Raw genomic sequence first — 266,587 nt, forward strand, 5'->3', positions numbered from 1 at the left:
ANAAAAAAAAAAAAAAAAACCACTCTTAACCCTCTTAACCCCCTATCTTCCCTGTCTTCCTCCAGCTGTATTCCAAGTCTCTGCTCCACTGATGCTTCTCAAAAGAGCTGCCTATAATGTCTTGAGTCCATTCCAATCAGTATTTGCCCCCACCACTTCACTGAAACTAGTGTTGTCAAGGTCACCAATGACCCAATTGCTAAATCCAATAATTAATTCTTAATCCCCACCTTACTAAGCCTGTAGGCAGCATTTCCTTGAAATACAGAGGGAGGAGTGGAGAGGAGAATGAGATGCAGACGCTCTTACATGTGTTGGATGCATGTTGAAAAGTCACTCCACTATATCACCAATCCCTCCTTACGGGAAAACAAAAAGCAGTCTTCCAGGGAGACTACACAGGCCCACAAAGGAGAGTTCAATTATCTGCAGAGTTTATGGTATTTTGTATCTGCCTTTTTTACCAGAGTAGCTGGAGACCAGATGTGACATACAAACCCCCTGCTAGCATGGGTCCTGGGCCCTGTATCCTCAATCCACTCTGACCATCAGTTTCTCCCAGAGTGTATCTTTAAGCAGGACTTAATCTCCTGATTAAGTAACCATGAAAGGCCAACGGTGTGTCCTGAAAGATTAAAGACCCCACCACCTGCTACCTCAACTTGGGGCTGGTTGGCTGAGTGACTTGTGTAAGAACAAATGCAACCTGCCCATTCCAAGGACGTTGGGGCTTTCTGAAACGTGTGCCAGACTTGACAACATGAGCTTATAATCTTGTAGCTCTGAATCACAGCCGGTTTGCACAACAGTAATCTTACTTTCTGGGTCCTCTGAGGGAGAGAGAAGAAACTGTGACACAAATTTCCATTGTTTTGAAATTGCTTGGCTTAACTGGGCAGGGACTTGAGGATGGAAATTTGCCGACAGACCTTAGAGGTTCACGACTTTATTTGGTCTTTAAGATACCAAATATCTTACTAAAGAGCTTTTGTAAGATATCAAATACCTTTTGTATCTTCAAAGGGAGGCACAAGAGTTTAAACATGGTAGACATCCAATACATTCAGGTTGAACGAATGAATGAATGATTGTAAATGCTGCAAGATTTAAGTGACACAGAACTCCAGCCCTGACCCTGTCTCTCTGCTTTTCTCACCTTCTTCATGTTGGTTCAGTTCCCACTTCTGACCATCCTGACCATCTCTCTATCAATGATTTTTTGTATCCAGTTTTATCTGTATATGTAAACACTTCACTGTTACTGTGACATTCTCAAGACTGGAGGAACTGTATATATTATTCACTCCTCTCTATCCAGTGCCTAGTAAAATGCCTGGCACCTAGTATATGTTGAAAAAACTCATGAATGTACTTCATATACAATATGACCTTGAACAAAATCCTTCCTACCCCTGAAGCTCAGTTTTTCCACCAACGAAAACTGAAATGCAGGGGCAGAAACTGAGTGGGCCAAGACTGTCTCTAAAATCCAGCAACTTTACATTTGAGATGTGGGCTAGAGACACAAGCCAAGGCAGGGAACAGGGTTATAGTTATTGAAACCAGGGTACAGAATGAGAATTTGCAAGGAAAACAAAGCAAAATCTCAGAATAGATTCAAATATGTAAAATATCATATATGATAAGTAAGTATGGGTACTAAGGAGAAAAAGTAAACTGGAGAAGAAGGATGAGAAGTGATGGCAGGCAGGGGAGAGAGGAGCAGGGTTTAATTTTTTTTAAAAGAGCTAAGGAAGACCTCTCTGAGAAAATTACATTAAAGCAGAAAAGTTGAAAGAAGAGGAGAAGCAAGTCATGCTCGTATTTGGAAGAGGATCATTCTGGGTAGAAGGAACGGCAGGTTCTAAGACCCTGAAACAGGCATTCTCCTGATACATTTCAGAACTGCAAGGAGGCCAGTATGGCTGTTGCAGAGTTCCTGAGATATAAGGTCAGAAAACATGGATCTAGGTCACATAGGGTCCTCCAGGCCATGGTAAAGATGTTGGCTTTATCTGTATGAGATGGGAAGCCATTAAGAGTTTTGAGCAGAGGAGAGACATGATCTCAACTCTATATTTTAACAGAATCACTCTGGCTACTTACAGTTTGGAGAAGTGAATATGGGGAGGCAAAGCGAAGAAAAAGACCAATTAAGAGGTATGATATTTTACATATATATATATATGTAAAATTTCCTCCCCAACTCCCACTCCTCACTAAACTCCACTCTTCCCTCTATATATAAATATAGATTCATGGTTCCCGGCTCATAACTCCCATAGCCCTTGCTACAGTCTTTTGCTATAATGTTGGGGGCACTTTAGGCCTCAGAAGCAGGCTTTTCTCTCTCTGACCTTCTTCTGACTTCCCTTCACCTGCCCAAGGCAGGACTCTAATCTTTCCTGGCTTTTCTGATTGATTTCTCATTCCAGAGAGTATCCTGCCTCATACCCTGCATGAAGAAATGCTGCACGGGAAGGCCACGAAGAATCTAGACAGATGGGCCTTACTAGGTTTCCCGACTCAGTCTGTTAGTATTAGATCATACCCATTTTTAGCTAATCATATTTCTACCTGGTTGTCTTCAATCATGTCTATCCAATGGAGTCTTGCTAAGAGACCCAAAAGAACAGGGTTCAGAGAGCTCCCAGCTAGTCAAACATATGGAGATTTCTGGAGGATGGTGCACCCAGGGAGAGCATGGAAGCTCCACGCCTCTTCCCCGATACCTTGCCCTATACATCTCTTCAGCTACATCCTTTGCACTATCCTTTATAATAAACTGGTAAATGAAAGTAAGTGTTTCCCTGAGTTCTATGAGCTGCTCTAGTAAATTAATTGAATCCAAAGAGAGGGTCATGGGAAGCCCATCTTGAAGTGGGTGAGTCAGAAGTTCTGGAAGTCAGGACTTGCAACTAGCATCTGAATGGGGATGGTGGGGACAGTGGAGTGATCTTGTGGGACTGGGTCCTCAACTTGTGGGATCTGAACTGTCTCCAGGTAGTGTCAGGATTGAATTGGAGGACACCTAGCTGGTGTCCACTGCAGACCTGAGTGCTTGCTTGCTGTGTGGGGAGAAACCACACACACATTTGTATGTGTGTTGGCAAACCTTAGAAGTTCATGACCTTATTTGGTCTTTAAGATACCAAATATCTTACAGAGATATTTCATCATACATGAAGGCCAAAAATTACAGAAGAGCAGTTGTAGTGGTACTGTAGATAACAATATTATTAATAATAATATTATGTATTAGTTTATTTAACTCTCACCACAACTGCCATTACTGAAGGAGGGGAGAGGAACTCCGGAGTTTCATACTGCCCTAGGCAACATGGTGAAACCTGGTCTTTATAAAATATAGAACGTCTTCTGTGTTGATGATTTTTGTGGTGAGAGTACAGGAAAAAATCACGATTTGAGCTTGTTCTCCCCTCAAGAGGCAATTGCCATAATCTAGATAAGAGGAAATGATGGCTGAGACCACAATGGTATCAGCGCAGGTGGTGATCAGTTTTTAGGTTCTGGATCTGTTGTGAAAGTAGAGATGGAAAGGTGTGCGGAAAGATCAGAAGTGGGAAGAGGAAGAGCCAAGGTCCAGTCTGGTCACCACCTGGAGAAAGCCTGTCTGACTGTAGAGGGAAGAAAAGCCAGATGTATTCATTTTCAAAGTGCCACAAATGGATGGCTTGTAAAACAGAAATTTATTGTCTCACAGCTCTGGATTCCAGAAGTCATAAATCAAGCTGCTGTTGGTAGGATGGATTCCTTCTGAGGGCTCTGAGGGAGAATCTGTCCCATGCCTCTCCCCTAGCTTCTAATAGCCCCAGGCATTTCTTAGCTTGTGGATGGTCTTCTTGTGACTTCACATTGTCTTCTCTCTATGCATGTCTGCTTTTGTGTCCAAATTTTTATGAGAACATTAGATGAAGAGCCACCCTAATGACCTCAACTGTTATACACAAAATTGTGTCCCTAAAATTTATATGTCGAAGTACTAACGCCCAGTACCTCAGGATGTGACTGTATTTAAAGACAGGAGCTTTGAAAGGGTAACTAAGTCACTAACGTAAAGTGAGGTCATATTGTTGGGCCCTAATAACCCATATGATTGGTGCCCTTATCAGAAGAACTGAGGACACAAACATGCACAGAAGGAAGACCATGTGAAGAAAGAGAGAGAAGAAGGCCACCAACAAGCCAAGGAGAAATCAATCCTGCTGATGCCTTCATCTCAGACTTTTGGGCTCCAGAACTGTGAAGAAATAAATTTCTTATTATTTTAAGCCAAACAGTCTGTGGTACTTTGTTATGGAAGCCCTAGCAAGCTAATACATCACTTTAACTTGATCATCTGATAAAACTTTCTTTCCAAACAAGACCACATTCATAGGCACTGGGGGTTAGGACTTCAACATCTTTTTGAAGGACACAATTTAACCAGTAATATCAGACACAAGCAGAGATGAAAGATGAAGAGAGATTCTGGAGGCATCGGACCTCCAGTTCTGGTCCCTGAATCCCATGAATTGCCATGTTTTCTGCAGCTCCTTCTTGGATTCTTTGAGCTTGGTCAGGATCCTTCCAGGAAATCTCCTTTTGTGCTTAGCTTAATTTGAGTTGAGCTTCCTAGCACTTTGAACTGAGACTCCTATCTAGTATGATGTGGAAGAAAAATTTAGCTGTTGTGAGTTCATGTGCCCAAAGAAAAAGAAGAGAAAAGGAAAGAAAAAAGACTATTTATTGCCCACTCTTTTCCATCTCCAAATCGACCCAGCTCTTGAGATCTTTGAAAGTTGAGCTGCCTTTTACATTATGTTTTCAAGTCTCCGTATTTACCCTATTCACCTTGATTGTTTGAAAATCCAATAAGAATTTTATTCATCTTGTTTGTTTGGTAAAATTGCATTCTTTAAGGCCAATTTGCCTCACCATATGAGTACAAAAGGGGAAATTTTCTTTGTAATAGCAGGTAGCAATTAGTGGCATGCATTTTATTTTATCTTAATGGCATGCATTTTATTTCTTTTTAAAAAAAATTTCACTGAGTTGAAGCTCATAATGGCATGCATTTTAAAAGCATCTATTTAAGATGCTTCTTATCTGGGAAGACCAATTTTTAAAAAATGATCTCACAACAGACTGAAGGCCAAAAATTACAGAAGGGCAGTTGTGGTGGTACTGCAGGTAATAATAATAGTAATAATAAAACCAAAGGCATACAGAGAGAATTTCAGATGAAGTTTAACTTAGAAAGTGAAGGGATAACACATTGAGCCTCCAATGTGAGTAGGTTTAACAAGTCCTTTCCTTTCCCACATATTTTTCCAGCGGGGGAAGCCATGAGCAGTCAGATACTGTAGGGTTGGAATGGGTAGGAGAAGGAGAAAGGAGAGAAGGGGCAGGGAAGGAGGCAGCCAAGAAGGGCCTCAGGGCAAAGGAAGAGTAAACTAACAGAAAAATAGCAAACTTAACAACTTTGACTTGGGCTAGTTATTACATTATTTTTCCAAAGGACTATCTGATTGATGAGATAAGCAGAAATGGCAATGTTATCAATGAAGTACAACCCAAGAATAATGACAGCTATCAAATAATAAATCTATTCCCAAACCCAAGTGCTATCTGAAGGGCTTTATATAGACACTCAATCTTTACAACAATCTGAAGAAGTAGGTATTTGTCTCAGATTGGGTTCCTTGGAAACAGACTATGAGACAAGGAATTACATACAGAGATGAGTATGGGGGTACTTTAGGAGATACACCCCGTAGGAAGTGAGGAATGGAGGGTTGGACAATAAGACAATCTGCTCCAAAATTTGGTTCTATAGGTTCAACCGATCCTATAGAAATCCCTGGAGCTGGGGTATTAAGGTAAGGAGGCTGGGTGACAAGCCTCAGAAAGGGGCACAGCTTTGAGGAGGATGGGGAGCACAGACCCTGAAGAGGGGGCATGAGTGAAGCACTGCCACATTCATTACCATTATTATCCACAGTTCACAGATGAATAAACTGAAGCATGGAGGGGCTAATTAACTCATCCAAAGGGAGTAGACTCTCATTTCACTAAACTTTTACTTGCAAAGATGTAAACTAATAGGTTCAAAGTCAGTACTTGAAAACTGGAATGATTTGAAACCAGAACACACAAGAGTATCCAGATTAAAGACATTGATGTTTCTTTAAAAAAGAAACGTCAGTCAGAAGAGGTGATGGCCACTATGAAATAATGGGAAAATGACATTCAATAGGTAAACATGGATATTGGGGAAATTATACCTAGAAATAGAAGATTCAGGTAAGGACTTTAGTTATTTTCCCATTGAAAAAAATATTTATTTTCCTAAAATGGTCACATTAAGATTAACGAAGCCATTCTCATCTTAATCTGTTCCAGAATTAAAATAATAATAATAAAAGATTAACCACGTGAGCTTGGTGGCTCACATCCACAATTCTAGCACTGTGGGAAACTGAGGAGGGCAGAGGAACTCAGGATTTCATATTGACCTAGGCAACATGGTGAAACCTGGTCTCTACAAAAAATAGATAAATTAGCCAGACATGGTGGTGTGCACCTGTAGTCCCAGCTGCTTGGGAGGTTGAAGTGGGAGGATCACCTGAGCCTGGAGAGGTCAAGGCTGCAGTGGCTGTGACTGTACCACTGCACTCCAGCCTGGGCAACACAGTGAGACCCTGTCTAAAAAAAAAAAAAGATTGACCCATGCGGATACACCTTCAGAGCAGTAAAACAAATAAGTGAATACATAGGAGTAACCTCATTGATCATGTTGGAGCTTGAGATAAAACAAAAATTTTGAAAAAGATTTACCTCAAGCAACTGCCTGATTCCTGTCTTGGTCAGCTCACCAAACCAGCTGTTCTTATCAATGAGAATGTTACTAACTGGTACAGTAGTAATACTTCAGAATGAATAAAGTGGCTCCTGATTTTGCTTCAGCTTCCCAATATCCTTAGTGGCTATTGTGTGTGATATTATGCATTGATTGTATGTACTTGGTTTTCCTGCATCTACTCCTAAGACATAGACCCTCTCTTAGAAGTGAGACAAAACAGATGCTAAGCATGCCAGTCGAAGGGTTAACTCCTGAGAAGTTACAAACTTTCCTATGTCAAATGCACCCTACCATTATCCTTTCCCATGACCAGGCATGACAAACTTGCTTTTCTTTACTATAGCTATTGCCATTGTGTTATATGTGGTGACCAGGAAGTCAGGCCAGCCTGTAGTTCTGCATGAAATAATATTCCAGTGATGCTCGAAGAATCTCCCTGAGACAACTGCTTATTCAACTGTTAAAGGATAGGAGATCATTCTTAGTCCCCTTTAGATGCTAATTAGTCCATCAACAGCTGTTTCCCTAACCTTGGAGCTGGAATAAAGGGAAAGCTTAAATGCCAACTTTTCTGGGCACAAATCTTAAAAGATTGATTCATCTACTACAACATACAAGCAGCCAAAATGTGCCCCTTGACCTGGGAATGAATTACGAATATCACAGCTTATGATCAATCAATAAGGGAGACTCCAAAAGAAAAGGTCAATCCCAACTGCCCTTCCAACACTCTTGGGACTAGATGGAGTCTACGGTCATGCTGCTGAAAGAGAGGGCAATTACACAAGAAAAAAACTGATAGTGCCAGTTCCTAGGACAAATATTTCTAGGATTCAGAGACTTATGTAAAGTGGATAAATCATTCTTTGGTAGGTCTATTTACTCTCCACTCTTTCTGCAGTATTTATTAAGCATTTTCTGTACACTTGGCTCAGAACATGTTAGAACATAAAAGTAAGGTATCATTCTCCTCTCAAAGAGTAGACTGGGAATTGTTGGTTATCTAGTCAGCATTCATTCTGCCTTCAAGTTTTTATCATAGCCCTAATAAGCACTAGCACAGGGACCTGAAAGGAGGTTGACTCACTCCCAGCTTCCAAGGTGGGCCTGATTGATCCAGGGATAATCTGCACTCCCAGGGACTGGCAATAGAACAGGCATATGGCGCAGATTGGACCAACAAGACATGAAGAGAGGTTTACTGGGGGATTCTGGAAATTAGCTCCCCTCCCCCAGATATGAACAAGGAAATGCCCCAAGCTGAGGCTAGTAGACATCCTATGGGTAGATAGCCTTGGTTTCATGTCATCCCTGTGATGAGAGAAGCCAACAGCTGGGGAAAAGTTGGGCTTTCAGTGAACACTGTGGAGATCCTGGACCAACCACTCCTAACTAACAAGTACACTCTGTTTTTGAAGCTACTTCAAATTGGATTCTGTTCCTTGCAACCTAAAGAATCCTAATTGGTAAAAAGTTAGCAGTCTATGTTTAGCTCCCCTGGAGATGTATTTTCTAAAATCAAGCCATAGCAGAAAATACCGTTGGAACTACGTTGCAAATTTCTGAAAGATGGGACTTGGTCTCACGTTTCTTTGTATCTCTAGCACTCAACAAATACTAAATGCTGAATACCTCATGCAATTCAGATAAGATAATGTGTAAGTAAGTGCTCTGGCAGTAGAATCTGCTATTCAAATAAAATAATAAAGGAAATAAGTTCTTAATAATAATAGTTAATATTTATTGGGCACTTAATATGTGGCAGCCACTATTATTTGTGTAATTGCTTTGAGTAATTTACGTGTATTAGTTTATTTAACTCTCACCACAATTGTCAGGTATAGTTATTATCCATAGTTTACAGGTTAGGAAGCTGAGGCACAACACATTCACTAAGATATACAACAGTTTGCTGAAGATGAAAGGGCTCAGTAGTTAGATAACTAATGACTTACAAAAACAGAATCATAAAGTCTCATGCCTCAACCAATAGGACTTACCTAAGCCAGTTCATAACAAGATTGTGTTTCATCTTCTAGACAAAATAAGAGGGTGAAAAATACAGATTTGCCTAGTTTTTTACAACATTTTAATATGTCATGTTGATTTATAGATTCTTGGAAACCTATTTTTTCATTTTGCTGCAGTCTAAAGGTTATTGTAGAAGCATTTAATAATACATACTTTTATTAGCCCAATCTGTTATCTTTATTGTCTTACTAAAATTTATCTACTTGTTAACCTAGACATACTACGCCATGTATCTTTGTGCTAAAACCCCCCAATATTCAAATCTGTATTGGTCAGGGTTCCCCAGAAAAACAGAATTAATAGGATATATAGAGATATACATAATAGGGATTTATTTTAGGGATAGGCTCGTATGGTTATAAAGGCCGAGAAGCCCAATAACCTGCTATCTGCAGCTATATGAGCATCCCTTAATCCATTTAAGTTGACACATAAAATTAACCATCGTATGCTCCCATCTTTATCTTACAACCAGTAGATATCCAAAATAGGTAGTATTTACTGTTGCTTCTTTCAATAAATATTTCCTGGGAGCCTACCCCATTCTAGGCATTTTTTTAGACGCTGAGCAAACATCAATGAACAAAACAGGTAGAGTTATTGCCCTTAAGGAGCTTACCTTCTAGTGAGGGAAACAGACACTAAACAAATCATCACACAAGTAAATACAAAATTACATATTTTGCCTTGAAAGAAAAATGAAAGGAATGCTGAGAGAAAATAAAAGATGTATCTAATTCAGTTTCTGTGTATGCCCAAGGAGGACCCCTGAGGAAGTGACATTAAAAAGAGACTTGAAAGAAAAGACCCATAGATGTCTTGTGTTTTTTCTTATCCAACTTCCATTCACATTCTTCTATAACCATAGCCCAAGTCTTCCTGGAGAAAATACTCTACCACATTCTCAGCCTCAGTGTTGTGGAGCTATTTCTTCCATCTCTGACTGCGAGGGTGGGGCCAAGACCTAGACTCAGCCAATCAGTGTATTCTATCTCCCTGACCACAGTAATGATTCTATTGATTCAGGGATGAGCATGTGACCTCTGTTGGGCCAATAACAGCAGCCAGGTTCCATTTGGAATCTTTGATCTAATCTATTAGGGAAGCAGATTATCTTCTTCACTGCACTGAGTCTTGTAAAGATACAACCTTGACACTAAAAGAAAAGAATGACATATAACTGAGAGACAGCTTAGTCAAGAAATATATCCTCTTGACATCATTTAAGCTCTGATTTAAGTTCTGCCTGACCATATCTACCCATGAACTGTTCAGTCACAGTCACACATTCCCTTATGCATAAAACATGGTAGTCATTAGTGCTAGGCATTTTTTTTTTCTTTTGGTTCTGCTCCTCTGGACATATGGTAGGACTGCACTTCCTCAGTCCTTGAAGTAGACATGGGACTTGGTTTGGCCAATGAAATGTGAGCAGATGTAACATGTGTCACTTTGAGGCAGAAGCCTTTAAGAGCTGGGGCACACTCCACCATGTTTTCCACCCCTGCCATGGCAATCAAATAGACTCCAAATGGTGGGGATTCTGTCAACCTAAAGATCCTGACAGAGCATGACAGGTGGCAGAGTTCCCCATCAACCAAGATGGAGAAATGAAAGCACTGACATTTTAGAATTGTTCTTTACCGCAACATAACCTAGCTCATCCTGACTTACATTTACCAGTTTCAATTGTTTTCTGTATTTAGAAACAGAAAAGCCCTAACTCATATAATGAGTACAAGGAAAATGGTGAAAAATAAAAGATAAAGCATTCCAGTGAAGAACTTATGTGAAGGGAAGCAACTAAATTGGAGGAAGAAATGGAATTGGAGGTTGACATGGAGAAGACCTGTTCTGTGGCTACTGCAGTGGTCCAGGTGGTGTTGATTGTGTCTATAGTGTTAGGAAACATAGACAAGAGTGGATAGATTCAAACTTTATTTTAGAGAAAGAAAATGACAGGAAATTATTTTTCTCTGCCAAAACCCATGGTTTCTCACTTTGACTTTATGTTAAAAGGTCAGGGGGCAGCATAAAAAAGGCATAAGCTGTGTAAGGAGACTCCAGTTCTGGGGCTAAGTTGGTTAATAAGTAGGATGTGACCTTGGACAAGTCTTTTGCCTGCTCAGACCTTCACTTCTTCAGCTCTGTGAGCAAGGGGGAGTTTACTCCCCCAACTTTCGGGGTGTTTCCCCTTTTCCTTTAATCACTGACATTCTATGGAGGCTAATCATAGGAAGTTACCACATCAAAACTGTTGAATGGGATACATGTTCCTGATTCAATTAAGGAAATACAGGATGATAACCCACAAGACCTTGCCATAGTCTGGTCAATTTGTGAATGACCAGAGTAAAATAACACTCAGTAACACGAGGACTAGAAGCTTTTGATTATGATTTTGTACTGGTAGTTTCTTTAACAAAAGCATCTGGAAAATGGCCAAGATGGTACATGTGACACATGGTCAATGTGACTTACTCTGACTTGGATTCAGACAGACTGTTCTACATCAGATCTGTTCCTCTATATATAGCAATCTGAGATGCAGAAAAGGTACCCAGCAACATTCGACAAGGTGAACTTCACAGGCACTTTATCATAGCACAGTTCACTACAGCAGAAATTCCCAAAAAGTATACGTGAGGTGTTCTGACACAATACATGAACAAACATATATTCTTAATAGTTACTCCCTGATTTTGCATTTTAACTACTGGAATGTTCATTAGCTTAATGTCACACCTGCCCAGTTGGTGAGTTTGAAGGAATAACTAGATGTGGCCATCAGTGGATGAATAGATAAAGAAAATGTGGTATATGTACACAATGGAATACTATTCAGCCTTTAAAAAGAAGGAAATCCTGTCGTTTGCAACAACATAAATGAAACTGGAGGACAACATGTTAAGTGAAATAACCCAGGGATAGGAACATAAATGCTGCATGATCACACTTATATGTGGAATCTAAAAAAGTTGAATTCATAGCAGAGTAGAATGGTGGCTAGCAGGGGCTAGGAGTGAGGGTAAGGATTAGGGCGATGTTGGTCAAAAAGTACAACATTTGGCAACATAGTAAAACCCCATCTCTACAAAAAATTTAAAAAATTAGCCTGGCATGGTGGTGCATGGCTGTAGTCCCAGCTACTCGGGAGGCTGAGGCAAGAGGATCACTTGAGCCGAGAAGCTCAAGGTTGTAGTAAGCCATGATCTCACCACTGTACTCCAGCCTCGGCAACAGAGTGAGATCCTGTCTCAATTTTTTTAATCCAAAATTTTAAACAAGAGAAATAAGTTCAGGAGATCTATTGTACAACAAGGTGACTATAGTTAATAACACTGTGTTGTATACTTGAAAATTGCTGAGGGTAGATTTTAAGTGTTCACCACCACAAATAAATGATAAACACGCAAGGTAATACATATGTTAATTAGCTTCATTTAGCCATTCCACTATGTATGCATATTTCAAAACAACATATGGTACACCATACACATATCTCATTTTTATTTGACAATTAAAATAAGTTAATTCATTGATAATAATAATAAAATTGAGTATAGTACCTCAGTCATTCACTCCTTGTACTTTTTGACTCTATCTCCTTCAGGGAGGACAAATTCTGCACTGTTCTTGGCTGTGAGATCAATAGCACTCCACTGCAGGGAAGACCTATGAGTGTACATGTCTGTCCACACCTGGAGTTTACTCTTAAGGAGCCCATAATTGTCCGGCACTTAAGCCGCATCCCCCAATCCAACTTTCACTAGTAATGAAGCTACTACTTTGAGCTCTACCTTCCTGATTCTCATCTTTCTGTCAGATGGTGCAGAACTTGAGTAAGGGAAAGTAACATTTATTGAGTCTATTCAAATCTCAATACTTATGTATTCATCTTAATGTGAACTGGAACAATATATGCCAGTTAATTAAACCCTACAATTTCACAGAGATTCTTGCTTAATAGGAAGCTAAGAATTTTAAGAGGTTCAATTTAATTGATTAAATAAAATATTAAGAAAACAACAATACAGGTGGTACAAAATTAGAAACTTGACAAATATGGCAAAAAATATGAATTATGTGAATGACAGAAGTTTATGAATTACTATACCAAAGAGGAGAATTGATAGAAGGCATGTCTTAGCTCCATCCAGGAGTTTCATCATACCGAAAAGATTGTCAATTCAGGAGGAAGATTTGTAGCTGATGAAACCTTATAAAGTATAAAAAAGTATGGAATAGCAACATAGTAAGTTAAATTGGAAATATCAGTGTGAAATAATAAGCTTAAGAAGTATTTTTTCAACTCTGAGTGGCCTAACAGCCACATCAATAGCATTCTGGCTCACCACACATTCTCATGTGCAACTCCCAGATCCCAGCTCCTGAACTTTACAATTATTTCCTTCTAAAAGGAAAAAGAATTCCTTGGAGAATAGCTAATTTCATTATTTAAGATGGAAATAAATCAGAACATTTCTTCAATCTTCTATTGTTGCCAAAAAGCAAGAATGTTTTCAAGAACATCAGGGACAGTGGTTAAAGAATAAGGGAGCCAGCATACAGGGCACCCCACTAACTATAGGGTAACAATTTTTAAAAATAAAATTTGCCTTATAAAAAGAAAGCACATATGCCCCCAAAAAAGTAAAATGTAGGCCCAGGTCAAAAATACAGAACTTTGCTGCCCACCCCATAAGCCCCTTCCATGAGCCTCATGCCAACCACATCCCCATTTCTTTCTGCATATCGTCACTCTAATAGTAATGACATCATTGTCGTTTTTATAGTATTATCACCTGAATGTGCACTCCTAAACACTATAGTTTAGTCTCTCCAATTTTTTTAAAACAATGATATGGCTTTTAAGATTAAGTTACAATGTGAGTATCAAAATCACTCTTCCCACTACCATCATCATTATCACCACCATCATCATCATGAATTATAGGAAAAAGGTGAGTCTTATCAAAGGCCATGCATTCAAAATAACTCAAAACAGAAATGTGTTAACATGAAGTCTGTGCAAAAGGTCATTGTAATAGAAAACAGCGAATATAATAGAGCACACTTATTTTCTTACTGATTTTAACAATGAAGAGGGCTTGATATTTCTTCCATTAACTTTATGTGTTTATGACACATAGTCATCTGTCTCTCTGTGTCTATTTAAGGAGAATAAATGTTGGGAACTGCAAGCCAAAAAGACTATTCAGTTTGAGTGAATACCTACAATAACCCACCAGAAAGACGGTTTTGCAGTGTTTGCCAATGTAATGAATTACCAGACAATCTACAGAGGAAGGCTAACTACTCAGACTCAATCCTCAACTCCTAGGAGATTAAATCTCAGTGCTAATAAGGAAGTTGTCTGTTTTTAATGCTAAGAGACCAAATCGATATTTGATTATGACAGGAGAATCAGTTATATAAGAACAGCCAAGTGATAATTACAAAAACAATTTCGGGGTAGATAGTAGGTTGCAAAATTAAACCCTAGGCGTAAGATAAGGCCTGAAATAGTCTTGCTGACATAACAGATATCATTGAACTATAGAAAAGCTTACTATAAAAAGGTAGTTTAGGTTAGAATCACCTTGGGAGAAGCAACAAATCTAACCAAGAATTAATCAGTCAATAAACCAAGTCCTGCAATCTAGGCTGTTCTGATAAGATAATCTTTTCTTTGGGCCTTCTAAAAATTGTGTGACCCCAGAAAGAAATAAAAATAACAACACTGAAATCCTGAGGGTATATCAAAACAAGCATAGAAAAACAAGCACAGAAATAAGAAAAGCATCAAACCCATGATATTGATGCCTTAAAGTAAATTTATGTGAAACCACAGCAATATGTTCTGTAGTCTTTGTTTCTATCTGTTTGTGAATTATGGTTTGGAAGTGTTTGAAAGCGTTAGCCATTCCAAATATCTAACTGCAGTTTGTTTAAATTGTTTACGGTGGTTTTCTTAATAAATTTGTGATCAGTGTTTACAGGCCCCAAGAAAAATTGGTTATTAGTTTTTGGTGTTCGATTTATGAGCTTAATAAATTGAGCATTAAACAAAGAACAAATGGTTGCTAGTATTCTTCTCCATGAGAAAAACCTTCAGATATATAAGGCTCCATCAACAAAGACCTAGACAGAAGATGGTCTTACCTTGTACTGGTTATCTATTCTTATGTAACAAATCATCCCAAAATGTATTGGCTCAAAACAGCATTTATTATCTCATCATTTTGCATCCCACAGGTCAGAGATCTGGGCACGGCTTAGCAGAGTGGTTCTGACTCTAGGTCTCTGATGGGCTGCAATTAAGTTGTCAACTGTGGTTGCAGTCATCTCAAGCTCAACTGGGGAAAGACCCTCTTCCAAGCTCACTCATGTGGCTGTTGGCAGGATTCCATTCCCAGCAGGCTGCTGACTGAGGGCCTCAGTTCCTTGCTGGCAGTTGGCTGGAAGCCACCTTCTGCTCCCTGCCACATGGACCTCTCCATAAGGCACCTTGCAACATGGCAGTTGGCCTCAACAGGTAAGCAAAGGAAAAGCCAGAGAAAGAGTCATAGTCTTTGACAATCTCATCTTTGAAGTGACATTGCATCACTTTTGCCATATCCTATTGTTAGAAGTAAGTCACTTGGTCCAGTCCACACTCAAGGGAAAGGGATTACACAGGCCAGGAATACCAGGAGGTGGGGATCACTGGGAGGCATTTTAGAAACTGTCCACTGGTGAAATTTTCACAAGGCATTGGCCCATAATACAACAATACACTGAGGGCTCTGTATGTGCAATCAAATGTCATGTCTCTGCAAACACCAAACCACCACATATTTATAGAACACCTTCTATGCACCAAGCACAGTGTAGATGCTGGGGATACAATGATGCATGGCCAAAGTTCCTGCCCTCAAGAAGCTCAAAGTTGAATGAGGGAGACCAACAATGAAAGGAGAGTTAACCAATCTTTATTCTCTTCCCCTCATATGGCATGTATTATTTTATTTTACAAATGTTTCTTTAATTCTCTAATTCAATGTGAGACCATGACGTCCTTGAGAGAAGATACTATGTCTCTTTCATCTGTGTGACTGCTTATGACTTACACATGGCCTGACACATAGGAGGACTTCAAAAATTATAACACTTTGAACCTAAGAAAGCAGGCATGGTCAATTATCTATTAGTCATCTACTCCTTAGTGTGAATTAATGGTCCTAATCTTCTAGGAAATAATCACTGATGGAGGCAAATGTGTCTGGGAGCTGGATAAAAGAGATGCTAAGGGGACTATCCACAGAGGAAACTCATAGTGTAAAAGGAGATAAACATAGATGTTAGTTTTGTCAAGATCTGACTTAACTGTCCCTTTCCTCCCTCCTTTCCCCAACTCTCGAGCAATAAGGAAGTTCTACTGTATTATGTTTCTAGGTCTTTTCTTCTCTTGGTTTTATGTGTTCTTTAACACAGGCAGTAATTATATGCCATAATTTTGACACCGACATAACTCCATTTCTCTCTCACATAATTGCATGAATGTGACTCTCTATAATTACTGTGTTTAATTAGAAAACGAGGAGATGCAACTAATGAGGACAGGTGATTAAAAAACAACTGTGAACATTTCTTTCAAATTTACCTTTAGCATAAAATTCACTCCGATTAAGCTCTAGTGAACCACAGAATTTTTTTAATAAATGTTGCCAGCACTCATCTAAATGAATATATTACCAGAGCAATTTATATTTGTAGAAGAGTTAAATAGGAAAACATCATCTTACCTATGAACTGAAGTTTAAATGATGTCTTTGGCCAGTTTAATTTGGAAAAGTAAAGTATGGGTCACAAAGTAAATAGTTAACTCTGTTTTCAAAAATTTTTAAATGTACTATGCTGTCTTCAGCAGGGATCTTACCTGGAAACCAAAATGAAAACAAGGAAGAAAAAGTAGAGTTGCTGTAGGAGCAAAGGTTTAAGGCCTATGGACTCTGCCCTTCCCGCTGCACAGAGCCCCTTAGACAGGTAGGGAGGGGAATATATTGCCATTTCAAACCACAAGTGTCCTTCAAGGAGGGTGGGGTCTGTGAAAAAGAAGCTTCCTGGTCTCTGCAGATCTTTGTGTGTGAACAGTAGATAAGCCTTGAGGCGGAGCCACAGTTGGAAATAGGAGCCATAAAGATGAGTCATTCTGGCAACAGAGTAAGAAAATAAGGGTCAGCTGGGATGGGAAGGCAGGGAGGGAAGGAGGAACCAGAAGAAGGATGCTAAGTGGCTGGCACAGTCCACAGAAGTCTTGTGAAGTCCTCTCATTACTATGATGCAGTATCAGTCCCCTAGGTAGATCCCCAGTTTCAGTACAGTTACACCCACAAAGGCCTAGTAAGGCAAGATCTTTGCGAGGATCACAGAAAGGACCTGTGTATTTACTCTGGCTGAGCACAGCATGGAAAGGAACAGTATGAGTGAGACTAAGAGATGGTCAATAAACTGAATTAATTAACTTTAAGACGATTTAGGAGCCAATTAAGTGTGAACTGCTTAGAGCAATGCCTTACTTGCACTTAAGGCTAATAGGTGCTTGATAATTTAAATAAATGCATACATGCATTCTGTAACAAACACAACCCCCAAACCAGGCCAATCTAACTTGACCTCAAGCAGACGAATGAAAGTTACTGGAGTAAGCAGCAAAGGGTAGCAATAGTGTCCTCCCCAAACTGTGGGGCCAAATTCAGTTACTATGCGAACTAGAGGCCCAAGACTGTAATTTCATTAACGATAAATACTAAATCCTTTTTCATCTTTGTCTTATGAGGACCTAGTACAAATGCCCAGAACATAGTAGAAATCTAACAAAAAATTATTCAATGAATAAATGAATGGATAAATGTTACATTTTTAAGACATGTATTTATCAAATTTCTTTTTAGCTAAGGGTATAGTATTATTTTAATCACAGCATCATGACGATATTTTTTTAACCTTCGTGTTTGCTTCTAGCTCTGAAGGGATTCTTGTAGTCTTAGTGGAGTACCAGTTGGCTAACCTTGTTTAAACTTACCCCTAACCCTGCCCAACCCACTGGCAAATATTTATAGTTCACAAATCAGGAAGTGGATATTTTAGTGCAAACTTGTCTCCAGTAATAGGCAAAGAACTCAGGTATGTATGTTTTGCATACAAGGAGTCACAGCAATATTCCTGAGTTCAAAGGACGGTAGAGCTTGTGGTTCTATCTTCACAATATATCCATAGTCTGACCACTTTTTATCACGTCCACTGATACCACACTGGCACCATTAGCTGCCACCAAGATTATTGCAATAGTCTCCTAGCTGGCCTCCCATTTCTGCCCTTGCCAGTGGTGTCTCCTCTCAAGACAGCAGCCCGAGTGGCCTGTTAAAACATAAATCATCAGACCATGACCCTCCTCTGCTCCAGTCAATGTCCAATCAAGAAAACAGAAACCATTCCAGATATTTCCAACAGAGGAAATACAGGGAACTGGTTGCAAAGATTAGTGACTGCAGGTAGCCAACTACCAGCCCCTAGGAAGGAGGAACAAAAGGGAAAATGGTGTTACAGCGAGCCCACAACCAGAGTCACTAAAGCAGCTACCGGTGGAAGCAAGTAGCCGGCCAGCATTCCCAGCTGCTGCTGTCCTACAGCCGCCCTACGGGAAGGCTGCCGGGACCCTGTTTCAAAAAAAGGAAGGCTCTTCCTCTCCTCTCCCAGCGTCCTGGCGCACCTAACAGGAAGCCGGCGGGCAAAGGGGCCTGGGAAGTGTAGTTTGCAGTTCTCCTGCCCCAGCAGCAAGGGGGCGGGGGTTTGAAAGGGAGTGAGGAGGGCGGTAACAGAAAACAGGCTCTATCCACAGCAGGCCCTCACTCAGAGTAAAACCCGAGTTCTCATCGTGGCTTCTGAGGGAGGCGCCGCTGCCGTGACACACAAGAACCTTCCCTTCGGACGTCATCCCCGCTGCTGTCCTCATGCTCACCCAGACCAGCCGCGCGGGCTCCTTCCCCGCTCTTCAAAGGTGCGGGCGCTCTTCTTCCCGAGTCTAGCATTTGCTGTTTCCTCTGCCTGGGATAGTCTTACTGCAGACACCTTCCCAGCTCGCTCCCTCAACTCTTTTAGGCCTTTCTTTAAATGACACCTTTTCTTATTTTTTATTTTTATTTTTCGTTTGTAGTCCTAGACATCAATCTCAGCCTGATAAATGGCACCTTTTCAAGGAGCCTCCCTGCAAGCTAATTTAAAAATTGCAACCTTTTTTTTTTTTTTTACACGGAGTTTTGCTTTTGTTACCTAGGCTGGAGTGCAATGGCACAATCTTGGCTCACTGCAACCTCCGCCTCCCGGGTTCAAGCGATTTTCCTGCCTCAGCCTCCCAAGTAGCTGGTATTACAGGCATGTGCCACCACGTCTGGCTAATTTTTTGTATTTAGTAGAGACGGAGGTTTCACCATGTTGGTCAGGCTAGTCTCGAACTCCTGACCTCAGGTGATCCACCCCGCCTCAGCTCCCAAAGTGCTGGGATTACAGGCATGAGCCACCACGCCTCGACCAAAAATTGCAACCTCTTCTAGTCCTCCATCCTCCTTATGTTTTCTTTTTTTACTCACAAAAGGGATAAATCCCTCTTATCCTTTTTTTTTTTTTTTTTTTTGAGACAGAGTATCGCTCCATTATTGCACAGGCTGGAGCGCAATGGCGCCATCTTGGCTCACTGCAACCTCCGCCTCCTGGATTCAAGCGATTCTCCTGGCTCAGCTTCCTGAGTAGCTGGGATTACAGGTGCCTGCCACCATGCCCGGCTAATTTTTGTATTTTTAGTGGAGACGGGGTTTCACCATGCTGGTCAGGCTGGTCTCCATCTCCCGACCTTAGGCGATCCGCCTGCCTCGGCCTCCCAAAGTGCTGGGATTACAGGTGTGAGTCACTGCGCCCGGCCTTTTATCCTTTTTAACACTATATGTTACATATGTGTGTGTGTGTATATGTAATTTATGTGTTATATATATAGCTAATTATATATAAATATATATATTTTGTTCTATAGGCTATATTTATTGCATAAACATATATATTATTCCCATAAATCTATATATTTAGTTGTCTACATTCCTTCACCGAAATGTAAGCTTGCAGGAGCATTTAGTTTGTCTACTGATTCATCCTCGGTGCTCCATAAATATTTGTGGATAGTCAACAATAACATACTGTAAACTTAAAAATTCATTGCGAGGGTAGTTCTCATGTTAAACGTTCCTACCACAATAATAAATGAATACTTGTGAAATGAACACAATAAATGTGATCATTAGTAGGTTATTTATTATGTGATGAAAAACATTAAAGGCTCTTTACAGAAGCTGGGGTTGCTCACACCTTTTCCTCTGGGCAACCTCCATAACCCCACTAAGGCTTAAATTAGATGCCGCTTCTGCATGCTCCAAATGCTCCCTGTAATGATCCTATCCCAGCACTTGTCACAGTGCATTTCAGTTATCCATTTATGTATCTATCTCCTCCTCTAAAACTAAGTTCCATGAGATACCAAAGGGATGATGCCTCTCTGGGTAACACGATACATCAAGCACTTTGGAATACTGTCCTGTATGCAGCAGAGCTCAAACAATATTTGTGATGGAATGTTCTTGTCAAAAAGCAGAATAGGGCCAGGCGTGGTGGTTCACGCCTGTAATTCCAGCACTTTGGGAGGCCAAGGTGGGTGGATCACCTGAGGTCGGGAGTTGGAGACCAGCCTGGCCAACATGATGAAACCCCGTCTCTACTAAAAATACAAAATTTAGCTGGGAGTGGTGGTGTGTGCCTGTGATCCCAGCTACTCAGGAGGCGGAAGCAGGAATATCGCTTGAACCCGGGAGGCAGAGGTTGCAATGAACGGAGATCGTGCCACTGCACTCCAGCCTGAGCAACTGAGCAGACTCTGTCTCCCATAAAAAAATTTTTTTTAAAGCGGAATACACTCTCGACATCCCTCCTTCTGAAAAGGCAGAAGAGCCAACAGCTGTGAGAAAACATAAACCGAAGCAGGAGGTATAATGGTTAAGGACAGGAGCAAAGAAAACTGGTGAGCAATATGGTAACTCCTGAGTATGAAAGGACAGGCAAAACTATCATGGCTTCAAAAATATTTTAATCTTTTTTATTAGAAGTATTTATATTGCCTGAAAAGCATTCCATTGTTAAATTATATTAAATGCTGAATATTAGAGAATAACAAACAAATCTTGAGAAATTATTAAGTTATGAAATCAAAATTATTATCACAGAACGCAGCAGGTCTCAAGAGATAAATTTTGCAGTGTGATTCTTAAGGGCTTGGGGAGTGGGTGTTAGAGCTATAAAAGTTCATTAACAAAAGTGTGTTCTAATTTTATAACCAACCTCAAGAGGAAAGAATCATCCTTACTATGCATATTCATGGATAGTAGAAACATTACTGCTAAAAATCAGCCTTGGTTAATTTTTTTCTTTTAGAGATTTCCAGTAGGTAATCTATAAAATATCTGCAGTCCTTTATGAAGAGATCATGGCTAGGTTCTAGACTTAAAGTGGATTTATTTATTTGGTAGTAATTCAGGGGCTGGAAAAAGTTACATCATACACACATATTTGAGCACCAAATTTATCATAAATAGCTTTGACTTGGCTTATAACCTCAGTAGTTAGAGGCACGCAAAAATGTCTTATCTCCTGTTGACTTAAGAAATAGTATTGCTCACTGTCTGCATAAATATTATCCAAGCACACCGCATGGAAGAGGTTCAGGAGTTTGAAAGGGAAGGCTTTTTGGCTTGCCTGTCTCCAGAATGAACATCCCATTTTGCTTGCTGTGGCCTGTTAGTGCGTTCGGCATTGGCTGTCTCTTTCCTCTTCTGCTTAATCAGAAACTCAATTTGACCAATAATCATTTGAGATGCATTATAAGCAACAAGAATTCAGTTTATCAGAAACCTCCCTTTTTTATTCCTTTCTCACCACATAATTTTGCAAAATAACTCCCAACCTGATGCCTGAAGTGTACATGTATTTGTTCACTGAAGCAAGGAGAAAACTGAGCTAAGTCAAGTGAGATACACTCACACCATCCTGGAAGGGTAATTTTAGAACCAGTTTCAAAGCAGACTCTAGTTTGAAAATGCCCCTGCCACTTAGACCCACACAGAGATGTTACCAGCCTCACAAAATGTCACCAGATAATTGAGTTTTGCCAGCAGTGGGAGTGACTGCAGCCACTGCGGCCTCCTTGTTGGGAGAGGCAGGGGGAGAAGGGGGCGGTTTATTAGAAAGAACTTCAGGGAGGGTAAGATAACAGTGGACATGCAAAAGCCACNATTAAATGCTGAATATTAGAGAATAACAAACAAATCTTGAGAAATTATTAAGTTATGAAATCAAAATTATTATCACAGAACGCAGCAGGTCTCAAGAGATAAATTTTGCAGTGTGATTCTTAAGGGCTTGGGGAGTGGGTGTTAGAGCTATAAAAGTTCATTAACAAAAGTGTGTTCTAATTTTATAACCAACCTCAAGAGGAAAGAATCATCCTTACTATGCATATTCATGGATAGTAGAAACATTACTGCTAAAATCAGCCTTGGTTAATTTTTTTCTTTTAGAGATTTCCAGTAGGTAATCTATAAAATATCTGCAGTCCTTTATGAAGAGATCATGGCTAGGTTCTAGACTTAAAGTGGATTTATTTATTTGGTAGTAATTCAGGGGCTGGAAAAGTTACATCATACACACATATTTGAGCACCAAATTTATCATAAATAGCTTTGACTTGGCTTATAACCTCAGTAGTTAGAGGCACGCAAAATGTCTTATCTCCTGTTGACTTAAGAAATAGTATTGCTCACTGTCTGCATAAATATTATCCAAGCACACCGCATGGAAGAGGTTCAGGAGTTTGAAAGGGAAGGCTTTTGGCTTGCCTGTCTCCAGAATGAACATCCCATTTTGCTTGCTGTGGCCTGTTAGTGCGTTCGGCATTGGCTGTCTCTTTCCTCTTCTGCTTAATCAGAAACTCAATTTGACCAATAATCATTTGAGATGCATTATAAGCAACAAGAATTCAGTTTATCAGAAACCTCCCTTTTTTATTCCTTTCTCACCACATAATTTTGCAAAATAACTCCCAACCTGATGCCTGAAGTGTACATGTATTTGTTCACTGAAGCAAGGAGAAAACTGAGCTAAGTCAAGTGAGATACACTCACACCATCCTGGAAGGGTAATTTTAGAACCAGTTTCAAAGCAGACTCTAGTTTGAAAATGCCCCTGCCACTTAGACCCACACAGAGATGTTACCAGCCTCACAAAATGTCACCAGATAATTGAGTTTTGCCAGCAGTGGGAGTGACTGCAGCCACTGCGGCCTCCTTGTTGGGAGAGGCAGGGGGAGAAGGGGGCGGTTTATTAGAAAGAACTTCAGGGAGGGTAAGATAACAGTGGACATGCAAAAGCCACGGACTATTGATTACAAATCTGGCAAGGCTGTAGGCCATTCTCATTGCAGGCAGGGCACCTCAGGGCCCGATAGGACTCCTTAAATCTGTTGGCCAGCATCGAGAACTTGCTGCCGTGGCACAGAGAGCAGGTGGCACTGCCCGACCCTCGGCAGTGAAAACAGCTGTCCTCGGGAATATCCCCTTCCTGCAAGAAACAGGTTAGGGTTTAGTTAAAGCAGCAGTTCAAGTCTGTTGTTCACATGCAGATCAAAGCAGTACTAGACTACAGCAAAGACTGGGACAGAATAGAGGAAAATGCTTCCCATGGATGTCAGTGAGAGAATCGGCTGGGACCCAGAACAGTCACAGCAATTTTATCAGAGAGGATTCCCCTGGTGGACATGTCTAAGACGGCATCCCCTGCCACCACACTTTGCATTCTGAGACTTCATGATCTTCATTGCCCTTGTCACTATCTCTCACCTGTTTTTTCTGTAAGCTCCATAAAGGGCAAGGACTTTATTTTCCTTATTGCCAAATACTGCGAGTGAACCCTTGTAACATGCCCGATGGGTGCCAGGTGCTGTTCTAAGAGCTTCCTATATATCATCCATCTAATCTTCACAAAACCCCAGTGAGATAGTGTAAGTATTATTATCCTTGTGTTGCAGATGGGAAAATGAGATACTGAGAAGTTGTTTGCCAATGGTCACACACACAGCTTGAAAGAGGAAGAGGTGGGTTCTCATCCCAGGGATTTGAGCACCAGAATGCATGCTCCTAATGCCTATGTACACAGCCCCTCATTGTAGTTGTCCATAGTAAGTGCCCAAGAAAGACTGTTCTGTGTGACTGAGAGACTGAGTGGAGAAATGAATGAATCAATAAATGTTACAATCCTTCAAAGCTTAGCTCTGAATGCTAGCAGTACTTATATCTTTATTCTCTTTGAGAGCTAAGGCCCAGTGATTAAGAGCTCTGTACTTTGGAGTTAATAGACTAGGACTGAGGCTATGTCTGCCATCAGCCGTGCAACTTGAATAGTTCCCTTAGCCTCTCCCAATCTGTTTCTTTATTTATAGAATGTGAATAATAATGCTTACCCTTCTGAGTAGCTGGAACATTAAAGACAGAATATATGTAATGCAATATTATCTGTCAGATCATAGGTTCACCATAACAGTTAGTTCACTTCTAAGCCTTGCTAACAAATCTCCAGTTATTGACTCCCACTCTCCTGAAAATGTTTCTTGGCTATTGTCTTGCTGTCCCCCTTAAAGCCATAGGAAATTGGTGATCTTGGTACTCCTTATAGACTATGAACCTTCCCAGAAATAAAGGGAGACACTAGATCAAAACCTGGCGAATCCAGTACCAAGTCCTGGCCATTTCAGCTTCTGAAAATCTCAAATCCATCCTGCTTTCTTCATCCTGTAACTACAATCCTAGCCCAATTGCCCACTGACTATGGCATGAACTGAGTGTGGACCCATGCCTCTGGTCTTGTAGTATGTTCTCCGCACTGATGCTCATTAAGTTGCCTGCAGTATCACTGCCACATAGAAAGCACTCAGGAAACTTTTTAATGAACACTTGCCCTCCAGATAAAACCTCAGGATAAAACCCAGTCTCCTTAGCTGATTTAAATTTTTTGTCACTTCTTTCACCAGGATCTTGTTCATGGGCCTCTCTGTACTTGGTCTCCAGGGACCTTTCCCCACTCCCAGTGCGGCCAACTCCTACTTGTCCCCGGAAGTCAGCTTAGCAGCTCTTTCTCCAGGAAGCCTTGCCCACTCACCACTCTGGACCTTCCCCCACCCCCATGGCCACCTGTACTGCCCCTGGCATGACAGGTATCCCATACTCCAATGAAAGTTCCTATTGATTAGACAGGGAGCTCTCTGGACTTGTACCATTTCACCATCACTTCCCAAACACCTAGTGCAGTGCCTGGCACACTACTTGTGCCAAATGAATAAATAAATGAACAATGATATCTGGAGAACCCTTCCTGTTCTTAAATTCTAGAGACCAACAAGACAGCAGGAGTCCACTGGGTAGCTCTACCCAACTCATTCAGCTTTCATTTATAATGTAAGAATAAAAATAATCCCTGAAAAGGGAGGCATAAGTTTTGAAAATAGCTCCATCATGCTGCAAATTGCCTAAGAAGGTACTGAATTTTATTTATTCTAGATTTAAGGAATGAAAGTAATTACCCAATTGACAAAAAAGCAAATCATGTCTATGTACCCTTTTGTTAATATTTTATTGATTGCTACCATATTTTAGTATATTAACAGTGGAGAATTTGTTTTCTTCTCTTAAAATATTCAAAATAATATGTATTTGCAAAAATATTCTTAAAACAAATTGCCATGATTCATTTCCTGCCAAATCCATTAGGTTTTATGTTTTGTACTTCATACCAGTGAGATTTTAATAATATAAGTCCATACTGCAAGGGAAATTACAGTAAAATCCTACCATAATGCTATACATGTGATCCAAAAATTCATTTGCATAAAATGCCAGATCAGATATTGAAAGATTAATGAAATGACCTAGTAAGCCTGCTGTAGAGAATAAGAACAAGTCTTCCATCAAATTATACCTAATGTCATATAGTTCTAGGGTGCATTACATTATTAGAAGTTTCACTGGAGTTTCCATTCTTATTCTGGGTTACCACTCTCTGACCACTTACCCTCAACATGCTCTTTTTAATCAGTCAGTTAATTCAGCAAGTATTTAATCAGCACCACTCTATACAAGACTTATATACTATAAGCCTCTTTCTTCCTTTCTTTTATGTTATTCTCAGAAAATATTTAGTAGGATATAGAATATAGTTGCACAGCATTGCTTAGATTCTAGAACCTAGCAGACCCACCAATCCACCTCTTACTAGCTCCATGACTGAGAAGAGGGGCTTGATCTTTTGCTGAAGACTCCAAGGCTTGTGTAGCCCTGAAGATGGTAACCAACGCCAATTGAGACTGCAAAACAGGGTGGTTATGGTCATGAGACTGTTCAATAGATGGACCTAGATTTGACTACTGGCTCTAATGACCTCTGGCAAGTTACTTAACCTCTCTGAGCCTCAGTTTCCCTAGCTGCAGAATGTGACTATTAATAATATCTACCTCACAGGGTTCTTGAAAAAGTATTGGTCATGGAGCATTGGTCATGGTGCCTAGCTATTGTGAGTCCTCAATAAATGGCAGCTATTATGATTTTGATTATGATGAGATGATTATTGCTGTTATCTCAAAGTGAGATCACATAAAGCATAAAGTAGCCCAGATGATTTATGGCCTCAAATTCACTGAGCACAAAGCCAAATTTTTCCCCTTCCACCTTTTGCTGTGACTCAATTCAATTATTCCTCTCCTCTTCTTTGATAGTTAATACAGAGGCTCAAGTCTGACCCAGCTTTCAGCCTTGCTCTACTCTTTCATCAGATTCTCACTGCTGCCCCATTCCATCTAACAGAACAAAGAGGCTCTTGACCAGAAGGGGCTCCTTGATGTTCTTTGACCTTCTCTTTTGAAATAAAACTTGTCTGAGCATTTACTGCATGAGGGATTGGGCAAACAAATAGCAATTTAAAACAGTTTAAAGGACAGACAAGTGAAGTATAACCTTTCACAGCAAACTTCTGCTGCACACCTCTGTCCTAGTTTATAGCATTACAGCTAAAAAACACAGTTCTCTCCAAATTGAGCTTAAAGGTAATTGTCATATCAGCCTTACTCTTGCTTTTTTAATCAGGCCTGAAGTATGACCTGCCTTTTCTCATTTCTGGTCCTCTTCTGAAAATACATGCTTCTACAACTTACAATATAGTATGATAGATAATAGAATTTAAAAATTTTATAGTGGGAAGGTAGCACTTTGGATCAACATGTTCAGTCATCTCCCTGCTGCCAGGTTAGGTTCTTTTTAAAAAATTTTTTTTGTAAAGACAGGTCTCGTTATGTTGCCCAGGCTAGTCTTGAACTCCTGGGCTCAAGGGATCCTCCCTCCTCTGCCTGGGATTACAGGCCTGAACTACCACACCCGGCCCAGGACAGGTTCTTAATAGTTCTGCATAGAAGATGAGAGAAGGTAATGGCCAAAGACTTCTTACCAGCTGGCACTTTGGTCTCAAATTCCAGTATTCTTTCCACAAACATTTAACTAATATTCACTGATTACCTGTTATATGCCAGGCTGCATTTTTCTGATACTGGAACTACAATGTTGCACCCAGCATAAACATGGCCAGGCCTGCCCTCATGGAGACCTAATTGGTAAGAGCAATCAACAACCAAATAATCACACAAATTAAAGTAAGATTGCAACTGTAAAGAGGGGTGTAAGGTGCACTGACAGGTCAATCCTATAGGAGTTTTTCCTCATGGAAGCCAGGGAAGATCCCTCTGAGGAAGTGATGCCTCTTCTGAGATCTCAGAAGCTGAAGGCACGGTGGTAGGGAGTCTGGGGACATTCAAGGCAGAGGGGATTGGCCTCTGGTAGGAAACAGAAAATAATACATGAGGGATGGAGATGGGGAGATGGGCAGTGTGGCTGGGGCCAAGAGCATGAGAAGAGATGTGTAAGAGATGATGCTGGAGGGGCCAACAGAGGCCAGGCTACACAGAGCTTTCTAGGACAAGTAAGGAGTTTGGGGTTTTATCCCAAGCAATGAAAAGACACTGAAAGCTTACAGGGGGTGACTGATATGGTTTGGCTCTGTGTCCCTACCCAAATCTCATCTTGAATTGTAATCTCCATGTGTCAAGGGGGGAACCTGGTAGAAGGTGATTGGATCATGGGGGCTGTTTCTCTCATGCTGTTCTCGTGATAAGTGAGTTCTCACCAGAGCTGGTGGTTTTAAAGCATGGCACTTTCTCAAGCACTCTCTCTCTCTTTCTCTCCCCTACTTCCATGTAAGCCATGCCTTGCTTCCCCTTCACCTTCCACCAAGATTGTAAGTTTCCTGAGGCCTCCCAGCCACCTGGAACTGTGAGTCAATGAAACCTCCTTCGTTTATATATTACTCAGTCTCAAGTACTATCTTTATAGCAGTGTGAAAACGGACTGATACAGTGACAAAGGGGATGACCTAATCAGATTACATTTAAAAATATATTTTTGAGTGTGGAGGCAGGTTGGAAAGTACGTGAGTAGATGTGAGCAGAGCTTTCAGAACCTTTTGCTAGAGTCCCAGTTGCTTATGCTCTAGGGGAAGGGAAGGAGAGGTAGAAAGGAAGAAAGAAAAAGGTAGATTTTAGAGAAATTGTGGAGAGGTAGGTAGACTCATGATATGAGAGAAATGAGATAAGAAGGAGCCTTTGGTGCCTCTTGTCTAAGGCCATCACTCAAAGCCCAGTCATGACCTTCTTGTTCTCATCATCTGAACTCTCCTAGAGTGGAGACATCACTCAAGTTCCAGAAAACCCCTGGCCCATTTTTCTATAGCAATCCCAGGAGATTAAAGTGAATCCCACAGAAAACATCAAGTCCCAAGAGATGGAATCTAAGAGAGAGAAAATTCATTTATCCAGCTACCCAAGCTTTTAATCTTTTGGCTTAAATTCATCAAAATTGCTTCCTCTACCCCCAACCTCACACTGTGAATTAATGACTATCAGCCCTCCTCCCCCAGTGTGAGCATGTCTGAGCAATGGTTTCCAGGGTGGTGTGTACACACTTCTAAGGGGTATGAGAGGAAAACATTGGAAGTATTCATATTTGCTTTTTATCTAAAATTAGGCAGATATTAAGCTTTATTCACATTTTTAAAAGAATTTTTATGTTAACTTTTAATAAACTTGTGGACACTGACAGCCATATTAGGTTAGGCCGTCACTAGACAAGTGTGGTACTCAAGGGACCCTAGAGTGAGAGTGACGTTCAAATGTTGCTGACAGTAGCATCCAGCTCACTTGTTCACTTTCAGCACATTGCAACATATTGCAATTTACTTGTGCCTGGTCTAGTGGATTTACAAAGGATACTCCTTAGTTTTAACTAAACTAATCTGCCAAATGGAATCATGACTTTACATGATGTCTTCCAGGAGACTATGGATCAAGGATAACACCAATAACAGAAGAATAAGTGAACCTATAAGAAAAGATTGGGCCAGGCCAGGTGTGGTGGCTCACGCTTGTAATCCCAGCACTTTGGGGGGGCCGAGGCGGGTGGATCACTTGAAGACAGGAGTTCGAGACCAGCCTGGCCAACATGGTGAAACCCTGTGTCTACTAAAAATACAAGAAAAATTAGACAGTCATGGTGGTGGATGCCTGAAATCCCAGCTTCTCGGGAGGCTGAGGCAAGAGAATCACTTGAATCCAGGAGACAGAGGTTGCAGTAAGCCAAGATCACGCCATTGCAATCCAGCCTGGGCAAAAAGAGTGAAACTCCTTCGAAAGAAAGAAAGAAAGAAAGACAGAAAGAGAGAGAGAAAGAGAGAGAGAGAGGGAGGGAGGGAGGGAGGGAAAGAAAGAAAGAAGAAAGAAAATAGGGCTGATTTGTTTTCCACCTCTAGAACCAGCTGTTCACAAACCACATTGTACAGCAAAAACAATAAATATTTAATCAAATCTAAAAAGAAGTCAGCCAAAAAATCAAAAATTTAGAGTATCTGAAATATGGACTTATAACTGCTATTGCTAACAATGTACCATTAAAATATAACAAATGTTAAAATTCCTCATATCTTCAAATTTAGGTATCTTAAGTGTTCATATTCAAAAGGTTTTACTTAAGCAGTGCACAATCAAGCCAGCTTGGAGACCATTGTTGTAGGGCCAACTCCGAGTAGGACAGTCAAGCTCCCCAACGCACCTGAGTACACCGGTTATGGGGGAATGTGCTTTCTGCCTCCACCAAAGGTCTATCTTGCTGGTCCCTGCCTCCATAGCTTTCTTCTTTGTTCATCAGAGACGCTTCCTCAGCCTCTTCTTCCTTCTGGAGAATTTTCCTCACAAAGTCTCTCTTGTCCATTGGGGTTCGAATGATTTTCAGGTTATTAGTGTAGATGATTATCTTTCCAAAATCTATAATAGGTAGGGGCTAGAGAAATGGAGAATGAGCATGGAAACTTTACCACCAATCACCAAGTAGAGGGCTGCAGAACCTGTCCAACACACCAGGAAACAGCAGAGAAGGAACTTCCACCACCCAGCATTTTTGATCCCATCAAACCCCAAAGTCACAGTTCATTTCCTGGTCTGTTTGCTCTCTTTAAAAGCCATGAAAGCCAGCTTCCTTCTTCCTGTTGATGGTGACCAATCAAAGCTGAACTACTCAGAGTATGAGAGTCTGGAGGGCAGGGGCTAGAGCTTCTATTTGTACTGCATACCCCAACAGCCAATGCAGGACTGGGTATAATGAGTGTTTAATAGATACAGAGGGATACTTTTTTGTTTTATATAAATATCTCTCCAGTTTTTTATCAGCATAAATAATAATATTAGTAGATACCATTTATTGGCACTATTTGTGTCTCAGGCATCATGCTAGGCATTTTACCAACATTGCCTCAGTTTCTCCCCAAACATCCCTATGAGGCAGATGCTATGGTTTCCACATTAAAAGGTGAGGAGACTGAGCCTCAGTGGGGTTAAGTGCCTCACCAAGGTGACAGAGTTACTTTGGCACTGTGACTAGAATTGGAACCCAATCTGTCATCCTAAAGCCCATATTTTTACCACCTATATCACACTATTTAAAAGTATTTCCCCCCCCCAAAAAAATAGGATCATAATATATACTCTGTTGCAACCTATTTTTTCATTAGCTATATAATATGAAAATCATCTGTGCCAATAAATAGACTTCTAAAGCATCATTATTAATAGCTTTTGTTCTCTTGCATGGATTTTTTCATGTATTACTTAATCGTTTGCTCAGGAATAAACCTGGACAATACCACAGTGCAGAAAAGAGGACTGGAGGGTAACTGTTTAGAAATTACTTTAAATAAAAGACTGCCTGACTGCAGCATCTAAACAGATTTGGTTTATACAGTTCTGTAAGCAGAGCAGAATATTTCATGCTGAGGTATTTAGTTGTATAGTGTGATTGTGACATACAGGAAAGTCATGTAACCTCTCAACTTTAGTTTGCTCATTTGCAAAGGGACTGACATCCAGCGTCACCACAGACAAGCTAGTAATTAAAATACAGAAATGAGTGGTAAACATGTGTTGTCCTGAGACTCTTGAGTGCCCTCCAATTACCCCACCCTCCCCTCAGGGAGCCTCTAACATCTCTAAACCTAGCGATGTAAGAGTTCATACTTAGGAACCCAAGTCTCAGTACCCTTCTCCAACACTCTATTGCCTTCTCTGCTGATTGAGCAATGTTCCTGTGTCAACTTCTGGGGGTGGGAGGTGCCATGAAAAACCTGTAAAACAGTGGTCACAAAAGCTGGAGATATTATGCAGATTTTGAGTATTGTTGCCATTGTTGTTATTTAAAATTATTCTTCTGTAGTGCATGCACAATCATACTACACAACTAAATACCTCAGCATGAAATATTCTGCCCTGCTTGTAAGACTGTATAAACCAAATCTATTTATATGCTACAGTTAAGCAGTCTTATATTTAAGGCCCTTGTATATTCAGCCATAACCTGGCTTGAGCAAGACTTCAATATTCAGGCTCTCTTTCTTGAAACACCCATGGAGTTTGCAATAATTATTTATTAAGCCACAAGCTTCCTATCTGGTCCTATTTTCTCTCCCTTTCTTCAAGGGATCGTGTAGCAGCTTCCATTTCCTATTGTTTTATGCAGGCTGGATTCTTATTTCACACTCTGGACTATCAGTTTCTGAATATCAGAAGATAAGGATGGTGCTACTTTTGGAAGGTTCCATTTCTACTTCTAGTAATAGCCAATGAGGTTCAGTTACTAGGAAGCTTTTCATTTCTAGAGCTGATTTCTTTTTTTCAAGACAAAACTCTCAATATGCTAAGAGAATCTGAGATCACCTACTCCAAACCCCTGTTTCTGAGCTGCTCAGTGAGACACCCAAGATAGCAAGTTTATTTTTTGATGTACCCCAAAGATAGAGGGTCTCAAATCACTTTTAAGGTGTAAAAGTTTTAGTTACCCTGATAGGCAAATTCTTCCTTGTGTCTAAGGAAATTCTCTGAGTGTAATGAAAGTTCACATTATGTGGTTACATCAAATGTCAATGAGGAACACCCATTCCTACATGACAGAGGGCCAGAACAGAGCCAAGAATTTTTCATTTCCTCCTAAAGCACAGAATGGCAACCTGTGTGATTGAGCACTTGTAAATACTCTTTTGTCTGTGGCAACATGCCTAGAGATTATTGATCAGGCACTATTAAATCTTTCCACTGTTCTGTTTTTAAATGCAGAAATGCCTTATTGGGTACTAGAAATTCAGTGGCTTTGGGGATAGACAGACCTGAGTTTAAATTGTATTAAAATGTTATTTGACAACTGTGTGAGATTTGCAAGTTAGTTAACCCTTATGAACTTCTGTTTTTCCAATCTGTAAAACTCTCATAGAAATCTTGTGAAAATGAAATTATGCAATATGTTTGAAGTAGATGTTCAGTAAATGTTACCTCCCTTCCTTTTCCCTTCCATTTTCTTTGAACCTTATAAACTTCAGTTTTAATTGCTTAAAATATTTTGATTATTTATAACTTTTTTCTCTACCCATCACACAAAATTTAAAAGACTCAACATTTCTTTGATAAGAACCTGCTCATTATTACAATGGTGGGTAACATTTGCTAAGTGCATAAAATGTGCCAGGCACAATGCTAAGGGCTTCTTACGTATTATCTTTTAAAATCATCACAACAACTCTCTTAAGCAAGTCCTTTGATTACCCTCATATCACAATGATGCTAAAGGTCAACAGGGTTAACTAGCTTGTTCAACCTTAGGCAGTAAATGGGTAGGACTAAACATCAAGCTCAGGTTTGACTGGCATCAAAGCCCTTGTATGTATGTGTATATATATATATATATCATCATGGTAATCTGTACATAACATAGAATTTACCATTTTAACCCTTTCTAAGTGTATAATTCAGTGGCATTAAGTGCATTCACATTACTGTGCAGCCATCACCACCATTCATCTCCAGAACGTTTTCTTCTTCCCAAATTGAAACTCAGTATCCATTAAACAATGACTTCTTCCCTGCCCCCAGCCCCTGCCACCCACCATTCTGCTTGCTGTCTCTATGATTTTGACTACCTAGGTACCTCAAATAAGTGCAATCATACAGTATTTGTGTTTTCTTGACTGGCTTATTTCATTTAGTATAACGTCTTCAAGGGTCATCCACGTTGTGCATGTGTCAAAAGGTCCTTCCTTTTCAAGGCTGAATAATATTGTGTTGTATGTACAAACCACATCTTGTTTATCCATTCATCAATCTATAGACATTTGGGTTCTTTCCACCTTTAGGCAATTGAGAATAATGCTGCTATGAACAATGGTGTACATATATCTGTTTGAGTTCAGAGCCCTTGCTTTGAATTATTGCACTTAATTGCTACCCAATGTAGTCTCACAGCCACTCTTTACTAGGAGGTGTTTTACACTTGGATTCATTATTGAAAAGTCATGACATTAGCTCTCATTTTCTTCTTTTTCATAAATACCACATTGACAAACGGTTCCAGGGTGTGGAGCTGCATGAATCCATCCTGGCCACTCTCATGCTCAGAAGCTGGCTATGATTGGGATGGGGAACTTGATCAGGAAACAAAGAAAACAGAGATAACGAGGCCAAGCAGGAATTGGACCTTCAACATGGCCTCTAAAACTCATAGAGTACTGTGTTTTAACCAACGGAGCCATGCTGCCATGGAGACTCATTTACCTAGATTTATAAATTCTATAGTCCTAGCTACCAGGGAGACTGAGGCAGGAGGATCCCTTGAGCCCAGGAGTTTGAGATTGCTGTGAGTTATGATTGTACCACTGCACTCCAACCAGGGTGACACAGTGAGACCCTGTCTCTAAAAAAGAAAAAAAAAATTATACATTTACATCAATGCTAAATTTAGCACATGACTTATAAAGATCAAGCAACCCAAAATGTATCTACTGTGGCCTTGTATAAGGTTTGAATGAACTGTGACTTTGTGAATTCTAAATCTACAAGTAAGACATAGTTCAAAAGAAATAGTGTAAGTACAAGACTAGCCAAGTACCTAGGACCTAATAAGCACTCAACAAATGGTAGCTATTATTATCATGTAATAATATGGTTCTCTAAAAAAAGGAAAATGCCCTAAAGAAAAACATTTGTAGAATCAGAAGATCTGGATTCTTATTCTGACTCTGTACCCAATGATCCTGTAGTATCCGATGGATCCCTTAACAACTTGGACCTCAATTTTTCTCATCTGCAAAATGGGAATGACCATACTTTGGCTTTTCTCCCCAAGGTTATGGTGAAGACCCAATGCCATCGATACAGACAGAGATAGCATGTGATGATACTTTGTAATGCATAAGTCACCCCATTAAGATAAGAGGTCATTCATTTCAGCTCCCTTTAATATCAAAAACAAGCCTACTGTTATCTTTGGTAATTGTGAACATGCCTATAATTACCAATGCCAGTAAAGCCAGTAATACATTTGTCTGCAATAGATGCATTATCTATTCCCTTAGGAAACTAACAATAAAAATAATTCAAGAGTAATTATCTGGCTTTCACATTTTAAAGATGAGAACACATCCTGGTGTGCTATTCATTAATACCGTGGATACGTTATATAATTGTATTTTATCTTTTTTAAAAAGGCATTAATGGTCCCACTGACAGCATATATACATCTCCTATGAATTTTTGGATATCACTGAATGTTTTCCAGGTTCTACCTTAAAAGAAAATCATGTATGGACTTTTGATTATCCGTGGTACTGGAAAGTAATTGAAATTCATAGATTAAACACATGTTTCAATTGAACCATTAGCTCATACTTCTTCCCCACGTAACATGTCCTCTGGCTGATTTGCGTTTCACCATCCCTTCCCAGGACTCCAACTACCCAGAGCTTATGCTAACGAGCAACGGAAAGGAAAAATAAAGAGACAAAGCAGGCAGTAGGAGGAAGGCAATGGGGGTAAAAAACAAGACATGGATAAACTGCAAACTGAATAATTGGCTGGAGTAAAATGAGCACTTTCAAATACTCAGCTCTTTCAGGAAACAAAACGACTGCATAATTGTCTAAAGCCGCAGTCTGACAACCTGAAAACCACTGCACCTCTATTTAATTTGCGTTCCAGGAAAACTCAGTCAAAGATCCAATTACAATGTATTACCTTGGATGGAATTTGAATATTATATATGCTCATTGCACTTTCCAATTAGTAGTCAACAAGCATGTTATTCTTACCCCAGAAATATTCATCTAATAACAGCTTCCCATTTGGTGCACCAATTGCTCTGGTTGGTACCGGAGGGTGAGCAAGACACAAATCTGAACCATTTAGGCATTTCTCTAAACACATTTTAGGAAGCCCTACCCTTAAAGCCTATGTGCCATACACAATACCAACCTTATGGTCATTCGCCTTGTAATCGTTGAACAGAGGCTGGCCGCCTGCCAAGGTGTAGCCATTACCCTCTCTAAACACACTGATCCTCTGAGCAGTCAGCTTAGGGGAGTACAGCTGGGGCCTGGGGGCTTTCCCAGACCCATAAACACTATCCATTGGTTCAAGAGACTCTTGCAGAAAACTGTGAGGATATTCCTCCTTTGGTAACTCTAATTCCTGCCCATCCTCAAAGACCTGCTTCAGTACTCGACCGCTGTAGGAGGAGGAGATTTTAAATCGTACTTTCCGGGGTTTGCCATCACTCTTCTGATTCACTTTCTTCTCGGGGTCCTCCATCTACAGAAAGTTCACCCTGTGGTTTCCAGCCTTCCGTGTAGCCAGTGAAACTTGGGCCTCTGAGAAAAAGGCATTTTATTTTCTCTCCTCCTGCATATAATTAATTCAAGTTGTTGCTGGGGTATGGTCAGTTTACAGCAACTGACACCCATACATTAAATATTGATAGACCTTCATGAAAAGGCAGGCGATTCTGGTTTGATGGAGTGGATGGAATATAAGACAAGATTGATTCTTCTCATAATCCCAAGCTCACCATGACTTCACCCCAACCCTAGCTTTTCTTAACCTGAGGATGAAGAAGTTTATTTAGACTGAACATGCACCAATTCAATAAGGATCAGACACTCAATTAGTTAACAAGTGTCTTCTTACTGTTAGCAATGACAATTAAAATCTAGTGAGCATTTCATAAGTGCCAGAGATTGTTACATGCATTATTTTACTTCATCCTGACAATAACCCTACAAAGAAAATGTTATCTTTTTTACAGAGGGGAAAATGAGGCTTAGAGCCACTTGTCATTTGTCTTCATCATTTGTCTGCTCTATTACACCTAAGTAAGTGACAGAGCAAGGATTTGAACCCAGATCTATCTGACTTCAAAACCCATGATCAGTCCACGTAACCAGAAGTTTTCCAGTTCTGTCCTAGAAGAGGAAATGAGGTCTTAGGTACAGTGGAGGTTCTTGGGGGCTGCTGCTAAAAACAGGAGAAGGCCGAGGGTCCTGGATTCTGGGCCTTCTCCCCCTACACTAACCAGAGCAGCTCCACTTGGTATGTATTTTATATTTGAGATTTCATTTGCAACCACAGCACAAGTCCCCACTGCCTGTTGGACTTCGTAAATGCCCGACACTAAAATAGTGGCTGGGGTGAATAGCACAGAAGCATGTGACCTGGGCCTAAGAACAGTCCTACAATCCCATGCAGGGAACAGACCTAATACAGGTGAAATAATAACCTCATGCTTAGAGAGCAAATTGCCCACAGCTGAATCCCAGAATAGTCACTCTGGGAAGAAGTGGTCTCTAAGGAAATAAGCATGGAAGAAGGTTTGTAAAGAAAAAGGTCCTTGGGCTGAGTGGAAAAGGGTAGGTTGGATGTGAGGAGCTGAAAGTGGAGTAAAGCCTTTCTCCCTGTCTTTGCTACCAGCATCACCATTCACTGAGTTGCCCAAATTGAACCCTCCTCCTGTTCCCCTACAGCCATTCGCATGGATTCTTTTTTTTTTTTTTTTTTTTAGACAGTGTCTCGCTCTGTTGCCAGGCTGGAGTGCAGTGGCGCAATCTCGGCTCACTGCAACCTCCACCTCCTGAGTTCAAGCAATTCTCCTGCCTCAGCCTCCCGAGTAGCTGGGACTACAGGCGTGCGCCACCATACCCAGCTAATTTTTGTATTTTTTGTAGAGATGGGGTTTCACCGTGTTAGCCAGGATGGTCTCGTTCTCTTGACCTCGTGATCCACCCGCCTCAGCCTCCCAAAGTGCTGGGATTACAGGCGTGAGCCACCACGCCCAGCCCATTCACATGGATTCTATCACCACCGCCTTCTTTCATCCACCCCTATCACCCTGGCCCTAGGTCAAACCCTCATCACTTCTGTTTTTAAAGTTGCAGCTGTCTCCCAAGGACTTCCCTACTCACCACCAATTCCATTCTCCATATTGATGCGAGAGCGATAGTCCAAAACAGCAAGTCTGCAGGTGTCAGTCTCCTGCTGAAAAATCTTTTCCAGTGGTTCAGGGCATAAATCTCAACTGTTCCATGTGACAGGCAAAGCCCCTCAAAAGCCAGCCTCACCTTCCTTCCTTTCCAGGCTTGCCCTCTGTCACTCTTCCAGGGGCTGCCTGGGATTGGTGTTCCAGTTACACCAACAAGCTTACCCATTTCTCAAACCCACAAGTTTCTGTCTCTTATCCAGTACTCTGTTTCCTGATTTAGAGTGTCAAACTTCCATTCCTCCTTCAAGTCATACCTCAAATGTCGCTGCTTCTGGGCAGCCTTCCCACCTGCCCCAGGGAGAATGCCATTGGACTTTCGGACCTACCGTCATTCAGGTGCTTCTCACTTTCCCTTGCCCTTCCTATTTTTCCCGCCATTTAACTGTGAACACCTTGCAGTCAGAAGCTGTCCTTACCATCTATCTATTTCCAGTGTTTATCAAAGTGCCCAGTACATAATAGAACTCAGTAATTGTTGAATGAATGACTTCAGGTGAGAGAAACCAAATACACAAAGCTTTTTGAAAAGGAATTGAGCATATTTTATGTAGAATATTGAAAAGGGGGCTGGGCGCAGTGGCTCACGCCTGTAATTCCAGCACTTTGGGAGGCTGAGGCGGGTGGATCACAAGGTCAAGAGATCGAGACCATCCTGGCAAACATGGTAAAACCCTGTCTCTACTAAAAATACAAAAATTAGCCAGGCATGGTGGTGGGCACCTATAGTCCCAGCTACTTGGGAGGCTGAGGCAGGAGAATCACTTGAACCCGGGAGGCAGAGGTTGCAGTGAGCCAACATTGTACCACTGCACTCCAGCCTGGCAATAGAGCAAGACACTATCAAAAAAAAAAAAAAAATAGTGAAGAGGTAGGATCAGAAGACTTTTTTTTTTTAATCTACCTTTCTACTAAGGAAAAGTGTCACAGTTGTAAACTCCCTGTGTAACTGGTGCAAGAAATAGGTGGGAGAGAAGAACTAGGGAAACAATGTTTAAAGCAAAAGAAAGATACACTTTTCATAACATTATAACTCCCCCAGGATGCAGAGTTGTCTGGGACATACCATCAGTGAATTACAGGAGACTGAGACCTTGATCTCTTGGCCCTCATGGCAGCCAGGTGGGCCCCAGGACTACATTAGCCTTATTCATTTACTTCACCATATAGAACAATATCAAGCTGGGCATGGTGGCTCGCATCTGTAACCCCAGCTACTCAGGAGACTGGGGTGGAAGGATTGCTTGAGCCCAAGAGTTTGAGACCAGTCTGGGCAACAAAATGAGACTTTGTCTCTACAAAAAGTTTTTAAAAAATTATCTAGGCATGGCGGTGCATGTCTGTAGTCCCAGCTATTCAGGAGGCTGAGGCAAGAGGATTGCTTGAGCCCATGAATTTGAGGCTAAAGTGAACTACAATTATGCCACTGTACTCCAGCCTGGATAACAGAGTGAAACCCTGTCTCTTAAAAAATTGTGTGTGTATATATACACACATATATAAATGTAACAATTATTATTTTCCTTTTTTTTTTTTTTTTTGGAGACATGGTCTTGCTTTGTCACCCAGGTTGGAGTGAAGTGGTGCAATCTTAGCTCACTGCAACCTCTGCCTCCTGGGCTCAAGCAATCCTCCCTCCTCAGTCTCCTGAGTAGCTGAGACCAAGGCATGCAACAATTATTATTTTCTATCTATGCCATGCCATTGAAAAAGATTGGGAACTCCTAACTAGAAGATTATTTTTTTCTATCTCTCCCAGGAAACAAATATTAATAAATAACCAATAGCCTATCTTGATCTAGAAAAACCAGTGAGCTGACTTCCACAATTACTTGTCAAGTAAACATTTTCAGTTGCCCCAAAATGAACGCCAGTAACAACAACAAAAACAAAGCTGGAAATGAGTTTTCCAAGTAACATTTTGTTCAACACTTTTTTATGCCATTTCCCATGTTCACAGACAGATTTTCAGTGAGCCAACCTAAAATCATGGGAAGTTTTGAAACAACCATGCTCATGTGAAAATTTTCAGATGTTGATGGTTCCAGAATAGTCACAAATACACTTCGAGAAGAACAAATTGATAAATTGAAAACAATTTTGGCAGTATTATCAAAAGCCTTAAAAATATTTATATCTTTGAAACCTCCTAAGAAAGAAAATACTGTAGCTCCATATATCCAAAGAAATTGTGGCAAAACGCTAATATCAGTTGCCTCTGGCAACTGGGTGGAGGATTTTGAGTGTTTGTTTGTTCTTTCCCAGTTTAATCGTATTTTACTTGTTTGTGATAAGTTCATCTTACTTTGATAAGCAAGAATAAAATAAATGAAAAAAATCCATTCCTTTCTACCCAATTATTTCTCTTCAGAAAATAATTTTAAAGAAAGATATTTATTTAAAGATACTCCCCAAAATATTATTCATACTGGGAAAAAAACTGAAAACAACTTAAATGTTCAACAGTAGAAATGCTACAATATGAAAAGTTATATAGTCATTTTAAAAGGGAGAGGAGATACTTCTCCTTAGTAGAAAGGTAGATTTTTTAAAAAATCTTCTGATCCTACCTCTTCACTATTCATTTTTTTTTTTCTGGGTATGGAGTCTTGCCCTGTCACCAGGCTGGAGTGCAGTGGTGCAATCTTGGCTCACAGCAACCTCTGCCTCCCAGATTCAAGTGATTCTCCTGCCTCATATGGAAAAATAAGAAAATAATATGGAAACATGTTTATGATACAAATTAAGTAGGAAAAGGTATAACAGATTTTATCTTCTGTGACATAGAATTTATATTATAAAACTGTAGAGAAGAGATCCATTCCAAGATGACTGAATAGGAACAGCTCCAGTCTGTAGTTCCCAGCATGACTGATGCAGAAGACAGGTGATTTCTGCATTTCCCACTAATGTACCTGGTTCAGCTTATTAGGACTGGTTGGACAGTGGGTGCAGCCCATGGAGGGCAAGCTGAAATGGGGTGGGGCATTGCCTCACCTGGGAAGCACAAGAGGTTGGGGGATTTCCCTTTCCTAGCCAAGGGAAGCTGGGACAGACTGTACCTGGAAAAACGGGACACTCTCACCTGAATACTGCAGTTTTCCCAAGGTCTTAGCAACCAGCAGACAAGAAGATTCTCTCCTGTGCCTTGCTCAGTGGGTCCCACACCCACGGAGCCTTGCTCACTGCTAATGCAGCAGTCAGAGATCAAACTGTGATGCAGCAGCCTGCCTGAGGGAGGGGCATCCACCATTACTGAGGCTTGAGTAGGTAAACAATGCCACCGGGAAGCTTGAACTGGGCAGAGCCCACCACAGCTCAGCACAGCCTACTGCCTCGATAGACTTCACCTCTGTGGGCAGGGCATAGCTGAACAAAAGGCAGCAGACAGCTTCTGCAGAGTTAATTGTCCCTGTCTGACAGCTCTGAAGAAAGCATTGGTTGAGCACAGTTTTTGAGCTCTGAGAATGGACAGATGGCCTCCTCAAGTTGGTCCCTGACCCCCATGTAGCCTAACGGGGAGACACTTCCCAGTAAGGGCCGACAGACACCTCGTATAGGTGGGTGCCCCTCTGGGATGAAGCTTCCAGAGGAAGGATCAGGCAACAATATTTGCTGTTCTGCAATCTTTGCTGTTGTGCAGCCTCTGCTGGTGATATCCAGGCAAACAGGGTCTGGAGTGGACNAGTTTTTGAGCTCTGAGAATGGACAGATGGCCTCCTCAAGTTGGTCCCTGACCCCATGTAGCCTAACGGGGAGACACTTCCCAGTAAGGGCCGACAGACACCTCGTATAGGTGGGTGCCCCTCTGGGATGAAGCTTCCAGAGGAAGGATCAGGCAACAATATTTGCTGTTCTGCAATCTTTGCTGTTGTGCAGCCTCTGCTGGTGATATCCAGGCAAACAGGGTCTGGAGTGGACCTCCAGCAAACTCCAACAGAACTGCAGCTGAGGGACCTGACTGTTAAAAGGAAAATTAACAAACAGAAAGGAATAGCATCAACATCAACAAAAAGGACATCTACACCAAAACCCCATCTGTAGGTCACCAATATCAAAGACCAAAGGTAGATAAAACCACAAAGATGGGGAGAAACACAGCAGAAAAGCTGAAAATTCTAAAAACCAGAGTGCCTCTTCTCCTCCAAAGGATCACAGCTCCTCGCCAGCAACGGAACAAAGCTGAATGGAGAATGACTGTGATGAGATGACAGAAATAGGCTTCACAAGGTCGGTAATAACAAACCGCTCCAAGCTAAAGGAGCATGCTCAAACCCATTGCAAGGAAGCTAAAAACCTTGAAAAAAGGTTAGATGAATGGTTAACTAGAATAAACAGACCTTAAATGACCTGATGGAGCTGAAAACCATGCCACAAGAACTTTGTGACGCATGCACAAACTTCAGTACCTGATTCGATCAAGTGGAAGAAAGGGTATCAGTGATGAAGATCAAATGAATTAAATGAAGTGAGAAGACAAGGTTAGAGAAAAAAGAGTAAAAAGAAATGAAAAATGCCTCCAAGAAATATGTGAAAAGACCAAATCTGCGTTTGATAGGGGTACCTGAAAGTGATGGGGAGAATGGAACCAAGTTGGAAAACACTCTTCCAGATATTATCCAGGAGAACCTCCCCAACCTAGCAAGGCAGGCCAACATTCAAATTCAGGAAATACAGAGAACACCATAAAGATATTCCTCTAGAAGAGCAACCCCAAGACGCATAATTGTCAGATTCTCCAAGGTAGAAATGAAGGAAAGAATGTTAAGGGCAGCCAGAAAGAAAGGTCAGATTACCCACAAAGGGAAGCCCATCAGATGAACAATGGATCTCTCGGTAGAAACCCTACAAGCCAGAAGAGAGTGGGGGCCAATATTCAACATTCTTAAAGAAAAGAATTTTCAAACCAGAATTTCATATCCAGCCAAACTAAGCTTCATAAGTGAAGGAGAAATAAAATCCTTTACAGACAAGCAAAGCTGAGAGATTTTGTCACCACCAGGCCTCCCTTACAAGAGCACCAGAAGGAAGCACTAAACATGGAAAGAAATAACCAGTACCAGCCACTGCAAAAACATGCCAAATTGTAAAGACTATCAATGCTATGAAGAAACTGCATCAATTAACAGGTAAAATAACCAGCTAACATCATAATGAGGGGATCAAATTCACACAAAACAATATTAACCTTAAATGTAAATGGGCTAAATGTCCCCAATTAAAAGACACAGACTGGCAAATTGGATAAATAGTCAAGACCCACCAGTGTGCTGTATTCAGGAGACCCATCTCACGTGCAGAGACACACATATGCTCAAAATAAAGGGATGAAGGAAGATCTACCAAGCAAATGGAAAACAAAACAAAACAAAATAAAAAACCAGGGGTTGCAATCCTAGTCTCTGATAAAATAGACTTTAAACCTACAAAGATCAAAAGAGACAAAGAAGGCTATTACATAATGGTAAAGGGATCAATTCAATGAGAAGAGCTAACTATCAATATATACGCACCCAATACAGGAGCACCCAGATTCATAAAACAAGTCCTTAGAGACCTACAGAGAGACTTAGACTCCCATACAATAATAATGGGAGACTTTAACATCCCACTGTCAATATTAGACAGATTGAGACAGAAAGTTAACAAGGACATCCAGGACTTGAACTCATCTCTGCACCAAGCAGACCTAATAGACATCTACAGAATTCTCCACCCCAAATCAATAGAATATACATTCCTCTCAGCACCTCATCACACTTATTCTAAAATTGACCACATAATTGGAAGTAAAACACTCCTCAGCAATGCAAAAGAACAGAAATCATGACAAACAGTCTCTCAGACCACAGTGCAATCAAATTAGAACTCAGGATTAAGAAACTCACTCAAAACCACACAACTATATGGAAACCAAACAACCTGCTCCTGAATGACTACTGGGTAAGTAACAAAATGAAGGCAGAAATAAAGATGTTCTTTGAAACCAATGAGAACAAAGACACAACATACCACAATCTGTGGGACACATTTAAAGCAGTGTGCAGAGGGAAATTTATAGTACTAAATGCCCGCAAGAGAAAGCAGGAAAGATCTAAAATTGACACCCTAACATCACAATGAAAAGAACTAGACAAGCAAGAGCAAATGCATTCAAAAGCTAGCAGAAGGCAAGAAATAACTAAGATCAGAGCAGAACTGAAGGAGATAAGAGACACAAAAAACCCTCCAAAAAATCAATGAATCCAGGAGCTGGTTTTTTTGAAAAGATCAACCAAATTGATAGACCACTACCAAGACTACTAAAGAAGAAAAAAGAGAAGAATCAAATAGATGCAATAAAAATGATAAAGGGGATATCACCACCAATCCCACAGAAATACAAACTACCATCAGAGAATACTATAAACATGTCTATGCAAATAAACTAGAAAATCTAGAAGAAATGAATAAATTCCTGAACACATACACCCTCCCAAGACTAAACCAGGAAAAGGCTGAATCTCTGAATAGACCTATAATAACATGCTCTGAAATTGAGGCAATAATTAATAGCCTACCAACGAAAAAAGTCCAGGACCTGACAGATTCACAGCTGAATTCTACGAGAGGTACAAAGAGGAGCTGATACCATTCCTTCTGAAACTATTCCAATCCATAGAAAAAGTGGGAATCCTCCCTAACTTTATGAGGCCAGTGTCATCCTGATACCAAAGCCTGGTAGAGACACAACAAGAAAAGAGAATTTTAGACCAATATCCTTGATGAACACAGATGCGAAAATCCTCAATAAAATATTGGCAAACCGAATCCAGCAGCACATCAAAAAGCTTATCCACAATGATCAAGTTGGCTTCATCCCTGGGATGCAAGACTGGTTCAACATACTCAAAGCACTAAACGTAATCCATCATATATACAGAATCAATGACAAAAGCCACATGATTATCTCAATAGATGCAGAAAAGCCCTTTGACAAAATTCAACAGGACTTCATGCTAAAAACTCTCAATAAACTAGAATGTATCTCAATAAACTTGAATGTATCTCAAAATAACAAGAGCCATTTATGACAAAGCCACAGCCAATATCAATATCATACTGAATGGGCAAAAACTGGAAGCATTCCCTTTGAAAACTGGCACAAGACAAGGATGCCCTCTCTCATCACTCATATTCAACATAGTGTTGGAAGTTCTGGCCAGGGTAACCAGGCAAGAGAAAGAAATAAAGAGTATTCAATTAGGAAAAGAGGAAGTCAAATTGTCCCTGTTTGCAGATGACATGATTGTATATTTAGAAAATCCCATCGTCTCACCCCAAAATCTCCTTAAGCTGATAAGCAACTTCAGCAAAGTCTCAGGATACAAAATCAATGTGCAAAAATCACAAGCATTCCCATATACCAAAACACACAAACAAAGAGCCAAATCATGAGTGAACTTCCATGCACAATTCCTACAAAGAGAATAAAATGCGTAGGAATCCAACTTACAAGGGATGTGAAGGACCTCTTCAAGGAGAACTACAAACCACTGCTCAGTGAAATAAAAGAGGATACAAACAAATGGAAGAACATTCCATGCTCATGAGTAGGAAGAATCAATATAGTGAAAATGGCCATGCTGCCCTAGGTAATTTATAGATTCAATGCCATCCCCATCAAGCTACCAATGACCTTCTTCAGAGAATTGGAAAAAACCACTTTAAAGTTCATATGGAACCAAAAAAAAGAGCCTGCATTGCCAAGACAATCCTAAGCAAAAAGAACAAAAGTGGAGGCATCACGCTACCTAACTTCAAACTATACTACAAGGCTGCAGTAACCAAAACAGCATGGTACTGGTACCAACACAGATTTATAGAACAATGGAACAAAACAGAGGCCTCAGAAATAACACCACACATCTACAACCATCTGATCTTTGACAAACCTGACAAAAACAAGAAATGGGGAAAGGATTCCCTATTTAATAAATGGTGCTGAGATAACTGGCTAGCCTTGTTAGAAAGCCAAAACTGGATCCCTTCCTCACACCTTGTACAAAAATTAATTCAACATGGATTAAAGACTTAAATGTTAAACTTAAAACCATAAAAACCCTAGAAGAAAACCCAGGCAATACCATTCAGGACATAAGCATGGGCGAGGATTTCATGACTAAAACACCAAAAGCAATGACAATGAAAGCCAAAATAGACAAATGGGATCTAATTAAACTAAAGAGCTCCTACACAGCAAAAGAAACTACGATCAGAGTGAACAGGCAACCTACAGGATGGGAGAAAATTCTTATAATCTACCCATCTGACAAAGGGCTAATGTCCAGAATCTACAAAGAACTGAAACCAATTTACAAGAAAAAAACAACCCCATCAAAAAGTGGGCAAATATATGAATAGACACTTCTCAAAAGAAGACATTTATGCAGCCAACAGACACATGAAAGAATGTGCATTATCACCAGTCATCCGAGAAATGCAAATCAAAACCACAATGAGATACCATCTCACACCAATTAGAATGGCAATCATTAAAAAGTCAGGAAACAACAGATGCTGGAGAGGATGTGGAAAAATAGGAATGCTTTTACACTGTTGGTGAGAGTGCAAATTAGTTCAACCATTGTGGAAGACAGTGTGGCAATTCTTCAAGGATCTAGAACTAGAAATACCATTTGACCCAGCAATCCCATTACTGGGTATATATCCAAAGGATTATATATCATGCTACTGTAAAAACACATGCACACATATGATTATTATGGCACTATTCACAATAGCAAAGACTTGGAACAAACCCAGATGTCCATCAAGGACAGACTGGATAAAGAAAATGTAGCACATATACACCATGGAATACTATGCAGCCATAAATAAGGATGAGTTCATGTCCTTTGCAGGGACACGAATGAAGCTGGAAACCATCATTCTCAGCAAACTATCACGAAGACAGAAAACCAAACACTGTATGTTCTCACTCATAGGTGGGAACTGAACAATGAGAACACTTGGACACAGGAAGGGGAACATCACACACCAGGGCCTTCTGAGGGGTGCAGTGCTGGGGGAGGGATAGCATTAGAAGAGAGAACCTAATGTAAATGACGAGTTGATGGGTGCAGCAAACCAACATGGCACATGTATACCTATGTAACAAACCTGCACGTTGTACACTTGTACCCTAGAACTTAAAGTATAATTAAAGAAGAAAAAGAAAAAAAAACTGTATAGAAAAGAGACTAAAAGTAAATATATTAAAATGCTAACAGTGGTTCTATTTAAAAGGGAGATTAAGGGTGATTTTATGCTTTTCACATTTTCTGTATTTTCTAAATTTTCTTAATAAGCAAGTACTAATTTTAATATTAAAATAATGGTTTTGTTAAGTAAACTGTACCTAAAACTTATGCAATTGGTGGGAAATACTTAAATCCTCAACATTTTGCATTTTTCCTTTGACTGAATTCAATACTAGGAATTCATACAACTTTATTGTAAAAAATATATTTTGGGTGCCATTTTAATGTGAAAAGAAATGACTTTAACTTAAGCCAAACTCATGGAGGAACTGATTACTCAGGATTGCACCCAGCTGCAAAAATTTCAGTGGGTTATTGAAAGTAAAGGTGACAGCCAGGCACAGTGGCTCATGCCTGTAATCCTAGCACTTTGGGAGGCCAAGGCAGGTGGCTCGCTTGAGCCCAGGAGTTCAAGACCAGCCTGGGCAAGTTGGCAAAACCCCATCTCTATGAAAAACATAAAAATTAGCCTGGCATGCCTGTAGTTTCAGCTATTCAGGAGGCTGAGGTGGAGTGAAAGGATCACCTGAGCCCAGGAGGTCACAGCTGTAGTCAGCTGAGATCGCACCACTGCACTCCAGCCTAGGCGACAGAGTGAGACCCAAAGTTGACTTACGTAGTAATAAAATCCTTCATTATAAAATCTCAATATGGAGCACAATACTTTTTTAAAACTCTGATGGACATTTAAGCAAGTGATTAAACTTGACATCGCTAATGGTGGGACCAACGTATTATGTCTCCTGATGTGATGCTTCATTTACAAACACATAAAAATCTTGACAGTGAGAGGGGTACTATTTACAATTACAGCAGGAGAAGAAGCAAAGTGGAATACACCCCACCTATGAAGTATTCTGGACAAAAATATTCAATATTTAAGCAAGCTTAGGTTTTGGTTTACAAGAAGTACAGAGAATAGAGGAATGGTTAAGTGGCCCAGAAGGAAACAACCAGACAAAGCCACTCTGTGGGACATCCTACAAGACACAGGTCTCATCAGAAAGTCAATATATCAAGGGAAAAAAGGTTGCAGATAGAAGAAACACTTCTAGATTTAAAGAGAATAAAGAAACATAACCGGCTGGGCGCGGTGGCTCACACCTATAATTCCAGTGCTTTGGGAGGCCGAGGCGGGCAGATCACCTGAGGTCGGGAGTTTGAGACCAGCCTGACCAACATGGAGAAACCCCGTCTCTGCTAAAAATACAAAATTAGCTAGGCATGATGGCGCATGCCTGTAGTCCCAGCTACTCAGGACGCTGAGGCAGGAGAATCACTTGAACCCAGGAGGCAGAGGTTGCAGTGAGCCGAGATCACGCCATTGCACTCCAGCCTGGGCAACAAGAGTGAAACTCCATCTCAACAAAAAAAAAAAAAAAAAAAAAGAAAGAAAGAAACATGACCAAGTGCAATATATCAACCTAGATTTCTTCCTGGGGAAATTTTACTCTAGGGTCGGTATTAATATCAGAAGGAACTAGAGAATTATTGTTAGTTTTCTTAGGCAAGATAACGTTATATAATTATATGAGAGACTGTCCTTTTGTAGGGCATACATGCCGAATATTTAAGGTGAAATATCTATGTCTGTAATTTATTATTAAAAAGTTTATCCCCTCAATATATATGCCTATTTAAATAATGTATGCATATATGGTATACAAAGTAAAAATGAAAAAAATAATATTCACAATGCTTGATGGCTGCTTATTTGACTATTCCTCCAATTCCTGTATGTTTGAAATGTTTATAATAAAAATTGAAGAGAAATGATGCTCTTTTAAAATATTCACATTCCAAGCACTTGGGAAAAAATATTCACAGATACCTAGGTTTGCTTTTTTGCATTTTCATTTAGACCCTAGTGTATTCTGAATCTTTTTAGGAGTAGAATTTGTATCCTATCTGTCTAATGTCATTTACTGGACGTTATTTTTATGTGTATTTTGGGATTTAGGAGATTATATTAGATATGTGTCTTGATGAAAGAAATGTACAATTATTGCAAATTGAGTATGAACATTATCCTTTAGTGATCTTTCCACATCTAACATTTCTAATCAGAGTAGGGCTTATAAATTAAACATATCCTTTTAATCTGCTCATACATTATCATGCAGCGTGTGTGTGTGTCTGTGTGTGTGTGTGTGTGTGTGTGTGTGTGTATTTAAACTCCAGCATGGCATTTTTCTTTGAAATATTGTTATGGCAGAAGGTTATTATAGTTATTGATCATTTGTAGAGAGCTGTAAGAGTTCATAGGACTTTGTTACAATATGAAGAACAAAATCTAAGTTTATAGTCTGCCTCTGTTCCACCACCACCACTTAGAAATTTCTAGGGCAACATTTCAAGAGACTATTATATTTCAGACCACCTTTTTCTTTCTTCCCAAGGTTGTCTAAGCTCCCTCAGGAGTGGGTTTTTCATTGTGGTCCTAGGTGTCATGGGAGAGTCTGGTGGCTTGTTCCACGATTCTCCCTCTGATGAGGAGTCCCCCCAGTCTAAAGTGTAGGATCAAGGGGCTCTGCTTAGAAGGTAAGACATTTTCTCAAAGTACAACTTACAGAGCTAATAGTTATTTTGGTGTGAAAATGCTAATAATATAAGTTTGTAAAATGCTGAGTTAAGCCAAGTTAAACTGTTTTCTTTACTGCATGACTTCTTAGAATGTTTAAGATACTAATATACCTTGTCAATCTCCACTGAGGGATACACCATTTCCAAAATGCAGTGCACACGAAACTCTTTTTCTTTTCGGAATTTGATTTCATGAGGTCAGTATTCTGAGGAAAATAGTCTGGGAGATGCTGTTCTGAAATACTTCCCTCTTTAAAAATTCCCTCCACCTCCCATTCATACCCCTTCATAATGAAAAACAGCTGCTGCTTACTGGGCATGTTCTACATAAGAATAAGGTATTTCACAGTTGGGAAAACTGAAAACTGAAGTGCAGAAAGGTTAAGTTATCTGCCAGGCATCCCACAGTCATGAAATGTCAGTCATCTGAGCCCAAAATTCATGCTTCTCATCATTAATGCTTCTATCTTACATCATGAAATTGACCACTTGGAAAACGAAAGACAATTCCTTTAAAATGAGGCAGAAAATGATTTTAACTAGTCTCATCATATTCTAGAATCCATAACAGGCTTCTGAATATATGATCAGTGCAGCCTGTTGGTGGCTGGGTGTCACTTAGCTACCTATGGAGTTGGTTCTCCAAACTCTGCCTCAGGGGATACCCCACAGTTTGTTCTGAAATGTAGCACCTGCATTATCGGTAAATCTCCAGAATGTAGAGACAGGCCAGCTTCCTTGTACTTTGAAATACCTTTTCCTCACTGCCTCTGAGCAGTGCTGGCAGGAGTCTTTGCATCACAGGCCAAACTCCCCATGTCAGAATGTAAAGGGAAGGTTTCCAGAGGACCCAATAGGTGAGGAGTGTGGTGGAAAAACATCCACCCTGCCAGAAACCACAGGCCAAAATCTGGGACTTCATTAAAAAATAATCATCACTTGAGATTATTCTACTATTCAAAAACCCTGTCCCGGGGAGCCCCTGGTTTGCCTACTAGAGAATAAGGGACAAATTTTTCTAACTCCTCCTTCATTTCTAGCTTACCATGCATTCCTATCACACAGAAAAGCAAAAGAGATCTCAGAGGCTGAAAATGGCCCTGAGTTTTCTCTATTCCAGCATTCTCCAATAATATTATAATGTAAGCCACATACATATTTTTAGATTTTCCAGTAGTAACATTAAGAAAGCAAAAAGAAACAGATGAAATTAATTTTATTAATATTTACTTAATCCAATATATCCAAAATGTTATCATTGCAACATGTAATCCAGTATAAGAAAGATATTCATTCAAGCCTGTAATCCCAGCACTTTGGGAGGCCGAGACGGGCGGATCACGAGGTCAGGAGATCGAGACCATCCTGGCTAACATGGTGAAACCCCGTCTCTACTAAAAAATACAAAACACTAGCCGGGCGAGGTGGCGGGCGCCTGTAGTCCCAGCTACCTAGAAGGCGGAGGCAGGAGCAGGGAGAATGGTCATAAACCCGGGAGCGGAGCTGCAGTGAGACTGAGATCCGGCCACTGCACTCCAGCCTGGGCGACAAGAGCCAGAACTCCGTCTCAAAAAAAAAAAAAAAAAAAAAAAAGAAAAGATATTCATTAGCTTATTTTATGTTCTTTTTTTTCCTACTAAACCTTTTCATTCCTATGTGTATTTTACTTAGAGAGCATCTCAATTCGTTCACTAGACTTTCTGTTAGAAATATTTGATCTCTATTCAGATTTCATAAAATTTATATTGACACAGTAGATTCACATACCCAAGTTATTCCAATCATATTTAAAAGTTTTTCAATAACTGAACTCATCATCAATTTTAAAATTTATATGTAAATCAAATTAAAATTTTGTTTTTTATTTTAATTTTTTCTTTGAGACAGGATCTCACTCTGTTGCCCAGGCTGGAGTGCAGTGGCACGGTCATAGCTCACTTGCAGCCCTGAACTCCTAGGCTCAAGCAATCCTCCTGCTTCACCCTCCTGAGTAGATGGGACCACAGGTGTGTGCCACCAAACCTGGCTATTTTTAAAAATTTTTTATATACATAGTGTCTCCCTGTTGTCCAGGTTTAAATTAAAATTCTGGTTATTTAGTCCCACTAGCTACATTTCAAGGCCAGTAGTCACTTATTACTTGTGGCTACCCTATTAGACAGCTAGTCAAACGTTCTTGATGAGGCCAGTATTGCCCCTTAGAGGACATTAATAATAATAAATAATAATACATGTGTGGAAACATTTATTTTTTAGTTCTGTGCTCAAAACGAATGAACAACACAGACATTTCGTGGGTGAGAGGCTAGGGGTGTTAGACATCCTCCAATACGAAGAGCAATCCTACACAACAAAAATTGTCCCTCACCTCAGACAGTTCAGAAGCTAAAACACCTGTTTATAATTATCTGTGCCTAGAACATAGCTGTTTGTCTATTTATTTTATTTTATTAGTGGGAGTGGGCAGCTTAGCTTTGATATACAGCACATTTGGGGAACTGAAAATGCACATAAATTAAAGAAATTTTGTACTTTGTCTTGTTCGGAGTTCTACCAAGAGTTGTCCACCGTTTTGTAAAATTATTTCACTGGTTGAAATACTGTAAATCAGGAAGCATTTGTAGCTGTCCCAATCACAGCGATCCTAGACATAGGCAGAACACCTAACCATTTTACAATAACTTCTAGGAAATCACATCCAAGCATTTGTTTTTAAAATATGTAGGATTTTATATCAATTACTTTCCTTTTATTTCCCTTTATATTAGAGCAAGGTCATTATATTGGTTTTTTGAAGTTATATTTGTAGGTAATTGTTTAATTTATTAATTTTATTCCAGAATAGTGCAGAGGGTTAGGAAGTAAGTGTTACTGAAAGCATGCATTATGTCTGACGGATTAAGAGCCACTGCTCTAGTAAGCATGGCTAGCTAAAGCTGATGAAGACTCTGCCACCTGCAGGGAGGAGAGGGAACTCAGGCTGCATCACGGAATGCACTAGGAAAGGATGTGATTGTGTGGCTCCAGAGGACAGGAAAGAGCTGTTTCAATTAAACAAATACATATTTTGTATCTACTAAGTCTAAAGCACGGTGTCCTGGAAGATAGGGCTACAGCAGCAACCCAAACATCATGAGCCTTCTCCCAAGAGCTCATGGTGAAGCGCAGAAAAATATGTGGGTCTGGGGAAGTAGGGATCGGGTCAAGTGGGCAAGAACAATCCACTGGTCAGAGACTCCCTGATCCATTTCAAACCTCTCTGCTAACAACCTGTGCAGGTTACTTGATCTAGGAGAATGTAACAAGGGTGCCAAGGTTTTGGCACATATGCTTAATTTTTTTCAAAATTTACACCGGCTTAGAAAATCTACATAAAAATATAAAAGTAATGCATGAATACAGTGTTTTGTATAAATTCAAAAACTAGAGATGCAGGTAAAAAACAAAAAAGTCTTCACTTTTCCTAAAAAAATAACTATTACTATAAATCAAGAATATGTCCTTCTCAACATTTTATGCATTTATATACATATGTATGCAAGATACAAATAATTGTGTTGGGTTTTTCTTAAAAACATAAATAAAGTTATACACTCTGTGTGTGTATAGCTTTACAACTTCATTTTTCCTTTTATTTAAAAATAGGTCTTGGCACAAAGGCATAAGAATAGCTCAATGGGCCAGGTGCGGTGGCTCACACCTGTAATCTCAGCACTTTGGGAGGACAAGGTGGGCAGATCACTTGAGGCCAGGAGTTAGAGACCAACCTGGTCAACATGGTGAAACCCCCTCTCTACTAAAAATATGAAAATTAGTTGGGCATGGTGGCAGGCGCCTGTAATCCTGAGGCAGCAGAATTGCCTGAACCTGAGAGATGGAGGCAGAAGTTGCAGAGAGCCGAGATCGCATCACTGCACTCCAGCTTAGTCTGGGTAACAGAGTGAGACTGTGTCTCAAATAAATAAAAATAAGAAAGAAAGAAAGAAAAAGAAAAAAGAATGATGCAATAGACTCTGGGGACTTTGGGGGGAAGTGTTGGGTAGGGGGGTGAGGGATAAAAGACTACAAAGAGGGTAAAATGTATACTGCTTGGGTGATGGGTGCACCAAAATCTCACAAATCACCACTAAAGAACTCACTCATGTAACCAAATACCACCTGTACCCCAATAACCTATGCAAATAAAATACATAAATAAAAATTAAAATATGTCTTGGAACTCCCAGCTGTCATCTGCTGTTGCATCTCCAAGCTTTTGGGAACTTCTGGGCGTGTTTTGCTCTCCACATCACTCACTTTTTGAAGGAAAGAAAGAAGAGGAAAAAATCTACCCATGGGAAAATAAATACAAAAATTAGAAGTACCGGCATCTCCAGATGAGAAGGAACTAGCACAAGAATTCTGCCACCATGAAAAATCTGAATGTGGCAATACCACCGGAGGATTGCATTAGCTCTCCAGAATGGTCCATGACCAAAATGGAAACTCGGGAATGACAGGTAAAGAATTCAAAGCATGGATTTCAAGAAAGCTCACTGAGATCCAAGACAAGCTTGAAAATCAATAGAAAGAAACTTCTAAAGCAGTCCAGAAAATGAAGGAAGAGATAAACATCTTAAAGAGAAAGCAATCTGAGCTTCTGGAATTAAAATACTCATGTAAGGAGTTTCAAAATACAATTGAAAGCTTTGTCAATAGTCTGGACTAAGCAGAAGAAATAATTTCGGAGATTAAAGACCAGTCTTTTGAACTAAACCAATCTGACAAAATAAAGAAAAAAGTTTTGCTTTGTTTTGTTTTGTTTTGTTTTTTGACAGAGTCTTCTTCTGTTGCCAGGCTGGAGTGCAGTAACACAATTGTGGCTCACTACAACTTCTGCCTCCCAAGTTCAAGCATTTCTCCTGCCCTCAACCTCCTGAATACCTGGAATTACAGGCATATGCCACCATACTTAGCTAATTTTTGTATTTTTAGTAGAGACGGAGTTTCATCATGTTGGCCAGACTGGTCTCAAACTCCTGACCTCAAGTAATCTGCCCACCTCAGCCTCTCAAAGAGCTGAGATTACAGGTGTGAGCCACTGCACATCACAAGAATTTTTTTAAATGAGCAAAGATTTCGAGAAATATGGGATTATGTAAAGTCACCAAATCTATAAATTATTGGCATTCCTGAGACAGAAGCAGAAAAAGCAAACAACCTGGAAAGTATATTTGAAGAAATAATTCAAGAGAGGTGAAGGAGAAATAAAATCTTTTCCAGACAAGCAAGCACTGAGGGAATTTGTTACCACTAGACTAGTCTTACAAGAGATCTTTAAGGGAGTTCTCAACATGGAAGCAAAAGAATGATACATGTTACCACAAAAACACAGCTAAACACATAGCCTGCAGACCCTGTAGAGTGAAAACACCATAGAACTACAAAGCAGACAACTAACAACTTCACGATAAGATCACAATTTCACATGTTAATATTAATTTTGAATGCAAATGTTCTAAACATCCCATTTAAAAGTCACAGAAGGGCAAGTCGAATTAAAAAAAAAAAAAAAAAGACTCATCCACTTGCTGTCTTCAAAAGACCTATCTCACACAGAATGACACCCATAGGCTCAAAGTAAAGGGCTGAGAAAAGATCTGCCACACAAATAGAAATCAAGAAAAAGCAGGAGTCACTATTCTTATATCAGATAAAAGAGACTTTAAACCAACAACAGTAAAATAGAACAATGGCTAAATGATAAAGGGTTCAATTCAACAAGAAGACTTAATTACCCTAAATATATACATACCCAACATTAGAGACCCCAGATTCATAAAACAAGTACTTCTAGAACTATGAAAAGACTTAAACAGCCACAGATAATAGTAGAGAACTATAACACACCACTGACAGCATTAGACAGATAATGAAGTCAAAAAACTAACAAAGAAATTCTGGACTTAAGCTCAACACTTGACCAACTGGACCTAATAGATATCTGCAGAATACTTCACCCATTAATTACAGAATATACATTCTTCTAATCTGTACATGGAACATACTTCAAGATTGACCACATTCTCAGCCATAAAGCAAATCTCAATCAGTTCCAAAAAAATCAAAATTATAGCAACCATACACTCAGACCACAGTGGAATAAAAATATAAATCAATACAAAGAAGATATCTCAAAACCACATAATAACATGGTAATTAAACAACTTGCTAGTAAATGACTTTTGGTAAACAACAAAATCAGGGCAGAAAACAAAAAGTTATTTGAAATAAATGAAAACAGAGATACAACATACCAAAATCTCTGGGATGCAGCAAAGGCAGTGTTAAGAAGAAAGCTTATAGCACTAAATGCCTACCTCAAAAAGTTAGAAAAATCTCAAATTAACAATCTAACATCACACCTAGAGGAATTAAAAAAACAAGATAAAACTAACCCCAAAGGTAGAGGAAGAAACGAAATAACTAAAATCAGAGCAGAATTGAATGAAATTGAGACCCAAACGTTCTTACAAAGAATCAATGAAACCAAAAGTTTGCTTTTTGAAAGCATAAATAAGACTGATAGACCACTACTAGCTAGGTTAACAGAGAGCGAGAAGATCCAAATAAGCACAATCAGAAATGACAAAGGTGACATTACAACTGATCTCACAGAAATGCAAAAGCTCCTCAGAGACTATTATGAACACCTGTACAAACATAAACTAGAAAATGTAGAGCAAAGGGATAAATTCCTGGAAACACACAATCTCCCAAGATTGAATCAGTTCTGAAATTGAATCAGTAATAAAAAAAAAAAAAAAAACCTACCAACCAAAAAAAGCCCTGGACCAGATGGATTCACAGCCAAATTCTACCAAATGTTCAAGGAAGAGCTGGCACCACATCAATTCTACTGAAACTATTTCAAAACATCAGGGAGAAGGAACTCTTCCCTAACGCATTCTACAAAGCCAGCATCGCCCTGATACGAAAACCTGGCAAAGACAAAAGAAAACTATAGGCCAATATCCCTGATGAATATACATGCAAAAATCCTTTAAAAAATACTAGCAAACTAAATTCATCAACATGTTAAAAAGTTAATCCACCATGATCAAGAAGCCTTGATTCCTGGGATGCAAGGTTGGTTCAACATACACAAGTAATAAATGTAATTCACCACATAAAAAAATTAAAAACAAAAACCATATTATCTCAATAGACACAGGAAGGATAATAAAATTCAATATATTTTCATGGTAAAAACTCTCAAGAAACTAGACCTCAAAGGAACATACTTCCAAATAATAAGAGCCATCTATGACAAACTCACAGCCAATATCATACTAAACAGGCAAAAACTGGAAGCATTCCCTTTGACAAATGGAAGATGTCCACACTCACAACTCCTATTCATCATAGTACTAGAAGTCCTAGCCAGAGAAATCAGACAAAAGGAAGAGTTAAAAGGCATTGAAATAGGAAGACAGAAAGTCAAATTTTCTCTTTTTGTGGACAATACAATTCTATACCTTGAAAATCCTAAAGACACCACCAAAAGCCTCCTGTAATTGACTTCAGCAAAGTTTCAGGATACAAAATCAATGTACAAAAGCCAGTACTATGCATTTCTATGCACCAGTAATGTTCATGCTGAGAGCCAAATTAAGAACACAATCCCATTTACAATAGCCACACAAAAAATGAAACACCTGGGAATACATCTAACCTAGGAGGCAAAAGACCTCTACAAAAAGAACTAAAAACACTGCTAAGAGAAATCATAAATGACACAAACAAATGTAAAAACATTCCATATTCATGGATTGAAAAAAATCAATATCATTAAAATGACCCTATTGGCCAAAGCAATCTACAGATTTGACACTATTTATAACAAACTACCAACATCATTTTTCACAGAATTGGCAAAAAACTATTCTAAAATTCATATGGAATGAAAAAAGAGCTCAAATAGCCAAAGCAATTCTAAGTAAAAAGAACAAAGCCAGAGGCATCACATTGCCTGACTTCAAACTAGACTATAAGGCTACAGTAACCAAAACAGTATGGTACTGGTACAAAAACAGACACATAAACCTTTGGAACAAAATAAAGAGCCCAGAAATAAAGCAGCACATCTACAGCCATCTAATAATCTTCAACAAAGTTGACAAAAATAAGCAACATGGAAAAGATTCCCTATTCAATAAATAGTGCTGGGATAGCTGGCTAGCCATATGCAGAAGAATCAAATTGGACCCCTACCTTTTAACACATACAAAAATTAACTCAGGATGGATTGAAGACTTAAATGTAAAACCTCAAACTATAAGAATCCTAGAAGAACACCTAGGAAACACCATTCTGGACATGGGCCTTGGGAAAGAATTTATGACTAAGTCCTCAAAAGCAATTACAACAAAAAAAAATGATAAATGGGACCTAATTAAATTAAACAGCTCTGAACAGCCAAAGAAACTATCAATAGAGTAAACAGACAGCCCCACAGAATGGGAGGAAATATTCACAAACTCTGCATCCAACAAAGGTCTAACAACCAGAATCTATAAGAAACTTAAACAATTGAATAAGCAAAAAACAACTCCATAAAAAACCCCAGCAAAAGATGTTGATATGGTTTGGGTTTTTGTCCCTGCCCTAATCTCATGTTGAATTGTAGTCCCCAATGTTGGAGAAGGGGGTCTGGTGGGAGGTGATTGGATCATGGGGGCAGATTTCCCTCTTGCTGTTCTCATGATAGTGAGTTCTCACAAGATCTGGTTGATTAAAAGTGTGTAGCACTTTCCCCTTCACTCTCTTCCTCCTGTTCTGGCCAAGTAAGATGTGCCTGCTTCCTCTTTGCCTTCCACCAAGATTGTAAGTTTCCTGAGTTCTCCCCAGTCATGCTTTCTGTACAGCCTGAGGAACTGTGAGCCAATTAAACCTCTTTTCTTTATAAATTACCCAATCTCAGGTAGTTCTTTATAGCAATGTAAGAACAGACTAATACAGATACAAACAGACACTTTCCAAAAGAAGATATACAAGCAGCCAGGCAAACATGTGAAAAAATGCTCATTCTCACTAATCATGACAGAAATGCAAATCAAAACGACAGTGAGATGCCATCTCACACCAGTCAGCATGGCTATTACTAAAAAGTCAGATAACAACAGATATTGGCAAGGCTGCAGGGAAGAGGGAATGCTTATACACTGTTGGTGGGAATGTAAATGAGTTCAGCCACTGTGGAAAGCAGTTTGGAGATTTCTCAAAGAACCTAAATCAGAGCTGCCATTGGACCCAGCAATCCCATTACTGGGTATATATCCAAAAGAAAACAAATCATTCTACCAAAAAGACACATGCACTTCATCACACTCAATGCAGGGCTATTCACAGTAACAAAGTCACGGATTCAACCTAGGTGCCCATCAATGGTGTATTGAATTTTTTTAATGTGGTACATATATACTGTGGAACACTCTGCAGCCATGAAAGAGAACCAAAGCATGTTCTTTGCAGCAACATGGATGCACTGCATTGCATAATGCAGTGGCCATTATCCTAAGCAAATTAACACAGAAAGAGAAAACCAAATCCCACATGTTTTCACTTGTAAGTGGGAGGTAAATATCAGATACTCATGGGCATAAAGATGGCAACAACAGACACTGGGGACTACTAGAGGGTGGAAGGAGGGAAGGGGGCAAGAGTTGAAAAAATAACTATTGAGTACTATATTCGGTACCTGGGTGACAGGATCATTTATACCCCTGACCTCAGCATCACATAATATACCCAAGTATATTAGGCACATGTACCCACTGAATCTAAAAAAGTTGAAATGAAAAAAAAAAGTCTTGAAGAGTTTTCCATGTTAATACATATAGATCTCCCTCACTGATTTTAAGATTTGTTTACTAATCCATTATAAAGAAGAATTCATTCATTTATACTTCTAGAAAACATTTATTGAGCAGCTACTATGTGCTTGAAACTATGGTAGGTGTTAGGAATACAGCACAAAGCAACAAAAACAGAGGTAAAAACGCAGAGATTCTTGCATTTGTGGAGCTTATATTCTAGTGGACGGAAACACAATATGTTAAATAAATCATATATTATATGAAAAGTGATAACAGCTATGGAAAAAATAGAGCAGGGTAAAGGGGATTGGGAGTACTAAACTCAGAGTGGGGTAAATTGCAACTAAAAATGAGTTGGATAGAGCCGGTCTCACTGAGAAGCATCCTTGAGTAGATGAGGGAGGGAGCTAGGAGAACATGGAGGGAAAAATGTTTCAGGCAGCAAGAACAGTAAGAGCAAAGGCCCTCTGGCGGGAATGTAACTAATAGGTTCTTGAAACAGCAAGGATGCCACTGTAGCTGGAAGGAGCAAGAGTGGATACAGGGGAACCAGGTGGAAGATGATTGCAAACTTCTGCTGCAGAAATGATAGTGTCTCAAGATCAGGAAGGTAGCTGTGGAGGTAATGAGAAGTAGGCAGATTCTAAATAAATTTTGCAGGTAGTCAACAAGATTTACTCCTGGTATTCATGGAGGGAGTGAGAGAAGAAAAGAATTGAAGATGATTCAGAGGTTTTTGTCCTAAGCAGTTGAAAGCGCTGTGCTGCATTACTGATATATACCATAGCTGATATAACCAGTCTTCTTTTTTTTAGAGAGAGACAGGGTCTTGCTCTATCACCCAGGCTGGAGTGCACTGCTGTGATTATAGCTCTTGGCAGCCTTGAACTCCAACTCAAGCAATCCTCCCACCTCAGCCTCCCAAGTAGCTAGGACTACAGGTGCATGCCACCATACCTGTCTAATTTTTATTTATTTATTATTTTTTGTAGAGACAGTGTCTCACTATGTTTTCCAGGCTGATCTCAAACTCCTGGCCTCAAGTGATTCTCCTGCCTTGATTTCCCAAAGTGCTGAGATTATAGGGTGTGATCCAATGTGCCCGGCCTAACCAGTTCTTTATAAACCAACATATAGATGACCTCTGGGTTTTCTCTACTATGAATAATCCTGCAAAAACTATACTCTTATATGCATCTTTGTGCACACCTGATTGGGTTTCCCACTAAACAATTTCACCTGTCTCTCTCCTCTGGAATGAATGAACTGAGCTGATCTAATCAACCAGAGGGGGTAGATGTGTGCTCAAGAGATGCAAAGGAATCAGTGAGTGACGCCAAGTTAAACATAAAGAAGAGGTTGTCTTTTCTCTTTTACATTTTCCCTTCCTGATTCATCCTGCCCACCAATTACACTGTGCATTACAAAATCAAATAACAGCAAACATTTTTGAGCATTTAAGTGTCAGGCACGATATTCAGTGATTTGCAAGCATTATCTCCCTTTTACCCTCATGACCACACTATAAGGTATACGTTAAAATTATGTCCATTGTATAGATAAGAAGTAAAAGGAGACCTTGGAGGGGTTGAGTGTACCCCCAAGGTCACACAGGAATAAGTGATTAAACTTGGATTTGCACTTAGACCGTCTAACCTTATAGAGCTCACATCCTCAACCAGCTGCATGATGCAGCTTTTAAATAAAAATCAAATCCTACATATCCCTATGATTTTTTGCCTTAAAACAAATAAGCACTGACTAAACACTATCAGTTGCATTGACAGCAAAGATTGTGCCTAGCCCCCTAAAAGACGGTACAGGGTAATATAAAGGTCACAGGCTTTGAAATCAACTTTTAGCTGTGTGCTCTTGGGTAATGTGCTACCTCTCTGAACCTCAGAGACACAGATCAGGGCCCTGAGAAAATGAGACATAGCATGGCTAGTTTCCTATGGAGACTTGTTTAAAAACTTCTTCAAGATGTTGTATCCAAGTGTCCCACTGGTGGCTGAAGACAGGTAGTGCAGTCCAGAGTCTCTACTGGAGAAATCTAGATCATTCTCTTCACTCTCTGGGGCCTTCCTGCTAAGAGGCAGTTTCCTCTGAAACTCAGTTCCTTCCCTATCTGTCTGCCTCAAAACTTACTCCCTATCCTGTGTCAGGGCTGCCACTGAAGTCACCAAAACATTACAGCACTGTGGAAAGAGGATTTGATTCAGAGTCAAAAAAAATAAGAGCTCAGATTCCAACTTAGTTGATGAGAATTACTGTGTGACTACAACAAACCTCTAGCCATCTCTGTGCCTCTGTCTCTTCATCTCTAAGATCATGGGTTTGAGTAAATAAACTGAATTCTGTATCAGGATGAACATCCTACAACTCTAACTCTGGAAGTTATGTGAAAGAAGAGAATGATGGATACAGTGAAGACAAAGAATCTGGCCCCCTACCAATATTTATTGATGTGTCAGAGGCCACAATTGATTGTCTTCCTCTGGAGCAGACACACAACTGTTGCTCATGCAGTGAAAGCCATTTTTTGCCTGAGGAAAGAAAATGTTCCAGGAAATTTCACAAAAATTGCTTTTGAATTATCTAAAGAGCCACAAATTCACACCAAGCAGGGCATTACATGAAGCCTGAAGTCCCAAATGTTGACTGCAAATACTCCTCTCTGATGAAAATTTCACAACGTTTTAGAGACATGCCCTGAAGTGGTTTAACAATCAGTTGTGTCGGGAAAGGCTGAGGAGAACTCCTAACTGGAGCTGAGTGGGGTCTGACTATCCCCAGATTTGTGTGTGAATGTGGGTCTCTGCCCAGAAGAGTGCTGAAAACACAGCTCTGGGAGGATGACATCCCTCACACCAAGGCCCCTGCATCCCACCCCAGGCCAGACACCAGGAAACACACAAATGCACACACACATACATCCTCACACCCCACTTCCACCCTCTCCTGAGAACCAACATCGCTGAGGAAACGTGGGGTGGTAGATCCAGAGTAGGGCCCACAGTACCCCGGTTCTGGCCTGACGGTTGATGGGATCTTGTACCTGGAAATGGTTTTCTCTAGACCTTAATTTTACCATCTGTAAAATGAAGGACTTGGACTTGAAGTTTTTAACCTCTGACAATCTATGGTTCCTTAATGAGATGAACACCTTCCTGACCTGCTGAGGAGGCAGGTTGCCTTTTTGCAGCCTGGACTTGGCTCTGGAGCCACCAGTTTTATTTGTCACACACAAATCCTCATACCCCTTCCTTGAGGATCTCTTCCCCTGCTCCCTGTGGTCCTGGCAGGAGTCAGAAGACCCCACAGCCACAGCCACAGTGATTGGTCCAGGGTTAGACAGAGTAAGTCAGACGCTGGCCTCATGTTTCTATTACCTACTGTTGAGTATCACACTGCTCTAAAACCTAATGACTTTAAATGACGATCATTGTATTCTCTCTCATGGTTCTGTAGCTGGAGTTTCAGCCATCTAGAAGTTGGACCAGTTGCCTCCAGATGGGATGAGCCTCACATACTCTGTTGGTGCTGGTAGTAGCTGAGGACTTAACTGGGGCTCTTGAAGGGCACATGGTTCTTCTCCCTTCTGTGGCTTGGGCTTTTTAGGGTGTAACAGCTGGGTTCCAAAAGGAAGCAGTCCAAACAAGCAAGTGCCCATGCACCAGTGACTTATCCAGCTTCTGCTTACATCATGCTGGCTAAAGTCCTATTGGTCAACATAAGTCACACATCCATGCTCAGAGCTGCTGAGGGAGGGAACGACACAAGAGAGTGATTACCAAAAAGCACGGTTCTTTGGCTACTGCCAATTAACCAATAAATTACTTTTTGTGCTTACACAGTCACCAAAGTATCCTTATCTGATACAGAGTCAATATTGGATCTGAATTCAATTATTATCTTTACCATTTATTAGCTATGCAGCCCAAAATTTGCCTAGCTTATCAGAGATTCAGTTTCTTTATCCTTAAAATAGAGATAATACCCAGTAATACTGTTCTGAAAAGTAAATAACATGTAAGGTCTGAAAACACTTTATAAATCCAATTGTGTGCTATACAAATAAACATACCACAGTGATGAAGAGAGAAACTGAAAGTTTAAGGCAATTTGGTTTGTTATTCATTCATTTTTATTAGAGATGTACTGTGTACACAATCTATTTTAACTGCCTGTATGGTGTAGAGGGGATGCCTAAGCCCTCAAAGAATTTAGAGTCCAACAGAGGAAATTGGTATTTACATATATAAGATTAAACCAAGGCACCTTATTATGGAGAGAGATGGAGGGAATAAATAATTTCAAGTTGCATGGAGGGGATAGGAGAGGAATGAGGACATCTTCAAAAATGTGGCACTTAACCTGAGACATAAAGAGTGTATTAGCTTTTATATGCATAGAGGAGGTGAAATGCATTCAGGAGAGCAATCACTAAATGAACAAAGGTTGGGAGGCATACAGTAAGTGCTTAATAAGTGTTATAGATGTATGAATAAATAAACAAATGAATGAACAAATAATGGTACAAGAATAGCACATAGTCCAGTGTTTCCATAGCAAAGAGAATGTGGGAGTGCTCGGTGAGAGAGAAAACCAGAGGAATAGATTGGGGCTACATTATGATGAGTTTTGAAGGCCAGACCAAGAATTTCAGCATTTATTTAAATGGGGAGCCATTGAGGATTCTGGAACATAATAGTCACAAGATCATCACCATATTTTATAGAAATCACTCTGGTGGTAATGCAGGACAAGCCTGGTAATGGCACCTATGTATGTTTCTCCCTACAGAGGCACCCCTCCTTCTCTTCTCAGTCTGTGGAGTGTTGGTGGGCCTGATGCTCCCACTCTCTCGCTCTCCTCCAGGGATGATCAGATGATTCAACTGGCTAAGGGGAGCATTTCATTCATCTGCATCACAAGAATTGGTCCAGGGATGGGCACCTGACTTGAGCCAGGCCAATGAGATGGTGCCCTTGGACTTTAGGGGAAAATGTTAGAAAAGGGGTGCTTTTCTTCCCCCACTGGCATTGCTAATCTGATAGCATGTATGTCTCAAGTTGATGGAGACAATAAAAACCTGTCTGAGAATGAAGCTAACAGGGCAGAAATTAGAGACAACAGAGAAAGGAAGTCCCTGACTGATGGCTTCATTTGAGTTCCTGGATAGAGCTGCCCTTAAAGTAGTGTTCCCCTGAATTTCCAACAGCATTGGAAGTGATCCAATCACATTCCTTTCTGGCTTGAATTGCTTTTCTGCCTTTTTGTCACGGAATGATTCCTGACTAGATAGAATCAGGCACTGTGTTAATCCCTAAACAGTCATTCACTCACCTAATAAATATGTTTCAGTGTCTGCCAGCTGCCAGCTACTCTTCTGGGCACTGGAAATAGAGTGAAAAAATAGACAAAAGTTCCTTCCCTCATGGAGCCTACATTTTAGTTGGAGTCGTGGGGACAGACAATAAACAAAATGAGTGAGTTAAATATATAGTATGCGAGATAGTGATCCATGGTCTGAGAAATGAAACAGGGGAGGGAACTGGAAGCACGGGATGGAAGCAAGTTTGCAATTTTATATAAAGTTATCATGGGAGGCTTGGCTGAGAGACACTTGCAGTTGGTGAGGGGGTCAGCCTTGTAGAGCGGAAAAGCCTTCCAGCAAAGGAAACTTCTATTGCCAAGGCAGGACCGTGCCTGGAAGGTCTGCGGAGCAGCAAGGAGGCCAGGTGGCCAAGGCACAGAGGACAAGGGGGTAGATCAGATTAAATTAGAGTGATAATAGGGGAAGGTGAGAATCTTAGAAGTCTTTTTAAGAATTCACCTTTCATCCTGAGAGACAGAAGCTACTGGAGAGTTTTGAGCAGAGGAGGGGCATGTACTGATGCAGATTTAAAACGATCGCCCTAGCAGAACGCAGCGGCCCACACCTGTAATGCCAGCACTTTGGGAGGCCGAGGCGGGAAGATCATTTGAGGTCAGGAGTTCGAGACCAGCTTGGTCAACATGGTGAAACCCCATCTCTACTAAAAATACAAAAATTAGCTGGGCATGGTGGCAGGCGCCTGTAAGCCCATCTACTTGGGAGGCTGAGGTAGGAGAATCGCTGGAACCCAGGAGGCGGAGGTTGCAGTGAGCTGAGATCACACCACTGCACTCCAGTCTGAGTGACGGAGTGAGACTTCTTCTCGAAAAAATAATAATAATAATAAGATCGCTCTGGCTGCCACATCGAGTATAAAGAAGGGAGATCACAGAAACCAAGAGAGGGTGGTGACTCGACCTGTGGTGGGAGAGATGGCCAGCCTCTGGCCTCTGGATGTATTTTGAAGGTAAAATCCAATAGGAGTTCCTGGTAAATCTGACATGGGGTCCTGGAAGAAAGGGAGAAGTGTTAGGGAAGAAGAATAGGTATTGGGGACAGACAGAGTGCGTGAGGAGCGATTTTTCCTTGGCAAAGATTTTTTTTTTTTTTTTTTTATATTTAGTTCTTAGGCGTACATTGCATCGGCGGCTTGTTACATAGGCATATTTGTGCCCATGTTGGGGCTGTGCTGCCCCTAACTGTCGACCATCATCATCATTTATATATGTTAATCCATGAATCCCTCTCACTACCTCCGCGATGATAGGCCCCCAGTGGGATGTCCCCTTCCGAGTCAGTGATTATTGTTCAGTTGCCCACCTATGGAGTGAGAATGCCGGTGTTGGTTTTTCTTCTTGTGATGTTTGCTAAGAATGATGGTTTCAGTGCCATCCATGTCCCTACAAAGGTGCACTCATCCTTTTTATGCCTGCTGTTTCCATGGGTTATGTGCCATATTTTCTTACCGTCTGTACAGATGCGACTTTGGCGTTGATTCAGTCTTTGCTATTGTGAATGTGCTGCATAAACTACGTGGCCTGTGTCTTTGTAGTAGATAATTTATTATCCTTTGGGTTGATATACCCAGTAGTGGGGATGCTGGGTCTATGAGTTCATCTAGTTCTAGTCCTTGAGCGATTAGCATACTGTTTTCCATAATGGTTGCAACTAGTTTACATCCCCCACAGTGTAAGTGTCCTATTCTCCAATCCTCTCCAACAACTGGTTTGTTTTCCTGATTTTTTAATGATTGCACTGCTAACTGCTGTGAGATGGTATCTATTGTGGCTTTTGATTGCATTTTCTCTGATGCGCGAGTGATGATGGCATTTTTTTCATGTGTCTGGTTGCTGTATGATGGTCTTCTTTTTGCAGAAATGTCTGCTTCATATCCTTTCCCCTTTGATGGGGTTGTTGTTTTTTTCTTGTATATTGTTTGAGTTCTTTTGTAGCTTCTGGATATTAGCCCTTTGTCGATGGTTAGGCTTGCAACTTTTCTCCCATTTGTAGCGTTGCCAAACAAAAAACCGGTTCACTCTGTATGGGTGTATGTTTCTTTGCTGTGCCAAGCTCTTTGTGTTAATTGATCCCATTTGTCAATTTTGGCTTTGCTGCCGCTGCTTTTGGTGTTTGACATGAGTCCTGCCCATGCTATGTCTGACTGGTCTACCTAGATTTCTTCTAGGGGTTTTTATGGTTTAGCGTCTCTTTAGTCTCTAATCCATCTTGAATTATCTATATAGGAGTAAGGAAAGGATCCAGTTTCAGTTCTCTTATGGCTAGCCAATTTCCAGCACCATTTTATTTAATAGGGATCTTTCCCCATTTCTTGTTTCTCTCAGGGTTTGGTAAAGATCAGATGGCTGTAGATGTGTGGTATTATTTCTGGGACTCGTTCTGTTCCATTGGTTCTTAAGAGCAAGATTTTTGCTTGAGTGCCTCAAAGGACAGAGTTGTTATTAGCAGATGTAGGGAAGACAGACAGGAGCAAATTTAAGGATGAAGTTCTGGTGTTTGTTTCTATCATGTTAGATCTGAGGTGCCTGCTAGACTTCTAAGTGGAGACATGGAGTAGGTGGTTGAATATCAGAGTCTCACATTAAAAGAAAAGGTCTGGACTGCAGCTGTAAGTCTGCACCAACCTCAGAGAAAGATCAGAGGAAGCTCCAGCCTTATCAGTTCTATGAGGAAGATGCTCTAGCTGTTTTACCTGTCATGTCTCCTTTGTCCTATTTCCAACTGTGATTGCCTCGTAAGACAATGAGATGAGATGCACTTTCCTCCAATCTCAGAAGTTGATTCTAAATTTGGACAATCCTAACCAAAAAGACTATTTAAAAAAAAAAAAAAAAAAAAGTCTTTCAAGTTTAAAGTTCAGCTCTAGGAATCCAAGAGAATAGGAATGACCATGTACAAGAAAATAAAAGCAAACTCCCCAGGAACAAAGAGTCCACCTATGAAGTCTCAAGGAAGGCTGGAAATTCCCAGGATGTACACAAGGAGGAGCAAGGCAGGCACAGAGAGTGACTGGGGCTGACAGGTGGCAGAGGAGGTGTCGATTCAGAATCCTGGTGGGTTTCATCAGCTGATGAATACTGAAAGGCTCTGACAATTTTTTTTTTTACTTAAAATAGGAACTATGAATATGAAGGGATCTTTTAAATGTTAATAGAAGCAGTATTAAGGAAGAAAATTGAACTTATTGTTTTGCAAACAGCTGGATCTACTGAAGCAAATTCAGTGTGTATTTCTGAGGATTCCTTTCAAAAGATGCCCAATTATAATAAGCAAAAACTCCAGGGATGTTCACTGTAGGAAAAAGACCCTGGGGATTTGGAATCAGAAGATCTGGCTTCCAGCTCCAGTTCTTTGGCAATCATTGATTTCCGAATGTCACATTCTAAAATGCAGAGTCCAAGATTACTCAAGGCTGCCAGGAGGTAGAAGAAAAGCAATGCATGTAGGAATGATAGAGCTAAAAGCATTGAGGGCTACCACTGCAGGCACAGGGCTAGGTACCTTATGGGCACTGATCCAAGACTTCTACATCTGGAAGACATGGGTTAAGGTTGAGGACTTTGGAAGAAGGGTGTCTGGGTTCAAATCCCATCTCTGCCACTCATTTGCTGGGTGAGCTTAAGCAAATTATTCATCCTCTCTGTACTCAATCACCTCATCCACAAAATGGGGATTATAATACTTCTTGTCTTATTAAGGATATTATCAAAAAATTAAATGAGCTATTATATGTGAAGCACTTAATATACTACCCAGCACATCACACTCACTCAACAATTATTGGCATTTGTTGCCATCATATGTAATTCATAACAGGCTATGAGGCATGCAGTCATTACTACTGCTATATTATAGCTATTGAGTTAGAAGGATCAAATAACTTGTCACAGGCACTTAGCTGGTAAATAATAAACATCACCAGTAAATAATAAAGAATGTAGAAGTGGTAATTATTTGTATTTTTGTATTTAGAAAGATTGGTCAATATTTCAATTTTTCCCTAATGTTGAGCTGTTTTCAGCTTTTGCTCATTCTGTTTCTCAGTTGAGATGCTATTACCTTCCATCTCTCTGCAGCTGCCTTCATCCAAGTATCCAGTTATCATTTACATGTCACAATTTCAGAGAAGACTTTCCTGACCATCAACCTAAAGCAGTCTCTATTGCCCCCCTCAGTGTAACTCCCTGTAATGTTACCTTGTTTTATATTCTTTACAGAAGGTATCCATTAGCTTGCTTGTTTGGTTGTGGTCTGTCTCCTCCCACTGGAATATAAGCATGGACTTTGTCTGGCTTCTTCATCAACGCCTAGAATAGTGCCTGGCACATAGTAGATGCTCAATAATTGAATGATTACTGACTAATAATAATTCTTTCACCACCCATCTGAACCTTCTGACCATGACCTTACTTTACTTCTCCTATAAATGCTTTTTAATAAATTAGTCTTTCTTCAGATCCATCAGAAAACAATCAAAAAGTTGGGATAAATATTCCTGCTCTCTTGATTTATATATTCCACCCCCCGCCCTGCCCCTCACCCCTCACCTCCCAATTCCTCTCTCCTGCACATTTACAAGGCTAACAGGACAGTACGATCAGACATGATTTCTCCTCTCCTGAAGGCTGGTGCTAAATTGTGAGGCTTAACGAGATTCCCATTGCTGTTACTCATTGGAACTGTCACGCTGTGGCTGAACCAATATTGGGAGTCATATTGTACATCGAAGTTCATTTTGTTCCCACGCTATTGTACCTGCAAGCGGAGTCTCTGTCACGTTTGTTTTAATACCAGGGTTCCAGAGGGAAAATGCCAACTGAATTCATTACTAAAATAAATTGAAACTACATGAGTAGGCTGAAATGGAAGAGATTTCCAAGAAACTTTAACTTGTGAAACTCGGAGTCCAGTCACAAACTGACAACCTCTGAAACATATGCCACCTCTCATTGGAAATAAGAGTCTCTCGGCCAGGACCAGAGACCACAGTTTGACCTTTGCGAATCTGCATTACCCTCCCCCATTAACCAACAAAAGGGGACCTTCTTGCCCAGAGATTTTCTTTTTCCTTCTTTCCAATAATTTCCCCACTGTTCAGAAAAAAATGAGAGCATTAATAGTGATATAATTATATACCAACTGTCAAACTTTTAAAATTATTCATAATTATATTGTGTAAGTATATACTTATAATTGTATAGCTACTTCTACTTTGTATATACTTGTATAGTACATATGATTACATACTATCCACTATTTCAGTGTCTGAGATACAGTAGTGACACATAGCTGTACCTCCTATCTGCACTTTCATGGGGAAGACAACATAAAAGATATATAAATCAATTCATTATACATTGTGGTAAGTGCCATGAAGAAAACTCATACAGGATTGAGACTGAAGGAGGAAATCTACTTTAGATGAAGCAGATAAGATGTAAGCTAAAATCAAAGGGTAGATAAGAAGGGGAACTACATGAAGTGTGTGTGTGTGTGTGTGTGTGTGTGTGTGTGTGTACACATGCATGCACGGACATGTGTGTACAACTACAGGCACATCCCCACTCTGTAGATGAGGACGCCAAGGCCCTGAAAAGTTAAATTTCTTGCCCAAGGTCACTCGCATGTTATGAGGCAGGGCTTCTTTTGTATTTTTGTTTTTGTTTTTTCAGAAGAAAATTTAAATGTGTCATTTATTTTATTTTCATTTTTAAAAAGGGGTTATTTTATTTTTATTGAAAATACTTAATTGGCAAATTAAAATTGTATATGTTCAAGGTGTACAGCATGATGATTTGGTATATGTCTATGTTGTGTACTGATCACCACAAATTAATGAACACATCTATCAGCAGCTTGAGTTCACATTTTAGAACTAGTTTGGTCGAACTCTGAATTATACACCCTTTCCACAGTTCTATGCTGTTTCTTGCTTAAATCCGAGAAGAGAGAGGACTGGTGCTTAGTTGGAGAAAGAGGTCAGTTGTCATGGTCTGGCGTCCCTGTGCGTTGCAGTGATGGCTGAGCCAGGTTCCCAGGGCAGGGGCAGTTGTAGCTACGGGTCTGCAGAGTGGAAAAGGCTCTTGCTCCGCCACAGAGGGAGAAAGGGTGAAAGGGACTGAAATGAAAGGAAAGCAGCAAGGCCGAGAACACTGCTTGTAGAAAATGTGGCTGACAAGTGGTCCAAGAAAATATCTAGGAGATGAAAACAGTGGAAGAACTGACCCGAAGCCAAGACAGATGAACTTGAGTCCCCAAATTCACACTTCCTTTGGGTCCACTGAGCAGGCAGAACTCGAATTCAGATATTGGCCAGATTTCAAGGTCCATTTCTGAAATCCCCTTCAGATCTCACAGCCAGATTGCTTTTCCCATTTCCTCCTTTAATTCATTCAGAAGGGACACATAGAGTGTATTCTATTCCTGGCACTGACAGCACAAAGAGAATGAAGTGGCCAGTGACTGGTCTCCTCTAAATAGGTTCACCTGAGCAGGTGTGGTGGCTCACACCTGTAATCCCAACTCTTTGGGAGGCCAAGTGGGTAGGATCACTTGAGTCCAGAAGTTTGAGACTAGCCTAGGAAACATAGCGAGACCCCATCTGTACAAAAAATACAACAACAATAAAATTAGTCCAGTACGGTGGCACACCGCTGTGGTCACAGCTACTTAGGTAGCTGAGGTGACAGGATCACTTGAGCTCAGGAGACTGAAGCTGCAGTGAGCTGTGATCGTGCCACTGCACTCCACCCGGAATGACAGAGTGAGACTCTGTCTCAAAAATAATTAATTAATTCAGGTTCACCTGACTCTCAGAAGTCAACCAGCAAGTGTCCAGGCAGCAGCCCTGATGAGTTCCCAGGCACTGACTGCCAACTTTGTTCCAGGTGTTCTGCCAGTGCTGGGTGGACAAAGATTATAATATCATTTCACTCCACAGAGTCCAGGGCCCAGTGGAGAATACAGTGGGTCAACCAGCAGTTACAGCCTGTGGGGCAGGAGCTGTGGGAGAGGGAGGTTCGGGTGGCCATGAGAGCTAAAAAGGGAGTTCTTAGCCCTGACCAGAGAGCAGGAAGTCTTCCTGGATGAAATGACCTCTCTTTCATTCATTTAGCAAATAACTACAGTACCCCTGTTATGTGCCAGACACTGCTCTGGGTGCTGGAGTTACAGCAATGAGCAACAACACCCCTGCCCTCGTGGAGCTGACATCCCAGAGGCAGGGGAAAGACCACGCACAGATATATAATAAGCAAGTAAATAGTGTAAACAATTTGATAGATGGTGATAAGTGTTTTGAAGAACACAAAACAACGCAAAGGAGAGTGACAGGCAGAGCAGGAGAGCTACTGTGGAGTGGGTGGGCAGTGGAGATGCCATAGAAGAGCTCTAAATAGCAAGATGAGGCCGATGAAGAGGAGGCCTGTGGAAAGGCCTAAGGTGGCACCAGTCTGGCATTGTCAACTGTAGGAAGGCCAGTATGACCTGAGTAGAGTGACCAGTCACTCACCAAGGGCAGCTTGGGCAAGTATAGATGAACTCAGAGACAGAAGCAGGGCCAGTACACAGGGCCCTGGTACAGGTTTTGGATTTAATCCACAGTGCAATGGAAATCCATTGAAAGGTTTTAAGGAGGATATGGAAACGCTCTGATTTACATTTTTCAACAGTAACCCTGTTCAAATGAATTGTTGAATGCATAGATTGTTAGCATCTATCCTTTTTTAACAAAATTTTGTTTCAGAGTAATTTTAGATTTACAGAAAAGTGACAAAAGTAGTACAGTAGAGACTTCCCATGCCCTTCAACTGATTTCTGCTACTGTTAACATCTATGTGGTACATTCATCATAACTGCAACATTAACATGGGTAGATTACCACTAACCAAAAGACAAACTGTGGACTTCACCTGTTTTTCTACTAATGTCCTTTTTTTGTTCCAGGATCCAACTCAGGATAGCACTTTGCATTCAGACCCATGGTCTTCCAAATAGTTTTTCTATATTTGAGGAAAGGCCTGCATCATCTAGGATCCACTTCTGTTTCTTGTAACTCAAAGTCCTGATAGATAAAGGGCAAAGAGTGGGCTCAGGAAGGATATTGCTAGAGTCATCTAGGCAAGAGATGAGAAGGCCCACTCAATAAAAACGGGGTGGGGAGTCAATTTAGTTTATACAGTCACATCAATTACTATAAAATAAAGGTACTTTTAATACCCCAAATTAGAAAGAACAGCCTCAAAATGCAAGTCTTTTAGGCCTGGATAAATTTAGCTTTATGAAAAACTTAACACATTACCCAAAATTTTCTCATTTGTCTGTCCAGCCCACAGAAGCTTTTCAGGGGACAATGATCTTTTTATTTACTTTTTAAAATTTTTTTTAAATAAATAGAGATACAGTTTCGTTATGTTGCCCGGCTGGTTTGGAACTCCTGGGCTCAAGTAATCCACCTGCCTCAGCCTCCCAAAGTGTTGGGATTATAGGCAGGCATGAGACCACACCCAGTTGGGGACAATAATCCTAAAAAAAAAAAACAGTGGATTCACAGAATTACAATGGCTTAATCAACAAATACTGACTGAGCACCTTCTATGTGTCAGGCACTATGAAACACACTCAGGATTTTTGATTTTAGAATCATGCTACAGACCAAGGAAAATTAAATATCGAATTGCAGAGAAGATTTGCTACAAAGCTCGTGGAGCTGGTGAGTAAAGGCAAGTCAACATTTCTGCGTTGTCTGTAAGATGAGTGCAGCAACTGAGGCGTGCTGCACAGGAGATCATGCCTGGGATGGGATGGCTGGCTGTTCCTCTTCTTATGGAAAAAAGACCTCCTGTCAAAGTTGGGGCTTCCAGTGTAATTTAGTCAGAGGAAACCAAGTTTCAGGGCAACTTCAGTTGTGTCTACACCTAAACAAGCAACTGTCTTTACGGTACTATCTCTTCCCTACTTCTTCCCGATCATTTCACTTGGTCTAAGTTGGGATCCTTTGGTAGGAACTCTTAGGGCAAATGACAAAACTCTTGATCCTCATCAAGAAGATTAAAAAATAACCAATCTGGCCAGGCGTGGTGGCTCATGCCTGTAATCCCAGCACTTTGGGAAGCCGAGGCGGGTGGATCACCTGAGATCAGAAGTTTGAGACCAGCCTGACCAACATGGTGAAACCCTGGCTCTACTAAAAATACAAAAATTAGCCAGGTGTGGTGGTGTGCGCCTATAATCTCAGCTACTCAGGAGGCAGAGACAGGAGAATCACTTGAACCCTGGAGGTGGAGTTTGCGGTGACCCGAGATCGCGCCATCGCATTTCAGCCTGGGTGACAGAACAAGACTCCATCTCAAATAAATAAATAAATAATAAAAATTTTTAAAAATCTGATTGAGTTTCTACAATAAGCACACCAGATAAAGACGGGCAGTACCTCCAGTGCCTTCTCACTAGCAGCAGAGTGGTCAAGAGAAAAAGGCCACTGCAATTGAGTGCTGCTGGGGTTGCGGGATTATGTCCTCGGGCATCTGTGAGAGACTGCCAGAGGCAAAGTCAGGCCACCAGACAATGGAACTTTTTACTTCCTTTTCCTAATGCTATAGTCTTAGGAGCAGAGGTTACTTTTAAAGAGTGGGGTGGGGACTTGCATTAGGATCACCAGAGGTTCTTGGTAAGAATGAGAAATCCTGGATCTCTTTTCCAGGCATCCTGAATTAGAATTTCCAGCATCTGTGTTTTAAATAAGTCCCTTAAATGACCTTAACCTACCTGAAACCTTGAGAGCTGCTGTCCTACAGGCTCCCCACCCATCTATGGATGGCTGTGGTGAGAGTGAAGGGTGGGGAATATGTAAATGATCTGGGAGAAGGTTCTATAGAGGGTGAAGGATGGAGCAGGTGCATGGGGCCATGTCCTATTAGGCCATTCCTGTGCACTCATTACAGGTAGAGAATGGCTATTTTTGGGTAGTGTTAGTCTGTGGATGTTTTGCAAACCCTTCTAGTTATTGTTCCTGCTTGACCTGAACTTTCCTGAGGCTATTGTCCACCTTGATTCTTTAGAGCCCTTTGGGCTGAGAACTTCAAAAGCCAGAGACTGCTCTCCACATTCTCCAACTTTCATGTGGTAGATTCCAGAACAATCTCAAGCCAGTGAATCCTGCTGGTTACAAAGGTAGAACTCGGGCTGGGCGCAGTGGCTCATGCCTGTAATCCTAACACTTTGGGAGGCCAAGATGGGTGGATCACTTGAGGTCAGAAGTTCAAGACCAGCCTGGCCAATATGGTGAAACCCTGACTCTACTAAAAATACAAAAATTACATGGAAATCACTTGAACCCAGGGGGCAGAGGTTGCAGTGAGCCCAGATCATGCCACTGCACTCCAGCTTGGGTGACAGAGCGAGACTCCGTCTAAAAAAAAAAAGAATGGTAGGCTCTAGGATCTAGACACTAGAGGGCTGTGTGTCTTTGGACATTTCCTTGTGCCTCAGTTTTTCTCATCTGCACAGTGGGTTCACCTCTAAGACTCACCTCATGGGTAGCAAATGAGATAACCTATTTAGAGCTTTCAGCACAGGCCTGAAACAGTCAGAGCTTTCAGCACAGGCCTGGAACAGAATTAATGCATGGTAAATACTAGCTCAAATGCACAACTGGTCAACAATGCAGGGTACCCATGCACACCAAACTGACACAGAGTCACCATGCAGGGAGGGAAGAAAAGAAAGCTTATTCATGGGGAAGCAGATGATGCTCTGCAGAGAATTCTAGGAGCTGTGCATGGCTGTGTGGGAGGTAAGGAGGTGGAGGAAGGGGGGGCACTGCTCAGAGCCCCTGCTTCTGCTGGGGCGGGAATCAAGTGTGACGAGAAAGAAAAAGAAAAGAAGGGAAGTGACAAACTGACTGTGCGTGTGTCTGTCATCGTGGATGAGCAATAGAGATGATAAGAATCCTCAAGACAAGGCTGCATCATTAGATGAGGAATAAAAAAGCTTATTATTAAGGGAAATTGATGCTCTGTGGAACCAGAGCTTTTAGAACAAAGAGCATCAAACTGACATTTTTCCAGGCTGGGGAAGTGTTGTTTCATTCATGATCAGTTGCAGGCATTAGGGTCTGTTGCTTTCTTTTGTTTTATTGTTCTGTTGTCCCATTTTCTCTACCAGGCCCCAGGCTGAACCCTGAGGGGAGTCTATGAAAAAGCTCTTGAAGGAAGGCATTGGGAAGGGGTAGGACTCCTTGTCACAGAGGGCAATTTGTATTTTGAAGAACTTCATTTGAACTGCCTAGAAAATACTTCAGAGACAGATCTATATAATCTCATCATAAATTCAACCTTATACTTTTCAAAGGAGGCAATTTAGAGCATGGAGAAGGGTATAGACACAGCTATCAGGGCTGGATTCAAACAAGGTTCAAATTAAGGTGACTTCCTATATTACTTTGAGGAAATCACTGAACCCTCAAAACCTTAGTCTCCCAATCTGTAAAGTAAAATTGAAATTATGACCAACCTTAGAGGGTCATTGTGAGATAGGGAACAAGCATGAATGGTGGTCAAGAGCAAGCCCTCGGCGAGTGTCATCACCTTTTTTGTCACTGTCATTGTTGTCACACAGCTAAGAGATTATAGGAGCAAGCACGGAAACCAACTTAAAATCAAGAAGTTCCCTGACTTAAAATCATATGAAACATCCAGAAAACATACAAATCATGCATTTCAACCCTAATAACAATGGGAGCCATTGCCAGATTTATTTCCTACGTATCGTTTTTTTCTGAAAAGCAGTTATTTCCAGGGTGGGAAGCCTCCAGAATCCACATCTCATTTTACGATACAAAACAGTATTATGTCAAGATGGACACGTTCTCCACAGTATTTGCCTGTTACTCCCACTCGCCCCCCAAGATTAATTCGCAAGTCTTCTTTCTTCCCCAAAGTGGATTCCCAAGGCACACATGGCTCAGAAAGGAAAGCAATTCTTGTTCTTCTTTCTCAGCCTTTCCTGTGTTTTAGACCCAAATATTTGAACTTTCATGTTCTGGTCTCCCCAGAGTTGGGGATCAGTGTAAGGACATTTCAGAAATAGAAGAAGTGTGAGAATGAGAGTAAGTGCACAGAATATAGACAAGGACCATGATCCAAAAAAAGAAAACGCACCCTCCCACTCACTGAATCATTCTGTAAACAGCATCAGAATGTCTGCTGAGTGCCAGGCCCTGTGCTCAGTGCTGGACAACAAGGAGAAGAGAATGCCAAACTTCATCTAGAAGTTCACAGCCTGGAAGACAGTGAGGAATGACCCTAGGGGTGTGGAGCAAGGAGCAGCACCTGTCGCATCCTCAAGATTATCCCAGTGACAGTTTCTGATGAAATTTTTAGGTTAATGTCCCATGGACCAGCCTCAAGAGTAGGTGGTGAACATCCAGGAATAACCCAAATACCTCCCCACCCCTCACCGGTGTCCATGGCTGAACTTTTTTTTTTTCTTTTTGAGACGGAGTCTCAATTTGTCATCAGGCTGGAGGGCAGTAGTACGATCTTGACTCACTGCAACCTCTGCCTCCCGGGTTCAAGCGATTCTCCTGCCTCAGCCTCCCAAGTAGCTGGGACTATAGGTGCGCGCCACTACGCACAGCTAATTTTTGTATTTCTAGTAGAGACGGGTCTTCACCATGTTGGCCAGGATGGTCTCAATTTCCTGATCTGCCCGCCTCGTCCTCCCAAAGTGGTGAGATTACAGGCATGAGCCACTGTGCCCAGCCGGCTGAACTCTTATTAGTCCTCATTATTTCAGAAGAAGGGAATACCAGTTCCTGTGATTGCCACTTTTGGGTTGAATGCTGGTATCCCTAGGAGACCTCGTTATCAGCCATGACAAACTCCCTTAACAGAACTTTACAACTTACAAAACATTTTCATGTTTATGATCTTGTAGTAGAGCAGGCAATTTTGTTCCCACTTCACAGATGAAATAATCAGCCTGTGGCCTCACAGCTCAAAGGTGAAATAGCTGGGAGGTGAACAGGGTCTTTTGACTCCAAGTCTACAGCTCAACAAAGCCAGCCAAAGATCATTGCTATCCCCTAGTAACTTAGACGTAAGTTACTCTTTCCTCTCAAAAGTAAATATTTTGTAGTTCCATGGAAGGAAGGACTGAGAGCTCTCACATCCTTCGATACTCACAGCAGAGACTGCCCAGTCCTGTGGGCGTGGGGAAAGGTCAAAGTGTCCAGGAAAAGCTGGTAATTATGACCAGTTCCTGGGTGCTTCCCATATGCCCAGCGCTGTGCTACAAGCAGGCTTCAGCTGTGTCGCCTGAATGTCCCTAACTGTACCTGCTCCCACCTGTGTAACTGTAGTCCCTCCCACCCCATTACTTAGGGATTTCCCCTCATCTAGAGGAAGAAGCTCAGGAACAAGCCCCCTCATGCTCTCCATTAATATTTACTGCCCATTTACAAGTCCCTATGGGAATTACCTTGGCATCCCTGTGATACTATGGCCTCCATTAAAACACTACCTTCCTGCCTGGGACCTCATATGCTGGAAAAGCCAAACGGACTCGGTTCCCTTCTGTGCTCAGTGCACACCTAGTGCTGTCTGTGAACCCCTCCCCCAATGCTGCATTGCATTTTTGTCCAATTGGCCTCTGAGCTACTAAGTTTCCCACATTGCCTAGGGAGAACAGATCCTCCAGTTTACGGCTCCTGCTTCACAGGGACTGAGCATCTGCTCTTGGGGTCAGGTAGGGGGCAGACTCCTCATTAGAGCTTACACTGTCCCTGTCTCCTCACTTCTTTCCCCAGGTCCCACACCAAAGGCTCCTCCCTTCTCCTTCAGTCCAAAGCCACATAAACAAATCAGGGAAAGTGGAGAATCTGGACCCCCAAAACCAACTGAACATTGCTGGATAATTCTGGAAAAGTGACAGCCCTGGGAGGGCATGCAGAAGAGGATCCCAATGAGGAACTCTTAAAAATCCTCCATAGCAACCACAATTGTTATTTATTGAGATCTTGCATGCATATCTAATTAACCCTCACAAGAACACTTTGATACAAGTACCCTTACTTCCCCCAATTTACATAAGAAAATGGTAACTTCATTCTCCAAGCTAACAAGTGAGGAGATGACCCCAGCCCCTCGACTTTTAACCCCAGTGCAATGCTGAATCCCACTCACTGAGTTTTCAAGGGTTTGCCAATCCAGGTAGTATTTCTGACGAATCAATTGCTCAGAGAAACAATGACAAAGGACGGTTTAAGTATTGGGTAGGCAGGTGGGTGGGAGGGAGGAGGAGAAGCTGTTAATTTTAGATGTGTAATTCAGACTGATCATTAGGTGACAGAGGTGTCACTGTACCCCTTATCTTTGCCATCCACCTTCTAAAATAAGAGTCAGGGCCTGTGATTTCCTCAGGGGGAAGATCCATCCTTCACACGCTTAAAACCCCTGGGGAGGGCAGGACCAAAGAAGACAACAGAGGAGAAGACTCTGGGCTGTGGAAGTCTCCTGTTTTCTGCCTCAACCTCCCCAAAACATGTCTTCAACACATAGTAGAGGGTCTTGTGAAATAGCAGAATGTTCCAGAAATTTGTTTTTTAGTTTGTCCCAGGCCGACTTAACTACATTGAAACCTAGGCACCCAGGGCCTTGATTCTTGTACTTGGGTCACTTGGATGTACAGCAGCAATGACTTGTGGATCCTAACCCCCTAGAACACTGAGTCTCTCCTCCTCACTGTTTAGAGTAGTGCTAAAAAAAAATTGAAAATCAAGCAATTATTGATGTAGCCAAAACAAGGACCCTAAGATTCGAATTGCAGCCAGGTGGGGGTGTCTACACGATTACTCCTGCTTCAAAATATAAAAGTGATAAAAGTGATAGTAACTCAGATCTGCCTGGTGTTTACTGTTGCCAGGCACTGTCCTCAACATGTAGTCCTGGATCTACATCAGCATCGCCTGAAAACTAGTTAGAGATGCATAGGCCTTGCCCAGACTTATTGAACTAGAAACCATGGGGATGGGCCCAGCAATCTGTGTCTTAACCAGCTCTTCAGGTGATTCTGATGCTCTCTAAAGTTTGAGCACCCTTGCCTTACTTCACTGAATCCTCCCAATGACTATGGAAGGTATGGAAATTATTGATATTATCATCTTCATTTTATAGAGAAGGAACCTGAGTCTCGAAAATATTGAGTAACTTGTCTGAAATGAGTAGTTATACCAGGATTGGAATGCAAGTATTCTGCCACTCAAGTTCCCTCTTCCCCAAACATGTTTCCTTACTGGTGAAAACCAAGCTTGACAGAGAGTGGGGGTGACAAACAGTTGTTCCTATGGAAACCAGAAAAGGTAGCTTCAGTTCCAGGTCAGGAAAGAAATACTGAATATCAGCACGTGTCAGTCACCATGTGCGACGGTCTGAATATTTCTGTCTCCTTAAAAATGATATGCAGCAATCCTAACCCCCAAGGGGATGTTATTAGGAGGCAGGGCCTTTGGGAAGCCATTTGGCCATGAGGGCAGAGACCTTATAAAAAAAGGCCCAAGAGAAACCCCTCACCCCTCTCGTCTTGGGAGGACACAAGGTAAAGATGCCATCTATGAACCAGAGAGCAGGCCCACCCCAGACACCAAATCTGTCAGCTTACTGATCTGGGACTTCCCAGCCTCCAGAACTATGAGCAATACATTTCTGTTGTTTATAAGCCACCCAGTGTTGGGGATTTGTTATAGCATCCCAAACAGACTAAGACACTAAACATAAATATCTTATCTCATTTATTTCTCACCAAAAAGCCCATGTCAGGTAGGCATTCTGAAATCACATATCAGGTAGGTGAGCAATTTTTCCAAGCTCTCAACACTCAGTAAGTTGCAGGGTAGTGTTTAAATCCCATTTAGTCTGTCTCAAAAGTCCTCACAGCCTCTCTGGGGCACATTTACACATTCAGTAGATATACATGTGCTCATGGCAAAAAGGCCAGGAAACCAAGAGTGAATGCATATGTAGCAGCAAATGAGGTCACCCGGCTCCAGGGCTGAAAATCCACCTCTACAGCAATTGTGAGACTTTTACAGCATCACCAGTCACCCCAGTCTGCTCCTCCCTCCCCTTCTTCCTTCCCTCTTGAAAAACCACTGACTTTTCCCTTTCTCCCTGTGAGACGAAGGAAGACAAGTTCTTACCGAACTGAACATGTTGATTCAATTCCTATTAACTGAGTATTCACCCAACTTTCCGGAGAAGCAAATCCCTTAGTGGATAATGATGCCAGGAATAGGATGCATTGCCAGTTGGAGCCCTAGCAACATTCAATGAGGATTATAATAATGTTATGAATGCCTTTAACCAGCTCCTCACCCAAAATACATACACACCCTTGAAACCAGCATGGGATTTACTAGCAACCTTCCAAATCAATAACTTAATTAACTTACAGGCTGTGTATGACATGTCATGAAACATCTCTAAAACCAAGTAGCAAGGGAAAGTACAAAACTTAAATCCATGTTTATATTAAGTTTCCCAACCATCATTTTGTAGATTTTATTTTTTTTAAATAAGTTGCTATTTATTTTCACCTAAAAGCATGGTATTTTTAAACCTTAATTTATAGATTCAAGGAGACATAAAATGAAAAATGAAAAACTCTGGGTGAAAACATTTGTTGTCATAAATATATAAACAGCCCCCAAATCTAAAGGGAATCTCTGTCACTGCGTAAGTTACAACTTGTCATTGGCTCTCTCGGTTGCTTTTTGGATGGAGTCCAGGTGTCCTAGACTGCTTTGCCAAGCATTTTGTGATCAGGTAGCTGCCCACACTCCAGTCTCAAAGCCTGACACTCCTGCCACACACCCTCTGCCCAGGTTAGGCAGAGTACAGGCATTTCCCAGAAAGTCCTGGGTCCTCCCACCCTTCATGTCTCTGCATCTGTTTGGCTCTCAGCCTGGAATATCCCCTCCCTTTCTTTACCAAGCTGACTCCTCCTCATCTCTTCTGCTCCTGCTCATCTCTCAAAATGTAGCCAGGTGCCACCTCTTCAGGAAAGTCTTCCCTCATCTCCAGTGGGGATTTCCAGGGCACCATGTGCTGACCCTCATCACACTATTTTTAACACTGGTTCCTGATGGTTATTTACTTCTGTGTCACCTCCTAAGCTGGGAGCTCCATGAAGGTATCTCAGTGTCATCAGGCTCAACACAATGCCAGGCACATAGTAAGTATTCACAGCATTGTTGTTGAATGAATGAGTGAATGAATCAAAGAATGAATGGTTATTACCTAGGCATTTATTTTTCCCACAGGCTCCAGGTATACCATGGAAATGAGAGATATAATTTTCTCTCTCAACACCCTTAAAAAGCTGTTTCTACCCCCAGGGACTCATATGGTCCAGTATAGCCAGAAGCATTTCAAGGCTACAGAAACCTTAATCTAAAACATAGCCTAGCTGAGTCCAGAAGACTGGTAACAAAACCAAAGCTAGTCCAAACTCCCAGAACTACCCCTAGTCTGTAATGGTCTGGAAACTCACTTTAGTTCAGACCTTCCTAATGTAAGGCCAGTGTAAGTATGTCCTGTGTACTAGTGGGGTTTGCAAGTGGTGCAAGCATTGCAGGAACTTCAAACATAAAGCAATGTATAAAATAGACAGTTCTCAAAAGGTGGCCCTGGATCACCACATCAGTGTCACCTGGAAACTAGTTAGAAATGCATAAGCTCCACTCAATCTCAGACTTTATAATGCATCAGAATCACCTGAAGCACTTGGGGAAACACAGATTGCTGGTGCCATCTCCAGGGTTTCTGATTCAATCAGTCTAGGTGGGGCCTGTGCACTTCTAACTGGTTTCCAGGTACACTGATGTGGTGGTCCGGGACTATACTTGAGAACTGTCTACTTTACATATAATAAGTACCATAACCTGATATTGGCCTATAATATGATTCTCCAGAGATAGCCCTTGCTAAGAATATTTTAGAGGGTGATAAGCAATGAGCCTGCAAGAAAAAATGCAGCTAACAGATGACCATACACAATATGTTTCTAAAATATTTTTATGTGCTGTCTCAAAATGAAAATCAAGAGGTTTCACATGACTAAAATACTTTCATGGAGCTCCCAGCTTTGGAAGTGACAGAGAAGTAAATAGATGCCACAAACCAACATAAAAAGTACTCTGACTCCCGGCTTTTCTTGGAAAATCCAAAGACCTGCTACCAGGTTAGCAACAATTTGCTGAAATTGAGTGGTGCTAGCTGCTTAGCATGAGGCATGCTCTCAAGGTTGTCACAGTCCCTATTCAACCCATTCACAAAGCCAAAATCTGATCCCCTGCATGCATTTAAGTTTGTGTATCACTGGTATTTATCCTTACAAAATCCTTCTATAATGTTGTAAGTATTATGAGCACTGCCAACAATCTCCTTTTTTCCATTATATCCATATCAATATACACTAATTTACCTAGGTATTCTTCTGTATGATTACATTATGGTATACATAACCAATCCCTTCCTGATGGATATTTAAGTTAGTGCCATTTATTTTCCATTACAAACAACGAAACAGTGAATGTCCTTATATATACCTCTTTGCATACTTTGTGAGCATTTCTCTTGAATGAACTTCTAGATGTAGAATTACTCAGTGAAATGGAATGCATACTTACAATTTTGATAGATAATGCCAGAATGCTGATGTTAGTTTAGAATACAAGCCATGTTTCATACCAAGCAGGGGGCAAGGAGTGGTTGAGTTTGGAGAGTGGCATGGAGAGATGAACTGCCCATCATCTGAGCCCTCTTCTTGAGCAACCATACTCCTATACCCTAGTGTACCTACAGTTGATGGCCACAAAGGTAATATCTCAAATGGCAGAGCTAGATCCAGCAAGGCAATCTACTTTATAATTCTAGTTGAACAGTTAATTCATCATCATAAATTGAGCATAAAAACAAAATGAAATAATTCTGGTTATATTACAGAAGTCTCCATTTGTTACTGAAAACCAAAGGGATTTTTATCCAAATGCTTTTGTCTGGTTTGTTGACATTTCTCTCACTCTTTTATCTCAAAAATAATAATAATTCCCCCTATGCTCTCTCTCTTTCTGTTTCAGGCTTATTTCCCTTTGTGTTTCTTGGAGATTAACCTGATGTTACTGTAAGATGACTTTGTATGTTGCCAAGGTTTGAACTCTACTGAATGGAACCAAAAATAAAAGTCTAAGATCAAAGTTGCAATAAAGTATTGACTAAAATAGCTTCTTTTTTATTTAATAAATGTGGCAAATGGGATGACATGAAGGTTAAGAGCATAGACTGCCTGGGTGTAAGTTCCGAGTTCCTCATGCACTGGCTGGGATAATACATAACCTCTCTCAGCCTCTGTTTCCTCATCTGTAAGATGAGGGTAATTATAGGGCTATGGTTCTTTTCACAGAATCTTGCACGAAACAATGTTAATTGTTATTATTTATTCTAGCACAACAGCCAATCCCACCCCCTCTTAAAAGTTTTACAGGGTGTGGCAATGCCCAGAACACATAAACCTCTGGGCAGCCATTCTGTGAGTTGACAGTCATGAAATGGGTAAATCAGAATAAATAACTGCTTCAGGAAGAGAAACCAGCAGTTGGGCTCAATTTTCAACTGTACCTTAGATGCAGCACAATAGATAAGAGGCCTGATAAGGAGATAATGACTAACCTTTACTGAGCACTTACTCCTGTCACACGCTTTGAAGCATTTACAAGCATCTTCTCAGTGTGTGCTCACAATAATCCTAAGGAGCAAGTGCTATTATTACCATTCCTGTCTCACAGATGAGAAAACCAAGGACAGCATGCTTAAGTAATTTGCTGTAGGTCACACTCTTATTTAATAAGATGGCACAGGCCCTCTGACTCCAGAGTGCATGTTCATAACTACCATAAGTTAGAAATGATGCCAGAAAGAGATAAACTATAGCCTAAACAGAAGAAATTCAGATATTGTCCATTAATATCTATATCTTTTGAGCACTTCCTATGTACCAGACATTGTTTTACCAACATGTATTAGGAAATGTATTCCTTATGACAAGCCTGGGAAGTACTTGTTACTGATTGCATTTTTATGGATGGGGCCTAGAGCTTTTGAACACAAGGGGTCACAGAGCTGTTACTGGTGAAGCTAAGTTTCGAAAGCATGCCTCCAGATTCCAAGTCACCAGCTTTCTCCCTAGGAATGCAATAAGAATTCCAAACACAAATGAGTCATCCTCATCACTCAGCAAATATTTTTTAAGTACCTACTTGTGTCAGACACAAATTAACAACACAGACATGGTTCCTGCACCATGGGATGTAGATTGTGTGGAAGAGAGAGACAATTTATAAGGCCAAGTGAGGAAATAACATATATCATAAAACTAATACGTAATTAGCACCATCACAGGGCACCCTAAAAAATGTCTAATTGCTTTGACAGATGTTATTTACAGTCAGTTATAGAAAATCATTCTAATTCTTTTTTAATAAGAGAAAAAAAAATTGTTTCTCTTGTATTTCACATTATCCTGGAAGGCCTACCCATAAACAGAGACATCTAGCACTAATCAGAGCACCTGGGGAATTACTGAGTTTTGCAACTTTCTCACTTGTGTGACCAAAAAAACAAGATTGTGGTTACTCAATCACCTAGGCAAACTGTCAGCTTTTGCACAGACTTGCCCTGAGTTTAGTAAGAATTAAGGTTGCATCCTGCTCCTGGTTTTGAATCAAAACATTTACTGATTTCATCAGAAAGGAAACAGTAAAAGAAAGGGAGAAAGACAGATTAGGAGTGAAATGATTTATCACTTACTTTTCTTTAGTAAGGTACATCTCTGTTATGGATTAACATCTACTTACAGCAGTTTCAGAGCTGTGAAGTTTATTATTTTTTTAATGGCTATCATATCAACTATAACGCATAAGCTATTAGGGTTATAGGATTTAACTCCCCCTGTTGCAGATGTTTTAGTAAATATATAATGTCTTAAGCATTTTTAATATCTTTTAAAATGTATTACACTAGAATATACATTCATTATAGAAAAATTACAAATACACATGAGCAAAATTTTTAAAAATTAAAATCAACTAATAAGCCCAGTGGCTAGAAATAAGCATTGCTAACATTTTGGTATACATTCTTCTTGTCTTGATATTATATATATATATATGTGTGTGTGTGTGTGTGTATGTATGTGTGTGTATCATTTTTAAATAACCTGAACTAATATAACTTAAGTTTCAATATTCACTTACTTGTGAATGATCCTTCACATCATTAAATATATGTCTCCTTATCATTTTTAATAGTTGCATAATATTTCCCCATATATATAGATATATATGTATCTATATATATCACTATTTATTTACATACTCCCCTATTGTTGGACATTAAGCTTTTTTTTAACTTTTCACTATTATAAGTAATGCTATGAGGAACACACTTGGATATATATCTGTTATGTTGCTATAAATTTATAGAAGTGGTATTTTAGGATCAAGAGGTGAGAAGTGAGATCATATTTTTAAGGCTTTAGTTATCTACTGCTTTTTAAACTTTTTTTAACTTTTCATTTTGAAATAATTATAGACTCATAAGACATTGCAAAAATGGTACAGAAAAGTCCCTTGTACCCTTCACACAGCTTCCCCTAATGATAACTTTTCAAATAACCATAATAGATTATACAAACTAGGAAACTGGCATTGGCACAATACAATTAACTAGACTCCAGTTACAGTTTTACAGTTAAAATCCAATTGCTTGGATTTTAGCAGCAGAATTATTTTCCAATAATAATAGAATGAAAAGATGCATTCTTACTTACTTTCCTACTTTCTCCTCTCACAAATCTGCCTTTAGAACTCCCTTCTAATCTGTAAAGAATACAAACACACTTAGTAGACTATTCTTTTTTTTTGACAATCAAGAGGAAGAAGTGCACCTAAGAATCTCTCACCAGCTGTACAGTGGGTAAACCCCCATTTATGGCACAGAAATGGGGAGGTTCCTGTCTTTTTTTGGTTCTTCACAATCAGTTTGTTTCTTTATGATACACTAGATCAGAGTCTCCTACAGCCTGGGGTACCCTAACCCAAAAGGAATAATGCTGAATCACACTAGAAGAAAGTTATTCTCTTTTCATTCCTCCTTTACTTTTCTGATAACACCAAGGAGAAAGCTTCAGTTTAGGGCTAGTCTTTATTTATTTATGTATGTATTTATTTTTACTTAAAAACAATTTTTTTGAGACAGATTCTTGCTTTGTCACCCAGACTGGAGTGCAGTGGTGTGATCTCGGCTCACTGCAGCCTCTGCCTCCCAGATTCAACTGATTCTCGTGTCTCAGCCTCCCAAGTAGCTGGGATTACAGGCATGTGCCACCACACCCTACTAACCTTTGTATTTTTAGTAGAGATGGGGTTTCGCCACGTTGCCCAGGCTGGTCTTAAACTCCCGGCCTCAAGTGATTTGCCCACCTTGGCCTCCCGAAGTGCTGGGATTATAGGCATGAGCCACTACTCTCTTTTTAACACAAATTGCTCAGGTCTCAAGTTCAGATCTAGGCAGGCAATAGCATTTAACTGGGATTCAATGACATTTTATTGTTTTAATCAAATGTGCATTTACCTTCACCTTCAAATTGCAGCAAATGAAACCGGTTTCCCTTTTATAGTAGTATTTTGTAATTTCCCTTTAAAATAAATTATTTCAATTAAAAATGATTTAATATTTTAAAAAGGTACATGATTACGGCAAAAGGCATAAAGATAAAATGCAAATGACGGAGGTTAGGGATACATTGTGTAAGAGCATTTTGATCAATAAAGAACTGAGCAATCACAAGGCCTAGCATGCTTTTCTTTGGATTAGTTTGCGTTAGAATGAGAACCATCTGGCATCTGCTTCTTTTATGAGATCTGCTTATAGAAAAAGAAGAAAGAAGATAAGAAGCCTACATCTATTAAGCACTATTATATACATCATCTCAACTGACTCTTCAGAACATCTCAATGAAGTAAGTCCTACTAGTGTCCTCACTTTATCCGTGAGGAATCCAAGGAACAGAGGAATAGAGTAATTTGCCTAAGTGATCTATCTATCTATCTATCTATCTATCTATCTATCTATCTATCTATCAGCTGGCAGAGCTGGGATTCAAACAAGGTCTGTTAGATTCCAAAACCATGGGGCTTTTTGTCTGTTTGTTTTGTTTTCCTGTGTTATGTTTTGTTTTGGACAGGGTCTCACTTTGTCACCCAGGCTGGAGCGCAGTGGCGCGATCTCAGTTCACTGCAGCCTCAACCTCCTGGACTCAAGTGATCCTCCCACCTCAGCCTCCCTAGTAGCTGGCACTACAGACATATGCCACCACGCCCAGTTAATTTTTGTATTTTTTGTAGAGACAGGATTTTGCCATGTTGCCCAGGCTGGTCTTGAACTCCTGAACTCAAGCCATCTGCCCGCCTCAGCCTCCCAAAGCACTGGAATTACAGGCATAAGCCACCACACCTGGCCCAAAACCATGCTCTTGACTGCTGGTTCAAACTGTTTCCTGTTAAATTTAAGAACCATAAGTCATCTCCAGAAAATTTATAATGCCTCTTTGTCCTGGCCAGGAGTCTGGGTCACTTTACTGTGGGCCTGGTGATTGCATGGGAATATTTTAAAGTACACTCCTCACCTGCAAACATCCCCTCGATTGGAGAGGAAATCTCACATCTGACTTCATCCCAGGCCTGTATCCTTTAAAAGAAAGACAGAGTATTTAATAGCCACTCAACGCCCGTCAGTCTGATTTTCTTCATATTTCCACTGTTGTCCTCCAGTCATGCCTCCTCTTGAATTGTCCCGAAGGTTTCTCAGTATCACTAGAAAATCAAATCATATGAGCAAGGTCAGCATCACAGAAACAGATAACAAAGGTCTATTTAAATATTTAAAACATACCTAGATTTATACTAGGTACTAAGGGAAGAGAGCAAAGATGTACAAAACACAACCTTCAGCAACGAACGTCCAGCGATGATCAAGAGAGGTTTCACGACCTGCAGCTCTAACACTTTAGATTTCCAAATACCTCAACTCCTTTGATGGATTTAAGGAGTGCTTTACAAATGAGTAACTTTATGGCAGAGCCTGAGACCACCAAGTGGCTAAGAGCCAGTCAAATGAAAATAGTATACCTCTAAAATCATAATTCCAATACGTAAGTAAATTTGATTGGCAAAACTTATCTGCACACTTGTGTGTGATTTAACTTTTAATTGGAAAGAAACTGTCTTAGCCTGAGACAAAGGCTTGCTTCCTTGAAAGTGATTTATTTGGGAGCAGGAGTTGGGGATGGGGGAGTGAAATGGAATGAGAGAAAGCCAGCACAAAGATGCATTATTGTGTCAGCCCCCTATGGATGAATGGTACTCATCTCATGAGACCTTTGGAAGAACTTTATGACATCTCAGGACCACCTGCCCAGGGGATAAAAGCGGAAAATGTATCCACAGATTTTCCATTAGTCAAAGACGGTCCACACTTCTGGATCATGCACACGTGTGTGTGAAGCAAGTTCTCATGTGTGTCCCATGCTGCAACATCAGAGAAGCTCTAGGGCAGGAGGCAAGAAGTACGTGACTGGATCTTGAGGATAGACACTGCCAGGTAGCATCTCTGTATGTGGCCTGAATCTGGGAAAATTCTTAGCTTAAATAAGAGGTGTGGTTGAGAACATTGAAAGTGACACTCAAGAGGTGTCTAATATAAAACCATTACCAACCATTTGGTGTACACCTGCCCAAACACAAATTTTTAAGAACATCACTCATTCATTTAGTTATCAATAAACCCATTCAACATTTAGTGAGTATCAACCACATGCCAGCCACTGTGTTAAATACAGGAGAACAGAAGAGCAACAAGACATATAAGGTCCTTCCTCTCTTGGAGTTTACAGTCTGTTTTGGGGAGTTGGGCATTAAATAAATCATTATAAAATAATTACTGAGTTACAGTTGTGATAGCTGTTATAAAGGAGAAGTGTAGGATGACAAACTTTCTACTCATGAGAATCAAAGAAGGCTTCCTGGAGGAATTGACATTTTTTAAAGCTCAAATTTGCAGAGAATGGGATTAAAAAAGCAAAACGGGGAGGAAGAGAGTAGCTAGGAAGAGAGGAAGAGGAAGAGGGTGTGTTGAAGACGGAAAGAAGAGCATGAACAAATACTTGATGACAAAAACACTATCCTAAGAGTGAAGAGAAACCCAGTGGATCAAGAGTATGCTGAGTGAGGGGGTGATGGGGATATAAGCTGAAGCAGGAGAGGTGGGCATAAGCCAGATCATGCAGGGCCTGACAGGTCAGAAGAAGGATTTGATTTTCTCCTAAGGTCATGGAAACCTACTGAAGAGTTTTGACTAAGGAAACAATATGACCAGATTTGCTTGTTTGTGTGTTTTACATACATAAATCTAAATATACTCATAAATATGCACAACAGAAGCTCAGACATATCATACAGATTTTTAAAAAGAATGCAGCCAATCATCACCCTATAACTATAGATAGAAACAGGAGTGTTGGTGGGGTGGAAACAGCGGGGGAAGGGAAGTGGCCTGGAGTCTGAAGAGGTATGCATAGTTCACCTTTTGGTTTGTTTTTAAAGAATACATGTTCATCTGATTTGACGCCAAGGTAGTATTTGGGTAAGCCAGAACAAATCCCCATCTAAAACCCTCGCCCTTCTTTAAAAGTTTCAAAAGAAATTTTCTCTTCAAGACTAACCTCATGTGGGCGGTGTTGGGGACCACCTACAGGGCGTCCTTTGAGAGAGGCTGAAAGACCACCCCTCGCTTCAGCGTACCTTTTCTCTGTCCTCCATTAGATCATAAAATTCTACCATCATGATTCCATTTGACTGGATTTTCAATAGCCAGATTTGCTAGAAAAGAGTAATGCACTGGATCTAGTCTACCTTCCAGGGACTGAGCTGGTTTGACTGCATTTTCTCAGGGATAGGAGGTTTCGAAGCTTTTAAGACCACTGACTATACAGGGGTATGGAGGGGCCATGAGATGGGTAGACTACAACCCAGAGGGGCCCAATTTCCTTCTCTGACATCAATATTTTGTCTTGGGTTGGCGCTGAGATCAGCTGGTATGTACAACATGGGCATATGTGTAAACATGTGCGGTTTTATATAGTAAAGATATATGGCTGTACTTACGATATGTACATGACTTTATAAAATGAAAAGAAACACAGGCCCCGGGATTAGACCAAACTGAGTTCAGATCACAAGGTTTGTAACCCTGGAAATGTTACAGTGTCTTATGGGGTGGTGGGGAGAATTCAATGAGATAATATGTTTAAAATCTTAGCACTGGCCAGTGGCATACAGCAAGTGCTCCATAGGTGTTACTATTATTAAGATTATGTGTGTGTGCACCCTTACGCAAGTGTATGCATGCATGTGCATACAGGTGCGGATATGAGTGTGTAAGGGAGATAGAGTGTGTTTAAGAACAAGAGAAAGAATAATGAAAAATATTGCCAATCTCTGCAACAGGAGTTCCAGCATAAGAGTGGCCCTTTTAAAGGAGTGAGACAACTTCAGGGCACAAAGGAAATTGACTCAGCTTTACTAAGTGGGAAACAGAGTAAGAGGACAGTAAACCGCAAGGAGCTTCTTTATGGCACAGACTGAAGAGTAGGAATTAATAGAAGGAGACAGGCAAGCAGAATGGGATGTGATATTATCAAAGCCCAAAAGTGACGTTAAAAAAGTAATAGCTGAAAGTGGTCTCTGAAATTGACCTACAACAAAATTAGGCCTCAGTGCTCAGAAAAGAGATAACCGTCTGCTCCATCCTAAAGTTCTGGGTCACATGCATGTTTGATTTTTTGGAACTAACATGAAAGAACGTGGCAAACATGTAAACAATGTTTTCAGACCTCCTGATCTCCTCTTAAGATTTTCCCATTGAGCTGTATCTGAACACTCTCTGCATAATAAATAATTGTCATCCTTATGTCTACAGAGAAGATACAGTAATAACAATAATTTTAAAAAGAACACCCAGTTTCTTTCTCTTTTTTTTTTTTTTTTGAGACGGAGTCTTAGTCACCCAGGCTGGAGTGCAATGGCACAAGCTTGGCTCACTGAAGCCTCCACCTCCCAGGTTCAAGCGATTCTTGTGCCTCAGCCTCCCAAGCACTCCCAGCCAACATGCTGAGCTACTTTTTGTATTTTTAGTAGAGATCGGGCTTCACCATGTTGGCCAGGCTGGTCTCAAACTGCTGACCTCAAGCAATCCACCCACCTCAGCCTTCCAAAGTGGTGGGATTACAGGCGTGAGTCACTGCACCTGGCCTCAAACACCTAGTTTCTAGTCCCAATTCTGCCCCTAACTCACTGGACAACTTCAAAGAATCTCTTGATCTTTCTGGGCACAGCTGCCTCATCTGTTAGAAAAAGTGAGAAGCCAGTTTTGGCCATTATCTTTTGACCTCTTGCCCTCTTAGAGGAGGCTTAGCTCCCTTAAACCACCTCTTCACCTCTTTTTGTTGTTGTTGTTGCCCTGGCTGGAGTGCAGTGGCATGATCTCGGCTCACGGCAGCCTCCGCCTCCCAGGTTCAAGTGATTCTCCTGCCTCAGCCTCCTGAGTAGCTGGGACTACAGGCACGTGCCACCACGCCCAGCTAATTTTGTATTTTAGTAGAAATGGGGTTTCACCATGTTGGCTAGGATGGTCTCGATCTCCTGACCTCGTGATCTGCCCACGTCCGGCCTCCCAAAATGTTGGGATCACAGGAGTGAGTCACCGCACCCGGCCAGCCTCTTAAAGTTATATCACTCCATGACATTGTTAAGAGCACAGACCACTTGCCTTCTGTGGTGGAGCTGTGACTCCCGGGATGAGTTATTTACCCTCTCTGTGTCTCAAGTTCCCTCAACTGCAAAATGAAAGTGAAGAATAATTTAGTGTATCCTTGGGTTGTTAAAGGGTTAAAAGGCTAACATAGGTAAGGTATTTAGAACAGTGGTTGACACAGATAAGGACTACCCTGGCATTAAGTAAGATTGTTATTATTCACTTAAACGGATACCTTTGTAATTTTACATGAAATGTATTATTGATAAATCAAAAAACAGAAATATAGGCATAATCTGAGGATATGAAAAGACTACAGTGGATAACAGGCAGGAGAACAGCTTGGAGGCCACTGCTTTTCCTTTTTTGAAAAAGCTTCTCTGTGCTTTGATTTTTCACGTATGTGTATATATGTGACACTAGTTTCTTAATTTAAACAGATTGAGCAAAAAGATGACTAAAGTCCCTCTTATCTCTAAATGTAGAGATTGACTATGATTTTCAAAGAGCAACATTTTCTAGGTGTCCAGCTTATCCTTATTTTCATAGCTTGACCATTTTTACTTTTGACCTTCCCAGGAAATCCTTATGAAGGTTTAAAATAAACACAATCACTTTGGTATGTTTATAATGGAGCAGGTTCCGGCTCCTTGGATACTAGAGAAAACGGGAAAGGTGAAAATATGAACTTTGTAAATACTTGGCCTTAGGGACTGGCTTATATTTTACCTCTTACAATCTTTTCCCAGAAACAATTCAGTTAACTAAAGGAAAGATCATAAAGTTAACAACCGCAACAACAAAAGCGTGGTTGGTAGGCAGCAGCCTGGCGGTGAAAGCGTTAACAGGGCTGGGTAAGGCGATCCCTAGAAACGAGTAAGACTGAGTGGTTAAAGTTTTCAAAGCGGTGGCAGCAGCGGCGCTTGGGGGAAAGGAAGCCGGTTGGAGGGAGCTGCGCACCCCTGCTGCGCGGAGGAGGGGGCTGAGCTGAACTCAGCAGAGGTTACACGCACAAGGTTAGTGGCCCCCACACGCCTCCCCAGCCCGCCGCCGCGCTGACATCTTTGGAGAGGAGTCTTAGGAAGGCGAGGCGCCATCGCTCATTCTCGCGTCCTATCTGTCCTGCTTACTAGTCGCTAGTGGAGCCACTGGCCTTCTCCCCAAACCTCTGGGCTCAGTGCTCACTGAAGCCCTGGCACTTGTGAGGGACAGCTGACTTCTCAGACTTTTCTAAACTGGAGGCTTCTTTTCATACATCCAAAAGGAAACTTGTTTCTGGAACAAGCACTGTTTTTCAGACCACACACACCCACCACCCCCACCCCACCCCCCCACACACACACGTCCCTACCTGTATATGGCTGGCGCCCCAGTACGGTTTTTACAGTTGTGACCACAATACCGGAAGAAATCTAATCCTGCTTCATTGAAACATGAGAACAATTCAAAGTAACTAAACAGGCTGCACCTTACTTTACCTTTGTGGAGGTAGGAATATTGGTCTCTGAGCCTAAGGTATCAGGAATGAGGAGGGAGAAAAAAAAAAAAAAAAAAAAAAACCAAAGATGAAGAAAAGAAACAAAGCTTCCAAGCACCCTGACTTGTAGTTAAGGCAAAACAATGTTTGGAAATGGGTTTCTAATGGAAATTTTTCATTGCTAGCATCATGTGGGAAGGTATATTGTAAAGGAAATGATTCTACATCTGCATGAGATTCAGATAAACTTACCGACCTAAACTAATCTGCATGTGATGCAGATAATAGATACACTTAGATTTAGGGGAAGGAGGAGGAGGAGATAACTTCACAGAAAGAGCGTTCGGAGGGGGCTTTGTTGTAAGAATTGTGACTGTCCAGGAGCTTTCTCCCCAGGCAGGGGTAAAGGAACTCTTCTGGCCCTGGCTGGTAGAGAGGGCTTAGGTAGCCACTTCAGCAGGGCAGTTTATTTCTCTGCTCTCCTGGCCACATAGGCAATGAACAGTCAGTCTTGTGCTCAGTGTTCCTCTGATCCTCACAGCAAGCACGAGTTGAGTCTTATACCTGCTAGCATTGAATCAGAATGAGTCATTTGAAACTTGGGTGCCGGAACAAAGTACTTGCAAACTGCCTTATGAGACACTGCCTCGACGGAGGTGGGATATACCTCTCGGAGCCGTCACTTTTTTTTCTCTCCTCTCCCTCCTTCAAGCAGGCAAGAAATCTGACGTTCTCAAGAGGCCAGCTCTGCCCTCGTTGCTCAACTGACCTTACCATGTGGACTCTGCTCCTCCAGGTGGGAACTGGAGTTTTGAAATAAAATGGATGATTTCACATTACTTGATCTTCTGGAGTGCCCTGTGTGCTTTGAGAAGCTCGATGTCACAGCCAAAGTCCTCCCTTGCCAGCACACCTTCTGCAAACCATGTCTACAGAGGGTTTTCAAGGCCCACAAAGAGCTGCGGTGCCCTGAATGCAGGACGCCTGTGTTTTGCAGCATCGAGGCGCTGCCGGCCAACCTGCTGCTCGTGCGCCTTCTGGATGGAGTGCGCTCAGGGCAGAGCTCCGGGAGAGGAGGCTCCTTTCGCAGGCCCGGCATGATGACCTTGCAGGATGGCAGGAAAAGCAGGACCAACCCCAGACGTCTGCAGGCCAGTCCTTTCCGGCTAGTGCCTAATATCAGAATCCACATGGATGGGGTAAGAGAGATCTTATTTGTTAATATCATGCCCACATGGAGGTTGGATTTGTGTATACAAGTAGCTAGAGATTATCTTCTTTTAACTAAAAGTTAAACATTCAAGAGTGCTGCTGGTGATTCCCCAGTGATACGTTTCTATGGGCAGTGATCATTTTACTCAAATACAATGGAAGCCTGAGCCTATCTAATCTATCTAAGAATTCTCTTTCGAACTACTAAAGCTTCCTAGGTTCTCCTTTCCTCTTGTCCAGAAAGTAGTAGAACAAGGAAAGCCTTTTAGATTATATTTTTGGTGTTTGATTTCTGCTGTTCTGAGGCCAAACCAGTGCCTGGGAAATGCACGGAGGGTGGGGAAAAAAAAGAGAAAACAAATCCAACTGCTTGTTGCTTTTGAGATCTCTCGGAAATTTCCAAATGTCAAGTTTTTTTTTAATTTTACCCAAATCCATCTTCCCACCCCTAGTCATAAAGTGCTATTATGGCAATACTCATTCATAATCTGTTCGAAGCTATCAAGATACTTGACGAGGGAGAGAGTGCAGGAGGGAAGCGTCTATGTGGGTGGACTGATGGATAGCAAAGGCTGGGCTGTGAAGTACCTCAGCTGTGTATAGGAACTCTGCAGATGTGTCTCATTTTGCAAAATGAATGAAACACACAGAAGATACACAGCAGGCACTGCAATTAAAAAACCAAACAAACCCAGTTAAGCCTCGCAGGAGATGAATGCTTTTCATGTTTGGATAATGGGACTCGCTCTGTCCAGCGCTGAAAGCACACCCCGAGGACTTCATCTGACCTGGCTATGAGCCTTGTTGTGGGATAATGTGTAAGGGCACATCTGGAAAGAAGGACATGGTCCTTGTGAGTCCAGCAGAATTATTTGCACTGTCACCCCTGGAGTCAGTGTAACAAAGTGAACACGGAAAGCTGTGGCTTGGGCCATGGGCATACTTAGAAAATCAAAGCTGCATTCCTTGAAGTCTTACCTAGAGCAAGCATTAGAGTCTAAATGCTGACAGCAGGGTCCTACGTCTCCCTGCTCGGAAGAGAAACAGCGTGTGGGAGGGTCTTGCAGGACTGCTTCCTTACTCAGGAGTGAGGAGTGGCTTGTGATATGCATTTGGAACAACTTTCCAAAATTTTCCTTCTAAGGTTCACTGCATCTTTAAACCACCCATGGGGCGTGTATAAACATTCAAAATGAGAGTGGGAAGAAGCGGGACATTTTTTCATTGTAGATTCTTGATTTCTTCACTGTAGACTTTTTATTGCCATTGTGCTTGTATGTGAACACATTCCAGAAAAGGACTTTTTCTTTTTAAGTTCCTCCACTACCCCTGGTCTAGTCATCAATCAGAATCCACAGGTCTGGAAATGGCAGAGTGGGGGTGGGGAAGCAAATTGTTCTCAAACATGCCTGGTTTGTAGAGAAAGGAGCTCTATCTCTGGGTCAGCAAATCCCCCTTGAATTCTGAAGACCTAGCAACCTCTTCCCTTCCCCACCTTGCAGAAGTCTGACCTGCCTTTCAGCAGAGTATCATCACTCACTCAGGAAATGGTGTCACACTGGGAGCAGGCAGTTCCCTTATCAGCTTGGACTATTGTTGTGGTGGTGTTCATCTTTCTCAATGTGGCTGTGTTGCAAAGGAAAGGTAGCGATGAATGCAACCACAGCTCCCAAGTTTTCGAACTATAGAGGATTCCCAGGGCCCTTCTGGAACAGGGAACTGAGGTGAGAGCTGGTCGTACATAATAGACAGCCATTAAGATACTGGGTCTCTCTGGAATTCTTTTGCAGGGACTTATAACATCAGACTATAGTCTGTGCCCACCCTCCAAGGTGCTCTGGACCAAGTCCTATAGTGAGGCTGAAACTCAAGGGCTCCTGTGTTCAGAGAGGACCTGAGCTAGAAAGATGCTCTGCAAAGAGAGCAGAGCTGGCACCCCCACCTCCCAATTCCTTTATTTCCTAACTATCCTTTCTTGAAGTGACTCCTCTCATCCCTTTTGCCTTCCTCAATGGGGATATGAACAAACCCATTTCTGGATGTCAATATGGCTGTTGTTTTGCAACGTGTCTCTGCTCCCAAAAATATTACCTATCTTTTTGCAACTGTGAAAGTAACCATGCATCCCACAGTTCAGAGAACTGAGGGTTATCTGGATGCCACCGTCTGCTCAGAGAGTCAGAGGAATGGACTTGCATCCTTGGTCAAATCCTCCCGAGTTCCTTGCCCTCTCTGCCACAATTCAGCCAATGTACTCAAAAGCTACTTGCTACCCACCTTATTCTAGGATAGTGTGAAAATTATCTTTGCAACGTACTCTTACTGCCTTAGAAAACATCTGCTGTGTAAATGCAAAGCATCATCATTAAGATTCATTTAGACATGCTGTATGATTTTGGGCAAAATCATATGTCTGCTGGGTCTCAATTTAAAATTCTGTAAAATGGGAAGATGTCTTTCATGAAAACAGACAGCCCCTGTGAGGCTTAACTAATTAGTATCTCCAAAACACTTTGAGAGCCTTAGATGAAAGACATTTGGAAGATCATTATCACACGGAACATTATTATTGACTGTTTATTGCGTCCTGCCACGCATGAGGCATGCTACAAAATGTAGAAGGAGTTACAGCCCTTGCAGGAGAGTGTAATAGGTATTATTATTATTAAACTTGATTCTATGATGAGTTCAGGCCAGGATAATACTAAGTATAAAGTACTCCCCTCAGAAAGCATAAATAACCTTGTCACAGGGCACCATTTTGTAAAACACCTCTTTCAAAGGGCTTGCTGATAACCTGGCACCATGAAAGAGTTCATTTAACTTCCTGTCCATGAGCTTTTGAAGCCCAAAGTTTGTTCTGCTCACCTAGGCTCATCTAAAAAACAAGCTCATCAAGCTCTTTTTGTTGGCTCAAAGAGGCCTGATGCATCCTGTGCCAACCAGTGTTCTAGGGTGGAACCAATAGTCACACCTCATGGTGCCAGCCCAATAGAGAGAAAAAAAAATTGCCTATTGTGCCTACATGTCTAAAACCCTCCCTAGATGATTGTGTAAAAAGAAAACTTGAGAAATAGCTGTAGGTTTCTACAGTGTGCAATTATTTCAAACCAATAGGCAAGATCACCAGACTCCTCCAGGAAGAGGCCCGGGTGGTGCAGATCCCACTGGTTCTTCTTATTCCTTCCCTAATGCAGTTAAAGCAAAGGAACTTGGCAAGCCTTTAAAAGGATTGTAGGATCCTGAATAGCTGGTCTGTCTTCCTCCTCATTCTGTTACACTTTAGTAATATTTCTCTTTTAGGATAGGTGGTAAAGAAGAGAAGTTAAGAATCTATGGACTTGGGTTTGAGAAATACCCAAATTCAAATCCTGACTCTGCCCCTCAACAGTTGTGCACTTTGGGTGAATCACTTAAACCTCAGGTCCTCCAATTCCCCATCTGTAAATTGGAGATAATGGTAGTACCTACCTCAGAGGGTTGTTTTGAGAATTAAGTGAGATGATTCATGTCACTTAGCTCTGAGCACAGAGACGGCTCATATTAAGTGCTCAGTAAATGTTAGCTGTGGTTGTTATTGAAGTAACTCAATACTTTCTACTCTAAATTACACACACCCTTCCAGCCCCTTGTTAAGCAAGTGCCATCCAAAGACGGTGCTTGGTACCCTGATTTTTGCATTGTTTTGTTTGTCTCCTCATGATCCGTGGCCATGATTCAGATGTGTGATTCTTCCCAGCATGTGCTGGCTTCGCAGCTCACTTCCAGAACCCTTAAGGCACTATGATCCATTCTAGAAGAAAACTCCCTAACCAACTTCACTTTCCCCAAACAGCACATTCAAAGGAAAACCATACACAGGGCAAGAACCTGGTCTACTTCCTCAGTGTCATCAATTCTTCATTCACTTTTTTATCTTTCGCTTTTTCCTGCTTCTCACTCTATTCCCCAACACAAATGTTGCCATGGGTTCTGCAGGGGTGGACTTTCTCCCTACATTGCTAGTATCATGCCAATCCCACGCATTTCTGTCCTACTTGCCCCTTATCAGCAAGAACACACCTGCCACCTCCAGTACACAGACCAGGTGGTTTTGTCCTAGAAACTTTTCAGCTGCTGTTGCAAGCAACTGATGGGGAAAAGAAAAAAATGAGGTCAGAAAGCACATCAGGGAATTGAGGTTGGGTAGAAACCAGAAGGTGGGCCAGCCCCTTTCCTGGGTCTCAGAGGTTGTGTCCTGTAACAGAGCTGTGATATAGACAGTGGGATTTTTGCTAAATTTGCAAGGGGATTAAAATCATCCCAGGCCCCTGAAAACAGCAGATAGGTGCCATCTGGGACAGCAAGTACCATATGTAGCAGGTGGAGGAAGACATAAAGGTAGGGGCTGAGGTTGAGAAGTCAAGAGACCCAGATGGTTCTCCAGCTTCACACATATTTACAAACATTTTTAATAACCACATGGCCCCACACTGGCATTGCCTCCAATCTCTCTCAGTGCACCTCTTTTCTAGTTAGTCTCTTCCCTTTTATTGCTTACTGTAGTGTTTAAGGATTTATGGTGAAGTGGGCTGTATTTGTGCCGGGATTCAACTGTTTGTTAGCTGTGAGGCCTTAGGCAAGTCACTTAACCTCTCTGATCCTCAGTTTCTAGATTTGTATAATGGAAATAATAAAGGCTTACATATATCATACAGCTATTGTGAGATTAAAATGAGATAATATATATAAAGAGCTTAGCACAAGTGCCTGGCATATAACAGAAGCTAATAAACGTTAGCAACAGTAAATAACAAAAGAGTAACAATAGAAGAGAAAGTTGGCTGGCACTGGAGTTCTTTGCACACACAAAGAAACATCCAGGGATCCCCATTAAAAAAAAAAAAAAAAAAAAGGAACCAAAGATTATTGCAAAAGGAAAGGGAGTTCTCAAAAAGACAAAACTGTAGTGATGAGAAATAGATCAGTGGTTGCCAGGGGTTATGGATTGGGGGAGGATGTGACCAAAAAGGGGCAGAATGAGGTGATAGAACTGTTACATATCCTGATTGTGGTAGTAATTAAATGAAACTGTGCATGTGTTAAAATTCATAGAAATAAATGCCAAGAGAAAAAAGTCTATTTTACTGTATGACAATATTTTAGGAAAGGAAAGTAAGCTCTTGCACATTTCGTTTAGGCTCTGCCTGATTTTCACCTGACCCACTCTGATTTCCTTTCATTTCTATGTGTATTGGATCAACGCTATTTCTGAGAAAAACTTCACTATCATTTAAGTGATCAGGGTAATCCCTGCAGTGGGCTCCTCCCTGTCGTAGACAGTCGTTCCATTACCTACTTCAGTTGTTTGTTTTTGTTTTTGTTTTATCAGTTAAAGGTGTCTGGCCAAGCAGTGGACAAACACAACAAACAGCTCATTCCCCACAGGATGGCCTAAGCTCTGAGGCAATGGGTGGGGCATAAGGTTTTTCTTACTCAACCTCAATTATCTGCCATGTGCATTAGGGACATGTTACCTAAGGGATTGGCCAATATATATTTTTGTGTTGTTTCATTTCCTCTTAGGAAAAGTTGCCTTCCACCTGTCCCTTCATACTATAAAAAGACTTAAGAGAGAAGAAAAGTGCCTATTTAGCCCTTGACTCTTGAGGAGCATCCTCATCTGGCCCAATGCAAGCACCATTACATCATTTTGGGCTTAGCTGGGACCCGCTCAACTATAGGTTGTGCATACTTTGAAAATCTGACATCCAAAATGCTCCAAAATCCAACACTTTTTGAGCACTGACGTGAGGCTCAAAGGAAGTGTTCATCGAAGTATTTTGAATTTCAGAGTTTAGATTTTTCAATTTGAGATGCTTAACTAATATGTATTCTGCAAATATTCCAAAATCCAAAAAAAATCTGAAATCTGAAACTCCTCTGGTCCCAAGGGATACTCAACCTGGACAACTTTACTCAATTTCTTTTCCCTTTAAAAAAAAAAATATGCTTTAGAGACAGGGCCTCACTCTGTCACAGTGCAGTGCAGCGCAGTGGCCCAATCATAGCTTGCTGCGGCCTCGAACTCCTGGGCTCAAGCAATCCTCCTGCCTCAGCTTCCTGAGTAGCTGCAGCTACAGGCACACACCACACCTGGTTCTCCCTTTCTTTCTCCTTCTGTTTATTCAAGCTTGTACTTTAGACCAGCCTTTCACATGGTGAATTCTGGTAATGGGTGTGCCACAAAGTGCCAGTGTCAAACAAACCTGAGATTAAAGTAAAACTAAACATTTTCCCTTTGCTGCAAAACTTTTTGCAAGTTTTAGCATGCTAATGAATTGTGAATTTCTAAGTGGGATCTTAATAAGAAGCACTTCCCAAATTTCTATGGCATTGACACCCCCTTTCTTCTCCCTTTTATTGTATTAGCCTCTTAGTAATATTAATTGTCCATGGAACAAAATTTGAGAAAGGCTGTCTCAGACTTCACATGCTCAGTCACAACGCAAAAGATATTTTTAGGAAACTGTTGGAAAGTCACTATTGCCACCCTCTGCAGTATTTTAGTTCCTACCAGTTTTCAGCTATAGGCACTATGGTAACGTACACAGCAAAGCAAGGATTCTCACCTCCTCAGTGCAAAAACCAATCAAGACTAGTTGGTAAACCAACCAGTCAGTACACATGTATACAAACATACATATACATATTGACATCTATATATATATATATAAATTAGGGATATTGATATTGATTTTAAGGTATTCGTTATAAGACATATTGTCTATTTAGTTATAGTTCTTAGAGGGAAACAGAAACACTACTATGTTACATGCTCACTGTAGGATGCATCCAATTTTAGAAATGTTAAGATGTGAAAAAAGAAGTGTCTTACCAAAGAGTACATATTGTCTTATTCCACTTATATAAAATTGTAGAAAAGACAAAACCATAAACCATAGTGATTTTTTGGATAATGAAAATGTTGTATGCAATGGTATATAGTTTTACCAAAACATCAAAGTAGACACTTAAACTGGGTACATTTTTGCATATAAATTATAACCCAATAAACTTGATTAAGACAAAGAATTCTTAGACTCAAGAAATGATGGCTTATGAAAATATCAGGTGGTGAGGCAATTCAGTTTGAACAAAATGAAGCTTGATTGATAGAAAGAAACTTCCTAGAAAAACAAAAAGATGTTTTGAAAGTCAAGAAGTATATGGTCAAGGGAAGAAAAGGCAGGGTCCGTTCTGGGCATGTGGACCTAGAAAAGGCAGGATAGGGCAGGGATATCTTGAATGAGAATGGAAGCTGAAGGAGAAGGGAAGGAAACAGATAGAGGAGAGGCAGAATGACTAGATACTTGCCTTCCTATCAGGGTGACTAGATACCACCAGGAAGATGCATGACAGTGTTCTCTGTAATAAAGTCTCTCCAGCAGCCCTCACGCCAGACTCGTTGCCTGCCATCATGAGGACTATCAGATGTATCTACAGCAACTTCCTGGATGCAGTGCAGCCAAACAAGAAGTTGCCTCTACTCCAAGCAGGTGACTGAGCTTACTGGGTAACTGAGGAGCAGTCTCCATGTTCCTGGCAGACAAGGCCATTCTTTTCCATTGAAATGTCAGGTTACCTGAAACCCCTAGCACACGTGAACACCAGCAAGAACATCCAAAGCAAGTGATATAACATGGGCGGGGAAAGATAATTCTGTTCACCATGAGCTGCTTCCTGCAACTGAGGCCTGTGCCAGTCCCCAGGGTCACACTGCTCCAGATACCCAGCTCAGAAGACAGAGCATTCGACAAACTGTTCCTAAGTGCCTGCTATGTACCAGGCTGTCTTGAAAGCTCACACCAGGGACACTCATGAGCTCAGACTCCAAGACTCAAATAGTAGCTGAGTGCATCTCAGATCTCTGTCATTTCTTCAACCATTTTTCCAAGCACAAACAGAACAGGCTACTCATCTTATCTCTGAATACTGTGCTCAGAGCACCCAGCTCACAGCTTCACCCATATTAGGAATTTTTTTTAATGAAAGAGTAAATAAATAAATACAATTATGCCTGTAGCTGACCTCACGGGATCATGAAATAACTCCTCATTATGCAGAAATGAACCCTTTATGAATTGAGCCATTACAGAGCTATTTGAGAAACAAGTGGCACACTTTATTAGGTGTAAAGTCATGTGGTGGCTGAAACATCCTTGCTGTGAATCACCTTACTGAATACCTTTTTGGGTGATGAACATCGTTCTCAGGAAAATACAGTGGGCTAGCTTCAAGATCTCTTAGCTCATGAGTCGCTAACCCTAAGAAGATAGCAATGCCACTCTGCATATGTCTAAACTCTTCCATCATACACCACAAATTTCATGTGCTCTTTGATCTTGAGAGAAACGTTTCATCTTAATTGACACTTAGTCGTAGGGATACCAGTGACAGAAAGGAAGAGGCTCTGAAAGAATTTGCCACTGAGTTTATGAGTTGAACTGACCTGGCCTCCAACATGAAAGGAAGACAGTATTTCCTGTAGAAACATGGCCACTGTACTCATGCTGCCAAAGCCCTGATTTTATCAGTTTTTTCAACAATTATATTTTTTATTGTGGTAAAATACACATAGCATAAAATCTACCATGTTAGCCTTTGCTAAGTGTTCAGTTCAGCAGCATTAAGTACATTGATCTTGTTATGCAAGCGTCACCACTATCCATCTCCAGAACTTTGTCATCACCCCATACTGAAACTCTGTATCCATTGAACAATAACTTCCCATTCTCTCCTCTCCCCAGCCTCTGGTATGTATGTGTGTGTGGGTGTGTGTGTGTATATAGTGTGTGTGTGTATATATATATGTGTGTATATATATAATGGGAAGTTTCAGTATGGGGTGATGACAAAGTTCTGGAGATGGATAGTGGTGACACTTGCATAACAAGATCAAGGTGCTTAATGCTGCTGAACTGAACACTCAGCAAAGGCTAACATGGTAGATTTTATGCTATGTGTATTTTACCACAATAAAAAATATAATTGTTGAAAAAACTGATAAAATTAGGTAAAAATATGATATATTTAAAATTATTTCTGAATAATAGGAATAGGTATTTTAGTATTATTTTTAAAATATGTATTCCAATTTTCTGCTGCTTCTGACTTTAGACATCTGATGATACAAGTAAACAAGATAATGTTTACTTACTGTTTACAAGATAATGCTTCTTATAAGTAGTGGCTGTGTGCTTCTGGGCAAGTTACTTAGTGACTCTGAACGTTGTCACTATGAAATAGAAATAGTAAGGCTCACCTCATATGGTTATTGGGAGGATTTAATGAGATGATGCCCACAAAGTGCTTAGCACAGGGCTTGGCACCAAATAAGCTCCCAGCATGGTTAACTATCTGCTTGTACTCCTACAGGTAGGTTTCTCTTTTCACATGCTGTCATGCCTACCACAGGTGGACTGCTATTTCCCTGTGCTATAGACATGGGGATAATAAAAAACACGGCATCACTTGGAGGATATATCAAGATAATTCTTATAAAGCTCATAGCACAGGACCTGACTCATAGTAAGCTCAGCGGCAATCAATGTCAGACATTGTTATTATTAATATTTCCCAGGTCTCACTTGTTAAACAGACACATATAAGATGCCTTTGATGGGTAAAATCCCTTTGCTTGGGCTCCAAAAGTGAGAGAGACAGGATCCATGTCCTCAAATAACTTGTGATCTTTTATGTAAACCACACACCACTTAAACTTTATTTTAAAGTTTAAGAGTTATTAACTGCATCCTACTTATTATGCATGATGCAGTTAATCTTAAAATAAAGGTGTTCACATGTGTTACAAGAGCACAGATGAAGAACTGGTCAACTCTACAAACAAAGTATATGTATGGAGGATTTACTATGTATCAGTCACTGGGCTCTACCTACAGAATGTCATTTAACTCTACTGAGAATGTCATTCTCCTCTGAGAATGGTGCTACTGGTATCTCCACTTTATACAAGAGGTTTGTGTTCTGTAAGTGTAAATATTAATAAAACAAAATAGAAAAATATGATTACACATCAAAATTTATCATCCCTCTCGTTGTGGGAATGTTTAGGGAAGATTTTAAGGTTGTACTTTTAAAAAATAGGCATCAACAGAAACCCATGACACTGAGGATTGCAAACCTCAGAATGCATTGCAGGCACGTAAGTTGGGTGGTGAGTCTCGGCCTCACGGCCCCAACACCACTGGCTTTGGAAAATGTGCCTCTCAGGTAGCACTTGCATGCACAGCATAGAGGGACCAAGAGTAGATGTGAGAGAACGTGGATCATTCACTGTCACCCTTTCCTGAAAGGCTATTAGGAAAACATTAGCCTGAAAGCAGGAGAAATAAGGCAAATAATGCCAGGGTATCTGAAGCAGACCCCCAAGCTGAGAGCATCAGACAAACTGCCAGTGTTAGAGAAGGTAGGAATGAAACTGTCCAGCTACTTGGGAAACTCGCCATGTGGCTGACGGCAACCCATCCTCAGGTACCAGTGTAGCCTCTGTTCCTCCAGAAGTCAGCCCTCTGTCCCAAACCCAGGTTGGTCTTAGGTTCCTCCTCAGGTTCCCCCTCAGGTTCCCAGAGCCTCCAGTGCTACCCTCCAGCCTCCACAGCACATATCAGACAGTACAATGCTGTCTGTTCATGTCTCTTTTCTACTAGACTATAAGCTCTACGGGTAAGGAGGTGTCTTGTCCTCTTTTGTACCTAACACAGGGCCTGAAATGCAATCAGCATTTACTAAATACTTAATTACTGAATGCATAATGTTTGCCATATTGCAAGAAACTGCAGTTAGATTAGCCAGACACATGGCTGAGCTCCTGGTGTCTTCCCTTGAGGCTAAACGAAAGGAGACATATCAGCCATTTTGTCCCCAGGATCTCTTCCAGCCCCTGCCTTGTTGATGAGGGTGTTGCTTGACTTGAGGCCAGGTGTGTTAGGAATGACATGTAGGTGCTTGCAGGGGATTCAGAGGTAATTGGGAGGTGAAAAAAGAAGTCAAACCAGAATGCAGCCAGATACCAAGAAGAACACCAACTGACTGGCATGCCAAAGCCTTCTGAGCAGGTTGCCCTGGTTTTTGCAGAATTAAGAATGATATCGCTGTACACATTAAAGTATTTTAATTGGTTGCCAAGGCGATACAGCAGAATCACGGGGCACAGAGCAGGAATAGAACTCTGCAGGGCTGTGTTCAGGAAAGGTGTTCATCTGTGATATTAACGAGCTGCCTGGATATGAGAAAGGCAGAGTGGCAATAAATCTTATCTGGGACTTTTGCTTAATAAACAGGAATGGCCGAGAAATGGAGGGGCAGAAGAGAAAACTTCCCTTCCCAACTCTCTGGAGAAGCAGGAGAGGTAATCTTCTGGATTCCAAATTTCTCCTCAGAGTCGTCAATTCCCACAGATGAGAGAAAGCCAAGTAGACTGGCTTGATGCGTAAGGGAAGGAGGAATAGATGGAGAGAACAATGGAAGAAGACAGCAGTGTTCTCTTCCTATTGAGAGGTGATTAAAAGTATCCAGGATGCAGGAGGCTGCATTTTAACAGGGGAAAAAGAAACATTTACTATCTCCCTCTTTTACTTCTCTTTGTATTAGAAAGAAAAATAATAATTTGCAGTTAAACATATTTCTTTTTATTGTTTTGTTCTTGTTTTCTGCAGCTTTTCAAACACTAGGATTTTTTTCACAACATAAAGTTTTGTAGCTGAGATATTCCTGGGATTCCTACCTTCCCATTCCAGTTGCTATCCCAAAGCCTGGAGAATTAAGCCAGTGTAAGCAAGTGGAATGACTGTTCTCACGGATTGGGCATGGAGGGAGGGAGCAGGAAAGAAAGGAGTCAAAGAAGAGGTGGATATAGTTGCCAATCATCACCTTAGTAACTACTACCATCATGTAGCTCACACCATGTGGCAGGAACTGAGCCAAAGAAACATGTCTTCTTTAATCCTCTCAACTGTTCTTGGAGGTCTGTGGTATTTTCCCACTTTACAGATGAGGAAACGCTTACGAAGTGCAGAGTCAGAACTTGAACCAGGTCTGCCTAAATCCAAGGGCTGGGTTCTAACCAAGGTGACCAAGACTGGTGTGGTGTTCCCTTTTGCAACCTCATCGAGCCCTGCGCTAGCTGCCATTGCTGGTTGAATCCTTTGGCACCAACGTTACCATTCTAATGTTGTTGCTAAGCTTCTGGAGCATGATTTAATCCACAGCCAATCTAACTCCATGTTAATTATATGCTGTGTCTTCACTGGGTACTTCTTGGTCAGAAATTTAAGAACACAAGTAGTAAAAATCAGTGTCAGTACATAGAGAGGGAAACAGGAGAAGGGGAAATTCAGTGAGAGAAAAGAGGGAGCTAGAGAAGAAAAAAAAGGCAGAAAAGGTAAACATGTGATCTGGACAGTAGAAATAAAAACCAGAGAAGAAGGAGGAGAAAAGGGAGGGTAGCCAATCAGAAATCGAATGTGCGAGGGAGGGATATTTGGGAGAGATATTTTATCTCGAATATGACAAGCTCTGGTCCAGAACTGGTCTGCTTTTCCTGAAATGTAAACAGATTCAGGACAAAATATATTTCATTCTAACAGAAACCCATTATGTGCACAAGCAAAATGGTCCATTGTAGGTGAGGAAAAATAGAGCCTGAAATTCAGGAAACTCAGCTTCCAATCCTGTCTTAGCTGAAAACCAACCATGTGACATGAAATGTATCTGAGTGCTTAATAAATCTTAGCCTTACTGTGGTTATGGAAAAAGTTTCAAGTTCCCTGAGTCTCAATATTCCAGCAACCCAAATTTAAAACTTTCTCTTTTCATGTTTTATAGAGTATGCAGAAGATATAGAAATATTTGCATTTATGTTTTTAAGAAAAAATTATAAATTTAAAAGTTTTCAGAAAATAGCTAATATTTTTGAACGCTTACCATTTTCAAGAGCCTGTGCTAAATCCTTTACCCACAAAAGCTTATTTAATCCACAGAGCAACACTTGTTTACAGATAAGAGGCTCAGGAGTACTCTGGGCAAGCTACTCATGTAGACTGACTCTAAGCCCACATTCTTGACTGTCACTTCTGCTGGCTCATCTTGCAGCACAGTAGCTCTGCTTCCCTCATGCAAAGAGTATGCATAGCACATATCTTTTTTGTTTATTAACATGGCATTAGTAAATTTCTCCCAAGTCATGTTACCAGTTTAAATCTTGGTTCTCCAAAACTGCGTAGTACCAGCCACATATGTAGGGACCGAGCGAGTCTTCTAATTCCTTTGCATTCTAAAATCTCACATCTGCAAGACATCTTGAAGGTCCTCCAAGCCACCCCTCCTATGCTTCAGTCCTCTCACTGACTTCCTATTGAGAGGCCCACACACCCAGTCCATTTGAATCTCCAGTTTGGGGAAGTTTTCTGTGTCTGAGCATGTACTATTTCCTCCATCTCTGAAAAGCAATATTAGAAAAGTCTCCCTGAAATTAAGTCACATGAAACACATCTGCCCAGTCTTCCTTGGGCATCTGCTGCTCTTTGAAGGCAACTCAGGAGGGTTGCATCTTATTTTAACACCTTATTTTCAATCCTATTTTCTCCAGGCTGGACTACTTCACTTAGTTCTCCTATTGAACTGGTTTTAAGTATTCCTAACCCTGGGGACAAGATAGAGGACGAGTTAAGAACAGAGGCTCTGAAGTTATAATAGCTAATTTCAAATCTCAGTTCTACCTTTTGATAGCTGTATGACTTTGGATAAGTCAACCTCCCTGAGCCCCCATCTCTTAATCAAGAATGGGAGTAATGTGTAACCTACCGCCTACATTGGTTCTGAAATTAACAAATACACTTGAGAACTGGCCCATAAATGCACTTAGTACATGTTAATTATTTTTGTCATTATTTAATATTATTATTGCCACTCTCTCTGCATAAGTATCCATCTTATTCCACTGAAGGTCCCTGGTCCAGGGTTCAGTTGCTCTCTTTTTAAACCACCTGCAAATAAGCATAATGGGGTTTTGTTGCCTAAAACATCTCTAAAGTATCCACATGCTGGGGTTTCAGGTCATACCAGGAAGAATTGCCACAATCCTAGAGAATCTTTCTTGGGATTCCTTCTCATAAAGAGTCTCTAGCCATAACAAACCTTGCTAAAACAGTATCTTAATAATAGTGCAACGTTTAAGAGCACTATAGAAAAAAACAACTTTTCTTCCTCTAAGTTCTGCAGTGCACATCTCACATTCTGTGGGGCATGGTAAACTACCGGTATAACACAACTCAGTGAAAGGAAGAAATTCTACATTTCAATAATAATAACCACTAATATTCACTCACTACACAAATGTATATTGAGTGCTCACTATGTGTCAGATACTAAACTAAGCTCTAGGATATAACCACGAACAAGACAGACATGTTATATATATTTTATTGGGATAAGTAAAAAGAACAAAAAGTTTATGATCTTAGCTGGGTTCCCCTCAGAAGCCGACCCTGAGATGAGGATTTAATACTTACAGATTATTTGGGAGGTGTAAGGACACTGGCAGGGGAGTGGTGGCATCATGTAGGGAAGAGAGGGTGACCAAGAAAGCTGTGTTATGAGGCCAGCTACCGCAGTGGGCAAAAAAGCTTAATCTTTTGAGAAAACTCTGGGAACAGTATAAAACCCAGATCTTAGAACTATGCTGGCCAAGAGATGAGAGATCTGGGGTATTTATACCCGCATACCTGTCAGTCATTGGTTAAGAGCTGCCCCCAAAGGCAAAGTACATTCTAGAAGCTCAATAGACGGCATTCAACAAAATCATAGGTGTCAGCTATTGGAAGTGAAGCTGAATGGCACAGAAATGGTAAAGGCTCTGAAGAAATATAAGCAGAACACCAACACTGTCTCTCTCTCTCTCTCTCTCTCTCTCTCACACACACACACACACACACACACAAATAATAAAAATAATTGCAAATTGCAATGTGTCTGTTATATAAACTAAATATAGACAAGGGTATGAAATGGAGGATAAAAGGAAAGATATTTGATTAGGGCGGTCAAAAAAGACCTCTCTAAGGGAGTCATTTATGCTGATACCTAAAGGATGAGAGGAAGGCAGGGAAGTGGGTTCCAATGAGGGAGAACATCCTGACCCTGTTCTCAGAGAGGAGAGAGGACTTGGCAAGTTACGAGTTCTGGAAACTGAGAGAAAACCCACATGCCTGAGGGGTGATAAGCACTGAGGCAAATGGCATGAGATAAGCTGCACGGGAAGATGCAGAGGGACCAAGAAGCCATGGTAATTGTGTTAGGCCATTTTTGCATTGCTATAAATACCTGAGGCTGGATAATTTATTTACTTTTTTAACTTTTATTTTAGGTTCAGGGGTACATGTGAAGGTTTGTTATACAGGTAAACACGTGTCACAGGGGTTTGTTGTACAGGTTATTTCATCACCCAGGAATTAAGCCTAGTACCCAATAGTTACTTTTTCTGCTCCTCTCCCTCCTCCTATCCTCCACCCTCAAGTAGACCCCAGTGTCTGTTGTTCCCTTCTTTGTGTCCATGTGTTCTCATCATTTAGCTCCCACTTATAAGTGAGAACATGCCAGAGAGGAGACCTCAGGAAGATTACAATCATGGCAGAAGGCAAAGTAGGAACAGGCATGTCACATAGTGAAAGCAGGAGCAAGGAGCAAGAGAGAGAGAGAGGGAGAGAGGGAGAAAGAGGAGAGGAGAGGAGAGGAGAGGAGAGGAGAGGAGAGGAGAGGAGAGGGTCGGGAGTTGCCACACACTTTTAAATGACCAGAGGTGGGGGGAGGTGCCACACACTTTTAAATGACTGGATCTCATGAGGACAGCACCAAGGGGATGGTGCTAAACCTAATTCATAAAAAATCCACCCCCATGATCCAGTCATCTCCCACTAGGTCCCACCTCCAGTACTGGTGATTATGATTCACCATGAGATGTGGGCAGGGACAAATATACCAATTATATCAGTAATGAAGGGGGTTGGGTACTAGATGTAATGAGAAAGATTAAAGCAGGGAAGAACCTGACCTGATTTTCAGTTCAAAATATCAATTGGGGAACAAAATCATGTCCTTTGCAGCAACATAGATGCAGCTGGTGGTCATCGTCCTAAGTGAACTAATCCAGAAACAGAAAACCAAATACTGCATGTTCTCACCTGTAAGTGGGAGCTAAACATTGGGTACTCATGGTCATAAAGATGGCAGCCATAGACACTGGGGACTACCAGGTGGGGAAGGAAAAGAGGGGGATAAGGATTGAAAAATTATTGGGTACAATGCTCAGTACCTAGGTGACAGGATCATTTGTGCCCTAAACCTCAGTATCCCACAATACACTCAGGTAACAAACCTGCACATGGACAGAATCCTAAAATAAAAGTTGAAGAGAAAAAGGAAGATCAGGGTATTAGAAAGGTGGGAAGAATATAAAATGAGCTTCTAGTACCAAAATTTGTCAGAGAAGTAGAGCGAAATTTTCCCTCTCTCCCTGTCTTTCTCCTGTTGGAAGGTCATTAAGGATTCAGGTACCTGACCATGCAGAGCTATGTTTTATCTACCACAGATGAACATAGCATATATGGTCAGCCATACATGTCTATAATTCAATGTCATATAAAATGTTACTTTGTGTGACCATATCATATAGTGCAAAAGAAGAGAATTGGAAAGAAGAGCAGGGTAAGTTTAGTTATATATGGGAAGATCAAGGAAGCTGTAGTCTGATAAAAAGGCCATTCAAACTTTATAACTTGGAATGAAGTTTATGTTCGGGAGACATGATAGGGAGGAAATTGAGGCCAGATTCCAAAAGGATAAGTTAAGATAAAGGAGAGTGGAAGCATGCGTGGAATAGACCAGAACTTCCCAAACTTTAATAAATCAGCTGAAGACCCTGTAAAAATGTGCATTCTGATTTAGCAGATCTGGGAATCTGAATTTCTCATAAGTTCTCAGGTAATGCCTTTGCTGCTGGTCCTCGAACAACATCCAGAGTAGCAAAGGTATAGACGTCATAGAGAAAGCTGGAAGAAGAGTCACTAAATAACAGTTCAAGATATAACAGGATTGGTAGAAAGCATTCTTTTGCTTTTTTATTTGTATTTTTATTTTTTATTTTTGAGACAGAGTGAGACTCTGTGACCCAGGCCTGAGTGCAGTGGCCCAATCTCAGCTCGCTGCAACTTCCACCTCCCAGGTTCAAGCAATTCTCCTGCCTCAGGCCTCCGAGTAGCTGGGATTACAGGTGTGTGCCAACACACCCAGCTAATTTTTGTATTTTTAGTAGAGACAGGATTTCACCATGTTGGCCAGGCTGGTCTCAAACTCCTGACCTCAAGTGATCCACCCGCCTCAGCCTCCCAAAATGTTGGAGTTACAGTTGTTAGCCACTGCACCTGGCCATCTTTTGCTTTTGTGTCTAAGCATGTTTCTAGGTAGAGGGGAAGGAGCAAAGGAGTTAAGATATAGAAATTATAGATGTATACTACTGTTAAATGAAAGGGAGAGAAGTGATGGGAATAATCCATAAAAAGTTTGTAGAAAGGGAAGGATCAAGACCACAGATCTAGAGGTTACTTCTGTAAAGAAAGAAGGATTGTGAAGGGGGAAGGAGGGAAGAAAGAAGTTACCTAGGTAATTTGGGAGTTAAAGACAAGGAAATGTGACAGAGCTTACTTCAGATGGCTTCAGTATATCCGCTCTCAAACAAAAGACTGGCTTATTCTTGCTCCAGATCTTACTGGAGAAGAAGGTTGTGGTAGAACTGGTATAAACTGTAGCAACTCATGTCTCCTCTTCATAACTATCAGGTAGCAAAGATAGAAGTTTTGTTGTATGGGTTAATCGAATGAAATTAAGTTGATTAAGAAAGCTTTGGCTGTCTTTTCCTTTGAGACAGCGAATTCTTTTATATAACAGCTGTTTCATAAAAGTCCTTTACAGAGCAACATGATATACCAAACCAAACTAATTTTAGAAACAATCATATTATAAAATGTATTCCCTAAATACCAAAGTTGTTACTTTCAACAGATATTGCATTGATCTTGAATTACAAAATATTGTTAATATCTAAAAACAAGCAAACAAAAAAAACCCTACTTTGGCTCCTGTGTGGGAAATGAATTTCTGCAAACAATAATGAACAATTCTGGTCTTCTGGGTGGGTGGCCTGGACTAAGATAGTAGCCATAATGCAGAGAAGTGGATGAATTTAAGAGTAAATTGAAAGTAGAAGAGTGAATTTGCAGTAGAACTTGCCGCAAATTGAACATGCACATTGGACCCTTTATCTGTCGCTAACCTTACTGAATACCCAGTACGCTAAGCACTTCTGTTTAACGATTGCAGCCCCTGTGTGAGGTGGGTACTATTATCTCTATTTCCATTTTACAGGTAAGGATACTGAGGCTCAGAAAGATTAACCTGCTCAAAGTCATACAGAGAGCAAGAGACAAATCTGGATTTGGGCAAAGCTGATGCTCTGAAGGTGCTATACTATAACATTAAACATACTTGGGGTGGGGGTCTGTCTAATGTCACCTTCTCTGAATGAGCACCTCACTGTTCACTTCAACAATGTTCACCTGCAGGATGTTTTCAGGCAGGGGAACATCACAGGCATTAAAACCAGAAGACCAACTGGGCGCAGTGGCTCACGCCTGTAATCCCAATACTTTCAGAGGCCAAGGACCAGTCGGGCACAGTGGCTCACACCTGTAATCCCAATACTTTCGGGGGCCGAGGTGGGCAGATCATTTTAGGTCAGGAGTTCGAGACCAGCCTGGCCAACATGGTGAAACCCCGTCTCTACTAAAATACAAAATTAGCCAGGCGTGGTGGCGCATGCCTGTAATCCCAGCTACTTGGGAGGCTGAGGCAGGAGAATCGCTTGAATCCAGAAGGCGGAGGTTTCAGTGAGCCAAGATCATCCCACTGCACTCCAACCTAGGCAACAAGAGCAAAACTCCGTCTCAAAAAAAAACAAAACAAAACACAACAAAACAAAGCCTGTGTTTGAATCCAGGTCTTTCACGTGCTCAATGTCACTAGAACTCTTAGAGCCTCAGTTTCCTCCTCTGTAAAACTATAACACCTACTTCAGATGGTTGTTCTCAAGACTAGATGGAACCCTGTAAGGCTGAATCATTAGTTGTTGCAGAGTCAACTCAGACCACCTCCCTGAATGGCTCTAGCTGGGAGCAGAATTGAGGTGCAGTCAGGTCAACATTCTTAGGAGTTGGTTCAGGGGACTCAGCTCTAAGCACTCAGGGACAGGTTTTCATCCCAGGGGAATGCATTCAAGCAAATTATTCTCATGACTCTGCTTGAAGCCTGATCTGGATTGGGTATTACATCAAAGGCACTCCTAAACCAAGTTTATCATGGGTTTTCTTTTAAAATGCCACCATATAAGGAATCATAAAACATAGGTGCTGAGAGCTTTAAAGGGCCCTAAAAACACATCTGGTCCAATGTCTTCTTATACAAATGTGCAGCGTAGGCCTAACGAGAAAAATGGAACTTTCAAAGGTCACCCAGTTTGCAAGGAACACACACAAGGACCAAACTCCAGGTTTCCTGACTCTTGGTCCATGCATTTCATATTTCACCAAACTGCCTTGCTTCTTGCCCGGGTCATTGTAATCAGTTTGCTGGGCTTGGGTCAGAAGCCTCCAAATCAGGCTGCAACATAAAGAATTCCATTAGAAACACGAACACATCCAAGATCATGTGTAATGTTTTACAATGTGGCCTGTTTAGGGCACTTTCAGACCTCTGGCACTCAACTGCAATTTGATCTGAAAAGCAAATAAGCATTTATATGGTCTCACAGTTTATGGCAATTTTGAGTCTCAAAAAGTGGTTTCCAAAGACTCCAGGCAGAGAAGCAGGGAAAAGCTATCCAGAGAGACACAGAATAAAACTGAGACAGCAATGAAAACGTCTCCAAAAGGTAACATGAAAGGGAAGAAAAAGGTGACCGTGGAATTGGCAGGAAGTACCTCCAGCTTTGTGGATATTGTTATCTAAAGGCACTTTTTATGCAACCATTTGCCCAATCCGATCAATTATTTTGGTTTTGTTTTTTAACATTTTTAATTATTTCCAAAGAATAGAAAAGTGATTGCCAGGTCAAAGGGATGAACATTTCTGAGACTCCTGATACGTAATATTAATTTACTGTCATCTGTGTTTGCCAGAACTCTTCTAGTTGCAAATGACAGAAACCACCTCAAACTAGCTCAAACAAAACTGGGTATTTGATAGCTCACAGGCTGGAAAATTTAGAGTGAGAGCCAGACTAAGAGCCTACAAGGACCCAGATAGCTCTGGCCGATCACCCCGCCCTGCCTTAACTCCACTTCTTTATATGAATTGACCTCATTATCTCCATTTACAAAGGACACTCTCCATAACTTAGATCCCCCAGGCTTCTTAGTTGCAAACAATAAAATCTACAGGAAAAAAAAAAAAATCAGCAGAGGCAGGATAATAAAAAGAATATTAGGTTGTTCACAGAACCTCTAGGAGGGCTGAGGACTGGTTTGAGGCCACCTTGCAGGAACAAAGCCCCAAATGACTAAGTGCTGACTTCCAGGTCTGCCTTCGTCCCCCTCCTATTTCTGTAGTTGGGGGTCAACTTGCTTTAGCCTCCACCAGCATCACACGGAGGTGGAGAGGAGTCTTCCCTGGTCCTCTCTTTGGGTCACTAACTCCCAATTCAAAATTCAAATCAGTTACATCTAATTGACAAAACCTAGATCCTTGGCTGAAAGCAACGCTATGAAAGCTGGCATTTTCAACTTTTCTGGGTATGTATTTGTTTATGTATGTATTTATTTATTTAATTTTGTTTTGGAGACAGGGTCTCATTCTGTCACCCAAGCTGAAGTGCAGTAGTGATCATTACTTGCTGCAGCCTCCAACTCCTGGGCTGAATCAAACCTCCTGCCTCAGCCTCCTGAGTAGCTAAGACTATAGGCATGTGCCACCATGCCTAGCTGTTCCAATTCTAAATTTTGAAGCAAGTTCTGCCACCTACCTAAACTTATAAGCTGGATGAGTTCCCAGACACAGAAAAGGGATTCAGATGTGGGACATTCAAAATAATCACAAATATTTACTACAAACAAACAAACAAACAAAAAACATTGCAACAGGTAGCAGCTCAGACTTACATACTCCACCAGCTCAGAAAAGAAGGAAAGTCTCCACCAGCCCAGAAAAGAAGCTCTACTGGCCTAGAAAAGAAGGAAAGTTTCTTTCAATATCATCTAGTTCAATGCCTGGTCCTTAATCAACATATTTTGGACTTAAATGATCCAGAAGCTTCCCCAAAAAGGCCTGATTCTAAGTCCTAAGACTCCTTTGTATCTAATACTGACAAAGCTGAGATGGAACTAAAGTGCTATGACCCCTGGCTTCCTAGTGTCTGAAATATTTCTTCCCCGAATTTTGTTTAAAAGGGGTAGGCTGACCTGCCTCACTTGTGTTTAACTCCTATGGCTGTCTAATTTCTTTTTGTAATGGGTGGAAAAGGATTTAATATTTCTGAAAAATGGAAACCTGGCATTTTTACCCATGGAAGTCTACAGAGATAGAAAATGAGATTCTTACCTAGGAAGAATATTAACAAGATGTAAAATTGCTATTGGCACTTAAAGATACATTAGCAGGGTCAAAACTGGGATCAAAAAGAACCCAATAGGGAAGGCAGCTAGCAAATAGAAATCTCAGTTTCATTGAAAAACAGAGCAGGAAGTTAAAATGCAATTCCTCAAAGAGCTTTCACAGGTAGTGTGATATCTGATAGCAGCAAGCAGCTGATGGAAATTTTTTATACATATGCTGAAATAAGTTTTGCTAACACATACTCCTACAGTGAACACCACCCAGCCTTGACTCTTGCAAAGTTGCCCATGGAGATAAAATGAAGAGAGCAAATTGATAACGTTCTTGAAGACAGTGGGATTTTTCAGGAGCTGCTGCCTTCCTGCGTCCTCCTTTTTTTTTTTTTTTTTTTTTGCCTCATGTCAATTTGAAAGAGTTTGTAGTGGGGGAAAGCTCTGAGGGGTTATCTTTAGTTGTCACTTATGACAGTCTCCCTTATTTGGTAATAGAAATGAGAATGTGGTGACTAATTAGAATTTTCTTCCTTCTCAGGAACGTACATTCTTTAACATTTCTCTTCTCTGAGAACCACTGCTTCTTTCTGGCCTAAGGGGAGAGAGAGAGCTGAGGTGAGAGGTAATATTTCAGATATGAATAAAGTGACTAACACTCATATGATTCTTGGTACAGATAGGAAATGATTTCAGGATTCTTNTTTTGCCTCATGTCAATTTGAAAGAGTTTGTAGTGGGGAAAGCTCTGAGGGGTTATCTTTAGTTGTCACTTATGACAGTCTCCCTTATTTGGTAATAGAAATGAGAATGTGGTGACTAATTAGAATTTTCTTCCTTCTCAGGAACGTACATTCTTTAACATTTCTCTTCTCTGAGAACCACTGCTTCTTTCTGGCCTAAGGGGAGAGAGAGAGCTGAGGTGAGAGGTAATATTTCAGATATGAATAAAGTGACTAACACTCATATGATTCTTGGTACAGATAGGAAATGATTTCAGGATTCTTTGGGATGAAAGGACTCAAATGCCTAAAATACAGGACATAATCATGGTGAGTAGTTGTTAAAAGGATTGATCTGAACAACAGAAGTCTGGGCAGCTACCTGGCCATGTTCTATAACCACAGTGGTGTTTTATCATTTTAACTGAAGTCATGAATAGAGGCCATGAATTCAGCAAGAAAGATAAGTTGATCAGGGCAGATGTGAGCCTGAGGTGTGGATTTTTATTAATACTGATCAGACTAACTTATCCAGGAAAATTATTTCCCTTGTGTCTATACAGTTTATCTGCTCTGTGTAGGAAGACCTTTTCAGTTGTAATTTGCAAAATTCCTCTTCGAACTGGCTTAAGAAATAAAAAGGCAGGAGAGTTAGTTTCATGGGGATTTGGAGGGTAGACCTCAGACCCAGCAGGATCCACGGGCTCACGGTCATCTGGATTCTGTATCTTTCATCATCTCTCAGCTCTACCTACTGCTTTCTTCATTTCCAGGCAAGTTCTTTCCAGGAGCAATATACTGACAGCCAAAGCCTACATCATTCTTTGAGCTCTTAATCTTATGGGTGTTTTTCATGACGGCTTTGCCAAGGAGACTCCAATTAGCTTACCTGGGGTTCTGCATGCATCTCAGAGCAATTGCTGTACAAAAGGTATAAGGAATACTCTGATTGATTGGACCTCGGTCATGTGACCACCCCTGAAGCCAGAGGTATGGGCAGAATCAGCCCTCCTGCACCACATGGCCTGAGCAAAATTACTAGGGAGTAAAGGAGAGATGGCTCACAAAAGGAAGAGATCCTGTGCGACAAATATCTCAGTAAGAACACATTTAAGTCCTAAGTGCATTTTTAGGATTACAAACATTTTATGCATGAGCATTAAAACCAAAAAGAAACCGAAATTCAAAGTACTTCCCAATACCTTATTAATTCTCTTAACCCTTTGACTTTTTATCCAACCTCTTCACTATTCAACAAATCAATCTCTCAAAATCCTGTCCACAGTTATTAGTGTTCTCCTCAAATGCTGCCTCTTTGGAAAAATCTTCTCAGTTGGTCTCTGATTCTGTCCCCCTCTTCAGTTCCTATAGCAGGACTTTCCTGGCACCTACCTCATCCTGCCCTTCAACATCTTATATATTCATGGTTTTGCCTTAGGCCATCCTTCCTCTCCCACCCCTCCACCAGATTAAAAGCTCAGAAAATACTTAAAGAGAGTAAGGGAGCAAGAGAAGGAAGACATGAAGGAGCTGTCCGAGTCAAGACCCCGTTAGGACTTCATACCTCCTCCATTGTAACACCTATCTCCCTTTATTGGCATCTATTTCTTATCTGTTTCTCCTTCTGAATTCAGAGTTCCTTAAGGGCAATCACTCTATTATTCCACTGTGTTTTTTTTGTTTTGTTTTGTTTTTTGAGATGGAGTCTCGCTCTGTCGCCCAGGCTGGAGTGCAGTGGTGCAATCTCGGCTCACTGCAATCTCCGCCTCCTGGGTTCACACCATTCTCCCGCCTCAGCCTCCCGAGTAGCTGGGACTACAAGTGCCCGCCACCACGTCCGGCTAATTTTTCGTATTTTTAGTAGAGACAGGGTTTCACCGTGTTAGCCAGGATGGTCTCGATCTCCTGACCTCATAATCTGCCCACCTTGGCCTCCCAAAGTGCTGGGATTACAGGCATGAGCCATGGTGCCCAGCCTTATTCCACTTTTTTTTAATAGCTTGCACAAAATAAATACTGGATGGATGGATGGATGGATGGATGGATGGATGGATGGATGGATAGATTAATAACTACATATTTATAGAGTTAGTTGTAGTTTCTGACATAACCCTTCCTCTTGGCCAGCCAGGACTCTGGGAGGCCAAGGCCAAAGGATCACTTGGGCCCAGGGTTCAAGATCAGCCTGGGCAATATAGTGAGACTCCATCTCATTTTATTTAAGCAATAACAACAACAAAACCTTCCTCTTGTCCCAATAAGTAAGAGTTCCAAAGAATGAAGGGATTAGGATTAGCTGAATGAGGGATGAAAAATTTTATACTGGAAGATATCAAAACCATATTGAAAACAGAACACAGTACATTTAAACTATTGCACAAGAAAGTTTGTTTTAATAAAAAAAATTACTGTCCTGTCAGACCGATTAGACACCCAAATTCCTCCCATCATCATTTATAACTGGTTTCCAAGTCCCTTAGAGACAGAGACTGGAATTAAATGGCCTCAGGTAACCTTCTGCAACACTGTCCCTCAGCCCCAGCTCTTTGATTTCTTGGAGTTTCCCTTAATAGTTTCACTTTTTTTCTTTCTCTCTTTCCTTCTTTCTCTTTCTTTCCTTCTTTCTCTTTCTTTCCTTCTTTCTTTCTTTGTTTCTTTCTTTCTTTCTCTCTCTCTCTTTCCTTCTTCTTTCTCTCTTTCTCTCTCCTTCTTTTCTTTTCTTTTTTTTTTGACAGAGTCTTGCTCTATTGCCCAAGCTGGAGTGCAGTGGCACCATGTCAACTCACTGCAACTTCCACCTCCTGGGCTCAAGTGATTCTCCTACTTCAGACTTCCAAGTAGCTGGGACCACAGACGCACGCCACCACACCCAGCTAATTTTTGTATTTTTGGTAGAGACGGGGTTTCGCCATCTCAAACAGGCTGGTCTTAAACTCCTGACCTCAGATAACCCACCCATCTTGGCCTCCCAAATTACAAGCATGAGCCACCACGCTCGGCCAGTTTTGGTTTTTCTATTGCTGCGTCACCATACTACCAGAAAGTCCATAAACTGCAGTTATAATTAAGTTACATTTACAGCAAAACTGAGAGGTAAGCAGGCTATAGAGATTTGCCCTGTGTCCATTTTGACTGTGTATCCTTAAACAACCCACCACAGGGCTCCCTTTGGTGCTCACAAAGCATGCTCCAGCAGAAAGTCATTTTCTCATATGTCCTGAGATTAATTAAATGAAGTGGCAAACTCATTTTGTAGGCTTTTGTTATTTCTGACAAGGCTGTTCAAAAAGCAATAACTAGTAACTGTAGGCCAGGCGCAGCAGCCTCCTGTGATCCCAGCACTTTGGGAGGCCGAGGCAGGTGGATTGCCTGAGCTCAGGAGTTCAAGACTAGCCTGCGCAACACAGTGAAAGCCCGTCTCTACTAAAATACAAAAAATTAGCCGGGCATGGCAGCATGCACCCGTAAAATCTCAGTTACTCGGGAGGCTGAGGCAAGAGAATTTGCTTGAATCCAGGAGGCGGAGGTTGCAATGAGCCAAGATTGCGCCACTGCACTCCAGCCTGGGTAACAGAGTGAGACTCTGTCTCAAAAAAAAATAAAAATAAAAATAAAAAAATAACCTAGAACTGTATTTCAGTCACCCACTGTAATGCGTTTTATTTATTTATTTATTTATTTTATTTATTTATTTATTTTTTTTGAGTCAGAGTCTTGCTTTGTCGCCCAGGCTGGAGTGCAGTGGCACAATCTCAGCTCACTGCAACCTCCACCTCACAGGTTCATGCCATTCTCCTGCCTCAGCCTCCTGAGTAGCTGGGACTACAGGCGCCCACCACCACGCCTGGCTAATTTTCGTATTTTTAGTAGAGATGGGGTTTCACCATGTTAGCCAGGATGGTCTCCATCTCCTGACCTCATGATGCGCCCACCTCGGCCTCCCAAAGTACTGGGATTACAGGTGTGAGGCACCGTGCCCGGCCTACCCACTGCAATTTTTTGTTTTTTCTCCCAGAAATGGCATGGCCTGTTTTGTCAATGGTGTTTACCCTCACGCAATGTCTGATTCTGTAGGTAGTGACTAAGTGAAGAGTCTTGTGAGTTCACTTGGTTATCTGGGGCTTTATTAGGCCCAGAATAATTGATAAGCTGTGTTACAAATCCTCCTAAATCTGTTCTGAGCCATCATCATTTTTTTGCCATCTAGAGCCATCATTGTTTAGGACTAGGGTGGGGCAATTTCCTGTTAAACTAAGAGGAAAAAAAAGTTGAAGTTCAGTTATATTCATTTCAACGAACACTGCCTTTTGCACAGAGAGTATTAGAGTAGGCATTGTAAGGTTTTGAAAGTGGAAAAGAACTGAGGTAATCGGTGTTTACACTCACTACTTGAAGCGTCATTCATCCTTTCAACAAATATTTATTTATTAATAACAGCCACCATATGCCAGCCAGCCAGATGACTAGGCCATTGGGTATCTAGTGCAGAAAAATGTAGGCACTCTCATAGAATCTGCAGTCTCATCAGAGAGATGTTAAGAAGTAAAACACACAAATAAATATTTAAAGTGTGGTTCGTGATAAGAAGAAAAAAGACTGAAAGCTCTGACCTATTTGAGGAAAGAGACTCCATTAAAATGAGAAGCATTTTATCAGAAAAAGCTACTCCCTAAGGGAGTGAAGGATGAGTGTGAATGAGCCAGCCAAAGAGTTGGGCAAGAGTATTTGAGGCAAAGGGAACAGTAGCTTGCGCAGAAGCGGGAGGAGGGAGGTGGAGCTGTTAGAAGCCGTGACCTCACTCCTGTGCAGAAGGGGTAGGGAGACACGGGGGAGGTGTGAGGGAGGCAGGGACCCATTAGGTTCTCTGGACAACAGGAAACCTCTAGGAAGATGAAACCAGGAGCAGTCTGATCAATTTATATTTTCTAAAGATCATTCTGGCTGCCTCGGTGTGCAGGATTGGGTGAGGACAAAGTGGAAATGGGAAAACCTATCCAGAGAACGTGGCAAAGAGGTATGATGGTGGTAGCAGAGACAGAGTGAAATGACTAATTTGAGATAGATTTTGGAGACTCAATTTCCTCACTGATGTAGGTGAAATCAATAACACCTACTTCCTGGGGTTGTGAGAATAAAGGGAGACAAACAATGAATATAATGAGTTTGTTACAATGCTTGACATGCTGTAAATACTCAATAAATGTTCACTATTGTTGTCGTTTTTATTATTTTCAGGCCAATGGGAATCATTTGAATAAAAACTGACTTCTTTTCTGTTATTGAGAACTGTCAAGACAGGGGTTCTAGTTCACTAGAATTAAAATACTCATTCTTTATCCAGCACTGCACCAAATGCTGTGGGGGAAAACAGGAGAAAGATCTCGTTGTCCCTTAGAACAATCCAAATTTTGTGCGTGGCAAGGAAGAGATAATAAGAGGAATACTCAGGGAACAAATCGAAATAATTACTTTATAAGGCTGGGTGTGGTGGTTCATGCCTGTAATCCCATCACTTTGGGAGGCCGAGGCGGGTGGATCATTTGAGTCCAGCAGTTTGAGACCAGCCTGGGCAACATGTTGAAACCCTGTCTCTACAAAAAATACAAAAATTAGCTGGGCATGGTGATGCACTCCTGTAGTCTTAGCTACTAGCGAGGCTGAGGTGGGAGCATCGCTTGAGCCCAGGAGTAGAGGCTGCAGTGAGCTAAGATCACACCACTGCACTCCAACCTGGGTGACAGGATGAGACCCTGTCTCAAATTTTAAAAAAGAAAAAGAAATAATTACTTTATAAGTAGGGACCCAGAGACCCTTCAAAGGAATGAGAACTCTTTAGCTTTCATAATTTAGGTGAAAATCATCCCATTGAAACAATAATATTAGAACAGAAATCCTAGTATGAGTTGGAGGTTGTATAAAGTTCCTGTTTGGGCAATTGCTTCAAAGCAATAGCTTTGTGTGAAGAAATGGCTGCAAATGTTTAAGTAAACTCTCTATCTAGATATCAAGCGACTCCTCTAATTGGCCCATTTATGAATTCTGCCCTAGTCAGTCTCTGACCAGCACTGAAAGCATCCTGTTAACCCTAAGGTAACTTAAGAAAAAACAATCCCACCGAAGTGGTAAAAAGAAAGCAGTATTTATTCAGTACCTGCCATATGCCCGATCCCAGATTTCATGGAGGAGGAAACTGAGGCGTGTTGAGTTTCAGGTAAATCCCTGTGATTACAAAGATTAGAAATGTGAACCCAGGTCTGCCTAATGCTTGGTGCAGGTTCTTGACCACAATGTGGGACTGTCTCTATCTTTTCTAGCCAACAATTAGAACACTCAGAAGCTGGAATTATGGTGAGTTATTTCTTTTTTTCTTTTCTTTTCTTTTTTTTTTCTGAGACAAAGTCTCACTCTGTTGCCTAAGCTGGAGTTGCAGTGATACATTCTCAGCTCACTCCAACCTCTACCTCCCAGGTTCAAGTAATCCTCCTGCCTCAGCCTCCTGAGTAGCTGGAACCACAGGTGTGCACCACCACACCCAGCTAATTTTTGTATTTTTAGTAGAGACAGGGTTTCACCATGTTGGCCAGGCTGGTCTCGAACTCCTGACCTCAAGTGATCTGCCCACCTTGGTCTCCCAAAGTGCTGGGATTATAGGCGTGACACCACGACCAGCCCTATGGTGAGTTATTTCTCCAGAAAAGATCTCCTTAACTTTACTTTTAGGATATCGATGAATTCCTGACACTGTAAAAAACTGTATGGATATTTGCCTATGTATAGTTTCCTGGGAGAAACTATAGCCTTCATCAGATTCTCCAGAGGATCCATGACACCCAAATGTTAAAAAGTTTGCCTAATCTAACAAAATGTACAATGTATGCACTTATTGATTTAATAATGTCACTGTGAAATACTAGTAGAGTGGCTAACAAAGTTTATGCCCAGATGCTCAAACATTGCAGCATTGTTTATAGCAAAAAATATTGGAAACAACCCCAAATCTCATCAATAGGTACTTAATTAAATTAACAATGATATATCTCTACAGCAGAATATTATAGTCTTTTTTTTTTTTTTTTTTTTTTTTTTTTTTTTTTTTTGAGGAGTCTCAGCTCTGTCGCCCGAGGCTGGAGTGCAGTGGCGGATCTCAGCCACTGGCGAGGCTCCTTAATCTCCCCGAGGTTACGCCATTCTTCCCTGCTCAGCTCCGGAGTAGCTGGGGACTACAGGCGCCCGCCACTTGCCCGGCTAGTTTTTTTGTTATTTTTCAGTAGAGATGGTGGTTTCACTGATGTTAGCCAGGTGGGTCTCGATCTCCTGACCTCGTGATTCGCCCGTCTCGGCCTCCCAAAGTGCTTGGATACACGGCTTGAGCCACCCGGGCGCCCTATAGTCATTTTTTAAAATGAGTTAGCTCTAAATATTCTAGTAAAATATGTCCCAAAAGTACAGCTAAGTGAGGAAAGCAAATGGCAGAACCTATCTACATATTTTTGTTAACAATTATGTGTATATGCATTTGTGCATGTATGTGGGTTTATGTATGCATAGAAAAAGATCCAGAATGTTATTCTATAACAGAAATATGATGTGAGTCACATATGTAATTTTAAATTTTGAGTAGCCACATTGTAAAAAGTAAAAGGGTGAAATTAATTTTAATAATTCATTTAATCCAATATATCAACATATTATTTCAACATGTAATCAATACAAAAACTATTAATGAGATATTTTACATGTTTTTATAGTAAGTCTTCAAACTCCAGTGTGTATTTTTCAGTTACAGCACATTGCAATTCTGACTAGTCACATTTTAAATGCTCAATAGCCACATAGAACTAGTGACTACCATATTGGACAGTGTGATCTAGAAGTATATGCCTCAAACTATGGACACAAGTTGTCTTCACTAGGAAGTGGAATTAGAAGAGAAAGGAAATGATGTATGCATATTTTCTTTATACATTCTATAGTGTCTAGTTCTCTATATAGAGAACATATAATTCTTTTTTACTTTTTAATTATATATATATATTTTAAGGAACTCTTAAGAACAACTTGTAAGTATCTGAATTTGCTTCTCAGGTCCCACCAGATAATTCACCCAGGCTAGGACTTACTGGCTATCAGGGACGCATGGCCAAGGGTATGCAAATATTTACATGCTGTTGCCAAACAGACAAGCCAAGCCAACAAGTGTTTATTAAAAGTTTACCACGTGAGCTGCACCCTATAGAGGCTATGAAAGGGAGTGAAGCACAATTCCTGCACTTGAGTTTAGAATTTTACTGGAAGAAAAGACTTATTTATGAAACATTTAGAGGAAAAAACTCTCAAGTCTAAATGTCATCACCAAATAGACAGTGTAGAGTTGATAGTGCAATCAGAATTAAAAAGAAGGGGAGTTGGTGGGAAGTAAGAAGAAAGGTGAGGAGGAAAGGAGACAACAAAAGATGTTCACTATCAGCATATTGGAGCAGGCAGACCCCAGATATCCCTGCATCACTGAGTGGTGATGGAAAAGAGGCAGAGGGCAGATTCCAACAGCCCTTGATTCTCTGCCTGGTTTATGTAACAGCTACAGACATTAGAGGGGAAAACATATTAGAGGAAAAGGAGATCCAGTCGTGCGTGGTGGTACACGCTTGTGATCCCAGCTACTTAGGAGACGAGGCTGGAGGATTGCTTGAGCCCAGGAGTTCAAGACTGCAGTGAACTGTAATTGTACCACTGCACTCCTGCCTAGGTGACAGAGCGAGACACTATTTCTAAAAAAAATAAAATAAAATAAAGTGTACAAACAAATCATTATTTTTAAAAGGGGGGATCCAAGCCATGAGTTGGCAAAGAATACCAGATAAATTGCAATGAGGGTGATTAATATACATTGTAGTGCCATCATGTGGTTCCTTGGCCTGCTGGTGACCTTGTTCATGAGGTAGCCTTGAACATGAGTACATTTTCTCTGGGTTCTACATTATTCCTTCCCCACTCTCTTAATCTGAAAATTCTCTACATTCTCAAGAAAGAAGAGATTCGAATGCAAAATAAACCTACTTATATTGCCTAATAATGATGATGGCTAACTGTGACCAAGCCCTTACTCATGTTAGCTTTACATGTATTAACTCATTTAATCTTCACAGAGGTACCGTTATTGTTCTGTTTTATTTTATTTTTTTCAATCTTTTTTGGAGAATAGGTGATTTTGGTTACTTGGATAAGTTCTTTAGTGGTGATTCCTGAGATTTTGGTGCACCCATCACCCAAGCAGTGTATACTGTACCCAATTTGTAGTCTTTTATCCTTCACCTCCCCCTGCGACCCTTCCCCCAGAGTCCCCAAAGACCATTATGTCATTCTTATGTCTTTGCATCCTCATAGTTTAGCTCCCACTTATAAGTGAGAACATACAATATTTGGTTTTCCATTCCTGAGTTACTTCACTTAGAATCAGGGTCTCCAACTCCATCCAGTTGCTGGGAATTCCATTTTTCATTCCTTTTTATGGATGAGTAGTATTCCGTGGTACATATATACCACATTTTCTTTATCCAGTCATTGGGTGATGGGCATTTAGGCTGGTTCTATATTTTTACAATTGCAAATTGTTCCGCTATAAACATGCATGTGATGCCTTCTACCATGTTATGATGCAATAAAAAGGCCCTTAACATTGTATTTCCTACCCTCCAGAACCATGAGCCAATGAACTTCTATCATTTATAAATTATCCAGCCTGCAGTATTCTGTTATAGCAGCACAAAACAGACCAAGACACCTAGTAAACTGAAGAGACAGTTTAAAAGACATTGAAAACTACATGAGTTTGGAGCTGTGATACTTTTTTTTAAGAACGAAGTTAACCTTATAGACTTGGTGTATATCAGAAGAGGTTCTGATAATTTATGGACATGTAATTTTCAATGATATGGCCACAAATGCAATTTTATCTCTACATTATTCTCAAAGCAATTGAAAAAAAATGGAGGAAAGCAACCTCTTTATGAAACTTTGAGTCATTTGGAGGTCATAAGTAATATTAAGGGGAACCTCATTCCAAAGCCTTCCAAACCTAAGAAGTCTCTAGTCTTGAGGCATCTTTTGCATTGGGCTGGGGCTTCCCTGATCAGGGCTCTACTTTACCCTGCAAGAACTCAGAAATCCTGCCCACAGCAACCAGTGAATATTACCTGCATGGCTGCCTCTCAACTTGAGAACTCTGCAAGGACCGATGTCTATTCTATTTATAAACTGAGCCCTTGGGCTTGGAAACTCTTCCTATCTGACTAAAGCTGACCAGCTGGCTGTATTGGTTTGTAAGGAAATGATGCAACAAGCCAATAAGAGTAGTCTGCCTCTCTCCCTCCCCTCTGGATCCAGCCCCTGGCAGGTGCCTGTTCTGGTTACTGGAGCTAGTTGAGGAAAAAAGAGAAGGGACCAGCGCATGTGGGGCTCCCTACCTGTGGGCATTTCACCTTCAGAATGGCTGTTCAGTGTCAGGATTATTAGTTTCATTTGGCAAATGTGGAAACTGAAGCTTAGAGCAAACAGGTTGTTTTTCTAATGCCTTCAAGCTGGCAAATGATGCCAAATACAGTGTTTATTCCTCAGTATATACTGTGCTGCTTTCTAGGATGGGAAAGGCCCAGCAGAAATATAAAGCATGCAGGCCAAGGTAGGAATGAATGAAGTTCAGTCATTCTATCAGTCAGTCCACAAGGATTGACCAGCTGTGGCCTGCATGTGCTAACTGCTCTGGCAGGTGCCAAAGAAGAAAATTTCACAGCCCTAGCTAACCCTAGCAGAGTACTGATAAACCAAGCTACCACCTCTGGAATAACCAGGCTAAGATGAAACCCCAAGGTTAAGGCATAAGGTGAAACATGAGGTTTAGAATAGCCAAAAAGTAATTGTGGTGGTGATGATGATGATGATGATGATGATGATGATGATGATGATGGCTAACAGTTTGTAAGCATTTACCTAGTTCTAAGCATGGTACATGGATCATCTCATTTAGTCCCACAACAATGGTATGAGATTGATGTTATTATCATTCCCATTTTAAAGAAGAGACTGGGCAAAGGTCAGTAGCTGTAAGTGGAAAAGCTGGGATGTGAATCCAGATCTCTTAAAAAAAAATATGCTTCTTGGAATGCAGAACAAATATAGTTTGTTTGAATCCTTGTGTACTACTCACTATCTGATTATCTTAGGCATGTTATTTAACTTAACTTAGCATTAATTCATCTGGAAAATAAACCTTTGATAAAAAATTGAAAAAAAATGTAAAGAAACAAAAGAAAGGTCATGCTCTTAACTACAATAGGTGAAGAGGATAGGGAATATTCCAGCCTTCCATCGGAATAGCAGAGGCTCTGTTTCTACTCTTCAAAACAGATGGGTTTGCCACCTCCTGAGGGAGCAAGTGCAGAAGCAAAGGCATTTGAAGAATGTGCTGCACCACCACCGTCACCACCAAAACTACTACCACCACCACCACTACCACCACCACCACCACCCACTCACCCACTCATGGTACTTGACCTGCTCCCCATAGATCAGGCTCCAGGGTGCCATGCACACAGCAATCATCAGTGACAGCCCACAGCCATAGGAGAGGCAGTGGGCTAGATGCGATATCCCCTCTTAAACTGACTCAAGAGCTGAGTGTCACAGGAAGTGCAAGTGTCTGCTGGGCCCCATCACCCCAGAGGTGATTGCTCCTATATCCTTTATGCGTTTCCAGGAGATACAGAGGCTGCATAAATTATCTTTAATCCTAATGTTTTGGCATCATGGAGAGTCATATGGCTTATTTGGTAAAAGGACCTTGAGGGTAAATAGGGTCTTGTAGAGCTGGGCTGGCAGTGTGCAATACCCTGATCCTAGTTTGAGTTCCATGAGGGAAGAACTTTGTTCTTTTTGCTGTTGCAGTCACAGTACCAGGCCCACAAGTAGACAAGAGAGCTACAAGAAGAAGCAAGGTATGAACCTTGCCTTTAAGGTCTACTGGAGTGAGACAGACATGTAAACATGCAATTTAAATGCAGTATAATGAAGCCTATGGCTAGGGAAGGAAAGGGAAAGACACCTGACCCATGCTTGGGAGTCAGGAAAGGCTTTCTAGAGTAAATGACACCTCAACTGGGACTTGAAAGATGATTAAGAATTAGCCAGTTGAAAAAATAAAAGTGGTTTCAGAGCAGAGGAAGAAAATGTACAAAGGCTCTAAAGTAAGACAGAACTCAGAAATCAGAGGCAGAAAGGGAAACAATGAAGCTAAAGAAGTTGGCAATGACCTTTAAGCCAAATTAAGGGGTCTGGACTTTATCTTGGGGACAATGGGGAGACTGCTAAAGAGTTCTGCGTGGGAAAATGATATGATCATTTCAGAACTGGGCATTTTCAACAGTATCTTCCACACCACCCAAAAAAAACAGTGAGAAACCAGTTGAACTTCCCTCAAAATTAAGTTTTTTGAGGTTCTTTCACTCTTTCAAGTTCTGAGTCATTTATGCAGTGGATATTAAAATGTCCCAAAACAGGTTTATCCTTTTAAGAAGAATGAGAAGTCATAGAATTCTCTGTTGGCCCATATAGGAAGAAAGAGACAGTGCTTCCATTATGCCATAAAAATGACTGCAGCTTCCCTATGTCTTTCTCCAAGGATTCTTGAGCCCATTCAACCAAACTCAATTCTATTCTTTGTGGGTTTTTTATTTTTGTTTTTGACCTTAAGACAAAATCGTTTTCTCCTAAATAGTTCAGTAAGCAATATATGGAAGTGGTTCTACTGCATTTTCTACTTAGACATGTGATTTTATTATGGAGCTTGTGAATGAGTGGAAAGGGATGGGGAAGAATTACGGTAGTTGTGAATGAGTAAAAAGGGGTGAGGGAGAATTGGAAAAGAAGGGACACTCATTTTCTATGCTGTATAACAAATTATTGCAAATTTAGAGGCATAAAACAACACACACTTATTATCTTATAGGTTCTGTGGGTCAGGAGTCTGACACAGCCTAGCTGAATCCTCTGCCATCAAGAGGTTGGCCAGGGTAGGATTCTCATCAGGAGGCTCAACTGAGGAAGGGTTCACTTCCAGGCTTGCTCAGGTTGTAGTCAGAACATTTCCTTGTGGCTGTAACACTGAGAACCCAGGCTTCTTGCCTGCTGTTGGCTGGAAGCTGCCTTCAGTTCCTAGAGATTATCCTCAGCTCTTTGCTGTGTGACCTCCTAACACAGCCACTTCTTCAAAGCCAGCAAGGGAGACAGTGTCTAGCAAGATGGAATCATATATAACATGAATTAATCATAGGGTAGTGATATCTCATCACCTTTGCTATGTTCCATTGATTAGAAACAAGTCACAGATACCACCTACATTCAAGGAGAAGGAATTTCATGGGGGCATGAGCACTTTTGGTCATGGTAGAGATCATGGGGGCCACCTTAGAGTCTGTGTGCCAAAGATGGATATGAAGGGAAGGAAAAGAAGAGATCAAGAAGAAAATACAAATAGAGGGAGAAGAAGAATGTATCTTGTATATATAGCATTTATTAACCATATATTATGTGCAAGGTACTGTGTCATTTATCTTCATATGCATTTTATTATGTAATCTTTCTCCAAACCCCATGTAGTAGGTGTTACCATTATAACCATTTACAAAAAAAAGGAAACTCGAATTCAGAGACATGAAGCAAGTTTCCTGAGGTTGCACAGTGCAAAAAGTAAAACTAGGAGTCACACTTGTTTCTACTAGACTCTATAGCCCAAGCTTTACCTACTACACTTTAAGAGAGGTGGGAGAAGGAAAAGGAGAAAAGGAAAGAGATGGAGAAATGAAAGATAACAGAGCTTCCAAACATATGCAAAGTTATTCCTAAAAGAGAAGACAATCAATAAGGAAATGTGTAGGTCTACAATATATTGAATTGGTTTTCCCAAGAATCACCCAATTAAAAAAATAGAATCTAGAACTGAAGCCTGTGGGACCACAGATGAGTCTCATGCATCTGAACTCTTTTCTGGCCAACCTGAGTTTCAGAACCTGGAGCCAAACACTACAGCCAAGCTGTGTCCAGAACCTTGGAGACACCTGGCTCATCCAGGCAGTGCCCTACACGCACGTTCTGCCAAGCTTCTGTGGGAGCACATCTGGGCCCAGGCAGCCAGGCCAGGGCCTGAGTTTGTTTTTCATGGCTCATTTGCAATGTCCTGTTCTATTTCTGGACACTCCATCCTTCCCAACTGACACCGGAGCTCAGTTTCCCAGTAGCCACTTTAACAAAATGGCTCCAAAAGTGCCACTCAGCATTAGTCGTTAGAAACCAGACTTTTCCAACATTTACTCTAAGAGGGCTGATTGAATATGGCACATCCCTGACTCCTCTCTGAATTGGCCAAGTCTCTTGTCTTAGAGGGGCAGCTGCAGACATCACGGGAAGCCTCCTCATGCAGACGCAAGGTGACTCACAGCAGTGAGAGGAAAGAAAGGTATTTAGATATTAGATCTCCCTTCTACCAAGTGAGGAAAGGCAGGTGTGCTAGTCCCAGCTCCCTCCCCAGCAGCCTGCACTCTTTGACTTGGTCACAGCCCCAGCTGATTCCCTCTGTGCACTTCCAAGCCCATCTTTCCAGAGTGCGAGATGAGCAAGAACATCTGTGATCTTGGTGGTTCACAGTCAACCCTGCTAGAGTCTTACCAAGCAATTAACCGTATTGAGTTCAAACTTAAACATGGGGCCACTGGATCCTCGGCAGAGAACCAAAGGAAAGAGAAGATGTTGAATCATTCCCCTACCTGGGGCAGTGCCTAGCTGTGGAGCTGCAGGGCTGTAGACAAATCTCTGCTCTGTGCCTCACATCCCTTTCCTGTAAAATGGAGATAATTAGAGGCCCTGCCTCATGGATTGTTGTAAGGCTTAGATGAGATAATACATTAAGACACAGTATCACTTAACCAATAAATGTTACTTACAGTAGGCACTCAATAAGAGATCAATGGTGTTGCCTCACATACATCATTATACAGCTTGCATAAGATAATGACAGGTCACATACACACTAATGGAGAACCTTCTTTTGCAATGAGGTGGGTTTTTAGTAAAGATTTGTGGAACATTAATCAACGTAGAATATTGAACACTACAATAGAGAAGCCACTTCACATAATGCTACATAAAGGAGAATAATTAACAAATGCAGGATATTGCAGGGGAAAGAGGCCAGGATTTGGCCTCAGATGCCACCACTTACATATCAGCTGTGTGACCGTAGGCAGGTTAGTTCACCTCCCTGAGCTTCCAGTTCTTCACCTGTAAAATGGTAGTAATACCTGCCTCATCAGCTGGTTGTAAGGACTGAGTGAGTTAATGTATCTAAATGCACTGTAGCCCAGTTCCGGACCTACAACAAACTCAATAAATGGTGACTTTTATTAGCTATTTTGCAAACTAATGGAATTAAGAAGGAAAAACAAAAAAGGGGGTTTTGGAAATGCACTTGCCTAAAGGCTAAAACACTGACTGTGGCTTGGAAACAACCACCTAGTAGTTTCACTCCCTAAATTGAAAGAAAGAATGCCTCATTCAAGTGCCTGATTAGGAATTTGAATAATCTAGTTCTAACTAGAAAAGTCAAGAAAAACGGAAGGTATTAGTCAATGACTGATAGAATATCTGAGCTGGATAGAATCTTAGACCATATTGACCGGGAGTGACGTAACACTGTCACATAGCTAGCCCAGGCAAGACTAGAACATGATACAAAACCTTGCATGTCTAACCCATCGATTAACAGCTGGGCTTACTAGCCAGTTCTCCCCCATGGTTCTCAGTGAAAGGTTATTTGACACCATATAGAGGTCACCCACTGTGTGGGCAAATCCTGTCATCTCAATTAGAGCCTGTATAATAAGGCATGTTGGAAGAGGAAGTCCTTCTAAGACTTACTCATGCAGTCTCCCCTTCCCCCAAGTCTGGCTCATGCCCTTATTTGTCTATACACACTCTAGGCAAAGTAAGAAATTGTTACAGTGAAATGCACTCATGTGATCATGCCAGCTCATGACCTCAGCCAGCCCACACCTTCATCTCATTTACAGATGGAAAAACTGAGGCTTGGTGAAGGTTGCCTTGGCAGAGGCCAAGCAAGGGGGAACTGGGGCAAGGGCAATATCTTCTGATTCCTAGTCCAGGGCCCTTTTTCTTAGGCCCAACTACCTCCTGCACATGCTAAAACAAAAGACAAGACAAGGTAAGCTATGGTCGCTTATCACCTACACTTTGTTCTGACATATATGGTTACTATTTTTCCACAGACCATGAGGAAGGGAACTAACAGTTATTGAACACCAACCATATACTATTGATGCCTTGCTTACATTAATTCTTGTCACATACAATAATAAAAGCTAGTACCTATTGAGTACTTACTATATGCCAGGCACAGTTCTAGGGCCTTTACATGTATTTGTGCAAGGTACCCAGCCAAGAAAGTACTCTGTAGGCTGAATTCAGCTGTGCTTACCAAGCTCTGAAATGGGACCACATCAGCCCCACAGTAAGAGTGCCTTTTCATGTAACTCCTATGCTCAAAAAGATGCCCTTTCCAAATGTACACAAAGACAGGTATGGACATGTGGTGGGTCTTACAGTGTCCCCATATGGCTGGTCCTATTACCATCAGCTTGCTGAGATGTCACAGCTAGTTTATGGTAGCGGCAGGACTTGAACCCAGGATTTGGCCCTTAGCTCACATTTAGCCTTCCCAAGAAGCAGCTTGAGATAGGCTCTAATGCTACATACACATATACCTCAGGCACAGAAATTCTAACTGCCTTGTTCCCTAACGTAGCTCTTATATCTAGAACAGTTTTGGCACACACACAGGCACTCAGTATATTTTGTGGACTGATTGACCCGTTTCACAGATGAGGAAATTGTGTGTCAAAGAAGTTAAATGACTTGCTTAAGGTCACATAGATAGAAAGTATAGATGGGATTTGAAAGCAAATCACTGACTCTAAAACCCTTGTTCTTTCCAAATTAATATCCTGTCATTCATAAGCATTTGTTGAGATTCTTACACACTAATTCTGTGCTCAGGAACATAGGGCCAGAAATATTTGTAAGATTTGGTTCCTACTCTCCAGAAATTGGGATTCCAATTATCTGCAAAAAATCATATTCCTGAAATCAGATACCCTAAATGAAAGCAAGTCCATATGGTATAAGCCCTTGGTACATTTTAAGCCAAGGGTACCTTTCCTATCTCCCAAACCTAAGATTATAAAAGTGGCCACCAGAGCCCTCACCCTGGTCTATTCCTTCTACATCACTGGCCAGCACATTCATAGAACCTGGTTGCAGAGATAAGTCAAATCTCTGCAAACTTGGGATGGCCAACGCCCCGCCCCATCTTAGCTTCTCTAGATTCCTTTGCAGCGATGTCCACACGGTGTTTTTATATATGTCTTCATGCCCTCCTGCTTCATCTACTCCTCATGCCCCATCTAAGTGTTTGTGAAAAATGAAATACTTAAGTTAGAAAACCAGACTTAGCAAGTTGTACTTCCAAAAGCAGCAATCATTTCAGTAAATAAACATGTTCTGATTGAGAACATTAATTCAGGGTTTACCTCATTTTCCTTCCTGGTTTTGTTTTCTACAATATTTAGGAGGCAGGAGGTGGTTAGGGGGGTGGTTTTAAGAAAAAAACAAAACAAAACAAAAACCTCTAAATTCATTAACTGAATTCCACCAGACTCTGTGAACAATCTCATAATAATCCTACATCAATACCAGAGAAGTTGTAACTAGTTCACTTAGGGTAATTATAGGGCAGCTTTCTGCCAGGTTTTAAAGATAGACTTTGAAATCTTCCTTTTTTCATTTGCCTCCTGCTGTGTGTGGGGACAGGCCCTGGCTCCTGGGATACCCGCCAGAGCTAAATGGGGGCCAACCGGAGAAACAGGCACCAAGATTGGGTTCCTGTTTTCCTGTGCTCAAACTTCTGGGAACATAGATATCCTACCAAAATGGTCACCTGTGAAAAACTCGGGACCTAGAATCTAAATTCTGTTGGAAAAGAACTGAAAAGTCCTGGCCCTAAGTAAGATTATGGCAAGGTTTATAGCGCAAAACTTCAGATTTTGCACTAGAACAATGGTTCCCAAAATGTGGCCCCCAGACCAGCAGGATTACTGTCACCTGGCAGAACTGGCTAGAAATGCAAATTCTTGGGCCCCACCCCAGACCTACTGCAGAAGAAACTCTTGTGGTAGGACCCAGCAATTTATTGCAACAAGCCCTCCAAGTGATTCCAATGCATCCTAAAAATTTGAGAATCACTGTCAAGGGACGTGATGTTAAAGAGCCTTTCCAGGAGATAAGAGTTACTTCAACAGAGGGCTTTATTCAAACAAAGCATATCTACAAATATCCAGACAAGACCTTTGGAATTAGCTAGAACTAGGCTCTACCACTCACCAGCCATGGGGCCTCAGATAAGTTATCTTACTGCTCTAAGTAGTGGTGTGCTGGTAAATGTTTAACAAGTAGCTCTGTGGGGGAAGTAGTTTTGCTCATTTTCATGGCAGAAATACCCCATCATGGCTACTTTCAAACTATCAACATGATGTCAGCCAACTCCAAAAACTTGTGAAAATTTAACAATTGGCTTTCACAAGCCCATGGAAGCTGGCTCCAGCATACCACTGTCTCTAAGACTCAATTTCCTCATCTGTCAAATGGATGAATAATAGTGTTTACCTCTTAGGGAATTGTTGGAATGTTGAAGTGAGAAAATGATAGTGGACTTTTATTGAGTATTTATATCTATCCACCAGGCACGTAGTATGCATTATTCACTGACTTCTCAAAACCATACAATAGGTAATGATATTCCTTCCATTTTATACATGAGGAAGTTGAGCTGAAGTAACTGGTCCAAAGTGACACAGTGGCAAGTGGGAGAATCTGAATTTACTCCAGAGCCTCTAAGGTGACAGAGACGTTAGCCCAATGCTCAGCACAGGTCAACGCTCAGTAATTGGGAGCTATTATCATAAGATAAACTTCTGAAACGTGCCCTACTTTGGAAGTAGGGATGAACAGTTTGTGTTGGATGAAACCTCTCAGCCCCAGAAGACACATTCATTTTCTTCTAGGAGAAAGGGCCAGGGTGCCTGATGGGAGGACCAGCTGTTGATTATTCATAGTAACAAATGACAAAAGTTGAAGCTAATTAACACCCACAGGTAACCAGGCAGTTGTAAACTCCTCCCCTCCCCAGATCAATTAGGTGTATGTTTTTCCAGGCTTTATCTTTGTGTACACATACACATATGTATTTTGTATGGGATCAGAGTGTACATATTTTTTTGCAACTTGGTTTTCTTTTAAACCGGAGACTAGATCATGAATCTTTCCCATGACAGTCCACACTAATCTATCTCATTCTCGCTAAAGCTGCTTAGCATTCCACGGTAGTTACTTGCTATCATTTATTTAATCCACGACAGAAGGACACTTAGGTTATTTCTAATTCTTCACTATTATAAATGATCCTGCACTCCACGATCTTTTACATAGATTCTAGCCTATGTCTATGGGAGAAATTCCTAAAACTAGGATTTTTAGGATTTGTAAGGCAAAGAAAACATGTAATGTAAATCTTGACCAACGTACCCAGTTACTCCTCACTGTGAAATTTTAAGCTCCCAATATTCAAGGAAGGTGCCTTTTTGCCCATACTGTCACACCAACATTAGGATTACTCCGATGATTTGATGTTTCAAACTTATTATAAATATTTCTAAATATAAAAATAGAGAAAATAATAATAATGAACGCTTATGTACCTATCACCCAGCCTCCACAATTATCAACATAAGGTCAATCGTACTGCATCTATATCCCATTCACTTCCTCCCACTACCGGATGAAACTGAGGCAAAGCCCACACATGATACTCTTTCATTGGCAAATATGTCAGGAGCTGCCTCTAAAAGATGAAGATTCTATTTTTTAGCATAACCTTAACACCATTATCACATCTAAAAATTTCTTGATGTCTTCACATATGCAGTCAGTGTCCAAATTTCCTCAATGGCTTCATGATTTTTTTTCTTTTTTCTTTTTTTGAGACAGGGTCTCGCTTTGTCACCCAGGCTGGAGTGCAGTGGCATGATCATGGCTCACTGCAGCCTCAGCTTCCTGAGCTCAGGTGATCCTCCCACCTCAGCCTCCCAAGTAGCTAACCCTGCAAGCATATGCCACCACATCCAGCTAATTTTTTTGGCTATTTTTTGTAGAGACAGGGTCTCACCATGTTGCCCAGGCTGGTCTTGAATTCCTAGGCTTAAGTGATCCTCCCACCTCCGCCTCCCAAAGTACTGGAATTGCAGGCATGAGCCACTGCACCCAGACGGTCTCATAAATTTTTGATGGTTTGTTTGAATCAGGATTCACCAAGGTCCACATATTGCAGTTGGCTGATAAACTTCCTAAATCTCTTAAGCTCTAGGTTCCCCCACACACATACCTCCTCTTGCTTTTTCCCATGCAGTTTATTTATTAGAGAGATTGGGTCATTTGCCTTGTAGTGTCCCACTTTCTGAATTTTTCCTATTGCGTCCCTGTGTCGTCATTTCATATGTTCATCAGTCTCTGTGTTTCTCGTAAGTGATAGTTAGATCTTGAACTATGCTGTCTAACACAGTAGCCACTAGCTACATGCAGCTCTTCAAATTTAAATAATTAAAAATAAATAGAATTTGAAATTCCATTCCTCAGTCACACTAGCACATGGCACATGTTCAATAGCCACAGATGGGCAGTGGCCGCTGTATTGAACAGCACAGAATAGCACATTTCCACCACGGCAGGTAGTTTTATTGAACAACAGTGCTTCTAGAGGCATCATGGGATCCTCTGATAATTGTTAAATTATTTTTTCTCATATGCGCTTGAGAACAAAGCTGAACACCCTGAAGTCTGCATTACTTGTCTGTATTGCAGGCTTACGTAATGTAATGGAAGTAACTAATGTGTGCCAGACTCTACTTCTGCCTGTTTTAAGTGGCAGTGGCTGTATTTACAGAAGATGATTAAGTATTTGCATGAGTGCCTCAGGTATGTATGACATTCTGTGGTGACAAAAGGTCAGCAGCTCCGCAGCATGCAAAGCAGCCCGACCCTTTCCCAGCCTCCTAGGAGGAAAATGGAGGGAATCCATGCTAATCCATAAGGCTCAGTCTTGCAATGATTACAGGACATGCTGGTTCCAGGATATTCATAAACATTGATCCTCTCATCAAGGTGCAGGTGCTTCTGGAGGCTTCTTCCTGACTATGTCTTTGTCTTGGCATGCAGGTAATGAGCACATTTCACAGCACACCAAACAGGTTTCTCAGCTTGCTTCTGTGACACTTTGCAAAGCCGAGGATCCATGTCAAGAGAGAGGAGGTGAACACCTGCACCTAGCCCACAGAGAAGTCTGGCTGACCATGCATTCTAGCAGGAGCCTCCCCTAATTCTTGAAAACCTTAACCAATCTATGAAGAAATTGGTATTTGGGGTTTGGGTAGGACATATTTGGAAATTTTGAAATTAAGACCATCATTCATGGATTCATTCCTTCTCACAATACTTATTGGGCCAGACACTGCACTAGGCACTGAGATTAGTGGTAGGCTCGATAGAAGTTTCTGTCCTCACAAAGTTTACAGTCAGTGAAGGAGGCAGATAAATAAGCAAACCACTTCAACACCACTGGTCAAATTCCACCATGAGAGCACGTGAGAGCATCATAAAAGCCCATGGAAACCTGACCCTGACATGGACATTCGGGAATGCGATATTTAAGCTGAGATCTAAAAGATAAGTGGTGATTGGGGAGGAGAGGGAGAGGGTGGAGTGTAGAAAGAATATTCTTAAGATCTATTCTAGATCATTCTAGATCCACCAAATAGGCATAATACCCCACAATGTCATGATTAGAGCCCAGTGACATAGCAGATGCAAAAGAACACACTGTATCCTAAAATCCCAGTTGTAGAAAGGCAATGGTGCTAGCCAGAAGCAATCTTTCACTCTGGAGCAAGTGTGAATTAGAGAGCTAGGTAGCGGTGTTTTGGAGCCAGCTTCTACCAGCTCTTAGGAGGCAACAGGGCACATCTCTTCCCAACTTCACATTCAGCAATGTGAAGCCAAAATAGGAGTATTTATACCAGGGAAATTGGCAAATGCTACAAACCAGAGTTTTTTTTTTTTTTTTTTTTTTTTTTTTGAGAGCTCACTTACCAGCATTTACTGAGTGAGGGTGAAAGCAATGAGAAGAGTAGAACCCCGGGGCAGCAGTTATTAAGGAATGTCTACTCACAACAAAAACAAGAAAGTCTTTGGCATGATTTTCAAAGAGTGACCGTATAACTCTTTCTGCCATTTGTAACAGGCCCACCCAAAGCCTCAGGGATGAAAAGAGGAAGACTCCTTCATGCCAATTCATTCCCAGACAAGCCAGATGAGTGTCAATGACACCCAGCTCATGGAAATGAGATTGGAGCCTCTCAGATCAACAGCTGCTAAGAGCTACTTTCTTTGGCTCATGAGGCCAGCGATAAATTGGGTTTCAATGTTCTGAATAGGCAGAAAAAGATACCTCCTTGCTCTCTCCTGTTCCCTTTGCTGGAGCTGCCAGCTGGCACTTTTTGTCACTCATCATGGTTGCCTGCAGTGGCGATTATACACTCAGTGCAGAGGGCATGTGGGAAAGAAAAAGTCTTCAACAAGCGAGAGTCTCCAAGGCAAGTACCCACTGGAAAAACTGGGATGTAGATATAGCTCAAGGCATGTTTTAAATAATGGAGCCTTTTAAAGGATGGCCTAGAAAATACTATATTTATCTTTGGCTAGCATGCTTGGATACTCCCCAATCTTGGGGAAATAACTAGTTGGGTATGTTGGAGTTCTTTTGTTAAGAGTAGCGTTGACTAAATACCAAAGTTTGGGTTGGATTTAACTGGTATAGTGTGATTTAATATTCATTTATTGATTTACTCATCCGTTTATTTGTTTAACAAATAAATGAGTGCTTACTATATGCTACTACAATGTAAGTCCCATAAAGGCAGATATTGTGTCTGTCTCATTTATTGTAGGCACTCAGTACTTTTTTGTTGAATGAATGAGTAGAAGTAGGGAGTATAAAGATGAATAAGTCATAAGGCTTGCTGCTACACAGCTCACAATCTGGTGTGCAGACAGACCAGTTGCAATGCAGGGCATTGAGTGTTATGATAGCGGAAGTATAGGGTGCAATGGCTCACAAAAAAGGGAGACCTAACCCAGCCTTTGGGGAAGACGACAGGAAAGGCTTTCTGAAGATAAAGATGCAAAAGACTCAGTGAACAATGCCAAAGATATTAGCACCCATGTGGATATAAGCTTATGGAAAAGAGAACTGTCACATATTCCGCCATATCTCATATTCCTAAGGAAGACTTTTGGCTCTATCTCAGAGTGAAAAATGATTGCAAATAACTTCTATAACTTACCCATCAGTGATCTTTTCCATTTCTTGGAGACTTTCAGGAGGTTTTCTTAAGTTCAGACTTTTTGTTGAAAGAAATGACCTTATGTCCAGTGGACAAATGGTGTGTGAGTCTTTAGCACCCCTCTGATGCGCAGTCACTTATTCATTCCATGAAGTTCAGCTCTATAGGCAGGCAGGGCACTTCTTCTCCAAGGTCATGTCTATTTTCACTTGGTATAAATGAGAAGAATGCTCTGAATTTTGATTTGAAAGATGCAAACTTCAGATTTGCAGAAAGCCTTGGTGATTAAAAACCTTGGCTTCAGCTGGGCATGGTGGCTCATGCCTGTAATCCCAGCACTTTAGGAGGCAGAGGCGGGAAGATGGCTTGAGCCCAGGAGTTTAAGACCAGCCTGGGCAACGTAGAAAGACCCTGTGTCTCCAAAAAATTAAAAAATTAGCTGAGCATGGTGGCACATGCCTATAGTCCCAGCTATTTGGGAGGGTGAGGTGGGAGGATCACTTGAGCCCAGGAGAACCAGGCTTCAGTGAGCCATGTTCACACCACTTCATTCCAGCCTGGACAACAGAGCAAGACCCTGTCTCAAAAAAGAAAAAAGTCTTGGCTTCATGGACCACTGAACTGAGAGGGAAGAAGTTCAACTTCCCAGGGCTTGTGGTCTCCAACAAGGGTCATGCTAGGCTTTCTCCTTTGGTATCACAAAATTAAACTGCAAATAAGTGTAAATATGCACACACACAAACATGTAAATCTTAAAAGATGGAGATTAATTAAGAAGTGAACTACTTGAAATCAAGATGTAACTTTTTGACAATTGAGAACAAGCCCAGTCCCTTCAGATCTTCTCTTCAAGGTCATTTTCCCCAAGGGCCTGGGAGTATTTACAGTCACTTCATTCCTCACACAACAGCCTATCAGGTTGTGGCACCTTTGCCTCACGGGCAATTTTGAGGAGGACCACATACACGAAAGTGGAGAGAATAATCAACTCTACAGAATAATGAAAAGCAGAGAATGTATTGAACTGCCTTCAACCCATGACTAAAGTTTCAACAGTTATTACCATTTTGCCAATTTGATTTCATCTCACCTGTCACCTTTATTTCTGATGTATTTCAAAGATACTCCTGGAGCTTTCATAATTCACCTTTAAAAAGCTCTGGATCTGGTACAGTGGCTCATGCCTATAATCCCAGTACTTTGGGAGGCTGAAGAGGGAGCCCAGGCATTTGAGACCAGCCTGAGCAATATAGCAAGACCCCATCTCTACAAAACAAAAATAAAAATTAGCTGGGCATGGCGGCATGTGCCTGTAGTCCTGGCTACTTTGGAGGCTGCGGCAGGAGGATCTCTTGAGCGCAGGAGTTTGAGGCTTCAGTGAGCCATGATTGCACTGCTGCACTCCAGCCTGGGCAACAGAGCAAGACTTGTCTCAAATAAATAAATAAACAAATGTCTGTTATCTTTAGAGTTGGGAAGAAAGGTAAAACTCATCTTCTTCACTTTGCAGTTGAAGAAACAGGCCCAGAGAGGTTCAGTGCCTCACTCAAGGACACAGTGTATAAGTTGTGAATCACGTTCAGGGACCACCTCCAGCCCCCAGGCCAGCTGGTCGCATTAGGAGAAGCTCCACGTCATTAGTCATTCCTCCTTCAGCTCCAAAAACCTCTCAGAGGAGAAAGCTGGGGTAGAGCAACCAGAGCTTTGCTTTTCCTCTAAGGCAGGGGAGAAGTGGTGGTGGGAGGGTTGTTTGACTCATTTTTTCTCACTCTACATGGTGTATTTGGCTCAGTTTCTCAAACCATATGGAAAAAGACTCACCCACCACGTGCCACACCTATTGGAAAAGCTCATCTGGAAAGGGGGATAATGAAAGAGGGCAGAATGGCCTCCCAGGCCGAATGAGATAGCACTTTTCCTCATCCTTCAGGCTCCCACGTACCCCTTGCCCTTCTCCACAGGTGCCCTGTGCCCTGGTGGAGAAGAGATGGTGACGGAAATGTTTTGCTTCCCTGGGGAGTTCAGTCCTATCCCATTGAACAGCTCTGGGCATTGGCATCTAGCCCATTTCAAAAACAATCCCAGGCTATTTATTGAGAACCAGCTTATGTTTGGAGCCAGGGATATGGCTCTAGACATAACTTGGATTACCTCCTAGGACAGGGAAATGAGATCACCCCAAAGAAATCTCAGGGTAATGTTTGGAAGGAAAAAGGAAGATATGCCAATGGCAGCCCTGAAAAGGCACTGCTGACTATAAGCAGCTCTTTCTCTGCCCATGTGGTATAAACTCCTGCTTCCTTCCCTTTTTCCTGCTGTAGAACCCCTGGAACTGATGGAGGAGGGACCAAGAGATAAAGGCTGGCATATTCTGAGTGCTTGATTAATATTTGCTTGAAGGAGGAAGGAAGGGATGTCATACCCACAGACTCAAAGTGGCAGGAGTTAGGTAAAGAAGAAAATTGAGCCTATGATGTCTTAGCATTCTATCAAAGACTGGAAGAAGAGAGGCCACAGCAAAAGACTGAGGGGAGAGAAAGAGAGAGACACTTGCTAATATAGTCCAGGAATGAGAAAACAGTAAAATATTTTTCTTTTTTTAAAATTTTTTCCATAAGTTATTGGGGTACAGGTGGTGTTTGGTTACATGAGTAAGTTCTTTAGTGATGATTTGTGAGATTTTGGTGCACCCATCACCCGAGCAATATGTACTGCACCTTATTTCAGGTATTTAATCCCTCGTACCCTTCCCCGAAGACTTCCCCAAAGTCTACTGTATCATTCTTAGGCCTTTGCGTCCTCATAGCTTAGCTCCCACATATCAGTGAGAACATACAATGAAGAAAACACTAAAATAGAGAAATACATAACAAAAGTCACACAACATAATAGAATTTCAAATATAAATAAGCAGCTAATAAAGAGAATCTTCCCTACGTTGGGTTCCTTTCCATCCCTCGAGTCTCTGACCTCCCTTGAGGTCATAACATAATTCTTTTCCTTCATAGCATTTACTCCAACTTGTAATTATACATTTATTTGTGTGTTTATAACGCTGATCTTTGTTTCCCCAACTAGATTGTAAGCTCCATGAAGGGTCTTGAACATACCTGGCATGGTTGGCACTGAAAAATGTTTGTTGAAAGCAAAAAAGGAATGAATGACGAGTAGAGCTGGGAAGTCAGACCAGAAGCTATCACAGCAGGCCTATTACCCCACTCTCCTAAGCATCCTTATTTATCGAGCACTTATTATTTTCCAGGCATTCCACTAAGTACTCTACATTGTTTATCACATTATTCGTCTCCAAAACCATGAGGAAGTGTGCTCAGGGGTCCCAAGACCACCTTCACTTTCAGTTATTCACTAGAAGGGCTCACAGAACTCAGCAAAGCCATTATACTCATGGTTATGGTTTATTCCAGTTAAAGAATATAAGCTAAAGTCAGCAATGGAAAAAGGCACATTAGGGCAGAGTCCAGGAGCTTCCTTAAAGCTTCCAGTTGTCCTCTCCCTGTGGAGTCATGCAGACAGCATTTCTTTTTACCAGAGACTTGCTGTTCAGGATTTTACTGAAGATTTCATTGTTTGATGACATTTACCATCTCAGACCACCCACGTGGCTGCCCTCAGTCTCCAGCCCCTCCAGAGGTCGAGCTTCTACTGTTTGGCCCAAAGCCCCCCACCATAAATCACATTGTTAGCTTAGGCTATCTCATGTGACCCAAGGCCTCCAGGTAGACAAAGTCTCTCTGATCAGCCAAAATATTCTAAGAACTTAGAGGTTATCTCCCAGGCAAGAGCCAAAACTTTTGTCAGAATATGCAGGGTTTGGATAACCCAGACTCGCTGAGTTTGCTGCACAGGGAAATAATAGTATTAGCCCCAATTTTTGGATGATCCAAACTAAGGATCAGGGATGCTAAATGATTTGGCCAAATTTACAAAAGCCAGAATGCAAACCAACATCCCACGTGATTCTAACATATGTGTTCCTAACTATTGCATCCTAGTACCTCTCCCGAAGTAAAATTTTCTATGAAAAAAAAACAAAAACAAAAAACTCATGCAGAGTGTCTTCTAAAACTGGTCTCAAATCTGAATGTCGGATTTAGGGATTTCCACTTGGTAAGATCACCGTGAGCTTTCTGCTGATCTCAAGCACCCCAGCAGTGGATCATGTGGGATCTGCCAAGGCCAGGTGGATCTGATCCTCCTGTTGGGTGAGCACTGGGGTTTGCGTAGTGCCTCCCTCCTCACCAGAGAAGAGAAAACATACACAAGGACTAACCACCACTTTCTAGTTACTAATTACTCCATTTCCCCAACAAATCGGCTCCAAAAAGATTATCTCAATGAGTGAGGGAGGAAGCGTGGCTTCGTTGGTTAAGCAGCAACTACAAAGTTAGGGTACAGTACAATTTTTGACCCCTTACCTCATCCGTAGAGTGAACTCACAGGGAAGTTACATTTCCCTTGCCCAGCATTCCCAAGACACATGGGCTCTTCCTGCAAAGTGCCCCAGATGCATTTATGCAAATCACATTCACAAAATAAAACTTCTGAAAAGTGAGTCAGCAAAGAAACCTGTGTGACTTTGCTGATTCAGTGACGCCTAACTTTATTTGAGTATGTAACCTTTGTGTGTGTGTGTGTGTGTGTGTATGACACCAAATCATTATAATTGGGGGGTGTTTAGAAAATGTGATGAAAATAATCCTTCTTTTCCCTAGCTCATCCAATAGATCTCCACTTGAATAATTATTATCAGCCATATGTATGAACCTTGCATGCATTCTAAGTATCTCAGAACAGTAATTCTTGAAGGTTTTCAGAGTAATTCACTCATTCATTCATTCACCAAGCATTTCTTAAACACCTACTTGTGTACAGTGTTCAAAGATAGAGAGGCAGAGATGCTTCAGACACAAATCCTGAATTCTCCAGCAGCAGAGAACTTCACCTGGGTAATGATAGATAACTTGGGTCAAAGGCCAGGATGGTTTTGTTTGGGCTCCATTCTCCAGTGATGGGCAATCTCATGACCAACTCAGGGAAGTAAACCATTGATAAGCCATTAGCTCAGCATATTGATGTTGGTCCCACCTGATGCGAGGAGTAGACAGAACCAGGCCAACCTTCCTAAATTGGTGGGAAGCATTTCCAGGGTGTGTCAAAGAGCTCATTACACAGTAGCAGGTTGAGTTCTCATCTCAGCTCTGCTTTTTCCCCTGTATGTGTCACTGTGGTGATTCTGCTCTCCTTGTGTTCCTTTTCTCTTATCCTGTTATCAGCCTATACCTCCCTTTATTTTTAAAATTGGAAATAAAGTCAGGACTCACTGGCAGCTGAACCTCCTGCTGTTTCTGAATTTTGCTATTTGGATATTACATTATTATGAAGTTTGTTGTTTCTGTGTTTCAAATATGTACTAGTTAGGACTGGTCCAGTTTCAAGTGTCAAAAAATAACTCCAAGTAGTTTAAGTAATCAACAGTAAATTGGGGATGTAGACAATTGGAGAGCTCATCTAACTGAATAACCTTCAGGCACCATTTAATCTAGGAGTTCAAATTTTATTATCAGGGCTCTAGCTATCTAGTTACCTATCTAGCTTGCTATATCTAGTACTGTTGCCTTCTACAGCTTCTTTCAGGACAGTGTGTCTACTGGTTGGGAAATATCACCAATATTATAGCCAACGTTGAACTACACCATATTGCACTGGTGGCCCAAGGTCCACAACCTGAAGGCTCATAATTCAAAAGCAATAGAGATTATTTCTTAGTATCTATATATCAAATCTCAGAGAAAAATATTAATTATCCCTGATTGAGCTACATGCCTCATCACTGTGCTGAGGATTTGGGATATTCTAACGGGCCAGCCTGGCCCACGTACCCTTGTGTGTATGATGTGGCCAGGGTGAATAACCTGCCCATCAGAAGGTAAAGAGAGAACAGGTGGTTCGTTACAGAAGGGGATGCTTGGCAAAGCAATAACGTAATTTTATTACTAAAGTGTCTGCAAGCTCTTGTATCTGAAGTCTATGCATTATCTTTCTATCAAAATCATGCCTCTTGTGGCTTCCAGACTTTACCAAGGAGACAAATGAATAGGCGATTACAGGAGCATAGAGTCTTGAGCTTTTTTAATATCAGAAAAGGAAAGCTTTTTAGGTATACATAAGGAAAAAGAGTTTGGTGATGACCTGACTGTGAGATCGCCACACAAACTTTATCCCTGTGCCTTCTCGCCCCTGCATCTGTAGAGACAGAAAACAATGATGGGTGAGAAAAGCTATTGCCAACAATACAACAGGTGAGAGCTGATGTGGAACTTGGAATCTTTTTCCCTTGAGAGAGCAGTGGGGGACTGGATAGAATCAACCAGCTGAGTCTCTTCAGGTGCTTAACTTTTATGTGAGAGCTCTAGAGTTCAATCATTCATGCTATTACAGCCAGCAGCAAGCAAATTGCATTCACATTCGATTCAGATTTTGATTACAAAACAGAGCCCCAAATGAGTTTTATGATGGAAAAACATGCTAGGTGACTTCAGCTGGATGGCAGATGATGAGAATGGTTAAAAGCACCCAGGCTTTCAGGTCAAATGTGCCTCATCCAATCTTGGATCTGTCATACACTGACTGCGTGACCTTGTTTGGTGACATTTCCCATCTCAGAACTTCTGTTTCCTCAACATAAAATAGGGTAATACCACCTACTTCATAGGGTTTTGAGAGCATATGAATGAAATAATACATGGAAAGTGCAGTAGTGCAATAATGTAAGAAAAATGTCTGTGGCCTGGCAGAACCCCAATAAATGTTAATTTCCTTTCCTCTTCAGAGTCATTCACTCTCTCCCTCTCTCTTCCCCTCGCTCCATGCCTTCCTGCTTCCCTCTGCCCTGCTTTGCACTATGGAAACCAATGTTTTCTGTGAGTATGAGCATAGAAATGAGACTACCAGAGGAGGGATTATCCAAAATGGAGAGAAAGAAGAAAGAGGGTCTTCTTGTTAAAAATAGAATCTATATATAATTCATTCCCACAATATTTATTTATGTTGAGGGGAGATGGAGAAAAGATGAAAATAGGCAATTAGTACTATTTTAGGGCTTCAAGGTTTAGGCATCTTCAAAGCAATTTGAGCATTTTGTGCAATTTTAGTTTAATATACTCTCTCAGTAAGTCATTAAAATATGCAAGCTACTTGCACAGCAAATATCTTTCAGAAAAAAGAAAAGAAAGAAAGAAAGCTAGCAATTTACAAGCCTATGTCAAAACTCCATTCATTGCCCCCATTTGAGTTAGAATAAGATATAGCTTAGACCTTCAGTAGCATCAAACTTGGTGAGGGAGCTTGATAAAAATGCAGCTACTTGAATCCCACTCCAAGAGATTCTGATCAAATCAGTCAGGGGTGGGATCAAGGCATTTGCATTTTTAACACCTCCCAGATTCTCATACAGGGAAACCACAGATTATATTTTAAGAAACAGGCCTGGCGCAATGCCTCATGCCTAGAATCCTAGCACTTTGGGAGGCTGAGGAGGGTGGATCACTTGAGCTTAGGAGTTTGAGACCAGCCTGAACAACATGGTGAAACCCCATCTCTGCAAAAAATACAAAAAAATTAGCCAGGCATGGTGGTGCACACCTGTAGTCACAGCTACTTGTGGGGTTGAGGCAGGAAGATCACTTAACCTGGGAGGTGGAGGCTACAGAGGCAAAGACCATGACACTGCACTCCAGCCTGTGTGACAAAGTGAGACCCTGTCCCAAAAAAAAGAAAAAGAATTGCAGGCTTCGCTTGGGGATACTGAGTTCAAATCCTAAATTCATTATTTTCTAGCTTGTGAACTTGGGCAACTCTTAAATTTTTTGTATTAGTCTGTTTTCATGCTGCTGATAAAGACATACCCAAGACTGGGCAATTTACAAAAGAAAAAGGTTTAATTGGACTTACAGTTCCATGTGGCTGGTGAAGCCTCACAATCATGGCAGAAGGCAAGGAGGAGCAAGTCATGTCTTACATGGATGACAGCAGGCAGAGAGAGCTTGTGCAGGGGAACTCCTCTTTTTAAAACCATCAGATCTCATGAGACTTATTCACTATCGTAAGAACAGCACGGGAAAGACTTGCCCCCATGATTCAGTTACGTCCCACCGGGTCCCTCCCACAATATGTGGGAATTCAAGATGAGATCTGGGAGGGGACACAGCCAAATCATATCATTCCGCCCCTGGTCACTCCCATATCTCATGGCCTCACATTTCAAAACCAATCATGTTTTCACAACAGTCCCCCAAAGTCTTAACTCATTTCAGCATTAACTCAAAAGTCCATAGTTCAAAGTCTCATCCAAGACAAGGCAAGTCCCTTTCACCTATGAGCCTGTAAAATCAAAAGCAGGTTAGTAACTTCCTAGATACAGTGGGGGTACAGGCATTGGGTGAATACAGTCATTTCAAATGGGAGAAATTGGCCAGAACAAAGGAGCTACAGGCCCCATGCAAGTCCGAAATCAAGCGGGGCAGTCAAATCTTAAAGCTTCCAAAATTATCTCCTTTGACTCCATGTCTCACATCCAGATCACACTAATGCAAGAGGTAGGTTCCCATGGTCTTCGGCAGCTTGGGTACAGCCCTCCTCCCAGCTGCTTTTCACAGGCTGGTGTTGAGTGTCTGCAGCTTTTCCAGGCACACAGTACAAGCTGTCAGTGGATCTACCATTCTGGGGTCTGGAGGACAGTGGCCATCTTCTCACAGCTCCACTAGGCAGTGTCCCAGTAGGGACTCTGTGTGAGGGCTCTGACCCTACATTTTCCTTCTGCACTGCCCTAGCAGAGGTTCTCCATGAGAGCCCCACCCCTGCAGCAAAATTCTGCCTGGGCATCCAGGCGTTTCCATACATTTTCTGAAATCTAGGCGGAGGTTCCCAAACCTTAGTTCTTGATTTCTGTGTACTTGTAGGCTCAACACCAAGTGGAAGCTGCCAAGGCTTGAGGCTTGCACCCTCTGAAGCCATAGCCCGAGCTCCATATTGGCCCCTTTCAGTCACAGCAGGACCAGCTGGGACACAGGGTACCAAGTCCCTAGGCTGAACATAGCAGGGGGACCCTGGGCCCAGCACATGAAACCACTTTTTCCTCCTAGGCCTCCAGGCCTGTGATGGGAGGGGCTGCCATGAAGACCTCTGACATGCCCTGGAGACATTTTCCCCATCATCTTGGGAATTAACACTCAGCTCATTACTTATTAAAATATCTGCAGTCTGCAGTGGACTTGAATTTCTCCTCAGAAAATGAGATTTTCTTTTCTATCACATTGTCAGACCGCAAATTTTCCAAACTTTTATGCTCAGCTTCCCTTATAAAACTGAATGCCTTTAACAGCACCCAAGTCACCTCTTGAATGCTTTGCTGCTTAGAAATTTCTTCTACCAGATACCCTAAATCATCTCTCTCAAGTTCAAAGTTCCACAAATCTCTAGGGCAGGTGCAAAATGCTGCCAGTCTCTTTACTAAAATATAACAAGAGTCACATTTGCTCCAGTTTCCAACAAATTTCTCATCTTCATCTGAGATCATCTCAGCCTGGACCTTATTGTTCGTATCACTATCAGCATGTTTGTCAAAGTCATTCAACAAGTCTCTAGGAAGTTCCAAACTTTCCCACATTTTCCCGTCTTCTTCTGAGCCCTCCAAATTTTTCCAACCTCTGCCTGATACCCAGTTCCAAAGCTGCTTCCATATTTTCAGGTATCTTTTCAGCAACACCCCACTCAACTGGTACCGACTTACTATATTAGTCCATTTTCATGTTACTGATAAAGACATGCCCGAGACTGGGAAGAAAAGGAGGTTTAATTGGACTTACAGTTCCACATGAATGGGGAGGCCTCAGAATCATGGCAGGAGGTGAAAGGCAATTCTTACATGGTAGCAGCCAGAGAAAATGAGGAAGAAACAAAAGCAGAAACCCTTGATAAACCCATCAGATCTCATGGGACTTATTCACAATCATGAGAACAGCACAGGAAAGACTTGCCCCTATGATTCAATTATCTCCCACCAGGCCCCTTCCAAACATGTGGGAATTCAAGATGAGATTTGGGTGGGGACACAGCCAAACCATATCATTCTCTGATCCCCAGTTTTTTAATCTAAAAATTGACATTTGAAATAATACACACCTCAAAAGTTGTTGTGAGAATTAGAGAGTGCTTAGCAAAGAGAATTAGAACGCTTAGCAAAGAATCTGACGCAAGAAAGAAGCACTCAGTAAAGGTTAGCTATTGATATTATCATCATGCAAATCCAAAGGGGCTTAGATATTTTCTTATTTATCTTTTCATTCTTCCTTTCTTTCCTTTTCTCTTTTCTGTTTTTCTTTTCATAAATAATAATAATAATAAAGCCTCACAATTCATTCAGCAAGGTGGAAGTTTATTTAGCTCTCAGACAAAAGTCTGGATGTGAAGTAATCCAGGATGGGTGTGGCAGCTCTGAAACCCAGGCTTCTTCCCTCCTATTAGGTGTGGCCTTCATCCTCAATATTCAAGATGGCAGCTAGAGCTCTAGGGATCATGTCTGCGTTCCACATAGCAAGATGGAGAGGAGGAAAAGAAAACTCAGGAAGGACACTTCCTAAAGGTTGCTTACTCCCACACTGGCCTGGACTTAATCACCAGAAAGGCTGAAAATGTGACCAATATTCCAGGTAGTCATGTACCCAGAAAAAATGTGATATTGCAATGGAAAACTGAGAGGAAGAAATATGGAGGAACAATTATTGTTCCCTCATGTACCCAACCCTAGGAGTCTAACAGATTTGGGTCATTCCCCAGAAATCCATTCTCATCCAGCTTTTACCTGCTCATTTCTCAGGTAGGGAACACCTTCCCCAAAAAAGGTAGTTGCATAGTTTGCTTATCCTACTCAGCTTACCTTACTTTCTTTCTAAATTCCTCTTATACCTTTTACCTCTCAGCCACCAACTTCATTCATTTTCTAACTGTCCAATTTTAATAAGCAATACAATTATTATAGAAAAGTTAGAGAACACAGCTAAGCATTTAGGAAAAAAAGTGCTTTTCAAACATTCAAAAATCTCACCATTTAGAGATAACCACTTCTAAAATATTGTCCTATAGTCATCTAGCATTTTCCCTAGGTAAAAATATACATGTGTATTTATAACGAAAATCTAGTCTACATAATTGTTCTCAACCTCTTCTGTTACACTTAATGGTATATTATCAGTAACGCTCAATGTTATTAATTATAAAAAAAACATCAATTGTAGTGACTGCAAAGGTTTTCATTGTATGGGTATGGGTATATAATAATTTATTCAACCAATTCCCTGTTTATTCCACTGCATTATGTTAAGCCCCCTAGTACATACATCTTTGCTCATGTGTCCACCAGCTTCCTGGGGATGAGCTGTGTTCCTGTGGTTTTCTCAGTTCTGTGGTCTCCTTACTGTATCCCAGGACCAGCAGAAAAGGACACCTCCACCATTCCATCAGCAAAGGTCTTATCTCTACCACTAAGCTGCCTGGAATTCTTTTTTCAAATGAACATTGTGGATTCAGGAGATCCACGAAGACCTAAATTATTGCCTCTCTATACCCCATTGCATGAATAGCAAGATTATGAATAGCAAGACTGCTACAATGAGAGGTGATTACATAATCCCACTGCTTGGAAAAGCACAAAATAAAATACAACACTAGGTGGCTGAAGCACTTCCTCTTAATCTGTTAGAACTTGCAGTTTGCCAAGCAGACTTCAAGCAAGACTGGGGTGAGGCCATTTCTATGTGAAAAAAACAATTTCAATTAGTAAAAATGCATTTGAATGAAATAATTATTTAGACAACTGGTTTGACAAATGATTATGCTTGAGCTGATTTTTTTAAAAACTGACGATTGATCTCTGACTAATTGTTTCTTTGTCTCAGCTGAGCTTCCTAATGATCCAAATGCTCATTTTATAAATGAATACAGTTTAAGAAAGATTAAATAACTTGGCCATGATTACACAAATGGAAAGAAGTGGAGCCAGAATTCAAAATCAGTATTCAGATCCAGAAAGAGTCACTGACTCCCCTCTCATAGATGTAGAGTCAAGTTCACGACCCTGTGCCTTGCGTAGTGATTAAGAAAAAGGGTTCTAGCATCAGGTAGTCTGAGTTCATGCCCCATATCTGCCATTTCCCAGCTGTGTCATCTTATGCAAGTTAATAAACCACTCTGTGTCTCTGTCACCCTATCTTATAAATGGGGATAATGAGTGTCTATCTCCAAGGACTACCTAGATTAAATGAGATGACCCACATACACACTTAGCACATAGGAAGTGCTCAGTAATTAGTTATTAATATTATGCAGGTGTCGTCTGAAAACCTTGGCTGAAAGGGTCGTAGACATGGTGGTCTACCATGGGTTCATCAGGGTTCAGTTGTACATGTGAAGGTTTGTTACACAGCTAAACTGGTATCACGGGCATTTGTTGTGCAGATTATTTCATCACCCAGCAATGAATGAGACTTCCTGTTGCTCCTCGTTCTCCCCAACATTTACCATTGTCAATGTTTCAGATTTTCACCCTGCTAGTAGATAGGAAAACTGACAATCATGCCTGCAGGTCTGATATATGCATCTGTAAGTGTACATGCAGCCAAAGAAGAGGAATCCAAAAAGCAGCTAGTGATACCAGAGCAAGTCCCCATATATACTGCACCACCGCTCCAGTCTAAATATGTTGAAGAGCAGCCTGGTCATTTACAAATGGGGTTTGCTTCCATCTGCACTGCAACTGGTCATTATACTGGCTGGTGCAAGGGTGTTTATGTCTTTGTGGAAAATGGGATAATTGATACAGTACAATTTGGAAAAGATGCTCATGTCTATCTGAAGAATCCTCCTCAAGATTTTCTTCCAAAAATGGGAGTTATTACGGTTTCAGGACTGGTGGGCTTGGTTTCAGCGAGAAAAGGTTCTAAGTTTAAGAAAATTACTTATCCTCTGGGACTGACCACTTTATGAGCAACTGTTTGCTACCCAGTTCTGTCAGTAATAATTGCTAAGGTAAGAGGGGAAAAGGTGTACGCTACAAACCAGCACATTTTTGGAGCAGTTAAATCATTGTGAACAAAAGCAGCAAAAACAAGTTACTCCCTAAACCTAAAGAAAAAAAACTAAGCTAGGATCCTCCGCCGAAATAGAAGTACCTGCAAAAACAACTCACGTCTTGAAACACGCAGTGCCCTTGCCAACAGAACTCAACTTAGTGGCAAAGACCAAATCAGAATCCAACTCAGGTGCTACACAATTCATGCCTGACCCCAAGTTCATGGATCATGGGTGGTCCCATCCAGAAGATATAGATAAGTACAGCACTGGAAGCTGAAGTAGACTGCATAGAGAGACTACATAGAAAACTACAGATGTGTGAGGTTGCAAATAATGATGAAAAAAATCATGTAATGGGTAATTGATACATAGAGTATTACTTAAACCAAGTTTTTCCCTTACCTCTCCAAATGTGCAATTTGATAAATTACATAAGTGGCTAACACACAAACTGTGAATGCAATGCAAACAATATTAAATGATTGATGAGGAGACACAGGTAGACTTATTAGCTTGAATTTGATGACCTTTAGGGGCATTTATTAAAAAAAAAAAAAAAAAAGACATGAACTCCAGTGAGACCAAAATCTGAAAATGCATAGATGTGTATATAAAGACATACATATATATACGTATAAACATATGTTTCTGCTCCAGCTTTCCCAAATTAATGTCAGTTAAATTAGAATGGTGTGTGGAAAGATGTGTTTGCCTCCGTGTTGTTGTTGTTGTTGTTGTTGTTGTTGTTGTTGTTTTGCCGATTTCCTAGATCTGGAATAAAATATCCGTGTTTTATGGGGAAAAAAATATTATGCAGGTATGCCCCAGAGAAAGTGTAGGTTCAGTTCCAGACCACCACAATAAAGCTAATACCATAATAAAATAAGTCAAACAATTTTTTTTATTTCCCAGTGCATATGAAAGTTGTGTTTGGCCAGGCGCGGTGGCTCACACCTGGAATCCCAGCACTTTGGGAGGCCAAGGCAGGCAGGTCATGAGGTCAGGGGATGGAGACCATCCTGGCCAACATGGTGAAACCCTGTCTCTACTAAAAATACAAAAATTAGCTGTGCATGGTGATGCGCACCTGTAATCCCAGCTACTCAGGAGGCTGAGACAGGAGAATAGCTTGAACCTGGGAGGTGAAGGTTGCAGTGAGCCGAGATCGCGCCACTGGACTCCAGTCTGGTGACAGAGCAAGACTGTGTCTCAAAAAAAAAAAAAAAGTTGTGTTTACACTATGCTGTAGTCTATTAAGTGTGCAATAGCGTTATGCCTAAATAACAATATATCTAACTTAATTTAAAATACTTTATTACTAAAAAAAGTGAATGATGTTCTGAGCCTTCAGCAAGTTGTAATCTTCTTTCTGGCAGTGGGTCTTGACTCAATATTGGTGACTTGCCACTTCACCGCGCATTTTTACGTTACAGAGGCAGCTTCTTTTCTTAAACCTCAGACTATCTCTGCCAGCTTCAAACTTTTTTCCTGCAGCTTCCTCATCTCTCTCAGCCTTCACAGAATTAAAGAAAGTTAGGATCTTGATCTGGATTAGGCTTTGGCTTAAGGGTCTGTTGTGGCTGATTTGATCTTCTACACAAACCAGTCAAACTTTCTCCATATCAGCAATAAGGCTGTTTCACTTACTTATCATTTATGTATTCACTGCGGTAGCACTTCTAATTTCCTTCACAAACTTTTCTTTTGCATTCACAACTTGGCTGTTTGTCACAAGAGGCCTAGCTTTTAGCCTATCTCAGCTTTAGTCGTGCCTTCCTCCCTAAGATTAATCATTTCTAGCTTTTGATTTAAAGTGAGAGATGTGAAACTCTTCCTTTCACTTGAAAATTTGTAGGCAGTTGTAGGGTCATTAATTGGCCTCATTTTAATATCATTGTGTCTCAGAGAATAGGGAGGCCCAAGAGGGGGGAGAGAGATGGGAGAATGACCAGCTGGTGCAGCAGTCAGAACACAAACATTTATCGATGAAGTTTGCTGTCTTGTATGGGCACAGTTTGTGGCGCCCCTCCAGACATTACAAGAGCAACATCAAAGATCACTGATTACAGATCACCATAGCAGACATAATAATAATGAAAATGTTTAAAATATTTAAAGTTAGTAACAGTTACCAGAATGTGACACAGAGACACAAAGTGAGCACAGGGTGTTGGAAAAATGGCGCTGATAGACCTACTCAACACAGGTTGCCATAAACCTTTGATTTGTAAAAAACTCAATATTTGCAAAGCATGTTAAAGCAAAGTACAATAAAAGGAAGAATGTTTGTATCTTCTGTTCCTCCAGACTCTCAGCTAAGTACATATCTTATTGGTCTGTGCCATTGCAGGTACCTCGAGCAAAGGCCTTATGCAACTACAGAGGGCAAAATCCTGGTGACCTAAGGTTTAATAAGGGAGATGTCATCCTTCTCCGGAGACAGCTTGATGAGAATTGGTACCAGGGGGAAATCAATGGCATCAGTGGGATCTTCCCAGCCAGCTCCGTGGAAGTCATCAAGCAGCTGCCCCAGCCACCCCCGCTCTGCAGGGCCCTCTACAATTTCGACCTGCGAGGCAAGGACAAGAGTGAGAACCAGGATTGCCTGACCTTCCTCAAGGTAGGATTCTGGGTGAATCCTAGGGTCACGTGGGACCACAGAGAGACCACAGCAGAACCAGAGTTGCTTGTTTAATATTTGCTGATTTTAAAATTGTATTTTAAATATATTATATTATTATTGATANGCCACCCCCGCTCTGCAGGGCCCTCTACAATTTCGACCTGCGAGGCAAGGACAAGAGTGAGAACCAGGATTGCCTGACCTTCCTCAAGGTAGGATTCTGGGTGAATCCTAGGGTCACGTGGGACCACAGAGAGACCACAGCAGAACCAGAGTTGCTTGTTTAATATTTGCTGATTTTTAAAAATTGTATTTTAAATATATTATATTATTATTGATATTTATTATTTTATTCATAAAATATATTTTGTCCATAAATTATATATGTATATATGTGGTGCATCTATATGTAATATGTGTGTACAATTCAGACTACATGCAAGTGAAATCTCTAGAGAAATCTACAAATAAGTGATAGAAGTCTGTAAGCCTTTTTTATTGTAGTTACAGAAGGATTCACTCATTCATTCATTCATTCATTTATCCTGAAACCATTGTAGAAACATTTGAAAATACAGATAAGCAAAATAAGGAAAATATTATACCACAATATAGATACAATCACTGTCAACAGCTTGAATAACACATTTGATTTATTCATTCTATCATTCTATCACTTTTGAGCACTTACTCCTTGCAGGCCCTGGGAATAGGACGTGAATAAGTCAGAGTCTCTGCTGTCCTCACAGAGTAATGGGAAGAACAGATACATGGACAGAAAATTACAAACAATTTGATAACATGCTATGTAAAACTACAGCCTCTACCTCTTTATCACGTATGTGGAAGGGTATTCTTGCGACCAAGTTATGGTTACCTAATTCTACTCATTTACAACATTCTATCTTGCTGTAAACATCACATTCAAAACACTCCAGACACACACAATAACATAATCATGCCTTTCTACATAAATAACCTCTTACAAGACATGTTTTCCAAACATTAATTACCCTAAGATTTCTTGTGCCTCTGTTTCATTAGATGATTCCCCACCATTTGCAATAATGACAGTTGTACTAAAGTCTACACTACTTTAACTCTGTATTCAGTATTTGTTATTCCATAAACATTCACATCTCTCATAGAAACCACAGGTGGAGTTATTTTCATTCTTCACCACTCATGATAAGTAGATCAAATGTAAGTATAAAAAGTGGCACTGCTACAATAGCTTAGGCAAGGTCTTTCGTTTTACAAAATATTTTTATTCCACCACTACCAGAAAGGAGATTTACTTCAGGTTTTCTCAACCTAGACAACCTCTCTGTCCTCCATATTCTGAGATAATGATCTTTATTATTGCTATGGAACCTCAGAGCGAGACTCCTAAGAAAAGTCATTCTGCAGCCCAAACAGCAAAGTGTAGACCTAGACTACAGTTAGAGGAAGATCAGTTCAATTCCACAAACATTTATTGAGTATTTACTGTGTGCCAGGCATTAGACATACAGCTGGAGGAAGACATAAGGGAGTATCATCGTCTGTGTCTCTCACCCTTTCTGGGAATTTGTAAACTGGGGCACTTACTTCACACACTCGTTCATTTCTTGAGCCCATCCATGTGCCAAGCTGGCCATTGGAGATAAAGTGATGAGTCACTGTTCTTACCTTCACAGAGCTGGCAATCTAGTGGAAGAAACAGATATATAAATGGGAAATTATGCCAAAGAAGCCAAAAGAGAGGATTTGACCCATTCTGGAAGGCTGTGGAATACACAGACTTCTAGGAAATCTCATGGTCTAAACTCAGCATATCCAAATTAAACTCAAGATCTTCCTTCCCAAAGCTGTTCTTTTCCTAGTGCTTTCTAGCTCAATAAATTGTGTAATTTATTCAGTGTCATGTATTTATTCCTGCATGCATGCATTCAATAAATATTTATTGGCTGACTACTAAAGGGGACCCACTATGTTAGGTGCTAGGGACAACAAAGATTAACAAAACAGACACAGGCTCTGCACGCATGGAGTTTATGGTCTGATAGGGTAGACAGACATTAAATAAATAATAATCTCTTGGCACGGTGGTTCACGCCTGCATTCCCAGCACTTTGGGAGACCGCGGCGGGCAGATCACTTGAGGTCAGGAGTTTGAGACCAACCTGGCCAACATGGCGAAACCCCGCCTCTACTAAAAATACAAAAATTAGTCAGGCGTGGTTGCCCGTGCCTGTAATCCCAGCTACTCAGGAGACTGAGGCAGGAGAATCACTTGAACCCAGGAGGCAGAAGTTGCAGTGAGCCAAGTTCGCGCCATTGCACTCCAGCCTGGGCAGCAGAGCGAGACTCCGACTAAAAATTTAAAAAACAAAAAGAAAGAAATAATAACCTATAAATGCATAATTACACATGTGTAAGAGCAGGGGCCCTCAACCCCCAGACCACTGACCAGTACTGGTCCGTGGCCTGTGAGGAAGCGGGCTGCGCAGCGGGAGGTAAGTAGTGGGCAAGTAAGCAAACCTTCATCTGTATTTATAGCTGCTGTGTTTATAGTAATGGGTGGCATTACTGCCTGAACTCCATCTCCTGTCAGATTAGTGGCAGCATTAGATTCCCATAGGAGCGTGAACCCCATTGTGAACCGCGCATACAAGGGATCTAAATTACATGCTCCTTATGAGAATCTAATGCCTGATAATGTGAGCTGGAGCAGTTTTATCTTGAAACCATCCCCTGTTCCCTACCCTCTATTCCCACCTTCTACCCCCCGCATCCGAGGAAAAATTGTCTATCACAAGACCGGTCCCTGGTGCCAAAAAGGTTGGGTACTGCTGTGTAAGAGGAAGCCAAGAAAGGGTATGATGCAGTAACAGATTTAAATTTAAATTAATCCTAATTCCTGAGGCGCATGAAACAGAATGTCAGAGAGAGAATGTCAGAAGGTCTTTAGTGGATGAATATACAGGTTGAACTTGAATGCTGTATGGACACAGAAAGGTGTTTCTAAAATGGCATTAAATAAAAATCATCACTGTGTCCCATATAGCTTCATTTGTGTGAGGTACAGGAACAGACAAAAGTAATGTATAGTACTAGAAGTCAGAGTGGTGGTTGCCTCTTAACAAGTGGTGGGAAAGGGCACAAAGGAACCTTCTGGGTGCTGCGAGTATTCTATACCTTCATCTGAACAGGGATTTCATGGATATACTCAAATGTAAAATTTCTCAAGATGTGTGCACTTTATTGTATGCATGTGTGTATATTTTTGGAAAGGTTTTTAAAAAATATGTATGTTTATATGTGTGTTATGTTTTGTCTTGATAGAAAAGAATCTGGAAAAAATGTGTTATTCAAGCTGTTGACAGTGATTGTATCTTTATTGTGATACAATATTTTCCCTGTTTTGCTTACCTGTATTTTCAAATGTTTCTACAAATTTACATATAACCTTTTATAGTGAGTAAGAAAATCTGAACAAAAGTTGCTTTATGTTTGATGCATTAAAAATTGAACAGGTTCTGAAAAGTCTTCAAAATGAGCATAAAATTCATTTTTCTTTTTGGAAAGCTGAAAGTGCTTCTCCCTATGGCTTCCATCTTTATTTCTCCATCAGATAAATTTAAGTGAAAAGCTTGGACCTACTGGTGATTAAAAATTAGAAACATTTCTAAGTTTTCCTATTGGATTCCATTGATTCTCCAAATTATTTCTACTCCCCTGTGGTCTCGGTGACACAAACACTGCCCTTTATGGAGAAAGTTCATTTTAGCAAAAGACTTCCCAAATAAATCAAGCACAAGGTACAATCCTCACACCTTACACCATCTGAGACTCCAAACTGATCTCTGCTGAGAGCTTTTACTGCCTGAAAATGAGAGTAAATGCTGACCATGAGAATTTCTCTTTCAGGATGATATCATCACTGTGATCAGCCGAGTGGATGAGAACTGGGCAGAAGGCAAGTTAGGAGATAAAGTAGGCATCTTCCCTATCTTGTTTGTAGAGGTATGTGAGTATCAAGTCTACATCTGATTTACACTTATACAGAAATATGCATGTGCTACAGTGATGCCTGAGAGCAATTGCTATTTGCTATGAGGCTTATTTCAGAACTAACTAAAATCTCTAAAGAAAAGATGCCAGACAATAATACCCAATTCTGGCAAGAGTCTGGGGAAATGAGCCTTTTCCATTCTCCTGATGGGAATGTAAATTAGTGAAATCTGTCACATGCAAACTCAAATAAACTTATACCAAAAATATTAAAAATGTGGGCCTCCTTTGAGTCAGTAGGTCCATCTGAGAGTTTATTGTAAGTAAATATTTAAATAAGTATGCAAAGATAAATGTACAAAACATTCAAAAATGTTCACCATAACATTAGGTGATGGTATATAATTATGAAAAAAAAAGAAATACTCTAAATAGTCAACAATAAGGACTTCATTTTTTTTAATTGTGGTAATGAAAAAAGTGTCTCTGTATGGATAATAATATATGGAGAATAATATTTAATATCATAAAGTGTTCGATATTATGGAAAGATTTATGACTCATTGTTAAGTTTTTTTAAGTTTAATAGGTATAGAGTTTCAGATTTGTTGGATAAAAGAGTTCTAAAGATCTGTTTCATAACAGTGTGAATGTACTTAACACTACTGAACTGTACACTTAAAAATGGTTCAGAAGGTAAATTTTATGTTACATGTCTTTTATCACAATAAAAAAATAAGTTGGACCATATGGAACTAGCTTTTAAATATATGTGTGTTTATATAAATGGATAAAGGACTAGAGAATGATATGTACCAAAATGTTAACATTTGTGATCACTACATGATGAGATTCTAGATGCTTTTCATTTTCTTCTGCCAACTTATATTTTCTAAATCTTCTGAAATTAGCATATATTTATTACTTCTGTTTTTTACAGAAAATCTTCTTTTAAAAAAAAAAAGAAAACATGCTAGGCTATGGTATATCTCCAGCATAATATAACCTGTCCAGTATAATAACCTCGTTAGCCATGAGCCTCAATTTAGCTTGAAGCAAGTCATTACATATTTAAAAGAGAGGTTTCATTGTTTAACTGCATTTATTGGGTGCTTAACATGCATAAAGCATTAAAAATGAGTAGTAGAAAGCTATGAAAGAAGTAAAAGGCATGCTGTCCACCCTAGGGGCTGGAGTGCTTGAAACAGAACAGCCCACAGTTGAGCAGAAGCAACCAATTCTTCTAGTCATAAGAGCTAAAGCAGGTTCTGAAATGAATGGTGTCCCCAGAGCGTTGCACAGCTTTCAGGGTTCTCTGTACCTCCTCTACTCCATCAGTGTTGAAGGAAGATATGGAGGAAGGGTCCAGAGAGGCTGGTCTTCTTACTGTCTCTACTAAACTCATTCCTAATTCTCGTTCCTAATGCCTTTTCTCTTGCTGGGGCCCCTTTCAGATACAACACCCAATTATCTTTACCTGTTCAAATTTCCCTTATTTTATAAGGCTCAGATAGAAACCTACTCTGTCCATAAAATTTCAGCAAGTAGTTAAACCGTCAATGGCCTCTTTCCTCTGAATATCTGATGAGTGGTTAGTTGTACTTCACAGGCTAGCCTAACACAGAACAGGCACTCTGTTTAAAAAAAAAAAAAAAAAAAATAGCTTAGCAAGTGAATGAATGGAAAATAATTCGGAAGGTAGTCAGAGCTCCCAGGGGAAAAAAATTTTTAGAGCAAACCATTCACTGTGACCCTGTCCTAAACATATGTTTAATTATTCAACTAATTTTTCATTGAGTGCCTGCTATGCTAGGACCTGTGCCTAGTTCTAAAGACACAAGACAAACACGGGTCCCTACTCTCAGAGACTATAACATCAGAAAGTATTCCAGTAATTACAAGTGTGATGAATCATGTAAAGACTGAAGTAGCCAGGTGTAGTGGCTCATGGCTGTAATCCCAACACATTGGGGGCCAAGGCAGGAGGACTTCTTGAGCCCGAGAGATTGAGACCAGGCTTGGGCAACATAGTGAGACTCCCCTCTCTACAGAAAATTTAAAAACTAGTCAGGCATGGTGGCCCACACTGGTCCCAGCTACTCCAGAGGCTGAGGCAGGAGGATCATTTGAGCCCAGGAAGTCGTGGCTACAGTGAGCCGTGTTTGTGCCACTATACTGTAGACTGGGCAACACAGCAAGACCCTATCTCAAAAAAGGAAAAAAAAAAGACTGAAGTAGAGGAAACTATTAGGGAGTTATGATATGCAATTTACCAGGGAAGAAGGTCAGCAAATGCCACTTATGCCAAGATCTGACAGATAGAGAGCATTTTAGGTAATGGAGGTAGCATGTGCAAAAGTCCTGCAGGATGAGGAAGTGTGGTGTAGCCAGGGGAAAAAGGAAGTACCAGAGCTGGAGCTTAGAGAGTAAAAGAGGAACAAAAAGTGAAGCCAGGGAAGTAAATGGAAGACAGATCACAGAGGACGTCGTAAACCATCCCATATAGTCAGGATGGGCTACATTATGCTGTGGCAATAAACAGCACCAAAGTCTCAGTGGCTGAACAAAGAAAATGTTATTCCTCACCTACATTCCGTGTTCAGTGCAGAGTGATGAGGGGCTCTGCTCATAGTCACTCAGGAGCCCATACTAATATGGCTGGGCCATCTGGTAGCTACATCATCTGGAACATGTGGGCTTCCTAGTTTCCACAGTAGGGACGCATGAAGAAGAGTGAGTTGTCTCACAAACTAAATGCCTCGTTTCGAAGTGACACTTGTCACTCCCACTCACAGCCCATTAGCCTGAACCAGTCACATAGCCTGATCTGATGTCAAGTCAGCTGAGAAGTATAAGGGAACACATGAAACATTGGGTATCATTGCCTCTGCCATTTCATAAGAAGTGTGGATTCAACCCAAAAGCCAACAGAAACCATTGAAAGGTTTTTTAAGTGACCAGGTTTGGGTTTCTTAAAGACTGCCCTGGCTGCAGTAGGAGGAATGATTTGAAGAGGAGGGAGAAAAAAGCAGAAAGTGCAGGTAGGAGGCCCCTGCATTGCCCAGTTAGATGACTGTGGATTAGACCCATAGGTTCAGGGACCTTTCAGGAGGTAGAATCCACAGGACTCTGGGGTTGACAGAGGCAGGGATAGAGAAGAGAAGTGGTCAAGGACAGTCCCACTTCTTGATTTATGGACATAGGTCAGTGGCAGAGCCATCTGCTGGGTAGGAGCCTTTTCTGAGGAGTAAGTTAGGATGATTCAGAGTCAATGGTTGACTCTCCAAGGACAGAGGTCAGCTGCAATTAGTACCTCGTTGGACCCATATGAGGCGCTTAAATATTTATGGAAATTGTTGCCTGGTCTCCTGCATTATCTTGAGATGCTTCTTCCTAACCCTGGGCTGGGGGGGAAGGCACCAGTCATCTTATTACCCATTTCTGAAACCCATTTCCCAAAATTTCTCCATTTAATGATTATTCATTTGGATACACTTTCCGGCCACTTCACCTCTAAAATTAGCGAGTACAAGAACCATCAAGATTATCATTAAACTAGCCAGTGCTTCATTTGTTCTCCTAATTGCTCGGAGGGGAAAAAGATAATCAAGTGGTTGCTCTAATCTGGAAACCTGGTTCTCAAAAATTACCTGAAATCTAAATTGTGCTTTTTAAAGCAGCACTTAAATTTTGACTCCAGTCATTTCATTAAGACTAGCACTTGCTGAGAACTCTTTAAATAAGTTTTGAATTACCAGTGTCATGGAAAGCAATTGGAAGGAAGGGAGGCTTTCTTATGAGCATGATATATGTGTGTGTGCATGTGTGTGGGTGTGTTTGGCATAAACAGGATTTTTCTTGTTAATGTATCATTTCACTTATTGAATTGCACCTGCATTAAAAGGTGATAAAACAAAGGCTGAGCCTATGCTCATTCTTATGAGGACTCCTCCAACAGAGCCTGCCTGAGTTATATGAACTTTGCTCAGCCCAAGGAGCCTCAACAATATTGTTTCAAATGAGTGGGTGCAAATCTAAGAGACCTGCAATTCTTCCCCAGCAGAGCTATTAATCATATTGGCAGAGGACAGGGCAGATGCAGAGTCTCCCGGGGCCCTTTGTCAGTGTTCATGTTAGAAAAGCTGATGGTGGTACTCACCTGGGGACAGAACAATTAGGTGGAAGCAGAAAAAATTAACTTATTTCATTATAGCTACGAATGGCTGTATAAAGAACTTTACTCATTCAATTCAGAGTGCATATTGCCCTTTTACTGGGTGAACAATGGAGGGGCAGGTGCCCTGGGGCCTCTAAGTCATTGTTCCTAGTTCAAGCTGCCATCAGAGCTTGCCTAACAATTTCAAAAACTTCCTAATTGGTCTCCCTACTTCTGTTCTGGCACTTCTAAATAGCAACCAAAACAAGCTTTTTATTTATATTTGTTTGTTTGTTGGTTTACATACAGCAAAAGTTACTCTTTCTAACGTCCAGTTCTATAAATTTTAATAAATGCATATAATTGCGTAACCACACCACAATCAAGACATAGAAGAGTTCCAATAGTCTGCCCTGAAATTTCTCATGCTGCCCCTTTATAGTCAGTGTCTTCCCCAACTCATAACCACTGGCAACCACCAATCTGTTTTCTGCTCCTGTAGTTTTCTTTTTCCAGAATGTCATATAAATGGAATCGTACAGAATGTAGCTTTTTGAGTCGGGCTTCTTTCATTTTGTATAATGCATTTGGAATTACCATGCTGTTTCATATATCAGTAGTTCATTCCTTTTTGATGCTGAGTAATATTCCATTGTATAGATGTGCCAGAGTTTGTTCATTCACCTCATGAAAGACATTGGAGTTGTTTTCCAGTTGTTGGCAACTATGCATAAAGCTGCTATAAACATTTGCATACTGGTTTTTGAGTGAGCACAAGCTTTTATTTCTCTTGGGTGATTAGTTAGGAGTGGAATTGCTGGGTCAGATGCTAAGTATGTGTTTAACTTTCTAAGAAACTGCTGAACAGTAGCATGAGCTTTTAAAAGCATAAAGCAGATCATATCGCTCCTCTACCTAAGTCCTGCCAAAGACTTCCTATTATATGTAGAATAAAATGGAAGCTTCCCAGGCTCTTGTGATCTGGCCCCTGCCTGTCTCTGTGGCCTCTGTTATCATCTTCTCCTTACATGCTCTGTTCCAGCCTTCTCTCTGTTTCTTTCTTCTGTCTTTTTCTCAAGCAAGCTGAGCTCCTTCCCTCTTTAGGACTTTCACACTAGCTTATGGTGCCTCTTCTGGGCATGTTCTTACCTCCATTTTCACAAAGCTAGCTCCGTCTTGTCATTTGTTGTTTCAGCTTAAATGCCCTCTTCTCAGCAGATCTTCCTCGACTCCCTAATTTAAAGTAGCTCCCTCCCCCAATCCCTCTCTATCACATCAGAGCACTTATAATTATATGACGGTTTCTTGTTTAGTTGTTTACATGCTGGCTCTGTCATTCATAAGTCACCCCTTCCAGGCCTCGGCCTCCTTATCTTTAAAGTGGACATAATAATGCTCATTCCCCTACTGAATGAGTTTTTCACAATATTATAAGCTTCTTGAGGTAAGAACCACATCTTCTTTAAAATTTTCTTTTTAAGAACTTTATTTATTCCTCAACAAAAGTCACATTCAATACAATTTTCTGTCTCAGTTATTTTAATCCTCTGCACATTATTGCTAAAAAATTCTTTAATGGGCAAATTTCTTTGACCTCTATAGTTGGATTTCTAAATTAGAATGAGCTATGGTTTTAGAGGGCAACTGGTAACAATTATAAAAATGAAAATTTAGGTAATCATCCAAAAATTTAAGAGTTATTGCACTAACTCTTATTTGTCAACATGTTTCAGATTTCCAAAGGAAATGAACCCACAGGGCCCTCAGTGAGTAGGGTACTCAAAATATTACTATAATTTCTTGTGAGAATGGACCAATGTAGTGGGGAAGACAGACATAACACAGTGGTGTACTGGAGTTGGCTGGAACTAGATCACAAGAGCTGGTTGTTACATTTTCAGGAATTTTTCCAGCCAGTTGTTTAACCATTGGTGGCTTGAAAAACTCCACGAATCAGGGATTTTTTTTCTTTCTTCCTTGTTATTTTTTTTTTTTTTTTTTTTTTTTTTTTTTGACAGCTGATTTACTAACATCACTGACTAAGAGATATAGAACAAGGAAGAAGAGTGATTACATGAACATATTTAAAGGAAGAGTAAAAGACAGTCTTAGCATAAGAATTCAGGGTCCTGAATGCACTTACATTCTGGCCCAAACACTTACGAAATGTATGAACTTGAGCAACTTCATTCACTCATTATTCCACAAGCACTAAGCATCTACTCTGGGGTACAGGAGAGAATCATGTGTAGAAGGTCCCTGCAACCCAGATAGCTAACAGACTAGTCGGGGAAGGGCAAGTAAAGGATTGTGGTTTGGAGTGAAAAATACAATGATCGGGAAACACAGGGGCTGCTGGGAGCACCAGGAAGGGGAAGTGGCCAAACCAGCAGGGGATTCCAGGATGGCTAAAGGAAGAGGGGAGAAGTCCACTAGGTGAAAACAGCCAGAAATGACTGGGGAAAATGGGTAAAGGAAGAATAAATACACTCAGCCAGGGAAGAGCATCATGGCTTATTAAGTAAAAGAGTAATACTTACTTTGCAGGAAAGTTGGGAGAATGCATTCATAGAGCAAAGTCATGAGGATGCATTGATAGAAGATGGAAGCTGTTACTGTGCTCACCAAGGAGTGAGCATCTGAGCCAGTGACCAAGGAGGTGGCCATCTGACCTGGTTTCAGATGGGCGTGGGTAGGAACTGGCTACACACATTAGATCAGGAAGACAAACTTCTCATTGGACCTTTTGTCTTTCAGCCAAACCTCACCGCAAGACACCTTCTAGAGAAGAACAAAGGTCGTCAGTCATCCCGCACAAAAAACCTGTCCCTGGTGTCCTCATCCTCCAGAGGCAACACATCTACCCTCCGTAGGGGCCCAGGGTCCAGGAGGAAGGGACCTGGGCAGTTTTCCATCACAACAGCCTTGAACACTCTCAACCGGATGGTCCATTCTCCTTCAGGGCGCCATATGGTAGAGATCAGCACCCCAGTGCTTATCAGCTCCAGCAACCCCTCTGTGATCACCCAGCCCGTGGAGAAAGCAGACATTCCTTCCAGCTCAGCGGGACAGGTAGGGAAGAATCTCCTGGGATGAGGGCACTTTTGAGTTGGGCAAGTGATTCATACCATGTCACAAGCAATATTTGATGTTTACTACTAGCTAAGCACCTAGAATGCCCTACTAGTAACTAATGCCGTATGTATTCCATGTCAGAATTATATAAACATTTTATTTCATCCTTGAACAGCCTGTGAGTTAGGTGTTATTACCATTACCCTCATTTTACAGATGAGGGAACTTAGGTTTAGAGGGGTTAAACAACTTATCCAAATTCTCACAGATACTTTTCCTTCCCTTGCTGAGAGCCATGATATCATTCCTGTCCCTTAGAGAACTTCCCTCCAAAGAGATGATGGCACCTATTTTCTCAAGAGTGTTTTGGCATCATAATTTGAGATTCACTGTCCCATCCTCTGGCAATGTATTAGGCATCAGATGGAAAGAAAGCAAAAGAAACAAAAAGAAACTATGGGTTATTGAATGTTCTTAGGACTGGTTACCTACATTTGTAGGACCCAGTCCAAAATGAAAATACAAGTCCTTTGCTCAAAAATAATCAAGAATTTCAAGATGGGAACAGCAGAGCATTAAACCAAGCAAGGAGCCTTGTGTGGCTATGCAAGTCACACACTGGTGAAGCCAGCTCTGGGTGTTTCCAGATGGAGTACCTAATAAGATAATGCATGTAAATTGCCTAGCACCATGATGCCTGCCATATACTAAGCATCCAATAAGTGTTAGCTCTTAATACTATTATTGTTAACCCTGGTCACTGTGTTGCCAACTGAAGAGAAATAAACCTGGGGTGGTCGTGGCAATCCAGAGGCTGAAGTATTTCTAGTAGCATATGGCTATTTATGTTGAAGGGTACTTTAAAAGATGAAGGAGTTGGAGGAATGAAGCAAAGTAATTAAGAAGAGCTGAATTTTGGGTATTCAGCTGAAAACACTCTTTGGGACCACGCAGGTGGCAACTTGAAAGGGCAAAACTCAACTCGTACTGATATTTTTTTTTTTAAGGAGCCGTAAATTTTGTTTTAAACATGAATTTCTACCTTGGGATTAAAAGGCTTAATTGGACTCTAATCCCTTTTTAACAAGACAAGGAGGAAAGAGAAAGTCAAGGGCTCCTCAAAGACCTGTGTGCTATTCTGAAAGGAAAACAATCACCTCCTACAACGCTTCATATCTTATACCACTGTCTGGGTCACTAAGAAGTCGGCTGCTCATGTAATTCTGCCCACCACCTGCACCACATGCACACACACACACATACACATTTTCTCTCTCTTTCTCCTCCATTACACTCCCCTTGCTGTAACAAAAGCTATAAAACTTTCTACATACATACTGTACTTCTTTACAAGTACATATTAATATACGCTTTATGCCCAAAGTTCTCCTTCACACACACACACACACACACACACTCTCTCTCTCTCTCTCTCTCTCTCTCTCTCTAAAATGGGAGCCTTGTGACTCACAATTAAGCCAAAGAGTCACCGAGTTTTTTGAAATGATTCTTTATATATAGTCATAGATATATAAAGTGCAGCCCACACTCAGTAGAAATAAGCTAGCTCACTTAGCTCTAAGTTGACTTCGCAAAAGATTTAACCAAGAGTCATTTTCCGTGTGCTTTTAAAATTCTTATTCTGGGCATTTATGTCATCTACAGAGGCTGGACTAGAGTGGGAGAAGCTTAGTAGGATTCAAAACACGTATTATTCCTTAGTAGTTTTCACAAATAGTGAGAATTCCACAGTATGGCATTCACACATCCGATGACCAGGGAACCACTTCACAGCAGCCTTTTCTCCACTCAGATGGCTGTGGATTGGAAGAATTTCTACATGTTTGATCAAAGGTTGTAAAAGCACACTCAAAATGGCCCACTTATGACTTCTATGAAAGTTGAGCAAATGACAAGTTCTTCCCTTTTCTCTAACATTCTTGAGAGGAGCTGTGGTTGGGTCTAGTTCATCACACTCCCCCTGCCTTCCCCACTCCAGCAACACACATGGTGCCTAGACCCTAGCAGGTACTCAGTAAATCAAGGAATCAAGACTTTTAACGTAGATATCTGGGCAGGTGGTGGTGACATATACATAGGGAAGACTGGAGAAAGAATTAATTTCTTAAAGAAAGATTACAGATTAGTATAACTCTTCCAGCCAATAAACATCTGTTGAATGCTTACGATGTGCTAGTAACCATAGTGAGTAATGGAGATTCTACTACCAAAGCAAGAAGAGTAATATAACCTCAAACTTTACTGAAACTAATATGAGATGGATGGATCTATAGGTAGGTAGGTAGGTAGGTAGGTAAGTAGATGGATGCATGGATGGATGGATGGATGGATGGATGGATGGATGGATGGATGGATAGATGATTGATTGACTGATTGAGTGATATCCTCTAATAGAAAAGTCTCCTTTTACTCCCAGTCTCCTAAGCCTCCCCTCCATTCTAAAACTGTAATAAAAGCCTTGGTAGGGGAGGTATTATCAACACTTTATAGCAAGGTAATTAAGGCCCCAAAAGAAAAATGATTAAGCCAAGTTCGTGTAATTTAGTAAAGAGTCTGGATTGAATTTAGAATTGTCTAATTCTAGAACGTAAGCTCCTGTCACTACACTGTGCTATCAACTAAGACCACGTTAGGCAACATTCTGCCAGTGTAGTTTATCCTGGATGTCTGCAGCCTCCCTTTTCTTGGTTGTCTTCACTTGACTCCTTTTGAATGCTAAGGCCTTCCAGCATTCTCTTCTCCACCCACTCCCTCAGTCAAGAATTTGTCCTAAGTCTTTTGCACCTGAAAAAGGCTTCTATTTACTATCACTTTGTTTCTTTATGAGCTACCAGTTGTGTCCGAACATTGTGTACGGTGCTGATGGCACCAAGAATAAGCTGCTGCCTCATTCTCCTCCTGTGGTAGAGACAAGTCTTGGATTGTCCCTCAAGTCTCAAACCCAAAAGGGTAGCAATTGCTACCCTTTCATTGAGAAGCCAGAGCCAGGAATTTTTTTTTCCCCTTTGTTGTTTTGTCTTTCCACCTGTGGGAAACCACTTGAAACTTCTGGATAGAACATCAGAAAATGACCTCACAGATGAACTGCAACTACAGACAAAAAACAATGGCACTTGAAAACAATTCAGGATTAGACCTGAAGATGCTGAGTAAGTTCTGTGAAAAACTGCAGTGCAGGAAGTTAAGTGGGTGGATTGAAACCAATGCAGTTGGCCTCTAGGAGAGTCCTGGAGACAAAGAAAGTCAACTGCACATGACACAAGTTAGAAATAAGTCCTTCAGAAATGCCTCTTTGGGGAAAGTCACATGTGCAGGGCCCTCCCTGGAGATTCTAAAGTTGACTTGGTTCAGGATGTGGAGCCTGCTCGCCCCACTGCCTCCCACACTCACAGAGCAATGAAGCATTCTTGTTTTCCTAAGAGGTTCTGCTCCTCAATACGCCCTCTTTCTCCCCTTCCCCTCCCCCTCCCCATCCCTATCCTTCAGCCTCCCTCCTTCTGTATCACAGATCCAGGGTAGCAGAACTGCTATGCAACTGGAAAGCTCTCTTTCCCTCACCTCCTACATTCAGCTAGTCAATAAGCTCATTGTGCCACCTAAATAGTTATTGCTTTTGCCCATCCCATTTCACTGCCTTAGTTTGGGTCTGCATCCTTTGCCTAGACTATTGCTCCAGCCTCCTCACTGGCCTCCCAGAGCCCACACTCAATCACTTCGCCTCACCCTGCCCAATCCCTCCCACCCCCATCCATACTTCCAGTAATGGCCTCCATAATGACCTCTTGCAAAACTCAAATCCCTTCAGCCACTTCTCTTCCCCAAACTATTAATGGATCCCATTATTGAGTGATCGTGACAAGCCAGAAACTACAATAAGTGATTTACAAACATTTGACTCTCTTCAAAACTGTTCAGAGTAGGTATTGGTATGCTCATTTTACCAAATGGGGAAACTCTGGGAGTGAAAGATTAGGTTTTTTCTTAGTCTTTTTTTAATTTTAATTTTTTTATTTCAGTACCTTTAGGGGTACAAGTGGTTTTTGGTTACATGGATGAATTGTATAGTGGTCTGAGATTTTAATGTACCCATCACCAGAGTAGCCTACGTTGTACCCAATAGATAATTTTTCTTCCCTTAACCACCCTTACCCTCCCTCTCTTCTTCAAGTCTCTCATTTCCATTATACCACTCTGTATGCCTTTGCATACCCATAGTTTAGCTCCCACTTAGTGAGAACATGCAATGTTGGTTTTCCATTCCTGAGTTATTTCACTTAGGATTATAGCCTCCAGATCACACACACACACACACACACACACACACACACACACCACATTTCTTTATCCGCTTATCAGTTGATTCCTTATCTTTGCAATTGTGAATTGTGTTGTGATAAACATATGCATGTGCGTGTCTTTTTGTTGTAATGACTTCTTGTCCTTTGGGTAGATGCCCAGTAGTGGGACCAAATGGTAGATCTACTTTTAGTTATTTGAGAAATCTCCAAACTGTTTTCCATAGAGGCTATACTAATTTAAATTTCCACCAGCCGTGTATAAGCACTCCCTTTTCACCACATCCACGCCAACATCTACTGTTTTTTTACTTTTTAATAATGGTCATTCTGACTTGGATAAGGTGGTATCTTATTGTGGTTTTAATTCGCATTTCCCTGATAATTAGTGTGATATTGAGCATTTTTTATATGTTTGTTGGCTGCTTATATATCTTGTATATCTTCTTTAGCCCACTTTTTAATGGGATTGTTTGCTTTTTTCTTACTGATTTGAGTTTCTTGTAGATTCTGCATATTTGTCCTTTGTCAAATGCATAGTTTGCAAATATTTTCTGCCATTCTGTAGGTTTCTGTTTACTCTTATGATTATTTCTTCTGCTGTGCAGAAGCTTTTTAGTTTACTTAGGTTTCATTTATTTATTTTTGTCTTTGTTGCATTTGTGGTCTTAGTCATAAATTCTTTGCCTAGGCCCATGTCCAGAAGAGTTTTTCTAGGTTTTCTTCTAGATTTTGTTATGATTTCAGGTCTTAGATTTAAGTCTTTAATCCATCTCGAGTTAACTTTTGTATATGGTGAGAGGTAAGGATTCAGTTTCATTCTTCTGCGTGAGGCTATTCAGTTTTCCCAACACCATTTATTAAATAGGATGTCCTTCCTCAGTTTATGTTTTGTGTGCTTTTCAAAATCACTTGTTTAAAAGTGTTTTTGGCTGGCCGGGCATGGTGGCTTACGCCTGTAATCCCAGCACTTTGGGAGGACAAGACAGGCGGATCATGAGGTCAGGAGATAGAGACCATCCTGGCTAACACGGTGAAAGCCCGTCTCTACTAAAAATACAAAAAAAATTAGCCGGGCGTAGTAGCGGGCACCTGTAGTCCCAGCTACTTGGGAGGCTGAGGCAGGAGAATGGTGTGAACCCGGGAGGTGGACCTTGCAGTGAGCCAAGATCACGCCATTGCACTCCAACCTGGGTGACAGAGTGAGACTCCATCTCAAAAAAAAAAAAAACAAAAAAAAAAAAACAGTATTTGGCTTTATTTCTGGGTTCTCTATTCTATTCCATTGGTCTATATTCCTACTTTTATACCAGTACCATGCTATTGTGGTTACTGTAGCTTTGTAACATAATTTGAAGTCAGATAATATGATGCCTCCAGATTTTTTCTTTTTGTTTAGAATTGCTTTGACTATTTGGGCTCTTTTTTTGGTTCTATATGAATTTTAGGATTGCTTCTGTGAAAAATGATGTTAGTATTGTGATAGAAATTGCATTGAATCTGTAGATTGCTTTGAGCAGTATGGTCATTTTCACAATATTGTTTCTTCCAATCTATGAACATGAAATGTATTCCGTTTGTTTATGTCATTTATTATTTTTTTAGCAGTGTTTCATAATTCTCCTTGTAGAGATCTTTCACCTCCTTGGTTAAGTATATACCTAGGGTTTTTTTTTTATACTTTAAGTTCTAGGGTACATGTGTACAATGTGCAGGTTTGTTACATATGTATACATGTGCCATGTTGGTTTGCTGCACCCGTTAACTCATCATTTACATTAGGTATATCTCCTAATGCTATCCTTCCTCCCTCCCCCAACCCCACAACAGGCCCTGGTGTGTGATGTTCCCCACCCTGTGTCCAAGTGTTCTGATTGTTCAATTCCCACCTGTGAGTGAGAACACGTGGTGTTTGGTTTTCTATCCTTGCGATAGTTTCCTCAGAATGATGGTTTCCAGCTTCATCCATGTCCCTTCAAAGGACATTAACTCATCCTTTTTTATGGCTGCATAGTAGTCCATGGTGTATATGTGCCACATTTTCTTAATCCAGTCTATCATTGATGGAAATTTGGGTTGGTTCCAAGTCTTTGCTATTGTGAATAGTGCCACAATAAACACACATGTGCATATGTCTTTATAGCAGCATGGTTTATAATCCTTTGGGTACATGCCCAGTAATGGGATGGCTGGGTCAAACGGTATTTCTAGTTCTAGTTCCTTGAGGAATCGCCACACTGTCTTCCACAATGGTTGAACTAGTTTATAGTCCCACCAACAGTGTAAAAGTGTTCCTATTTCTCCACATCCTCTCCAACATTTGTTGTTTCCTGACTTTTTAATGATCGCCATTCTAACTGGTATGAGATGGTATCTCATTGTGGTTTTGATTTGCATTTCTTTGATGGTCAGTGATGATGACCTTTTTTTCATGTGTCCATTGGCTGCATAAATGTCTTATTTTGAGAAGTGTCTGTTCATATCCTTTGCCCACTTTTTGATGGGGTTGTTTGATATGTCCTGAATGGTATTGCCTAGGTTTTCTTCTAGGGTTTTTATGGTTTTAGGTCTAACATTTAAGTCTTTAATTCATCTTGCATTAATTTTTGTATGAGATGTAAGGAAAGGATCCAGTTTCAGCTTTCTACATATGTCTAGCCAATTTTCCCAGCACCATTTATTAAATAGCGAATCCTTTCCCCATTTCTTGTTTTTGTCAGGTTTGTCAAAGATCAGAAGGCTGTAGATGTGTGGCATTATTTCCAAGGGCTCTATTCTGTTCCATTGGTCTATATCTCTGTTTTGGTATAACTAGGTATTTTTTTAATAGATATTGTAAAAGGGATTGAGTTCTTTATTTGATTCTCAGCTTGTTTGTTGTTGCTGTATAGCAATGCTGCTAATTTGTGTACATTGATTTTGTGACCTGAGACTATTGAATTCACTGATCACATCTAGGAGTCTTTTGGAGGAGTTTTTGGGGTTTTCTAGGTATAAGATCATCAGCAAACAGAGATAGTTTGACTTCCTCTTTTCTAATTTGGATGCCCTTTATTTCTCTTTCTTGCCTGACTGTGCTGGCTAGGAATTCCCAAAAAGATTAAGTAATTTGCAGAACGTCTCAAGGGTAGAAACAGGTCCCAGACTTGCAGACCTGTGCTCCCTTCCCTCAGTGAGTTTTTAGTATGATATTCTAGACCTTCCGGGATCTGGCTACAGTTCACTTCCTGGTCTCCCAGGTCTGCTGACACACACACATGCATACACATAAAAGTACAGTGGTGTATGTACATTCTTATATGCACACCATGTACTAGGCCACCTCTTTGCTTTTGGTCCTTGTACCCAGCACAATGCCTGCATTATTCTGGGCAATGAACAAATGTTTTTTGAATAAATAATTGCTGCTCCTTCTGGAATTTATTTTTGTTGCATCCACCTGTTACACTCATATCCATACCCCAAGGCCCTATAAGCATATTGTTTTTCAAGGAAGCTCTTGCCACCGCTTCTCCACAGAATTATTTATCTCATATACGTCTCTCTTGTATTCATAGCACATTGTTTATACTTGTGTTGTAACATATATGTTAGAACATATAACACCTTCTTTGCACTATAAATACCACATATATATCTTACCAACATGTTTAAGATTGAAAATATTTTAAGAGCAGGCTTGATGTTTTGTTTACTTATGTGCCCTTAAGTTTCCAAACCCCTCTTCTGATTACACAGAACAAAAAAGATAAGAGAGAGAAAAAGGTGGGGTCACTTTTCCTTCCCTCACTGTCCTCCATCTTATGCCAGGATGATAATGACAAGTCCAAGTGTCTTTCCTGGGCTCCTCATCTGGAAAGATGAGCTGTCACATGCCTGGGGGAATTCTGAAATCTATAAAGCTGACTGTCCTTTTAACCCCATATTTGAAATAGTCTGAATAAAGTAGTTTCTGGGAGCTTGAACTATTACAAGTCCAGATCCTCTCCCAGGGTACTCCTTCACCACTGTCTTTCATAGTAGTCCCAACCTAACTTTATGGTACTCAGGGCTGCCATGAGAAATGGTTTTACTTAGTACTGATATACATATTTTTTTTCTTTGGACACTCTCCCAGTTCAAATTTATATTTAAGATTCTTAGCTAATCTTCCTTCTTAAGGTAATTTACAGAGATAAATTAACCCTACGTTTATAGTCTTATAATGATATCTCCCAAGATAAATATTTCTTTTATTTTACAATTTTCGCTCAACAAATTCATACTCATAAGTGATGTTGTCAGAGCATTCCAGAACTCACTGAGCACTCCCAAAGAGTTGTGGGTAGAAAAGAGAAGAGGTACCATTAGATGAACACATATCCCCTTCCATTGCTCTGTTCCATGTTATCATTATCTGCCCCATAATGCTTTTTATGGGGATTACTGAGTGTCTGAAATGTGTTTGTTAAATTTTTGAAAATGTAGCCGCTGGATGAAGATAATCCCTTAAACTTTCTCATAAATTACGAGGTAAGGCCTTAGCAGGATTTCACAGGCAGATGGCTGAAAGCAAGAAAGGACCAGAAGGCCTCCCACTTCTCTCTCTATTTTGCCAGAGCCCCCTGGGTAAAGAACTGTCATGAGCCACCCAGAGATACAGTGTTGTACGGGAGAAACCACAGCAGACTTAGACCCAGGTACCTCTTCCCCAGCCCAATGGTGGGATGTAGGACCAATCAACACTGAGCTTGTTTCCCACCGAAAAAAATGAGAACTCACCTCTGACTCACAAGGTTGTTGGGAAGATCAAAAATGGAAAGTGAATATTAAGTTCTTGGCTACCACTTTTGTTGTTGTTGTTATTTTAAAACTTTTTAGTAGTCAAAATGTCTTAGCAATCAGTTGCTGGATTACTCTTCAATCCCTATCCGGTTATTTTTTGGACTTTTTACAACAAAAAATTTCAAACATATTTAAAAGTTGAAAGAATAGTATAATGAACCCTCATGTACACATCACTTGGTCTCAGCAATTATCCACTAATGGGCCAATCTTATTTCAGATATTTATCTTTTCATTCACCTGCTCCCCTCTTGGTTTATTTTATTTATTTATTTATTTATTTATTTATTTAAGATAAAGTCTTGCTCTGTTGCCCTGGCTGAAGTGCAGTGCACGATCTTGGTTCACTGCAACCTCTGCCTCCCAGGTTCAAGCGATTCTCCTGCCTCAGCCTCACAAGTAGTTGGGACTACGGGTGTGTGCCACTATGCCCAGCTAATTTTTGTATTATGAATAGAGACTGGGTTTCACCATGTTGGCCAGGTTTGTCTTGAACTCCTGACCTCAAGTGATCTGCCCGCCTTGCCTCTTGTGTTATTTTAAAGCAAAGCCCAAACATCATATCATTTCGTCCAGAAAAATTTCAGCAAATGTCTCTTTAAAATATTTTAACATAACCATGATTTTTTATCACACACTAAAAAATGAACAACAGGCCAGGCACGGTGGCTCATGCCTGTAATCCCAGCACTTTGGGAGGCTGAGGCAGGCAGATCACTTGAGGTCAGGAGTTCAAGACCAGCCTGGCCAACATGGTGAAACCCTGTCTCTACTAAAAATACAAAAATTAGCCAGGCATGGTGGCGCATGCCTGTAGTTCCAGCTACTCGGGAAGCTGAGGCAGGATGATGGCTTGAACCAGGAGGCAGAGGTTGCGGGGAACCGAGATCTTGCCATTGCACTCCAGCCTGGGTGACACAGAGCAAGACTCCGTCTCAAAAAAAAAAAAAAAAACAATTTTCTTAAAAACATTAAATATTCAGTGTTCAAATTTTTATATTTGCCTTATGAATGTTCTTAGTGTTTGTTCAAATGGGAACAAAATGAAGTAAACACATTGCATTGAGTTAATATGGCTCTTAAATTTCTTTTATTCTATACATCCTTCCTTCTCCCCTAACCATGTATACATTAAAAAAACAAAGTCACTTGCCCTTTTGAATTTTCCAAATTCTGGATATTACTGGTTGCATTTTTGCAGTGATAATACATTCCTCTCTGGCCTGTACTTTCTTTTTTCCTTTTTTCTTTTTATAGACAGTCTCAGTCTGCCACCCAGTCTGAACTGCAGTGGTGTGATGTTGGCTCACTGCAACCTCCGCCTCCCAGGTTCAAGTGGTCCTCCTACCTCAGCCATCCAAGAAGGTGGGATTAAAGGCATGCGCCACCACACCTGCCTAATTTTTGTGTTGTTAGTAGAAACAGGGTTTCACCATGTTGGCCAGGCTGGTCTCAAACTCCCGGACTCAAGTAATCCACCTGCCTCAGCCTCCCAAAGTACTGGGATTACAGGTGTGAGCCACTGAGCCCAGCCTCCCCCGTACTTTCTGTAAACTGATAGAACTAGAGGCTTGACAGCTTCGGGCTCAATTTTTTGTCAAGAATACTTCATAGGCAGTACTAAGTACCTGTTTTTTGGTTTGGTTTGGGTTTTTTTAAGTGTACAATTCAATGACTTTTAATATATTCACACTGTTGAGCATTCATCCCCATAGTCAATTTTAAACATTTCCTTTACTCCAAAAAGAAATCCCACACCTCTTAGCCATCACCTCCCAAACTACCATTTCCTTTAACCCCAACCCTAGGAAACCATTAAGTTACTTTCTGTCTTTATAGATTTGCCTATTCTGGATGTTTTCTATAAGTGGAAGCACACAGTATTTGAATATTTGGATCTTTGTGGATGTTTTATTTTGCTGAATATGTTTTTAGGTTTATTCATATTTTGGTATGTATTAGTACTCATTCCTTTTATGGCGAATAACATTCTATTGTATGAATATGCCACATTTTGTTTATCCACTCATCAATGAATGAGCGTTTGGGTTGTTTTTACTTTTTGGCTATTATGAATAATGCTGCTATGAACATTTGTAGACATATGCTTTCATCTGATTGTATACCTAGAAGTGGAACGGTTAGATCATATAGTAACTCTGTGTTTAAGGAACTGCCAATGATTTTCAAAAGTGATTGCACCATTGTACATTCCTAGCCTTGGTGCATGCAGGTTCCAATTTCCCCACATCTTCGCCAACACTTGTTTTATTATCAGTCTTTTTTATCACAGCCATCCAATTGGATGTGAATGATATCCTATTGTGGTTTTGATTTGCATTTCCCTCATAGCTAATAAGAGCATCTGTTGATGCATTTATTGTGCATGTGTTCTTTGGAGAACTGTCTTTTTATATCCTTTGCCCATTTTATCATCGGGTTTTCTTATTATTATTGAGTTGTAAGAGTTCTTTACGTATTCTAGATTCAAGTCTCTTATCAGTTATATGACTTGCAAATTTTTCTTTAATTCTGCGTGTTGCCTTTTCACTTTCTAGGTGATGTCCTTTGAAGCACAAAAGTTTTTCATTATAATGATGTCCAGTCATCACATTACTCTTTCTTTTGTTGCTTGTGTTTTTGTTGTCATATCTAAAAACCATTGTCTAATTCGAATTCGTAAGTATTTACCACTGCATTTTTTTTCTAAGAGCTTATAGTTTTCACTCTTATTTTAGATTTTATGATTCAGCTGGAGTTAATTTTTGTGTATGTTGTGAGGGAGGGATCCAGATTCATTCTTCTACCTGTAGATATGAAGTTGTTCCAGCATCATTTACTGAAAAGACTGTTTTTTCCCATTTTGTTATATTTACACACATGTTAAAATTAAGTACTTTTATAGCAACACATCAGGAAGCATTTAATGGCTAATTGCCTCCTTTTTTGTATTAAAATTGATTCTATTCAAATGTCAACCTGCTCCATCCATTGTATGGGTCCTCATTAGCCTTTCACCTCGTGGTTTGAACATTATTTCATTAGGGGTTGCAAAATGGTGGTGTTCCAAATCCTGAATATTTTATGCCACAATTCTTCTGTAATATTGAGCTGACTATGTGTAAGACACAGCACTGTGAGCTTTATCTCACTATTGATCTCCACACCTACACATCATAATCCCTCAACATACACTGGAGAGTCCAAAGTTCATATTCTTAACCTAACACTCTCTCTCTCTCTCTCTCTCTCTCTCTCTCTCTCTCTTTCTCTCTCTCTCTCTCTCTCTCTCTCTCTTTCTCTCTCATTTTTTCCTGGGCATTCCCCTAGCTCAAAGACAAGATTCATTTCTCACCACCTTCCCACATGGCATGTTTGCCATCACTGAACAGCTACCCCTTTTTCCACTGACCGCTGCCAGCTGGGCTTTTCTTACTGCCTGCCTGTGCAGTCTCCTTGTTTACATCCTTACTACTGCCCTAGGCTGGCCCCTAGTCCAGGCCTCCTTGGCCCACATATTCCCTCCCTTGCCTTCCTGAGGTCTGGTTCCCACACTTGTGCCAAGATCAGGAGAAAGAGGCCCAAGTTTGTTCAGCCTGGAGAAGAAAAGATTGATGTGGGGTTGAATGATGACTTTATTTTTCCAAACTTGCGTTTATATACCAGTTTTATTTTCCTGTGTTCTGAAGAGAAAAGGAACATAAATCAAAACATGAAGGATTTGGGGAAGTACAATGAGAAATCTCTCCTATCGCATAGACTGCTGGAAACTAAATATTGCCAATGCTGAAGTGGAATCTATGGATTCTGTTATTGTTATGTTTGGTTTGGTTTTTATTTATTCTATAGAGGAAGGTAGTTTAGTACAAACAAAAAGATTTTGAGTCAGGCAAAGTTTCTTGTCATGGCTTTGCCATCTGGCAACTAAAGGACATTGAAATTAAGTATCTAACCCCATTAAGCCTCAGTATCCTCATCTGCAAACTGGGATAACTCCTTCCATGCAGGGTCTTGGCCATGGTAGCAATAAATCAAGCTGCAGCCATTGCTATTACCTTCCCCCTCTTTCCTGCAAGGAGAGCTTTCAGAATCTGTCATTTGTGTGACCGGGGAGAACCCCTGAATTCACACAGGGAATGGGCCACATGTTTTAAAATCTAAATGGTCATTCCAATCTGAATGTTTTAAGGTGTAGTTTTTCACAACTACTAACAGATATGGAGGTGGGGGTGATCTTGCCTCTTATATGTAAAAAACTGGCAGGAAAAGGTAGTTCCTTAACAGACTCAAGGTCTTCCCCCCAAAATTAAATAAATACATGAATTGTAATTTGGGATATAACTGAGAGTCCCTATAAAATATAACTGAATGCCACATCTTTGAGCCACATAGTCCCAAGTGGCAGTAACTATTATTTGCACAAGAAAGATGACAGATACATCACCAGTGAGGCCTCAAAGAATGTGATCCTAGTGCTCTGATAGTTAACTGTGTAGCCCTGGACAAGGGATTTTGCCTGTCCGGGTCCCAGTTTTCTCATTGGAATGACAAAATTGACTTGGCAGAGTACTATGTGCCTTAATTGGCTAATAGCACACTCTGAGGATAGGTAACACTGGGAAAGAGCTGTTTCTATTATTTAATGAATCATGGTTATTGTTGTGATTCCTCCTGTCTTCTGCCTGAACACACATTCACACAAGAGACCTGTTTTCTTTCTGGCTGGTGCAAAGTTTTGTCAGGCCCCACGGGTATTGGGTAGAGCTATCCTCTGAGGCAAAGAGCTTCTCAGCACAGGCAGTATAGTAAGGAAATAAAAATATGGGCTTTGGGGTCAGCTAGATCTAGGATGGAACTCACACTGCTTCTTACCGAACAGTATAACCTTGGGCAAGATACTTTACTCTTTCTGAGCCTCAGTTTTTATATCTGTAAAATGGGACTAATGATGGTAATTTTCATAAGATGGCTGCGAGGATAAAACAAGGCAATGCTTATACATGAGATAATGGCCAGGGTTTAGCAGTGGTAAATGGCTCAATAAATGTTCATTCTGTTATTATTATCATCAGGTCAAACCAGGAAGCTAAAACCATCTCCCACCCCCACCGCCCCAAGGCCAGCCTGTATAAACAGGCCCTACTGAAAATGAGATTGATCAGCCACACACTTCAGAGAGGATCTGTTGGAGCCTGCTTTGAAGTGCAAAGGCTTCCAAAAACCCCTTTGCTTTCTTAACAAGCAGTGACAATTCCAGAATTAGGGAAGGAGTGTGACTTTTGGCTTGTACCTAGGTGGCCCCCTGGGACAATTGCACTTGCTTAGTTCAGACCCTCAGCTGTAATTCCATGTCAACCCATGTGAGAGAAGCCAAAAATGAATGCAGGAAAAAAAAGACTTTGAATAAAAAAACCAAGATAGAGACTGAGGCAGAGCCAGCCATCTGTCCACCATTTCCTATACACACCTCTCAGTGTTTTCTGTGAACCCTGTCCTCACCTGGCAAGTGTCCAAAGCCCATTGTGAATCCTAGTTGCCAAAGCCCCTCACAGCCTGTCAGTGAGCCAGTCAACAGAGTTGTTGAATGCCCACCAGGCACTGAGCTGGGCACAAGTGATACAGTGAATAAGATAGACATGGTCGCTACAGTCATGGAACCTCCAAGCTAGCAGGGAAGACAAAAACTAAACAATTACTAACATACCTGATTACAAGGTATCAAGTGTGCAAAGTGCTGTGAGGTTCAATGATGAGGGATGAAGGGAGTATGTAATGGAGGGTCCCACCTAGTCTAGGAAGTCAGAGAAGCCTGCCTGGAAGAAGTGATCCTCAGGTGAAAACCTGGAGGCTGATAGCAGTCAGCCAGGTGAAAAAAGGAAGCCAGCTGAGGTTCTGCATGCACCTGTCCTTAGCACTGCAACCCAGTTGCCTTTCTACTGAGGTCACTCCAGAAAGCGCCAGTACTCCTGGGGCACAGTGACTCCTGCAGTACTTGGATCCTCAGCCCTGCCCAAGCTCCCCGAGGTCCTCTGGGGAAAAAACCTTTCTGGTTTCTGGTGACTAAAGCAGGTTTGATAATTAACTTTGCTTACTTCCTTGATTCAGCATTTCTCCAGCAAGAGGTTAAACTTTACATCATCGTTTTGCCCAATTAATCCTGGCAGGTGAGCCACTGAGAAGACCCAACCCTGCCCGGGTGAAAAAGGGAGCGGCCCAGCCTGCACCTCAGACATTTTAACATAGACACTGTAGCTCTGGGAGCCGGGAGCAGGGGACATTGATATCCAAGGCCACTGGGGCCTGCAACACACACACACAGAAAGGTAATTGAACAAGAAAGGAAGACAAGAGAAACAAAATAAAACAGAAGGGCAAAAGAAAGGGAAAAGTAATGTAACAGGGTAGCATTCCGGGAACAAGGAGGGTAGTATAGACATGTGGACACAGACAGACCTTGATGGTACAGTGACCTCGGCCAAATGGCTCAACCTTGCAAGACCTCAGTTTCACCATCTCAAATGGGAAAATTAATAGCATCTTCCACACAGACCTGTTAGGGGATGAATGAGATACTCGTGTACAACAAGCTTTCTCAGCCTCAGCACTATTGGCATTTTGAGCAAGATAATTGTTGTGGGGGCTACCCTCTGCATTGTAGGGTTTTTAGCAGCATCCCTGGCCTCTACCCACTGATGTCTGTAGCACCCACCACCCACCCACCTGTGGCAACAACAGACATTACCAAATGTTCCCCAGGGTCAAAGTTGCCTCCCGCTGAGAACAGCTGATGTGCAGGACGTAGCATAGGGTCTGGCTTGTAGTAAATGCAGAATAAAGGGCAGTTAAGTCAAGGGCTGTGTGAAAAAGATGCCCTTTCTGAACAGCCCCAGCAGACCACTCCTCCCAAATACATGGGAGAATAGAAGGGCTTTGGGGAAACCTGACACTTTCCACAGGTAGGAGGGGGAGACTTGCCAGTGCCCTGTCCCTGGAAATGTGCCAAAACACGAACGCGCTCCAGGCTGGAGAAGCTGAAAGGATCTGTGCACTAAGTGGATTGTTGGAAAAACATATTGTACAGAGAAACATACATATGTAGTGAAAAGAAAAACAAATTGTGCAGAGAAACATACCCCCACAACAATAAACAAAGGCACAATAAATACATAATTCAAGCCCACTTTCCATTCCCACTCAGCTCCAAGCAAAAAAGGAACTCATTTTGTGACAGACCCAGTGCCACAGTCTTACATCCTCTGTGAGTGTTGTTAACAGTTGTTACTTCTTTCCATTTTAGATGGAGGAACTAAGACTCAGAGAGGCTAAGTATTTAGTTCAGTTAGCAAGTACATTTCAGAGTTTTTGTCAGAACCCAGGTCTGGCTGTCTTCCAGGCCCATGCTCTTTCCCTGCCGGAGCAGTGGGAGCAGTGGGGCATCTCACATCCTTACTCAATTGTCCCCAGAGGTGATTGAGGAGAGATTCTGGGACAGCAACCAGACTCAGTGAGAAGGAATAAAGGGATCGATTATCCATGTCTGTCATGGGCCCAGGAGCAGGAAACGGACACATGTGCTGTGTTCACCATCCCCACGCAGGCCCATGATCTAAGACTCGGTGATTCCATATCATTATGTTGGGCACTCCCTGGGGGCTGTGCTGGGCTCAGGGTACATCTGGATTTGTTCAGCAAACGAGCTCCTGTGCTATTTGCTTTCTCTGCACACAAGCTGAAAATCAGGCCTTCCTCCTGAGGGAGAGTTTCTACAGAGGGCACAAGAGGGGCATGTTCTTCCATTGTTTTCATGGAAAACAAGATACAGCCCCTATCACAGCCCTCTGTGAATGCCTCAGGAACTTTATTTTTGATAAACGACAGTGTGTTACGAAAAGAAAACAAAAGAAAGATAAAGAGAAAACTCCAAGAAAATGGACCATTTCCTTTCATCGAAGAAAAAAACCATTTATTGTATCTTAATGCACAAGCTTTGGGATATGTAATATCCATTCTTCTCCCTCTCTTCCCATCCCAAAACAATCAAGCCCTGATGGAAAATTGCACAACTAGATGTGAAGTAAAAACTGTTTACGTATGCAAAGAATATTGCAAGCACCGGTTTGTCTGTTTCCAAGACACTTCAGCTAGGGAAGCCCTGTTTTCCCACACTGAGTAGAGGGCAAGCAACTCTGAGGACAAAAAGGGAAGAGTCAGAAATAAGAACAAATCTTTCTGCTCGCTGGTCTGCTCAAGCTGCCTAACTGAGCCCTTGCGCCTTCCCCGACTGCCTTTGACTTGACCTGAGCCAGTGCTGATGAGAGAAATCTTGCTGCGTCCTTGCTTCTGTTCACAAATATGGTGTGCCTACCATGTGCCCGTGTCCTCTCATTCAGTGAAGATTTACTGAGGCCCTATTCTTTGCTAGGCCTGGGTTATATACTCAGGTGACAAGCCCTAAACAGATTTGAACAAGACACACTGGAGCACAGAGAGAGTTTACTGCTTTAATCATTTGTCTGCATTCGTTTCAAGGAGGCAGGCCACTGATGAGGTCAGAGAATACCTATCCTGTATTTTCAAAATCCGATTCCCTGTGCCCGAGATTAGGCCCTTGCTGGGCCCTCATCTCTCTACAAAGCAGTAACCAGGTCACCAGGAGAATTACTAACCCCTAAACTATTTCTGCTATTGGCATCTGGAAATTATGCACTGTTCATTCACTTCTTTGAGCTATAACAAAATTAGCAAATTACAGCCTATGGGCCAAATGCACATGCTGCCTGTTTTCATATGGCCAGCAAGTTAAGAATGGTTTTTACAGATGTGATTTTGAATTTATTGGGGGGTGGGGACAGGGGTGAAAATCAAAAGAATAAAACCCCATGCTGTGAAAATTATATAAAATTCTATTTTCAGTGTCCAAAAATAATGTTTGATTGGCACTCAGCCAGGCTCACTCTTTACATATCATCTATGGCTGCTTTCACACTACAAGGAAACAATTAGGTAGTAGTGACAGAGACCTTGCACAAAGCCTGAAAGATTTACTTTCTAGCCCTTTAGAGAGTTTGCAGATCCTGGGGCTAAAAGATTGCCCTCTTCCTTTAAAAAGCAAACACCTGGTCGGGCGCAGTGGCTCACGCCTGTAATCCCCGCACTTTGGGAAGCCAAGGCAAGTGGATCATGAGGTCAGGCAATTGAGACCATCCTGGCTAACACGTCTCTACTAAAAAAAAAAAAAAAAAAAAAATACAAAAAATTAGCCGGGCATGGTGGCGGGAGCCTGTAGTCCCGGCTACTTGGGAGGCTGAGTCAGGAGAATTGCGTGAACCTGGGAGGCAGAGCTTGCAGTGAGCCGAGACCGCGCCACTGCACTCCAGCCTGGGTGACAGAGCAAGACTCGGTCTCAAAAATAATAACATAAAATAAATAAAAAGTAAACACCCTTCTCTGGTCTAGCCACTTCTGAGGTCCCTAATGCCTTTGTGAGAATTACCTGGTCACTTTGGGCCCTGTAGGGAAGGAGCACTGGATGCCTGGGAGGCACCATCCCATCTGCACTTCCAAACAATTGACATATGCCTCCAGGTGGAATTCTGTCACTTACCACCTTGTTTTGGAATTTACCTAAGTGTACCTTAATGCCCTCAACTCCTTAAAGACAGGGTGACTGATGTCCCCCTGCTCCCTCCAGGGTTAAGCCCAGTTGAGCCTGGCAAGGAGAGATGGCTAGTAAATGTTTGTTGAATGAATGAGTGATGAAGAGAGTGAAACCCAGTGAACACATACATAGCTATGTACATGACCCAATAAACAGAAGAGACTGAATGAATGATTAAGAGATGGAGGAATCTGATAAAAGAAAGAAGATGTGAATGAGTGTGTGAGGGAATTCTTATAATAATGAGGAATTTAATAAAGAAGTATGTAAGTGAATGAAGGAGGGAGGTATCAACAGGGTGGGTGAGTGAGAAGTGAATGCGGGCCGTGGGGTCTCTACAGGCCCATAAAGGGTATAAGGGGCAGCAATGCCAAGTTCTGCTGTGTCATCATTTTGCCTTGCTTGCTCTTGTCCTGCCAGCCCTGGGGATTTTGAGATTAACCAATACCCTTTCCCATGGAGGGTGTGTCCATGCTTTAGTGCTTTGATATCTGGATTCTGTCAGAAGGACAAAATCAACTGCACCCCTAAGCTTGAGGCCAGGCAGCCACTGTCCAAGATGGTAGCCTCCCATATATGGAAAAATACACCTTTGGCTGGTGCATCCCCAGCCCCATCCCTTCCATGTGCCCCAGGTAAATAAGACCCACCCCAAAGCTAAGCACCCCACAATGATGCGTGCTCCAGGGGCAAGAGACAAGCAGCATGTCGGGTTTGGATGAACTTTATAGCCAAGGTCACCCAGCCAGGTAGGAGGGCATGGAATGGAAAACACCTTATCCAAAGCAGGTCTCCCATCATCTATCTCTGCTTCCTTTAAGGTGTATATTTTATTAGTCTGTTTTCTTGGTTTTTGTTTTGTATATGTGTATCTTGTTTTACCTGCCATCTCCCTAGAATATAAGGACATAAGGACAGACTGAGGCATATGGAAAGCCTAATAAATATTTGCTGAAAATTAGTGAAACATAGTCTGGAAAGCAAGTCAAACAAACCAACCTCTGGAACCAGCTACCAAGACATGGTACCCTCTCCCAGTGATGAACTTAGGTCTGACTCTGTGGCCAAGCCCCATGGGTGATGACCTTCAACCCGCCACTTCCCCTCAGAGGATTAAATTGGGTGGTCTTGAAGCTCTTATGGCTTCAAGATCTTCAGCTCTTATATACTAGGATCCTAAAGCCAGGGGAAGGGGCTTCAGATTTTTCCAAGATTCATATAGGTAATATGAACCTGAGTTCCCTGACCACAACTCTTGAAAAAAAAAAAAATTGTTTATTACATAAGAGGCAGCAATTTCATCTGGCCCATGACCGAGGGGTGAGGTGACACTAGGTGTGGTGACAGAGACAATCCAGATGCTATCTTGGCTCTCCTTCAGGCTTTGCCAAGCCTCAGCTCAGGGCCAAAGCCCAGCCTGACATCCTACTGCCATGCCTTGGGAAAGTTATACACGTGTGCCTGTAAATCACATTTCTCTCTGGTAACAGAGAAATGACTGGGAAATCTCTTCTCAGGCATCTTTTCAGAGTTCCCAGAAATGGGGCAAACCCTTCCTGGCTTAGCCCAGCCAATGAGACACAGGAGCTAAAGAAGCCCTTCTCTGAGAATCCCAACCCTCACCGACTCCTGCCCTCTAGAACCTTCCAGCCCGTAGAGCCAGCACCACCTGATTCTCTCTCCAAAATGCACACACTGACTTGTGTGCTGTAGTTAGGGCTGAGAGAACGGGCTCTGAAGTCACAGTCACATCATGTAGGTTCGAATCCCAGCTCAGCTTCCTTGCTGGCTCTGTGGCCTTGGGCAAGTTACTAAACATGTGTTTTTGCCTTGACATTCTCAAGGTCAAATGGGAAAAGTGATGATAATGGTATTTAGCCCTTTGGTTTGTTGTGAGGATTACATAAGATAATAGAGTATTTAGGAATGTGTGGCCTCTGACAAGTATTCTGTAATCATTAGCTCTTGATTTTGTGACTCTGTTTTCTTTTTTCCCATCTTAGTGAGATTACACACTCCTTAAGGGCAAGGACTGTGCTTTCTTTTCAACCTTTTTTGTCTTTCACATTGTCTTACCTAGGAGCATTTGTCAATTAGAGGAGACCAGATATTCCCAAATCATGTCTCTCCAGAAGTTACAGGAAGTTCCTTAGTGAAAATCTGTGAGCACTAGCCCTTAGCCTTTTTTTTTTCTTTTTCCTTTTTTTTTTTGAGATGGAGTTTCACTCTTGTTGCCCAGGCTGGAGTGCAATGGCCCAATCTCAGCTCACTGCCACCTCTGTCTCCCAGGTTCAAGCCATTCTCCTGCCTCAGCCTCCCGAGAAGCTGGAATTACAGGTCTGCGCCACCACGCCTGGCTAATTTTGTGTTATTAGTAGAGACAGGGTTTCTCCATGTGGGTCAGGCTGGTCTCATACTCCCGACCTTAGGTGATCTGCCTGCCTCAGCCTCCCAAAGTGCTGAAATTACAGGCATAAGCCACTGTGCCTGGCCATGCCCTAAGCCTTTTTGTGGGAAAAATGACACCCACACTTTGTGGAAAAAGAGGCTGAGTTAGGGAATATCAAGAAAACGTAAAGAACAAAAGTAACACCCCTCCCCCACAAATATATCCCCATTGTTTGTTGTTACGAAAGTCTTATTACCAACAGAAGAGACAATTGGAAGGATGGTTTTCTCACATCCATCCCAGATGGTGCAGACACTGATCTTCCTAAAAGCAGACTCAACAAACACTTATTGAGTGCTTAGATATTGTTCTAAAAGGTGGAGATACAAATAAAACTTATGCTTTTTATAAGGATGGGCCAAAATTAGGGATTCTCCCCTTCTTAATGCAAATGCATATTTTCATTCCTTTTTAGCACAATGAGATAAAAATATCAGGACACCTGAAAACAAAGATTATCAGAAGAGTTTTATTCTCCCTTTATTTCCCATCAAATGCAGTGCTCTGAAGAGTGAGCTGCATTAATTGTCCAAACAGCCTGGGTCCTGAGCTTGTGTAGCTCACCCAGTGGTGGGAGAGGACAGCAGAGGGCTTGCTTGCAGGGGAGTAGAACCTCTCCAGGCACCACAGGCTGGGCCCTCGGGGCAGGGATGGTGAGTCTCTGGGGACAGCCAGTTAAAACTGTTTAAATCTCATTTGAGACCATGAAGGACAACTTCTGATATCTGCAGAACCACAGAGCCAGCAAGCCTGCCATCCAGAAGGAGATGGCTTTGGAAACACATGCCCTTTTCACTTGCTGAGATCACTGAGCGTGTCTCAGAAAGGATTCTGGGACCCTGGTGGACTTTGCGGCCACATTCTAATAATCCTATGAGAAAGAAAAATTGTCCTATGACCAACCAAGTTCTCAGCCTCAGTATGGGGTGTCTTCCCAAGGGTATCCAGTGATAATAATTCAGAAGATGAAGGCAGACTCGCCAACAAGAAGGTGTCAGGGAGTGTTTCAAGGAACTGTGACAGCAATGGAGCCTAGGTTTCCAAGAATGTAAATCCTTATTTATTGAGGGCACTTAATTACTCAAAAAAGAACAGAGGTCGGGTGCAGTGGCCCTTGCCTGTAATCCCAGAACTTTGAGAGGCCAAGGCAGGTGAATCACTTGAGGTCAGGAGTTGGAGACCAGCCTGGCCAACATGGTGAAACCCCATCTCTACTAAAAATACAAAAGTTCGCCAGGCGTGGTAGTGCACACCTGTAATCTCAGCTACTCAGGAGGCTGAAGCAAGAGAATTGCTTGAACCTGAGAAGCGGAGGTTGCAGTGAGCCAAGATTATGCCACCGCACTCCAGCCTGGGCGATGAAGTGAGACTCTGTCTCAGAAAAAAAAAAAAAAAAAAAGAACAGAGACAACTGCTGTGATAATGGGTGGTGGTGGTAAGCGATTACTTTTTCTCTTTTTTGAAATAAAACTGTTCATTGTTGTTGCTATAATATCCTTTGAGAAAATTTGAAATTAAGAGACAACAAACACAAGGCAGAAAGTAAACTTTCTGAAGATGCTGAGATGAACTTGACATTGCCAAATTATTTCTGGGCTCGCTAAATTGCTTAGAAGGGATTTTTTTTAATTAACTTTTTTTTTTTACTTTTTTTATTCTGACTTCAGTTTGCTTCACCAGCCATCTATCTCCCCTGAAGTGAAACCTTAGGTTTTAAAAAATTGACAAGTCCTTAGGAAAAAAACTATTAAAGCTGCCCTAAACCAGATGAGGGAATTTAGGACCAGGCAGGTTAAGTAACTTGCCCAGGGTGACACAGTCAGTGAAAGCATAGCAAACGGGGGACCTGCGCCCAGGGACATCTGAATTCAGAACCCAAGTTCCTAACAGTTATGCTCCAGTGTCTCCTGTTTTGGTCTGCTGCTTTCCCTCATCCACCTCTCCCTGTGGGTCCATATTCCTTAGTTCGGAAAATAACCTCCATCACCAATATCTCCACCATAAAAAGCTACTTTATAAGGACATAGGTCCTTTAGTCCAAATGAGAGGTGAGTGGAGCATGAAAATTTCTAGATGTCCGGAGACTACCCATCTTTGGGATACTCTTGTCTGGGGAATGTGAGGGCAGGAGCCTGGGGTAGGACAGAGAGTAGGTTGGAGGCACAGTCTCCACTGTCTGTGAGTGCAGTGGTCTCATCACGGATCCCCCAGGCCTAGCACAGTGCTTGGTACCTGGCAGATGCTTAGCAAGCATCTTCTGTGAGTAAATGCCATGAGGAGATCTGCAGCAGACTTCAGAGACACTTTGCATACGTAAGTTTTTATGGCCTTCATGAGGCCCGGTGAGAGGATTTAACCATAATTACTGCCAAACAGTCACTTCCTCAAGCGGACTGTTAGCATGAGGAGGGCAAGGGTTATAATTAAGACTTCTGTGTACCCTGGCATTTCAAAAAGCCCTAACAGTACCCACCCCATCACACTCTGCTTTGATGCCCAAACCCTGCTTTGAAAGCAGCAGGACCCTTGGTTTCAGGAAAGCATGAGGTAGAAAATAGCAGGGGAGACCAGATGCAGTGGCTCACACCTGTAGTATTAGCTACTTGGTAGGCTGAGGCAGGAGGATCGCTTGACCTCAGGAGTTTGAGACCAGCCTGGGCAACATAGTGAGACATTGTCTCTACTTAAAATAAAAAAATAAAAAAAAATTTCAAATGGCCAGGCGTGGTGGCTCACGCCTGTAATCCCAGCACTTTGGGAAGCCGAGGTGGGTGGATCACTGGAAGTCAGGAGTTTGAGACCAGCCTGGCCAACATGGCAAATCCCCATCTCTATTAAAAGTACAAAAACTAGCTGGGCCTAGTTACACACGCCTGTAATCCCAGCTATTCTGGAGGCTGAGGCGCGAGAATTGCTGGAATGTGGCAGGCAGAGGTTGCAGTGAGCCGAGATCACACTACTGCACTCCAGCCTGGGTGACAGAGTGATACTCTATCTGAAAAAAAAGAAAACGGCAGGGGAGTAGCAGGGCAGGAGACATTCTGTGCCCAACCAAAGGAGAAAGCATATGTGTCTTTGTGGTTTGAAGTGTGGGTTGCATTTTCTGCTTTTTCCCAAGAAGCCAATGCAGAGCATAGCTATGGGGAAGTACCAGGGATGGAAGCCTCAGGATCCATGAGAATGGCCAACCTAGCATCAGGGAAAAGGAAGAAAGACTCCTAAATGCATGTCCCCCATACTTGGGCTAAGCCACCCCACACTGGGTCTTCCTCAAAGGCAATCTGGACTATGGTGGCTGGCCTTTGTATCCTAGAGAGTGAATCTTTCCTTCTTAAATCCAGTTCAACTGAGGAAGTCCTATTGTCTGCTTCTTCTCCCCAGACATCTGCTTTGTATGTCTCCTATGTCATAATAGTGACAATGGTAACCATTTATTGGGTACCTCATATGAGTCAGACATTATGCAAAGCACTTTGCTTGCATGTTCTGATTAAACCCTCACAAGAACCTCATAAGGTAGCCACTATTCTTGCATCCCTTCATAGATGAGGAAATGAGGCTCAGAGGGATTAATTCTGAGCCTCCCACAGCCAGTAAGTTACAATGCCAAAACTCAAACCCTCATCAGACAGCCCCAAAAGTCCATTCTGTTAGCCATGGCTGCATAGTGCCTCAAGAAGCTACCAAAGTCCTCCTAACTGTGACTACCCCATGGGGTTCCTCTTAAGTAAGGCACTGGGACTCTCGGGTTGTCTAAGGACGAACTGATGACGTATGGGGGTCTGCGTAGGCTGGGGTTTTCCAAGGCTCTATGTAGATACTCCAAGTACCACCTTTTCTCCCCAACAGGGAGACCACCCAGCAAGTGTTCCCACAGGAACTTCTCTACAACAAACAGGGCTTGTGGAAAAACATTTTACATCTGGTAAACAACTCTTGGAAATCCTTTAGAATAACATTGCAACCATTTCAGAAACAGTATCAGTAATTTAAAATCTTCCTATACAGAAAACTGCAGACCCAGACCGATTTACTGGTGAGTTCTTTCACACTTGCAAGGAGGGAATAATTTAACTATTATACAAATTCTTCCAAAGAATGGAAGAAAACATTCTCCAACTCATTTCATAAGATTAGGACAGCCTTACTATCAAAACCAGGAAAAGATAACATAAGAAATACTTCTGCTTCACTCAGGAACACAGACGCAAAAATCCTCAAGTATGTATTAGCAAACCAAACCCAGAAATGCAGGGAAATGGAATATATTATGATCAAGTTGGGTTTTTCTCCAAGATTGAATGGTTGGTTTAGCATTAGAAAATTAACTGATGTAATTTATCACAGTAACAGATTAAAGGAGAAAAAAACGTGACATTTTCAACAGGTACAGAAAATGTTTGATAAAATGTTATGTCCACTCATTATATATTAACAAGTCCTACCAAACTAGGAATAAAAAGAAACTTACTTAATGTGATTAACGGAATCTACTTAAATCTACGGCAAACATCATACTTAATGGTGAAATGCTGAAGGGATTTCCGTTAAGATTAAAAAAAAGAACACAATGCCCATTTTCATGTTTCTGCTCAGCACTGTCCCAGAGGGCCTGGCCAGCACAGTAAGGCAGGAAAAAGAAGTAAAAGGTTAAGTCTTTGAAAGGAAGAAACATAACTGTCGTTATTTGCAGATGATACTATTGTCTCTATAGAGAACTCAAAAGAACCTAGAAAAAATGTAATGGGAATAAACATGAGCTTATCAAGGTTGCTGAATACAAATCAATATAAGAAAGTCAATTGCATCTCTGTACACTAAATAGAAAAATGATTTTTAAAAAGGTACCATTTACAGGAGCAACAAAATTGTTTAAATCTCTAGGAATAAATATAACAAGACATGCAAGGCCTTTATTGAGAAAATGTATAAAACATTATTGAAAGCCATTAATGAGGCTCTAACATAAATGGAGAATTATGCAATGTTCTTGGATGGGATGACTTAATATTTAAAGAGGTTGATTCTCCCCTAAATTTAACCATGAATTCAAATCCCAGTGGGTCTGTTTGCTGTTTGTTTTTATGAAACTCAAAAGGTGATTCTGAGATTCAAAAGGAAGAACAAAAAGCCAAGAGCCAAGACACTTCTAATGAAGAGGATGGAATTTGGTTGGGATAAAGAATTGGACTTACCCAATCAGATTTCCATTTTTATTTCAAAGCTAATTAAGATGGCATGGATTTAGCATAGAGATTCTATTAAACCAATGGAACATGCTGGAGAACCTAGAAGCAGACACAGCATGGAGGCTTGATTTATGACAGAGCAGACTTTGCAGATCAGAAGGGAAGGATGAACTATGGTGCTGGGCTAATTGGGTATCCATGTGGAAAAAGATGAAATTGGATTCCTCCCTTGTCAAAAATCAATTCCAGGTGGATTAAAGACTTAAATGTGGAAGGCAAAACTATAAAACTTTTAGAAGACAGTATAGAAGTTTATCCGTATGACCTTGGGAGGAAAAAAAACTTATTGAAGACTGTTTAAAAACGTGAACCATAGGGAATATATTGTGAGTTTGACTATATGAAAATCAGAACTTCAGTTCATCAAAAGACACCACAGAGTAAAATATAAGCTACAAAGAATTCATATCCAATATATTAGAACTCCACAATTTAATACAAAAATAATAAATAACCCCATGGAGGAGTGGGAGACAAAGGACATGAACAGGCATTTCGTATAACAAGAATGGTCCATAAATATTAAAAAAAAAAAAAAATGAAAGCTCCTGGTACTCAGAGAAATTAATTTAAAACCACAATGAGATAGCATTTTCCACCCACCCAATCAGCAGGTATTAGAAAGCCAGGCCTTACCACATGCTGGTGAGACTATGGGGTAACAGTAATTGTCATTCACTGCTGGTGGAAGTGTAAATTGTTACGGCCACATTGGGAAACAGTATGTTATTGCCCAATAAAACTGAACAGGCTCATACCCTACGGCCCATCAATTCCACTCCTAGATGTATATCCTGGAGAAATTCTTGCACATGTGCACAGGGGACATGTACAAAAATGTTCATAGTAACATCACTCATAACAGCCCCAAACTGAAAATTGCCCAAATGACACATAAATGGCGGTATAGTCACAGAATGAAATACAAGAATCAGCAGTGAAAATTAGCCATAAATATATGCAAAAACTTCCCATTAAGCAAAAGATGCGAGTCACAAAATACACACATTGTGAGTCCATTCATACAATGTTCACAGATAGACAAAACTAAACAGCATACTGTTTAGGGATATATGCCAAGGTGGTAACAACATAGAAAAGCCTCGGAATGATTAACACAAACTTCAGCATTGTAGTTACCTCTGGGATAACTTGGGAGAGAGACTTGATTATGGGGGAATACGCAGAGGGCTTCTAAGCACAATATTCAACTTCTATTTTTTTGTGTTTCTTAAGTCGGATGGTATGTATGCAGGTATCTGTTTTATGGGTGGTATGTATGCAGGTATCTGTTATATTATTATTCTTTAAATGATACACAAAATATATACACTTATCTGTATGCATAATATATTTATAATTTTACATTTTAATAACAAAGGGAAGTTACAGTCAGACCAGAAGTGGGAAGTGGGAAGTAACAGGGTAGGGGGGTGGCCAGGAGAGGCACAAGGTCACGGGTGTGGCCTGCTCAAAGAACTAAGAAAAGACCCCACTGAAGTGGGGGAGAAGGGAATGGAGAAAGGTGAGGCTGGAGAGCAAAATGGGAGCAGATCACAGAGGATCTTCCAAATTTTGCTGACTCCTTGGGAAGTGTAAATTCAGTAGTCTTCACAGCGTTATGCAATATAGCCCCTGCAGACCTAGCCGTGTACTTCGGGAAAAAAAAGTATTTTTGAGATGAACCTAAAGGGACCTGCTGACAGCTCATAAATGAGTTCTCTCTCTCAGACAGTGTTTTTACTCTCAGGACAAATAAATAACTCTGGGTGGCTGCTCCTTGCTCATTAAGAACAGGGAGGGTCGCAGGTGGGGCTGGCCCTGAGACAGCCGTAGATGGTGAAGGGCTGATAGCCGCCTGGCAACTGGAGCTCTGACTCCCTCAGCTCTGCCCTGTCAGGGAAAGGAAAAGAAAAACAAGCACAAACAGCTTCATATCCCACCTGCCTGCAGACCTATTCTGTATGACTAGGGACACCTGACAGGAACGGTGGTTCCTGTCCGCGAACATAAACACATATGCCTCCTCTATATGACCCCTTCAGCCACACTGAGATCTGGAAATGTTAACCTTGGGCTCTACCGAAAGGACTCTGAGCCGAGGGTCCTTGCTTCTGGTATCAAGCTGTCCACCCATTTGGCCACTTCCTGAAAGTTGTGAAATCTTTTTATCTCAGTTTCCCCATCTATAAAAATGGGGGTAGGCCGGGCGCAGTGGCTCAAGCCTGTAATCCCAGCACTTTGGGAGGCCGAGGTGGGCGGATCACGAGGTCAGGAGATCGAGACCATCCTGGCTAACACGGTGAAACCCCGTCTCTACTAAAAGTACAAAACTAGCCGGGCGAGGTGGCGGGCACCTGTAGTCCCAGCTACTCGGGAGGCTGAGGCAGGAGAATGGCGTGAACCCGAGAGGCGGAGCTTGCAGTGAGCTGAGATCCGGCCACTGCACTCCAGCTTGGGCGACAGAGCGAGACTCCGTCTCAAAAAAAAAAAAAAAAGAAAAAAAAACATGGGGGTAATGACCATGGGGCCCATGTATAAATTAGCATGTGAGGTGAAGCAGCCCTTGGAGGTCCAGGCAAGCCTCTCCTGCTAGCTCCCAGAGCATCCCGATCTTCCCCAACCCCAATATGCGCAGGCTTACACAGCATAGTCATAGGTGTCACTGAGTATGAATATGTTACATAGTATGTTACAGGAGCTTCCTGGCATACACTGTGAGCTCCACATGAGAATGGAGCCCTGTGTGTCTTGCTTATTGCAGTAACCCCAGTGCCTAGCACAGTGCCTAGGATGCAAGAAGGTCCACACACAGCAATTACCAAATGTGGCTCTTAACTTGTTTTGAGTCTATAGAGGGGAACGAGCTTTTAACTTTATAAAGTCAGATGGTCAGCTCCAGATTGTCCCTAGTGGTGGGTACAGAAACCACCAATACCTAATTTTCTCTCTCTGAAATGCAGCCCTAGGCCAGGAGCAGTGGCTCATGCTTGTAATCCCAGCACTTTGGGAGGCCGAGGGCATATTGCTTGAGCCCAGGAGTTGGAGACCAGCCTGGGCAACATGGTGGAACCCCATTTCTACAAAAAATATAAAAAACTATCTGGGCATGGTGTTGCACCTCTGTAGTCCCAGCTACTCAGGAGGCTGAGGGGGGAGGATCGATTGAGCCTGGGAGGTTGAGGCTGCAGTGAGCCATGATTGCATCATGGCACTGTCGCCTGGGTGACAAAGCAAGACTCTGTCTCAAAAAAATAAAAAATAAAATAAAATGTAGCCCTTCTCTCAACCCTGAGTGAACACTGTAGGTTCAAGGCCCTTGTTAGTTTTGGGGAATACCAGGTGTAGCACCATAACCAGCTCTAGAGTAGTTCACACTCCACTGGGAAGATAGTCACCCCATACCCGCCAAGTTACCAAAAGGCAAAGCCCTGGAGGAAATAGCTGAGAGCCACAGCACGGAGTGGAGAAAAACAAACTTACATTTGGAAAAGTGGGGAGGTTTTCTGCTAGAAGAGAGGAGCAAGGTTGCTACAGGCACTCCTCCCCATACCCACCACATTCTTGGGTCCTGCTTTCAGTCCAAGACCTTGCCAGGCTGTCCCATAAGAGGTACTCCACCCACTCTGTCCCCACCCTACACAGTAACTAATCTCTTTGCAGATCAAAATGAGTAGTATCTATTGAACACTTATAGTGTGTCAAATCCTGTGCTAAATAATTTACATGCATTGTTTTACTTAAACCTCATAACAACTCTAAAAGAGAAATACCATCATTGCCCCATTTTATAGATTTTGAAGAAATGGAGGATCCACAGAATTCAACCACTTGTCCAAGATCATAGGTCCTGGTAGATTGTAGAGCCATTGGCCTGAGTCCTAAGTTAGACCTCCTCCCTGGACTCCTAAGAGGTAACTGCATTTTCTATCCCTGCGTGGCTGATGGTGAAGACAGCAGGACCAGCAGGGCAGAGCATTGCCAGCAACTCTGTGCCAGGAGGCTTCATACCCTTTTCCTCCCTCACTTAGCACCTGAAGACCTGGAAATTCCCAGAAGCCATATAGCTGTGGATTCTGCTGTGGTTGATAAAGACTTATTTTAAATGAGTCATTTCCTTCAAAAGGGAGGGAAAAAATGTGTTTAGATTTCAGCAAGAATGCCCTTCCCCACCACACCCACACACCCATACTTACCCTGATCTTGCTCAGGACTTGGAACCCTGTGCCAGGGAGCATCAGTTGGTGGAGAACCTCCCATCCAGCCTTAAAAACCCCTTGTGGCATGGGCACCTGAGGTCACACTTGACCCCAGGGAAATGAACCAGGGCCAGGCCCATTCACTCAGAAAGGTTGGGCCTCCTTCTTCGATCCCAGTGACAGGAGCAGACTTGCTTCCTCAGAAGCTAGCCATCTGTCTGGTTGTCTTCACTTACCGGGTGGGGCCTTCCTTTCTGTCTTGTTCTGCCTGTCTTCTCTCCCACCCAGTTTCTCTCTTCTCTGCCTATGTCTATCTTGTTCTCTTTGCCTGTTTCTCCAGTCATTCATTCGTTCATTTTTCCTTTGCCTTATTGAGCCTCTGATCCATAGGTTCCTGTTCTTGGTTTCTCTCCTATTCAGGTGGCCCCTTACCATGAGGGTTACTTGCTAGCTGCCCTCTATGAAGCTAAGTGATTCTCATCCCCTTCCTCACTAATTCCAGACCTCGAGCTGACTCAAGCTAAGGTCACTCGGATGTTTCCTGTGGCCTTAACTAGATAATGTATTCACGTTTTTTAACAGCTTTATTGATGTTTAATTATATACAATAACATTTAAGCATTTTGAGTATACAGTTCAATAATTTTTGGTAAACGTATACAGTATGTAATCACTACCAACATCAAGATAGCAGACGTTTGCATCATCTCAAAAAGCTCTCTTGTGCCCCTTTGCTATCAATTCTCTCTCCTCACCCTGGCTCCTGTCAACCCTTAATCTGTTTTCTGTCACTATAGTTATGGCTTCTTTTTTAAAAAGTTTATATAATTGGCATTACATAGTATATATTCTTCAGCGTCCTGCATCTTTCACTTAGGGCAATGTTAAGATACATCCTGCTGTTGCATGCATCACTAAGGAGTACACCGCTGTGGTTATACCACAATTTGCCAGGTGATTCACCAGTTGATGGGCATTTGGGGTGTTTCTAGTGTTTCATTAAAATGAATGAAGTTGTTCTGAACATTCATGTATAGGTCCTTGTATGGACATATGTTTTCATTGCTCAAGTAAATATTTGTGAGTACAATTGCTGAGTGGTATGGAAAGTGTATAATTAACTTTATAAAAAATGGCCAATCTGTTTTCCAACATGGCCTGTTCAAACTGTTTTTATCTCCCTCTTTTCTCCTTCCTTCCTCACTCTGTCCCTCTGGAGCTACCGTTCTCCCACAGTATCTCTGTTCTAGTTTTACCCTATTCTGTTCTCAGGGTTTTCCACTATCTCCCCCTCACCCCTCTTCTTCATTGTCTCCTTCCTCCTCCTTCTCATGTCATCCTTTCTCTTCTCCTCCAGGACACTTTAAAACCTGAGAAACTAACATCCTTTCCCATTCCCTATTAGAAATAACTCCATCACAAGCCCACAGATTACTCTCCTGGCCAGGCTTACTATTCCAAATGGGGGAAACATGCCCTCCCCAGATAAAGGCCCAGAGAAGTAAAAAGACAGACCCTAGTGTAATGGAAGATGGCTTTGCATTCTGGCATCTTTCCCCTCCCTAAAGGATTAATGGTGTTTGTGGATAGCAGTTCCTTTACTCAAACATAATATTGGAAATCCAAGAGTGTTAAGTGAAGTCCATCCCGTTTAATCAGTGCTTCAACAGTTTCCACAAACATAAACCCTGTAGGGGTTTACCTTCCCCAGTCATAGGCAAGGAGCAGCCTAGCCCAAAGCCAGCTCCTTGTCATGTCTGTTTGAAGGAACCAGTGTAACAATATCTGATTACAAACTCAGAACATTTTATGTAGTGCTAAGAGTACCTCAGGAGGGTGATTGTGGAATGGTTTCGTTCTTCTTAATTCTTTATTATTGAGATATAATTCACCTACCATACAATTCACCCATTTAAGGTATACAACTCAGTGGTTTTTAGTATATTCACAGATGTATAGCCATTACCATTACAATTTTAGGATATTCTATCACTTCAAAAAGAAACCTTGTGCCCTTTAGCTATCACCTCATATTCACCATCATCCCAACCCTTGGAAATGATCATCTATTTTCTACCTCTGTAGATTGACTTATTCTGGACATTTCATATACATGGAATCAAATAATATGTGGTCTTTTGTGTCTGGCTTCTTTCACTTAGTATAATGTTTTCAAGGTTCATTCATGTTCTCTTATGTATCAATAATTCATTCTTCTTTATGGCTGAATAATACTTCATTGTATGGTTATACCGTATTTTCTTTATCTACTCATCAATGAGTAGACATTTGAGTTGTTTCCCTCTTTGGGTTATTATGAATAATGCTGCTAAAACATTTCTATAAGTTTTTGTGTAGACACATGTTTTCATTTCTTTTGGGCATATACTAGAAATGGATTTATTGAGTTATATAGTAATCCTATGTTTAATCATATCAGGAATTGCCAGACTGTTCTGCAAAGAGGCTGTACCATTTTACATTCCAACCAGCAATGTATGAGGGTTTCCATTTTTATACCTCCTCACCAACACTTATTATTTGACTAAAGTGGTTTTTTGATCCTACACCTTGATCTTTGGACTGTCACAAATACATACATGACCACATATACATTTACACAATCATTGATACAGACACATGTACAAAATTACATGGTGGGCATACCTGTACACACCTCTAGAGTTCACGTGCATACACACAGAATCTCCTACAGATATTTACAATCCATTAGGCAATTGTGTCTGCAATCTCACGCAGCACCTGCAGGCATACCACCACATCAATCCATGTCACACATGTTCACAATGTGTGGAACAAAAAACCAGGATTTGCAATGGGCCCAAATCCCATCCACACAGTATACTGGAATTGGGATGCATCGGGCTTTGAGGCAAGATCATACACATTTGCCTCAAACAAGGGCACCATAGGTATCTTAATAATGCCACTCACACTTGCATTAAACACATAATACACGTACAATAGTCTATACCACAAGCAGGTGGGCATTAGTCCTGTAAAAAGGCACACACAGTGGTAAAACCGCGATCATAGAGGAACTTGAAAAACGAAGTATTACCTCTGGGATGGGGACATGGAGGGAAGGTCCATTATCCTTGGCTGTACTAGGTAAGGGAAGACCTTTCATCATCCTTTTACTCATCCTTGTTCTTTAAGCTTACCCAATACACGTTGGCATGCAGGGAATATCCAATGATGAACCGGGACTGGAATAGTCCCTGGCCCTCATTGGGATGCGGAATTACAATCTAGCCAAGGGAAACCTCATAATTCGGTGATATGTGCTCGGGGAAGAAAGTAAGGCAAGATCAATATGTTTGCCAAAGCCTAGGATAGATAGGGGCGGAGTTTCCAGGAAACCTTTTTTTTTTTTTTTTTTTTTTTTTTGAGAGAGGTCCACGCTCCCTTTCACCCCAGATTGTGAGGCAGGTGCACCAATCATGGTCTCCCACTGGTAGGCTTTCACCCTCCCAGCTTCAAGCGAACCTCCCATCTCCAGCGCGTCCTGAAGCAGCTGGTAAGGACAGGCCTGCCCATCAAAACCAGCTAATTTTTTATAAGAGATGGGGTCTCCTATGGTTTCCCCAGGCTGGTCTAGAACTCCTGGGTTCAAGCAATCCTTCCATCTCAGCCTCCCAAAGTGCTAGGTTTATAAGCATGAGCTACTGAGCCCAGCCTTCCAGGAGCTTTTATCATTTTACCATTATTGTTTCCTCTTTTATCCTGAAAAAGTGAAAGGGATTCAAATTCAACTTCTATAACTCGTTGGATAGGCGTGTGTGTGGGTGGGTGGGTGGGTGTGTGTGTAATTCCAGCAATAGTCGATAATGAGTATGGACTCAGAACTTGGACTGCCTGATTTTAGATTTTCTTTGTTTCATACTAATTGTGTAACCTTTCTTTCTGTCTTTGTCTCAGTTTTTCATCCAAATATGGGGATTACAACAGTTCCTTTAATAAGGATTAACTTAGCTGATACTTACAAAGCATTTCAAACTGCCTTGCAAGCGTTCAGTTCTGAATCAATATTATCCACTGTTTCATTTTCCAAGAGCAGGTTTTCATAGAGGGAGATGGGTGGGATAGGAAGAGGGACAGGAGGAGGAGCCTGCTAGTGCCCTGTGGACTGTAAATTGGACGGCTCTTCATCTTCCACCCTATCTGAGCAGTCTTTTGGAATGCAGTCCTGGTATGCCACCCCAGCAGGCCATAAACCAGCTCCTCCCCACCTCCCTGTGCCCACAGCCACAAACCATAGAGAGGACGCACAATGGGTGGCACCGGGCATGGCTGTTGGTTTTCAGCTGTGTCAGGTCTTTCTGTGTAGCTGCTCTGTTTGCTGTGGGCCTGGGTTGTGGCATTCACTGGTTCTGCTTGGCTGTCTTTTCTGTCTGTGCAGGTCAGCACTTATCACCCCGCACCTGTCTCTCCAGGACATTGCACAGCCATGGTCAGTCTGCCTGGCTCCCAGCAACACCTCTCAGCAAACATGTGAGTAAAAGGCTCATCCCTTCACCCCAGTCTGGCACAAAGGGGTCATCTTTACCATGTACAGTGGTGATCTAGCATCACCATTCCCAAACCATCCCATCCAGAGAGACAATAGGTCACCTTCCTTTACCACTTCCAAGTGAAATAATGGTGAAAACCAGAAATTAGGGCCAGGTGCAGTGGCTCACACCTGTAATCCCAGCACTTCAGTAGGCTGAGGCAGGAGGATTGCTTGAACCCAGGAGTTCCAGACCCGCCTGAGCAACATAGTGAAACCCCATCTCTACAAAGACATTTAAAAATTAGCCAGGAATGGTTGTGCACATGTTTTCCTTGCTACTTAGAAGGCTGAGGCAGGAGGATGACTTCAGCCCAGGAGTTTGAGGCTTCAGTGAGCTACAATCATCCCACTGCACTCCAGCCTGGGCCACAGAGTGAGACCCTGTCTCAAAAAAAAAAAAAAAAAAGACAACACAAATTAGCAAACCACATCACTCTTAGATCATTATATTACAAAAGTAGAAAGAGACTGGAAGATTATATACCACAACATCACTGGGAGATTGGTATTGAGCAATTTCTATTGTCTTGCTTTAGATTCAAAATGTTGGGTCATAAATAGATGTTGTTTTAGTAATCAGCAAAAACTAAATATAGCATTTTAGAAAGAAAAAACAAAAAAACCTTGTAGAGAACATTCGCCCATTCCCTTTGATAAAATGTTCCAGTGTCTCATAGTCCTTAGAGTCTGGAAGGGCTTCCTGACGTCTGAGATGCCTGGGGGCCATATACTGGTGACCTCTGAGTCTGGCAAACCAATGGATTGTTTCCTGAACGCCTTGGATCAGGTAGCTATTCTCACCTCCACAGCCTCAGCCGTCCTGATTGCCTTTACCCCTCCGACTCATACCTGGATATTACCTGCCTGATTCCTGTATGGACTTCAGGGAGCAAAGTCTCTGCTCTAAGTTGAGGACTTTCTGCCATGACACAGGCCAGTTTCACAGTCCCGCCACGCAGCCAGGATTCCCCTGGGTGCCAAAACCAAAACTTAACCCCTGCCTCCCACTTCCCAACGTCTACTTCCCTGCCTACATTAAGTTGGCTCCTCAGGCCACTCCTGGGAGTCAAACATGTCCCTGCTTTCTGGATCAGAGAGGCTTCTACGCCGACCTCTTATTCCCCTGAGCCTTGCTGGCTGCCACCATTTCCTTGGGGACCCAGCAAGCACTAGTGCAAAAGCATCCTAGGTAGAGCAGCACCTTCTAGGTTTGAGGCTCGTCTCTGACATGAATTCCGGTCGCAAACTCCTTTCCTTGTTCGAGGCCTGTTTCCCCATGGTTAAAGTGCCGAGATTGGCCTACATTAGTGATTTGCTGCTGTGCACTGTATGGAGGATGATGGCGAGATGAAGGCAGGGACCTGGCCTTCTCCACCACTATTTCAACAAAGGTGTTCCACGTTTATCTGCCTTACATGTCCAGGTTTCTGTGTTAAGAAGGTTCTTTGTTGTTTTGTTTTGTTGGGGCGGGGCGGTGTTTGTTTTGTTTTTTGACACAGAGTCTCACTCTGTTGCCCAGGCTGGAGTGCAGTGGCTCGATCTCGGCTCACTGCAGCCGCCGCCGCCTCCTGGGTTCAAGTGATTCTCCTACGTCAGCCTCCCGAGTAGCTGGGACCACAGGCGCGTGCCACCATGCCCAGCTAATTGTTTGTATTTTTAGTAGAGATGGTATTTCGCCATGTTAGCCAGGCTGGTCTCGAACTCGTGACCTCAGGTGATCCACCTGCCACGGCCTCCCAAAGTGCTGGAATTACAGGTGAGAGCCACTGCACCTGCTCAGCCAAGAAGTTTCTTATTGCTAACCACTGGGCAGTCTCCCTCCACCATTCCCCCGCTCCATGCACCCCATCAGGCACATCTTCCTTCCTCACCAGTTCTCTGTGTCTTCCCAGGTTTGTAGCCCTGCACTCCTACTCAGCCCATGGACCCGATGAGCTGGACCTGCAAAAGGGAGAAGGTGTCAGGGTCCTGGGGAAGTGCCAGGACGGCTGGCTCAGGGGCGTCTCCTTGGTCACCGGGCGAGTCGGCATCTTCCCAAACAATTACGTCATCCCCATTTTCAGGTGCGTCACCTCCAATCCCAGACTTTGGGAGCTCAGGCCACCCTAGGCCAGGGGCCATTGGTAGGTTGAACTGGTGGAGGACCCAATGCTCTTTCAGCAAACAGGCCAAGAAAGTGCTTTTTGCTCTATAACTCGCCTATCTCTTTTAAACAAAATAGCAAAACTAGTTATCTTTTTTGTAGCCCTTCACAGCTTACAAGCACTTTTGCATCTCTTAGCTCACTGGCTGTGCCCAAGAATCCTGTAAGGTAGATATTACGCTCCAGATGAAAATGGTGTGCAGAGTTAAGCAACTTGCTCAAGAACTGGATGTCAGGTTTTCTTCTGCACAAATCCCAGGAACCCCACTTCACATCCTCTATCCCAATGCTCCATCTAGTGGCGTGATGGGAAAATGTGGTCAGATGACTTCCCCAGAGCACCTTGGGAAACTTCTCAGGCTGCTAGAGTGACCCCTAATCAGAGTTTCCATGAACTCAGACCCCGACCTCTTCCTCCACACCCAAGATGAAATGCTAGTCACGCTGCAGGGCCTCCTCCCTCACAGCTTTTCCCGATCTTTTACATTGTGTGGCATACTATTCATGTCGCTGACCCCCTCTTTGTCTTGCCACCTCATACCACTGCCACAAATGCACCCAGACCCCAAAACTATCCATGACTCCTCCTGCCTCCACCCCACATCAGCCCAAGCAAATCCTGTCTCAAGGCAGTGAGGCTACCACCACACATCAAGTACTGTCTTTATGACATACCAGAGGGTCACAATCACAGGGAAAGGGCCCCATTGTACTCTGTGGGGGTCAGACCTAGTCATATGCCCACTTTTGCGGACCTTCATTTAGGTGAGGCGCTGCATCCAGAGGAGGGCAGCAATAATGGTGAGGAGACAGCAAACTACATCGTGGGAGAAACCGATAAAAAAACTGGGATTATTTAACCTGTAGAAGACAAGGGGCAGAGGGATCGTAATATACTGTGTAAATAGGGCAGTCAATTTGTTCTGAGAGGGGGCAGTGGAGTGGACCAGTGTATGCAACTGGTCTCGGTTCAGTAAACTAAGATGTTCAAGAACATCTTGGTTCAATAAAAGGCAGCATTTTCTAGTGCATAGATTTTTCCAACCAGGCTAGCTGGTGAGATGGTGGACTCTTTTTAGAAAGAGCGCAGGCAAAGTCGGCCTGAGTCCTCATAGATCTAAGGTTGTATAAAAAGATTTCTTCATGTGGCAGAAAGTCGGGATGAAAGATCATAGCTATTCCTTTCAAAGGAAAGTTCTTGAAATTGGTTACAAAGTTGTAAAATAACTAAGGGTAAACTGAGGTCTACAATTGATGCTTTAATTCTTTTATTTGGCAAATATTGAGTGCTAACTACATGGCAGGAACTTTTCCAGGCACTGGAGAAATACCAGTAAACAAAATATACAAAATTCCTGCTTACAGGAGCTTACATTGTAGTGGGAAAGACGAATATTTTTAAAGCCAAGATATTTAAGTAATCTATATGATGTGTTAATTATACTGGCTAACAAAAAATTAGGAAAGGATGATAGGATTGTTGGGGGTGGTTACATTTTACTTGGGTTGGTCAGAGATGGCTTTGCTGAGAAGTAAGAAGGAAGGCAGGAACCAAGCTGTGTAGATCTCTGAGGGAAATGTCCAGGCTAAAGAAACAGCAAGTACAAACAAAGGTCCTGTAGTAGGCTGGGCACAGTGGCTCACGCCTGTGATCCTAACACTTTGAGAGGCCAAGGTGGGTGGATCACCTGAGGTCAGGAGTTTGAGACCAGCCTGGCCAACATGGCAAAACCTCATCTCTACTAAAAATACAAAAATTAGCCGGACGTGATGGTGGATGCCTGTAATCCCAGCTACTGGGGAGGCTGGGGCAGGAGAATTGCTTGAACCAGGAGGACAGAGGTTACATGAAGCCAAGAGGATTGGATTAGAGCAAGCAAGGGGGAGATTAGAAAGGAGACCAGACTGGTAATGGGGTAGCCAGGTCATAAAGAATTTCCTAGGTCATAATGAGGGGTTTGGCTTTAAGCCTGTTGCTGGGTTTTGAGCAGAAGAGTGACATAATCTTAGTTACATTTAACCAGAATCCCTCTATTTCCTGGGTTGAGAATAAACTATACAAAGGAAAAGGTGGAAGCAGAAAAACTAGCTAAGAAGATATTATAATCTTGGGGAGAGGTGATGGTGAATTGAACCAAGGTGTTAGCTGTGGAGGTAGGGAGAAGTGGTTAGATTCTGAATATACCTTAGACAATAGGGTTTTCTAACAGATAAAATGTCAGATGTGAAAGAATAGAGGATCCAAGGTGAGACCAAGTTGTTTTCCCTGAGTGACTGGAAGATGGAGTTGCCTTTAAATGAGATAGCGACTGCTCCATAAAAGGAGCGTGTTTTGGGGTATGGAGGGAAGTAAAAGCTTAGTTCACAGCAGACTAAGCCTGAGATGCCTCTTAATAATCCAAGTAAAAATGTTGGTAAGCAGCTGAATGTATGAGTTTAGCATTTAAGAGAGAACTCCAGCCTTGAGATGCTATTTAAAACCCTGAAACGAGATGAGATCATCATGGTGGGATGAGTTGTATCCAGAGAGTGACAACAAGCCAGAAGCTGAAATCTTCAAGGAGTGAGAGGAGAAACTTGGAGAGTAAATGCTGACTGCAGGAAGGTGGAGTGGTGGGTAGCTGAGCCTAATAATATGAGTCAAAGCTGGGAAGTATTGAAGAGGGTGGGAAATGGCCTAGAACTGACAGTGAGATGCAAGGAGGATGCCTACCCTAATTTATGAAAAGTTTTCTCCATGGCTTTAACATGAATTCCCTAGGACCCATCCCTACGACTAGGGCGTTTGCTTATCCATTAGGCCTTAGTCCCAAATCTTGCTTACACCATCAAAGACTCAATAGAATAAGAGTGACCATATGCTTAATCATCCAAATTAGGACACTTTTGGGCAGATATCAACTGAGACTCTCCTGGGAAAATCAAGCTGTGTGGTCATCCTAAGTAGAGTGTGTATAGAATTTCATCCCAGTATATTTCAAAGCTCCAGTTTTCATTTCTCTCCTTGGCCGAGGTCAGTCTATTGTGTTCTTGGGCAAGTCATGAGCATCTCTACTCACCCCTTGTGAGATGCCTACGTGTCAGGCAATGGATGGAGTTTCAGCACAATAGGTTGCCATTGAGTTCTCCCCTCACTCCCAGTTCAAGGAAATCTGAACATATGCAGATATTGAGGTGCTGCTAACACTGAGGCATGGTTTTGTGTATGGGGAACCAACATCCTGAAGAAGAACAAGTGCATATTAGAGGATATGCTCCTGAGGGTTCTTAGGTGGCAGAGGATCAATGCTTTCAACGTGTTTATACTTTTTCCTTGATGATCCCTCTGATGGAAAAAAACGAAGAAAGCTCCCATCCCCACTAATCTCCGACATGAATGATATATACCCAGCCCGTCTATCTGCGTGCAGGTAACCCTTGTTCTTAACCACCCTTTCCTTGGTGGGAAGTTTACTTCTTCCCATGTCTCAGGGATGAATAATACTGTCCTTTGTCAGTTGAGTTTCTGCTACTATTAGCAAGTTTTGTATAAGAACTGAGTGGATGGAGCTACATGTGCAAGGCCCCTTTCTGCTCTTTGATTCTCTGTGTTTGGGTCCTTTTCCCCCTAGCCTTTGTCTTCTGTTTGTAGTGATGGCTTTTCACTGCCATCCAGCCCCCTTGGTGTATACTGCAGCCTTTTATAAAATAGCCAGGGCCCAAAGATGTGAGCATTTGAGCCTATGCTCTTATTAACATCATCCCCTAATGAACTGAGCCAGCCAGAATTTGGGGATAAACTAGAGATTATAATTGACCAGAATGCTAGGATTTCAATTTAAGAGTCAGCAAGTGAGCCTTTCAGCTACCAGGAGAGGAAAAGGCTGTTGTGCTACTCTGTGGTCCAGCCCTCTGTGCTAGATGATGACACCAACCTGTCCAGCTGTTATTGACCACAGCTAAATCTCCGCCACCATGTTGCCTCTTCCCAGATCCTCAGGTTATACAGAACATTTGTCAAGTTTTCATCTGTCCAGCATCTAAATCCCTCTTTAATAGCAGCAACATCCCTTTGGGTCTCCTCTATTGTGTGTAGTCTTGGTGGGAGGCAGAGGTTTCCTTTCTTTTCAGAGGCTGAAGAAATGTAATCCTCCTCCTCCTCAACTCATCACCACAGCTAAGGGTCAGGCTCAGCCAATATGACACTCCCTCTTGGGACTTGGAAACTTGAACAAGGGAGGAAAAGATGTGGGTAAAGTTGAAGACCATTCATAGTGAGAGCACCAGCCACAGCACATGATTGGACTCTTCCTGCTGCTGAGCTCCCTGTAGCCTTCTTGGATCTTGTTTCCAAGTCTTCTACTCTTCTTCCTGTCCTCCTAATAAATTCCCTTCTGCCCAATTAGCCAGGGTCTTCCTCTTTCTTGCAACTTTCACAGACATATGTGCCTACCTGGTGCCTTATGGGTGGAGAAAAGTGACAAATGAGCCACAACTCATTTGTCTTTAACTCTACACAGAGCTATACAAAAATTGTCAAGGTCCAACTTGACAAGCCTCCTTACTGGGAGGCTGCTGCCAGTGGTGAACACAGCAGAGCTGCTGTTTGTGATGCCCTTTTTGAATATTGGGCCACCTCTTAAGGGCTAACATCCTAGTTAGAGAAAAGGATGCAGGGATGTGCACAGTGGAACAAATCAGAGGCAACATCCACTCTTCCCACCTAAACCCAGAATGTCTTTCAGTCCCTCCATCTGGAAAACAAAGATCATAATGTCTGCAGGTCTGGGGGTGTCACGGGGATTAAAAATGATAGCAAAGTGTTTTGACATTGGAAGAAAGTGCTAGATAAGTGCTGAGCTTTCTGCCAAAAGACATAGAGGTACTCAGCGTTGGATGGGGGACTTGGGATTTAGGAGTTCCTGGAATCCAGCTCAGTGTTGAGCTCAGAAAAATGAGGTCACACCTTGGTCTATAAACAGTCATTCATAAAAGGGACTGATGGAATAAGGCTGGTGTGGGCCTAATTAGCTGTATTCTGCCCTTGCTGCTGCTGCTGCTGCTGCTGCTACTACTACTACTGCTGGGAAAATTTTGGAACTTGTCTTTCCTATTTCCAATCCACTTTGCAGCATCCAACACCTTGAGGCCTCTGTTCAAAATAGGCAGATCAGCTGCACTCTGCCATGGAAGCCAATGCTGGGGATTTCTCCCCACTGCCCAGGCCTTGTCCCCAGAATATAGCCTGACCTGTCTCTAATGAATGACCCTACTCGTTTTCACTGACTACACCACAATGGGGACCAAACAGGTTGGGTAGACAGCTATGGGTAGAAGTCCCCTTGCTGCGAGCATCAGTTCCTACAGCATTTGGTTGAATATACTTCTTGGGCAGCATTGACCACAAACAATGCCTTACTTATCGTTATACAATACTGGCTTGTTGTTAAACTACATACTACTTTGTCGATCAAAAGAAGTAGAGACAAAGAGAGAAAGGAGAAATGAGGGTAAATGACCTAAAGGAAAACTTGGAGGCATTGGTAAGAAGGAAACCACTTGGCATCTCTGTGCTGGGGTCTTAGTTGAGTTGGTTATTCCCAGGAAATTAGCAGAGGTTACTTAATCAACAGGGTGACAAGGTGATTAATGGACTGCTCAATAGGAAATGTGATGTTGGGAATGGGTTGGTAAAAGGGCAAGAAAGGCATGTAAAATGACAGTCACTCCCCATGGAGTTCAGGGAGCTGCAGGCTGGAAACAGTGGATAAGGGGTTGTTGTTTCATAAAACTTTAATGCAATTCTTGAAAATCATAGCCCAAGGCTGAAGAATTAAAGTCTTATGGAGGCATGTGTAGGGCCTACCAGCTGCTTTAGTTCATTTATTTCAGGCAGAATAAAGGACTTTTCCTGCCACCAAATGATGAATGTTCCAACTAGCCAGGAAGTGGTGTAGCTCACTGGTAAGAACAGAGAGCCAGCCTAGACCTGGGTTTAAGTAGTTGCTTGGGCAACCAACTGTAAGTCTTTGTGTTTTTTATTGATAAAATAGTGGCACTAAGAGTACCTACCTTAGAAGACTATTGTAAAGAACCCACGAGAAAATATGGGCAAAGTACTTGGCCAATATCTGGCATACAGTAAGCCCTCTATATGTGTTAGCCAAAATGATGTGTCAGTGCTGAAAGCAGCATGGCAGCCATTTAACAAATGTTTATTGATCCACAGTATATGCAGAACACAGAGATATAAGTCATATGAAATCTCTGCCTTCAAAGACTTTGGAATTTGTGAAAGTCACTGGCTCCACAAGAAATGGCCACCGTAAAACAAAATAAACACATACAAAATTCTTCTACAAAACATCATCTGAGCTTAAGGGCTAAAGGGATGTGGGGTGAGGAATGATCAGAACTAGAGTGAAAAAGGATGAAATTCAAGTCTTCTAACTCCACCAAGGCCTTGATATGAGCCCCCTTCCTTCCCTCAGCACACCCTCACAGTTATCTGGGTGTAGAGAGGTGGGGCCAACTTTAGTTAAGCCTGTAGTTGACAAAACGGGTGTGTATGGGTGGGAAGAAGGTGAGAAGTAGCCACATTTGGTATGTGGTTGGGAGCTGATAGGTTTTTAAATAGGACTCTTGACTGAACATTTTCTTTCTCTATTTCTTCTCTTAAAAAAAAAAATGTCCAAAACCAGAAAGACCTCTAGTTTTCCAGACTCCCGGAGCCCTGGTCTTTATGCCACATGGACGTTATCCACCTCCTCTGTGTCCTCCCAAGGCAGCATTTCAGAAGGTGATCCCCGGCAAAGCCATCCATTCAAATCCGTCTTTGTGCCCACTGCCATAGTCAACCCCGTGAAGAGCACAGCCAGCCCTGGGACTTTAGGACAAGGGTCTCTTCGGAAAGGGCGGAGCAGCATGAGAAAGAGTAAGTGGTGGCAGAGAGGTACGTGCCTAGAGCTAAGTGATGGGGGGATCTGACCCCGGGGTACACAGGATGCTTTTTGCAAAAACAGGATCTTGGCTTTAAACTAAGCCCCTGCAAAGGGTATTGTACAATTCCCAAATGATGAGTTTTATTGAATGAAGTCATACTAACTCAAGGTCACGGCCCTAGGTTACTTCATACATGCTTGTTGAATGATTGGGGTGATGGCAGCCCTGAGTGCCAACACATAATTAGAACATGGCCAACGTGGACACTGGCTCTTATTTAGAGTGATGAAAGCATTTGCTGGGTCAGTGCTTCTCAAACTGTACCGCAGGGAATCCCTCAGAGGCTGCCACAAGAGAAACAGAAGGATGGGGTGGGTGGGCAGGGCATGGGAGTTGGAAATGAGGATTAAGGAGGCAGTGATCAGAGCCCCTGATTCCCACTGTTATTTAAGTAATGAATGCATAGAACTTTTTAAAAAAGGTTTACAGTATACAAACTGTACAAAAGCAAATCTCCCTCATATCCTTAACCCTGAGTCTCAAGTTCTCTTCCTTAGATAGATAGGAAACACACATACCTGTTAACAATATTCACTGCATTATTCTGCACCTTGCTTTATTTTTACCATCATAACATCCACGTTACACACATGGCAATACATACCGATTCTCAAGAACCATGCTTTTGTCTCTTCACATAGTGAACTTCTCCATAAGATTTCCTTTTCAGGCGTTGTAAAAAGTGTTTGAAACCCAATTCTTCTACAAAACATCAAGATTTTATTTTCTTATATTCTGTAGAAGAAAACAAGCCAAGCCCAGTAAATATGATTTGTTCTGTGTTCCTTGAATTAAACTAAGCTCTCTAATCTCTCTTGTGATCTTAAAAGATGAATTAACATGAAAACGCAGTATGATTGGTCAAGGCAGAAGAGTAACGTGTGGGACAATATGCCCCTTTTTAAGGAAAGATCTCCCCTTAAAAAGAAAGCACATATCTTAGCTTCACTGGCCAGTGCCTTCATCTGACAGCCTGTTTGACCACCAGTCCCACAATTCTGGGCACTTCACTCCACTCAACCATGCCTCCCTCCATCACCTTCCTGTACCTCCCTCTACCTCTCCCCACAACACACACACACAATAAGTAATCCCACCACAACAGTCTTGGGAAAATGACTAACTTCTTCCGCCTTCAGTTCACTCTTCTGTAAATGGGAAATAAAAATTCCTACCTCATCAGGGTTAACTTAACAAAACAACCCATATATGGCTGATAGCACAGTGCCTGGCACATAGTAATCTGTCAGGAAACTTTAGTTTTTTATAATATTTTTTATTACTATCATTGCTACTACAATCAAGATCATCTTTGGTCCATCCAGAGCACGAACTCACTTAAGGTTGAAATGTTCATACACGGCTGAATGTGTGTGGCTCGCACCTGCAATCCTAGCACTTCGGGAGGCTGAGGTGGGAAGATCACTTGAGCTCAGGAGTTCAAGACCAGCCTGGGCAGTATAGTGAGACCTCATCTCTAAAAATATTAAAAGAACAAGCCAAGTATGGTGGCACATGCCTGTGGTCTCAGCTACTTTTGGGGCTGAGGCAGAAGGATGGCTTGAGCCGGAGAGGTTGAGACTGCAGTGAGCTACAATCTCCTCCTGCACTCCAGTCTGGGCTGTTAGTATCTACATATATTTGATTTAAAAAAAGAAGAAATGTTCACACTCAGTCTAGACCACTTAGGTATGCAGAGTTGCATCCTGAAAGCAATTGTTCACACTTTCCTTAACATACTTCCTCTCCACCTTTGCAAAATCTTGATTGGCATGGAGGCTTGACTGCTTGCATTGTATGCACATGTAATAAGAAAGCATTAAATCTCTTGGAAATTAGGAATTGACAAGATAAATAGATAAGGCATAAAGCCAATTTTTCACACATTTACAAGAGCCTAAGGACATGTCTGCCTGGTACTGCTTTGACTTCCCAGGTCCCAGAGGCTTTCTCTTTCTCTCTTTTCCCAAGGTGAGGCTGGCAAGCTATCAGTCTCTCCAGAGCAAAGAGAAATGGTAGGAGAATTGACCGCGTGAACCTCACAGGGCTGTCAGTGGAGAAATAAATGTCTAAATTGAAAGGTCACACTTGTGTAAATGGTGACTGGCTTGCTTGCAGCAGCTGAGGACACCGACTGTGTTTAGCAAGTGTCCTGCTTTTCATGTACACAACTGGCTTGATAAGAAGTCACAATGCCAACGTGGCCTTGGCTCAGACCCTCTGTGTTGGACACAAATAACTTTGATTCAAACTCGAGTCCGTGGAGTGTCACAAAGGACTAACAACTCTGGCTGGGACAAAACCTACAGCTCTCTAAATGCTGTGGAGCCCTTATGGAGAAATGGCCCATTGTGTTTCTCAGAGGTATCTCCTCCACCTCCCCACAGAATGCAATGAACTCCAGATTCCCCAGGTCACCTACAGGACATATGTCCAAGGGACGGGGATCTCCTGCCTTCCAGAGAATTTGAGGGGAAGAAATGACCTTTTCCTGAGACAGGACCATCTCAATTTAAAAAAAAAAAAAAAAAAGAGAAAGAGAGAAGAAGAAGAATGAGCTCAGGAAGGGACAAAATCAAGCTCTTGGACCTTGCATTTTTAGGATATGCAATCCTTTACCCAAAAATAATAAGAGCTAACAAACATGCGGCATTTATCATGTTCCAGGCACTATCCTAACACTTTGCATACCTGATAGAATGCAGTTCTCACAGCAGCCCAATGATGTACTGTTATTATCTCCAGTTTACAAATGAGAGAACGAAGGTACAGAGAGGTGACGTGACTTAACTCATCCCAGGCTCTCCAGGAGGAGGTCCGATTCCAGATGCTCTGTCATGAGACATTGCAAAGCCCATCCTCACAGCACTAACTGTGGAGTAACCTTTCCAAATTTGCCTCTATCTGCTGTTGTGCTAGCCTAACAATCACAGTTATTTCCACTCACCCTTTCTCCCTGCAGCCCCGACAAAAGCAACCCCACCCGCCACATGCCTAAAGCTTCTGTTAGGATTTTCACAGCAAGTCGCTGGGCAGAGTTTTCCTCTCTCCTCCTCTTTCTCCTTTTCCTCTTTCTCATTCTTCTTGGTTGCCTCTCCTTTGTGTTTCTCAATTTCTTCTATCTCCTGTCTCTCTGTAATTTGTTTCCTATTTGGTCTGCCTGCCTCTGTGTCTGCTTCACATGGTGTGTGTGTGTGTGTGTGTGTGTGTGTGTGTGTGTGTGTGTGATCACAAGGCAAATGGAAGCAATATACCTTCTGACAGCTCCCCTATGCACATACACACACACACACACACACACACACCATTCAGCCGGAGAGCTATTTGCTGCCAGCATCAGCAAACAGCACTAAAAAAAGAATAAAGTCACCTTTGAAAGACTCCGAGAGAGAGTGAGTGCAGTCAGATGAGGAAAGCACTCGTCTATTCTGGGATATCAGGATGCACTGCTTACCCAGCCCCACCCAACCTACTGCCAGCCGCCCCTGCTGCTGATTTTTCTGTCCTATAATTCCTCAGATGGATCCCTGCAGAGACCCATCCAGTCCGGGATCCCCACTCTCGTGGTAGGCTCCCTCAGACGCAGCCCCACCATGGTTGTTCGGCCTCAGCAGTTCCAATTCTACCAGCCACAGGGGGTCCCCTCCTCCCCCTCGACCATGGTGGTAGACATGGGGTCCAAGCCTGCCCTCGCGGGGGAGCCCGCCCTCACGTGCATCAGCAGGGGCAGCGAGGCCCGGATCCACTCAGCAGCCAGCTCCCTCATCATGGAAGACAAGGAAATCCCCATCAAGAGTGAGCCTCTGCCAAAACCACCTGCATCTGCCCCACCATCCATCCTGGTGAAACCAGAAAACTCAAGAAATGGCATCGAAAAGGTAGGATCAGAGTGACATTGGGGGCCCGACTCTTTCGATCACCTACTATGCATAGTGTCTCAGCTCTGAGATTTTAGTGTTGGTGAACAAAGAACCAAAATTGCAACCTTGAAAGAATCCTCACATACAACACTCCTCCCCTCCAACTCCCCACCGAGCCACGGCCAACATCCCCACATCACCCACGCCCTCCCTACATGTGTTACTGATTCACCTTTCTGTTTCCTGAATATTTTGTACATCTTTTGAGGCCCAAAAGTGGCTTGAAAAAAAAGCATGACTTTGGCATTAGACGAATCTTGTTTTGAATTCCAGCTCTGCTGCTTGCTAGCTGGGTGACTTTGATCAAAATACTTCACCCTTCTGAGACACTTACTTTGCATAATCTGTAAAATGGAAGTAGAAAAAGTAGTGGCCACACAGTATTGGAGTGGAGATTAAATGAGATATGTAAAGTGCTTACATAGGTACATAGGGTTTGACACATAATTATGCATTGTATAAAAGAGGCAACTGAGGCACAGGATAATGTAAGTGACATCGAGGTGACACTGAATGATAATGACGGCAACTACCTTATTGTGACCTCCGTGGCAGAGGTCAGATCTGTTAACTTCTAGTTCAGGACTTTTCCCACTAGAAGACATAAGAGTTTTTGTAAAAGGCTTATGTTCTCAGTAATATCTGTGAAGCAGGAGGGATGGTGGCAAGAGAAGGCAGTAAGAAAGTTAAGTGATGCTTATTGCTGTCTTTTAAATTATGGAACATCACCATCATCATCACATCATCACCATTACCACCTCCATCACCACTGCCATCAGCATCATTCCACCATCATCGTCCATTCCCCTCACGACAGAAAGAGGATGTGATTCCCCCATTGGTTAATCAGTTACCGAATACTAACAAGCTGGCTGACACGGTGCTGAGTACTTCATGTGTCCCATCTATTTAATCCTGACAACAACCCTCTCAAATAGGCGTTAGTTTCTTCCTCATTTTAAAATTAGAAAATGGCAGCTCAGGAAGTTAAAGAACATTACCCAAGACCACACAGTTGACACATAAGTGTGAAGTAGAATCCAGATCTGATACAAAACTCATGCTCTTACTGCTAAGCTATAAGCTCATAGGGAAAGGTGTTGGAAAAAGCATCGACAGATATAAAGGTTGGGAGTTCTTATTCCGAATTACAGAAATAATTCAGAGTTTTCTAGGCCCCAGTTGCCTATTATTCCAAGCTTTTAGATACAACTATAAGCATTTCATAAATGCCCAGACCTTGGCTAGATATGACGAGGGTCAGAAAGTATGAAGAAACTCAGATCTTAGTAGGGGACACTAGGATTGAATTACATGGAAGAAAGACATCATTCCTGAGCAGTACCATGGAACGCTTTATTAGGCCCTAAGAGAGAGACTGGCTAAAGCAAATACTGTACCTATAGGTACCCGGCAGATATATAACAGGCTAGGAGAGGTGAAAGGAAAGAGGAAGAGGGGGAATTGGCACAAACTAGAGACCTCGCATCTCATGTAAAGGGGGCACTGCTTCTCAGGTCCAGTCAGCTGTTGTCAGAATGAGGCATAGGCCCAGTGTGCCAGAGCTTTGATTTTTTTTTTTACGAGACATATGAAATTCTGATTTTATATGCAATCTCTCAATTTTGTGTGTTGGCAAGTCGATCAAACCCTCAAACATTCTGCAGGCTAAATTCAGCCAGCAGGTGTTCAGTTTGCAAACTGTGCTCTAAGGATTTATAAGGCCATTATGGAAATCTCTAAGTGGAGTCATCAGGAGAGAAGCCTCAAAGAAAAGGAAAGCCTTGAGATTGGCCTTAATAGTACGTAGAGAGGAGAGAGGCAAGGTAAATTTCTTTTATCTTCCAGAAGGGATCATACCCTCTGGCCTCAGGCTGTTTTCATAGGCGGTGGCCTATGCTATTTCTCCCAGATAAGTCCTAATCCTTTTGTGGTTCTCAATTGAAAGCCTCTGGGAAGACTTCCCTGGCTTCTCCACTGTTAGATGCTCCTCTGCATTCTCAGCATCTTGTACTTCCTCCATCATAGCACTTGACACTCGTGGTAGGCACAGATATTTGCAGAATGAATGCATAAATGAGGCATTTCAAGTGGGGACAAGCATAGGGAAATAGACATCTCCCACCTCACCTGTGTCCATTTCCTCTCTCTCGCAGCAAGTCAAAACCGTGAGATTTCAGAATTACAGCCCTCCTCCCACCAAATATTACACCTCCCATCCCACCTCCGGAAAGCCTGAACAGCCGGCCACCCTCAAGGCGTCCCAGCCTGAAGCAGCGTCCCTGGGCCCAGAGATGACCGTCCTATTTGCCCACCGAAGCGGCTGCCACTCCGGACAGCAGACAGACCTCCGGAGAAAGTCAGCTCTTGGCAAGGCCACAACCCTGGTGTCCACTGCCTCAGCCACGCAGACCGTGTTTCCCAGCAAATGAACCTACGGGTGGCTTTTCCTAGACCCCAAAGAGGTGAATTGCATTTAAATACAGTCTGCCTCCACTGAGGGCATCCTGCCATTCTTTGGGGACTTGAGTACACGTCCTTGTTCTTCCTATTTTGCCTTCAGGAAAGGAAAGGTGGGAGCAAGAATTCCTGCCCTGGGTGAGAGGATAGATGGCGTGGCCTTCCAAACACTCAAACATAATGGTTTGATACCTCAAGGCTCGCTTACTCAGACCAAGGAGTGAAAAATTGTCGTGCCCACCTTATGCCCCAGCATGGAGTATGTGGCCTCTTGTTGTCCCCGTGTTACTCTGTAGACTTTCTGTGGTGTCCTAAAGGGGGCTGCAGCAGGGGTGTGACAATGGTGGGATTGTTGGCATTGCTTCTCTGACCTTACAGTATCCTTAACAAGCATTAGAACAACTTCTGCCATCTTCTGGGGCCTGTACACTAGCCACTAGTAGCTGCCGTATCTTTTTCCCTCTGTAAAGTCATAATCCTGGCTGCAAAGGGAGAATTTCCGCGAGAGGTGTGAGGTGGATACTTTGAACATTCTGAGAATCCAATAAAACTAGAAGAAATCAGCTTCCTGAGTATGCTCCACTTCAGAAGGTCAGAGAGATCACTGAGTACCAAATATCAAAAGATTATCATACTTTAATCTTCTCGATCTGTTTTCCCACATATAATTCTATACGATAGATAAGCAGAAAGCATATGGCTGTGGATAGGGCCATGTATGGCATTATGGACAATTAATTCATCCTGGCTCTATAGTCTGACTTCAAGAAAACACAGCGTGCTTACAAACAATCTTATACGGGGTTGGGGTTTAGATATATAGTCTGACTTCAAGAAAGCACAACGTGGGCCGGGTGTGGTGGCTCACGCCTATAATCCTGTCTCTTTGGTAGGCCAAGGTGGGCAAATCACTTGAGGTCAGGAGTTTGAGACCAGCCTGGCCAACATGATGAAACCCCGTCTCTACTAAAAATACAAAAATTAGCTGAGCATGGTGGCACACACCTGTAATCCCAGCTACTCTGGAGGCTAAGACACGAAAATAGCTTGAACCCGGGAGGCAGAGGTTACAGTGAGCTGAGATCGCACCACTGCACTCCAGCCTGGGCGACAGAGCAAGATTCTGTCTTAAAAAAAGAAAAAAAGAAAGCAAAACGTGCTTTAAAACAACCTTATATGGGGTTGGGGTTAGAATCTATATTTGGATATATATTGTTTGCATTGCAACATTCCTGACTTTCCCTGCTTTCTTCTCACTTGGGGCAGATGAGCAGTTTCACCCACAAGGCAATAACATCAGTGCGAACATGGCAGCCCCAGGTTGGGGTGGGAGTGATTCCTGGGGGAAAGCTGCTATAAAAGGGGTAGGACAAAGAAGGCTGGAGGAGAAAATGGGAGAAAGGAGGAGAAAGAGGGGGGGTAAAGAAAATATGGAGGAAAGAAAGTAGGCGTAAGAGTAAGAGTGAAAGAGGATTGAGGGAAAGCACAAAGGAAGAGGCTAAAGGAGACAAGGGGTGGGGCAACCTTACATTCTCTGACAGGGCAAGGAAAGGACAGGGTCTGCGATGAAGAATGGGGCAAAACTAGATGACCCCGCAAAGATGGGACTGACGTGCAGCAGGAGCAGCCAGTCAGAGCCTTGTAATCAGGATAGAGGAGGCATCCCAGGAAGCCAAGGCAAAGCTGTGAGACAACCCATTAAGTCTCATTAAACTTAATTGTTGTGATTTAACATTTATTGCATGCCCATCAATGTGGGCACTTTAACGCATAAATAACATTTGCTACTAAGGCTGGGTGCAAGGAGAAAGAAAGTAAGAAAGATAGGAAGAATGGAAGGAAGGAAGGAAGGAAGGAAGGAAGGAAGGAAGGAAGGAAGGAAGGGAAGGAGGAGGAGGGAAGGAGGAGGGAGAAGGGAGGAAGGAGGGAAGAGGAGGGAGGAGGGAGGGAAGAAGAGAAGAAAGAGGGAGAGAGAGAAAAATAGAGAAAGAAAGGAAGAAAAAGAAAGAAAAAGAAAGAAAGAAAGAAAGAAAGAAAGAGAAAGAAAGAAAGAGAAAGAAAGAAAGAGAAAGAAAAGAAAGAAAAAGAAAGAAAGAAAGAAAAAAAGAAAGAAAGAAAAGAAAGAAAGAAAGAAAGAAAGAAAGAAAGAAAGAAAGAAAGAAAGAAAGAAAGAAAGAAAGAAAGAAAGAAAGAAAGAAAGAAAGAAAGAAAGAAAGAAAGAAAGAAAGAAAGAAAGAAAGAAAGAAAGACATGTCTAATTAGACCTTTCCCCTAGATAGTTCTTGAAGGTCATGGGATTCAAAACATGTGTCTTTTACATACCCACTCACACACTTGGCAAATGGAATTGTCCACAGACTTTTTCCAGACCTTAATAAAACAAAACAAAACCATACTCCTCCCATAAAATACTGCCATTGTGTCAGACCTTTGGGACTGGTAGAGCCAACATGATAGCACGTTGTTCTAACGATCTCAATCATCTTTGGGTCCATATCTCACAAACTTTGGGTCAGTATCTCACATTTGTGGACTCAAACAAACATGAGATATTGACCCATTAGTTCCACGAAATCAACATGCCCAAATCCGTGCCTCATTGAACTACATATAATAATCCAGATGGAGAAATGAGATAAAGTCCAAGAACAGGGAGGCATTGTGTGACTGGTCAAAGCATAAGTACCTATACCTCATCTTTATCAAAAAGCACTCTCAATGAGTTTGGCAATGTTTAGCTGTCTACTCTACACTCAGAGTGGCAGAGATATGGCATGACTGGCTGACCAAATATTTAGTCTATTCCTCAGTGGCAATGTATCCAGTTAATTTTTAAGTTTTGTGGCTGACAAGCAGGGTGCTTAGATGGAACGGAGATGTCCATGCCTTCCAAATGAAATGAAATATTCTTCCCACTGTCTATTTATTATCTCTATGGGATAACCTCTCTGAGAGATGCAAACAAAACAACTCCAAACCTTGCCACCTCCACTCCCTCCAGCCTCTTCACTCACATGCAGCATCCAACTCACCCTCTCCCAAAGCAAATCCCACCTTTTGGAGTTTTAAGAGGGCTTTAAAGGGGCAAAGGATCTTTAACTCATTCATTCCACCAACATGCTTTGTTTATTTATTGTTTTATTTTTTGTAGAGATGAAGTCTCACTATGTTGCCCAGGCTAGCGTCAAACTCCTCGGCTTCGCCTCCCCATGCCTTGGTCTCCCAAAGTGTGGGATTACAGGCATGAGCCACCACACCCAGCCCCAACATGTTTTTAATATCTACTATGTGCTAGGCACAGCAGTGAAGATGATAAACACATCCTGTCATGTAATTTCCACCATATCCCTATAAGGCAGGTAGATTGTCCCCATTTCAGAGAAGGAAACTGAAGCTTGAAGGTTAACCACAGATGACGGCAGAGCAAGGACGCAGTCTCAAACTGTCTGACTTCAGAGCCCAACTTGGGACTTGCTGCATGAACCAAAAACCCATCTTTGACTTTAGGATACTGACTCTGGACTGCCAGGAGGCAGCAGAGTGCATTTTTGGTTGCAAATGCGAAAGAGCCTAGAACGCTCCGCTGTGCACAAACACAGTTCAGGTCTTCATTTACCACTTTCTGACCATGGGATATCAGGCAAGTTAATCTCTCAGAGCCTCGTTTTCTTACATAGGAATAATACAGTGTAGTGCCAACCTCATTGGGATATTATGACGATTATCTGAGATGATGATACAAAGTGACTTAAACAGTGCTGGCATGATGAACACCTAACAAATTTTAGACTGGGATGTTTTTAAGCAAGCAGGCTGTTGAAATTTCACGTGAAGAAATTCTAACAGAAGGGCCTGCCCAGGACTGTGGTGCTAAAAGGAGACTGACACAGACTCGTTTTGAAAGTCAGAACAGAGTCTAAGCTGAGTCCTGAAGGACAAGAGAGAGTCAGATACACAAAGTGGTGGGAAAAAGGGTATTCCAAGCAGGAGAAGATCTTCAGCATTTGGGTTTAAATGTAGCAGTGGACCCAAATTCACTTAATACTTAGAGGAATTTATTCCCTTGTGGAGCATTCCAGAGATCCCAGGTAGAACCCCAGCCCCTCAAATCTGAAGGTGAAAATTCCATCTTGTGAGAGCATCACCCCTCAGCTAAGGTTCAGACAGTACCTAGGAAGAGGGCCCCTTTGCCCTGTGGTTAGACTTTGGCATTTTGGTGCTATGAAAACTGCTAAGAGTAGGATTTGATTGGGGGAAAACGGGAGACATCTGAGGAGGGAAGGTGGATCATGCCCAGCTGGGGACATACTCTGAGGACCACACCTGAGGAAATGGTCCCATTGAGCAGCATCAAGATCTTTACTTAGGACTTGTCTCCTTCCCTTTGTGTGTGGAACCCGCCTCACCCTCACCCTTCACCCATTCCACGGACAGGGCTTTCAGAGCAGGAAGAGTTTAAAGCAGCACCCCTACCTGTGTCTTGATGAGATGCAGAACTGACTCAAATCATGGCTCAGTGACCTCCAGTCTGTCTTCAAAAGTCAGGGGGGTCCATCCACACCAGGCCTGCCTTCCCTGGCAGCAGCAATCCAGGGGGTTGGATCAGGGTCAAGGCGGCTTCAAATAAATGAACATTCATTCTTCAGCGTGCTGCGTCACAGCAACCTGCTTCACTCACCCACATGATCTGCCCCTGAATTAGGCATATTCCCCCCAGAGACTGTGCTGGACCCCATCTCTCAAGTCCTCATAACCCCCTAGAAAGTCGCAGCTGAATACTTAGGGATCAGCTGATCCAGGACAGTCAGGTCTTAGGAGTGTAGTAAGCCTGGCCTGGGCCCTAGGGAGTCTCACTCAATAGTTTGGAGGTGGGTTCTGGGTGTCTGTGCTTTTAACAATATCCCTAAGTGATTCTGATTCACATAAAGTGTGAGGCTCCAATCCACCTTTCTCATATGGTATGGCAGAGCCAACACTCAGTCCTGACATCCAGCAGGAGTGTGGCCACACTGGTTGGTAGAATGTCAAAAGAAGTTTGTACTAATAGGTGAACAGTGGATGCTCTGAGCTCCCCAAGGCCTCCTCACACCCACAACCTGGTCCTTCCCTCAGGTGCTCCCCATCACTCTAACATCCAGCACCTAAAAGCTCAGGCCAGGTGCAGCTAAGACTTCCAGCAATAAAGCCCTTCTCCATTCCAATTGGCCGGTGCCTATGCCATCCTGGTTGCTAAATATCTTAACTGTTACCCTGGAGTAGAGCATAGGACCCAGAGAGGTCACTCAGAAGCCAAGAGCTCTGTTAACAAGCCCAGCACTCCTCCCAGCCCACTCCTGACCACTGTTCAGCCCTTGACAATCACCTTCACCTGGTCCTTGGCCTAGGGAAGGCGCTGCATGGGAGGGAGGGCAGCTCCATGCTCGCTGGTCTGCCTTTCTCAGCTAACACCTTCAAAGGCCTCAGCAATGCCTGTGAGCTTCCCAGCTCCTCTGTCATTGGTTTGGCAGGTACAGAAATTATCTGTTTCCATGAGAGGAGCAAGCATCCATCCTCATCCTCTCACCCACATCTGACCACACAGGCAGCCACATAGCTTCTGGACTCCCTTCCTGGGAAGTGAACAGCTGTGGCAGGCAGAACGGCAAAGTCCTATCAAGTCTCTCCAGCTGGGACCAAGTGCTTAGCAAGCTGGCACGGGGTAATGCCGGGCCAGCAGCTGCCGCCTCTGATGCTTCTCTTGTTTATATCTTGAGAGAAAAGACCCCGATTCTCTCTTTGGCTAAGAGAAGATAGTACTAGTACTTCCAGCAGCCTCTCAGATGACCATGAAAGACAGTTACTTAGGTAATGTGTTTGGCAGGCAGGACCAAACCAGAGGCGTTAACTCCAAAGATCCTTGCAACAAATCGATGTCATGGAGAATAAATAATACAAGGACATTTTATTTGAAATAGATCAATGTTAAATGATCAAGCAGACTGTTTTCCAGGCCTAGATTATGTTCTAGACCAAATCAGGAACAGTGTTCCCAGGAGGCCCTCTGCCCACTGATCTACACTTTGACAAACAGAAGGCAGCGAAGTGGGATCTAAGGTGTGCCATCAAGTCAAAGATGGTGGGGGATGATGGGGGGCATGGAGGAGGTTACAGATGCACCCATCCATCCATCTATTCACTCAACAGCAGTGATCCATCACCCACTCTGGACCAGGCTCTGTGAGAAGCAATGGAGATACAGTGGTTGACAGGAGAGATGAAAATAGATACAGCCCTCATAGAGTGTTGTTTGTTCCTTATTAATTTTTTCTGGATTTGGGGCCTCCTTTCTGCTTTTCTCCCCTTTTTATTATTAAATGCTTCACAGATATGAAATTATACAGGATCATAAAAATAACCATATACCTGCCACCCAGCTTTTTTAAAAACAGTAATTTTCAATATCACTGAGGTCCACTGTGTGCCTCTCCCAATCCCATTCCTTTCTTCCCCTCCCCACAACTTCCCTCACAACCACTACCCTACATCCTGCACTTATCTTTCCCATGTAATCCTCCCACACATGTACCATGTGGAATTTTTAGTGCAACCCATAGAGATATTTGGTAAACACTACTCAAAGCAAATATTGCAACCTAAGGCCATAGATACTCTGCCTGAAGATTTGAGCTCCCATCTGGCTTCTGCGCCTCAGATTCTAAGGCTTTGATTCATTGCTGGGAACTGATGTTGATGCACCAATATGTCTGGTTTTGAGAATCCTGGTTTGGAGGAATTTTGACAAGAATTTTTCCAACTACACCTGTTTTGGGAGACCTTGTTGCTTCCAAATGGGGAAATACAGGCTGTGGCCATGCCCAAATTGCTTTTAAGTGATTTGGGGGCTTTTAAAATAACTCTCCTCTGGGCCTTGCCCGGGACCTCAAGGTAGCCAACCATAGAAACCAAAAGCAGCTTCTCAGAATCTGAAACTGAAATGAGATCTTGCTGCTGCTGCTGCTGCTGCTGCTGCTGCTGCTGCTGCTGCTGTTAATCTTTTAATAAATTATCATAAGAACCTTGTGAGTATGCAGGGAAATGCTTGTTTATTTTTTGTTTGTTTTTTGAGACAAGGTCTCATTCCCCTCACCCAGTCTGGAGTGCAGTAGCACAATCTCGGCTCACTGCACCCTCAACAGCCCCAGCTTAAGATTCTCCCACCTCACCCCCACAAGTAGCTGGGACTATAGGCATGTGCCACCACACCCGGCTAATTTTTGTATTTTTGTAGAGGTAGGCTTTTGCTATGTTACCCAGACTGGTCTCAGACTCCTGGGCTCAAGCGATCTGCCTGCCTCACCCTCCCAAAGTGCTGAGATTACAGGTGTGAGCCACCACACCTGGCCCGGGAATGCTATTTTTGTCTCCAGACTACAGATCAGAAAACTGAGACTCAGAATGTTTCAATTCCTAGCTTAAGATCACAAAACTAGTTTGAGGTGTAATGGAAACTGAAAAAAAATAATAATAATAACAACTCTGACTCCTCATCCAGCAATAATTGCCATCATGTATCAAGCACCTACTATATGCCAAGCACTTTACATGCTGCATACATTGTGTCATTTAATTTTACCCAACCCTATGACAGAAGTACTGCTATTTTCTCATTTTAAAGATTAGAATTGAGGCTCGGAGGTCAAATGACCTGTCCAAGGCAACAAGGACTGGAACCCAGGACTCTAAGCCAAAACCTTAATCCCTCTTCTTCAATGGCAACTATCAACATGGTTGAGATTGGAGGGCACGGACAAAGAGAGATGTGCTGCTGAGCTAGCTAGGATGGGGATGGAGATGGAGGAGGGTTTATCACAGAGGGTCAAGCCCTCCCAGAAAAAAACCATGAGGTTAGGTTTTGCTCTCCAACAAGTAGGGGTGGTAAGTAAGATAACTGAGAGTTTTATGCACAAAGAAATCCAAAAAGCAAATCTACCGCTGCTCCAAGAGTTACCAGACACAGCCAAACCACTTGAAAAAGAACTGAAGCTTGCAATGTGGTTCCGGGTCACTGACATCAAAACACAGTGATCATTTTGCATTCCCCAGTTGGCTCTGTCTTCGTGAGATTATTTTTGGTTTTGCCTGTCCTCACTCTAAATGATACAGAGCACAGTTCCACAAGAAGAGGGATACGATATCCAAAATGACCCCCACTTCCATCTCCTCTGCAGGAACAAAAGGGCTCAGAGAGCTGACATCTTCTTCCAGTGTTCCTTGCTGGTGTTTATCCAAAGTTTAAATGCAATTTCCTTTGGGGGTAGATACACACCCACATATGCAAGCTAATTAGGCAAATGGGGTCACTGCTGGATGGACAAGAGCTGCAGCCTGATAAGGACTAAAAAAATGCCAGCCAAGACCTAGGGAGAAAGGCAAAAGACATCTGCAGAGGCTGTTTTGTGCACTGTGTGCATTTTGTGTTAATGCTCTTGCAATTAGTGCTAGCGTGACCGACTGACTTGATGAGAGCCATTTTTGATGTCGGGGTTTGACTGCTGTAGGTCACACATGTCCTGGAGGCTAGCACCATCCTAATGACCTTCCCATAAGAATCACAACTCCCTGACCATCCAAGAGGATTGTGAAGGCTATTTGCATTCAGGAGACCCTCACAAATAAGTAGAAAGGAAGCTTGAGTCACAATGTACGGAGGCAGCTAAAACAGGCCTGGAGGTCCAAAAAGGAATTCAAATAAATAGTGCCTTCAAAAGGTGGTACCCAGATTCCTGCTAGCCCCATCACCACCTTCTCTCCAATTCTGTAAGAGATGTCTTATGTCTCTGTCAAGGAGAGGGTAGAGGATGCCATTGCACAAAGAGGACATGTCAGTCACAGCTAGAGAGAGATAGCACTAGCTTCCATGACAAGGAATGAAACATCAGTCAGAAGGGGTGATACTGTTTTGAAGGGAAGGCTAATTTTAGATATCAGAACCACATTTCTAAATATTCTGTTCTGCACATGCTATTTATAAGCTGAATTCTTTTTTAAGCTTAAGTTGTTTTTAGATGTTGGCAAGTTTTGGAGCTTAGGACTTCTTTGTTATGGGGGCCTCCAACAGAGAACTAAAAGCATCAGTCAAGGACCGGCTATGTTCCCAGTCCACTAGAATGTCACAAGATCTGGAGAAGTAATTAATATAATAGCTGGGATGATGAGATTTGGAAATGGATCACCTGGGGCTTTCTCACAGCTTTGTTACTGGCTGTGTTTCCTTTGGCAAATAACTAAAGAAACTTGGAAAAGTGACACGTCCCTAGACCTCAGTTTTCTCATTTGTAAAATGAGGATCAGACCATGCACCTCCTAGTAGAGTTCTCAGCAGGATTAAACAAGTTCAGGCATGTCCAGCTCTGAGTACGGTATTGGGTACATAGAAGTGCTCAATAAATGGTAGCTATTACCATTTATGTAGATGTAGAGGCACAATTCAAAACAAAGAGTACAACGGCAAGCTAGGCTCTATCAGAAGTGAGAGGGGAGAACATTGAGAGTGTTTTAGTTGTCAAGAGAGCTTCGTGAAGAAGAAAGATTTTGAAAAATGAGCAGCACAGAGAAATGTGACATGAAGAGGGGAGTGCCTGGACTCTGGAGTCATACATCCCTGGGTTCAAATCCTGACCCCACGTGTCAGCTGTCTGACCTTGGACCAAGTTAACAAACCTCTCCGAGCCTTTCTTTACTTATCAGAAAAGTGGGAGCAATAATCAGCACTTCACACTGTGAATGGGAAAATCGAGTGAGGCGAGGCCAGATGTTGGTATGCAGAAGGGGACCCAGAAGTGGTAGCTGTTGGAGACATTTGCAGGATGACATAGGCTTGAAAGCAGGATGAACAGGAAAAATGCTAAATATAAGAATGGAATCTCAGGCCAGGCACGGTGGCTCACGCCTGTAATTCCAGCGCTTTGGGAGGCTGAGGTGGGCAGATCACAAGGTCGGGAGTTTGAGACCAGCCTGGCCAATATGGTGAAACCCCATCTCTACTAAAAATACAAAATTAGCCAGGCGTGGTGGCGGGCGCCTGTAGTCCCAGCTACTTGGGAGGCTGAGGCAGGAGAATGTCATGAACCTGGGAGGCAGAGGTTGCAGTGAGCCGAGATTGTACCATTGCACTTCAGCCTGGCGACAGAGCGAGACTCCGTCTCAAAAAAAAAAAAAAAAAAAAAAAAAACAAAAAAGAACAGAATCTCTTACTAGCTGCCATTCATTAGTTGTGGGCTAAATGCCAGGTACCTTGTGAATCCCTTAGAGGGTTTGTTACTACAGGGTTGCTAAGAGCACAGTGGAGTCAGATGACCTGAATCCAAATACAGGCCCCATGTTTCCTTGCTGTGTCACTATGGCCAAGGCATTTAACTTTTCCAACCTGTAGTTCCCTCCCTTGTAAAATGCAGGTATTAATTGTGCAAAAGCACAATTAATGGTTTGGTGGGGATTAAGTGAGCTAATGTAAATAGTCATTAGCACAATGCCCAGCACAAGAAAATACTGTAATGCTCACTGCCATTATCGTTATTTACATTCATTTTCTCACTTAATCTTCACAAGGCCCCCACGAGTTGTGTTATTCTCCCCTACGTATAGATCAAACAGCTGAAGCTCGGAGGATACATCACTTGTCCAGGGCAACTAGTAGTAAAGGTGGGGCCAGCTCTGAAGGATAAGAAATCTCAGTTTCTTTGTTCTCTGACCTTTCAGATAAGCTGGTCAGTGGTGCCAGGGCTGGGGCAATATGACAATGATTTTAAAATGTATTTTATGCCGTAATCCTCGCCAATCTTTTCTCATCTGGTGGTCCCCACCACCTCACCGCCTCATCTGCTGAAGGTTGCAGATTTAGGGCTGTGTGTACCCCCAGATACAGCCAGCAAGCACATTGGTGTTGCCCCTCTGGGCACTTGCTGCTTTCCAAGGTTGACACGGTTTATGAAATGTCCATTCTAATTTGCAAATAGGTCTGACACGGACATGCTTCCAGCTGGCTGGTGATTTCGATAACAACCCCTCCTCCTTGGTGCCAATTAACAGAAATTAAATGTCCCTGGCACACTTTGTAGTTCAGAAAATGCATGTACTGATTAAACCCCCGCTAGGCGTCCATTATGACCTATGGGCTCCAGGCAAGTGCTGCTCTCACTCCATCTCCATTTAAAGTCGCAGAATGTTTTCTTCCTGGGCAAAAATCAATGTCACTTCATTCATTCCTTCATTTTTCATTCAACAATGTCAACTGAGCATCCACTATGGGCTGTGTGCCAGGTGTTGTTACATACAGTTGGGATACAGCAGTGAACAGCACAGATAAGGTTCCTACCTGCAGGAAGGGAGTAAATGGTAAACAAGCAGGAGAATTTCTACATGTCAGATGTTATGAAAGAAACAAAGTGATGGGACAGAGAATGGCTGAGGGGCCAAAGCTATATTACGTAGGGTGACCAGGGAAGGTTCTCCAAAGGGATGACATTCGAGTTGAGACCTGAAGACTAAGAAGGAACCAGACACGCAGCATAGTGGGAAGAGCAGGAACAAGCTCAACCTGTCCAGGAAACTCTCCATGGGGTAGGTTCCATTAACATTCTTCTTTTTTTTTTGAGACGGAGTCTCGCTCTGTCACCCAGGCTGGAGTGCAGTGACGTGCTCTAGGCTCACTGCAAGCTCCGCCTCCCAGGTTCACACCATTCTCCTGCCTCATCCTCATGAGTAGCTGGGACTATAGGCACCCGCCACCACACCTGGCTAATTTTTTGTGTTTTTAGTAGAGACAGGGTTTCACCGCCACTAGCAGTCTTTCATTTACCAAACATTTTTGATCATACAATGAACAATTGGAGAGTAAGTGAATTCCCTTTTATCCTGACAAGAAGGCCTGTCATAGGAAGGATGAACATAGGGAAGATGCTACTGGAGTTATTACAAATGGAGAGGCAAATTACCGCCCTTTTCTCCACCCTGTTCCCAATCTCTAAAACGAGGGACTTGGCTTAGGCACTAGCATTCAGGACTGTGAGATCTTAAGAACTCACCTTTTAGAGCAATTGGCCCTCACAGCTCTTTAAAGCAGTAACTATGCAGCAAACAAAAAGCAAACTGACATCTTAAAAAAAAAAAAAAAAAAAAGCAGCCAAAATGGTTGTTTGGAATTGTATACATGAGACATAAAAGATCATTTCCTTTGTCATCATTAGGGTATAGTTATTGAATTTCTGCACCCATTTACTCATTCAGAAAATACTTATTACTAGTTGTGAGTCTCTTCTCTTCCTCCCTTTAGCCCTCTGCCCTCTCTCTCTCTCTCTCTGTTTCTCTCTGCCCCTCACTCCCCTAACCTTTTTCTGGCACAGTATTTCAGAGCCCAGGATATAGATTTGGAACACCTGAGATGTACCTAAAGTGTGACTTGCTGTGTGACTTTAGGCAAGTCACTTCACCTATCTGAGTCTCAGTTTTCTCATCTATATAAAGGGAATAATAATAGAAGACATCTCACAACACCATACAAAATAAACACTAAGGTATTATTATCTTTGTTACTGTCCATTATTATCCTTTGATAGATAAGAATGTAAAATTTATAGAACTCAACTTAGTAAACTGGGACAGGTTTTTAGGACAGAAGAAATTCTAGTAACAAGTGTGACAGCCACTGTTTAATGACCTGTATCTACCTGTAGGATTTTCTGTTCTTTGAGATAATTACGAAGCAGGATCACAAGAAATATCCTTCAGGAGGTATTTTAATCCATAATAATAATTTTGAGCCAACAATTATAGAGTCCCTGCTATGTGTCAGACACTGTTCTATGTGCTTTACTGATATCAAACATCGACTTATTTAAAACTCCCACAAACAGACAAAATAAATACTCTTACTACTCCCATGTTACTGGTAGAAACTAAGGCCTAGAGATATTAAGAAAATTCCATAGGGTCACAAGGCTGGGAACTGTGGGGTTTGGAAATAAACCCAGGCAATCTGGCTCCAGTCTGTGGCTGCTAACTGCTTTCCACCTCAGTTAAGGTTGAGCGACAGGCCAGACACAGTGGTTCATGCCTATAATACTAGCACTTTGGGAGGCCAAGGCAGGTGGATCACCTGAAGTCAGGAGTTTGAGACCAGCCTGGCCAACATGGCGAAACCCCATCTCTACTAAAAATACAAAAGTTAGCTGGGCGTGGTGGCGGGCACCTGTAATCCCAGCTACCCAGGAGGCAGAGGTTGCAGTCAACCAAGATCGCGCCACTGTACTCCAGCCTGGGGGACAAGGGTGAAATTCCATCTAAAAAAAAGATTGGATGAAAAAGCTATCTCCAGACATCAGGGGGGTTTGGTGATGTTTTGTTTTGTTTTTTACTTCAAATAGACTTGTCTTCTGAGTACTCAGTAAACAAAGAATTATTACCTGCCTAATCCCAAACCCCCTGGCCTGTAGACACAGTACTAATAAGGGCTGCTACTTCCTACTGCACAATGCCAGCCTAGGAAAAGTCACACCTCCTACCATTGATGGGATTTTTGGGGTGCCTATTAAAATGTCAGTTGATCTTGGAGTTGAAGTTCTTTCCACACCATTTAGCACAACCTGGAAGGTCAGATTAATGTGGCAGCCAGCTTTCCCTTGGCAGTAGCTTCCTTATTACTTCCCTGCCCCTGCACTTGTGCTCAGAAATGTTACATCGCAATAAATGTAGTTAAAAAGAGCAAACAAACCACTGCTACTGGCTTGGAATGCAGAAGCTGTAATCTGGGAGGGACATTTTCACAGCTGCCGACACCAAGACTGATAATACAGACCAAAGCGGCCATCTCCGAGCCCACTGTGATATTAACAGGTTGAACCTTCTCCATAGGTGGACACCCAGTATCAGCACTGGCACCAACCTAGGCACAGGGAGGAGAGGCAGGATATGTCTAAGGCAGACTGCCTTCCTTTTGAGGGCTAAAATTGGTGAATAACCAAATGAAACCCCCGCCCATGTTCAGTGGTGTGTAGTGAAGACAACATAACTCCAAATCCTGTGTAATTTATTGACATGGTGAGACACAGAATGCATCCTCGTAATCACAGAATGCCTGTTTCTCCCGCTGAATGCAAAGCAGCCACCTGGAGCCTCTGACAGCTCTTACTTGCTGTTGTGCTGAGCGGAGCACATTAGCTAATGAGGAAGTGCTGCATTGCTTTTGCAGGTACTGGGAGCTCAGAGCAACTCAGTTTTGAGCCCAAATGTAGTTGCCTGCTTGAAAGCTGGGGCTTCTCTGGTACATTGGGTCTCTGGAGCCGCAGATCTTAGTTCTGCCTTCATAAGTTGGGAGTTTAGGTAAGACTCCCCAAATTGATGTGATAAGACTTCCACAAATGGCTTGTAAGATCTGACTGTTCCACACCACCCCCACAAAGAATCAGGCTGTGATCATTATTAAAGTTTCCCCAAAGAGAAAACTAGCCTGTTACATCAGCATGAGTCCCTGGACAGAAAAGAAATCAGGGTCTAGATGAAAGAAAATTGGACAGGAGATAGAAAATTATCAAACCAATTTCCCATCATCCTTTTAGCTTTCTCCTTTCCTCCTCCAGCATGGTTAGTTTGGACTTTATTTGTACTCAGAAGGGCCAAGAGTCATGCAAGAAAGTCATAAAGAGCGACCTCCTGTTATGTGCAATCAAACCACCTCCCCTCACCTCACAAGGCACTGCCAGACAGGTTTGGCTGCACTTTCCTCTGGAGCATCCTTAGCCCAGGAAGAGAAAGGAGGTGAGAGATTGGCCAGGGAGGGGAGGATATTGATTCCATGTGTGGCATCCTTAGCCCAGGAAGAGAAAGGAGGTGAGAGATTGGCCAGGGAGGGGAGGATATTGATTCCATGTGTGAGGATCATAGGAATGCAGGCTGAGTTTGGTCATCAAAATACAATATTTGAGACCTCAGAGAAATTCTAGGGGCTCATGGATTTTAACTTTTTATTGTTGAAATAAATTCAGACTGTTATGTTTGCTAAAATAGTGCAAAGAATTCCTGTAAACTCTCCCACTAGGTTCCCCAAAAGTTAACATTTTACCAGGTTCATTTTTATTTTTTCTGAACCATTTGAGAGTAAGTTAGAGACTAAATGCCCACTTATCCCTAAACATTTCAGGGTATATTTTTTAAAAATAAGGATATGCTCTTACATAACCCTAACAAAATCAGGAGAATCAGGAAATCAATGTTGATACAGTACTATTAACTAGTCTACAGGTCTATTCACTTGCCCTACTATTTTTTTAATTGTGCTATTTTCCCTTATAGAAAAATTATTTCACAAGTCTTTTCTAGGATCCCTTTCAAGACCACATCTTGCATGTAGTTGTCATACCTCTTTAGTTTCCTTTAATGTGGAACATTTCCTCAAGATTCATTTTCTTACATGGTCTTGGAGTTTTGAATAGTATAAGCCATTTGTTTTATGGAATGTCTCTCAATATGTGTTTGCCTGTTATTTCTTCTTCATCAGATTCAGGGTTTAGAGCAGGAGAAGGGGGCTTGGCAGTAACGGATGATAACCCATAGAATGAAATAGGAATCCCTGAGCCTATACTGATATAAATAAATAAATAAATAAATAAATACATAAATACATAAATAAATAAATGTGGGAGAAGGAAAAGCTCTCTCTTATGGTCAAGTGCCAACCTCTAAGTGTAAAAGGAATTATGGAATTAAAAAAAAAACATTTGGCAACCACTCAGTAATAATTGGTTCAGGCAATAACCATGAATGAATATGAAAACTAGTGGATGAAAACTTGAAAAGTCTCAGAATATCTGTTTGCAAGATACTTATTAGTCACAGAAGAAGAAAAAAATCACAGCTTTACAGTAGACAATCACCTTAACCAAAACACCAAAGTTAGCATCACCAGCAATGGGGAAACAGATACTGTGTGCCTCCTGATATGATGCACTCAGAAGAACACAGCATCTCTTCTGTGAGAAGATGACTTTCTGCCCAAAAGGTGTAAGAATTCTGAAGAATTATAGTTCTTCCCAACGGCATTCGCACACAACAGATTCTGAAATCCTTTTTACTTTACAGAGCCTGCTTTGGTCATCTTCCCAGGACGAGTTCCTGACAACTGGGATGCAGAAGGCAGCAAACGATCTGCCGGGATGGAAACTGCTCAATAGAGAGTTTGTGGACTGCATGATATTCCTTAAACATCAGGGATGGTACAGGGATACCAACAGTCTGGCCTCCAAGACAGCAGAGTAATAGCAGGAAGAGCAAATCTGTCTTCACCCACAGTATTAATGGGTAGTGGGCCAGAATGGAGAAAAGCAAGTGAGTCATGTGTTGCTACAGGTTACACCAGACTCCCATCCCTCTGTTACTCACTGCTGTTGTCAAAGCCAAACTTTATCTTGCTAATTTCTCGCAGCTTGGCACCTAGCAAATGACAAGACAGGACATCCAATGCCTTCCAGCTCTGTGGTCTGGCCTGTCTCTCCAGATCAAATTTAGAGTGATGCAGCAGATGACATAATATTCTCTTTGGTGTTCAATCCGAAGAGGCCAATGCCTCAGCACAATGTCCCCTAGCCATCACCCCAGCCCGACTCCCCACCAAGCATCCTGCATTCCTCTGCCACATCTTCATTCTTTTCCATTCTGTCTTTTCCCCCGATACCTTCTGACCCCGGGGATTTCTAATAGAACATAGTGATCAAGGAAATAAAGACTTGGTACATAAAGAGTCTCAGACAAGAAAAAAATTCATGATATTATATGAAAGATACCAAACTGTAATGCTTACAAAGAGGCTATTTCAAGTAGAAAGATATAAATATCACTTATAACCATGCATCCTTTATGTCCATAAATAAGTCATCATAAAGAACAAGCCATTAGAAGACATTCTACTCCTCGATTTTTTTTTAAATAAAAAGGCTATAATCTAAAATACAATTTTAAAATTACCTGTGCTAACCTGCAAGAGACATTGCTCACATAAATGAAATTCATAAATACCTTGATGTTATTTGAACCATGTATTTTCATCTTCTCCTCCTCTCTTAAGACATCAATAAGAATTTGATTTTTAAAAGCACATGCTGCTCTGATTATCAAAGAGAATAACACAAGTGCAGCATCACTGGGATATGTTGGTTGTTTTAAAGTTCAGATCCTAATTTTATACTGAAGCATCTTCAGTTTTGCATCCAGCCCTGCTTGTAAACAGGAACCAGCATCAGCCAAACCAGGATCAGAGTAAGGATTGCATCTGCAGGTTACAGAAATGTTTTCTTCTATGTGAAACTGTCACATGCAGGGGTTAAACTGGCAGCCATCTTTTAATGCGATGAATAATTTGGACTTCTTAGCCACACCCTTCTCTCGGTTAACCACAGGAGGAAGTGATAATACACCAACAGAAGCCCCAGAGTTTTGGCTTTATCTGCTAAGTGGCAGGTGAGAAGGGAAGAGGTGTGATTGAGCACACTGGCTATTTACACCTTGTCTTCAAAGCCCTCTTAGTCACCTTTCCATCTTCATGCATTGGCTTCCGCCTTATGATTGAGCAATAGGAAACCACCACTGCTAAACCACCACTCCTAATTTTTTTAAAAAACACATCCTGTTTTCTAAGTCTCTGGGAACTTTCCACGAGGTATAGTGGAGGGTTTCATAAGGATTTAGCTCTTCCTTCGGACCTGCTTAGCCAGTAAACCAGATATTTTTTAAAACACAGATACAGATTCCAAATGATCAATGACCACAAAGTGTTGGGGATGTCAGGGAGGAGGCAAGGATGGTCTTGAATGATCACAAAAAGCCAACCCAGAAATGTGCAGTAGAATAGTTTGCTAATGGTGACATCTGAGTTTCATCTCCCGGAATTATTGTTTCTTATTACTACACTTCGGGTCAGGGGGAAAGGGTGTTAAGGGTAAAAAGAGGAAGGAGAAAATAAAGAGAAAATTCACACCTCCATGGAAGCATAAGCAGAAAACTAGAGACTCTTGTGTCTCTGCTTATTTTTTTAAGTACAGTGTTTTTAATAGACCAAAGAGAATCTCTGAGTTAATATGTATGTGAATAATGTTTATAAAAGGAGTATAATGTGTTAGTCATTATGGAATATTGTATAAATAAACCTTACGTATATAACATACATAAAAAAATGATTGCTTAGGGCAGTGGACACTTAAGGACTTTCAAAATTTTCATATCTTCATCCCAAAAAATAGAGCGTTCCAGGGCTGGCAACTTATTTCCTTAGTATATTCCACTGTAAAGCCAAGAGGTGTAGGGGCTTGTTTTCTGGTTTTGTAATTTGTAATAATCTGTATGGATTACTGTAAAATGTCTGTTGCATGTGTATCGGTGTTGTTTACCCACATGGAGGGATTTGTTCCACACATTGTATCTTGGAAAACCAAAAGGAATTTTCATTTTTTTGAGATGGAGTCTCACTCTGTCGCCCAGGCTGGAGTGCAGTGGTGCCATCTCAGCTCACTGCAAGCTCTGACTCCCATATTCAAGCGATTCTCCTGCTTCAGCCTCACGAGTAGCTGGGATTACAGGTGCATGCCACCTCGCCCTGCTAATTTTTTGTATTTTTGGTAGAGATGGGGTTTCACCGTGTTAGCCAGGATGGTCTCGATCTTCAGACCTTGTGATCTGCCCACTTGACCTCCCAAAATGCTGAAATTACAGGTGTGAGCCACCACGCCCGGTCTGGAATTTTCTAGTAAGAAGAAAAACATACAGAATGTGTCTTCACTGTTGGGTAACACTTAAATTTGTAGCACTCTGAATTTTTTGTAAAACTGTGCTAATGGAGTGTTTAATGTCAGAGTTATTGTCTCTCACTTCAATATCTAGTATTGGATAATGTTTCTCCTGGAAGCACAGATTTTTTTTTCAAGTCCTTTTTTCCTGGACTTAACATGTTCTTCTAGAAGACACCAGAAGTCATGACCCTAAGCCATCTCCCTTCAGGACCACTTTCTACCATCGGTTTTCAAAAAACTATCCACATGTTAATTCTGTTTTATGTTCTGTGATTCTGTGGTCGACTCAGTGCTTCAGAGTCCAGAGATTGACTTGGGTTAGTGGCCCTAATGAAGTGCTACATTTTCTCTTTACCGCCGAGACTGATCAGAAGAAGCAAAGGGGAAAGGGGGCTAGAGGTCCACTCACACCCTTTACATCAGACGAGAGGAGAACTGTGCCAGAAATCTGTGCATGAAACACCATCTGCTCTTCATGCAGGGAGGGGTCAACCATGTGAACGTGTAGAGATTACTCAAGTCTCCTTTGCCAAAAACGTGCATTGTTCCCAGGTATAAGTGTGTGAAGCCTAATACGTCTTTTAGCATGAAACAATAAAATGTTTATTTTCATTTAATAGGTTGTTCCTCAGGCCTGGATTTTTTTTTTTTTTTTTTTTTTTTTTTTTTCAGTAGCTGGTTTGGAGAGGGCAACACTTTGTCATAAATTAAATGTCAACAGTGAGCATTTGATTTCTCCCAAAGGGGTTTAGCTCCTGGCAGCTGCTCTGGACATCCAAAAGGGAGGGTTAGGAGGAGAGGAAATCACTTTGTCGAATGGGAATTGCTTAGTTTCAGTGGAGGTAGGTGGAGAAACAGGCAAGTAACACTTCCTTTTAAAGCTGAGCAGGCTGAATTCACTTCTGTGGAGCAAACTCTGGTTTGTACAACCATGAGGGCCCTCTTGGCTGGAAGTCTTCTCTGCCTGATTAGTGCAAAGGTTAGGTGCACAGCCTCAAGTGCCTGATTTCCTGTGTTGCCAGCTGTTTAGCCTTGGGTAAGTTACTTAACCTCTCTGTGGCTCAGATCCCTTTTCTAGAAAATGGAGATATAATAGCACCTTTCTGAGGGATGTTAAGGATAAATTTCTTAAAACACATCGAGTGATTTGAACAGTGCCTGGCACATATAAGTGCTTCCTAATATTAGTATCTTACCACCTTCACAATGTTTACCATATCCATCTACCACCTGTGCTATTATTTACTTAAAATTCTTATTTTAATTGATTCAATTTTCTTTTTTGAGGTGGGGGCAACTTCATCTCTAGTATCAACTTTCATCTAGAATTTAATTTAAAGGAAAACTATATGTTCCAATGGTAAATCAGTATAATTTGGCTGGGTGCAGTGGCTTACGCCTGTAATCCCAGCACTTTTGGAGGCCAAGGTAGGTGGATCGCTTGAGCCCAGAAGTTCGAGACCAGCCTAGGCAATATGGCAAAACCCCGTCTGTACTAAAAACACAAAACTTAGCCAGGCATGGGGGCACATGTCTATAATCCCAGCTACTCTGAGGCACAAGAATCACTTGAACCCAGGAGGTGGAGGTTGCAGTGCGCCAAGATCATGCCACTCACTGCACTACAGCCTGGGTGACAGAGCAAGATTCAGTCTCAAAGGAAAAAAAAAAGGAAAATTAGTATAATTTGCCACAAATACAAAGTAGCCATAAAACAGTGATCACACATATTTACTGAGTCCATCCTACCTGCTAGGCAGTGTGCTAAATGTCTTGATTTACAATCTTCATGCCCTACGAGGTCAGTACTATCACCATCCCACTTCCTGGATAAGGAAGCTGAAACAGAGAGAGGTTAGCAAGTTTGCCTATGGTTGTATAATTAGTAAACAGAGGAGGCGTTTCAGGCTGCAGAGCCCAGGTTCTTCGGCACTGTTTGGTGCTGCTGCCCTAACAAAAACATCTACCAAACATGGTAGATGGTCGCTTCCTAGGGCTGCTAAAATAAGTGATCACAAACTGGGTACCTTAAAACAACAAAAACTTATTCTGTCTCGGTCTGGAGGCTAGAAGTCCAGTATCAAGATGTTGGCAGGGCCATGCTCCCTCCAAAATCTCTGAGGGAGGATTTTCCCTTGCCTCTTCCAACCTCTGGTAGCCCCAGGCATTCCTGGGCTTGTGGTAGCATCACTCCCATCTCTGCCTTTGTCTTCACATACGTGTCTTCCCTCTGTGTCTCTATCTTTGTGTCTTTTCCCCTCTTCTTGTAAGGACACCAGTCATACTGGATTAGGACCCACTCTAATGATCTCATTTTAAACTAGTTACAATGGCAAATACCCTATTTCCAGATAAAATCGTATTCACAGTTACCAGGGGTTAAGACTTCAACATATCTTTTGGTGGAGGAGTGGGAGGTGGGGAACACAATTCCACCCACAGCTGTTGCTACCTGAGGTTTTGAACCTGGGGCCTGAAGAAGATTTGTTAAGTGTTACAGAGGTGTTCAAGATGGGCACCAACCTGAGACTTTCTCCTTGAAGCAATCAGACCTGAAGAGTTGGGACAAGGGAAAGATAATTGCTGATGTGTTTCAGTGACATTTCCAGCCAGTCCAGATGCTAACTAAAGTTAACCACCTTCTGTCCCATCCCTGATACTCTGAGGAAGGTGGCTTGACATAAGAAAGCCACATAACAACTATTCCAGCTTCTCAGACATCCCTCATGAAAGGATGGCAGTAGAAATCTGGAGGGGAAAATGCAAGCTTCCAAAACTCCAGCAGGGGAGGGGAGGCACAAAACTCACCTCTAGGCTGGTCGTGATGGCTCACGTCTATAATCCCAGCACTTTGAGAGTCCGAGGCAGGTGGATCACCTGAAGTCAGGAGTTCAAGTCCAGTCTGGCCAACATGTTGAAACCCCGTCTCTACTTAAAATGCAAAAATTAGCCAGGTGTGTTGGTGCATGCCTGTAATCCCAGCTACTCAGGAGGCTGAGACAGGAGAATTGCTTGAAGGCGAGATGGTGCCACTGCACTCCAGCCCGGGTGACAGAGCCAAGACTCTGTCTCAGAAAATAAACAAACAAGAAAACTCACCTCTAGATCTACTTTATATGGCTGGACTGGAATAGCAAATTCAGACAAATGATAAAGTCATCAACAGGGAAATATGTAAAGAAAGAAGAACAGTAGAGACAATGGGGGGAAATCATTTATTTTTATACCATTTCAGTAAAACTTAGGAAAAGCAATTGTTCTACTCAGAGGTTTGAGAGGAGGGTGTTGGGGAGTAAGGAAGAGGAGTTATCTTGCTCTGTCAAACCAGGGTGTCCTTAGTCATTGGGACTGCACAGATTTCATACACTTGGGAGGTCCTCATCTTGAGTTCACGGGCCACCTGGCAGATGGAAAAAGGCCAACAGCAATGCACCGCCAGCCAGTCTTCACACAACGTGCCCTAGGGCAAGACCAGAGTCTGTTCTGTTGTAGTCACACAGGCTCATTTTTCTTCCCCAGGGACCTGTACAATATTACCTCCTGGCCCTTCAACCACGACTTCAAAGGTTCACTAACATCCTTAAGCCAATGCCCAGGGACACTAAGTTGTATAAGTGCCAAGCAGCTGAATTGCTAATCAATACCTGCGATTCAGAGCCCTGCCCTTAGGACCTCTGATATGGGCCTTTATAATTGAAACCACTGATTTCTCTATCAACTTCTTGGTTCTTTCTCTTAGGACCTAATATTTATAATTATTTATTTCTTTGGAGTAGGTAATAAGTGCACATGGCCTAAAATTTCAGTGTAAGAAGGGATAGGAAGTAAAAAGTAAATCCCTCTCTCCAGCTGTCCCCAGCCATCCAGTTGCCTGCCTGGAAGTAATCATTGTTACTAGTTTCTTGTAACCACTTCCAGATAAATTCTTTGTCTACATAAACGTACACATATAAAGTCTTTTTAAATAGTTCCATACTTCTGTGCTTTACTTTTTTTTTTTTTTTTTTTTTTCACTTAAAATATATCAGTCTGGACCAGGCATGGTGGTTCACACCTGTAATCCCAGCACTTTGGGAGGCCGAAGTGGGCGGATCATTGAGGGCAGGACTTTGAGAACAGCCTGGCCAACGTGGCAAAACCCCATCTCTACTAAAATAATATGGTATTTTAGTTAACTTACACTTCCTGGTAAAGAATAAAAATTTTAAATGTATTTCCTTTCTCAAAGTTTCCCACTAAGCATGGTATGTTTCGACAATCTCACCCACCCTTTTTTTATTTGAAAAATCACAGGTTTGGAAGGCATCTAGGTTTTCATACAGATTCAGGTTCACTTATATCTTCAAACACACTTACCTGTATTTTATGTCTCTCCCTGGTGCCAATTCTCAGTGCAAAGGTGGACCCAGGTAACAACGGCCAACAAAGACACTCTCCATAATGCCTGGCGATGTCACACTCAAGACACATAGGACAGAATAGACCACAGAAACCTGTCAATAACCACATCCAAAAAAGCCAAGCTTCTCAGATTTCTTGGAGCAACTTCACATCTCAAAGAATATTTACAACTTTATGCCATCAGTTTAATGCTGCACTGTCTCCCTACTATCAGACACTGAGAATAAATAACCAATTCCCAAAACTCATTGTATGAAAACTGCCATAACTGAGCCACATCAAAATTGCCTTCTTTTGTTAAACCTGATACAATTCTGTTAGCATTGACTATGGTAATTGTTTTGTTCCTGTTAAGAGAAAAGCATCAAATAATTTTTTTACAGTTGAATCATAACTGTTGCTTCCATTACGTTCATCTATCTAATTTCAATATTTAAAGTAAACACGGTATACTCTTGAATAACAGACATCTATTTCCATAAGTGTAATTGAAAGGTCTTTTATAGTACACTGACTCTGCCTCCTATTCTTATCAGGGCTTTATTCTATTTCTCAGACCAAGTTATTCAAATTTATGTTAGTGTCTTGGAGTCACTGACATCTGCCAGTTTCAATCTGCAAACTATTAGGGGCTTGTTTCCTTGAACATCGACTAGAAACAATTTGTCATTTATTAGTTCACTCATCTTTACTGATATTGTTTTCTACACACTCTGCGTGAACCTTCCAACACAGGGATTCTATTCTAAATATGTTTTGGGTCACAGACAATTTTGAGAGTACAATGATAGCTATGAACTCAGTCCACAAGGGAAAAGAAAACTACACACACATAGACCTGCAAAATTGTGCATTCAATTTCACGGAGTTCATGGATTCATTGAAAATTATTAACAGACCACAGGTTAAAACCCCTGATATACAGTTAAGATGTCATCTAGCATTGTAAAAGATGACAACTCTGATGAATGCAAATAATTAGGACTGTGAAACCTCAAAAGTTCCAAGCTAACCATAATCTCTAAAATTTTTTAAATATTTTATGGAGGCATAATTTTATATAAGAAAATGCACAGGCCATACGTGTTCAGTTGGATGAGCGTCAACAATCACATATACCCAAGTAACCAGACGTGTGGAACATTGCTCTCACCCCAGAGCTCCTGTGTCCCTTTCCAATCAATCCCAACCCTCCCGTTGCCCACTAGAGGCAACCATTGTTCCAATATCTATTCTTATAGATGAGTTTTGCCTCTTCTTGGACTTCACATAAATGAAATCATGTTTGCTTTTGTATCTGACTTATTTCATTCAACATCATGTTTTGATGCATCTATGCTGTTGTGTGAATGTCTCTTTTTTCAGAGTTGAGTCATATTCCATTGTATGAATATTCTACAAATTGTTTCTCCATTCTCCCATTGATAAACATTTGATTATTTCATTTTTTGCTATTATTAATAAGACTGCTATGAAGACTCATCTGTAAGTGTTTACACAGGCGTATGTTTTATTGCATTTGGGTGGATTCCTGGAAGGGGAATTGCTAGGTTATAGGGTAGATATATGTTTAACTTTGCAAGAAATGACAGACAGTTCTCCAAAATATTTGTACCATTTTAGACTCCCATCAGCAATGCATGAGAGTTCTATTTTGTTTATTTATTTATTTATTGATTGATTGATTTTGAGGCAGGGTGTCACTCTGTCACCCAGGCTGGGGTGCGGTGGCACCATCATGGCTCACTGCAGCCTCAACCTCCCAGGTTCAAGCGATCCTCTCATCATCTCATCCCAGCCTCCTGAGTAATTGGGACTACAGGCATGCACCACCACATCCAGTGTATTAGTCTGTTCTTGCATTGCTATAAAGAAATACCTGAGAATGGGTACTTTACAAATAAAGGAGGTTTCATTGCCTTACGGTTTCTCAAGCTGTACAGGAAGCATAGCAGCTTCTGCTTCTGGGGAGGCTTCAGGAAACTTACAAACATGGCAGAAGGCTAAGGAGAAGCAGGCATGTCTTACATGGCCAGGGAAAGAGGAAGAGAGCAAAGGCAGAGGTGCTACACACTTTTAAACAACCAGATCTCATAAGAACGTACTCACTATACAGTACCAAAGGGGGATGGATCCAATTGTGATTGGATCACAGGGGCAGCTTCTAATGGTTTGGCACCATCCCCCCTTGGTACCATATAGTAATCTCAGGGCCCATCTCCAACACGGGGGATGACAATCCTACGAGATTTGGTGGGGACAGATCCAAACCATATCACCTGGCTAACCTTTTTTCTTATTTTTTGTAGAGATGGGGTCTCTGTATGTTGCCTGAACTCCTGGGCTCAAGCAATCCTCCCATTTTGGCTTCCCAAAGTACTGGGATTACAAGCATGAACCACCACTCCTGGCCAAGAGTTCTAATTACTCCACATCCTCACCAACATTTGCTATTGTCAGTCATTTTTATTTTAGTTACTCTAGTGAGTGTGAAGTAGTCACCATTGTCTTTTAGTGCACCAGACGCAAAGGCTCACATACCATGACACCAGTACACTGAAGAGCTTCCTGACAATGGCCTGTCTCTGGCTACCCCTTGTTCTCCCACAGTGAGCACTTCAAAGTCCCACTCCCAAATTCAGTGACAAAGAGGCAAAAAGCTAGGAATTCTGTATCTTAGACTCTCCAAGCCTCCAAGACTCTGAACTTCAACTTCGAATAGTGGATGAAGTAGCACAAGCATACAAAGGGCATGAGAGATGGGGGCAGGGAAGGAAGCAGCCTGCCTTTGAAGATCAGAATGTCTATTTCATCTATTTGGGAGTCTCAAGAGAGTCACTAAATCATCTACTGTAGACATCTCTTGGCCCAAAGCAAACTCTGAATTCAGTCTCAAATAAGACTGGGATACTTCACCCTACATTTAAAAAGTAATCTCAGGTAGATCAGCAGGTCCCACCCAGCCTGGATACCTGGTATGAACAGCTTAGAGGACAGCAAATGGTCCAGTAAATTTACTGAGAGTACAGAGTACTCACACTGCATGCAACCTTGAATTAGGGGATTCTGAAATCACTGGCACATAAAAATCAATCAACTCTCACTTTACGTGTGGATTACAAAATAGTGTAAATCCCTGTAAATAAAAAAAATTAATCAAAACATGCTTAATTGTAAAGCTGACAAACTAAGTGACTAATAAATAGTGTTTACATGATTGCCTCAGCTGTACCACTTTAACTGACAAAGAGAAGTGCCCACCATTCTCAATAAGTATTTTGTACAGAAATTGTTTAAGTGCATTTGAACTCTGGCACCATATTTTTACGATTCATATGCTTTAAAAAAAAAAACATGCTTTTGTTTTTTTAATCTTTTTTGTCATATAATCATGTTATCTAAGTGTTCATTAGGGGGTAGTACTAGATGCTGAAAGAAACATACCTCAAATTCAGTTACTGTACTTTGAAGCAGAAATCAGATGTGATTTTAAAAAAAACACTATGAAGGACAAATTTTTATTATATAATAGCTAATATTTATACAGAGTTCACTATGTACCAAGCCCTGTTAAAATCACTCTGCACATATTAACTCATTTAATCTTTGCAACAATCCTACAGGTACTCTTCTTATCCCCATTTTACAGATGAGGATACTGAGGCCCAGAAGATTTAAGTAATTTGTCCAAATTCACACAATTATCAGTGAAAGGCAGAGGTGAGATGTAACTCAGGTAGTCTGGTTCCAAAGTCTGAACTACTATACATATTGCCTTATGTTCTCATGTTTTATGTATGTATCTATTATGCCACAGTGGTTGTGGATTGGTGTGCTAGACAGTATCCTATCACTACTGTACATTTATTCCTGTGGGGTAGTCTTAAGTCAGGCAACTTTTTTTTTTTTTTTCAGATGAAGTCTTCCTCTGTCATCCAGGCTGGAGTTCAATGGCACAATCTCAGCTCACTGCAACTTCCACCTCCTGGGTTCAAGGAATTCTCCTGCCGCAGTCTCCCGAGTAGCTGGGAATACAGGTGCCCGCCACCACGCCCGGCTAATTTTTGTATGTTTAGTAGAGACAGGGTTTCGCCACATTGGCCAGGCTGGTCTCAAACTCCTGACCTCAGGTGATCCACCCACTTCAGCCTCCTGAAGTGCTGGGATTACAGGCTGAGCCACAGCGCCTGGCCTCAACTTCTTTAAGAAAGATCCTTTCATCAAGTGTTGCTACTCTGTACTGTGAGGAATGCAGTGGGATATGGACACACTGTCAGGTCACACCCCAAGAAGGGATGCACAAAATCAGGATGATGGGATCCTTTGTTCTAAAGACTCTCTAGGAAAAGACTTTGCAACACATATCACAGGCCAAGGATAAGTATCTAGAATATATAAAGAACTCTTGGCCAGACACAGTGGTTCACGCCTGTAATTCTAACACTTTGAGAGGCCGAGGCAGGTGGATCATTTAAGGTCAGGAGTTCGAGACCAGCCTGGCCAACATGGTGAAACCCCATCCCTACGAAAAATACAAAAATTAGCCAGGCAGTAGTGGCGTGCGCCTGTAAGCCCAGCTACTCGGGAGGCTGAGGCAGAAGACTCCCTTGAGCTTGAGAGGTGGAGGCTGCCATGAGCCGAGATCGGGCCACTGCACTCCAGTCTGGGCAAGAGAATGAGACCCTATCTCAAAAAAATAAAAAAATAAAAACCTACTTCTGCAAATCACCATATAGAAGATTAAACAAAAGAAGAAAATGGGCATAGGACATGGGCAGGTAACTCACTGAAAAGCAAATACAAATGGCCAATAATGAAGGCAAAAGGTTGCTCAATGTCATTGGAAATGAATACTAAGACATCCAGAAACGACTTATTATCCATGATAATGTCAATTTTAAAAAATTTGTCAGGCCAGGGGCAGTAACTCACGCCTGTAATCCCAGCACTTTGGGTGGCCAAGGAGGGCAGATCACCTGAGGTTGGGAGTTCAAGACCAGCCTGCCCAACATGGCAAAACCCTGTCTCTACTAAAAATACAAAAAATTAGCTGGGCGTGGTGGCAGGTGCCTGTAATCCCAGCTACTGAGGAGGCTGATGCAGGAGAATTGCTTGAACCCAGGGGGCGGAGGTTGCAGTGAGCCGAGATCGCACCACTGCACTCCAGCCTGAGCAACAAGAGCGAAACTCTGTCTCAAAAAAAAAAAAAAAAATTGTCAATATGATATATTGTGGGGAGTCATGAAGAAATAGGTACTCCACACACAGATGGAAGTAGAAATTAGCACAGTCACTTTGGAAAGCATTTTTGCTGAATCTATGAAAATGTTACATCCTCTAGGACCCAGTGATTCCACTTATCAGTGTCCACCCTGGACCAATGCTTATCTTATACATGCTCACAAAGAGGCAGGTACAAGAATAGTCAGTGCAGCATTACTTGTAACTTTAAATTTAAAACAACATGAATGTATATTAATAGACTGAAGTACAAATAAACTATAATGGTACAACAATACATAATGTGGAATACAAAAGATCAATTAAGAACCAACAGAGTGCCGCCATGGTGGCTCATGCCTGTAATCCCAGCACTTTGGGAGGCCAAGGCGGGCAGATCACAAGGTCAGGAGATCGAGACCATCCTGGCTAACACAGTGAAACCCCGTCTCTACTAAAAATGCAAAAAAATAGCCGGGCGTGGTGGCGGGCGCCTGTAGTCCCAACTGCTTGGGAGGCTGAGGCAGGAGAATGGCGTGAACCCGGGAGGCAGAGTTTGCAGTGAGCCGAGATCGTGCCACTGCACTCCAGCCTAGGCAACTGAAAAAAAAAAAAGAACCAACAGAGTTAAATCTCTAAGAAAATTTTGAGTTTAAAAAAATCAAACTGCATAATGATATGCACAGCATAATACATAACACCATTTATATTATAAATATAGAGAAATATAGAGAAAAAGATCAGGAAGGAAACTCTCTAAGATTTCAACACTTTGGGAGGCCAAGGCAGGAGGATCACTTGAGGCCAGGAGTTTGAGACCAGGCTGGGAAACATAACAAGACTCCATCTCTACAAAAAAAAAAAAAGAAATTAAAATTAAAATTAGCCAGGCATAGTGGCACGCACCTGTAGTCCTAGTCACTCTGGAGGTTGAGGCAAGAGGATCACTTGAACGTAGGAGTCTGAGGTTATAATGAGCTGTAATTATGCCACTATACTCCAGCCTGGGCAACAAGCAAGACCCTACCTCTATAAATAAATAAATAAAATTAAAAGAAGGGACATGCTTCCCTTTTCTGTAATGTTTCGTTTTTTGCAAGGTAAATATATTCACTTGTTACTAGTAAAAAAAAAAAAAATTGTTTTTGTCTTTTTTTTTAAGGAGCTCAGGTTCAAAAGGGGTATATTTAGCTTCTTCCTCTTACACCTAAAGGCCTGGTGGTTATGTAAGCACCCACAGTATAAATGATCCAGGCCTGTTCTCTGAGATGGGCTCCACCCACATGTGTGGAATATTGCTCATTATTCATCCTTCTAACTCATAGGAAAGTCAAGAGAAAGAAAAGAAACCTACACAAAACCAGAGTGTGGAGCCCCAGAGAGTAGAAGTAGGAAAGGTGGGTGGAAATTTCAGTGAGGCACATTTCAGATCAATTATTTCAAAAGAGGCAGAACTTTCTAACAATGAGATGCTCAGAAAAGAAATGGGTCATATTCATACATTGCTGGTGGGAGTGTAAATTAGTACAACTTCCAAATGGAAAGTCATTTGGCAACATCTATCAACATTTAAAATAGCACATACTAGGCCGGGCGCAGTGGCTGAAGCCTGTAATCCCAGCACTTTGGGAGGCCGAGACGGGCGGATCATGAGGTCAGGAGATCGAGACCATCCTGGCTAACATGGTGAAACCCCGTCTCTACTAAAAAATACAAAAAACTAGCCGGGCGTGGTGGCAGGTGCCTGTAGTTTCAGCTACTTGGGAGGCTGAGGCAGGAGAATGGCGTAAACCCGGAAGACAGAGTTTGCAGTCAGCTGAGATCCGGCCCTGCACTCCAGCCTGGGCGACAGAGCGAGACTCCGTCTCAAAAAAAAAAAAAAAAAAAAAAAAAAAAAAAAATAGCACATACTATTTGACCAGCAGGTTTATTCTTTAGTGGTTATCCAACAGACATACTCACACACATGCAAAATGACATCTGTGCAGTGATATTCATATAGCATTGGTTTGAATGGCAAAGTCTGGAAACCACATAAAGGTCCATCAGTGGAGATTTTCAGATAAATAAGCTATGGTACATTCATACAATGGAATCTCTGCAGTTTTGGTTTTTTTTTTTTTGGACAGAGTCTCGCTCTGTCACCCAGGCTGAAGTGTAGTGGCACAATCTCAGCTCACTGCAATCTCCGCCTCCTGGGTTCAAGCAATTCTCCTGCCTCAGCCTCCCAGGTAGCTGGGATTACAGAAGCACGCCACAAATCCTGGCTAATTTTTGTATTTTTAGTAGAGACGGGGTTTCACCATATTGGCCAGGTTGGTCTCAAACTCCTGACCTTGTGATCTGCCTGCCTCAGCCTCCCAAAGTGCTGGGGTTACAGCACTTGGCCGAGTCACAGCGCCTGGCCGAATCTTTGCCGAATTTTAAGAAATTAGCTCCAGATATGTTGATATGGTCTGATCACCTAGATATGTTTTTTTCTTTTATATTTCTTTCAGAAGAATGTGATGTGAGATATATTATTAAATTAAAATAAGCCAAAGGTGCTAGACAGTATGTGTTTACAGTGCTACCACTTGTATAAATTATACACACACACACATACACAAGCAAAACATCTAGAAGAATACATACCAAAATATTAACGATATTTATCTCCAAGAGCTGGGATTACAGGATACTGTTTTTTTCCTTTATAGTTTTTTGCATTTTTCTTTTTTATAATGATTATATAATACTTTTATAATTACACATCTATTTTAACTTTTTAGATTTTTATATCTGTATAAGTATATAGACTATATCTGGACTCAAGCACAGGTATTTGACTCTGGAGAGAAAAACCAGGTGGATAGAGGGCAAGGATGGAGTGCTACTTGCTTTTCATATACGAAAAAGGTAGGTACTTTTGAATTCTGCATTATGTGCATGGCAGTCAATTCAAAATAATTTTTTAAAGTGGTGAACTGGGTCCAAAGAAAAGGAGCCCTCCTCCCTGGAAGTGCTCAGAAAGTCAAGGCTATCAGGTCTTGGCATGTTGCAGAGGGGATTTAGGCAAACAGATGGGGGAACAGACAAGGTGACTCGCAAGATCCCTTCTAACTCTGAGGCTCTATGAGTTTTTCAATTAAATATGACAAAGAAGCAAGTGAGAATACAAGTGAAAATTCATTTACATGTTATTCAGCAAATATGTTTAAGTGTCTCCTATGGTCTAACTGCTCTGCTGGGCATCAGAGAATTGAACAAGAAAACTGTAGTCCCTGCTTTCAGGGAGTCTACAGGTTACGTGAGATGCAGTGTGGGGACACAAATCCCAGTCCAACATCTTCTCATGACTCCTTCCTTTTCCAGAAAACCAGGGAAAATTCTGGTTTGCTTTCTTCTTCCCACCTTGGGTATCTGATAATTCCTACTACACATCAGTCTCTTTACTGCCTGGTGCTTACGATGCCCGCTACAGGGAAGCTATTTGAGTGGCTGATTCTTTCCTATCTTTCAGGTAACAGCTTAAGTCAGCTCCTCAGAGAGGCTGTCCTTTACCCCATTCTCCTGTAATTTCCTTTCATAACACTTTTAAATTTCTTCATGGCATGCATTTCTCACAACTGCAATTATTTTGTTTATAGATTTTTGTTGTTGTTTTGTTTTGTTTTGTTTTGTTTTGAGACAGTTTCGCTCTGTCGCCCAGGCTGGAGTGCAGTCACACAATCTTAGCTTACTGCAACCTCTGCCTCCTGGGTTCAAGAGATTCTCCTGCCTCAGCCTCCCATGTAGCTGGGATTACAGGCATGTACCACCATGCCCAGCTAATTTTGTATTTTTAGTAGAGATGGGGTTTCACCGTGTTGGCTATGGTTGGTCTCAAACTCCTGATCTCAGGTAATCCGCCTGCGTAGGCCTCCCAAAGTGCTGGGAGTATAGGTGGGAAGCCACCGTGCCCGGCCTCTAGATTTGTTTATTATCTATCTCCCCTAAGACACTGTCTCTGACCTATTCACTAATGTGTCTATGTCACCTACCTTATGCCTATACATGGGAAGAAACTCAGTAAACATGGTTGAATTGTGAGCTGAATTAGGAGTTGATTACACCTTCCGCATAAACCTTCTCTGAGGCCACATCACAAACATTCCCAAAGCTGGACTGCCCAGTCTTTTACTCACAATGCCACTTAGCAGCCACTTATTTCACTTCAGTTTAATCTTCACATCTGAGCTCTCAGCTACCCTATCTTCAAAGGACACAGAGACACCCATTTGCTAATCCAAGTGCAGTGTGAATTCCGATGAAAGCACAGAGGTGGGAAGAAGGAGGCACTTAAAATACATAATTACAATAAAATGAAGAAGCAAAATGTCAAAAAGAAATGGAAATCACTGATGTTCATAATGTACCCTTTGTTTAATGGATGACAAATTATAGCAATAATTCTCAGCATCTGATGGAAAAATGTCCCAGGATGGGAATCTGGCATGGAACAGTCATGAGAAGAAGATCTCCCTTTGTTCCCAAGTCTGTCAAAATGATGTACACAGTGATTTACTCGAAATAAAACTTCGTGGATAAAACAATCCCCAATTAAAAGTCTTTCTGAATAAGGCGGGGAAGAAATTGAAGACTTGTACCACTCACACTCCAGCAGCATCCTCAGAATTACAGTGTAGATAATGAGTGTACACAGTAATATATTACCTTTAGGTTTTCTTCTAAGACAATTAACATTAAAACACTATGAGCAGTCACAACATGGAAGCACAACTAGGGAACAAAAATTACGACACAACATTCAAGATCACCTTGAACCCTATCCATGGCCTTTCCTTCGTGCCAATTATAAAGAATATTGTATTTCTCCACATATCCTTCCTTCTCCCCTTGTCACTAGAATGGGCTCTCAAGTGGACAACCAGGGAATCCTCAGGAAGTGTGGTTGGTTGGTGTTCCTGAGCGTTGATGCGGGTTGAGAGCAGAGGTGAACAGTGAAGCAACGCTTGAGGCAAACAGTATGGCTGAGAAGTGAGAATTCCTTGACCAGCTTTTCTAGGTGCTCTTAGGATTATGTAGAAATCAATCTGCAGCATCTAATACAAACCTTCTGACTCATCCACTCTTTGCTCTCAATATGCTGAAGGATAATTTTTTTAAATACCAGTAATATTAATAGCTAAGATTTACTAAGGGTATTGTAATGATATTTTTTTGAATTTTCCTGGTAACTGCACCCCAATAGTAAATTTAGGAAATTATCCCTTCCTTATTGTGAACCATATTGGTAGGACTATCATTCAGAGAACCCTGGCCTGGTCAAGAAGTAGGCACATGATCCAAGCTGAGCAAATAAACATCAATTCTCAGATGGGGATGACACAAAGATAAAAACATTTAAAGCTGGTCGGACTGTCAGCTAGCACCTGATAACAATACGTCTTGTCCCTTTCTGGGCTTGGCTTTTAGCTGGCTCATTGATTCTCTGAGCTATCCTATGGCCTTCTAATGAAATTCGATGTTGGCTTATATATTCGTTTCCTAGGGCTGCCATAGCAAAATACCACAAACTGGTTGGCTTAAAACAACAGGAATTATTCTCTCATGGGAGAATTCTGGAGGTTAGAGGTGTGAAACCAAAGTGTTGGCAGAGTTCATTCCTTTTGGGGTGTCCGAGGGAAAATCTGTTCCCTGTCTCTTTCCTGGCTTCTGGGGGTTGCTGGCAATTGCTGGAGCTCTTTGGCTTGCAGATGTGTCACTCCAATCTCTGCCTCTGTCTTCACATGGCCTTCTCCTTTGTGTGTCTGTCTAAATCTCTCTCTTCTTATAAATAAGGATTGACTTTATTTTAATTTGACTACATTGTAAACACTCTATTTCCAAATAAAGTCACATTCAGAGGTTCCAAGTAAACATGCATTTCAAGGTGACACTACTCAACCTAGTACAGCTTGCAACCCTAAATCCCTAACTGATCCAGTTATGCCTCAAACCAGTGTTAAGAGTGGGTTCTATACATGATCTGTTTCCATCTTTACAGTAACCCTTGAGGTAGGCACCTCTATTATCTTCATTTTAGAGGTGGAAAAATGAAGATCCAAAGGACTTGTTCAACGTTACATGGCCAGTAAGAGCCAGAGTTAGGATTCAAGGTGTATATATGATACGAAGCTGTTCTCCTAACCACTACACCATAGTCCAGGCTTTGCCCTAGTTACAAGTGCACTGAAGTTTCCCCAACCACCAACCATAATCTATGAAAGAAAATGGTCCACTTATTACTCTGGGGCCAGATCTGCACATTTGTGCATGGCTACTCTATGCTCTCTGTACCTTAGTACTGGGTGACTACCAAAGTCATGAAAAGAGCAGAGAATCAGGAAGAATTCTGAGAGAACCAGAGAACAGCTTCCATAATTGTCTGGTCAGAAATCCACATGGGTAGCAGTGACAGGAAGAGACTTGCCAAGCTGTGGGTCACAGGGAAGATTCAGTTGAATGAGGACTTGCTCAGAGTTCTCTGGTTGATATGTCCTGTGAGGCTTTAGGACAAATTCAGATCTTCCCAGAAGGCTGCTATATCCTTCAAAAATATTTTACCCAGAGTCTGTTGGATTTTGAACTTAAGAGACTGACCCTCAGCCATCACACATACCCTCCCTCCTCCCAGAGAGAAGCTGTGATCCAATTGCTCCCTAGGGCAAGACCATCAGGTCCTGGAAGGGGATCCTGACATGTGGTACCAAAGATGGGTCAGAATGTCCTAAGGTAAAAATAGAATTGATGAGCTTTGAACTCTAAGCCCAGGGGGGATTCATGCAGCCAGAAGACAGTGTTATTTGCCCTTCTTTAGAGCTGAAAAATGTCTAACCAGTGTCTGAAAGGATTTCAATCAAGGAAGGGAGTTTCTTTTTGTGATTGTTCTTGTTAATATGAGTACTACGTATTCTTCCAAGACAACTGAAAAAAAGAAAAGCAAAAAGGAAATAAACATTATCCATTAACCTACCATCTGGAGACATCTGCTATAAATATTTGTATTTGTAGTCATCCAGACATTTAAAAAATGTTTTCCTCTCTCCAAAAAAAAAATGGTATCTACTGTGCACAGTTTTGCAATGTGTTTCTTTAACTTAAAAATGTATCCAAATCATCTTTTCATCTCATTAAATATTATTCTACAATATGACTTTTTGTGGCTGTATAATAATTCATTGTGTGGATTCCTCTTGTTGGACATTTAAGTTGTTCCAGGTTTCTGCTGTAATAACTAATGCTGCAAAATTTAATGTTCCTGGTAAATCTTGGCACATGATTTATTTCCTTAAACTCCTAAAAATGTAATTACTGGGTCAAAAGCTATGCAACAGCTGAAGTTCTTTCTATATGGATTGCTAAACCATCCCCCAGAAGAGTTGTACCAATTTACACTCCCACCAGCACTGGATAAGAAAGCTCATTTTATGCACTTTGCCAACAGTGGAGTCTGTCATTTAGAAATCTTTGAAGGCACCACTTATTCTATAAAGCATCCATATCTCTGAAAAGCAAGATTTTTCCAGACAAGGAGTACATTTGAGTCACTGAACGATTAGTCCAGTTATTCTGAAACCATTTAATTTCTGTCCTTGTGCCTACTGTAGCTTTTCCACTCACTGATGTCTTGGAAAAGAAAACAGTAAGGAGGAACTTAAATGAGGAGGAAAAACGTACAAATTCTCCTATCTCTGCAGACACTGAAGAGACCAGTGCTCCAGCCCCCGCCAGTCTGGACAATTGCTGTGATTGTCGTCCTGCCACTGGCTCCCCGAACAGGCTGCTTCACCACAGCGCTGGCTGGTACGTGGCCCCTGGAGAGTCAAGGATGATGATTAACTTGGAAACAAAGGTGTTTCAGAACAATAACCATTAAGCCAAGTCAGAACCATAAAGAAGATATAGGAACCCAATGATGCCAAGAGGCTCATAATTCATAGCCCAGATCGACCCTGCCATCTCCCTCCCTTCTCCTCCTCCATCATACCTTCTCTTCTGGCTTTTTGCCTCATCTCTATTAATAGAATTATTGTTCTAAATCCTGACATGCAAATTCAAGCTCAATGTCCAGTCTACTTCCTCAGTTTTTCAAATAGTTAAATTCACAAACGTGGAATCGAGGCCTCAGTTCAAATCCCAGCATTCCTGGAGGCTTGACCTTGGTTAAGTGAATTTACCTCTCTGCTTTCCATTGGTTCTGATGAAAAAACTACCTCATGAGATTATTTTGTCTATTGAAGGACATCTGATTCATTTACTGTGCCCAGGGGATGTGTGACAAAGTAACTCTGAGTGAGCTGCATCCCAAGGATTTTTAACCTTTCCTGAAGGGATACTGAGAAGGAACTGGACTGAGTGGGCAGACTGAAACCTGGACTAGGCTGTTGAAGCTGACATGGATATCATTTAAGTGAATAACCCAGACTTCAGAATATGTCTTGATATCAAATTACTGTATGATTGACCTAGTGGTGCCACAAAGTATACTTTGGGTTGATTTTCCCAGAAAGGAATGAATATTCCTATTGTCAATCATTCTGAATTAGAAAATGAAAACCTGGTGGCTGGGCTTCAAAAGTGAGGTAAGGAAAAACTTCTCTTTCCGAGGCTGAAAATCAGTTTTGCCTGAACTTCAACCAAGGCCATGTTTGGAGTGATTTCCACAGTGAAGGGTAAATTGCACCTGGCCTCATAGAAGGGGTGGGTCAAGAGCGGGGTAGAAGGGCCCTAGAATGTCTGAGCCTGTGCAGTGTGGTAATTATTCTGTTTTGTGCTTCTCTTTCAGCAAACCTCATTAAGAGTTTGCACCTGATTTCTGATGTGCTATGAAGAATTAAAGAAAGAGCCTGCCTCATAGTTGAGACAAAATAAGAGATAGCAGCATTTCTTCCTGTAACAGTTGTTGCAGTAGGGTGCAAGTGGCTTATGCCTGTAATCCCAGCACTTTGGGAGCCAGAGGTGGGCGGATCACAAGGTCAGAAGTTCAAGACCACCTGACCAACATGGTGAAACCCCATCTCTACTGAAAATACAAAAATTAGCTGGGCGTGGTGGTGTGCACTTGTAATCCCAGCTACTCAGGAGGCTGAGGCAGGAGAATCACGTGAACCCAGAAGGTGGAGGTTGCAGTGAGCTGAGATTGCGCCACTGCACCCCAGCCTGGGCAACAGAGCGAGACTCTGTCTCAAAAAAAAAAAAAGTTGTCGCAGTAATAGTCACCAAAGTTCAGCACCTGGGACACATGGCCTGGAGGCCAAAGCAGAACACTCCTAACTACCCTTAAGACAACATCCTGGGGGCATCTTGGAAACAGCTGTGGAGCCCATTACCTCAGATTTCTGGCAATAAAGCCAATAGAATTTCATGGTATTATAGTATAAGTTACACTGTGGATCTTATTAAGATCCACATCTCTTTTTCATCCCATCAATACTGATCATGTCCACACCTTCCCAAAGATGACAGCACATTAACTTGTTAAAAAAAGAAATTCCCAAGCCTTCCCTCAGACCAACTGCACAGGTTTCCAAGAATGAGGTACAGAAATCAATATAAAACAAGGCTTTCAGGTAATTTTTAAGCATTCATGCCATTCTGAAACCTGATACCAGATTTGGACACTAGTGATGGTGACCACAGTCGTCTCTCACTAGCTAGGTGGTGATGTCAATGCAAGAGAGATGGCAAAAAGTAAAAAAAGAATAGGAGAATAGGATGTAGGGATGTTTGGAACATGTCCAGTCTAAATGTCAGTGAGAATCAAGACAATACTTAACAAATGGCTGGAAATGATGCACCAGAGCTTGGAAGAGAGGTTAGGTTGGAAGTGACCTGTCTGGAAGTGTGAAGTGGAACTATGAAATACCCCCAGCCCTTTTATCCATTAGGCATTGTAGACAGTTCTCATGGTCTAACGAGCTTTTCAAGAAACTTCCGTGGAAAAAAAAATTAGCTCCAAAATATAAAAACTGCAAATAAATTAATGCTCAATTAAACACAAAAACGTAGCATTATGTCAATTTTATTAATTGCCAAATTTAGAATACACAAATATTTAACATTTTGAAAACAATTTATAAGTTCTCATTTTGCAAAAATTCCCAAATATGAATGGTTGCAAAGAAGCAGCAACTAGTCATAAATAAATGAGTTATTCATAGTCGAACAATCTCAAAAACAAAATTATAAAAATTCTTTCAAGTATTGTACAGAAAAAAATATATATGTGGATATAACAAATGTATGGGTACATTTTAATATGTTTGTTATGATGTAAGTTAGGGCCCATTTCTGCAGGCTGCATTGTATTCCCCAAAATGCATGTATGTTGAAGTTCTAGCCCCCATTGTGAATGTATTTGGAGACAGGGCACTTAGGAAGTAATGAAAGTTAAGTGAAGTTGTAGGGGTGAGATCCTGATTCAGTAAGTTTGGTGGCCTTAGGCCAGGCTCAGTGGCTCACGCCTATAATCCCAGCACTTTGGGAGGCTAAGGCAGGTGGATTGCTTGAGCTCCGGAGCTCAAGACCAGCCTGAGCAACATGGTGAAACCCTATCTCTACTAAAAATACAAAAAGTTAGCCAGGCATGGTGGCATGCAGCTGTGGTCCCAGCTACTTGGGAGGCTGAGGTAGGAGGATTTCTTGAGCCTGTGAGGAAGAGGGTGCAATGAGCCAAGATTGCACCACTGCATTCCAGTCTAAGCAACAGAGCAAGACCCTGTCTCAAAAAAAAAAGTGGCCTTAAGAGAGATTGCTGTCTCTTTACATGCATGTACATAGGAAAGGCCACATGAGCACACTGCAAACCAGGAAGAAAGTCCTCGCCAGAGTTCAGTTGTGCTGGCATTCTAATCTCAGACTTCCATTCTCCAGAACTGTGAGAAAATTATTTCTTTGGTTTAAGCCACACAGCCTATGGTATTTTGCTACCGCAACCGAAATAGACTAAGACATCTATGCTGATTTGAATTGGCCCTGAAGAAACTACTTTTATATGTCTTATTTCCTCTACCTCCGTGTGGTTCCCTGAGGTTGGGGGCATATGCTGTTCCTCCCTGTATACCCAGTATCCCGCACACTACCCTGAAACCTCATGGGTGCATGATAAGTATTTGTTGAATTGGACCAAATAGATTCGCTTGTCTCTTCTGTAATATTTGAGTCCTCCTCAAGGCTAGCTACAAATTTATGTGAACTTTACTGTGTTTCATTCTCTAGTAAAGCCACAGGTCTTGGGCATGAATTGATGAAATACAAGCAGAGCGTAGCCTAAAATTTAGCTTTCTGCATGCCTCCATACAAAGGCATTTACCTTTCAATGTGATGGCCACAAGTTGGTGCTTCCATCATTAGGCTAAGAGCTTCAATCATCTTTTAGTAGAGGGATTTCTTAGGGCTAAACGCATGGATTAGGAATGAACTATTTATAGCTTGCAGCCTAAGAATAGAATTTTTGCTTCTAACTCAGTATTATGTGTGTGACACCATTTATTATAGCAAGGAAGAGTGTCTTCTATCCATTCCAAATCAAATAACCAAGAGGATTGCTTTTCCTTAGTGGAAAAAAAAATGGTTTTTTTCTGTGTTTACCTTTTGTGTGTGTGTGTGTGTTGTCTTTTTTTGAAACAGGGTCTTGCTCCGTCACCCAGGCTGGAGTTCAGCGGCATGATTATGGCTCTCTGCAACCTTGAACTCCTGGGCTCAAGAGATCTTCCTGCCTCAGCCTTTCAACTAGCTGGGACCACAGGCACATGCCACCATCCCCAGCTAATTTTTTTTTAATGTTTTGTAGAGATGAGGGTCTTGCTTTATTGTCTAGGCTGTTTGTCTAATTTTGAACTCAAGGATAAATATATTATTTATTTCCTTAATACCGAGTCTTCAGTTACTTTTATAGTAAAATGTTTGAATTGACATACATTGGCTAAGACATTTCAGTTCAAAATGATTGCTCACATGTTGTAATTAAAATAACAACCATAGCTACCTTTCACTGAGTATCTTCCATGTACCAGGAACTCAGTAGTTCATTAAGAACTGAAAGATTATTCAGGGGCTGCTACAGGTATCAGATTCAAGTAGTTTTTGTAGCTTCCTAGACAGATTTTCTATATTCTACACTTAGGGAATCTTATGCTACCACTGAAGAACAGGAATGAGTATGCAAACAGTGGATGAAGCTTATGGTCACAAAGCTCTGCTAAACCAGAGAAGATGCTCATTTACCTATCAAATTTCACAAGTTCTTCATTTAGTAGAAAGAGCAAAGATTTTAATTTCAGACACAAAAAAGTTCAAATAGTTACATTCTAGTTGTTTGATCTTAGAAAACACAACTTGTCACAACCCTCAGCTCTGGTATCCTCCTCCATAAAATTGGATTTAAAATATCCTAGCTCCTCCGTTGCCAGAGTATTAGACAAGATCATGTACCTGACATGTAGTAGGCATGAAGTCGATGGCCACTGTTATTATTCTAACTTCAGGATCCTGTGTATGCTCTAGGGCATTCTGTATACTTTTCTTAGAAACAAAGGAAGGAGAGAGGAGAGCTGGACCAGGTTTTCAGTTGTCATATGTGCTACCCAAATGCCTTAAGATTCAGTCAGAGTGATGGCCAGGCATGGTGGTGCACACCTAAAATCCCAGCTACAAGGGAGACTGAGGTGAGAGGATTGCTTAAACCCACGAGCAAGATCCATCTCTTTTTTCTTTTTCTGAGACAGTGTTTCACTCTTGTAGCCCAGGCTGGAGTGCCATGGTGCGATCTTGGCTCACTGCAATCTCCACCTCCGGGGTTCAATTGATTCCCCTGCCTCTGCCTCCCTAGTAGCTGGGATCACAGGCATGCACCACCACGCCGGCTAATTTTGTATTTTTAGTAAAGACGGAATTTCTTTACTATGTTGGCCAGACTGGTCTCAAACTCCTGATTTCAGGTGATCTGCCCACCTCGGCCTCCCAAAGTGCTAAGATTACAGGTTATGAGCCACTGCGCCTGGCCTCAGACCCCATCTCTTAAAAAAAAAAAAAAGATTCAGTCAGGGTAACCAATCATTTCAGTTGGCCCAGGACCAAGGGTTTTCCCAGGACAGGGAACTTTTAGTGCTAAAACCAGTACACTTCCAGGCAAACCAAGATGGTTGGTGACCCTAACCCTCAGAAGCTGAGGGAGGCTTTAACTCAGGAGGCAGGAGGTTAACTCCTGCTAAAGTTTGATAGATGAGATACATACTTTTCCCCGTTTGACCTCACTCAATTCCTCTTCCTCTTCCAGCACAAGCCCTACCACGTCTGCCGCATGCCTGGTCCTTCAGCCTTGGTATTTCATGTCACTCTTCTGTAATCACACTTGGGAGTACTGAGAAATCATTTTACCTTGCACCTAGGCCTCCTTGAATATTTCAAATTCAGCTGAAGCCAAAACCCTTGAGTTTTTATTTCAAACGGGTAGAAATGATTGGCAGTCTCTAAAAATAAAGTTCCACTTGGTCAGGGTTCCACATTTTAAGTTAAGAATAAAGAGATACCATTTCACCCAAGCCAGCCCTTTTCTTGTCACCAGCCAAGAAAGGCCAGAAGGAACAAATCAGGTGCCCTTTTCCAAGTTTACATGGAGAAAAGACAGCAACCACTTTCTTCCCAAGCCCAGTTTTATTTTCCCTGGCTCCTTGTAAGTAGAGGTTGATTTGATAGACCAACTAAAGAGCAAAAGCTAGGGGAAAAATTCATCCTATTCCCTACCTCAAGCTGGAAATAAAATATTGTTCATCTTCAGATGACATACATGACAACAGAGGTGAGTATATGTTGAGTAAGGAAAGATCCTCAGGGGACTTGAAGAAGTTACTTCCAAACCAATTCATATTGAGAAGTGTTTTCTTGTCACTTGGGCTATCCTTTTTCCCTTTGGCAATAAGCTGGTTTCTAAACTTAGGATTAGTCCAAAGTGAAACATCTCTTGAAAGAATGTTCCCTTAATATTCTGGAACCTGAGGTCATAGCAGTGTAACTGACAGACATCTTTTTTCTTTAAAGATAGGTATACACCTAACTGTGGACACATTCATCTTACTAATCTATAGGGAGATACCGCTGGAGTATAGAGTAACTAGAAAAAGAAAAAGACTTACCTTTGTTGGAAAATTCTTTGTTTTAAAAGATGCCTCTAGTAAACATTTATCTAGCTAAGTGCCACTTGACTGTTCCTTGGAAGATTCCGAAGGCTGCAGATTTCTGCCATGCCATGTGACTGAGAAGCAGCAGGGACCTCTTTTCATCCCCAGAACTGCTGGTCCAATTCAGCAAGATAATGCAAGTCCCACAGCCAACCCAAAACCGGAGCAAGAAAATGTCTTTCAGTGAAGGTATTGTATTTGAATCCAACTTATGAAAGGTGGTCTCCTCAAGTTTGAGCTATGGTAGATTGCCACAAGCCTCAAAGCCTTTTCAGAACTTCTAGAAATTCTCTGCTCTTCCATTAACTTCATTGGTAATGCCAGGAAAGTGGCGTTTCTTCTTTCCTACCCAGTCCATACGGAATCTAGTAATCTAGAGCTTGCCTGGTGATGTCCTCACAACACCTCTGAATCATGCCTCTAGAACATGTCTTATGGATGTGTGGACCCTAGAAACATTGGGAAATATCCTAAGACAAAAAATTAAGCAAAATTTCACGTTGAGGAAAGGGATCTGCAATCATAATTCGACATTACATTAGAAAGACATTAGGAGGATACTGCCAATTATACCACATAATTCTTTTCATCAGACCCATAGAGAATGGTTGTTTAGGGTTCTGAACTTCAAAGCATTTACTTGAACCAGTTTGTTAGGAAAAGCCTATAATACCTTCCAAATCAAGATTCCTCACAAGACACAGTTTCATAACTGCCTTCAATCAAGGGAGACCAGCCTGGGCAACTTTCATTGTCTTCTTAACTGTAAGGATTCACCCTATATTAAGGACAGGTATGTTTTTTCTGCTTACTACTCTATTCCAAGTGCTTACCAAAGTGTCTGGCACATAAAAAGCTCTCAATAATTTGTTGAATAAATGTGCCCTATATGAAAATTCAGGTTTATAAGAATAACAGAAATTAAGAGGTGATTACTAGCTTGGCAAAGAAAAAAAAAGATTTACAGTAAGATTCCTTTGAAGAGTAAACCACCATTGTACATGTAAGCTATGACTCCATATTTTTACATTTCATTTGCACCCAACTTTTCTAATCAAACGTCTATTGTATGAAGTGACTAATCCACATGCTACACAGCTTTTCACTTAAAATAAAATGAAAAGAATAAAAAAGGCATGTGCTTTACAAAAGAATGCCAAATATTTATGAAAAAGAAACAATAGCATTAGAATATCACCATTTTGCAGAGCCCCAACACAACAACTTACCAGGAAGGAACTTCAGAAACATTAAAACCGTTAAGATAAAAAAGATTGGGAACTGAATATTCTCAAGGTGCCAAAATATAACTATTCCACATATTTCTAATTGCAAAACAGAAAATGTACCTTAACTATGAAAAGTTCCAGAAGTACTCAAAATGTATTATTTACATTGGAAAGTTCTGAAAGTGTAAGAAAAAAAAAAGTACCCTTACAATAAAAGCTCTGGGTGTGATTTTAACAAACACGCCTTTACATCAGAAGGTCCTAGAAGTGATCAAAATGTATCTTTAACATTACCCTTCGGGCCGGGCGCGGTGGCTAAGCTGTAATCCAACAGCACTTTGGGATGGGCTGAGACGGCGGATCACGAGGTCAGGAAGAGAGACATCCTTGGCTAACACGGTGGAAACCCCGTCTCTACTAAAAAATACAAAAAACTAGTCGGGTGAGGTGGCGGGCGCTGTAGTCCCAGCTACTGGGAGGCTGAGGCAGGAGAATGGGGTAAACCCGGGAGGGCGAGCTTGCAGTGGAGCTGAGAATCCGGCCACTGCAGCTCCAGCCCGGGCAACAGAGCGAGACTCCGTCTCAAAAAAAAAAAAAAAAAAAAAAAAAAAAAAAAAAAAAAAAAATTACCCTTCACCCTTCCTCCATGATTGTAGGTTCCTGAGGCCTCCCCAGCCATGCCTCCTGTATAGCCTGTGGAGCAGAGTCAATTAAAAACTCCTTCTTTAAATAAATTACCACAGTCTTAGAGGTAGTTTTTTTATAGCAATAATAAAAACTACTAGGCCCAGACGCAGTGGCTCACACCACTTAATCCCAGCACTTTGGGAGGCTGAGGCAGGCAGATCATCTGGGTCAGAGTTTGAGACCAGCCTGGCCAACATGGTGAAACCCTGTCTCCACTTAAAAACACAAAATTAGCCAGGCGTAGTGGCAGGCACTGGTAATCCCAGCTACTCGGGAGGCTGAAGCATCAGGATCGCTTAAACCTGGGAGGCGGAGGTTGCAGTGAGCCAAGATCATGCAACTGCACTCCAGTCTGGATGACAGAGCAAGACTCTGTCTCAAAAAAAAAAAAAGGAAAGAAAGAAAGAAGAAAGAAAGAAAGAAAGAAAGAGAGAGAGAGAGAGAGAGAGAAAGAAAGAAAGAAAGAAAGAAAGAAAGAAAGAAAGAAAGAAAGAAAGAAAGAAAGAAAGAAAGAAAAGAAAAGAAAAGAAAACACACTAATACAAGCTCTATGCACACAGCAGAGGGCCATTACAAACCTTATTGATGCTGTAAATTTTGGGGTGAAGTATTTTCTACCTGAGTGGGGTCCATATAAACTCCTTTCTCTGACCTCCTAATGGCCCTGGTAACACTGGCCTTAATCAAATACATTCCTGTTTTCCATGCACGAATTCCTTGTTGTCTACGTGTACTGCAATGAGGATGGAGGCCAGGACTCTAATTCAACTCTGCTGCTAATATATAGGATCCTGAGTGAGACACTTTGACCTGTTTCTTCATGTGGCTTCCTTGCTATTCCTTCAGCACCACCAGCTATATGCCCCCGCATCAGAGAAAAAATATGTGGCTTTGACCACATATGTGCTAACAAAACTACATATGCATTTACCCTCAGACCCACAAGCCCACTTCTACAAATTTACTCTGAAGATATACTTCCACAAAAGTGAAATGACATATTCATGAGGTTACTCACTGTATCATTCTATACAAATTCTATAAAATATTAAAAACTTAGAAACAACCTATATGTCCATCCATGGAGACTGGTTGAATAAACTATGGTACACCTTTACAATAGTATTACATGAGCGAGGGAAAGAAGAGGGGCAAAACAGGAAGGAGAGAAGGAAAAAGAGAAAAAAAGACTTTTCTTTTTAAAGAGGGTCTCATTTGTCACCCAGGCTGGAGTGCGGTAGCACAATCATAGCTCATTGCTGCCTCGAATTCCCAGGTTCAAGTGATCCTCCTGCTTCAGCCTCCCAAGAGGCTGGGATTACAGGCCCATGCCACTACACTTGGCTAATTTTTAGATTTTTCGTAGAGACACGATTTCACAGTCTTGCTTAGGTGGGTCTTGAACTCCTGGGCTCAAGTGATCCTCCCCATTCAGCCTCCCAAAGTACTGGGATTACAGGCATGAGCCACCATGACTGGCCAAGAAAAAGATTTCTATGAACCAAAGTAGAAAACTGTCCAGGCTACATTGTTAACTAAAAAAGCAAGACGGAAAATAATTGTAATATCTATATAGCAAATTATATATAAATTTATATATAAACATGATATAAAATAATATACATATATATATAAAATGCTACTTCTTATATAAGAAAGGAGAAACTAAAGTATAAATATTCACTTATTTTGGAAAAGAAACACAGGAAAGATACTCCAGAAACCAATGACAATGGTTAGCTATAGAGTAAGTGGGAATGTGGTGACAGAGAGTAAGAATATTCTTGGTTTTGACTTTTGAACTTTCTTTTTAAGAGGTGGGGTTTTACCCTGTCACTCAGGCTGGAGTGCAGTGGCATGATCACAGCTCACTGCAGTCTTGAACTCCTAGGTTCAAGTGATCTGCCTGCCTAAGCCTCCTAAGTAACTAGGACTACAGGTATGAACCGCCACACCTGGCTAATTAAAAAAAAAAAAAAATGTTTGTTAGAGACAGGGTCTCACTATATTGCCCAGACTTCAAGGAAGCCTCCCACCCCAGCCTCCCAAGGGGCTGGGATTACAAGCACAAGCCACCACATCTGGCTGAATCATGTATTTTATTTATTCAAAATCAGATAAAAGAAAAGCAAACCATAAAACTGAATATAAAGAGAAATGAATGGCTTTAATTTTACATTAAAAGCACATACAAGAAAGAATCCAAGAAACATTTCTTGATTAAAGAAAAAAACCAGCCAGGCATGGTGCTGCATGCCTGTAGTTCCAGCTACTTGGGAAGCTGAGGCAGGAGGATCACCTGGGAGATCAAGGCTGCAGTGAGTTCTGATTGCATCATTACACTCTAGCCTGGACCACAGAGTGAGATCCTGTCACAAAAAAAACAAAAAGAAAAAAAAAGAGGAGAGGAGAGGGGAGGGGAGGGGAGGGGAGGGAAGGGGAGGAAGGCCAGGCGTGGTGGCTCAAACCTGTAATCCCAGCACTTTGGGAGGCCAAGGCGGGCGG

At 41.7% G+C, this 266,587-nt stretch overlaps 3 protein-coding genes and 1 pseudogene across 7 annotated transcripts; 2 read left to right on the forward strand and 2 right to left on the reverse strand.

The window, feature by feature from the left end:
* Nucleotides 1-22,930: 22,930 nt before the first annotated feature.
* On the reverse strand, nucleotides 22,931-36,293 carry GRXCR2 (glutaredoxin and cysteine rich domain containing 2). Its single transcript, XM_017872158.1, has 3 exons — nucleotides 35,958-36,293; nucleotides 30,226-30,453; nucleotides 22,931-23,590 (listed from the first exon to the last, which is right to left on the reverse strand). The coding sequence occupies exons 1-3, from the start codon at nucleotides 36,291-36,293 to the stop codon at nucleotides 23,408-23,410; spliced, it is 747 nt and encodes a 248-aa protein (XP_017727647.1). The 3' UTR covers nucleotides 22,931-23,407.
* A 57,668-nt stretch (nucleotides 36,294-93,961) lies between these two features.
* On the forward strand, nucleotides 93,962-220,120 carry SH3RF2 (SH3 domain containing ring finger 2). Of its 4 annotated transcripts, XM_017872220.1 has the most exons (11): nucleotides 93,972-94,092; nucleotides 95,269-95,752; nucleotides 157,261-157,491; nucleotides 157,707-157,745; nucleotides 161,446-161,541; nucleotides 168,443-168,757; nucleotides 203,879-203,970; nucleotides 205,924-206,094; nucleotides 212,855-213,105; nucleotides 216,675-217,033; nucleotides 219,232-220,120. In XM_017872220.1, the coding sequence occupies exons 2-11, from the start codon at nucleotides 95,375-95,377 to the stop codon at nucleotides 219,505-219,507; spliced, it is 2,208 nt and encodes a 735-aa protein (XP_017727709.1). In that variant the 5' UTR covers nucleotides 93,972-94,092; nucleotides 95,269-95,374; the 3' UTR covers nucleotides 219,508-220,120. The 4 variants fall into 4 exon arrangements, with proteins under 4 accessions (XP_017727714.1, XP_017727718.1, XP_017727709.1 ...); XM_017872225.1 differs by lacking the exon at nucleotides 157,707-157,745 and having other exon boundaries at nucleotides 93,962-94,092; nucleotides 95,266-95,752; nucleotides 157,261-157,530; XM_017872229.1 differs by lacking the exon at nucleotides 157,707-157,745 and having other exon boundaries at nucleotides 93,962-94,092; nucleotides 157,261-157,530; nucleotides 212,855-213,087; nucleotides 219,232-219,576.
* On the forward strand, nucleotides 106,168-155,187 carry LOC108529642 (MICOS complex subunit MIC27-like; annotated as a pseudogene).
* A 21,425-nt stretch (nucleotides 220,121-241,545) lies between the features above and the next one.
* PLAC8L1 (PLAC8 like 1) lies at nucleotides 241,546-261,953 on the reverse strand. 2 transcript variants are annotated; one of them, XM_017872234.1, is made up of 4 exons: nucleotides 261,733-261,953; nucleotides 255,667-255,803; nucleotides 242,701-242,837; nucleotides 241,546-241,804 (listed from the first exon to the last, which is right to left on the reverse strand). In XM_017872234.1, exons 1-4 carry the CDS (start codon nucleotides 261,852-261,854, stop codon nucleotides 241,664-241,666), a joined length of 537 nt encoding a protein of 178 aa, XP_017727723.1. In that variant the 5' UTR covers nucleotides 261,855-261,953; the 3' UTR covers nucleotides 241,546-241,663. The 2 variants fall into 2 exon arrangements, with proteins under 2 accessions (XP_017727723.1, XP_017727728.1); XM_017872239.1 differs by having other exon boundaries at nucleotides 241,557-241,744.
* Between the last annotated feature and the right edge of the window lie 4,634 nt (nucleotides 261,954-266,587).

The sequence above is a fragment of the Rhinopithecus bieti genome, unplaced genomic scaffold (genome assembly GCF_001698545.2).
Source record: "Rhinopithecus bieti isolate Rb0 unplaced genomic scaffold, ASM169854v2 scaffold_757, whole genome shotgun sequence".
Taxonomy (NCBI): domain Eukaryota; kingdom Metazoa; phylum Chordata; class Mammalia; order Primates; family Cercopithecidae; genus Rhinopithecus; species Rhinopithecus bieti.

Excerpts from the sequence above, each read along its gene's own strand:
- GRXCR2 (XM_017872158.1), bottom strand. The coding sequence starts at position 36,293 with ATGGAGGACCCCGAGAAGAAAGTGAATCAGAAGAGTGATGGCAAACCC. Across the intron at positions 30,454-35,957 it reads ACAAGGCGAATGACCATAAG|CCCCTACCTATTATAGATTT; the intron begins GTTGGTATTGTG and ends CCATTTCTCTAG. Across the intron at positions 23,591-30,225 it reads CCCATAACCGGTGTACTCAG|GAAGGGGATATTCCCGAGGA; the intron begins GTGCGTTGGGGA and ends TGTTTCTTGCAG.
- SH3RF2 (XM_017872225.1), top strand. The coding sequence starts at position 95,375 with ATGGATGATTTCACATTACTTGATCTTCTGGAGTGCCCTGTGTGCTTT. Across the intron at positions 203,971-205,923 it reads CAACACCTCTCAGCAAACAT|GTTTGTAGCCCTGCACTCCT; the intron begins GTGAGTAAAAGG and ends GTGTCTTCCCAG. Across the intron at positions 217,034-219,231 it reads CAAGAAATGGCATCGAAAAG|CAAGTCAAAACCGTGAGATT; the intron begins GTAGGATCAGAG and ends TCTCTCTCGCAG.
- PLAC8L1 (XM_017872234.1), bottom strand. The coding sequence starts at position 261,854 with ATGAATTGGTTTGGAAGTAACTTCTTCAAGTCCCCTGAGGATCTTTCC. Across the intron at positions 242,838-255,666 it reads CTGCAGAGATAGGAGAATTT|GTTTCTGTGGTCTATTCTGT; the intron begins GTACGTTTTTCC and ends GGTTATTGACAG. Across the intron at positions 241,805-242,700 it reads GGGAGAGACATAAAATACAG|GGCACGTTGTGTGAAGACTG; the intron begins GTAAGTGTGTTT and ends GTCTTGCCCTAG.